Below are 288358 nucleotides of genomic sequence, written 5' to 3'. Positions count from 1 at the left end.
CTAAAAAGTCCCTCACCAGCTTTCTTCTAGGCTCCCTTAAGATACTGGAAGGTCTCCTTGGAGCCCCAATTCTCTCAGTCTGTTCTCATAGGAGAGGTGTTCCAGCCCTCTGATCATCCTTGTGGCCCCTCTATGGACATGCTCCAGCACATCCAGATCCTTCCTGCAACAGGGCCTCCAGAACTGGATGCAGTACTCCAGGTGGGGTCTCACCAGAGCAGAGCAGAGGGGGAAGAATAACCTCCCTCAACCTGCTGGCTGTGCTTCTCTTGATGCAGCCCAGAGAGCCAGCACACCAGTGGCTCATGTGGAGCTTCTCATCCACCAGCACCCCCAAGTCCTTTTCTTCAGGAAATGAGTATCATTTTAGCCTTTTCTGTTTTCACTAAGCAGTGTGCTTACTAGTGTCACTACATGAAAAGCAAGCTAATTCTGGTGGTAATTAAAAAAAGCTGTACCGTGAGAGTCTTTTATGCTTGTCTTCTGACTCACATTGTTGAAAAATTAGCTTTTAGTAGAGTTTGCAGTTTTGTTGTTTAATATGGAAACTTTCTCACATGGATCTCACACCGTCCATTAGGAGAAGTGCTGCCATTCTCCACGTGGACTGTGCAAATCAGAGGTGTGAAGTGCCTTAATGTCCTATGCTACCAAGTTCTTCACTGGGTTTTGTATGAAAATCAAACAAAGACACTTCTTTGTATTTCACATGTGTGAGTTTCCTTGTTTTTATTAAAATTAACTTTGCTCATTTGCCATTTTCAAGCTAGTTTGAAATGAGGATCACCTTGTATCCTAGGAAACACAGTGAGAATTTTATATGTGATCACATTTTTATCCATGTTATGAAAAAAGCAGATGGTAATTAGGTGCATTATTCATAGGAAGGCTTGTTGAGCACAGTGTCTGTATGGTTCCAGCTTCGATTAGAACTTGTTTGGAAGAACTACTTCATACCTTTCAATTGCCCCTCATTAAGTGTAATCATTACTTTTCTGTGGTCCCAGTGTGCTTTAATTTGAGCAAAACATCACACACAGTGTTAGCCAGAAAAAAAAAAAAAACAGCATCAAATTTCTGGGGTGTCTTTCATTCTGCTTGACATCGATGTGATCTTTCTGTCCATCTGAATTCATCATTATTTATTGAATCTGTGCATGTGCCTTGTAAGCGACCACTTGGCAGTAGGAGAAGTGAAGAGCTGCCATTTTTCAGAGACAGCCCCTGAGCCTTTGGAAGGGACCAATTCACCCACTTAGGTTAGTGCAAAGGATGCTGAAGGCACACTTAGAAGCTGAATCATTTCCATATGAAGGGTAGTTCTCAGGATTCCTATATCTCTTCCAGCAGGGACAGAATGACATAGCAGAAAAGGTATAGTCATGCTGCAACAACAACAATGATGTGTCCACACCAGGATTTATGTTAGCTCCGTGTTGCCTACTTATTTGTCTATTTAGGTGAGTCCTAAATCATGTCTGGTAAGGTGACTAGAGGTTGCCAGACAGATGGTTGGGCTAGGCAGAACACTTACCTCCTGCTGTAGAAGTCTGGAGTCAGGACAGCTTCTTTGGACCCTGGGAATCCAGGGCAGTACAGTCCTTTTGCAGAGGCTATAGTAGTGACATCCTCCATTTCTGACTCTGACTTTCTCATGCAGTGGGCAGTCTGTTCAGTACTAGGACAGAAAACTATGTTCTCCAAAGCTAGTGAAAAGGTAGCTTCTAATACTTGTGCCTTTTGCCAAAAGAAAGCCTTAGTGCCTCTCTAAACAACACATTTGATGCTCTCCTTACAACAGAATGATTTCTAGTCCACACCTGAACAACACACGGAAGACTTGCTGCCTGCCTTGCTGTCTGCCTTCTAGTTTGCAATCTCCTACTCCCAAGAAATGCAGCTGGAAAGTCAAACATAGCTGTTCCCCCTTCCACCTGACACATTTTCTAGATTTGTCCACAATTAAGCTTTCCATATGAATAGGACACACAGCCAGGTGGTGGTGGCTTCCCTTAACTTTTGCAGTAAGGTCAGTGGCTGTGCTTATATGGTCAGATCTCTGCAGCGTTCAGCTGAGGTACTGCTGTTTCCAAAAGATGACAGGCCTTTGAAGCAAATAAATTTCCCAGGACATCACACTAAGGAGGTCCAAATCTCTGTTGGTAGTTCTGCTAAAAGCTCACTATAGTTCCCTCCTTCCCTTGCCTTTTGTTTTTTTCTTTCTTCTTTTTCCCCAAAAGTTTCAAAATATAGTCATGCACTTTTTGTCCTAATATTGAGACCTGATGATATTGGTGATCTCATATAAATAAGCTGATGTACCATCAGCAAATGCAACACACCACATCACATTTCTTTGGAGATGCAGATACTTACCTGTCTCATTCCAAAACATGAATCCAATATTCAATTCTTGTTTCTCAAAAGTCCTCAGTAAGAGATCCCCCTCAAATGGAATTCAGGGCTTTCCACCTGTGTAGCTTTGCCATTCAGAAGGTAGAAACACATACAAGTGGGATGGTCAACAGAACTGAGTTACACCAGAGTGACTGCATGGGACACCCACCTCAAAGACTGCCTGCAATTTTAAAACATCCATCCTGGAGACCCTGTAGCAACTACATTCTTAGAGAAGCAGAAGGTCCATCTGCACTTCCAGTGAGCCACACCATCCTGACTAAGGAATTACCCAAAACTGAGTGGCAAGCAGGACTCACCACACACGTGTCCTCGTTTCTCACTGAAAGAAATCTTGTTAGCCTATCCCAGTCTTGCACTTGGGCTTCCTCCAGAGACTTCTCCGTTAAAAGAAACCCAAGAAGTCCTCACAGATGGCACTGAGGCTTGGAGATCTCCATATGGAAAATATTTTTGGAAAGACAAATAACTGTAACTGGGTCAGACAGGGAGATTTTTCTCAATACTGCCCCTGAAAATAAAGAGTGGCAAGGCTGCAGTTTGTGTGCTTATGCTACACAGAGGCTTTTGTAACCTTCCACAGCACAAAAAAGTGAGCAAGTAAGGATATTCAAGTTCCTATTAACACATGTAACATTTAAGAAGGTGTGTGTGGACATGTTTAAGAAAGAAGCAGTTTAATCTTATCAGTACTGTAGACAGCTCTTTTATTTATTTTGTGGTTAGGATATTAGCAGCTTCTACTATGTCATCTGTATTTGCATCTGAAGAAATTAATTTCAACATTTATTTTAATGACAACCTAATGCTCTTAATGTCTTCTCTCTTCTTTGCAAGAGACAATACACTGAGACAATGACAACTGGGTCCTGCAGAAATAGATTGCTTTGAAGTAGCCAACAACAAACAGATGTGAAGGTCCCAATAAAAATGGAAAAATATACACTTGATTAAAAAATCCATCAGCACACTTTTTTTTTCCATTTGAAAGGTTTGCCAAGTCCCTGAGTGATAAAATGGTCCTTAAAGATTTATCATGACCATCTTCAACACGGGTCTCTCAGAATATATAAAATTAAAATCATTCAAAATCTGTGCTTTTCTAAACATAAAATCCAAGAAAAAAATTTACTTTTTCTATCCTTCACTTCAAATTCCCTGTGTCTCAAGTAGTCTAGCAATTAAAGTCTCATCATGATTTCCAGTATAGATTTGTGTCGTAAATTTTCAGGCTTCTCCAATCAGAAAAAAACACTCTCCTCTCTAATAACTCAGCTCAGGAATGACCTTAAGGCTTGTAACAAGATTTCTTTTTGGCCCACCTTCTGGTGCCTCTGGTAATGAGATATCTGTATTGCAGTGACCTATCACACACATCTCTAAGCATAACATGTCTGTCAGTGTTCTTAATCCCATTTCACATGAGACCTCAGATGAACCACAGGAAGGCTGAGTTTGTGTTCTTGTGCTCTTTCTCCTATGGCTTCAACCTACACATTAGCTCTGAGTTCCCAGCTCAACAGAAGCACAAGGGAAATCGATGTGCTTGCTTGCTTCCTTCCTTCCCATCACTAGCACCATTTCCTGATCTCCCCAGCCTCTCCAGGTGGTGCTTCTAGCCAGCGCCATATACTGACACTTCACACCAAAGAAGGACACTGTCCCACACAAGCATCCATCACTACAGAGATCACTGATGACCAAGCACACACCTGGGCTAAAATATTACATTCCTCTAAACCACACAGCCAAGCCTGGTTTAGGTGTGTGTTTCCTCAAGCATCTAGTGAAGTGAAGTCTAGTGAAGCTCTTCCTCAGCTGCCAGCAAACCAAAAAGTATAAATGGCCTTTATTTGTGGATGTACCTGCCCTCTTTCACAGGCAGTGGCTTGCTGTCACTATGGAGTGTTGATAAGAGAGGTCCATAAATTGTGTGAAGGAGAGAACAGCATCCTGTGAACAGGTGTCCTGTCCTGAGGGTGAAGCGTGGTATAGTTGCCAGCCAGAGCCAAAGGCCATGCCTCCCAGCACAAGTCTGCTTCTCAATCACATGCTCTCATTTAGCAAAAATCAATTTCTGAGCCCGTCTTGCTGTGAAGAAGCAAACAAACCAGACCAAACCAAACCAAACCAAACTAAACCAAACCAAACCAAACCAAAACCAAAACCCAAACCAAACCAAAATGAAAACAAACCAATACAAAACAAACAAAACCAACAACAAAACCCCAACAACAACAAAACCAGTCTGCAGCTGATTTTAGTCATAGTGATGGTGCCTTTTCAGCCAAGGACCTGAAACAGTGGGCCTGGTGAGTGCATAGGCTGCTCTTCATTTGTCCTAGTATCTGTACTCATACCTAAATCCTTAACCACAGGTGTCAGTTTCAGTACAGAAACTGTTAGCATCCTAGTAACAGCCTTTTCCTGGAAAAAAGAAAACCAAAACATACCAAACATTCTCTGTCCTGGTCATCCATCCCATGCTCCACCTACCCAGTTACCAAATCCTCTAAACCTCCTAACTGCTGTTCCAGAACAGGACTGTCCCTGCTATAAGCTTTATCAGCCGAGTTGAAAATAGGAAGTGAAGCAAAACAGATGGAGTTTCGTAACCAATTACATGTTTCAGAGGAAATCATAATGTGTAGGTTCCTCACTCTCAAACTGAACTCAGTCATCTTGTTAAGCCTCCTTTAAGCTGTGACAGATCCCCTGCAGCCCCAGAGCTCAGGGTGCAGGAGGATCCTACACGTTGGAAGCATGCTGACATTCTGCTGCAGGACTAAGACCATGCTCCTGAGAACTCTAACCAGTGACTGTGCCTTCCCTTGATATAACTGCTCAACATGTCTTGTCTGCAGCAAGTCTGTATTTCTTTTAGTATTACTGATCTATTATGGTCTAATTTTCTGTGTCTACCTGGTAGTGCTTTCCTGCTTTACAGCTCAACTGAAAAATGGAGTAACAATTAGAGAAGACTCTTTAAAACAGCTAGGAGATGTTGGGTTCATGGTCAATAAGTGTTACGGGCTTAGAGAAAATGTCAAATACAGATGTCAAATACAAATGAGGAAATCCTATGGCAGAAAGGCATAATTAAGGGGAAGAGAAACTCCCTTGGACCAGGCTTTCACTCCTTTCACAGATGAGCTTGTGGAAATCAAAGTTTATAGTCCTCCCAAGTGAGAGAAGGACCTGGTCCAAGTGAATTACAAGACAGCAAGATCAGCACATATGAGGTGAGAATTGGACTTAAAATACCAAGGGCCTGACTTTTTTCTTTAGTACAGCTTCTAATACCTGGGCCTCACAAAATTATACCCACTAAATTAATTCAAATGGGTTTGCACACACTTGCTGGGAATTGCCCTGTAAGAAGCTGTGAAGATCACAACTTTTGACATCATTGTTAGTAAACTAGAGAAAGGACAAAGAGAATGCTTGATCCTGTAGAGGGAACTCTCAGTGTGGAGTACACTGCTCAAGGAGTCCCACAGGTGCCACTAAAACAAGAATGTGAGATCTAAAGCACCACCAGACACCGAGTGCGTGGGAAAAAAGCTAAATCTGTTATCCTACCACTGAACTGAAGAGTGTTGCATTGGTAGGTGTCTCACTGAGGACATAAAAAGCAACTAACTACTGCAGATGAGTGAGAAGTTGAAAACTGAGGAAGAAGAGTCTTTTGAGAGGGGTATGGTCCCTGCTGGGGGACTCATCTTTGGCCCTGTTCACACCATCCGCCTGAAGCCAGTCTACAGCACAGGGGAAAGCAAAAAGGATGAGCAGCGAAAGATGGTGAGGTTAGGAAAGGATGGCTCAGCACTGTTCCTTTCTGTGCTGCACAAGCTTCCTATGCCTGTATCTGTGTATTTGTGAGAGAGGGAGAGAGAAAGCTTGTTGTGAAAAGTTGCAGGAGTGAAAAAACAAAGGTAATGTAAGATATTTCTAGCTGGTACTGGTACAGCAGTCAATTGAATGTGTGTCAATTCCCTCTCTTGCTCTCTGTGCTCAATATATATATTTAGATGTGAGCAGAGACGTTGTTAATCCCAGATCCCAAATGCCACTTTGATAAGTGCCAAGCTTTTGGGGGGGCTGCTGTAGCAGCAATAATACGATGTTATGTTTTCTGTCCTGATGGACGATTGTATGTTAAGTGCTCCTGTCTCCAATATGCACAATATTTCAAACTTTCCTGCCAAAAATAAAAATGGAAAAAATCAAGAAAGCCTTGAGGCAACAATAACTTATTTGACATCAAGTTACATGGGTTTTACATGTTTATTTCCTCAAATATTCAATTAAAAGCTTACTTACTGTGGCAGATGTCATATCACATGGTGCATATGCTCCCTCTCCAATACAGAGCAGCTTTTTAGAAATGACTGCCAAAATGTTGTAAGAACTTTTATAATGGTTTCAGGATGAAGCATAAAATGTAATAAGTCACACATTTTTGTGCGTATTTTATTGATCATTTAGTACTAGCTTTCTGTCTGGGGGCAGCTGATTGTTTTTTGGGGGGAAGAAGGAATTGTTTCCATACAAATAAGGAGAGAAGGAAGCTGTTGGGTGAGAGAAGGAAACTGGCCTTTGTTGTGAGAAGATTGCTGGAGTGACTTGTGTAATACAGGTTTCTTTTGGTCTGTTCTTGTTCCTGCGTGGGAAATGTGAAAAAATGTGTGATTTTCAATAAAAAAACGCTTCAGTAAGTTCAGTTCCACTGACAAAGATGTCTGAAAACTCTACTGCTGTCCATTTGGTTAGCTATTATGTGGGTAAAACCAGGCTGTTTTCCAAAATCCTTGTCTGATTTCCATTCATAAATTAGTGCATGCATCAGCCAAACTCAAATTAGATATTAAATAAATGTAACGCATTTACATCTACCCCAATCTAGTATAGCTGCCTGCTATACCTCACAGGGTAAGCCAGTCATTAGTGACTTTCAAGAAAAAAAATTTTCTGGTTGACAGAGTCACCAGTACTGGAGACACTGCACACTTTGCCCTGGTACAAGGATGCTGGACTGCCTACATCAGGGTCTAATCAGCTATGATGATCTCCATGTCTTTCTTTTGACTGGCACTGTCTTCATTTAAGAGCAGACTGATACAATTTTACTCCCAAAGGAAGCAAAATAAAGAAGCTCTCTTTGAATTGGAGAGAAATACAGAATTATATTCAAAAATATACAGGAAAATACAGAACACACGAATCCTTAACACCTAATACATATACAGATACATGAAAACCCTCCAAAAAACTTCCCCCAACCTGACTAAACCACCAGCTCCTTCCCTACCCTCCCCACATTGTCTCCTTTCCATTAGGCCAAGACAGGCCAAAATTGCACAGGACAAATTATTCAGGCATCTGAAGGCCACAAGAAAAGAGACAGAGTTGGCTTTGCTGCCAGTTTATGAAAAGACAGCAGAATTATGGTATTGAATAACAAAATTACTATTTCCTGGGTCCACCTCCTAGACTGTCTGGCCCCTGAAGGACTTTCTGTCTCTATAGTTATAAGACTTCCAGTGCTTAACCTCACAACAGGCGCTAGTAAAACAGCTCTCAGAAAACTGCAAAGCATCACAAGAAAAATTTGGAAATGAAGACTGAAGGCACAACACTCCTATTTGTTTGTGCTCACTGAAGCCACGTATAATCCCAAAGAATAGAGTCCCTGGAAAAAATATTACTGTCTTGTTCAACAAAGGAGCATCAGAGCTAGGAAAGAGGATGAGTTTTTACAACATGACCACAACACTCTCCAGCTGACATGTTACATACAGGACAAGAGTGAGGCAGTAATATGGATCTGTCTTTGCTAGCATTAGTGCCTGCTCCAATCTCTGTAAACAACACATGTCAGGGCTGGATCAATATACTTGAAATGACAGGGCTTTATGGATTTTGAGGAGCTTTTAGGGCAAAAAAAACCCTAATCCCAGACTGTCTTCAGTGCAGAGCAGATCTTGACTGTCACCTGGACATGACACTTAGCTTTCTGTGGCTGCCCACAGAGAGCCTTGAACCCTAACTTTACAGTGTTTTGAGCACAGACAGGGAGTGTTTCAATTAAAGCTTTTGATTCACTTCAGCATAAGCTTATGATCCATTTTCCCTGCCATAAGAAGATAGGCTAATCAAAGCCCATAGTTGTAGGCTCCAGTGCCTGATGCTCAGACTTGTTGGTTTCTCCAACAGCTCTCTTGTATCTCCAGTCCCTCCAGCAGCCAGCTCTTAGTCCCCCTTGTCTCTCCAGTATCCATCCCATCCCATAACCTCCACGCCTGGACAAGTGTACTGACCAGCAGCCTCTCTATACGTGACCGGTCCCTTCTGGCACGAGGCACAGGAACACCAGGGCAGACAGGCAGGACTTGCAGTTTAGTGCAAATTGGAAGAACCACTTAATCTGATCAAGTGCCAGCTTTATCACCTATCATTCTCTGGAGGGGATGCTCCTAGGCATCCATGACTTGGTATGCATTTTTCCACTGCATTGCCATAGGCAGGTGTTGCAATGAAAACTACCCTGTAAAGAAGTAAGGGTATGTTTTGTAAAACACACAGAGTAAATTCATGCAACTTTAGAGGAACTGGCTATACTAGGATGTGGGAAAGGTGGATAGGAGCTGCAAAGTCATGTACTGTCAGGCAATTTCAAATGGTGGCACCAATTTCAGAAATGAACAGAAATTCTCAGCTTCTTACATACTGTAGTTTACAACTTGGTTCATTCAGATCAGCTGGTAAAATTCCACTAGGGACTGCAGTTAGATGAATAAAGTCCTCTGCAAAGGCAGGAGTGATGTTTCCTTAGTAGAACCCAGCCCATAAGAACTTCTTATTTATCCTCACCTGATACAGCAATGAAACAAACCAAAGTTGAATGTTACTTTGAGCATCAGGAAATAGACAGGAATTAAAACTGAACAGTTTTTAATGCATTCCAAGCTTGCAACTACTATAACTTGGAGACAATTGGTCCTTTGTCATTTTGATAGAGAAACATACAAAAGAGACATGGGAAGCCTTTTCCATCCGCCCACGTTTCCCCATTATTGTTGAACTGCTCCCTTCAGCAAGTTTTGAAATACAATTTCTGTTTCAGTTTCACACAAATCCAACATTTCTAGGTCCATTATGGATTTTTACACTACCATCTATGGTGATTCAGGTTTTGGAAATTCTGTGTTATTTTATAATTATTTTTCCTCAGCCCACTTCCACCACTGCTGCAGTTGTGCAGAGTGTATTGCTCTAACCCTATTAAGCCATACTCCACAAGACTGGCTGGTGGTCAAAAGTTGTTCCATACTGACCAGTGCCAGCAACCTCAGAAGAAACTTAGAGTGCTGACAGCAGTTGAATTAGCACAGTAACTTTGGGAATTGCTCTTCTGGGCTACCCATATCCCTGGAACGCTAGGCTTGGATTCAAAACATGCATTTCTGCCAGACTTTGTGAGGGATAAGAAGGTTACAACAGAATATGACCCAGAAAAGTAAAGCCTTTGCTGCTCTGCAGGCACAGTTACCCAGTTACTGTGAAAGCCAACTTGCAGAGCAGAGCTGGGAAGGAAAGAAAATGCTGGAATTTAATTTCTTGCACAAGACTGAAAAGCAGGGCCCCTTTGAAAGATTTCATCTGACAGCAAAGCTTCCACAAAAAGAAATGGTAGTTTAGTGTCTCTATTGATAGCAAAGAGCATAGACCAAATTTTGACACAGGTGTACTCTGAAACATGTGCTTACAAACTTAGCTTGTTGGGGAACACAGAGCAGCATCTATAGTGAGAGCAATTTCCCCCTGGGTGTTTTGGAAAAGTACCCTAACTGCATCGCCACTTCCTTGTATCAAGTAATAGCTACTCCAGGCTCTGTCAAAAGACACATGCTGATGAAGGAGAACAGGCATAAAGGCTTCTCTTGATCTTGAAATGTCTAGTCTTAGAAAACACCATGGTCATACCTACTGCACAGCTCAGCCCAGCCACAGAAAAAAAATTCCATTCCAGTCTCACATGGGAAAATTCCTGCCCGCCTGCAACTGCAGGGTGAACATGACGAATTTGGAAAATAAATAAAGAAATAAAAAAACCTGTGTGACAATTCTTCTGTAATCACAAAGTCACAAGCATTCGTAGAAGCCAAAAGATAATTTTTACCTTCTGTCTGTACCCACACAGAAGGATGGGAGGCAGACACAAAGTTAGCACCAGCAACTGCTCAAAATTACTCTGAGGTTGCTGACAACTAGTTGTTCAAGGTAGCCTTTGAACTAAAGAAGCAAATAGCATGCCGGTAGTTTTTCTTTGTACAAATCCCAATCCAATATTCAAGAAGGAATCTAGATCCACAGTATGATATCTAAATTTAGGTTTCTATATATGAGCTTAGGTGCCCAAGATTCCACAGTCACTGGAAACTTCCCTAAGTTTGCTATTCAGATGTATCTAAAATTCAATTGCTACATTGGGTCAGATGAAGAGCTGTAAAGTCGCATTGCATTTTAAAGTCTAAATCTGCAAGCTGGATCCTGCCCCCAGGTCTCTCTGGCAAACAACTGGAACTGTGCATCAAGAAATGAGTGAGGGAATAATCAGAGTTATTACTGGCTTAACCTTGAACAAAGAACTTAGTCATGGAAAGGCTGAAGGTGCTCATACGCTAATGAAACAGGTGAGTCCTGCCAAAAAGAGATAACATGAACAAACAACCCTCCCTTGATCTGAGAGGTCAGGCTTAAGATCTTGTTACAAGGTCTGCTTTACAGCATCACATTCAGTGTGTGAATAACTCAGAAGATGTTCCTACCAGCCACCTGGAAGAAGGAGACTGAATTACAATAGAGCTCTTCGGGTTTTGTTTTTAAACAGTCAGTGTGGAGGGACAACACTTTCATAGAATCACAGAATCACAGAATCAGTCAGGGTTGGAAGGGACCACAAGGATCATCTAGTTCCAACCCCCCTGCCATGGGCAGGGACACCTCACACTAGATCAGGCCGGCCAGAGCCTCATCCAGCCTGGCCTTAAACACCTCCAGGGACGGGGCCCCAAACCACGTCCCTGGACAACCCATTCCAGGTTCTCACCATTCTCATGGGGAAGAACTTCTTCCTCATGTCCAGCCTGAATCTCCCCACTTCCAGCTTTATTCCATTCCCTCTAGTCCTGTCACTACCCTATCCTAAAAAGTCCCTCCCCAGCTTTCTTGGAGCCCCCTTCAGATACTGGAAGGCCACAAGAAGGTCATCTTGGAGCCTTCTCTTCTCCAGACTGAACAACCCCAACTCCTTCAGTCTCTCCTCATAGGAGAGATGCTCCAGCCCTCTGATCATCCTGGTGGCCCTTCTCTGGACACCTTCCAGCATGTCCAGATCCCTCTTGTAACAGGGCCTCCAGAACTGGACGCAGTACTCCAGGTGGGGTCTCACCAGAGTGGAGTAGAGGGGGAGAATCACCTCCCTTGACCTGCTGGCCACACTTCTCTTGCTGCAGCCCAGGCTCTGGTTGGCTTTCTGGGCTGCAAGTGCACATTGACAGCTCATGTTGAGCTTCTCGTCCACCAGTACCCCCAAGTCCCTCTCCTCAGGGCTGCTTTCTAGCCAGTCTGCATGTCTTTCTTCTGGGGTATGCAGAACAAACTTACATTTGAACTGACCTATGAGAGTCCTTGCTCAGTTTCAGTTTTCTGTGGAATATTAAGTCCTTCAGGTCTGTCCATATTGCAAACAGGATCAATCAGAAGGTTCATTTTCCCAGAAACTGCACACAATTCATATGAGAAAGAAACCACACAATGGGTCTGCAGGCTGAAGGTGGAAATAGGGACACTCACTAGAAAATTTTACTGGTGGGAAATATTGGAAATCAGGAATAACAGTTTTAGTAATTTCAAAATTAGATTGTAATAAAAATGTCAACATATATTGTAACAGACTATTGGAAAGGAAAAGTTACTTTCGTATGTTGTTGTTTGTTGTTAAAATTCCACAGAGCTAATTTGTTTTACATGTAAAGTAGTGACTTGTGACTGTTGTTTCAACTGATTTTATTAATAAAGTTTTTCTGAAGTGAACATATCTGACACCTAAGACAATGTCTTATAGGATAGGGATGCTTAAATGAATTGTTTGAGGCTTTTAACTTAACTTGATTGTATTAGTATGAAGAAATTTAGTCATAATCATAGAATCAGATGGAAAAGACCTCTAAGATCAAGTCCAACTATTGACCTAACACCAACATGGCCTCTAAACCATGTCCCAAAGTGCCATGTCTGCACACTTTTTGAATGCCTCCAGGGATAGTGACTGCACCACCTCCCTGATCCACTTATTCCAATGCTTGACCACCCTTCCAGTAATAACAACCTTCTCCAAATATCCAATTTAAACATTCCCTGGCACAATTTCGGGCCATTTCCTCTTGTACTATCACTTGACACTAGGGAAAAGAGACCTCACCCTACCTCCTTTCAGGTAGTTGTAGAGAGCAATGAAGTCTCTCCTCAGCCTCCTCATCTCCAGACTAAACAATCCCTTAGCAGATCCTCATAAAACTTTTCTCCAGACCCTTCACCAGCTTCATTGCCCTTCTCTGGACATGCTCCAGCACAGCAATGTCCTTCTTGTAGTGAGGGGCCCAAAACTGAGCACTGAATTCAAGGCACAGATTCACCAGTGCCAGGTATAGGGGGACAACAACTCCCCTACTCCTGCTGGCCACATTATTCCTGATACAGGACAGGATGGTCTTGGCCTTCTTGGGCACCTGAGCACGCTGCTGGCTCATGTTCAGATGGCTGTCCACCATCACAGCCAGGTCCTTTTCTGCCAGGCAACTTTCTAGTCACTCTTCCCCAAGTCTATAGCATTGCATGGGGCTGCTTTGATCCAAGTGCTGGACCTGGCACTTGGCTTTGTTAAACCTCATACAACTGACCTTGGTCCATTGATCCAACCTGTGCAGATCCCTTTGCAGAGCCTTCCTACCCTCAAGCAGATCAACATTCTCACTCTGTTTAGTGTCATCTGCAAACATACTGAGGCTGCACTCAATTCCCTTGCCCAGATCATGGATAAAGGTGTTAAAGAGAACTGCCCTCACAAATATATTACATGGTCCCAATAAAATATGACATGGACTTAACTGATTGCAACCAAGCTGGGTGATTTGGGATGCTTTAAGCTTGTGATATTGACCTGTGATGGTACACAACCTAAAGAAAACCATCTTTTTTTACCTAAAGATACTATCTTTTGGAAAACTTTTCGTGCCTATCTGGTCAATAATTAAAGAGGATTGGTTCTGATCTGCCAAACAACATTAAAAGAGCTATCTAAACCAACCTTGCAAACTAGTTTAAGAGTGTGTAGTGACAGGAGTTATTTGGCCCACTCAGATCTTGAAGTCAAATATTCATTTACTGGCATCCAAAGTGAAAGATGGGTACTTCCACAGGTTGACTCTTCTCAAATGGGTTGAACTGTCTCCTGTTTCTCTGCATTAATTAAAGATGAGGCCAAGCTTCCTAACACAGACTAAACCCCAGTTTTAGATGGCTACAGTTGAGTTAATTCTTCCCTTACACTTTTATTTTCTTTCTTTTTAATTTGGAAAGCAAATGTTGTAGTGGCAAACTTTTCCAGGTATATGCTGCAGGTATGTGCACTTATGCATATGACTGCACTGGTGCTGGGCTAGAGTAGCTTTGTCACGGTGTAAGAAAAAGACTGTGCTTGCTTTTTGCTGCCTGAGACACAGACTGAGAGTGAAACTGACCCCACTAGAGCCCTTGCACACAGCATGCAGTTGTCACATGTGTGAGCTCTCACTATGCAGGGAAGGTCTCAGTACATGCTCAAAATAGAGCTGGGCATGGGCACCACTAATGAGATAGTAATATACCAGGCAGATCCTTGCTTTCTCCTGGGTTTTGGGCCACACAGGTCAGTTTGGAAAAATAAGTATCAGTCTTCATGCCATATGCCAACAATATTTGCATTTGTATGAAAATGTTTTATAATTAGCATTGATTTGAGTTTAAGACATTTCTCCTTTTGGAAGCATTTTATTGTCTGAGAGCTGACATTATTATCACTCTTCTCCCTGAATAAAACTGTATTTTTTGCAAATATAAAAAAGTAGGGGCTTTCCTTCCTGGTGTAAGAAAAGCCTTTGGAAACATAACTTGAGGTCTTGGCTTCACTGAAATCAATGTTAAATCTTCCACTGATTTTAGCAGGGCTGGGATTCCAGGCAGTGCTGATGAATTTGTGCATGCAGCTGCTACAGCAACTGTGGGCATCTCCACTGTAATTTCTAAACATGAGAGAGAGACTTCTACAGGTTAACTGGTATAAGCCTTCACTTAATCTGGTGTCTTCCCTTTTTTTTCCCTTTAAAAATATTACCCTTTTACAGAATGTGGCACAAATGAAAATTCTTCTGCTGCTGTTCTTTGTAACACTGGATGTGAATTGCACATCTCGAGTGGATGACCCCTTCTGTAGGAAGCACAAGGTAACACAGCCTATTTTTCTGTCATTGTGAAGTAATAGAGCTAAGAGTTAAAGACAAAGAGGGCAGAACAGGGAATTATGCACACTGCCTGAATAACCTGAGCATCAAGGTTTTCAACTCTACCTGTTCTGTAATTGTGATTAAAGCTATCTTTAATTCATCTTGGGTTTATATTTACCTTGTTTTGTTTCTGTATATGTATTTGGCAAATTCCTGGTATAAGATTCAATGAAATGTGAAAGAAAAAAAAAAGTCAGTTTAAAAGCAAATGAGATATGTGATAATGGAGCACAAATACACTGAGAAAACATGGAGTGAATAGTCAAGTACATAGCACAGGTGTTGCATTGGCACACAATAAATGCACACAGCTATTCTGCTAAGGAAACTTAAAATGATCACAAGATCCACTCAAATTAATGCAAAAATATTTTACTCTGACCCAGTGCATCTCTTAAGATCAATGAGTGAAAGCCCATCCCTCCCTCTACAAGAAGATGCTCTGAAATTCCTAGAGACAGACACTCTAGGAGTGATTAACAACAGCATCAGTTAATCTTTGTGCAGTGTTTTAGAGATCAGTCTTTTCACTAAAGAGTGAGGTTAATAGATGGATCCAGATTACTCATTTTCAGCTGTTTCTAGTTTAAGTAACATGTAAAATGCTATGTACAACAGCCATGGTTTGGAGGCATTGTTTCTACATTCCTTTTTTAATTTTAGCAGCTATATTTTTCCTCCTAATCCCTCTAATAATCCTATTTTGAGGCGCGCTTAATCATTTAACTTTGCCATTCTCTCAGGGAAATGATGGACTAAATTGCACGCATGTTATTAATACAAAGCACCATTTTGTTAGCTAATTTAGAATTTCACACCCACATCAAACAGGCACATGTCTATAATCTATTATTTGTGATCCTGCTCAGCTGCACCCAGCGGACAGAGCATGCACTCCTGCTCTCCCTCCCTGCTGTGAGGGCAGCTTCCCACCGGCAGGTCCCCTCGGGAGCCCAGCCCTGCACACACTGCTGCAGCATCATTTGAATCTCCCAACTTCACAGCCTTTCTCCCTTACTGCTGTGCTCAGCAGACACAGCTGGCTTCTCTTTTCTTTTTGGAAGTTAAAATTCCTTTGCTACTCATTGATTGCCATTGGATACACTCTGGCTTGCCACATTCTTCTCAGCTTAATTGTGATCATTTCTGGCCCAGGTTTGGGCCCCATCAAACCAACTATAAGAATTTCTTCCCGAAAGGGGAAAAAAGGCAGACTTAAAACTCTCCTCCCAGTTGGTTTTGCTTTTGATTTAGAAATTAAGAGTGTATATTTATTTCAAAAGGTTATGTGTCCCTTTTCTTCATTCTTGGCTCTCACATTCATTTTGTATTGCAGTGGCTTCCTTTTAAGCCTTGTGCAGTACACTGTTGTTTCTGCTGTAATGCTGTTTAATGTAGCAACACAAACCTGGCAAGTGACCCGAATTTCACAGATCAACTGCAAGCACACAGGAGATGTGGGGACCTGCAGCAAGAATGTTTTGTTTCATCTCTTGATGTTCTAATTGCTGCCCATGATCCAACTGCTCCCCCATCTGACCTTGTAGGCAGATTTCATCGTTTATTCTTTGGAGGCTGTCTTGATGTATGACATGCCTGCAATTTCTCTTGCTATAATGCATATTCAGCACCTGATCAGCTGCATATCTCTGGGTGTGAGACAGTCTAAATGGAGTCATATCAAATGAATTATGTGATGTACAGGGTGTCTTCAAGTCTGTCATAAGCATAGTGTATAAGCCAGATTCAAAAGGCAAACCTTACTCTCTGTTGAGTATTTTGCCTGGACCATCTGAAAAGTCAGATGTCTTAATAGAGGTTCTTTTTTAAAACAAGCAAGACTCTCTAGATAGAGTGGCTGGAATATTACTACAGGCTTGTAAAACCTGCTGATGCTTTGAATACGATATGTGTCTTTCTTGTAACAGTTTTTTTCTAGCACTTTTTCTTCAAACGCTTCACTCAGAGACATGGAAGGAGTGAGGGTGAGTGTAGGGAAGCAGCTAAGAAACTGAGATAGCATCAGCTTCTTTTGCCAGTACTTCTACAATTCTCTGTATGTTCATTGGATTCTGCATCCACCAGCCACATTCTTGCAGGGTCTGTGTGCACAGTCTGTGTGCACTCTTGTTGAAACATGTTACATTTCTCCTTTCATTTCCAGTGGTTTATGTTAACTAGAGGACTAGATCATTCTGGACTAGAGCATTCATTTTCATCAAAAGTTCATGATCAACCCATGAGTATGGATCAGCCTAGCAGTAAGACTTAAAACTTTGGGTGACAGCTTTATTTACTCATGTTTCATGCACAGTATGTTCCTTATGTTCCATCTGCCTTCTCCCTCAGAAACAGAAACCTTACATTCACAAAAAAAGACAAGTTTTACCAATGTCTTTTTAGTATACATCTATACATTACTAAATGTAGGTCTGACCTGGAAACCCTGCTACACAGTTAACTTCTGGGAATGAACAAAGAAAATTAATGTGTCCCTTGGGAGGAGTCTATTTCTAATTTGTGACAGTGCTCTTTTTTATAACAGGTGTACACCAGTCAGTGACTGGGTCAAGCTGACTGGAAGATCTTTCTTCAACATCACCAAAGGAACCCCTCAGATGCACTTTTTAGTCCAGCAAGATGAGCTTCCTCGAGGGTAGCTACTCTGCTAGCTCCTAGTCCTCAGGGCAGTATCCTCTTTCTTTCTAGAGCCACTGAATAGACTTCCTGTGGAGATCTTTTGTAAACTTTCCCACCTGCTGTTGCTGTTGTGGTGAACCTAGAAGCCATCTCTGGCAGGTACCCTGTTGTGTAGAACCCATGTCCAATAGCAAGGGACTGTGAAGGGTTTACAGATGTAAAGGTCTGGAGAGACCTTAAATGTACTAGGTACTGGGCTATGCTTTTTCAAAGTGAAATGCTCATATTCATTTCCACAAACAGAGAATTCATAGCAGTTGCTTCCTAAACTTTGCTTACTCTGTCCTGGTATGTGTCATGGGCCCAGTTCTAGATACAGCCTCTAACATGGGAAAACGTGCAGAAATAAACTGGACAAAGGCAACACTGACCTGAATGAGCTTCCTATCAGTTCTATAGCTGGCCATATCTTAACTTTAAATGAGAAAGCCACAGGGGACTAACTTGTTTCTTTCCCCAAAGTCTCCTATTGCACATTTGCCTATAGATAGAGTTACTGTAACCCAAAAATCGCATCCCTGTCTATGGAGCATACTTTCAAGGCACACAGATGTCCACTGATAGAACCTTGAGCTGAAATATGAAAATGCATCTGACATTGGGGGTAAACCCTATTGTTATTATTAATGTCTACATTACAAAAACTTAACTAATGGAGCAACACATCTGGATTTGTAGAAGAAAACATGAGGACTAAGGAAGCGAAATTATATTCTCAGGAATTAATTATTCACTACATGTGTACAACCAGCAGGAAGAGAACCACAGGCTGAGGAAAATATGTTCAAACTTACCAACAAAAATAAATACATGAAAGTATGATGTGAACATCAGCTACATTTCCTAGAAAAAAGCTCCACATGGGAGCCTGAAATCCAACTATATTTTCATTTTGACATATTATCGCCAGAAAAGACATAGAAACACAGCCCTGGAGGAAAGGGAGTTCAACATCTCTAGGCCATCTGGGCTTTCTTCTTAAGGGTGGAAAATTCCTCTTCTCCCAAATGTCCTACAAGATTACATAGAGGGAAGTAAAGAGGGTAAATGGGAGATGCTCTGCATTAGAAGCAATGAAGCTATTGCAAGGAATCATCCAGACAAAAAGCCTGTACTCTTGGAGAACATAGGAGACATTTTTGCACTGCCTCCCTAAACTTAAGTCATCCACTTGCTTCCCCTTTCTTCCCAGACCTGATGAGCTCACTGTTGTCTGCTGTAGTTCTTCACAAGGCTGTTCCCCTTCCTCTCTTTCTCATTTTCCCTCTGAGCAGATCCTCTCTCATTTGCCATTATCCCTCATCCCAGGCACATCACTCCTCTGTCTCTCAGGCACACACATACACACACAGACAAATCCTGAAGACAGATTACGATCACGCACGTCAATTAGTCTTCCTGAAGGCTGAAAGTAATGGAATAAATGGGAAGGGTGCTAAAATGCTGTGGGTCTAGTTTGATGAAACAACTGAGGGCTGCACCTTGTTTGCTTTTAAGGGAATAAAGGAAAGAGTTACTGTGCTGCTCACAGAAGCTTAAGAATTTGGAAAAAAAAAAAAAAAGAAAAAAAAGGAATGTGCTTGGAAATGCTGTCATGGGAGCGCCCACTTTGAACTTGTGTTAGGAAACCCATGCTGGAGTGTTTATGCGCCTGGGAAAATTCAGCCCAGATGTGACAGCAAAAACTGTGATGTCTGAGCCACAGTTACAAGGCCTTGCCATGAGGGAGCACTATGTGAGTGGGAATGGATGGAACCAAACTACATTTCAATCATGGAACCTGTGTTGATATGCTCTAAATCAAATTTGAGTCTCTACTGATGTCTCCAAGGATGGCCCTGGGGCAGTGCTGTTCCAGGAGAACAGAACTGATGCACTTGGCTTTCTATGGCATCTGTTAGAAGTCTGATGGCTGGGCCTGAACAAAAACATATCTGACTCTTGAATAAGGTTTAGGCTTGGCTCACAGATGTATGAAATTTTCTAGGCGCATGTAAGCTTTGTAACTAAACAGAAAATGGTCTTCAGAATTACTTTTTGCTTCTATACAATACAGGGTGTGTATGTACATGCTTCTAGAATCAAGCCCAACAGTGACATTACAAAGTTATTTAGCTTTTAGGCAATGAATAGTAGGTGCTTGGTAAGTACAGAAGTATATGGCATATGCAAAGGTATGTTGTACTTTGACTGCATTACAACAAAGTGTGTATGAACTTGTGTGTTCATGGAAGTGGCAGCTCACCAAGGTTATGAGGGGGCTGAAAACTTCATGCTTTTTGCTAGCTCATTGAAGGTTGTCAGAGCACAGCATAAGGCAAATTTCAATCAGGCTTTGAAGAGGTTGTCATTAAGGTGGTTTCTATTTCCACAAATGAGGGCCCCTGTGGTAGCTAGAGGGAGCAGCTGCAAGTCCAGAGGTGGGCAGGCTAGAAACTGACCTCTTCGATCAGACATTATCCATGCTAAATAAGAAGAAAAGTCGCTTTACAGATTTGCTAGCACTTGGAGCTGCTGCTCATCAGGTTCTCTTAAATGGGATTTCCTGAGAACTATGATTTGTTTCCTTTGACACTGTAAGCCCACAGTTTAAAAGCAGCTCTTTTATCAAGGGCATTCTGCCAGTCATGAGGCATGGTGGTCCACAGACAACCTCAGAATTCTCAAACCATCTGGCTACTTTGATGTTAATCCTGCATAAGAAGATACCTCAATCACCTCAATAGAATCTTACACAGATATTTCTACTCTTAACTTATTTCTACCTACAAGAGTCTATGATAAAGACCAGATGGCTAAAGAAACCATTTCGAATTCTAACCACCACAGCTGCCTTCGTTTTATACATCTAGTGGACATAAATTCTTGTCATCTTATTTTATGTGAATGGCAGAATTTATTAGAGGAGACAGGTCATTAAGTAATTTTTTTTCTTTAATAATGTCTTTGATTCAGTGAACTCAAATTTATGCTCTGTTATAGTGTGCTAACAGCTATTTTTTTGGCTAGGAAAGTCAGCCATAAATCTGAATTTAATAAACTGACAATAGATCTGAATGTGAAAGCAATTCAAGGCACTCATTTTTTTCAGTTATCTAAAAGAAGTGAATCTTTGCATAACTGCAAGCAAGTCTAATTGCAAAATAAAAGCATATTCTCTCTAAAAATATCTCATTGGTCACAATGTGCAGTGCTGCTTAATGTGGACAACATTTTAAAAGCTGTCCAGAAAATGCCCTGGTCACCAGTAGCAGCGTGCTCTTTCCAAAAGGGAAACAGAATTTGGGTTTGTTCTCGCAGGGACACCTCCAATTAGATCAGGCTGCCCAGGGACACATCAAGTCTGATCTTGAATGTCTCTAGGGACAGGGTTTCAACCACATTCCTGGGCAGTCTGCTTCAGTATTTTACCACTCTCATTGTAAAGAACCTCCTCCTTATGTCTAACCTAAATCTATCCCGCTCCAGTTTAAAACCATTGTATATGTACGCATCGCTGGGTGCACTCTGTCCTTCCCCTACCACCCTATTTCTCTGTAAGCACACACAGAGGAAAAAAGACTTAGAGCTGGAGATGCATAGTGGAACAGGCTGCCCAGCAAAGCTGTGGAATCCTCACCCTTCAAGATTTTGAAAACTCAGATGGATAAGGACCTGAGCAGCCCAGTCTTGAGCAAGTGGTTGAGCTTGTGCCCACGAGAGGTCACATCCAATTGAAATTATTCTTCTGTTCTGTGAGCTTGGCAGCTACCTGCTCTGTCCTTTCTAACGAATTTTTTCAGAGTTCCATGAACACTACCACAGCTTGTCTAAAAAGGGAGGGTCACTGACAAAGCTAGACAGACATAGTTCTATCTCTCTATACATGTCGCACTATATATGTAGTATGTACATATGTATAGGTATATGTGTGTGTATGTTTGTAGAGGTGTCCCTGTGCATGTGTGTTTGTGTAAACTGTTTTGCATATATATATATATATGTATATATGTGTATATATATGTATATATGTTTATATATACACATATATATATATGTATGTATATGCATATATATATGCAAAAAAGTTTACACAAACACAAACACACACACACACACACATATATATATACATACACACACACAAACAAGCCCTTTGCTACTGTACTACCTCTCTGGAATATCAGTGCCCCCCTGCTCCAGAAGTTAAACAAATTCTCACACAAGGAAGCAAGGAAGATGGTTGGGAACTGTGACTGGCTGCATGTGTCACTGACTGGGCAAGTCTCTCAACATGCTCAAGCAAAACACAGAAGCAGTGAAGACACAGTTCACAGTTTCACCAAAGAAATGTTCACACACAGGTCATACCATTCCAGGTTTTGGTTATCCCAGTGCATTGAGCAGTGAATAGTTCATTCCATCCTGTCTTGTGCTTAAAGGACTTGAAGGAGGCCTTATGTGATGGACATGCATGCTGCATATGGGAATCACTCACAATGAGGTGTTTTAATGCCCTTGTTCTAATTCCTGAAATTCCCCCAGGGAATTTCAAGTACCCAGGGTCTGTGCCTCCCAGACAAGTCTTAAGTAGATCTTTTAGGCTGTATAGAAATTAAACATTTCATGTGCATCAAACGATACTGCAGAGCTCCAAAAAGCCTTGGTTGGTAGAATGCCTTTGTAAACTTTATCAAAACCTGCCATTTTGTTCACCATCTTCCATGGTGTGGCATCTGCCACTTTAAAGAGAGAGGGCACGTGTTAGGCTGCTTCAGGGCACTGTAAAAAAAAACCAAGGAACCAGAGCAAATAGAAGACATCAACCTTTTCCTACGTGTCTGGCCCAGATTAAACTCCTGTGCAACAAGAGCCAAGGAGGCAGAAGAATCACAACCAGAAGGGAATTTTCTTGTATCTATGATGCAGCAGAAGACAGGGTACTCATTGCTGTCAGTAAGCCCACCCTCAGCCCTTCTAGAGACAGTCATAAGGGTAGGAATGTTACCCTTCAGTATCTGAGCCCTATTCGTGAATTTTCTTTTCACACCTCCACTTTCAAGAACCCCAGTGAATCACACTGTCTGGCAGTCAAAAGGGAAACTAAAAGAAATGTCAAATGTGACGGTGGCTTTTTCACCTTATCTCTGTTGTTCAGACAGGAAGTAGGAGTGCATCCTACTCATGGTGCAGACAAGGGAGACAGCTGCCTCCAGGGTCTCTTTATCAGGAGGGACTGCCCCTTTTGGAGAACCACAGGGTTGTTTTGTTTTCTCGTCTCTGTTCTGCCAATCTAACTCATTCTTTGAGACGCAATGTTTCAGGGTTTCCTCTCTACTAAAATTTGGTCCTTTCGATCCACATTTTGAACCATATCCATCTATGCTCAAACCATAGGGAGTGGCTGAGATGTGAAATATTACATTTTAAATTGTAAAGCCTGATTGTCATCTCAGTTAAGGCAGTAGGTTAGGAACTGGTTGAAATTCATGCCACACTGGGTGAAAGAGCTTAGAACATATTAATGCTCTAAGTAAAGGAATAAAACAGCTTCCCTGAAGCTAGGCTGATTTCTTCTTGCAGCCACATTGTCACACTGCTTGAAATGAAAATCATTGGAGATCCTCCATGAATATTTGTTACCCCAACTACATGAAAGGTAAGCCTGTCCTCAATGTGGACATGGCCTATCAGCCGCTCTCCAGCAAAATCCTTTCATCCCATGTACAAATCATTCCCACTTGGTAAGGTTCAAAATGTGTATGCAGTAAAAAAAGTTAAATTACCTGGCATCATATCATAATTTATGTGTTGATAAGGGTTGCAAAGAGCTGGAGCACCCTATGCAGATAGCTACAGGGTCACCTTCTTGTATATATCACTTCTAGGTGAAAAACTATTGAGTACCCTCAGACAGGCAAAGTTATTTCTTCTCTTCAGGAAGGTTGACAGTTGCTGTCCAGTCCAAATCATCCTCTTTCTAGAGACTATGGGGAATGGAAAAAAATAGATATGGGTAAATTCAGATTGGATGTTAGGAAGAATTTTTTCACCATGAAGGTGGTGAGACACTGGAACAGGTTGCCCAGGGAGGTGGTAGAAGCCCAGTCCCTGGAGGTTTTTAAGGCCAGGATGGATGTGGCTCTGGGTACCCTGATGCAGTGGGAGGTATCCCTGCCCATGGCAGGGGGGTTGGAACCAGGTGATCCTTGAGGTCCCTTCCAACCCTAACAATTATATGATTCTATGATTCTATGACTATAATTAATAATATAAAGACACCAGCCAGTGATTAGACCAGCGATGTCTTGAGCAGATTCTCTCCTTGGGTTTGGCCTCTCTTTAAACCTGAGGTTGAATTTCTCAGGGCCATAAATAAGCTCCCACAGATAGGAAAGTAATGTTTGCCACCCAATTAGCTTGTAATGGCTCTTCAAGCAGTTGTTGATGATAGTAATCTGGGCTTGAAGTCTTGGCATGTAAGGGATGCTTGTGATTGTAGCTCACGTTGTCTCTGGCTGAAGGCATAGAGAGAGGCCAAGGGTCACGTAGTGCTATCACAAACCAAGGCTTCCTCAGACATGTACCCTATTGCCCATGTGCTGAGCTTTGTTAGTGAGATCATGCCAAAGCTCAGGCTAGAGAATTACCAGCTTTCTGAAAGAACAGCACTATAACACTGTGGACAAAGCACTCCTATGTGCTTTGTGCTGTGCAAACTGAGACCAAGTGGTAAATGTGTCAGTTTAGGAGTGTTCTGGACTCAAGAAGCAATGGAATGTCCTTTGTAACTTTTGTAACGAGAGTCTGTTTGGATTAAAATGATCTGCATGTAAGCAAAAAAAAAAAAAATTACCAGCCTTCCCATTTCAGAGCTGGCAAGGCTCTATTCAAACAGTGTAGAGGAAGAGGAATAGGGGACTTTTTTGTTTAACTCATGTGACACGGTGTGTGTTTCTAACCTAAAAAGCAAGAAAAAAAAAGAAAATGAACTCTGTCTGAGGCAAAAGATTTAGAAGAAAAAGGAAAGTATGAATGTAGGATGCTGCCTTAGCACAAAGGCAAGAAAAAGAAACACTTTCAGTCATTGACAGAACATGCATCTTTATGGGTGTTAACAGAAATTTCTTGTGATGATTCCTATTATGACATCCTAGCCAGTACAGCTGGTATACAGGCATTAAAGGATGAAGCTGGATGAACAGTGGGATATATGAAAAAAATCTTTGGAGCATGTTTTAAGATAAAATTCAGACATTTTGGGGAAGATCTGAGACTGACAGCCTAGCAGGGTTGAATACAACAAGGAAATTCCAGCTGAAGAAATGCAAATCTATACATCATCTAAAAATAACTGCAGACAGCTATCCTACCAAAGTCCAATGTCCAGGAGAGAAACGAGTGGTCTGTCTAAGCCAGCCTCCTTTTCTCCATGAGCTGGCAAAGTGTAATGCTGGACAGGAGACTGCAGAAAAGGTCACTGTAAAATTTTGCCACAAAGATGGATATAACAAAACATACATTTAAGTTAAACTGATCGAATACTATTTACTACCTCAGGCTTAATTCTCATGTACCCCTGCTAAGAAATTTCAGCTGCCCTTTTCCTTCTATGTAAATTCACACAAAGTACATGCTATGCAACATACCAGAACAACCTTCACCATGCTTCCCTTTCCCCCTGAAGATAAAACTCAGTCCAGTTTTTTTGTTACTCCCCAAGAGATCTCCCTGCAAACTCACAGTGCTCACCTGTCTGCTCTGTTTCAGCCCTTTTATTTGGTTTCTGTCCCACTCATGCTTCTGTCTTCCTCTTCCCCCCTCTCACCTCGCTCTGTAACACAAACCCAGACCTACCTTGGCTTTCCTCTGTCTCACCTCAGATGACACTTGACCAAACCTGGCTGCTTCTCTGTTTCCACACTCCTCTTTGCTGCCCTCATGATCTTCTCCTGATATAAGCTTTCATACCACGATGCACAGTCTGAATGCTTCTCTACCCAATTTTTCCCTATCAGTCTACCACATGACTGTCCATTTCTAAACCTACTGCAGACAGGTAAATTATTATCTCCATCATCTGCCAGCCCAGCATTTTCTTTCCTGTTATCACTGTCACAGAAGCCACCTTTTCACAAAGAGGTCTCTTCCCTCATATTCCTTTCCCCTTCTCTTTCTTCTCTTCCTCCTACTTTCTACTCTTCTGAATAACCTTGTATCTGAGGCCTTTCTCTGCTCCCACATTACTCTCAGCCATGACCCTCCTCAGATTGTGCCTCCTGAGAGACTCTGGGGAGTTCCTTATCTGCTTTGCACCCTCACTCATATTTAGATGCAAGTGCTTGTGTGCTGATGACAAGCTGGCCATATCAGTGTTGGTTTCTCTGCACTTGTGTCTTTGTGCTATCTGTAACCATGCCTCAATTTTCCCTCTCACCCTACAAGGCCACTCACCAAGCCATGTGCTCCCTCTTTGTTTCCTGCATTGCTCAACGCCCCCTCTGATCATGACCAAGTCTCTTTCAGTATTACCCATTACTCCTGGACACAACCCCTCACCTGGCATCCATGCATCTTCCAGTCTGTCAGCATCTGCACTCAACCTTTTGTCCTTTCCCCCTATTAATAGCTTTGCTGATGCTCTCTTGGTGCTGCGATTCTTTCTCCCCCTTTTCCCACCGCAAGTTTTATACTGGCACTGGCTCAACTGCAACAACTGTTCCTCCAAGAGCAGGCTGACAACTGCCACTATGAGTTTGTTCTCTCCTTTTTCCATTCACCCATTTCATGCAGCACTTATCACAGTGGGCTTCTGGCCCATGAGCAAGCACTTGCACTGAATGCAAATACAATCACATGGCTGTGGAAGTTGTTCTTGCCATTCATATGAACAGTTAACTGCTTTTTGTTAATTAACTTTCTACAGCCATGAAGTTTTGTAGCAACCTTTATGCTGCTTAAGACCAACCCTCTCCTACAGGAATGGTTGAATAATAGCACCAGCTGGATGTGTCATAATTATCACAGCCTCAGCACTGTGGAAATATAAGACTTCTGGTGGGTGGAAGCCATTGCCTTTCTTTTCCCGTGTGCCTGGGCTTATCACAGGATGTCATTCAAGGTTAAAAAGCTTAGCATCCCTGCTGATCATGCCTTTCCCCTTGGAAAAAACATGTGATGGATATGATCAAAAAGGGTAGTATTTCAGCTGCACAGTCTGTTCAGGCTTGTCCTTCTTTACCTTACCCATGGTGTCCCAAAACCAACATGTGACCCTGTGCATGAGGGATTAATATCTGGGATTCCATTTTAGTTACACTGAGATCATCAGATCATTGTTGTGGGCCACTTGCTCAGATAGGTGGAAGCAAATAAGCAGAAACATGGTGATACTGCAAGCCTCACACCAGGGAAAGAAATTTGTTCTTAGATGCTAACACATGATATTTCCATTCCTGTGTCCTCCTGTCTATTTATACAAAGGCATTTCTGTTGAATGCTACATTTTCTAACATAAACATTGCTGATCTCACATTTATACTTCCTTAACATACCTTTCTATTCTATATCTGCTGTAAAATTCAGCCAAGATCAGGTACAAGGAGAAAATGGTTTAGACTTCCAACCCAGACTGGTAGTAGTATTAATGTTTTTGAGTAAAGATAATGTATTGCAACTCCTATTAAACTTTCTACAGTAAGTATGTGCTTGGAAAGACTGCCTCGTCCTCCCAGAGGAAGTGGTTTTACCCAGATTTGGGATTGAGGCTTCACATAATCTACATCCAACTACACTGTAATTGTATTGGCAAAGTTCCTAGGTTCTGCAACAGTCTGGTGGAGGCAAAAGCCAATTCTGCCACTGCTTCTTTTCTACTGTAACAAAGGATATGCTTAATCACATAAATATCAAGATTAACGATAAGGCCAATGAAATGATATCTATGTTACCCCCTCAAATGTCATTTTCCCTTTATTTAGTAACCTCAATTTTCAGTACACCACAGTGTTAGGGGTTTTTTACATCATCATCTTTTGCCTGCATCATGATGTTTGCAAGAAGGACTCTTTCCCCAGGGAAAATCAACAGGATACTTTACAAAAAGGGCATTGCTATTTAAAAGAATGAGAAAGCATTTGTAACAAAAACTGGGTTAATAATTTGACCTCATTCCTAGGTTTAGATATCTTTACACATGACATCTTTACACTGCCTCTGTTCTTGCTGACAATTTGTGTATCATTGTCTCCACTGATGGAATATGTCAGTGTTCTCCTGTTTACATATCCACCATTTATTTCTTCTTTCTTGCCATATTACCAGAATACCTCAAAAATGCAAGCAAAACCAGATTTTTGGTAAGATAGTTACACTGCTATTTTGGTACAAGGCAAAACCCCCAACCCAGAACTGTGAGCTCATTTCTGATTTTCTGAATGCAGGGCATAGTCTCAGAATTGTGATTGCTAAATATGCAGATAATTCCAACGTAAATTCCTTGGACAAAGTAACTAAATAGGTTGCAGCATTCCTTTGCCTGGACTGACCTTAAGACTAAAACACTGCCAAAACTGTACACGTTTTCTTGTGGTTTGTTCTCCAGAAATTGAGATCCAAGCTGCCAGATTTTTCATTAATTAATTCTTCAGCGGATGGTAGAAAAGCAAGAAGAATATAAACTTAAATGTGTTTGTTTACTTAACATCTGCTGCCCCTTAGCCTCCAGGCTCCATATTTCTCTAGCAAATAACTCTTCCTTCATTTCCTCAAATCTATAGTGTATCCAGCATTTTTCTGTTCATTGCTTGAATGCTTTTGTCCCTTTGCATTCTCTCTCATTACTGATTTCCTGGTGTTGGTGATAGGACAACGTCCTAGTGACTGATGCCTCCTTTTCTTGGGATTGCCCTTCTGGGGGGTGAACAGATAGCTCATGGAAAAAAGTTGACCTTTCGTCAACACATGCGCATGAGGGTGGCTCTGTTATATGATGGGTCAGCTCTGGAAAGACAGAAGAGCTTCCAACAGTATATTAAAGAAAAGGGACCTGTTCTGATGAGTCTGTTAAGAAAAGAAAAGAAAACTGCCCAGATCTCTCTCTCTCCTATGCCTTACTCTCCTGGTTAAGTCCACAGGAGTTCATGTCCCTGGGGGAGAATAGAATCATAGAATTGTTTAGGTTGGAAAAGACTTTTACGATCATCAAGTCCAACCATAATCTAACAGTGTCAAGTCCACCACTGAAACATGTCCCTCAGCACATCTACATGTCCTTTTAATACCACTAGAGATGGTGACTCCACCACTTCTCTGGCCAGCCTGTTCCAGTGCTTCATAACTCTTTCAGTGAAGAAATCTTTTTCTAATGTCCAATCTAAACCTCCCCTGGTGCAACTTGTAACCATCTCACCTTCTGTTACTTGGGAAAACAGACTGACAACCAACTCACTACAGCCTTCATTCAGATATTTGTAGATTACAATAAAGTTTCCCTTCAGCCTCCTTTTCTCCAGGTGAAAAAACACCAGTTCCCTCAGCTGCTTCTCATAAGGCTTTTTCTCTAAACTCTTCACCAGCTTTGTTGCCCTTCTTTGGACACACTCCAGCACCTCAATGTCCTTCTTGTAGTGAGGGGCCCAAAACTCAGTATTCAAAAGAAAGAGAAGTGTAAACTCCAAGATACGGTAAAACCCCCCAACAATACAGAACACTAAAAAGAAAATGGGGGGCTGTGTGGAGAACTGTCTGAGCTGGAATAAAGGTGTATAGAGAAAGTGTCAAAGCAGAAGCTGTGCATCCTTTGGAGAATGCAGTGGGGCACAGTTGCAGCCAGGAGAATGCGTGGGGGCAGAGCAGCAAGGAGGCTCACTGAGGCTTGCTAATACTCTTGTGAAACCGTTCCTGACCCTGGCGTGGCCAGCTGTCATGTTAAAATAGAACAGAGTGCTGCCTGCATCCTCTGCTGCCACCTAGCCCTGACCCCACGTGGCTCCAAGGCCTGCCCAAAGTTGCTGTGCCACTCTTCACTGCTCTCCACCACTCCTTGCTGCTCCCTTGTCACCTCCACTGCCTTTGACTGGCCTCCAAGAGAACTTCTCCGCACAGCTCTTCAACTGCTAGCTCTGTCCAACACTTCTGGTATCAAGTTCTTCACTGTGAGGGTGGTGAGGTTGCTCAGAGAAGCTGTGGATGCCCCACCACTGGAAATGTTCAGGGTCAGGTTGGACGGGTCTTTGAGCAGCCCAGTCTAGGAAAAGTGTCTCTGCCCATAGCTAGATGATTCTTAAGGTCCATTCCAACCCAAACCATTCTGTAATTCTATAATTCATGTCCAAAGAAGAGTGACAAAGGTGGTGAAGTCTCGGGAAACTGGGATTATTTAGCCTGGAGAAAAGGAGATTGAAAGAGCATCTTATCACTCTCTATAACTACCTGAAAGAAAGTTAAAGTGAGGCGGAGGTTGTTCTGTTCTCCTAAGTAAAAAGTGACAGGACAAGAGGAAACAGCCTCAAGTTGCACCAGGGGAGGTTTAGATTGGACATTAAGAAAGATATCTTCATTGAGTTGTCAGGCATCAGAACAAGTCACACAAGGAAGTCACCATCCCTGGAGATATTTAAAAGACGTGCAGACATGGATGGAAGCAGTGATGGACTCAGCAGTGCTGGGTTAACAGTTGGACTTAATGATTTTAAAGGCCTTTTCCTTTGATTCCTTTTCCTAAATGATTCTATGAAATAAGGCATGGGGAAAAAAGTATGGACTTTGCCTTTACTGGACTCAGGAAGGGAGCTTCCATCCCTCTACCCAGCTACCTGTTCACATGAAATGTGTAGAAACTTAACCTCTGAAATATCCACCACTCCATCTAGCTTAGTTAGCACTGGCCAATAAGGACAGACATACGTGTGTTCGCCACAAACCTGATCACAGGCATCCTCCTTCCTCTACCAAGAGCAAACCAATACAAAAGCCTCATAGTGCAGCAATTACTACAAGACAAAAATCACCAAAGATTTCCATACATTTTATCATCCCTGGTCCTAGCCACTTCTTCATCACAATTGCCTTCCACCCAAAAAATGCTCCGGTGAGCTGAGAGTGCTTTATGCTCAGGGAATCACTTGCAGGTGCTGAAAACAAATGATAAGGGTAAAGGTAGATCAGGATGAGAGATGTAAACACAGGAAGATTGGCATATTCTGATTCACTATGTACACTTGTGGATATATTTGGTAGGTGATGCACCACTAAAACTGACAGACTTTATGCATAAGTCAAAAGGGATGAAGATATGAGCTGTCCGAGTTTGTCTGGCCCAAGGCTCTGCACGGATTTTGACCAGCAAAACTGATACAGCTGCCCTGCTGTGCTAGTAACTGAGCTGATAATTCCCTCATTCACCTTCTCTGCTGTCCAGTGTTTTTATTTCTTCCCAGATACTACCTGGAAGAAGATCCCAGGCTTCCTTTTTCCTTACACTACTTTTCCTTCTTATGCAGACATGGCTCTTGGCTCCCCCTTCTTACTCTGGCCATAAGAAGTTTATGGTGGAAGACTGAAGGAGGTGAAAACAATTTTTAAGAATCAGGTGAAGAATATGGAGAATGAGGAGAGGGGCTAAGAAGACGGTTGTTGTGGGAAGGACAGGTTGAAAGGAAGAATTTCTCTAGTGGTTCCTAAAGATTGTTTCCTTCAAGTTGTCCCATGCCATGGAAGCCACAGCTCATGTTAAGTTTTTTCAGAGCAAAACATTATGTACTTGGTTAACAGCCCATAAAGTAAACATAAATGCCTAAGACCAAGAATGTAATTTCAGCTGGAAGCATCTGTATCAACATCATGGTGACTTCACTCACCTTGTGTTAGTGTGTCCTTGAGGTAAATCCATATATTATATTTTATTCATCTTCATGAGTTTGGACAAGCACTGCACCCAGCCCTCAAAAGTCACTGTAGTTCCAGCTCTACAGCAGGGAGGGTGTATGAGATCAAGCAAGGTAAGCTCTGAGCTTGTAACAATTAATTTTTTAGCTTTATTCAAAAGTAGAATAAGCAACATTAATTCAGGAAAGCTAGTTACATTGCAATAATACTTACAGGGCCCACAACTGTTGAATAATTTAGAGCAAACTTTGCATTGAGTGCCATGAATTACATTCTAAAAAAAAAAGTACATGGTCCAATCAGTTAGTTCAGCTTGAAATACCTGTGTCCTGATCTGAGATTTATGCCTGTATTTAAAACATATTGCACACAGTCTACATTTCCATGCCCAGCAAGAAGTGCCCATCTGCCCCAGACCATGCAGAGCAAAGTCCAGTACAGGCTTAACTGTGCATTCCAGTGCAGGACTCAGGTTTCCTCTGTGATGTGCATGTGTCTCCTCTACACACATCAGTTCTGTCCAAATAATACTGCAACCCTGGCTGACCTTTCAGTATTAATGACAACATACTCTAGAAAGCACTGAGAGAAAAGTTTTCAAAGCTGCTGGAAGGCATAGATAGGTATCTAGTGGGAATTTGGAATGTGACTAAGCAGGCCAATTGGCTGACTCCCACTGCTTTCATGAAATCAGTAAGAGGTGGGTACCTAACTCTTCAGTCATGAAGAAGTTGCAGATTGCTTGCTGCAAGCATCTTTGAATAACTAAGAAATTTTGGGACATTTGGCCTTACTTACAGATGAGGCCTAAACAGGTACACAATAGAACGAAAACTAATCAGAGCCTGGTACCTAAGCACATGAGTGTTCAGAATAGCTGGGTTGCTCCAGAGAAACCATACTGACTCAGCTTTAGCCTTGCTTCCATTATGCTTTGTATCCCAGATTCAGACCCAGCAGGAACTGGGCTAGCACTATCTTACTGAAGTCTGAGCATCTTCAAGGCATCTACATGCTAACAGGAACAAGAATGTGAAACAGGAGAGATGAGTGTAGAGCATCTGCATTGGGAACAACTGCTTCAGGTACTTGATTTCCAAAAGAAAAATGTAAAAAGAAAGACTCTGCATCTTCACAACTTGTTCCCTCCTCCCACCCTGGTGTCCTGAAGCATCTCTGGCAAAGACTTCCAGGTAGCCTGCAACCCGAAGCTATGCTCCAGAGGCCTCTTATCTGGGAGTGCTAACCAAACTGTGGGCTGGGATCCTCTCACCACCATTTTGCCCATCACTCCACATGCAATGCAGGAGACTACACTTCATCAACAACTCTTGAGCAGATATTTACCTCTCTCACAGCAGATAAAAAAGGTTTGCAAGTGCAACTTATAGTAAAGTCATTTCTGGTTTGAGAAGTAATCGTCGCCATATGTCTGATGCAGCTGTCCTCACTGGGAAACCTTCATTTACTTTAGTTGTTTTGTTAAAATACATAAAAGCCTTTTTCTGTTTCTTAACTTCAGTCTGCTGTAGAAATCAGAGTTCACATCACATGTGAAAAACGTTTTTGGGAAGTCACATCATACAGGTCTTCCCCAGCAGTCAACAGACTGGAAAAGAAGTATGTCATGTATTTTGCTCACCACTTCTGCACAGATCTAGGTTCATCAGATTTGAGCCTTGATCCATTTTAGCCATACAGCCAAAATGTTTTGTATGAATCTGTCCCAATTTGTCTGTCTTTCTGTCCAAGCTCATGCCTGCATGTACAACCAGATGCAAACACACACTGGCACTGATATTCATCTTCTGATTAATCAGAACCAATCCCGACTGTCAGCAGTATTTGTGCTCAGGCTGGAATAGGAGGTATCATCCTGGCAGGGAGCTTGATGTGAAGCTCCACATTTACAACCCTGTCATCAGACTAAATCAAATGGTATGTGGTCCATAACACTGTCAGGAAGGTAGGGTATGCCGATCTGCATACGATTAAGAGTGATATATGCAGTCACCCCACATCATAATGTTTGTAGGACTAAAATGAGAAACTACGGGTGAATGCAATAATCCTTTTCAAATGATTAAGAGTATAAAAATCTAGCAATCCTAACAACACAGGAATATGGGGATCAGGACTGAGATGCTTTACAGCCTGTGTGCTCTGCTTTTTGCCTCCTATTTGTTGTTCATGCTTGGGAATAGAGCTGTGGGGGACGGGATAGTTAGGAACTGTCAGCGCATGTTTGACATATGGGTGCTGCCTGGCTCATGGCATCTTCATGGTGGTGTGACTTCTAATCCAGACATATGCAGATTAGCAGCAGGTTCAGTCATGCTGAAAGCATCCAGGGCTTCCTTTTAAGCACCGATCCCTTTCTGACTGGCAGTGATGTGACTGTCAGCTACTCTTTCCTGATGTCTCTCTCACATGACTCCGGAGGGCTGTGATACACCGCGCTCGGACAGCTATCCAATTTCCAATCAGCGTACCCTGGCAGCAGACAGTAACGGGGGTTTCTGTTCCTGGCCAGGTGCCACAGTGTACTTGGAGACATTTGCTGCTTGCATGTGAGTTTTGGAATCCCCTTTTACAATCAGGAGGTCTATGGAAAAAGAAATCCCTACGACAGCATGAACATAATACTGGCTCTGTGTGATGCCAAAAGCATTAACCTCCTTCGGTCTTAAGGCCGTGTGCCTACAGACTCCAAATGTCCCAGTTCACTCAGCACATTTCTCTCGACCTTATGCATGATTTTTTGATAATTATAATGTCATGTGATAGCACACTGAACTGTCTTTGAGTTATGAAACTGTGACTTAACATAGGTAGAAAAATCTGTTGTGTTTTTTTTTTTTAATCACTCATGGAGAATGGTGAAGCCGTTATGGTGAACAGCAAACTTGATGGTACAGTAGATTCCAAGCTTGGGGATGAGTTGCCTTTATCTTGGTTAAATTATGCCCTACTTTAAATAAAAATCTCTCCATTTAACTTTCATCAAAAAACCCCCCATGGAATCCTGTCTGCAGCTCTCACTGGCAATAGAGCCCACAGCCCCACTTAATTCAAGGACTCTACCTAAAATGTTTATAAAGGAGCAACAGGTGACTAAATGCCATGCTGAGAGACATGTCAGATATCCTTTGGACAGGTTAAAAAATGTGGCTTTGTCTTCTGTACCAAGTGCTGATTAGGTTTTGAATTTAAAGAGGTAGGTATAGACAAAAATCTTCTCGGCGATGCCCAATGACAGGACAAGGAGCAAGGGGTGGAAACTGAGGCATAGGAAGTTCCATGGAAACAGGAGGAAGAATTATTTCACTGTGAGGGTGACAGAACACTGGAACAGGCTGCCCTGGGGGGTTGTGGAGTCTCCCTCTCTGGAGATATTCAAGACCCACCTGGATGCATTCCTGTGTGATCTGGTATAGGTGATCCTGCTCTGGCAGGGCAATTGGACTAGATGATCTTTTGATGTCCTTTCCAGCCCCTAATATTCTGTGATTCTGTGAAAAATAAAGAAGTTGTGATGTGAGCCCTCTTCCTCTGTTACTGTCCCTCATAATTACTTGGTTTTCAGCTTTGGACTGCTTGTTCTGCCAGTCTGGTGAGAGGGCAGCTCTTCCACAGTGTTCTTCCACTTTAGAGCTCCTGCAAAGGCATTTCACATTGCCACTCATAAGCTACTGCCAGAAACGTTCCTTTATTTGGCATTACAAAGCCAAATGTTAGTTAATATAAGTAACATTTGTCAAGGTGGTGAGTCTGTTCAGTTCTACCACTGTCACCACCTCCCCTCTCTAAGGCTGCTGGAAGAGATGCTACAGCACAGGGATGCAAGAAGCACTGGGCAGCACACTGCTGCTGGGGATGACCAGTTAGCCCTCTAGAAGCTGTAGAGAGCAGGGGTTGGTCTCTTTTCTGAAATAACAGAAGATTGGGCAGGAAGAGATGGTCTCAAGTTGCACCATGGGAGGTTTAGAATGAACATTAGGAAAAATTTCTTCACTGAAAGAATTGGAAAGCACTGAAACAGACTGGCCAGAGAAGTGGTGGAGTCACCATCCCATACACATGGTGCTTAGGGACGTGTTTTAGCGGTGGACTTGACAATATTAGGCTAATGGTTGGATTCCATGATCTTAAATGCCTTTTCTAACCTAAACAATTCTATGATTCCAAATGTTGCAGCAAAATTACTATTTTCTGCACTTTTCTCAAAATTCAGTAGGTTTGATGGAGAGGAAGTTTGGATTTCTCAGTTTCTTTCATGTTACTGAGTGAGCACCATGTGCCCAGATCAGCTGAGTGTGGGTCACAAGCAGCAACAGTTGAGGTTCACCATAGATCCTCCTGCTTGCTCTTTTGGTCTGTCAGCGGTGATCAGTAGAGTCACAAGACCACAGAGTTCCTTGAGTGGGAAGCGACCTACTATGATGGTCACCTACTCCAACCTCCTGCTCAGGAAGGGCAGCTTCAAAGTTAGATCATCACTAATTAATAACACAATGGAACACAATGGAAACACCGTCTGAGCTAGATCTGCAGCAGCAAATGGAGAATTCAGAAGAATTTCCTAAGTACATTCTCAGTTTACCACTATCTTAACTATAAAAGCATACTTTTATGTGAGACCTATTCATGATCAGCTTTCTCAGATAAATACAGGATGATGGCTCAGAAAATGAAACTGTAAACTGCTCAGATTTAGTAACAAATTGACCAAAACACACTTGGTGCTTTAATCCAAACACAAGCAGCAGACAAAAATCCTGAAATGGTTTTCAAATACAGCACCATCTTGGCTTTTACTTTTATTTCATGGGTTGGTATTTTTTTAGGAACTGTAATTTAACCTTGTCAAGTAGGAGTTCTGTGGGTTTTCTGGGGGCAGGCTCTCTCCAGATCAAAGCAGAGGCATACGAGGAGAGAACTGAAAGCAAGCATGTGCTCTTGCAGTCAGTGCCAGGCAGCTGAGGGTGACTGAATCTGCTCCTCATTTATTTCTGTACAGCTGGGGATCTCTAACAGCACTCTGCTTACTCTGCTCATATTTCCTATTTTATAAGGGAGAGCCTTTCATCAGAAGGTTGGAACAAATTGCACCTTTGGTTAAACCATCATGCATGCTCAGTGTTGCTTCCTCTTTCCTGGTATCTGACATCAGAGCCATGCTCTTTGGGGAAGTCACAGTTAGAGCAATTTTTTCTAACCACTGCTCCCTTCTATTTTAAGCTGGCTGAGAATGCTCCCATCCCTTTATACTCTGCTTCTGGCTTATCTGTAACCTGTACACCCAGGAATATTGTTTGAGAAGACTAGAGGACAACAAGACATTTCTGTGCAGAACAAAGGAGCAGAGAAAAGAAGAAAGTGTGGCTCTTATTTATTTATTTAGCATTGATTTCAAATTCTTTAACAGCAACAGCACTTTGATTGATGTGAAGTCACAATGAAGTCACAGCAGACTTGGTGGTGTGATGAATGCTCCTTTGACCTTTAGAGATGGTTGGCCTCAACCCCCCACTGCTGTGCACCCAGGGTTGCAATTTATACCTGTGGCAAAGTGGTTACCAAACCAGCATGGTGGCAGTTTGTAGTGACCTGCACGAATCACAACACAAGGAGCAAGGCAGGGGGAAATCAGGCCTGGTGCCTTCTCCCACAAGGCATCAAAGAGAGGATCTTTTATAATTTACTACAATACCACCTAAGTGCCAACCTAAAGTGAAGCACTGCCAGGCACCCTACAGACACAGAATGGCGATGGCTGCTTGCTGCAGCCCAAGGGCTTGTGTGCTGGGGGAAGCTGCTGCTCATTAACTGAAGGTGTGTGCAGGCAAAGTGGCTCTTTGTGCTCTGGGAGGAGCCTGTGCAGTTTGCAGCTGACCACAGGCACGGTGTAAACCTGTGTGGCTGCACAGCAGCTAGGTGGAAGGGCTAGAGCCCCCTGCTAGTACCCCTCCTAAATCTGCCCTGCCTCCTAGGTAGATTAGCCCTGTGCAGAGAAATCTCTTTAACCCTTTGCAAGTTGCAAAAGCCTGGGAAACAGGCAGAAGAACTATGTTGGAGGTTTCCAGCGCTGTGTGCATAACTCTGAAAAGACAGTGTTGGCCACATTGACAGCACTTTGATAGATCATTCATAAGGCCATCTGACTTAGGGTGCTCTCAAATGGAGGAACCTACCCGTGTCCCTGCTGAAGGCCTACAGCCATCCCAGATCCCTCCCCAGACAAGAGATCAGATCTGTGCTTTCTGGCCCAACATCAACCTCCAAAGCTCTCTGGGAGGGAAGGGGTCCATCATGGAGATCCCTGAGTCATCTCATTCTCAGGGCAAATGCACCATAGTCATGCCATAACCTCACCATGAAGTACTACAAAGGGGTCCTGCCTTACTGAATGCTGTCTAGGATGAACTGACATCAGATCCAGCTGATCACATGCAGGCCTGCCCCGGCTGGGGCAGGGGGAACCCAATCCGTTATCTCCTTGCCACCAACCTTTTCCAAAAGGAGTGTGCAGGCTTGAACAGAAGTAAGAGGTCTTATACAGCAGGCACTTAGAACACATGAGCTTCTGGACACACACACTAAGATGGTTTTTCAGGTGATTCAAGGCAGGTTTGCAGAGCTGACCCATGACATGTGCCTGCACTAAATACAGAGATAGTCCAGTTCCAGGCTCTAGGGGGGGAAAAGAAGCAGTTCCTGACAAAAGAAACACAATCCTTCAGCTTCTTCCAGAGGTCCTGGGCACCTCCCAGGATTATCTTTTTTATGCTTTCACTGGCATTTGGAGCCAGCAAAATACAGCAGTTTCTGACTCAAAGGGAACAGCCCAAGCAAGTGTCATAAGACAGGGCAATTTGGGCTGGGAGTCACAACCTGTGACCATAGGAGGTGCCTTTTTTTCCTCTTTGAGAGAAAGGCAAAAGAAGCCAGAGAGCAAGGTCTGATCAAGGCTTACAAAATAAATACAGTTGTGCAGCCCCTTCTCTGTCTTTTTAAGGTCCTGCAATCCCCCCCTAACGCTACCACACTCAGCTAACATACTAATTTTTAAAATGCCCAAGAGGAACTGGGATCTGGCTTATTTGCACTGTTATGACAGGGAAGTTTATTGGAAACCTGTGTATAACATTGCCCTTGACATCAGAGGCTCCAGGGCTAGACAGGCTGTGTGCAAGTCCAGGAGTGCCTGCACTTCCTGTGTTCCCTTGCAAACATGTCTAATGCACCATCATTTTACACATGCACACCTGTAGCACCACAGAAAATAGAACACACAGTGCATCTTCTGGGGGAACCAGCATCAAAAGTTCACCAAACTCTGACATATGTGATAAAGGGGTCTTCAGGGAGTAGACAAAAATTTCATTATGTATCTTGGACTGTGTCTGATGACACCACACTCAACTTTAGTCCTTCTGGGATTAACTCCACCAGAATTTTCATAGAGCTCCCAAAGACACAGGTCCACAACTACAAGTCTGTCCCTCAAGTCTTACCTCCTTTGTGGTCCACAAAACCTCCTCTAGGTCCCAGTGAATTTTCAGAGCTTCCAAAGACACACATCCACAACTACAAGTCTGTCCCTCAAGTCTTACCTCCTTTGTGGTCCACAAAACCTCCTCTGGGTCTCAGTGATTCTCTGCATTATGGTTCTTGGCTGAAGGCAGGACTCATTAAAGAAATGGAGAGGACTGCTAACTTCTGCCTCCACAGGCTCTCTCTACTTCTGAGATGCCTTCTTCCCTTTACAAGCACCCAAGAGACAAGTGCTGTTTATTTAGCAAAACCTCTGGAATTAGTTAACTTAAACCAACGAGTGGGTTTGAGCCAGTTATTTGTTCACAGCCCCTACTGAATAACCAGATATGATGTCTATGAGGTGTCTCAAAAGCGTAACTCAGGGCAGTTTGTCTTGTGTGTGGTCCTTAAAAATCATGGTGCATGAGTCAGCTGGCTAACCACTAGAAAGCAAACCCCATGCTCCTCATAAGCTTTCAATTACAAATAGTAAATTAACAAAACCACAATCGCTTAAGAGCTTCTTTTTCAAAATAAGCCTTTTCTACTGTCCTTTCTGATTTCTTTCAGGATCCTAAGGTGAGGATGGGCTCCAACTCCTGAAAGACTGGGGGAAGAGTAGGGCAGGCAGCCAGAAGGCAACCCAGAACAGCAGCCTAGAACACCACTAAGATTTTTGGATGGAGAGAGTCCCTCACTTTCACTACCTATGCAAGTCAGGGCTAGCTTCAAGATCAAACAGCCTTGCAATATCTTCAAGGACAGAGACTCTTCAACATTTCAGAGCTCTGTTCCAGCATTTGACTAATTCTCCTAGTGAAGAATTTCCTTTTTACAGTCAGAACTTCCCTTGTTGCATCTTAGAATCATAGAATGGCCTGGGTGGGAAGGAACCTCCAAAGGTCATCTAGTCCGATCTTCCCGCAGTCAGCAGGGACATCCCCAACTAGACCAGGTTGCCCAGGACCCCGTCCATCCTCTTACAACCATTACCTCTTGCCTTTTGCTGAGCAGTGTTGAGGGGAGTCTGGCTCTCTCTTCTCTCTGTAAATCCTCTTTAGGGGACTGAAAGCAGCAGTTAGATTTCCCCTTGTTGTTTTCTTTTTCTGGGCCAAATACCCCCAGTTCCCCAGCCCACGCCAGCCATGCTACAAACTCCATCCCACAGAACAGAAGCATTTTACTCAAAATTAATGACTTTATTCCATTACTGCAGAGTTCAAGACGAACTCAAGACCTCAAGATGTCACTCTGTGTATTTCAATGACAGAAAGATGAAGTTCTGAAATAATTTCAGGACTTTTTCCTCATTCTATATAGGTTAAATGCTCCTATAAAGCTACAATAAATTAAAAATTATATGAAGCTGTATTTTATTACAAGTTGCATAAAATAAAGTGACAAATCACATCCTAGCAGGTGACCATCCCTTAAGCCTGTCACTTGGCCATCTGAGCCACACTAAGTGTCAGATAAAACCTGCAGACTGATTAGACCCAACTGGCACCTGCAGAATTAACACCTGCAGTTTTGGTCAGCTAACTAAACTAATTGAACTGAGCAGGACGAAGCTATCAGATTCCACTCCTCTTTTCACATATAACTTTTGACGTCCTTTGCAAGAGGTTGTGAGAAACTGCATGTTTGATTTAGTTGGAAATTTGATCATTTTCGCAGGTGACTGCAGCTTTTTAATGCAAACATGGAGATATCTTTTTATTCTCACTGCAGAACAGAGTGTGTTTGGGTTGGTGGGGTTTTTTTGTTCTGCTTTAGGAAACTGCCCCTGGATATTCAGTGACAAGCAGTTTGAATAGATAGATTTAATTTTTGCTACAGACCCAGCTACAATAACAATCCTTACATCTCTTGTAATTACCACCCAGCATTTCACCCTCAGCTCCAGAACAGCCTCTCTTTCTGTATATTTAATCACCCTCTCCTAACCTCCAACTCAACTAATGGGGCTGCTGGCTGATTAGCAAACAAATAGCCACCTGAGTGCCAGATACAGACAGCTGCATCGTGTGCGTGTCACTTGCGACCCATCTGCAGGACAGAGCAAATGCCAGATGCCTGTCTTGGAGCAAGCTTGGCAGCAGAGCACTGGATGCAGGGAGTGGTGTGTACATGTATGTGTGCACATCTATGTCTGCAGAGAACTGAGAGAGGGGAAAGAATAGAAAATGTTACAGAAACACTTTTATTGAGGCTTCTCTCGTGGCTAATTTGTTTTTTAGGGTTTCCTCAGTGTCACAACTACCATATCATCTGCTAAAGAAAAAAAACTTGGTGTAATCCCAGGTAGTCAAAAAATGAGCTGGCTGCTCAAACTGTGCAGTGAGAGCAGGTTTAGGAAGTGGTCCTGATTAATGTGGTGAGTTTCATAGTTTCTAAACACTACAAGATGGCAAGCAGTTGCAACTAACACAATGTTTGGCAAAATCTCCTGACTAAACCTGAATTTTACATTTGATTAATGGAGTGACTGTGCAGTCCAACAAAAGGTGTGCTTGTAATAACTTTCAGCATTATTCATACAAATACATTAATATTTTGATATTGCACTCATCACCTTGAAGAGAAGTTAGAGTCAATGCCAGCTTCAGCATATATAACCTAGAATGCTTCTGAAGTACATCTGAGAACTCTCATTCAATAATGTGATATTTTATTTTAAAATATACACTCAGGTGTGGTGGTGATGATTCAGGACACATATAAAGCCCACACAAATCCATTGGCTTCTCTAAGGCTGGATTGTATTTTATTGTTTGATTTTCTTAACAAAAATGGTAAAAATATTTTTGTGGATTGATATCAGAGACTTATTAAATTGAGCAGGGAAAAGATAAAACAAAAGGGAGACTGAAGTTCAGAAAGTAAAGATTTGTTTGGCATCCTTCCAGATGGACAGAAATGGTGATTAGGTTAAAGGTAACCCATCCTTTTTAACTAACCCTGAACCAAACTCAAACTTGTGCCTGGTGTAGATGCACATTAATGACATATTTACTTTTTTTCAGTGATAAAGGCAAACACTAGCAAAGCTCACCTGAGTATTTCCCAAGCAGGAAAACACCACTGTGCCACCAGCAATCTCTACTTGTGCAAACTTGACAGCAAGCACAAGTGAACCTTCTGAAATATCTAATCTCAGAATATCTACTTAACTGCTTGATCCAAATGACAAGTTAAGTGCTTCATGGGCTATATCTATACTGCTGGATCAAAATTTCATTGCTTCTACATTTTCCCATCCATATCTTGGCTTTTAACGTTAACTTACTTATGTGGAATCAGCTACAATCACATTAGTCATAGGTAAACTGTTACCAGAACTAGAGGGTATTAATTGATAGGAAGAAACTAAATTAAAATTACACTTGGCTCTGTGTGTTATAAGATGTAAGAGAAGGGAGTGTGAACAGCATCCTGCCTTCCTGCTCTGCTGTGTAGTGCTGCTGCACAGACTTAATGAAAAATTGTGTGTATGTGTGCCTGTATGTTGATATTTCACAACCAGTTCTAGCTTTGTCAAAGCAGGGAAGGGAGGGTCCACAACCTCACCTTTGCTGGATGCATAACAGAGCCCATTGGCATCTGCAGAGTGAACTTCTGTTATCTACAGTCTCTTAGATCTCACAAAATGAACCCAGTCCTTGACTTTGTGAAACAGCACTGTATGGAAGTAGTCATCTCAAGGAGAATTGTGTAGATGTAGGGGAAAATGCCAAACTATGTATTTCACCATTTTCACTGGAAAAGAGTTGCATGAGAAGTAGTTTGAATGATCTCCTTCTGTGCAGAACAGACTGAATTCAGGGCCTGAAGTTCTTAAAAGCTGGCTTCTGGGTACTGGATCACAATTTATGTCATCTACGTCTATGTGACAATTATACATTTCCTTCCAAATTGTGATAAAGGTATTGAGCAATGCTGAACCAAGAATAGCTCCTTATGCAATGTCAGCACTCCTCTGCCAGCTCTTCTAAACCAGAGATTTCCAATCTGTAATGTGCAGAGCCCGCTGATGGTCTGCATGCAACCTCAAAGGAGCAGCCAAACACAATTAAAACTCTGTCCTGCTGCCTTCTTCTGGAGGTGATGAGAGACTGCTTGAGAAGGTAAGAACTTACTGTCATACTCTGGCTCAGTTTCACATAATGAAGAAGATGTTACCATATAGCTGCTGTCTAACAGCCTCTTTTCCTTCCACTACTTTGACAACTAGAAGACATAAATGAAGAAACTAAGGACCAGCTCCTTTTCCTCCGAATACACCAGGGTGGTTACTTTCAGTTTTACTGACAGCAACATTTGTTTTGTAGCTGAATCACAGAAATCACTACAGGGCCACACTGTTTAGGGACAGCAATGGAAAGTGAAGAAGCAGTATCAAAGTAAAATCAAAATGTGCAGGTGAAAAAATTCAAATGCGGTAGTAAAATCTGAAATAATTAATATAAACTAACTAATGAGAGCAATAATCCAGCTAACAGCCAACCAAAAGGAGGTGAACTTGGAGAAATGCGTACAAATGAAAAGATTAGAGGAGACAGGATCAGATGACACCTGACAGGGGAGCAGGTATTCAAATATGAAACAGCACATAACAAAAGAAGAAACAAGATCACATAAGGATGATACACAAAAAAAAAAAAAAAAAAAACAAACAACAAACTGAAAAAAAAAAACCCAAAACCCAGAAACTACCAAATACAACAGAAAAAAATCTAGATAATAATATTCATAATCCCAGCAAAGGTCCAAGACAGTCACAGGAAACCATACACAACTTTAGGAAGCTGAATTCAAAGAAAGAGTGTTGTTTATTAACAAAAGCACTATGGGAAAAGGGGAACACTCAGAAAGACAGACAAGAACAACTTTTCCAAACGTTTGTGTTCATTCACCATTGCATCTCATGAGCAAAGACTCTCCATTTCTTTCCTTGCTCCAGCCTTTTGAATGCTGTCACCTATCAGCTGACTACAGGGTCTCCTATAGTCTTTGTTCCTTTTGAGTAAAAATAACCAGCCCAGTGAAGCTACTGGGAGTTCTAGTCTGGAGGCTACAGAAAAATGTACTTACAAAAACCTAGTTAAAGGTAAAGGACACAAAGTCTAAAAGACACTTCAGAAGTCAGCGTCCCTTAAGAAGTTACTGTGAAATTAAGAGCTGAAATCACAAACCTTTGGATCTCTTGGAAAGGATGCCCTACATTGCAGTTTCTTTGCTGTCTTCAGAGGTTGATGAGCAATTAGCTGCTGGATGTTTTTGTTATTGTTAGACAGTGTTAGCCAAATACTAACTTTAGGGGGAAAATAAGGAAGTATCAACAAGGTGAGCCACAAATTTTGGTCAAAACCAGGAAAAAAAAGAATGCCAGGGTAGCTAGTAACCTGCTTGTGAGGGAAATTCACACAGCATGTGATAGAACCAGACACAAGTCCCAGCACTGCCTGATTCACAACAAGAATATGAAGGAAGCCAAGTCAGTCTTTCTGTGGTTCAGTGACTATTAATATAAGCCGGAAAAGACGCAACTGGAAAGCCTGAGAAAGTCCCACACACTCCCTTGCAAAAGGCACTGTCTGGAGACTAGGGAGGCCACAGCCAAAATTCAGCAGAGCAGGCACTTACCACTACATTGAACCATCTCAGGTTTATGCTGAAATGGAAAGGGCATATTTATAAAATCTCAGTGCGTTTGATGGCTATTCTGCACCTATTTCTGTTCTCCTCCTCTTGCACAGCCCTCAAAAACGTACAAACCTCATGTCTTGAATACACCCTCTCTCCTCTGAGAGCTCAGAGGAGCACACATTGGTTGAAGCAAGTTGGGTTTTGCTTAAAAAAAAAAAAAAGTATGACTTGGCTTTCTTTTGCTTTATATTTATGGGAGGATGGAAACTGTACTCCCTAATAATGAGGAAACTGAAGCAGAGTAAATGAGAAGTCCACAAATTAAACTTTTATAAAAGGTATGCTCATTGCAGTTGTATGACTTAGGACAAAAATTGTTAAAACCAGTAACAGCAAAAAAAAACCCCAACCAAACCAAATAAACACATCAAAGGGCAAAAATAAAGAGAAGGTTTCAAGAGTCGTGACTTGGGTACCAGAGAAAAGGTCAGCAGAAGTGGCTTCAAGCTCCCTGAAGAAGTATGAGAGGAACTTGTAGACAGACAAGATACATAGACTAATGCTGGGAAACAGAACAAACTCTTTGCTCAGTGCCTATCAGGAGCAAGAAGAGGAGTGTTTCAGGAAAGGTTTCCTGGAGGCAGAGAAACGTGGACATTCCTGTGTCAGGACACATGTAAAAGAAAAATACATAATTAAAAACATTCCTAGAGATTTTTGCTCTTGTCCTGATCCAGAAGCCCATCTCATCTTGAAACTTGGCTTTGTATCTGTGCAACTACACAAGTATCTCCTATTACTTACAGATTATGTTTATTATAGAAGAGTTGCTTGGAAGGTACCTATGGAGATCATTTAGTCCATCTTCCTGCTTGACACTGTGGGTATCACCCACACTAGTGCCAGTGGTTTGTCTAGTCAACCACTATGGTTTGTCTGGCCAACTCTTGAAAATTTCCCAGGGTGGAGATTCCCAGTGACATGTTTCAGGGCTGCATTACCCCTGTCATGGGTTTTCCCAGCCACCTAACCTGAACCTCCTAACTGCAGGTTTTGGCTGTTTCTCCTTGTCATACAGTCAGTCACTAAATGGTAGAGCTTAGCTTTGTTTGCTATTCCCCCTCCAATTGCATCAGGCTGCTACTAAGATGACCCTGCAGCCTCCTTTTCACCAGAGTAATGTCTCGAACTCAGCTTGTGCTCCTGGTCCTTCACCATCCTGGGAGTTCTCTGATAGACTCCCTCCAGCCTCCTTTGAACTAGGGGTAGGAAGGAGGGCCAGTACAGGTGTATGGCCAGGTATGGCCTCAGTAGTGCCAAGTAAAAGTTGATGAGAACTTTTATCTGCTGGGGTATGCTCCTTCTAGCCCACTGTGTGGTTTACCTTACAATGGCTTTTGGCTCAACCATACATGGTCCAACCAGTCCACCATGCCCCTGAGGTCCTCTTCAGACCGGTTGCTGCACAGCCAGTTACCACTTTGTACCAGTACTGGAGTTACTCCACCATGAATGCAAAACCTTGAATTTCTTCTTGCTTCATCTCATGAAATTTCTGTTGTCCCAGTCTTCAACTTTCTCACGATTCCTCTGGACTAAAGCTCTGTCATTCTGTGCGTCAATCACTCCCCCCACTTAACACAGTCTGCAAATTTGCTAACAGTGCCATCTGCCTCCTCATACAGGCCACAGCCTTCTTGTCTTTGCTATGCTCGAAAATTAATTTCAAGAAGATGTTCTTTTTCAGTGACGGAGGTGACAGTAACTCTCACATTGTTTCCTGGATTCTCCTTTTTGCCTTTATGAAATACAGGTCTTTTAGCCTTTAGCCTTTTCCCAGGCTTCATGGAACTCTGCAGATCATCCTGATTTTTCACAGACAGACAGCAGGTAATCCTTTCAGTGCTGTCAGATGAATCTTACCATGGATCTGAATACATGCAGTTGTAGTTGTCTCTAACTCATTAATCCTCCCCTGTAGCCTATCCTTCATAGCAAAGAGTGCTGGTATATATAAAACTGAGAGCAGGCTTTGTAAATGTAAAAAAAGACATTGGGGACCCTGGTTTGTAATGTTTGCTGCTATGTTGCTCCCCACCATTCATTGGCAGGCTTTGAACTTCTTTTATCATTACTGCGCCTGTAGAACCCTTAATGCCTTCTCCTCATCATCGTAGCTCCAGCTGAGCCTTTGCATTACTGATTTTTGTCAAAAAGTGCTCAGACAACATTTTAATACTCTTCCTTTGTGATACATTGATCTCTTCAATTCTTGCAAGCTATTTGGTTGGATTACTGGCTCACCGTGCAACTCCATGTTTAGTCTGGACAGCCTTCTGCTGAAAGCCCATCCTGCAAAACGAGGCAGATGGTTTCTCACCTCTCAGTAAGTTGTTTTGGTTTTTCTCTTGGGTTTGCCTGTTTGTTTTTCAACCAGCCATCCCTCTTGTGCCCCTTTCCCTTTTGGCAGCTTCCCTAGGAATTTTGTGTACAAATTCCCAAATTAAGCCAAACTCTGCTTTATAAGTCCAGGGTCCTGATTCTGCTGCTTCTCTTCCCAGCCTTGCTCTGTACCTTGAATTCAATCATCTTGTAAGTCACTGCAGCCCAAGCTGCCGTTTCTGCCATACTTCCTGCCCAGTTCTTACTATTCAAAAGAGCTTCCAACAGAAGGTTTCATATCATGCATTTTGTGTAAGACAATGTTCCACAAAATATTACTGCTTTGTTTTCACTCTTACTTCCATCTTTTCCTGCATCACCTTTTCCTATCATCCTAGCAGCAGCAGCTCCTTAGGCTACACTTTCCTTCAACATTTGTGTTTCACAAACTTGAATTCCTATCCTCACTGGCATTAGTGTAACAATCACCTTTTTTAAAGTGTAGCATAATGTAACTGAGGTGAATGTTGGGGCTGGGGGCAGGAAAAGAGGAGTAACAGGTTCCCAGTACTCATAATTTACAATTCATCAAACTCAGAAAAGATGAGCACACCTTAAAACACTCAAAACAATTCAGCATCATTTACGAATGTAAGTAAAGCTCTAAGATCTAGTTATGGTCATTTATCACTATTAGGAATGGAAAAAACAGTTAATTTTGAATCCATTTAAATGAATGGGAGATGGATGTGTAGGTGATCAAGAAGAGTGAATAGACTAATTATACTATTTTTACTCAAAATTCATTGCAAAATTACATGCAATGATTATGCCACTCCTGGACTGAAGCCAGAAATGAATTAAAAAATATCCTTTACTTACACTGATTACATTCTATAATCCTCTCTATGAGATCTAAGAGGGCAAAACCACAAAAAGACACTGAATTTTCTGTGTTAATCTTCCAACAGAATGTCCTAGTAGTTATTGATGAATAGCAATTAATGCCCACTAAGGAATATTCAGATGAATTAACAACAACTCTGTGCTCTTCAGAGGGTGAAAGCAGATGCTGTGTACTGACTTCTTATCCTGTGACACTTGCAAGATGTGCTTTTAAAGATTTAGGTCATAGACTGTAAGCATGCCCTCCAAAAGGCCTGCAAGGTTCATGAAGTAACTCCTCTCCTTGAAACCATGTTCCTATGCTCACCTTCACCCTCTCCAAGTCTTTCTCCCTGCCAACTGCATCCTAGTCAGGGACAGGAGACAGTGTTTCCCAGCTTTAGAGGACACTCTTAAGTCAATAATGACCAGCCATGCTCAGAAATAGCCTGTCATGACAGAACACCTGAATTATAAGATGGTGTATTTGACTCCTGACTGAACACGTGTTCTCCAGCCACTCTACTCACACGTACTGGTGCCTGCTTACGCTTAGCAGCCACATCTACACGTCCAGCTGGCTGCTCTGCTAGATTCAGGTGGCAAGGAAAGAATCATCCCCATCTAGCTGAACCATCAGCTAGGTCATCAATTTTTATGAAGGGCATTTCTCAGACCAATAAGCAGTAACCCAATACTGAGATTGTAATTCACTTCTTACAAGCTTCCACTGTACGTATGGCACAGTTCAGATTTTATGTCAAGCTGCAGCTGGTATTCCCACTGCAAAATGTGTATTGAGACACATTTCTTCAAGGACCACTGTTAAAGCAAACCTGGTGAATGAATTCACTCTCACACCCATGGGTGACTCTCATCTGTCTGCCTCTTAAACTCTTTCATCCCTGAGTTGCCTAAAAGAAGAATCTTTTCATCTCAATTTTCCTCCTTGGTCTCCGTTGTGAGGAATAATAATCAAGGACAGAATTCTGGTAGTAGGGGAGCTTCTGTGCAGAGCTCTTCTTCGCTGCTCTTTCCAAGATGAGCAGTTCTTGCCCAGCATCTTACAGGTGGGGAACCAAAGGCCACAAAAGGTGATTCACTGAGCTGGCAAACGACAGAGCCAAATGCCCTGTAGATCCCACTGGCACCATCCGCCACATTAGCTAGAAGAAGGTTTGTTATCTAGCCTAATCTCATCACTATCAATGTGAGTCATGTTTCCCATGCTGTCACTGATTCCTCACCTGTGTGATGCTGCTGAGCAGGGGTCTGAAAGGGGATTTTAGACACCAGCTCCTGTCCCAGTTACTCACACAGAGCTAGCACCATTATGCAGATACAGATACACCTACGGCACACCTCAGGGTTTAAATATTGCTCCTGCCTCCTTACATGTCGGATTTCATAGAATGACCTTGGATTTTCTGAAGGTGCAACACACGCATAGCACATTTTCTTCTGAAGCATTTTCAGGTCTTGAGAGGTTTCAATTTATTTAGTTAGGGGTTTTAAGTCCTTAAAGAGTAGATCTTCTTCTTGGCAAATACATGTAAAAGCAGGAAAGCAACTGATAGTGCCAGCCTGACTGTCAAGAGAGAGAGACAAGATCTTTAAAAGAGTATTTCCGCTCCTTTTGAGGCTACAGCCTGTGGTTTCATCTGATGTACCTGTGAGGCAACCTATTCAAAAGAGCCCACAGAGAGTCTAGCATGTTAAAAGATAAGTGAAGGAAAGAGGAATTTCCAGTGGAAAATGTGATTGAATGGAGAGACGTTCATTTGGACAACCTCTTACCAAAGCACAGTAAATGACTAGAGGTATCTGCCATACATTTTTTTTTTCCATGCCATGAGGCACTCTCTCTTTACTACTTACATCAATTAGAACTCATAATGTAATTACTGGGCACATCAAAGCATTATGCCTGCCTTCAGAAAGGCTCACAGGCCTGCCCACTCACATTGCTGTCTGCAAGTTAACTATGAATCCCCAAGCACTTAGCAATGTGTTTCACACCTCAGCTCTGGCCTCTGAGTGAGGTTTTTCAGCTCTTCTAGCCCTGACAATTATGGACTCAGGAACCTCCAGGCTCAGTTAAACATTCTCTTTTTTCTTATTTCATACTTCATATACTTTTTTTTCATATACTTTTTTCATATTTCATACTTTTAGAACACGATGCTCACAAATTACTATACAGTTAAGAACCCAGCTATTCACTGATTATTTCATAACTGTGGTAATAGTACAAGACAGTGTAAGTACCTATGTGTTTACAGACTTTGAAATCAATAGTTCTCCAAATTTGCATGTAGGGTTTTCAATGGCTTAGGTAACTTGTATTTGCATGTATATTTATGGGAATCATGAGGATTTTTGTATGCATCAAGATCTTTTCCAGCTATAGGTATTAATTATACTAATCACTGAATTTCTCAACGTGCCTCCATGCTTTTGGTTTTGTTTTTTTTTTTTTTTTTAAACTGGAATGATCCCTAAAGCTGATGCTTAACAGAAATGTCAGGGGAGGTAGGGTCAATCTGAAAAGGGTAAAGGGAATGGAAATGCTACAGTTTAGAGTTTTGATTTTTCAGATAATTGCTCTTCGTCACAAATAACGTTTTTTGTTTCAGTGACAATAACTACAAATGCATTTGTTCTATGATGAGTGGTCTGATTTGGAAACAAGAAATTCTCTATCAGAAAGAATCCATGCTGTGGCCAAAATCTCCAAAGCAACTTGAAAGAGTTGTCTGAACAGAAGTTAGTAAACCAAATACTCTTGCTGATCTGTTCTACATACACCACAGTCCTGCCTGGTCTCCCCTTAGCTGTACATTCCAAATCTCTTTCCTGGCATTAGCCCCTCTGCTTTTCTGGTGATCCAAAAGTGTTCACTTCTGTTACATGGTCAATTTTCTGAACTGCTTGCTGTGTAAGGGTGCCAGAGACACCACAGGAGAAGTGACAGGAATGTGTAACTGGGGTAGGTTATTCAACAGTGGTCCCAACTTAAATGCTGCTTATATAAAGCCTGAGACTTTACAGCTTATGAAAGTTATCCAGGGAAGTGCAGTGACAGGATAGAAGTGAGAGGTCAGTGCTCAATGCCTTTTCGATATCTTGTCTTTTGGGGGCTGGGGCACCTCTGCCTCTTTGCCTTCCACCTTCATGACAACAGGGGCAATACTAAGCAAAGTGAATGGAACTGCCTTGAGCAGCAGGTTGACAAACAACCACAGCCCTCATGTTGCCTCTGAATATGCTGGAGCTGCTGAGAGAGATGTCTGTAGCTCCTGACACCAGTGAGGGAATAGAGACAAAGGTTTCAACAGAAGTCTTTGCTTTTACTCGTCCCATTTGACAGCAGCAACAAGTTGCATTCCTCAGGCTCTCCCTTCTCTTGCTGAGCTAGCTCCTTTTCCTCCCTTCTCCTTCACAGCATGGATCCTACCCCAGCATCTCACTTTGGAGATGAGTTTGGTTTACAGTGCTAAGAAGCCCTGAGCAACCTTTGCCACATAGCTGTGAGTAGCCGAAGCACACAGCTGTGATCAGAACAGTTGCAGCACTTGCGATTCACAAAGCACACACATTTGTGCAGGCCAGGAGATACAGACATCCTCATCCTAGGGTAGTCCTGAGCTGTTAGGTCCCTAGAACTCTCTCTATCTGCTGTGCATGGCCATGGATATGTTGTTATTGTGGTTCAGCAGACACAGGTTATCGTGGCTGGTCATCAACCCAAACAGGCAAAATGAGACTGTCGAAGACTGATGAAGGATTACATTGGTACAATGAACCTGAAGTGATCTACACAGCTCTTCCACAGCAAGCAAAGCAAAGTGTCACAAGGCCACCATCTGCTGTGGGATGGTTTCTACAAAGCTCAAAGAAGCCAAGTGTCTCCCAATACCACCAGCACAACTCTGTGCTGTTCTGGATCTCAGCAGCAGGACCACCACAGTATCACAGTACATCAGAGGTTGGAAGGGACCTCAAGAGATCATCAGGTGTAACCCCCCTGCCAGAGCAGGATCACTTAGGGTAGCACCACAAACAGCTGCTGGTGGAATTCATTACAATAGTGTGACAAAGGGGTTTTATGGTTGGGGGATTTTGGTTTTTGAAAGGTGAAAACAGCTGAAAGCTGCAAAATTGAATTTGTATCAAAATGAAGATTTGCAAAAATGAAGGCCAATGCAGTCATTTGCTCCTGTGTAAAGCATAACTTCCTCCCACGTCTCAGCACAGACAGATTTGAACTGGAAACAAGAGTGATCCTAATAAATGGTGTTAAACTGCATATTTTTCATTGAACTGGAGGGGACGGAAGCAAGGAGCAGAAAGCTAAGACACCTGTTGCAAGCTTTCTTCAAAAGAAACCGTATACTACTAATTGTAGGCAGTCATAAAAAGCTTTATAATGCCTCAAAGACATTGGGTCAATGTGTTAACAATTTGGTTCATATACTTAGTGGAAAAGAAAGAGAAAAGAACTTCAAGGTATGCTTGTTCCCTGCAAACTAAAAACTTCACCTATGTAGTTTGGTAAGTGGTTTTATGCTGGAAATTCCTTCAGACTTACAGAGAAAGTAAAAAACTCAAGAAGACTGCAGAGCGAATACTGAAACAGTAACAATGAGAGAACAAAAGAAAGATCTGGAGAGGTTCCCCAGGAATGGAGGAATTATTGCTGTGTAATCAAAAGAGTATTTTTTTCTTCCCTGCTTTCTCAATACACGACTTCCTATTCTCTAAAAGGTACACCTTTACTTTTCAGGTGATGTCTGCATCTCTCACTGAGCAAAGGAGTATGAGGAAGGACAGTGCCTGGGGAGAAATGAAGGCAAGAGCATTTATTGGAAGGCATTAACTACATCAGAAAGAGTACTTCAGACTGATTTAATTGAAATCAGGAATGTAGCTGGAGAAAAGAAACATCGCCAGTGTACCCTGGAGAGCAGTGCTGAAATATGTGCTAGATTGACCAGTGACAATCCATAGAGAGCTGGCAGGTCATACTGTGCTGGCTCTTCTCTGTGTTTCCAGCTGCTAAATTACATTAAAGTCAGCTTAAAATTCATTAAATGCCTTCTTATTATTACTTTTTTCCACGTAAGCAGTTATAGCTGCTGCAGACATTGTGTGATGGTGACAGTGAAGAGAGAGGCCTGAGTAAATATGAATGGGAAAGGAGAGGTGATTTTGACCAGGAAAACACCTGGGACTCTTTGCTGCAGAATTTAACTGCTCTTCAAAAGATGAAAGTAGCTACACAAGATTGTGAATTCAGATGCTTAAATGCTCCAGAGATACCTTAAGACTGATTGTGGAGGTCAGGTTTTGTTTTGCAATTTTGTCTAAATTCCAAACCCGTCAGATCCACCACTCTGTGAGACTATCTCTGCAATGATGCTGACCTGGTGTCATGGATAATTACAGGTAATTCTGAGTGCTGTCATTAATTTGTCTTTTTCAATCACTCATCAAAGCTTTACAGGCTTTGTCTTGTATATAATAGCGTTGAAGATAATAAAATTTCTTCCATCTGGGATTTAAGGAATTGGATTTAGCTCAGAGTTTTTAAAAGCTTTGCAATAATTCTTGCATGTTTTGGGAAAGAAAATGATTTTTTACTGATTTTAGTGGGGAGTTTTTCCAGACCAGGATACAGAGGACTGAAATGTAGGTGTAAAAGATCCAAAATATCAAGATTCTTTGCTTGAATGCTGGTCTTTAATGGCACATCCCATGCAACAAAGAAGAATCAAGTGGCATGAAACAAGTGCAGCTTTGCCAACAAGACAGAAATGACATTCCAAGTCCAGTATTAAATGGTATTTTGAAGCCAAACACCAGTCACAGTGCTGTCCATTCATTACCTGCACCATCTGATGTACATGAGGAAAACACATCAAAGGGCCCCTACACCCCCTTTTAGATTGACTGAAAGAACAAACCCATCAGTTTTTCTGGGAGAGAAAGTAAGAATCTACTGGAGAAAGAAACTCTTTTTGTTTAAATCCAAAAAGGAAGCTATAAACCCTTTTTAGTGACTCATATGACTTAGAGCTGTAAAGACTCTTTAAAATAGTATTTGTGATTTCTGCAGGGAAGACTTTCAGAATAGCATCATTAAAAATACCCCCAATGCCTTTAAAGATTTATTGCCCATGCCCAAAATTCTTGAAAAAAACCAAAAACTAGAATATTAAAATAAATCTGTTCTGGGGAGCCTGAGGAGCCAGAGCCCTGGAACAGGCTCCCCAGGGGGGTTATGGAGTCTCCTTCTCCAGAGACTTTCAAAACCCACCTGGAAGCGTTCCTGTGCAGACTATCCCAGGTGATCCTGCTTTGGCAGGGGGGTTGGACCTGGTGATCTCTTGAGGTCCCTTCCAACCTCTGATATACTGTGAGACTGTGATACTCGACAGCCATGCCTCTGCACATCTCACAACTGCAGGACATGCAGAGGTCTGTGTGCTGGAGACCCTTTCTGCATGCCATGCATTTCCTCTGCGTATGCAGTTCCCACTAGTGTCACACTTGACCCAGTGATGCTTCCAGCACACAGTAGTCATGTGTGCTCTTGGCTCATTCTGATCTTCACCAGCTATTTGGAGATAAATTTGGCTTGTTTGAAAACTCAGGTGCAGCAGAAAGTATGAAATTTCTCACGACTGTGTGCTTCCTATGTCTTGGGGCTATAGTAAGAGCAGCTCAGTCAGCTATTGCAAATGTGCAGAAGGATAACACAAGGTTGATGAGACTCTCCTGACCCTAAGGGGCTTCTAGGGAACTCAGTTCATCGTGCAGCTTTCCTGAGTGAAATAGTTCCTGGGGAGAGATGAGAAGCAGAGCGACCAGCTCCCTGGGAGAACTCATTTCATGTTCCTAGGTGGAGCTGTTCTGCCCCCGCATGGCAGGTCACTAGCAGAGCATGGAACCAGACCTCTGCTTCACGCTGACAAACCCATCATCTCATCACAAAGCATGACAAACATTTTATGCCACACAGAAGGGACCTGTGTTGGTGTTCAGAGCACCGTCTACTGTTACAATTGCATATGCCAGAACATTGCAGGAGCAAGGCAGCTGAAGGGAGTCCATAAAAAATTAATGGCTGACATAAATAATGACTTTTGAGCAAAGAATGATCAGAAGAGAAGATAGAACAGAAGTGAAAGATGGGACTTACGCAGGCTTTTTGATGGGTTCTCGTTTGGAATATTGTTTTTACAAAAGATGAGTAGTTAAAAGCAGTTTTTAGACAGGATGCAGACTTGGCCTCTGAAAGCAAAGGCCAAAAATGCATATAGGGTGCAGTTGAGAAGGAGGTCCCTGGTGATAACTGCTCCACAGATGCAAAGAATGAGAAACAGAGCCAGATGCTGGAGATGAATTGAGTAGAAAGTTTCTATGGAGGAGCTCAGATAGCCTTTCAGGGGAAGAAGACGACTATGTCAGCAGAGGATTAACACACAAAGCGTGAAAAGTTCAAAGGAGCATGGTGAAACCTTCCCATGAGATAAGTCCATCTCAGTCCCCTCTCAGGAGAGCTTAGGCAACATCAGCAGTCACTGAGAGCTAAACAGGGGCTCAGCTGCGTTCAGCTGACTCCTCAGAGAGTGGGAAGAAGATCGTGACTGTTTCCTGACTACATTCAAACAAATGTATAGAACTTTTATGTGGGCAGGGGCATCTGGTTTTCACACCATATGCTGCTGCTTCTGGAGTATAAGTACATAGCTGAGTAAATGCAAGGAGATGTTTATATGAAGAGCATGAAACAGTCTGAAATGACACCAAAAGCCAGTAGTAATAAATATATTTTGCTTTCCCCCCATGAAGCTTCAAATTCTTTTGGTAAACTGTATACTAATCTGCTTGGTCTTAAGTGAGATGGCACTTGGGCACAGGTAGGGGAAAACAGAGGGTTTTTTTTAGGATTTGCCTGGAATACACTTCTTAATTCCCAAACATCCAAAATGTCACAAACAAAACAAACAGAGAAATGAAACCAAAGTAAAACACACCAAAACCTCTCAAAATTCCATCACATCCCAGCTGATGTTCTCTCTGTACAGTGCTTACCACCAAAGATGCTGCCCTTGTTGATGCTATATTCATCAGCAAAGTGGCCTCGTGGCATTTGATGTGGGGATGTTGTGACCAAACAACTAAACAATATTCTTTTAAAAAAATGAAAAATATATATTTTAAGTGGTGCAGAACTGCAGAATTTAAGAGAGCACCAGAGGCTTCATTGACTCCTAGTGCTGTGGGATCCTTTTTATCTTGAAAAGGTTTCCATCAAAACCCTTCTTACAGGTAACATAACAAGTAACAGTGCAGGGTATCAGTATATGGACATGCTGGAACATGTGCAGAGAAGAGCCATGAGGATGATCAGAGGGCTAGCACACCTCTCTTATGGAGACAGACTGAGAGAGCTGGGGCTACTCAGTCTGGAGAGGAGAACGCTCTGAGGAGACCTTATTGTGGCCTTCCAATGTCTTAAGAGGGCCTACAAGAAAGCTGGTGAGTGACTTTTTAGGGTGTATGGTAATGATAGGACCAGGGGGAATGGAAAAAAAATAGAAATGGGTAGATTCAGATTGGATATTAGGGGGAAGTTCTTCACCGTGAGGGTGATGAGACACTGGAACAGGTTGCCCAGGGAGGTGGTAGAAGCCTCATCCCTGGAGGTTTTGAAGGCCAGGCTGGATGTGGCTCTGAGCAACCTGATCTAGTGTGAGGTGTCCCTGCCCATGGCTTGGGGGCTGGAACTAGATAATCCTTGAGGTCCCTTCCAACCCTAACAATTCTATGATTCTATATAAAAGGATAAAGAAGAAAGAAGAAAAGAATTCACTGCCTCTGGTGACTGATGTTATTAATTGTAGTTGGGAGAAAAGATGGTCAAAAAAAGACAACCGAAGGCAAAGGGAAAGCAACTGCCAAAACCAGGTTGTATGCCTCAGACAAACCTCTGTGTAGCCATGTGTATATACATGTGCAAATATTACGTGCTACCCATTGCTGCTGTTTTCAGTGAATGTCGTACTAATCTTATCTCCTATGAAACGGAAGAATTGTTAAAAATGAATGTTTTCCTGGAAGAAGCTTGAAGAAAGAGCTTGAGGTGTACTGGTGGACATCCAGAATAGTTCTTACTCATTGCAAGATTGTAAAATAGTGGCAGATCATAAAATCACAGATTGGTAGGGGTTGGAAGGGACTTCTGGGCATCACCTACTAAAGCGGGTTTGCCTAGATCAAGTTGCACAGAAATGTGTGCCAGGTGGGTTTGGAAAGTCTCCAGAGAAGGAGACTCCACAGTTTCTCTGGTCAGTCTGTTCCAGTGCTCTGTCACCTTCAATGCAAAAAAGCTTTTCCTTATGTTTAGGTGGGATTTCCTGTGTTCTAGTTTGTGCCCAATGCAGATAACTGTGCCACTACAGGAAAAAAAAAAAAGTACATATACAACCAGAATGATGAATTTTCTTGACATGAAATAATTGAATAAAGTTTTCCAGCAAAGAAATGGTGAAAAGGTGACAAACATGATGCAAGCATAAAAGGAGGACATAGCACAGTTGTGCAGAGAAAGTGATACAAGAGTCTGTTTCTAGCCAAGGAAAACAGCTGCAATCAATCAGTAGTTGGTGGGCATCTGTCATCCCAAGCCATGCTAACAACTATCAATCAGACCTAAGCTTCAGAGTTTCCACAGAGAAGCATGTCAACATTGATGCCCAGTAGATTTAGGAAGGATGTATACATAAACATCTGATGTATCATATACAGACATGCACCTGTATGTACTCCTGCAAGCATTCATCCATGTATTTAGGACTACAAATGCAGAGCCATCAATATATATTTATGTGATTATACACAGATGTAGTTCTATGGTGGCTTTACATCTGTGGCATCTGTAACTATTGACAAAATTTTGTCGGAGTATAAAAATACTGAGATATATATATATAGAGAGAGAGAGAGAGGAGGTTTCTTTCTTTCTATATCTAGAAGAAATAGGAAATACAAGCAGGACATAAAGCTGTATGTAAAGATCTGGCAGCCTGACACATTGAGTAGGTCTGTGCTCTCACTGAAGGTTGGGGCTGCATTAATGTTAGCTTCCTTTCAACCATGACAGGGAAGGAGGAGGGAGGTCTGGAAAGTACCATCTGCTTTTCCAGATTGCTGTTAATTTGCCAATAATTCATACTGGATATAAAGAATTAATGCTATGTGAGAACATTAAAAATATACAAAAGCCTTCATCTTCAGCATATGGAGACAAGATCAGCAAAGAACAGGCATCAGGTTGTCCTCATGGGCCAAGAGGGTGGAGAACCCTCAGAAATTTGTCTTGTGGGCAAAAGAGAATGAAAACACAGACAGATATCAAAGAGGAAGGGAATATTCCTCTGGTAATCAACAAAATACCTGGAAGTTAACCAACAAACCTTTGAAAATAACATTTTAAGACTGGACAAGCAACTCCAGAGAAAGAGGGCCCAGACCCTGGCACACATAAGAATGAATGAAATCCTGGCTCTGGGAAACATGCAGGCTGTGTGAGCCCATGAGGACTTCTGTGGAAACACACAATGGAGACAGCCTTGAGCAAAAGGTCGTACAAAGGGAGCCTGAAGTCACTTGGAAAGGGTGGCAGGGTAGCATCAGTGACAAAGCATAGCCTGGGGTGATATACCTGAGGTGAAACACTAATCCTGTAACAGTTGATTGTGGTTTTCACATTGACCAGAAGAGGTTGACATATGGTGTGCTGGGAAAACTGCCAGCAGAAGTACTGCTATTTTTTGAAGTGTTGTTAATATAAATTTCAACCTTTTCCTTGTCTATGCAGCACCAGTTACTTACAGGGACTGGGCTCTACTTTTTATGGCACCTCTGAAGATGTAGGTTAAGGAGGAGTGAGGTATGAACAGGTGACAATTCACTAAAATAAGACTGTTCTGTCCTGTATCTATTCCAGCACGACATGGGCACGGCAACCTCCAAGGAAACTGAACAGGGTGTGGGCACAGGCCTGAGCACTGACAAGCAATCAGTCTTACCACAAAAGTGTTAGCACAGTTTCCAGCACAGTTGTAGAGCAATTTACTGGTTCCAGCACTTGAATCCAACAACACAAACAAGTATGAAGGCTTTCACATAGGGAAACTTGATATTTTGGATCCATCCTTCTAAGCCCTCCCCATCCAACATAGCAGAGGAGCTTTACAGAGGTGAATAAACAGTTTTACAAGGCTTTTTTACCTTTGCATTCCTATGAAGGCCCCAGTGTTCTGCACAGTAGGAAACTGTCTTATAACAACATTTAAGTTTCACACCAGAATCCAAAGGATTTATCTGCTCTGACATTAGAAAAAAAAAATCACCTGCCTCTCTGAGGACAGAAAGCTGGTGCAGCAACATAAGTGATCTGGCAGTTCTTGCATAAACAGGAAGGGAAGAATTCCACAAATTTGATGACATGTGGTCCTTATTTTCAGAGCTGTTTGATTGATGAGTGACTGTGAAGAGGTGCTGTGTACAGGGAGCGCTGCTGATGGGCCTTGTGATCCAAAGCTGGAAGGAGCTTTAGACTGATATCATTGCTACCTGATGACAATTTTCTGGCTCTAGGGGGTATTTCTTCTGTCAGACATACTGGATTCAAAGTGCCATCTCTCCTTCACTTCATATGTCTTTTTTTTAACCTTTTTTTTCCCCCCTTCTGAGTTTTCTTACAGTATAAAACGTGTGAATGGGTATGGGCTGTAATCTGAAATCATGACTGTGGTGTCTCTGTTTCACTCTAAGTTTCACAATCCTTGCTTTACACGCTGTGATGGTTTAAAACTGTCTTTTTTAATTTTTCTTCTCAAAGTTCAAGCAGAGAAAGCTAAAGAATGTAAATAAGTCGCTATTGGGTGTAAGAAAGCAAAATAATGATTGTTCTAAACACTTCCATTGGATAGACAGAAATGTTTAAGAACCACTACTCAAAACAAAGTTGGGGCAGTCGGGGCAGCTTGCTGGGCTGTCTGGCTGCTGCTTCTTCTTCTCTTCTGGCTGGAGATAACACACTGACCTTGGTGAGCTAAGTTAACAGCTTCTCTGCTTCTATTTCTCTGCTTTCTGCCAGGGGAGTCTGGGGGGGAGGCCCCTTGGGAGGTCCCCTCGGGGGAAGCAAAGGGAGCTTGGTTGTGCTTTTCTGTTGATTGTATATATTTGCAAATGTTGTGAATTGTGTATATTTGTACCTATTCATTGCATTTCATCATAGATTGTAGATTTGCTTGTAAATACAGCTTTCATTTGCTTTCCAGCCTGAGCTAGCCTGGTTATTGTCAGTGTGGAGGGAATTTCAGCTCACACTGATACACACACAATAAAAACTACTAGTAAAACAACTAGTTTTATCCTCCTGTCTGGTAAGATTAGGTTGAGAACTTCTCTGAAGTTCAGCTTTTGTGAAAAGACTACAAAAGGAGCAGGGGCCAGAGTCTAATGCCATGACACCTTGAGACCCTCTATCAGCAAAAGCACAGACTAACAACTCACATTTTGGAAGTAGGAACAGGGTTACTAAATACTAAAACTTTTGGAGCAAATAAGATAGTTAGTGAAAAACAAACAAACAAACAAAACCCCAAATAACAAACAGCTAAGATTTTGGACACACAAATCCTTTGGGGATTCTTTATCACAAGGTAATCATGGTTTAAAGCTTTAGTATTCTAGATGCACAATGAATGTTAAGGGGGAAAAAAAACTCAGCACACTAATTAATGTTCAGTTGAGCCATGACATGCAAAGAACAAATTCCTGAAATTACACTTCTGGCTATATGAAATGCACTTCTACTCCATGCATCAAAAGTACATGTTGTTTAACTTAGTGGTTTGTTTTATGAAAAGAAAATGAAAGACATCATTTGTATAGCTGCTTAATGTTTTATTCCTGGCTGGGTATTTGGACTAGGAAAACAACAGCTTTCCTTTTGGCTGTTAGTGTTTAATTATTCAATGTTAACAGCCAAGAAGTAAGCTGTTAGCCCTCCTCCTCTTCTTCACAGCTTTTCTTTCCCTGGTGGGTCTAAATCTGTCCTTCATGCACACAAAGAGAAATTTGAATTGTAGGGATTTTGGCCTCACAGGAAACAGCCTATGGGCTAACAATATTTCCTTTTAACACTGGCATGGTTTGTTCTCCAGTCTTTTCAAACAACACAGTAGCAGCTTCATTTCATCTACCTTTGATGCTCTTCTTTAAACACCATCACAGATATGTCTCCTTCACAGATCCCCTCCAAGATAAGCTCTCCCAGTACAACTTCTGAAATGTAATGACTATTCTACACAAATCACTGTACCCAGTTATAGACAAAGCAAATAAGCTCTAAACATGGTGGTTTTCCTCCTGCTTCCTGAGAAGTCTCAAGAGCACAGTATCTCACAAGATCTAATTAGACTGAGTCTAGAAGCATTTAAGCTTTCTTTAAAGATGGCAGACCCTAGCATCAGAGGATGATGACTGCTTGAGTCATCCCCAAATAATACCTTATAAAGTAAACTATGTATTCACTGTATTTAGGTCAAGTTAATGAAGTCCAAATCCAGCAGTGTTGTCTTAAGCAGTGTGTAAGCTGTCTTTTCTTAAAGGCTCAAAAAAAATCACACATGACATGGTCACACACTTTCCTTCAACAGAGCTTTCCTCTTTACTCTCTTACTGACATAAAAATAAAACAATCTGGAAATAGATCCATCTGCTCCAGCTAAGCATGACAAAATGTGGGTATGTACCCCTTTATGACAGGTCATCCCAAGATACTTTTGCTGTATCAGTCAGGGATACACAACTGTTCACACCTGTTTCCTAACCTTTGCTACCATTGCATTCAGCTTACATTACAGACTGCTTGAACTCCCATCAGCCCAATACACTTGAAATGTTAAGGACAAAAGGAACACACCACATATATCAGACCAGCTGGAGTCTTAATAGTCCAATGAAAGAATTAACTATCCAGTTACAACGATGCTAGCACTTCACAGTTCAAATTATATTCCGTTAAAATGCTATACACACATTTCATATCTACCCAGTTTTCGGCAGTGTGTTTTCCACTGCCCCTCTAGGTCTTGATGATAGCTTCAGTGCAGCGGGAGAGGAACAGTGAGCTATCAGAATTCAAGTCTCTCGACAGTATGATGCTTTCTCCCTCCTCAACTTAGGACCTGCTTGGAATTCTTTTTAGGTTTTCTAACATGCTTTGCACCTTGACCTTTCTTTGCTCATGTCCAACTCCACATAACAGATGTTCTTACTACATATAGTGTGCATTACATATGTTGGATACTTACTATTTGTTCTTTGTTATCTCTGACTTGTTTTATCCACCTCTAAAGATTGCCTTTCTTCCATTACTAGTAAGTGACTTCTGTGAGCTGTTCATAGCCCTGGACCTCTGGTATGATCCTATCCCAGTACTCTCAAGGTGTTTTATTCTAGGCTCATTATATACAACTCATTCTGCAGAGAATAAGTACTTGTTATTAATATCTCTACATATCAACCAATATGTAACAATAGGTGTTATACCACACAGTCATAAAAAGCTGATCAAAAGTTAAACCAAAGAAAGTAATAGTTACCTGGTCATTAGACAATGACTATGACAAGGAAACGAGCCAAAAGAAATCTGCAGGCAGGCCAAATCCATATGTAGCCCAGTAGGTCCAGAAGCCACCATTGTTAACTTCAGACAAAGCCTGTGGCCTTTCCCAAGAAATGCACATCTACTGGGCTACAAGGCTACAGCTTTTCCTTGAACACTGGCCAAGTTTGAAAAAGCTCTCAAGAATAGATGCCTTTGGTTCAGAAGTAGACCTCGGACAAGCGATGGCGACGGTGATACAAGCCTTTTCTCTTCAAGATCAGATATTCAATTCAGCCTAGATCAGAAGGGACTAGATTTCATTACTCATCAGTCAGTCTCTACAATAAATGCCTGAACTACAGATTTGCCATTACAGAGGAAACAAACATTTGCATTTTTATTCATTGCAAAGGAAGAGCAAAACTGAAGATTTCACATCTGTGAAGAGTGCTGTAACAGCCTCTTTGGTTCAAATGAAAGCTTACTTCTCACCGAGATGAAGCAACTGTACTCCTGAAAGGTGCTCACTGCTCCCTCTGTAGCTCAAAATACAGGAATAAACTACGCATGTGAGTCTCTAGGACAGCCAACAAAATCCTCAGTCTCTGCCTGCATATCCAAACACAAATGCAGATTTAGACTGACACTCACTGATCTCTCTCTCTCCATTTCAGTGTGTGTGTTACTTTGAAAAAAAAAGGTTGTTACTGGTTATGTAAGGATAACAAAAAGACACCTATGAAATCCATATCACTGTTGGCTTAGCCTTTACTATTTCATGTGCTTTTCTTGTGGGGTTTGCTAATTTCAAGAGAGAAATTATTGACAGAAGTGGAATCTCCCAGTTCATGGAAGAAGCAACATGACCTTTATTTCTATTATCTTCCAAAAGTATATGATATTTTAATTCCATCCTAACATGGTTCATGTTATTTCCAGGCACCATCAACATACAGTGTCATTCTTGTTTACCTCTATGCAGAGTCATTCCAGAAGAAGCTTCCAGCTGATGATGTTGTGTAGGGAGGCGTTAATCAGGAACCACTAAGCTATACAAACAGACAAAATGCAATCCTGGAGCACAAGGACTGAGTTCTGAGATCTGCTCCAGATATTTTAGCAAACATTCTCATATTTTGAATCTATGATGTGTAGAAAATAGGCAGATCAATTTTTCAAGAGTGTGTCTTTTGTTTGCAACCAGTCAACCACATCAATTTGGGCTACTCATCTTGAAACAAAGTGAACAGGACAAAACATAACAATTACACCTGAAGAATTCTTCAAAAACCAAGCTTCCTCAAACAAGTCAAGCTTTATGGTCTCTTCTGTGTAGTATAAGTATTTCAGAAACAAGGATAGTTGCTTAAAGATACAAACAGATTGGAAAACCCTCCCTTTGTGGTTGTAGAATGCCTTCACCTTTTAAACAGTGGACGTTGTTATTGATTTCCCCACCAGATGGAGTAGCATGTACAGTTTTGATGACTTCTGAAGACATGTGATTTATTTATTTGAAGTGCATATTGCATTTTTAGCTAGCATCATGAACTATGTCTACTTGGTTCAGGAATTCAAAAATTCAAGCCCCAAAACTGAATAAAATCAAAGGTAATATTAAGAATAATTTTTGCAGCACTCTCCAAGACCTCTGATCATCTGAAGTAGGCTTTCAATGAGGTTCTGCTCACCCTCAGCTCTTTACCCCCATTGATGTCCAGCAGAAATACCACAAGTTTCAGAGGACAGAGACATTCAAGAGAGCGTCAGAAAGGCTCCACAAGAATCATATGGTCATTGAGGTTGAAAGAGATCTTGAAAAGTCATCTAGTGCAACCTTCTGTTACCTACAGCTCAAAGGCAGGTCACCTATGAGATCAGTCTAGGCTTCCCAGGGCTTTTTTCATTGGGTCTTGAAAACATCCAAAGGAGGAGACTCCACAGTTGCTCTGGGTACCTATCCCCATGGATGGACAAGCGCTCCCAAAAGAAAGGACCAGGATTTCCATTCCAACAAACAATGAGTCTGATAGAGGCTCTTAAACAAGAAGGTAGGCAGGAGGGATGAAAACAAGGGCCAATGGCAAAGTTATCTACAAATCTTTGCCTGTGAAGACAAAGGGAAGGGTAGCTGTCCACCAAACAGATCACTTGAACACTCACATACTGGCATGTAGTTGTTTTACCTTATTTTAGGCAGATATTTTAGAGATTAAACCTTTTTTTATTGGTGAAGGATTGCCTGCCAGAATGGCTGCAGTTATACTCCTGGAGTCCTTTTTATTTTCAGAGAGTTACTTCAAGGGAAGAACGAATAAAGGGTGATTATGTATGTACAAGTTTTCTTCCTTCTACTGGGATTACTGGGAATGCTGAGAGGAAATTCAGTTAAAAAGTGTACTTTTCTGAAATCATACCAGAAATTAACTTTTGTGTGTTGCTCTGACCATCTAGCACATATGGTAGTCATCTTCTTCTTCTCACACATCTGTTATGTGTGAGACCTCCACATAACAGAAATGGTGTAGGCTATTGAGAAGAAAGAACTTTTTATATAAATCACTTTCTGAGCCAGCAGATAGATCTGAATGCACAGGTGGTGAGTGAGAAATGAACAAGCAGAAGGCCTGGGAACAGTGCCTAGTGAATTTTGGGATGGCACTCTCAAGCCTGTCTGAGCTTTCATTCATCCTCCATGCAAAGTAGAATGTGGGGCTTGAGTCTGCTCTCATGTGAAATCCATACAAGCCCTGCACACAAGCCCAGACATATTATCATTTTTCCTGTGAGCATGCTCAGAAACCAGGAACAGGAGCTTATAGTAAAACTGCAGTGATGCAGGAAGGGAATTTGTCACATTATTGCATCTCCAGCAAGTTTGTGAAGACACCAAATTCCAGAAAGGGGTAGCTAAGCTGGAGAATAGCACTGCAAACTGAGAGCAGCGTGAGGAAATGAGCCAATAGTAACCTCTTGAAGTTCAGAAAGGACAAATATTAAGTCCTTAATCTCAGATGGAGCAACATCATGCAACAAGACATAGCCTGACTCACCAGAGAGCAACTCTGCAGAAAAGGACCTGGTGTCCCAATGGACAAAAGGAACCCTTGGCAGCAATGAAGGCTAACCATACAGCAAGATGAACAAAGAGTATATCAAGGGAAGTAGTCCTAAAGATATTCCTTCACTTGACACTCACTTGGAATACTGCATCTAGTTTTGTGCCCCCAGTACAAAAGAACAGTAACAAACTGGAGAGGGCCACTTAGATGTCTGGGTACTGGAGTACCTGACATACCAGGGAGAGAAGCAATCAGGTTTGTTTAGCTAAGAGGGCTGAGAAAAATGCTAGCTGCTGTCCTCACTTATCTCAGGTTAGAGAGTAGATGGAGCAGTAAAAGGATGAAAATAAATCAGTGCAAGGTCAAACAAGGAAACATCTAATTGGACACAAGAAAAAAAAAAATCACCAGAGAGCGGTTAAGCACAGAGATAGAAACCCAGAGAAAATCTGAAATCTCCCTCCTCAGAGATTTTCAAGATGGAACTGGACAAGGTCCTCAACAATCTGATGGAGCTTTGATGTTTGCCCTGCTGTGATCAAGGGGCTGGACCACCAACTTCCAGGAATCCCTTCCAAAGTACATTTTGTTATGTCCTATATTACTTCACATTGGCATAGCTACCTAGTGGTAAATGATGGCTCCAATTTGAATTTTCAGTTCATGGAAAACGTTGACTTTTGGCAATTGTTTTTCATTTTAATTGTGACCAAAACAAACATTTTTTTTAAATAAGACTTTTAAAAATATCTTTTTTTTTTTTTTGAGATCATAGGAAGTTAAGCATACTGATATATATTTTTTTTATTTAATTTCATTAATTTTACTCATAGATTACTTTTTGAAAAGGTCATTCATTTATAATAGCATCAGATCCTCACCAATGCTAACTTTGTTGTTTAGGAGGAAGACTTATTTTGTTATACATGAACGTGCACTTAGGAAAGATGTGGCTCATTTTCTTCCAATCTACCACATACTGTAAGTTTCAGCAAACTACTTTCTATCTTTTCCTGCCTATTCCTTGAGAATGTAGTAGAGACATGACAAGCTGAGGCTATGGAATGTGAAAACCTTCAGCAAGATGGTAATAAGCTGTTGATTTAGATAGCTTTTTTGAAGGAAGAAAATACAGTCACCCTTTTGGACGGAACTGCTCCATTTCCCCATAACACTTTGTGATTTCATGATTTCTCCACTTCTCTGGAGAAAACATCCAGCTAAAGAGGCACTGATTTCTGATGCAGAGGAAAAGCAGATTCCAGAGGCTGAAAGCAGTGGGAGAAGTTTAAAAAAAAACCCTACTTTCAGTCTGCATTTGTACCCTCAGAAAGCATCTTTTATATTACTGACAAGTGACTTCTGAAGACTACCTGGTTTCACCAAAACTGAGCTTATTCTGTTGCCTAACTGGCAGACCTTAGAGGACAAGGAGTCATACAGCACTGTCAGCAGATCTCGTTCAACGCATTGTAATTTATGGCTATTTCTCCCTTTGAGCCTCAAAATCTGTTGCTCCAAAGCATAAAACTACACTGGAACCCTGTTCTTTCTGAGGCAACAGCTGCAAAAGAAGGGCTGCAAGAGACTGAGCTAAAGAAGAGGTCATAGTGCTGAAACACCAGGTTCATTGAATGCAGTACTTAGGCTGATTTAACAGGGCAGGGTTTGACCTGCTGTGCAGGAGCGATCAGTAATGCTCACAATTTTCTCTGCTTGCTGGCAGAGGTAAGAAAAAAATCCCTAGTTACAGAACTGACAGTTCCTCAAAATTCCCAATGCCATACAACTCTACACACATATGTTTTAAATCAGATAATTAAAAAGTTAAAATACATTTGGTCAGAAGAAACTAATGCTAAGATTACAGAATGGAACTACTCAGACTTGTCCTTGGGCTGAGCTGGATATACTTCTTGTAGTCTGCTGACACCAAAGACAAACAAACAACATCACTACTACCAGTGGGGTATGGAGGAGGTGAGGCAGTGATTTCTGCTCCTGTTGTCTTCCTCCTCCTTCCATACCATATGAACCTACCCAAAGCCACACTTACCTACCTTTTCCATGCATGGCCACCCCTAAAGACCTGCACTCTACTTGGCTACCTCTGGTATTTGGGCAGAAATACACCCTACAGGCACAAGTTACAGGTATATTCCCAAACATTATGGTATGGTATTTCATAGAAGTGGAAAATAATCCTTGGAATCAGAACTAGCAGAAAAAAAAAAAATTATTCTTCCCACAGGAAGTTCAGAGGTTCTTTGCTCAAAACAGGGAGGTAAGGTTCTTCTCAGTGATGTCCAATGATAGGAAAAGGGACAACAGGTGCAAGCTGGAGCATAGGAAGTGCCACCTGAACATAAGGAAAAACTTTTTCATTGTGAGAGTGACAGAGCACTGAACAGGCTGCCCAGAGAGGTTGTGGAGTCTCCTTCTCTGGAGACATTCAAAACCTGCCTGGACGCATTCCTGTGTGACCTACTCTAGGTGATCCTGCCCTGGCAAGGGGTTTGGACTTGATGATCTTTCATGGTCCCTTCCAAGCCCTAATATTCTGTGATTCTGTGATAATCTCACTCCACAAACTCTCACTCAGTGAAGGCAATTCTATCTCAGGTGACTCTGCACACAGACAGCAGGGAGATGAGTATTATTTAATTCCACCTGGAACAGAGGAGAGAAGGGCTCTAATTCTACAATCTACCACTGTGAGTTCTTCCAGGCACAGGTTTTCAACCTTCCATAACATTGTTGTTTGCTTGTCTGTTTTGTTCTAAATAATACCCAAATGTCATAAAAGGAGATTAAAACAAAACAAAACTAAACTTTTCAGCAAGGAGCATACAAACAATGGAACAAACTAGAAAGCAAGGTCTACCAAGCCCTAAAACTGCATTAGGTTCAGATTCACCCCCAATTACAACAGTTTCATCCTTTGAAAACTTCTCAGCAGTTTGTAGCATGCTGTTATGTTTTTTCCCCTCACAGATGGGTTGCTGAGGTGAGGAACACATATGCTGTCCTCCAAGGATTACAGCATATACTGTACTCTAACTGCACAGTACTTTTATGTAAGAAAGGAGTAACATTATTTATCAGCCAATCTCATCAATTTGAGGCAACATGGGTTTAGGTTCTGTTCATATTACCTCACCAGCAAAACAGTAAAAAATTCTTTGTCAGTGTATGCAAAAATCTATGATACAGGTCATTCTAGAAAACAAAATATTTAATCAAGGACAGTCAAAATAGTCAATGTTTTCATATTTAGTTGAATTAAATGCAGGTTGTACAGCAGTGAGCCTTACCCCACATCCCTTTTCTTTTTCTCAGTTTGTAGATGAAATTGGTCTTTAGACAATCAGACAAGCAAAAGTACTGAAGGCTGTAAGTGCAGTTAGTTGATGTGGCAAAACAGCTTCTAGGGACCAGAAGCATTTAGAACAAAGTTGTTTCCTGCTGTGTTAGAAAACTGTATCATCAAAGTAAAGAGGCCACCTACTTAGATGGTATTTTTATCCATTGTTCCTTTTACTGTGAGTACATCATTGCCTTCCTTTTGGAAGCACCACAAATAAAGTCAGCATCATGGTCTGTCCACACAGTCAGTAGAACAACTGACTTCAATTTGGTCTTTTCTTAGCATTATCTTTCTCACCTTAATATAAAATCACTGACTGCAGATTTCGCTTTCTTGAAGACATCTTTGCTAGGCAAAGCATTTAAGTAAGAGATCCTTGTCTCTTTTTCAAGTGGCAGGCTAAGCCTCCTGTTCGTTTTCACTTAAGTCATTTGTGAATCCTTTTCCCTTTGATACATCATTTATTTGGCTGTTTCCATCACAGCTAGTATACCTGTTTTATTTCAACTAACATTTGCTACTTATGCACATTTACGTATCTGATTTCCTCTGTCACTCACACAAAAAACTACAAATCTTCTAGCATAAAATTATATATCAATGTGCAGTATAGAAGAGTCTGGCATGAACTATCAAATGCCATTTACTCAGAAGTATGGATATATATGAAAACAAGTATAGTGGTTTAATTGTGATAAATTGAAATAGAAGGGGAAAAAAATACAGTTAAGACTGCTTCTGATTCCATATACAATTTTTATTGCAATACCCTAATTGTACAGATACAAACTTAAGATGACCCATGATTGACTTTAAACCTGCCCAAATTTCTCAGCAAATTGAGAAATTCTTTCGGTATTAGAGCCAACGTTGACAGGACTTCAACAGGTGATAGGAAGCTTCCTCAACCTCTGTCCAAGTACAAACACGATCCACCATATATTTGGTCCAAGATGTATGCTTTAGAATTTTCTGATGAGTCTATGAACGAGTATATTTACCCCAGATGTGCAGCATAAACACAGAAGCAATAAAAAGAAGACTCATGACCAAAACTGGAACAGGCCCACTAAAGATAAAGAAAAAAAATAACTCATTAACATAAAAAAAAGTCTGCTTTGTCCAAAGGCCATCATTATCAGCCAAGTTAACTCACTGGCCCATATGAAATTGTACAAGAAAGTTCTTATTCCATTCCCACAGAAATACCTTAAAGTACACAGAAATGAGAGAGCCATCTCTATGAAGAATTGCTGCCAACCCTCTGTTTTAAAAGACAGCGTTTTGCAGACCCTAAATTTTATGCAACTATAAGGCATCATATAATAACACTCTCCCCCTCCCTGAGTCATTTAAGAAGTTGTTAATGGTTCATTATCACCCATCATTGTGAAAACAATCTCTGGAAAATTATCATCTGCATTTAGTACTCAGATAACCATCCAAGCAGAGACATAGTCAGATACAAAAAACAACAGAGTCCTCTAGCGGCTCCTAAAATTTTGGCAGAAAATTCACATTAGCTGTTTGTTTGGGGGATTTGTTATGGTTTGGTTTTCCAGATGTTTTATTTAATTTGAAAATAATGGCAGCATCAGTAAGAGATGGGGACTCTATTTTCTTGAGGAAATACACAACGTTCAAGTTAACTCTGTTATTAAATCATTACCTAAGAATGTATAAATTAACAATTTTCTTAACTTTTTCCCCCTTTTCACTTTTATACATTGTTTAGAAGTTGCAGAATGATGTTTTTCAAAACCAGTTTAATCTTAGGGTGCCAGCTGAGAGACTAAATCACTTGTTTCACACTGTTCTGAGACACAATTACACCCATTATTACACAATTACAGACACTCAACACTGCTTCATACCACTCGCTTCATACTATCTCATTTCTGGCTTTCAACCTGCTTTTTGGGATAAACACCATGAACTCCATTATTCAGCAAAGATTATCCTCCAGCTTACTGTTTATATTCAGGTAAACATTACTTGAACACAACATAAAAAAGAAACTGAAAACAGATTGAAACTGTTACTAACATTTTTCTATGAGATCACGGTCCATGTACTTCAAATGTTCATAACTGTAACCTTACATTAAACTTTAAAATTCAATTATTAGCTATCAGACTTCTTTGGGTATGGAGAACCCTGAATGCAGACATAAAGCAGTTAGCAAATAAACCAATGACAAAATGCACCAAATTTTAGAAGTCCACATACAGAGTGACTACCTTTAGTGGAAGGTATCCCTTGCTAGGGATGGATTATAGAAAAAAAAAAAGAAAAGCAATAGAGACACCCCAAGTGTTTTGAACCTCTTCAACCCACTAACAACAAGAGGCTACAAAGCAGAACACTACAAGAAGCACAAACTCCCACTCAGGGTATGACTTAGTGCACACCCATCAGCTGAAATATGCCTTCCACCTTTGTTACCCAAATATTAGGCTGCAAAGCCTGTTTCAGAAACTGATCTGGATGATTCTATCAGGTCAAAAAGTAAAATCTTAGGCTCATTTTACAGCTTATGGGACACTACCACCAGCTATTTGACTATAACCTTGGAACATTCACCTTGTCAAAACAAAGATATAAAAATGGTATAGAGATGCTATTTGCTTTGCAAACTTAGCTTAAATAATTTATCTTCATCGTTTTAATTCTGCAAGCATGTGGCATACCAGCTATATTATGTTTTCAAGGGGAAGGCACAGGATCACAACATATCCATTGATTAAAGAAAAAAAGCAATTATTTAATTAAAAGAGAATAAAAACATGCACAGATGCCTAAAGTTGCTGTGACAAGTAATCTCAGCACACTTCAAAGGCATTGATTTCAGACTTCAAAGACCACTTAAGGTAAGTCTAGGCAACTACAAAATAGAACTTGTAGAACCTTTTGTAAGCCACTGTAACTTTAAAAACTACCTCTCTAGGTTTACAGATTCTTAAAAATTTCTCACCCCAAATATATCTAAGCAGCCATCAATTCATCAAGTTTTCTAATGCATAGCAGAACATTGATCTCTCACTCAAAGACTGAAAGATTATGTAAGCAAGTGAAACATACAGACCCCATGCTGGCCACTACCCATACATGCAACTTACACTTTTAGCCCTGGAGAGTCCTCAGTGTAGAATCGCCACATCCCACCAGTACCTGTGGAAGTGGCACGGCCTGCACTTCTTGTCCCACAGCTGGCATTCTTCCTTTAGGGAATAACAGATTGAAATAAAGACCGAGATACATTATCAGTTGGTCAACTTCTAACACTAAGCACCCCAAGTGACTTTACTAAAGCAAGACACTTGCATCAGCCTGACAATGGCTGGCACACTACCACCTAGGGCTACAGCCAGGTACACAGAGGAACTAGGAGTTAGACACAGAGGAGCCCTGCCTACACAGAGGCACACAGCTCAAACCGTTTGCACTGTCCCTCCGCACCCTCATGCTGGAGCTGCCCAGACACCAAGCAGAATTGTAGAATCATGTAATTGTTTTGGTTGGAAGAGACCTTTAAGATCAAGTCCAACCATTAAGCCAACACAGCCTTGTCCACCACTAACCCATGTACTAAATTCTACACCTACAAGTCTTTTAAATATCTCCAGGGATGGTGACTTTACTGTTTCCCTGAGCAGCTTGTTCCAATGCTTGACAACTCTCTCAATTACTTTATCTCCCTAATATCCAACCTAAACCTCCTGGTTTACTGGTGCAGTTATGAGACCATTTCCTCATCCTTTGCTTGTTACCTGGGAGAAGAGACTGACCCCCCATCCCACTACTACTACATCCCTTCCACTAGTTGTAGAGCTCCCTTTTCTGAAAGTTAAACAACCCCAGTCCCCTCAACTTCTCCTCCTAAGATTTATTCTCCAGGCCTTTCACCCGCTCCTCTCTGGATACACTCCAGCACCTCAATGCCCAAAACATGCAATCTGTGAACGTGTAAACTCAGTATTTTGAGACGTGGCCTCACCGGTACCTAGAACAGGGGGCCGATCACTGCCCTAGCCATCATTATTTCTACACGAAAGCAAAAAGGACAGGAAGGAAAGGGCTGCCCCGACTACGAAGCCCCCGCGGGCACCTACCGCTGTCGGACAGTGGATCCCGCCGCGCGGGGAGCCACGGCCTTGCTGGGGGAGCGGCCGGAGGAGCCGACACTGGTGGCACTGGGGTTGGGCCCGGGCTGGGGAAAGAAGAGAGAATCGAGAAGGGGTGAGAGGCGGCGGACTCAGCCAAAGAAGAGAGGCCACCTCAGCGACCCCCAGCCCCAGACAGAACCTCACCATGACGGCAGCACTAACTCAGGAATCGCTACAGCCTCAGGTACGGTCCCACACGGCCGCTCCGTCCACGTCCCAGCTCTCAGAATGCCCCGCCTCCGCACCGCGCCTCCCGGGGTTGCGGCTGGCTGAGATGGTGCCTGAGCAGCATCGGTCTCCTTTCCCTCCTCCTGTCCCTCAGCGCAGCTTCTCGAGACAGCCCACTCCGTCTGATGCCACAGTCGCGCCCGCTCCCTCGCCAGCTGCCAGGCCGGGCTAGGAAAGCAGGGCACACGAGAGAGGAGGCATCAGGCAGCGCCTGGGCACCCGGTGGGAGGGTGAAAGGGAAGGCCCGGGGGGAAGGCTGACGTGTCCTGCCGTGGGCGTTGGGCTGTGTATGCACACTGCTGCACGGTCCGTGGCGGGCGCTCGGTCGCCCAGCAGCAGCCATGGAGGCGGAGAAGGAGGTGGCGGGAGAGGGCCCGTCTGTGCTGTTCCTTCACCCGGACCTGGGGCTAGGCGGGGCGGAGCGGCTGGTGGTGGACGCGGCGCTGGCGCTGCAGGCGCGGGGCTGCCGGGTGCAGATCTGGACAGCGCACTACGACACGGCGCGGTGCTTCGCGGAGACGCGAGGGCTGTCGGTGCAGCAAGCCGGCGGGTGGCTGCCGCGTAGCCTGTGGGGCCGCGGGCACGCCCTGTGCGCCGCCCTGCGCATGGTCTTCGTGGCACTGTACGTCCTGCTGCTCAGCGGCCAGCAGGTCGATGCCTTCGTCTGTGACCAGGTGCGGGGCTGGTCTGGGCAAGGGGAGGCAGAGATACATTCGGGCTCCAGGACAGATGAAGGAAGAGGAAGGCACTGCCTCGGGCTCCCCTCCCAGCTATCATCTGGTGGTGGGACTTGGCAGGAGTGTAGGAAGAATTGAGCTAAAAACTTCAGGATGAAAAGGCTTGTAATGAACTAGTCTGAAGCCAGCATAACATGAATAGAAGACCTTTGAGACTGAAGTACTGCATGACCTCGAAGGTTAAAATAACCAGAAACAAAACACAGTAATTAAGAGCAGTAATTAATTAAAGATAATAAGATTCTGTCAACTTTTAAGATGAGGTGGTTGAATATTCAGCCCTGGAATTGTTGTAAATAACATAGATGTGATGTTAAGGGCCATAGTTTAGCATCAGAGTTAGCAGTTAGGAGATGATTGGACTTAATGATTTTAAAGGCCTGATCCAAGTAAAGTCATTCTCTGATAATGCCTCAATATGGCTTCTGGACACAAAACAGAGACAGACTTGGACAGTGATCAAACCATCAAGATGTTCCCTACATAACCTGTGGTGATTTTAATATTAAAAAATGCACTTGTAGAAGGAAAATGTATATTCAAAGGTAGGACCATCTTAGTATAATGTAATAGTTCTTGACAGAGCGTACATGCAAAGATTTATGTGAAGTAATATATAACAAATGATACATAATTTATTTGTTATTTGGTATGTTTGAACTAATGGTGGGTTAATTTTTATGGAACTACTACCCAGCACCCTTTTCTGTGCAGATCTGGAATAAGTAAAATACCTTCACTCTGTGTCAGTATTGACTGTTGCACACTGGGTAAACAGCCCAGCTTTTGGAATAACAGGAGGAGTTGCATGGGGAAGTTTTAAAGTAAAAGATGGGACATTTAAACTAGACAGAAGGAAAAAGGTTTTTTACCATGAGAATGATGAGAGAAGTGACAGAAGGCCCATCCCAGGAAACATTCAAGGTCAAGTTGGGCAGGGCTCCAAGCAACCTGATCTAGTTGAAGATGTCCGTGCTCACTGAAGGGGAGTTGGACTAGATGACCTTTGAATGTCCAACTCAAACCATTCTGTGATTCTATGGAGAGTGGGGAGCAGGTCTTGATGGCCTCACAGGCTGAGATGAGGGTGGAAACTTAGAGCCACAGCAAGAGGTCCTGTACTGGGGAGTGCAAGTTGATGCACTTGTGGAGCAGAGAGGGAGAAGACACTTGGCTTGCAAAGGACTGGGTCTCAGGGTATGGCTTTGTAGTCACATGTATATGCCGGTGGCTCCAACGCAAATAACTATTATCTCCTTTTTTCTTGCCTCTCCTGGTTACACTAGGTGTCCGCTTGCATTCCTGTACTTAGACTGGCCAGGACTCGTAAGAAAGTTTTGTTTTACTGTCACTTCCCTGATCAGCTTCTGACCAAGAGAGAATCTCTCCTGAAACGCATCTACAGACTACCCCTTGACTGGCTGGAAGAGTACACGACTGGCATGGCAGACTGTATTGTTGTGAACAGCAAGTTCACCGCCAGTGTGTTCAAGGACACGTTTAAGTCCTTATCTCACATAAACCCAGATGTCCTCTACCCATCACTCAACATCAGTAGCTTTGAAACGATAGTTCCTGAAGATGTAGCTGACCTGATACCGAAAAAGAAAAAGTTCTTGTTCCTTTCCATTAATCGGTATGAGAGAAAAAAGAATCTGGCGTTGGCTCTTGAAGCTTTGCATGAGCTTCGAGGAAGACTTGATTCACATGAGTGGAGTGAAGTTCACCTAGTTATGGCAGGTGGTTATGATAAACGAGTTCTGGAGAATGTGGAGCACTATGAAGAGCTGAGAAGACTTGCAGCCAAGCTTGGTGTTGATGACCACGTCACTTTTCTGAGATCATTCTCAGATGAACAGAAAGTCTCTCTTTTTAATAATTCTGTATGTGTGCTTTATACACCAAGCAATGAACATTTTGGTATTGTTCCTCTGGAGGCAATGTATATGAGGTGTCCAGTTATAGCAGTTAATTCAGGTGGTCCTTTAGAATCAATCTTGCATAATGTTACAGGTTTTTTGTGTGATCCTGTGCCAACACAATTCTCAGAGGCCATGGAAAAAATTGTGAGAGATCCTCTCTTAAAGGACACAATGGGAGCATCTGGGAGAGCCAGAGTTATGGAAAAATTTTCCTCAGAAGCCTTCACAGAACAGCTGTACCAATACATATGCAGATTAACACAATAAAGTTATATTCCCATACTATATTTCACATCTCTGTATCTCTCATTTGTACTGGAGTCCAGTATTTATTGTGACTGTGATGAGGAACCTAGGTCATCTGAATTTCCTCCTTGCACTATTTGTGCTGCCTTATGTCACTTGATATAAAGAGTGAGCAAAACCTCCTGCTGTCTCATTAGAAGGGTAAAATGTTCGTGTGGTAGGCCAGTCCATCACTGTAGGAGCTCTTTTTTTTGCCTGTTGTGCCTTGGAAAAATGCATAGTTAAATGGCGGTAGCTTACCAGGAAATTGTCATGTGTTCCACTTTAATGCTCTATGGTATGGCTGATTCTGTTTATGAAGTGTGGATTTGTACAGATAAGACAAGCACAGCTTTGTTTTTATGTATTTTAAATGTTCATCAGTAATTTTTAAGTAAAAGAGCTATCAGCTGAAGTATGGAGAGAATTGCACCGTCCAAACAACTGCCTTTTTTGAAGAAACAGCACTGTTAGGGTTACAAACAGTATAGTTTTAAAATGACTGACCTCTTGCTGTACTTCTCTTCTTAAACTGTGTCATGTAGCCACATAAACAAGCATACAGGTGTGTGAGCAGGAGGAAGCTGAGAAGAGAATAAAACCAAGGACATCAGAGCACCTCAGGCAGAAATGTTAGTGCTGAAATGCTGTGGCTGCAGATGCCTGCAGTACTTAAGGATATAGTTATGCTTTGAAAGTTTCTGGTTTGTAGAGACTGAAATGTTATCGCCTTTATTTAATGTTTCCTTCTAAATGACAGCACATTTCTTTAAAAGGTGTCAATCTGGAGCAGGCAATAAAGACATTTTGCCTGTTTTGGTGGCAACTTTTCAATATTAATTTTCTGAAGATTGTAACTGGGGGATACTTTTCTCATAATGCAGTGACTGCATGTGATGCCTCTCTGACTTTTTTTTTTTCCTCCAAGGGTAATATCTGGTTTGGGGTAAGGAATATTTTTTTTTATTTGTTTACTTCTCTTTATTGCTTCATAGCTTTATATAGTTTTCTGTAACACAACCCACAGAGTTGAATTCTAAGTCTGAAAATGGATTGAGTAACTACAGTTTCCTGATTCTTTCCAATCCAGCTTTATCTATAAAATACATTTTTGTAATTTGAATTTGGCAATTTGTGTTTAAATTATTTCAGGCATTTTCATATTTAGTACTTCACAACAGAGGGATGAATCTTTCTGTTGCTTAGGACTGCAACCCAGGTCTCAGTATATAAGGATTTTATTTAAACAAACAAAAATCCATGTCGTTGTCTTTCATCAGGAAGTTGGGATGCTATAACCCTAAACCATGTTACTAAGTGCCACACCTACATGTCTTTTAAATACCTTCAGTGACTGCTTCCCTGGGCAGCCTGTTCCAATGCTTAACAACTCTTTCTGTGAGTCTTTCTGACAATAAGAGGGCTGCCACGTCCACCAACAAACCTTGTCCCTCAGCACCTCATCTACATTTCTTTTAAATACCAGTAGGGATGGTGACTCCATCACTTTCCCAGGTGGCCTCTTCCAATGCCTGACAGCCCTTTCTGTGAAAAGATTTTTCCCAATGTCCAACCTTCCCTGGTACAACTTGAGGCCATTTTTGCTTGTCCTATCACTTGTTACTTGGGAGAAAAAAACTGACCCAGCTTGCTACAGCCTCCTTTCAGGGAGTTGTGTAGAGAGCAGTAAGGTTTCCTTTCAGTTTCCTTTTCTCCAGGCTAAACAACCTCACTTGCCTCAACTGCTCCTCATGTTCTCCAGATTCTTCACCAGCATTGTTGCCCTTCTTTGGACATACTTCACTACCTCAATATCCTTTTTGCAGTGAAGGGCCCAAAACTGAACAAAGTGAAGTGCAGCCTCACAAGTGCTGTGTACAGGAGGGCAATCACTTCCCTGTTCCTGCTGGATGCTCCGTTCCTGATACAGGCCAGGATGCTGGGCACACTGCCAGCTTATATTCAGCCATTTGTCAACCAATACCCTCTGGTCTTTTTCTGCTGGGTAGCTTTCCAGCCACTGCCCTGAGACTGTAGCATTGCATGAGGTTATTGCGACCCAATTACTAGACCCAGCACTTGGCCTTGTTGAACCTCCTATCACTGGGCTTGGCCCATTGATCCAGCCTGTCCAGATCCTTTTGTAGAGTTTTCCTACCCTCGAGCACATCAACACACCTGCCTAACTTGGTGTCATCTGCAAACTTACTGAGGATTCCCTCGATGCCTTCATCCAGATCATTGATGAAGATGTTAAATAGAACCTATCCCACTATCTAGCCCTGGGGAACACTACTTGTGGCTGGCCACCAACCATATTTTAACACTCCTTCACCATTGTTCTCTGGGCCTGGCTATCCAGCCAGTTTTTCACCCACTGTAGAGTATGCCCATCCATGCCATGAGCAGCCAGTTTCTCCAGGGGAGTGCTATGGGAAACAGGGTCAAAGGCTAGATAGACAACATCCACAGCCTTTCTCTCATCCATTAAGCGAATCACCTTGTCAAGCAGGACTTGTCTTTCAGAAACCCGTGTTGACTGGGCCTGATCACCTAGTTGTCCTGTCCCATGCTGCACGATGGCACTCAAGAAGCTCCATGCTTTCCCTGATGTTGGGATCAGGCTGACAGGATCCCTGGATCCTCCTTCTGGCCCTCAGTATGGTTGCAAAGGCCTCCCTTTTTGCTATCCCTTCTCACTTTTCTCCTGCTGGAGGGGAACTTTATGCTGCTTCCCCAATAGCTCACCTCCGCGGTATGGGATAAGGAAGGAGATAAAAAAGACAATGCTTTTTTTTTTTTCATGTTCAATGACTACATCCAAGGTCACCTCTTGATAGGGGAGGCACAGATCAACTCCTCTTTAGTTCTTCATGGATTTGGTGCAGTAATCCTCAGTAATCCTGGGTGGTTTGCAGTTTGAAGAATGACATTACATCTGTATAAAATGCCTCAGGCTTTTTTGCTGTGTCCAGTTTGTTCTTAATTTTATGTCTTAAACAGTTGAGTGCTATTGCTGTGCATGAGGAAAGCTGTGTTCTAATACTACATAGTCTCTCAGAGCTGGAATTTGTGATTAAACTTGTGGTTGTTAAATGTTTGAATTATGCAGTGACTCACTGGTAAGTTTTCCTGAGCATCTATTCATCCAGTCCCATACTGTCCTTTCCACTACTGCTATATGAAAGACTTACACATGAAAATGAACTTTTACATTTACAGGAGAAAGAAACTGTATTTGTTTCAGAAATGCCAGCTCTCAGCCAGTTGCCTATTTTATGCCAGTGTAACTTCGGTTCCTCTCGATTTCTTCCCCTCCTTTTTGGAAATCCAACAAGGATCTGCATTATGCAAGTAGAATGCACAATGTCCTTGCCAGTGATGAGCCACCTGTCAATTAAATAGAATCAGCTCCATCATGAAAGGACAGTAAATGCCCCAGGATTTTACAAGCCAGCATGTTCTAGGGGATGCTCTGTTATGCTGTTTCTAGACCAACACAATACAAGAAAACAAAGCTGACCCAATCTGAGTTTTCAAAATAGCAGATTTTTAAAGCAATAATTATTTGTAGCTGTTTTGAACCTGCTTTAAAAATCTGTATGCTTTGCATGTACATCTTACCTCCTTTCTCCTTTATAAAAAATATTTAAGAGAGTTTTCTTTAAATCAAATTGCAAACGCCTTTTGCAATCTGCTGTCAGAAAAAAATTACTAATTATTGGACTGATATAATTATATAAATTGCCATTAGCCTACAAGAAAATGAAAGTTTTACATTCATGTCCCACCTGTGTGGTGTGAATGATGATGCAAGAAGAATAAACAGACTGCAAGATCGATTTCATGTCCTATCCTCCCCATATTTGCAGATCCTTCTTCATTCAGTTACACCCCAAATATATAAAAAGAAGACAAATAAAAAAGTTATTTAAAGCATAGTTGGAAAAATAAGGACAGAGTACATACAAGGATAGTAGGTGTGAACAAAAGAAGACAAGGAGAGAGAGGTGATTAGGCTTTATAGTACCTTACCAATACTGTGAGCTGGTACTTTTAATACCTATAATAAATAAGATAAACCACAAACAAATAATTTCTTGCACTTAATTTATATAAACTCTTTTTCAGATTCTAAAAAGAAATTGTTAAGCCAACAGTTTCAGAATGAAACCAGCCTGCTAATGCTTTTTCCCTCCCTCTCCCTGCCCCCTTCATTACTATTTTTTTACAATTTTACACAGTATAAAAATTTATAGATTTTACATTTACAACAGAGTCTATAAAAAACTCATGCTGCATTATCATATTGCTAAACTTTGTTCTTTTTTATTATGGCTTTATTATTCTCTCTCATGGATGAAATGGCTGTTATTTCATTTTGAATGGTAATTTATTATACAGTTAATACCACAGGGGTATTTTAAATGAAACAATAACTGTAGAATACTGAAAAAAAATACAGTATTATGAAAGACCTATATTCAATAGCATGAATGTTAACACAAATAGGAGAGAAGGAAATAGACATTTTAATTATAGTTACCTTTATCTGCTTTTATGGTGAAAGTAGAACATGTGACCCAAAAAGAAATAAATCCGAGGTTAGCCTCTATTGATTTATGGATGTGCAGTTCTTTAGTGTCAGTTATTTTATGCCTAAGATTAACTGAGTTGATTTCAGAATTTTGCACTGTTAGTCATATGGGGAGACCAACAAGTCTGACCTCATGAACTCTGAGACAAATCTATTAACATTTTGCTGTCTTTATGACTCCAATTTCTGTGCATTCAAAGATAAGAAAAATTTAATGACTGAGAAAATGAAAATAGAAATAATTTGGCGTTGCTTTACATGGAGAAAGAGGGCATGGAATATATAAAAGGAACTGGTGAGAGAGTAGCAAGTGCCCTGTGAGAAGAGGCTGAGGGAAGCAGTCTTATTAATAGCAGCCTTCAGATCTTGTAGGGGTTACTGGAAAGAAGAAGCAAAGCTCTTCAGCCTAGTGTCTAGTAGACAAAGGGCATATAATCAAATAATGAAAAGTTCCAATTGGAAAGGAAAAAAAAATTGGTCATTGTGAGAACAGACAAGCCATGAAATCAGCTGCCCAGACAGGTGGCACAGTCCCCACCTTTGGAGGTTTTCATGACCTGACTCAATAAAGTCCTGAGCAGCCTGGTCGGATCTCATGGCTGATGCTGCTTTGAGCAGGAGGTCAGCTCTGACCAGTGAGCATGAGTGGAGTACCTCAGAAGTCACTATTGGGTCCAATAGCATTCAACATATTTGTGAACGGCCTGGAGGATGACATTGAAAGCACCAACACCAAGTCTACATGTGACACCAGGCTGGGAGGAAAGATAAATATGCTGGAAAGTAGAGCCATCATATAGAGAAGTCTGGACAGCCTGAAAGATGTAGAGAAGAATGAAAAGCCCACACTGGGGACAGAATAATCCCAAGCAGCAGTTTGACTGGTGTGGGAGGAGCTGTCTAGTGACTTTAAAAATAAAAACCAAATACCTGTGCACTCTCCACAGCTATTGAGCAATCAGTTAATTCCAGTTATCTATGAGGGTTATATTCTGGCACAATGAGAACTCCTAGTGGTATGAAATTGTGATCTGATAGTGATACTGACAGGACTGTTCATTTCTGCTCAAAGGATAGGAACAACATGTGAAGAAAGCTTCTGGAGGGACCCACTGGATGTCACTGTATGAATAGAATTTATTTGCTTTTGCTTCCCAGGTTTCAGTCTGTTCCTGGGACATAGAATACTCATTGTCATGCTTCTGTTAAACTTGTGCTTGTGCAGATATCTAGCAGCAGGAAAAAGAAACACTAAACAGGAAAAGACAACATTTTTTTTCTGGTTCCATTGATTATGCCTCTTTCTCTTCTGCATGATGACACTGGTTCAACATTAGCACAGGACTGCAGGTTCTATAGGCTCACTGCAGGGTAAAAACAACACATAAAGTCTCTGTCCTCACAGCAGAGTTACAGTGTGGGTACTCATTTTCTTTGTGCTAAAATAACACTAAGAGACAAAAACAGTCTTTAAAACGGGTCAGGTAAATAGGTCAATGTAAAAAGTGTTGGTTCAAATACAGGAACTGCTTAGAAAATCCATCAGTAAATGGTGATCAGGAGCTGGAAATTATATTAAGTAACACACAAAATACATTAGACATAAGCATCTACTTTTAGGCACTCCTGAAAGCACAATATAAATCCAATCTGATCTTTGATCCATACTCAGACCTATTCTGTTCTTAGGCAGAACCTCTCTATCACTGAGTATCCCTAACCATGGAAAAATATATCAAGAAGACACACATAGGGTACACACAGTGCTTAAAGGATTTGGAAATAAACAATTGCTTTACTGAATTTTTTCCTGTCCTAGGAAACAGAATTACAGAAAACATCTGGTTGGAAGAGACCTCAGAGATCATCCAGTCCAACTGTCTCTGCATTGTCATAAACAGCAATACACTGAGAGAACTGGGCTGAGAGAAGGTGTCTCATTCGTCCAGTGCTAGTGTCTGCTTTAATACTTCTTAAAAGAGAGGATGCTTTGTCATCTATTCCAGCAACATCTAATTTTCTGCATAGAAGCATTCTTCTCACACTTCAGCAGGAATTTTAGGTGAGAATTTGGCACTTTAAAATAAGCTACTAATCTGCGGTTTTCTGTGAATAAAGTGAATATTATTGCAAAACATCATCTGTGAATTTCTGATCTCCACATGAACTTTCATGATAGGTGACAGGGTAAAATTCCCCAGCTTGGGTTCCTGCTGTTTTTCATAAATAATCTGGGATGCTGGAGTCTCAAAATACTTTGCATACATACAAACCCTGTGTGGAGATCTGACCTCCTGAGGGAGGAAGGCCCAGTCCAGGCTGTCCTCCATAGTGATAAAAATGTTCACGCAAATTTACTTTCTGCCTATGTATTCTTAAAGGGAAGTCAGTCCCTAAAATTTGGAGTGTTTGGGGGTTATTAGTGAAACTGCATCTCTAGAGGCTGAAGCAGATATTAATTAGAATTACATTTAAAATGTTGTCTGCCATGAGCAAGGGCACTTGCCTTAGTCTGACATGGTAGCCTAGCCCTGTAGCTCTAACAAACTTCTGTATTTGACAAGGGAGAGGGACTTTGATTATATATCCATTTCACTAAAGATTGACAAAGCAAACTCTGACTCATACAGGTGAACAGGTTCTCTAAAACACAATCTGAAAAAATACCTACTGCAGTCATCTCAAACAAAGCACCTCAACAAGGAGTCTAGAGGCAGATTTTTAAAAAATCAATAGACAGCAGTCTAGAAGGATTGGGGAACGTACATCCATCTGCTAGGAATGAATAAGCATTAACATTCCTTCCCTTAAGGTGCAAAAAAGCTGGTGTCTGCATTTGTAGAAGATTCCTTGGTTTTCATTTGATTCCAAGCATGAATACTGGTCCCAAAACTAACTTAAAGCAAAGTTCTGTAATTCAGCAAAGGACACTGTTTAATATGCTCCAGATCTTGCAACTACTAAGAAATTATTAATTATTCTGCCAATCCTTATAAAAGTTAAAGAGAAAGTGAATCCTGAGACCACTGTACATTGAAGAGCATCAAATTTCTAAAGAGAAAGAACCATTTTTAAAAAGTAGATCCACTGAGCACAAAGCAATCACAAAGTATTAAAATAAATGGCTAATAAGAAAGATTGTAAGGAGATGACAAGGCCTGAAATAAAAGATTCTGTGCCAGGATCTTCTTCAAACTGAGACTCAGGAGAAACTAAGACTTCCACAGATGATCATAACAAAGGCAAGATTTTCAGCAAGATATGTGCTTTTCTCCAGGGTAGGTGGCTTCCTCCTTGAACCAATCTCCTAAAAGGCATTTTGCCCATCAGATGTAAAATAGGCCCTAACCACATTCATTTCTTAAGGAACTAACTTGGAGTAGCAGCAGTGAGTACAGATATATGAGAAATTACACTCAATTTTCTTCACAGGAACTGGAATTTATATATCTCTCTACATATATTTGATTTACTTGAATGTGCTGGAGGCAGGCACAGCCTCTTCACCTACATTCCAAGTAGATAAATATATTCTGATTTAAGAAAATATTTAGTAGAAGATCTTCTTATAAACTCATCTGAATATAGTAATATCTTCATGACTTTGTCTAGAATCTGACATAATGTCACTTCAGGTTGCCAACCATGAAATAATTTTTATGTGCAAGCAACGCTGTATGCGTTTTCTGCTTGCTGAAGAGTGGTTCAGAAGAGGGGAAGAAAACCACTAAAACTCAGCCTTATCATCCTGTGTGCAGCCACTCCTCGAGTCCTGAGTCACAATGTGATGAGTAGTGACCATACTGGCATCGATACCTTGTGTTGGATAGCTCTTTCTCTCCTCCCCTCATGTAATACACTTATTTTTGCTTTTGTTGGGTTTGATTTCCTCAGTCTCTTTCTCTCTTTATTATTACAATACAAGAGGCACCTTCTTATTATGAAATACTCAAAAAGATGTTCTCCTTGCCTCTGACAGTTTCCTCTTACAATGGCCTGCATGGTCACCATGTGCAAGAGGAAAGGAGCAGAAGTTTCTGCCTGTTGTGATTAATGCTTTGTGTAATTCCATGTGACATGGAGGTGCTGTTCTCCTATGACCATGTGAAAAGCATAAAGAAAAGTGAAAGAATGTAAATCTACAATGGAATGGGATCTGTGATACTTCTTCCAATAACCATGGTATGAATGTGGAAAAACAGTTCCCTGGTATTCAGATGCCAGTACACAATCACTGCAAGATTACAGCTGCTTGGATGGAAACTCCTCTGGATAATAACCAGATGATAAACAGGCAGGAGGATCAGCTCCTTTTACAACTTAATCTCTTCTCTCTTGCCTGCAGGATTCATCTAGTTTTCACATTCCTTCCTTGGAACTCTTTTATATCAGATTCTCTCACCCAGGCAAAGTGATTTACCATGGCAATAGAAAGTTGATTACAACAAATAACAAAGGCTGCAGTTTCAGTCTGTTAAAAAAAAACAAACCACGTAAGAGCATTAAACAGACAAAACTCAGGCAGGATCTGAGTCTGATAGACTCACACAGTGGGTTTCAAGGTAAGTGTTTCCTTTTCATGGGACATGTTTCCTCCACCATAGTAATTCTAGGCTCAAAGTTCACCCTGAACTGTCCTGTTAAGAATTAATGCATGAAAGGCCAAGCAGTGGATTCCTAAGGTGCTTGCAAAATAGCATGTTACACCGTGCTCACTCCACACCTTGGCATGCAAGCTGAGCAAAGTAACTACATTCAGGTTTGAAACTCTCACCTCCCTGAAATATTCAAATTGTCCATTAGGCTGGTGGACAGTGACAGGAAAGATAAAATTTTTTTTTTTCCCCTTGGCAGTGTTGTTCCCTCAGTAACAGACTCCCTTTGCTAATTGCAAAGAGTATTCCAACCTCTAGAGAGGGAAAGAGCAGGAGAAATGGATGGAGGTGGGCCTACAGCCAGTAAGATATCCATAGACTTTCAGATGACATCTCATTTGAGCTGATGAAAATCACTTTCACATGAGTTGTGACATAAGCATGGCAGGAACTGACAAGTGTCAAAATCTTGCTGAACAATTAAGATTTCAAGTCCTATCTCTCCGTACCAAAGGAGAGCCAGCAAATGCAACTCATTTATGCTACTTTTTCCCAAGGCACTAACTCCTCTTGCAGCTTCATTGCACTCTGTAAGCATGCCCAGCTCATACTTTTACTTACAATAGCTGCTGATATTTAAACTGAACTTTTCATGGCTTTCCCACCAGGACACCTTGCTAAATATCCCTCTTCTATGGGGAATAAAGAGTTACTGGATGCTCTGCCCTCAGGACTGGGGTTTCTGTGCGGATCCTTGAGCCCAAGAAGCAACACCAAGGAATGAGCTGGGTTTTTTTAACAGACCAGAACATCTCTTATTCCCTTTTTCCAATGCTCTCATCACACACCAGTGTCTTGATGGAAAAAAAACAAGTGGGACCTGGGCAAAAAGGACAGATACTGGCAAGAAACAGATAGATTTGGGTATCACTAGATCATGGTATCCAGATGCAAAAAGGTGGAAATTTCCAGCAGCTTCTTCTGCCATGCAGTCACATAATAAGTATATACTGGGGGATATTCTGACCCCTCACAACTGATCAGGTCCTATGGCCTATTTTTTTCCAGTTTAGCCTCTACCCGATGCTGCTGCAGAAGACAAACTACACCACAGGGTGGCAAGCACACTAAAGGGTGGCTTTCTCATAGCCATGCTTCTTGTCTGCAACTGTAGCCATGGGCAATGTCTCCTGACAGCTCTCATTCCCCAGAGGCAGATCAGGTGCTGTGACAGGCACCAGGTCTGCAAACTTAATGTGGCTGAAGATGTGGAGAAGACAGTATCAGAAAAGGGAAGCACTGTGACCTGGAAGGGCTGCAGATGCTATTTCTCAGGAAGTAACAAGTGTTACTCAAGGGTCCATGTTGTGCCTTTTCCACTGTCCATCCCCTGCTGAAAGTTGCCTTCTGTTCAGCCACCCTTTCCCGAGAAAGGTTTCTCCACAAGTCTGGCCATGCTCTGACAGCTACCACAGACCAGGCAAAGCCTTCCTCAAGACATTATCAGACTTAACAAAGAGTGGAGCATCTCAGGACAATAGAATGAGATTGGGTGAACCTGTCCACTTGCTCTGTCAGAGCAGGCTCAGGAGACATGCACAAATAACAGACTGGAGAGAAAGTTCAGAAACTCTTGCTAATGAACTTCCCTTTTCTACTGCATGGATTTCCTGGAACTCTCGCTTGCTTCCTTCCAGATGTGTGACCCCTGGGACTGCACATATGGGTGAGCCATGTCCATAGCCTGCTGCTACTTCCAGGCTTGGGGATGAGGAGGATACCCACACTCACCATGGTAGGATAGTTTGCTCTTCCTTTTTCTGGATATACATTACATCATAAGGCTGAAGTAAATGAGTTGTGAATTAGTAAGGCTTGGTGGCAAAGGAGGGGAAACATTTGAGAGACCCAATAAAGGAATCCATTGATCTATAAATCCCATATTAATGCTTTTTCACACACTAGTGCCATCTGCACACATGCAGCACCCTGAAAAATGTTATGCTACCTTCATATCTGGTGAAAGAGTTTCCCAATGCTTTGCAGAAAGAGCTTGCACAAGGGATTGCACGTGTAAGGATGTGGTAAGGCTAGTTAGCATTTACCTTGTCCTTGCAGTCAACAAGCTGAAGAGAAGTCTTAGGTTCTTCCAGACAGAAATTCAGGGCCTCATTGAGACCCCTGAACACCCTCTGATTGTGGCTACACATCCCAGGGGGTCAAGCAGCCTTAGTGACCTGATGCAGAGTGGTAGCCAAACACTGAAAGTGTCAGTGTCCCTTGAGACACCGAACAGCAGTTAGTTCCTGCAGGAAGACATTGTGGGCACTGCAAACGGATCACATCACTGTTTCTAAATCATCTCATATCTCCTTTCTGACTGCTAATGCCCTGCTGCATTGTTGACCAGCATCCCTTCCTGGTAGACATCCTGTGAAGAGCACATCCAACTGCGGAGCACGTTGCCACCACCACAGCTTGTACATGATGCAGGCAAGGGAAGGCTAGTATACTAGATGAGTCTATACTGCATAAGGAGAAGAGATGACAGAGGATTGCTCTTGAAGCTTTGGTACATTCCCAGCTGCTTGACAGCACAGGCAGGGCCTAGAACCATAAAGGCCCTGAGATGGGGACAGCACAGGCTCACACCACTCCTCCAAACAACAGAACACACAGATGATTGATCTAGGACAGAATGATCCATCTAGGACTGTTCAGCCTACCTACAGTAAACAGTTTATCCAGAGTCTTATGTGCAGCCACCAAAGGCAACAGAAATCTCTCCATTATTTATTGTTAGTACCTCTTGATTTGACATTTAATTTAAGTCTTCCACTGTCTTGCCCATCAGCTTTAACATTATAAATAGGGAAGCACTTTGTTTCCCATTTAAGATCTAGCCACAAGGATTCAGATCTGCCTGGTGAACTTTTTTGTAAGACTTGCATTATGTTAGCATAAATGGGCAAGGTTCAGACACTTAACAGGCACCTTTATTATGAGGAAAGTTACCTGAGTGCTGAAGGCATTATTGCTTCAAGGCATCTTATTCATGCTCAGCCTTCATTGGCAGATGTATTTCCCTCAGCACTTTAGAGATAAGGAAGTTGTTTCTTTTGTTTACAGTTGCAAACTTCTTTATAAAGAGCTCTTTTTAAAAAGAAATTTTATTTTCTTTCTGATATGAAAGTTTCCACAGCATGTGGGATACAAAGCATTTTGACACAGAGGGCAGTCAGGTTGACCACAGACAATATGTCCTTACAGAATCACAGAACTGTAGGCGTTGGAAAGGACCTCTGGACATCATCTGGTCCAATGCCCCTGCTAGAGCAAGTTCACCTAGATCGAGTTGCACAGGAAAGCATCCAGGAAGGTTTTAGAAGTCTCCAGAGAAGGAGACTCCACAGCCCCTCTGGTCAGCCTGTGCCAGTGTTCTGTCAACCTCAAAGGAAAGAAGTTTTTCCTCATGTTTAAATGAAAGCTCCTGTGTTCCAGTTTGTACCCATTGCCTTCTGTACTGGGCAGCACTGAAAAGAGCTCAGTCCCCTCCTCCTGACACTTGCCCTGTAGATATTTTTATGCATTGATAAGATTCTGTCTCAGTCTTCTCTTTACCAGGCTAAAGACCCCAGGTCTCTCAGTGTCTCCTTCTTAGAGAGATGCTCTTCATGGCCCTCTGTGGGACTCTCTCCAGTGGTTCTCTCTTCCTTTTGAACTGGGGAAGCCAGAACTGGACACAATACTCCAGAACTTCCTTCAACCTGCTGGCCCCGCTCTTCTTAATACCAGTGGCCTTTTTGGCCACGAGGGCACATTGCTCACTCAATTTGCTCTTGGCAAATCTGTGCTGAGTATTGCTCTGATTGCTTCCTCATCCTTCACAAGCTTGGGCATGCATGCCAAGAGGACATGTTCCATGTTCTTTCCATGGAGGGCTTTTCTCTCTGTACTTTGTTCTTACTCATGCTGCTGTGTTTATCTACCCTTTACAATATCTCAGATGCTGTATTATATTTATTTGTAGCAATGACAGTAAGCAGACTCACCAGCTTCAATCAGATGGCAGTCTCCAGCTTAAGAGTGTAAGTCATATAAACATGTAGCCTGCATTCTCAGACAGAAAAGACTAATGTCAAATCCAAACATCCTTCAGATGCAAAAAATTACCAAGAAACATAAGCCAAAAGCTTTGTCCTCATTGAAACGGTCTGTTAGGGCCTAGAAGAGTCTAAAAGAACCAGTCACTCTTACTGCTTTTCCAAGTAAACTTCTTGGTCCTTTATAAGCTTGCTCTGAAATCTATCCACACGTCTCGCAGCTGTAGCTTAGAAGTAAATCAGGACATCTGGTCTTCAGACCCCCTGCCATTATAACAGATTGGCTACTTTGTCATTAATTGGTTTTCAAAGCACCCATAAAAACACTTCCAGAACTTGTGCTTTCATAGATACTCACTTGTGTTAGCATTTGGAACCTCTTAATCTACATTAAATGTTTATACTATGCGTATTACCATAATGTCTGAATAGCATGATACATATGGCCTCAGAAATCTCCCAGGAAGTGGAAAATAATATTACATTCAGCTTACAGGCAAGGAGAGGTCCACATATTTTAAGCTCTCTATGCTAAGCTTTCACCTTCTGACAAGGCTTACCCTTTCATTTCTGAAAACAGGCCTTTGTTTTGGTCCCTTGGACCCTGCAATGCTAACCACAGACATGCATGCCTCAGATGCAGAAGCTGTGTGTGCTGGTTCATCCCTGGCTGGGGTCCAAATGCCCACCAAAGCAGCTCTATCCCTCCCCAACTTAGATGGACAGGGAAAAGGGGGAAATAAAAGGCCCCTGAGTTAAGACAGAAGCAGTTTAACAGGATGAAAAGCAGAGCAAAGGCCAAGCATGGAAGCAAGAGCAAACAAAGATGTTATTCTCTACTTCCCATCAGCAGATGATGTTCAGTCACTCCCAGGAAAGCAAGACTTCAGTATGCATAACCATTGCTCCAGAGGACAGACACCATCAACAAATGTCCCCACACTTCCTTCTTTCACTTAGCTTTTATAACTGAGCTGATGTCATATGGCATGGAATATCCCTTTGGTCAGCTTGGGTCAGATGGCCTGGCTGTGTTCCCTCCCAAGATCTTCCCAGCCCTCAGCCTACTGTTGGGGGGGAAAATACTAGAAAAGCACAGCCTTGGTGCTCAGCTCAGCAGTAGCCAAAACACTGGTGTGTTATCCACACCTGGCTACAGCACTGCAAAACATAGCACTAGAAAGATGCTCTGGGGAGAATTAACTCCAGCTCAGCCAAACCAAATACACTGCAGTATGGGAGCGGAGGAAGAGAGCTGACAACCCACCTATCAGAGGCCACCACAGCCTCCTTTTCTGCCAACTGCTTGTCTTAGGAAGGTTAACATGGCATAGATTAGAATTGGTTAATTGGGAAATGGTCCGTTGCTGACCCATGAATATTTCCCACTGCGTCGGCAGAACATGCTGCTCAGGGATAAGGAACTGGCAGGAGAGAGTCTTGAATGCAAGGCTGATTAGGAAAGAATGCAAGGACAATTGGGAAAACAACAGCTGGAACTTTAGTACCCCCAGTGGTACCTGTGTCCCCCCAAACCTGGCAGATGCAGGCATAGGAACCTTCACTCTTAAGAACGTGGAGGTGGAGTTTGGCAACTCTCCCCGCGTGTTCTGGCGAGATGTGCGGGGACAGGGGCTGGACCACTGTACAATAAAAGGGGAGACTTCTCCCCAGGAGCTAGAACAGCTGTAACATTGAGGGCCTACATTGTCCCATGGGAATGCCTGTGAAGACTTAAGCCTACTGATCTCTGACCAGCACAGCTGCAAAGGGGAAAACCAGTAACACCTGGACCCTCGCTTCTATGATTACATTTGGGCCAGTATGTATTTGGGACTCCATAAAGCGACACTCTGTACACTTTGCTTATTTGAGTGTGTGTGTGTGTGTGCCTTTATTCACTTTTGAATCTAACTAGAAAACTGCTTCTAGGTGGAACTGAACCTATCAGGTCTGTTTTAGGAGCATCTGCTGTATCAGGTTCCCTGGATTAGGGAGCAAGTGCCCTGCGGGACCTGAGCCATCTGAACTGCTCAGTACTTACCCTGGAGCACATACTGTGCCATGAGCTTATCCATGTGATACCCATGAACTAGAAAATGTTCCTGGCTTATATATGCTCCCCTTAATATTTGTAAGCAGTGTATTTTGAAATGGCTTTATTAACCCAGAAATTATGATTACATTTGAATAGCAGTGGGAGCTCAGCATCGTTACAAATAGTACTTTGGCCATTAATTCCATATCTTCACATTTAATTCTTGGTTTTGCCACATTTCTTCCAGGGGAAAAAAAAAAAAAAAAAAAGAGATGTGCCTTGTATTCTCATAAGGGAGAGGTACAACAAATCAGTGACTTATACACTTGGTCTATTGCCTTCATGAATCTGCTCCCTAGGTTCCAGAGAGACTTACAATTTTTCCTCATATCTACACATCTTCAAGACTGCATGCATTGATTAATATTATTTTCCTTTCTACAGTCTAGACTGGTCTGTGTTCCTAGTGTTAATATAACCACACCTGAGAAGACTGCAACCTCAAGATCAAATGGAACTTTTACTCAGCAGATAACCGTTACCTATGTGTTTCTTTAACAAAATAATATATAGTGGAATGAATCATCTTTGGTTTTACCTCCATTTTCAGGCTCAAAAAGTAGAAGGCTACACTGTTCCCATTTATTTGTCAGCAGAGGTTACTTCTGTGCTTTGGAAAATAAGACTTTTAGTCCTGATGAAAGGATGCTTCAGTGCAGGAATAATGACTTGTGCTAAATAGCTTTAGGATAAAAAATTTCTTCATTGAGAACATTAAGCACTGGCTATTCCATGACATCTTTCAAGTACTACAAACCTTGCATGAGAAACTAACAGCCTTGAGAATGATGTTTAGGCTTCCATTCCAGTATCTCAGAAGCATGTAATTGCTCAGGCAAGGATCAGTGGGGAGCCTGATGAAATAATGAAGATGTCTTTGGAGACAGAGAACGAATACTTGACTCCATGATGGAGAGGTGCTTCTACTCCCAGTTCCCATGGTGCCACTCCTGAAGGGCTGAATCCTGATTTGGTTGAATCTTCTGAGGTTGAGTGTTCAAGGCAGGACTACTCCTTCTTTTGCAGGGTCTGTTTTGAGCAGGGCCTCATCTGATATGTTTGGGTTATGGCATAACCCAATCCTGGCATAAACTGCAACATCAGGACTGACTACAGTCACCAATATGAGGTCCAAAGCAGAGGTGTCAGTGTAGGGGAGAATCCAGCCAGTGGGAGCTCTGTAGAGTACAAATTGGAATTCAGATGTATGAAGTGGACATCTGATGAGATTTTTGCCATCTAACTCCATTTGAGGTCTAAACTTAGTCTTCTCAAGCCACATATTCAAAAGCTTTGTTTCTGGGTTTCCAACTGGAAAATCCATGGAATTTCAGCTGATACTATGAGTATGCAGCTACTACACATGTCTATAGTTATCTTTTTAATAGCACACAAAATTAAAGCATCTAAAATTGGAATTTTTTTCCTCCAAGAGGCCACCAGTGGAACTTCATGATTTGTTTCATCTGTCATGCAGGGATAATGATGTCTTTCTTTTGACAGGTGACAATGATAATAAAAATTGAAATGAGACGTGCTTAGCCTAACCCTGACAAAGCTGATATATCAGACTTATCTGTAAACTTCTTTCTGACCTTGGTTGTAAAACTTGTGGCTCAATCACTTCCCATTCTTTTCCTAGCAATAGTGAATTTCATTAGAAGAAAGACTGGAAAGTTAAAGCAACTGAGTATTCCCTCTACCACACACCCATGACTACGCATCTTTACTTTAGAAAGACAGATAAAAAACCTTGATTAATTAATGTGTTTTCTAAAATGAACTGCAGAAGTTCTTTAGCAGCATTATTTATTTCTCAGGGGAAGTATGTCACTATATGATTAGAGATACACTAGACACATACCTAAATAAAGCTAGAAAGTAATTTTTTTTTAGGTATTAGAAGTGTCCCCATATGCCCCTGATTGTCCAAGCTATCAGTAGGTCTTTAGCTACTTGTGATCTCAAGTTAGGGTTTTAACTGTGCTTTTTAGATCTGGAATAATAAAGGCTATAAAGAAGATGGAGAATCTCCTCAGAGATGCACAAATAAAGGACAACAAACAACTGACTCAAGCTGCACAATTTTGATTAGATATGCAGGGTAAAGAAATAATCACTTCAAGGGTGGTCAAATAATGGAGCAAGTTGCTCAGAGAGAATGGGGAATCTCCGTCCTTGGAGGTACTTAGAATTCAACCAAGTGTGTCTCTGAGAAAGTGACAGTGCAAGTCCCTGTCTGCACTGAATGACCTCCAAACCTTCCTTCCAAATCTGAATTTTTGTATGATTCTGTGATTATAGCTATAGACTTCTTTCACATTCACATGAAGGATGTGATGTCACTGTGTGAGCTCATACCAAACATCAATCTTGTGGGGTCCAATTCTGTTCCTGCTTTATACAATGTCAGTCCTGACAGAGACTGAACATTTTTAAATCAGAACATTGTGTTTGCTGACTTACTTTAAGCATGGCTATGGACATATGTTAAACGCTTATTGCATTAATTTCTTTGTTTGGGAGAGTTTACCTAATACAGCTTGATAACAAGGTACCTAATTTTTCACAGCAAATGTATATTTATAACTAATAGAACTAGTGCCATATGTATTATGGAGAGTTTCTGACTTATCTAGATGGCCTCTTATTCAAGTGGAGTTACTTTGGAAGCGTCTTGGAATACGTATAGCAGTTACATGTGGCTTGTATGTGCTTCTTCTTGGGTGAAATGGAAAATTTAATTATATGAAAAAAATGCAAATTGCTGCCAACTGTGTTAACTGTGAGAGAGCTGCATTATTTTCTAACATAAATTGTCAGTGAATTGAAGAAAAGACGTTTTGGAAGCTGATCTGATTACTGTCAGGGAAAGTGCTCAAACTCAATTGTTGGCAAATGTCCAGTACCCATCACGGAACGATCATCACCTCATCATTCAGCCTTCTCAACTGACATGCAAAACAACATCCAAATATTCATTGCACATCTGTGCTGGACAGATTATGCATTAGCAATTCAAATCAATTCAATGTACAGGCAGTTTCTGTAAAGGCGTCTGTTTGGGTGAGATGCCTTGTTGTCTGGGATGGATAATAAGGCAACTCTGTCTAATCTTGGAGAACAATCAACCCATCTTGAGAAGGTGACTGACTACGTATGCTCTTGCCCTGACAGCACTAGAACAATGGCCCCATAATGCACTTGACTCAGCTGGTAATAAAATCTACTTTTGATTAGCAGCCGTGGCTTGTGTCAATCACTGCGTGATGTACCATTGTCCTCTGGTCCTGAACACAGTTTATTTACAGGGAAACAAAAGCTTTTTGGATATGGCTGCTGCCCAGAGATTGCAAAATAGATTGAGCTGTCAGCCTCACACACTAGATGAAGATTAATGAGTTTTGCAGACAATAAATATGAAGCAATGACCATAAATATGCTAATAGGTATTATCCATATACACTGTAATTGCTACAAAAATTAAAAAGTAGTGTGAAGGAAATAGGTCACAGGGTGACAGAGAGATAATCTTGGACGCTGAAGATCTTTGGTTCGCTCAGATTCTCTACAGGTTTATTTCCTTCAATTAGACCCTTCAAAAGAGTAATTGTTTAAAAGCTGTTTGAATAATCTCTTTTGAAATTGAGGTTTATGGGAAAATATTTATGAAGAGGTGACTTCAGTGAACATGTTATCAAAATGAAAAAGGTGACTACCAAAAGCAAGCTAAGCAGAGATTAATGACTGTGATCAGCTGCCCAGCTTCTATGAGGAAGATATCTCTAAGTGGCACATTAGTGAGGGCTTGAGGGAAGACATACTGAAGAGACATGAGACATACAGTGACTTATATCCACAGACACAAGTGAGTGAGGTCATTTCTGAGCAAAATATGGAAGAACTACATGCACATCTGGTTGAGGTGGCTGGTTTGGTGTTTTCAGCCTAGCATCCTTTCATATATATATATATATATGTATATGAAGAAAACAAGAATGCCCACAACTCGTAGCATTCAGCATACTTCCACTGAAGCTTCTGGGTTTCTAGTTCCTTTCAAAGAGCACACCATCTAGACAGTGCATGATTTTTGACAGTTAAAGATTTCTTTTTTAAAACCTAAAACTGTTGAGAATTAAGCACCAAACTATTTTAGCTATATATATAAATGCTTCAGCACCTAAGTCTACTGAAATTGTACTGACACTGAAAATAAAGGCAGTTATACTCTTGGTATTCATGGCTTTGGCTCTCTGAGGCTTAGAAGTGCTAATGAATGCTGTTCAGGTCAGCTCACACCACTCATCTCCTTTCAGATTTTCAGCTTCTGGAGCAGGGAAATTACTCAAATACTCTCCCAGATCCAATTTACTCTTATAATGCCAGGCTCAGTGATACAAATGAGTATTTTCTCTTTCCTTCCATATTTTAACTAGAAGTTGCATCAATTTGGCTCTTAATTTGTCACTGCTTGGATTTTTGGCAAACAGTCCACAAAGATTTACAACAGCCTTAGTGCTTGTGTTCCAGACTCCCTGGAAACTCAGCTGAACATCAGCTATGCTTGCCTAACATCTTGGAAGTTACATTTTCTAACCAGAAATACCAATAAAACAAAGCAAACAAAAGTAGGTCACCATTTAGGAAAATATCTCACACAAAGCTGGCAGATGAGAGAAGGAGCAAACATTTCTGGATGAATTGGTGGAGGAAGAGCACCTCTGGAAGCTGTGGGCTCAAGGTCTGAGTTCTTGTTCTCCATCCCACTTCAGCAGTGGCACTGAGTCTTTTTAAATTGGAGGCTGTGAAGTTTGTCATGCGACATGTTGCCAGGGCACAGTGAGGTCCTGTTCCACAATCCCAAGCAAGGTGAGCACAGCAGATGTAGAGATGATAGGTAGGTTGAGCCAGGAGTCCAAATTACTGGTAAAGTTTGTAGTGATGTTGCAAGTCCAAAGACCAGCTAGAAACATGAGTCAATAAATCAGGTTCGGGGCTGGTTATTGCAGCCAGGCTCAGTCACAGTCCAGTGATTGCTGCATGAGTCTGTCCTTGCTAAGCATGCAGATCCAAGGCTGGCTGCAGCTCAGTCTAGATCAGTGAAGTACAGCTGTGATGGAACTGGAGGAAAGTGCACCTACAACATTGCTCAGGCAGGGACTAAATGCTGAGTGGTGGCTGTCCAGGGTTAAGACCTCACAGCAGACTCAGTCCTGACACACGTACAAGAGAGGGATCTTGTTTCGATTCATTTTCATACAGGAGTTTGTCCCAAGTTTGCTTAATAAGATGAAAACAAGTAAAAGCAAACACCTTTCAGGTCAGAACTTCTCCAAAACTTACATTTGCTGTGCCACTATCGTAAAAAGAGCACAAAGGCAGGCAGAGCTCAGCTGTTTTTAGCATCATGTCATCTCTGCCTACCCACATGTACCTCACCCAGCTCACTGCACACCAGATTTTAGAGCTGCATCTTTGTTGATTAGGCATGCTTGTAAATAAAGGCTTTCCTTGAATCCTCCCAGTGGCTTCCCTTTCTTTAGGACATGGAGTTTCTTCACCTTGTTTTAATGAGTCTACTATCAGTTCCTCTTGCCCTGCTTATTTACTGGTTTCTTTGCCAATCTTGAATCACCTTGAGGCACTTTGCTTGCAATAAAACTTACTTTATCTAATTTTAACTGTTTTTAGTTAAACAAATTGTGATTTAGGATTAAGTCAAAGGTCATCACATACTCTATAGAATAGAGTCTCTGCAGCTTTGTAAAGCTGTCATTCTTTGTGGCTTTGTCAGACTTCATCAGCATTTCCTGATGGGCTCTTTGGAGTATTTAATATATGATGCTAACAAAGCACCAAAAGATTTTGGCAGACTTGGAGGAAGGATCTGTAGCAATATGTACAAAGAAAGTGACATTTTTGATTTTGTTGTCACTTTGAGGAGGACCTATAGCATCGATTTTCTAACACTTATGTGGAATTTTGCATTTAAGCTGTAACTTGAGATATTTTGTAACAATAAGTAACTCTAAATTATAAAAAAGAGATCTGAGAGGGACAAAAATGCACTATAATTACAGAAGCCCTAATGCAAATAGAGCAGAAAATAAAATATAACAAATATGAGAATTAAACTAACATACATGAATGAAATAAAAAATGAATGAAAGGCAAGAGTTATAAGAGCAGTGTCACTCAAGGGTACTGGGGCCAGGTATCCCACTACTCTGATAAACAGCACATAAAAGAAGAGAAGGACTGACTTTGTGTCCTTTGTTCTATAACCCACAAGGTATGAGATACACATATTATACAACCATGAAAATGCTATATTTTTCATCTGTGTATTTCCACTTTGAAAGCCATCCCTGTGGTAGTGTGACTTAATTAGATATTCCTCTTTACCTAAGGAAACAGGCTGGTGGATTTTTTAACAGCCATTTTTAAATGACTGGCCAAGGAAAACTGCAATAAAGGAGTGTCTGCCATTTGCAAAGGCATTAAAGATGGAGGTTCTGCTTTAGCAGGATTTGCACGAGGAAGAACAAAACATCCCTGTCAGTCTGCTCATATTGACACAAGGTCCCCTAACACTTCATTCCATAAAGAAATTAATTCCAACCATCCATTTCACTGAGTTCTGATTTCCAGCTATCTGGTAAATCATTTTGTAGGGAGGTAGCTATCCCACACCTGAACTCCATCCAGGTGCTATAACCAACTCAAACTGGAGTTTCCTCATGCCCACCCACTTTGTTGCCTTTTTGTCTATTGTTTTCACTCAGAGTTGTACTAATTCTTAAGATGAGGGGCTATCTTCTCCAGGTGAAATTCAATACAATAAAGTACAATGCAAAAGAATGAAGAAGCAAAGTCCTCAGCCACATCAGCTGCTTATCAATGATTCATACACTACTAGTTTGTTTTAGTATTTGATTAGTTGGTTTGTCTAAACTTCACCCTGATAAAACTGACAAAAAGATGTCCTTTTATCTTCCTTCACGAAGTTTAGTTTCATTTCCTGAGTGAGGATAAGTTTTGGTTTCATTTCCTTCTGAAAGTAGTAGCAGTTTCGTTTCTTAGTTGGCATCCAGGCAGTGTATAAAATGAGTGGCTGAGCCTTGGAATGCTTCAGTGGAGGCCACACTGTCAGAAGCAGAAATGTCTGACAAAAACGTTCACAACGCTGGTTTCACTTCCTCTGGGATTGCACGAGGATCACTTGCTTCATCGATGATGTCCCAGGAAGCCAGATCATCTGGGGGAGGTGTGCATTCTGGAGGTCCTACTTCCACTCTCCAGGAAATGGGTATGAGCAATTTTGGGGTGTGTGGTTTAGTGCACAGGGCCAAACGATTTTTTTTTTTCTTCCCTTGTAAACTGGCTTGCTGTTGCTGTTTGAGTTTCCAGGGCTCAAAGCCATGGGAGGAAATGTAGGTTACTCCCCCTCTTCCCCCTCCCACCTTCCCATGTAGGGAAAAGGTAGGCAGGGGAAGTTAAAGGGTAAACAAAAGACTTGATCAGAAATTAGAAGTTAAGAAAGTAATTTTTACAAAAATAAAAGGTATTTAGGGAAAAAGGATGTACAAAGATATAGAGGAAGGAGATAAATACAGACATATATAGAACCAGTTAGCAGATGGCAATGAATGCTTTGGATGTAAGCTCTGACACATGGAGGTAGTCCAGGACCAGGCAGGGAGGCAAAGGGCAAGAGAGCAAACTGAAAATTTCTCCCTCTTATATAGAGAGTAGGCAGGAAATGAGAGGGAATAATATGCTCTGGGGACCCCTCCCCTGGGGACTGGGTTTCCCATCCACCTGGGGGTTAGGTTCCTGCCCACCTAGAGGATTTGGGTTTTCACCTAGAGGGTTCAGGTTTTCACTTGCCCACCTGGTAGCTCTTAAACCACAACACTTGCCAAGTAATCTCTCCTCTCATACAATCCTGTATTGCACCAAAGACAAAGGATTCCCATATTTAAGTGCATGTTATGAGTGGGGTGCTGTTAAGGGTGTTCTCTGTGCATGTACATATGTACACATATATGTGGTAGTCGTGAGATTCAGGACGGTGTTCATCTGAAGTTTGTGCTAGCTCTCCGTTCTGCTAGGAATCATCAATAACATGGTAAGTCATGGTAGCAGTAAGCAATGACACACTTATGCAAGAACATGATCTGTGTTCCTTGGTTTCGTGTGAATTATCAGATATCCCTTGGTCTCTATTCACACACATCCATATAGGGAAAACCCATAAAACCTTGTGCAAACACTGTAACAGAGGAAAATTAGCTACATTCCAAGAGCTGAATTCACAAAGGGAATATATACACATCATTGACAGCACATAACTAAGAACTCAAATTAGGCATAGCTGGCTTTCACATGATCTAACCCTGCAGGTGCTTGCTCCTCTGTGCAATGCTCAGAGTGATCCCTGATCTGACAACTCTATGGAGTTTGGCACTTGCTTAACCCCAGATCCTGTGGGATTTGTGCACAAGGCATTCTCCTTGCCAGTCCTACCTGTGTGAGCTTATTCATCAAGCATCCTCTAAGCAGGCATAACTCCACAGAAGGGAGTGTCCCATGTAAGGCTTCTGTACCCAGCAAGACAGTAGTTAGCTCACTGACCTTGGATAAAAAGCTTCAAAACCCTTTCTCCCTTAGGGGTCTTGGACCACATTTCCCACAGGTCAGCAAGCTGGTCCTAAGTGGGGATCTCTGCCATAGTGGTCAGTTGCCAGTCTGCTTGCTTTGCTTACACAGCTGAAGTCTACTGAAGGATGGAGTTGAACATGATGTTTTCAGCATTCATTTTAATGGCTGGAATGAGTGGTTGGCCAGGTAAGCTAGCCAGGGCCCTGATTTGGGGTATTTTTCCCTAGTACAAAATACTGCAAGCTTGACTGAGAGGAAGTAATTTAATTTTTTAAGCTGATTTACAGTGCTGCCAATATTATTCATAGCATGAGTCTCTCTAGACAATGAGGGAGTAAGTGACATAAGGGTTGTTTAAAGAGATTTAGAGAGATACGGCGTGTGACTCCTGTGAGGGACTTTTTAGTTTTTATTGTGCATTATTTGATCCATGAATTTAAGTTACTGAATACAGTGTTTATTGAATATTCAGTAACAAAGAGCTTAGGGGATGATAGCAGCAGAGGGACAGAATATGAGAGAGCATCAGGAGAGAAGAAGGACCCAGAGAGAGAAGAGTAAGAAGAGCTGCTCTCAGGCATCATGCTGCACTGGCAGCAAAAATCCTGGTACACAGGAGATGCCAGTTACTTAATCTAATCATACAGTACTGCAGAGTCAGCCCCACGATCTTACCTTGTGTTACGGATCAGGGTGATACTGCTGTACTTTGCAGACCCATAAGCAGGAGCAAACTCTTCAATGGTGATGCCCTATAGGGATCATGAAGTTGCATTTTCTAAACTGAAAGACTGAAGACTTAGAATCATAGAATGAATCATAGAATCAACCAGGTTAGAAGAGACCTCCAAGATCATCCAGTCCAACCTATCACCCAGCCCTATCCAATCAACTAGTCCATGGCACTAAGTGCCTCATCCAATCTCTTCTTGAACATCTCCAGAGACGGTGACTCCACCACCTCCCTGGGCAGCCCATTCCAATGGCAAATCACTCTCTCAGTGAAGAACTTCCTCCTAATATCCAGCCTATACCCCAGCCTATACCTCCCCTGGCACAACTTGAGCCTATGTCCCCTCATTCTTGTATCCCTCTGCATGCTGAGAACCTTTAGAAGAGAGAGAAGCAAAGTAAATATTTGACAATGTTTTATTCTTGCAGTGTCTATATCAACTGTGGACTTTCATGAAAACCACTATTTTGGTGAAGAGAAATCAAGGAAATCTTAGCTGTGCCTACAGCAGATACTCCAAAAGATCTTTTATCCATGTGAAAAATGCTAGCTCTGTAACACTGCCAAGACAGGTGTGAGCTTCGGCTCCCTGCAGCAGGAGAGCTTGCCACACATTCTTTGCCTGATTGAGAGCTAAAAAAGCCTGATTTCATTTCCGCAGGTGCTCACTGAAATCTCTTACTCTTCAAACACTTCTTCTTAACCTTTCCATTCAGACTGTAACCCTTCCTCCTTCCCCCCCTGCCCCCCCCCCCAAGACAAACGTGCTTGAAAGAGTGGCTGATTTTGCAGTAAGGCATGAGTATTGTTCAGTATCACTTTACAGAAGTTGTTATAACAAGCTCATCACCAAAATATTTGAGCATCCTTCAGGAATGCTTTAAGCATTATCACTAACATTTGTCATCGCTAATGTTTTACTCCTCACTCAGAAGAAAAGTTTGCAATGGAATACTTTTCTTGGGGCTTGTTTATACTGAGATGGAGATATCCATGGAAATTGGCTTCTGGCTACCACAGCTTGCTGTGTTTGAATTTTACAGGAATCTATTATGTATAGGTTTGTGAAAGGAAATTAAGTGGAAGGAACATATGGGTCACCCAGGGAAGGTCTGCAGCCATCCTTAGTTCCTGTAGAAGTGTGTTTCACAGTCCTCAGGCAGCTCCTCAGAAAAATCCTAGTTCAGCAGAGACAAATTGTGGAAACTGTTTTGGAGATCTATATTCATTATAAACAGTCTGTGCAAGAGTTGTGCATTTTCTTCATGTTCTGGGAACATTCACAGAACACTGCAAATGTTCTTTCCCTAAGGTGGCAGCTGAAAAGCAGTATATGGATGGAACAAGTGAGGTGATCAGCAGTCTCCTTGTCTTTTCATTTCAATTGCTAGCCCTGAATTTTTTTAAAACATGGTAGTTCATAATTATCTTGTAAGGTTCCTTCCAGTCAGTAACATCTCCTTTGTATTTGTTCTAGGTGCCAGAGGCTCAACCCATTCAACTGGCTTTACTAGCAGTGGGATCTTTGGTGGATCCCAGGCTGCCCATATGATGTCCCAAGAGGCCAGATCTCACGGAGGTGGAACTCCCAGGGGTGGAACAACTTCCACTGTCCAGTCCATCTGTAAGTGAAAGTCCTCCTGATAAAGAAGTATTACCAGATGACTTCTGAGCATTGTCAGAAGCATTTCAGCTCAAGCATACATTTGCTAGATGAAGGAAAGTAAATAAGAGAAGTGGCTGTGTTGTACTTGAAACAACATTTATCCTGTTTCTTGCTTTATCCTTGCTGGGATTAGTGGAAATAACTATGCCACGACGTTGCAAAGATATGGGTGTATAGCAGAGACAGCAATCTGACACAGTGTACTTGAAATAACATTTCTCCTGTTTGTTGCTTTATCCTTGCTGGGACTGGTGGAAATAATTATGCCACAAAGTTGCAAAGATATGGGTGCATAGCAGAGACAGCAATCTGAAACACAGTGATAGGAAAACATCCAGTGGAACTTTAGGTTATGCTTTCATCAGCACCACAGTGGAAATTATTTATTTTTTTTACAAACCCAAATTAGGCACCAAACCAAGAGCTTTGCATTTGAAATTACAACACAGATTATCTGCAAAGAGAAGGTTAAACATGTGATGTCAGACTGACAGACAGTAATCATTAGTCCATTTCTTGTGGTATTCTTTAGTCCAAAGGAAATTCATTGAGTCAAAAGTAGAGATCTGCTTAACTTGCTGTCTCAAAGCAGAGAACGGCATACATTTTCCTCATCACCCTGCTAAATTAATGCAGCCCACATCTAGATAAATCAAACCAAGGCATGAGGAAGCCTAGTCTACACCTGAATGCATCAGTAAGGATGCTAATTATTGTAGTGGAATCCTGAGGGGTTTGGAAGAGAATTGGAGACAGGACTGAATGTCTTAATTAAAAAAGTGTCCTTCGAAGTGTAACACAGACCTGAGGGCTCTGACCTCCGAATGTCTGTAACCAATGCTCACATATTCTGTATATTTCCCTGTGCTGCAGCTTTGCTTTAAGTTGTTCCCATGTGGGTTGTTCTTATTTATTTATTTATTTGTTTGTTTGTTTATTTATTTATTTATTTATTTTGTCTGTAGCAATGGGAGGAAAAGGAGGAAGACGCTGAATAGAAGAAAAGCTCTGAAGTAAACTCTGAAATAAAGCAATCAGATCATCCTTTACTGACACAGTAGTTTGACAACTTCTCCCCTTCTTTGCCTTCCTTGTCAAGAACACAGAGAAATAAAGTTTCCATTGAAATCCTTGAAATGGTTAAATACCGTTGAAATATTGTATTCTTGCATTACATTAATGGGGATGGTGATGAGGGACAGTTTCTTCCTTGATTAACATTCTCTGAAGCACAGGCACAAATGAACATGAGCTGAAAAAGAGAAGCTAAGGCACTTTGAAGTGCAAGAGTAACTTACACAAGTCATGGGCTTAGCAACACAGGTGGTTTGCTTTGTTTATTTTACAAAAAGTTGATCCCAGTGCAAAACTCACCCTGTTGTGAGAAAGAAGCATGGAAACACTTGGTAAGGGGCATCCAGCAGTTCCCTTTGGATGTATTTCTGATGGGAAATGAGAACAGGCCTCAGGAGATTTCATACCTCAGAGACACAACTGGTATTTATGTTCTTCTACTGTTTCTAAGGTCCCTTTCACATTAGTTTTATTTTAAGTCCCTGTTTGTTTATTGAGAGGTATCAGCTTCATCAAATTGGACCAAAACTACTCCTGTAAACTTCTTATGATACATGAGAACAGATAAAGAGGAGAGCTCATCTTCTCTGGTATAGGTCTCACTGCTGTTCCTCACACACCTGGCTCCTTGTCTTCATTGGTACTCGTATGATAACATTGACCCAGGTAAGTTTAACATTGTCCATTCTCTACACAAATTTATACACACATCTTCCATGCTTCTGTCTTCTTCCTAGCTTTCTGACTCCTCATCCTCTCTCACTTATTATCCCCACCACCACCTCTGTATTCTAACAAAACCATACAGTGCAGCTTCTCCACCCCTTTCCCCACCCCAAGCTGGAGGGAGGCAATCTCACACCTTCAAGCTGGAAGCTAAGAGGTGCTGAGTTTGTGGTGCTGCAGTCATTGTTTTTCTTCAACAGATTCTGTCACCCCACTTGAATGCTTCCATCTCAGCTGCATCTGTTCATAGCTGGAGATATGTTTGTGCCTGTGCATCTCATGCTCTCAGATACATTCTCCCTCTTGCCTAGGCACCTTCTTGAATCACAGAATCACAGAATGTTAGGGTTTGAAAAGGATCTCTAGAGTTCTAGTCCAGTTTCCTTGCCAAAGTAGGATCAGGTTGGGCAGGTCACACACAAACACATCCAGGCATGCTTTGAAAACTTCTGGAGAAGACTCCACAGACTGCCTGGGCAGCCTGTTCCAATGCTCCATCACCCTCACAGTAGAGTTTCTCATTATGTTGAGGTGAAACCTCCAGTGTTCCAGCTTATACCCATTGCTCCTTGTCCTACCACTAGGCACCACGAAAAAGAGATTGTCACCTTCATTTTGAAACTCAGCCCTCAGATATTTATAGACATTAGTAAGATGCCCTCTCAGCCTTCTCTCCTCAAGACTAAATAGCCCCAGTTGTCTCAGTCTTTCTTCATAGGAGAGATGTTGAAGTCCCCCAGCCATCCTCATAGCACTGCAATGAACTCTCACCAGCAGAATCCTGTCTCTCTTGAACTGGGGAGCCCAAAACTGGATATACTATTCCAGGTGTGGTCTCACCAGGGTGTTTGCCTCCAGCTGCAGCAAAGTCAAATTGAATTGTTTGATGAAAATAAGAGTGCTAGTATGGAGAAAAGGCTGATGAAATGGGGAAAAAAAGTATCTTCACTTGTTGTTCTATGCAAAAGATTGAAAGGCAGTTGAAAAACAAGTCTCCATTTCATGTCGTGGAGATGCTCTCTTAGCAAGGTGACATCTTGGGCAAATGCTTAAATCTAATCAGGAGGTGAAGTCATAAAATCATAGAGGTATTATCTTCAAAGAGATTTTGGTGTGAGGAGAATGGGGACAGGTCTCTAGTCCACCCTTCTGCTGGAAGCAGGGTTAGCTTTAATGTTAGACTTGTTCACTCAAGGCTTTGTCTGGTCAGGTTCTGAAAAACTTCAAGGAGTCAGATATCACAGCTTCTCTAGGAGACCTATTCAAATGTTTCAACACCCTCACAGATGAGATTTTTTTTTCCATATGTTGAAATAGAATTTTCTTTGTTGTAAAATCACACTTAGTCCAATGGGTCATTAAATACATACTTAATAGCAATGTATTTCAGACTTTTACACTTTAGACATTCACCAATCAATATGCTTTCCTGAACTGGCACCTGCGTTTAAAAGTGGTGAAGATGGGACTAGAAATACCCTTTGCAGAGCACAGTGCCTTCCAGTGCCACTGCTGACGACACATGTTTGCAAATCACACACTGTCACATCCACATCACATCCATGGATGTTTCCTCTCTCCCCATGCTTTCTGGACAAGTATAGATCTCAAGATTTCTTCACACAATAGTAGTGGCTTATACTCATGTGTTAACTTCCATAGTTAGGGAGCCCAGACTGTTTTGTGGGGGCTGTTGGTTGATAGTAGACTAAATATGAGTCAGCAGTGTGCCCAGGTGACCAAGAAAGCCAATGGCATCCTGCCTTGAAACATGGTGGCTAGCAGGAACAGGGAAGTGAGGCCACACCTCAAATGTTGTCTTCAGTTCTGGGCCATTCACTATGGGAAGAATATCGAAATGCTGGAGCCTGTCCAGAGAAGGGCAGCAAGGCTCATGAAGGCCTGGAGCACATGATCTATGAGAAGAGTGTGAGGGAGCTGGTGTTGTTCAGTCTGGAGAAGAGGAGGAGAGTCCTCATCATGCTCTGCAACTACCTGAAGGGAGGTTGGAGCAAGGAGGGGACAGCCTCTTTGTGATGTCAAGTGGCAGGACTAGACAAAATGGTTACAAGCTGCACCAGGTGAGCTTTAGGCTGGATTTTAGGAAATATTTCTTCACAGAGGGTTATCAAACATTGGAATGGTCTGCCCAGGACAGTAGTGGAGTCCCCATCCCTAGGGGATAAGGTTTAATGTTGACACTTCAGTACCAGGTCGAGGGTTGGACTGGATGATCTTTGAGGTCTCTTCCAACCAGACATATTCTGTGATTCTGTTCACTGCAAAGGAAATGCAATAACGTTATCATTTGTGGGGACCTTTTTTAAGAACAGACACCTTTAACTTCACTTGAGTGGTCAACCAACCATCAACTTAACACCACCATGCCCACTGAACCATGTCCCAAATGTCTACACATTTTTAAACACCTCCAGGGATTGTGACTCCACCACATCCCTGAGCACCCTGTTCCAATGCTTAACTACCAGACTCAAGGGTCTGCAAATCTGACTGAATAATGTGTGGCATGCTCTCTGAGATGATATTTTAGATGTCATTTACAACCTTTCTTCTGGCCTGCCTCTGTTTTCCTCTAGCATCTTTCCGTACCTCAGCCACCTCCCTGCAATGATGATTTTCACACGTGCCCCATTCGCCATTAAGCACAGGGCAAAAAGTTTGGTTGGACACAAACAATAGGATCTGGAAACCAGTGTCACCAACCTCTGAGGAGGAAAGGGATGGGGAGAATACTGGTTTTGCTTTGATGAAGTTTCTGTCTGGTTCTTCTGTTGTGGTTGTCCCTGTTTATAATAGGCTTACTGTTCCCTCTCTCCTCACCAAAATAGCCTCCAGTTACAAAATCCCCTTTCCCTCTCACTTTCAGACCTGCTCTGTAGTCATCCTTGTTCCCTTTTATGGCAGCAGTCTTGCAACTGCTGCAGGACTTCAGCAGGGTGGTGTATCTTTCCTCTCCCACCTTAGCTCACCCACTGTGAGAGCTGCTGGAATACTTTCCTGGCTTGGGCTCTGCCTGGTCACTTCATGTGGCAGTTTCATCAAACAGCACTGGAGAATGGGTAGAGAAAACTGACTATGTGCCCAAAAGCACAGTTAAATTTTTCTAAGGCACTTAATATTCCTTGCTTGTGGTGGCTTCACCACAATTCTGCCCTCTCTTTACACAGGAGGGAGAGAGAGCATAAGGTCAGCATAAGGCAATGTGATTTTGACTGAGCAGCATTTAAGTCTATTTACTGCATATTAAAGGATGTGTGCAAGTAAAAGCAAAGGAGAAACTACATCCTGTCTGCATTGATTTTTACAGATTACCAGTGATTCTGCATTTGCAGATTTGTATACTCAGCATAATAAAAGTAAAAGCATTGATATTCAGGATATTTGAGTAGCCTCAGCACATATGTGCCACGATGGATTCAGCAGTTTGCTGGTCTTTAAGTCTGGGCTGATACACCACTCTTAATTTTGATTTCTACATTAAGCCATCCTACACTGTCACTCCAAGACCTAATACATCAGCCTGTAAGTACTAAAATATATCTGTTATCTACCAGCAGAACATTACTCCCTTCTATGGCCTTAGCAGTGGCAAGAAGGTGTATCCTGGCTTTTTTGCCCTTTAGAGTTACTCTGCCTGCACAAATGCCAAGGTTCACTCTCAGAGAACAGCAGGGACCTAGATTCCCAGAAGCAGACATTAAACCACCTGCTTTAGCACTGTTAATGCTGAAGTGAGACATAAAGATGAAACTAATCTAAGAGTAACAAGAAATAGTAGAAAAAGTGAAGCATATACATAAATTGTCAAACAGTTTTGTAAACTGAAGCTGTATTATCTGAGAAACAACATGTAACCATTTCATACTAATTAAAGTCCTGTTTCCTTTCTCTCTACAGAAAGAGAAAATTTAAATGGTCTTTAATGTTGACATGTCTGGACCTCTAGTGGTTTTGTTTTGTTAAAAAAATGACTATCATAGTGAGAGATGGCAAAAAGTAAAACCAATCCAAACCAAAGTAAGCATCCTTAAGTAATGCATGTGTCATTTCACTTTCCAGCACTTCTGTGATTCTGGCATCACTACTTTGGATTATTCTTCCCATCTTTAGATCATGCTATGTTGAGAACTAGCCTAGATGGCTTTACAGAAGCAGGGAGCATCCTCAGCTGCATTTGAATTCACTTAACTAAGTCAGTTCTAATAGGTCTGCAGGAGAACAAAGGTAAATGCTTCCTCCTGAAAGCCTTACTCACAGACTAAGCAAATGCAGATGTACATTACTGCAAATGAAGTATTTACATTTTTAGCAGAATATAATTGAAAAGGTCAAATAACAACAAATACGGCAATCTAAATCCCTCATGTCCCTCAATCAATCTTTGCACAACAAACAGACAGAGAGAAAGGAAAAGAGGCAGCAGTGTGTGATTACCAGAGCAATAGCACTGAAGCAATACACTGCAGAAAGCACACAGCTCTCTGCACAGAAATCAATTTCTCCCATGGGATGGGGTCGATAGTTGTCTGACAGGACAGTATACAGGCAATTTAATAGCATTTTATCTAAATGAATCTATTCCTCCCCCTCACCAGGCTCTCCCAGCACACAATAAGGCTCTCTTAGCAAAAGAGATTTCTTTATTTTTTATCATACAACAGAAAAGTATTTTTCATTCTGGAGGCACTACCATTGCCTATTAAAAATCATTTATCTTTGTTAGTTACTCATTACCTACAGCTCTTTCCCAGCATTGTTATTCTAGTTAGTTAATTCCTGTACACAACACATAAAATTACTTTCAGTTAACCTGGACACATTTTTCTTACCCCAAAACATTTTAAACTACAGATCACCCTTTCAGGGAAAATAAGCACACTAAGCAGGCAAACTCAGTTGATTTAAAGGAGTAGTGGTATCTGAAATCCCATTTTTCTGCAAGAAACACCTTACTTTTTGAGGAATGTGTTAGACACAGAGATTGGTTTTCCAGTGAATGTATTTCAATTGTACTTAATAAGTAATAAATAATAAAGCTGACCTGATATTTTTAGTAGATATTTGTGTGAAGTTAATGGTAATGAATGAGAACCCCTAATAAGCTTAATTCCAAGGATGGATCTTCAGCACTCTGGAAGTTTGGTATTGTGCCCCAAAGGCTCTTGTAAATCCAGCTGCAGTTCTTGCTCATCATTTAGAAGATTAGGGGCTGATAAGAGACAGTCAAGCCTTATTAGAACAGACTAAGGCAACAGGAAACATTAATTGGGTAATTTAATGCAGGAGGAGACAATAAATGCCTACATTGTGGTTCAGATGCTGTTTCCTCTATTGATTTGTTCATGTCTTATTTTGTGAAATTCTCACAGATTCTTGGTAGAGAGACTGCAAGGCAAAGTCTATGTTTAAAAATATCAGAATACTAGTGTTAATTCCTATGGCTTCCCTTTACCCCTTGTGTCACTAAAGGCCTCATCAGTATCCTAGTCCCTGGAAGCCAAAGAATGAAGACTACTCCCTTGCCCAAGGACTTCACCAAAGGAGGGGAGAGCTCCAAGTTATAGCAGTTGTCTGCAGTGAAATGGTGCCACACCATCTTACTTGCATTATGGTTGCATCACAGCATGTGCACACAGCAGGAGCACTGTGACTCCAGGAGGAAATCCATTCTCTCTTTTCCCCTAGAAATCTGGGAGCACTTAACAAAGCTCTCTTCTCTTTCACCGTTGTGGAGGAGACACAGAAAAAGTTGCTGGACTGATCTTCCTCTGGAAGTAAGGATGCTCCTGACATGGGTGTTTCCTCCTGGTGTAATACCAGAATTAACCCACACATGTGGATGGATTTGCTCAGTCCCTTCAGTGGTGTCTGGAGCACCCAAAATCTCTCAGTTATATACCAGCTCCTCTTTTGGATTGCATTTTGAGAATTCATTCCCTGAGAAATCTTTCCCACATCTGAACAAGAGGGAAAAGAGGTTCTCTTATGGTAGAAAAAATTCAACATAAGAAGGGGAGAGTCTTTTCTCAGCTGACCTAGGCACTCTTTCCCTCTCCTTTTCTAGCATTTCTACCTGGAAGATTAGGGGTGATAATTCATGCACGCTTTCTTTTAATAATTTACCTTTGCATCAATTTAAATACTAAAATGCAGTCTGAAGGCATGCAGGCATCATTAATTTTAAATAAACTTTGTACATTATGCTCTGTTTAACAGCACTAAATCTTCTTGTAGTTTTATTCCACTTTCAAGCATGGTTTTTGATCATTCCTTTCAATGGTCCCCAGCTACAGACTCACCCTTCCACCCAGAAACCTGGCACTGTTTCCTCTGCAAGCAAGGTTCTCCATGTCTCTGTGTCTGTGGTACTGGCTGGAAGGCCACTCCCCATTGCCTGCTGCAATAAAACTCACTGTGAGCAGAGCACACCTCCACTTCCAGCTTCTTCAGGACTTTCACATTCAAAGTTGGTGTCTTCTTCATACCTCCCCATATTTAAGGAAGAAGATAGCCTCTCTGACTCTATTTGCCACATGATGTGGTGCTGCAGGGTGCCTATTAACAGAACCCTGAGGTCAAGAAGTGGCAGGGTCCACCTACACCCCAGTACATCCTTTCAACCTTCTCATTGGCCAGTGCTGTAGTTGCATCTCTTTGCATCTCTTCAAGGTCTGACACAACAATCCAAGACTCTTCACTAGACCAAAAACAGGAGCCATGCACATTTTCTTATTTGCACTTGCACTGAACACTTTGCAGGACAGAAAGTGGAAGACCTATTCTGCTGGACACAGTGCAAGTGTAAGTCAAGGCAGATCTCTGAATCTCAGAAGATCTGATAGTCTACCTGGAACAAGACCAACACATTCCTTTCAAACCAGCTACTAGGTACCCAGAAGATGGATTAAGGAGGTTAGGTGTTTCCTCTTCAGAAGACAAGGACACCTCAATGCTTTTTTCCTGGACTTTTATTCTGTTGAAGTTCTGAGTGTTGTAATAGTACTGAAAATAGTATCACAGTACTACAGTATCACAGTATATTAGAGGTTGGAAGGCACCTCAAGAGATCATCGGGTCCAACCCCCCTGCCAAAGCAGGATCACTTAGGGTAGTCTGCACAGGAATGCATCCAGGTGGGTTTTGAAGGTCTCCAGAGAAAGAGACTCTGCAACCTCTCTGGGCAGCCTGTTCCAGTGCTCTGTCACCCTCACTGTAAAGAAGTTTCTCCTCATGTTGAGGTGAAATCTTCTATGTTCAAGTTTGAACCCACTGTTCCTTGTCTTATCACTGTGAACCACTGAAAGAGCCTGGCCCCCTCCACTTGACACCCACCCCTCAGATATTTATACACATTGATATGATCCCCTCGCAGTCTTCTCAAGACTGAACAGTATTAAAACAGTAAGCAGGCCCCCCACAACTGTTCATTTCCTTATGTCTTGGGTTTAGAGTGGACAGAAGCTCTTTTGCCCCTCCCTGAAGGATTAAAAGGAAAATGCTCTACACAGGGCTGGAAAGAACTGGAAATTTAAATGCAAGTACTGTTCACAACTATATACAACAGCACAAATTCATATCCAACCTGAGCCCAGTTCTCTCCAACCTGGGCTTTACCAAGCCTCACTAGGCCAGAACCTTACCAAAACCTCCCACCCCGAGGCCAAAAACCCAGTCTCTAATGATGCAGTAAAAATTAGCCAGGCTGCTAAAGGCTGAAAGCCTCAACTAACTCCCCCAAGAAAATGCCAGAGAGATAAGAGCTCAGAGTGCTGAGAAGAGATCAGAGAAAGTGCAGCAGAGCCTGTGCTGTCCCTTTATAGAGGGGAGAGGCAAGCATGATGGGATGAAATAACAAAAGATTACACTTTCTGGTGTCTGCCCCTGGACTATTTGGTCCCCCTGGAAGACATCCACCTTAGGACCTCACACATTAAGGAGACACAATTAATAACTTCATCTGAAAAATGTTATAAATACATTCCCTTATAAAAATTTTCATTGTTAATGGTTACAGTAATTTTCATCCTTCTCTGGATCACTTTGGGGGAGAAGTGGGCACTGAAATATAATCTGATTTAGTGCTCATCTAATACAAGCAATATTTTGTTGAGGCTCTCTTGGTTTTACCCATTGTTTGGTGGGTTTGGCTTTTTAAAAGAATGTCTGGATGGGAAAAACAAATGAAGAAAGAAATTTCTCTTAATGTAATAAAAATTTATATAAAATGCTGTCCCCGAGGGGGGAAAAAAGTGTCAGCTACAAAAGCAGTTCTTAAAATTCAGATGTTGCTTCTTGCAGTCTTTTGTAATTGAAATTTCCACCCAGCCAAGATTTTTACTGGCCAGTTTTAAGCTTCCTCTGCAATTTATGTGTATACATAAACAGCTCTGATTTTAACTGCTATTAACTTCTTATACTTGATAGATGGTCTTCAACATTTTTTTGCCTCCAGAGACTACCTACTTTGCCAAGTATTGACACACTTTCAAGATTTATACTTCTCTAAGGAATGAAGTTTACAATAAAATATAATGTATTCCGTGGCTGTGAATGGTAATGTTGCTAAACAATCCAAAGATATTTCACATCTGATGGTTATTTCCCTCTCACACCCAGCACTGCACTGTTTTCATCCCACTATAGACTATAAGCCTAATTTGCCTAATTTTAATGTTTCAGAGAACCAATATGACTTAATTTAAGTTTCCTTCCACTACTGCCATTATTGGAGTCATTATTACACTTCCATTTTTCTCAATAATTATTTTGAGAGGGTAACTCTTGTAGAAGGGACTCATCCATTTAGGGGATCGAAGTAACCCCTTACAGAGTGATGCTGCATTCAGAAATTAGAACTGTACAGAAGTGTAAAATACAATGTCAAATATATAAGTAGTTACTGATTGCTAGACAGACATAACTCAGTAGATGACTGAAGTCACTCCTAGATCTAAATGTCTAGACTGTATCCAGTCTGCTGGTAGCAAACATGGGTCACATTGCCTAGAGAAGCCCCAGAGGACAAAGAAGGGTTCTTGGAATAAATATGTTAATTTGTACCAACTGCTCTTGCTTTACTGCAGAAGCAGCAGCAGCAAGCTCTAGCAACAGCTCTTTTAAAATCAGCTGAAAGGATCTCCAGCACTGAAACAATTCAAAGATGTGACTTTAGTGACAGAGTACATCCAGCACTGAAACAATTCAAAGATGTGACTTCAGTGACAGAGTACATCCAGCACTGAAACAATTCAAAGATGTGACTTCAGTGACAGAGTGCATCTCTCAACCTTCTAAGAATGCACTTTCAGGGGAGATTTAATTTTCTTGCATTATTTTTTTCCACCCATTTTGCCTCTTTAATTCAATAGTTAATTTGTCACATAGCTGCTTTGCAAAGGAAAAGGAAAGACAGCTCTGGGTTGCTCTCGTGTTGTCTTATGTTAGCACTTCACAAAGCTGACACTCCAGAAGGGAGGAGCCAGCCTCCAGGAAGATCTGGTCGAGATGGCAAGAAGGAACTGTATGAAGTTTAATGAGGTCAAGTGTAAGGTCTTGCACCTGGGAACACATAACCCAGGAATGCAGCTCAGATTGGGAGCCACCTGTCTTAAGGGCAGCACTGTGGAGAGGGACCTGGGGATCTTGGTGGACAAAAGGCTCACCATGAGTGAACAGTGTGCTGCAGTGGCCAACAGGATGCTGAGTTGCTTTGATAAGGGTATCACAAGCAGGGATAAAGATGCCATTCTCCCACCCAGTGCTGGTCAGGCTGCACCTTGAGCACTGTGTACAGTTTTGGTCCCCACTATACAAGGATGTGGACAGGCTGGAAAGGGTCCAGAGAAGGACACAAATGCTTAAGAAGTTCTTAGTGTTCTGTCAGCATGAAATTAGTTTTCACACAGGCCTGGCAATCTGTGTTGCAAAGATTTTTTGCACTACCACTAGTGAGTTTCCAATGAAAATTTTATTACTATGTCAATTAATTCTAGAGAACTGTTACAAGATCTGAAATAAATAATTATTCTGTAGGGTATTTTATGTATTCCTTTTGATGCAAGGATATAAATCTGACAGGAATTTTGAACTAGTCTAATAGAAGACTTATAGAAGCCAGTGGATGAAATAATGCCCTTCCAATTACTTGTGTTTATTTCATCTTCAGCATAAATAGATTGTGAAAATAATCTGTTCCATGGCTGGTGCTATTCTGATGCGTTTAAATTACATGTGGAATAATCTTAAGAAGAGAGACACAAAAATATAAATCACAGAATTAACCAGGTTGGTAAAGACCTTCGAGATTGTCAAGTCCAACCTATCACCCAACACCATGTAATCAACTAAACCATAGCAGTAAGTGCCACATCCAGTCTTTTTTAAAACACTTATTGTCTTGGCTCCTGTTGGCTCCTGTGCTTAAAAATGTCTACACACAGAGGTTAGTGGCAATATGATTTGCAAATAATCTTTATTTAAACTGCTGACTTGAAAACTGTGAGATTAATAGCACTGAGAACATCTAAAGGTAGCAGGACTATGATTTAATATTAACTAAGGGGTTTTTTGTGGGTTTGTTGTCTCACCTCTGGAACACAATGGAGTGCTTAGTCTGTAGTGGCATACAGTGGTGATGCAAGGTAACTGCAGCTTTTTCCAGCTGCAGTTTGGGCTTTCTGTTCGCTGGTAATTAGTTTGCATTTGCAACATCTGGCATAAATAGGCATAGAGCAAGATACAGACCGGAGGATGAGGTGATAGAAACCACCCTGTGGAAAAAGACTTAGGGGTGCTGATGGAGAAGCTGGACGTGAGCAGGCAGTGTGAGCTTGCAGCCCAGAAGGCAAATTGCATCCTGGGCTGCATCAAAAGATGCATTGCCAGCAGATCCAGAGAGGTGATTCTGCCACTTTGGTCTGGTGAGACCTCACCTGGAGAAATGCGTGCAGGTCTGGAGCCGTCAATACAGGAAGGACATGGACCTGATGGAGAGGCTCCAGAGGAGGGCCACGAAAATGATCAGGGGTTTGGAGCACCTCTGCTACAAAGGACAGACTGAGGGAGCTCGGATTGGTCAGCCTGGAGAAGAGGAGGCTCAGGGTAGACCTAATAGCAGCCTTCCAGTACCTGAAGGAGGCCTACAAGAAGGATGGGAAGAGACTGTTTGCAAAGGCCTGCAGTGATGGACAAGGGGCAATGGCTTCAAAGTAGAGAAGAGCAGATTTAGATTGGATGTTAGGAACAAGTTCTTTACTATGCGGGTGGTGGAACACTGGAAGAGGTTGCCTGGGGAGGTGATTGGGGCCCAAACCCTGGAGATATTTATAGTGAGGCTTGACAGGGTTCTGGGCAGCCTGATCTAGCTGAAGATGCCTCTGCTGACTGCAGAGGGGGTTGGACTAGATGATCTTCGAAGCTCCCTTCCAACTCAGACCATTCTATGATTCTATGACTCCAGTGCTCTTGCTCTAGCTGATGAGGGAGAAACCAGTCCTCAGAGGGTCCTGTGTTGATGTAAGTGCACAAGGAAGGATTTGCTTTTCTTTTCTCCCATGTAGAGGAATCAAAACAAATTATCTACTCTCACTTCCATGACACTCCAGGACAAGTGACACTGCACAGTCTCTTTAGGAGAAACTGTTGTAACCCAGGGTGACCGCAGGCTACGGGTGTTGTGCTGTCTGCAGGACAGAAGGACAAAGGGAGGGAGGGGCAGCTCCTGCAGTATTATCATGTAAATGTCTGAGGTTTTTCTCCTCATTTTGCTAATTATCAGTGTGAAAGGAGTTGACCTCCTCCATCCCACGTTGGCTTTCCCATGTCTGGGGTGACAGGGTGATTTCTTTCTGCTGTCACATATGATTGCCTAACCAAGCCACACCTGAAACACCAGTCACAGCTAGTCAGGACAGTGAAGTGAGGGTTGTGAGGACTTTCCTCCTGCTGTAGGAGTTTGTAAAAGAAGCACTAACATAGCATTACTGAAGTGCAGGTGGGAAATGATCTGAGGACAAGGCAGAGCAAAGGCTACAGGACCAGCTTTTATCTGTAAACAAGGGCACAGTCAACAGCAGGCACGCTCGTAAACGTCAAGGAAGGTGTTCTTTACATCAAGATCAGAAGGCCCCTGCTTCAATAATGGCAAAGTCCAGCTAGGTCAGCAAAGGACCTGGAGAGGAGGATAGAAAAAAGGCCCTTTTCACCTGGCATGGCTTCTCCTGCTCTCCCAGCAGGAAGATGCAGCATTACTAAAAGAATTCCCAAACTGGAAAAAGGAAACAACACGTAGTAAACTGTGCAGACAGTTAAATAAGACCAGTTCAGAAGAAAAATATTATGTCACTGTAAATATTGATCCTTAGAAGCTCAAACAGATGCATCTGACAAGCCACTTCATGATGACCAGTCTCTATCCACCCAGGAGAGCATCTGCAGATAGAGCCCCTTGTCCTCTGGGTCACACTCCTGCCTACCACTTGTCAACACATACTTCTTGCTGCATGGATGCAGGCTTGAGTGAGTGAAACCTATGGAAGTTGTGCAAATTTGGTAGCAAAACGAAAGCATTTAAATTAGAAAAGTAAGCTAATAAAAACCAATCAAACAAACAAAACCCCAACACCACCATCAAAATCCAACCACCCTATACATCTTCATAATCAGCTTGCAGGATATCCTCACAAAACACAAAGCTTGAGAATTTGATGTGCTTCGAGGACTGCTTCCTGAAAAATGTTAGTAGGATTAAATGCCGTTATTTGTGCATTTTAAATTCTGTCTTTCAGGGAATGAACAACTTACAAGGTTCCCTTCACCTAGAAAGTTTAGATCCACAAAAGATCTCAGATAGAACCTCCACTTAGAAGTAGCATTATGCTCAGTATTGATCCCTTCCATACCTTCATGCAATTCAACTGCTCAAATTTCCAGCTATTTTTGCCAGAAATTTTTAACCCTTTGCTTGCTAGGGAGTATCTTTATACTAGTCAGAAAACGGTTAATCACAGAATCACAGAATGGTAGGGGTTGGAAGGGACCTCTGGAGATCATCAGGTTCAATTATCCTGCCAAAGCAGGATCACCTAGGGCAGGTCACACAGGAATGTGTCCAGATGAATCTTGAAAGTCTACAGAGAAGGAGACTCCATGAACTCTCTGGGCAGCCTGGTCCAGTGCCCTGCCAATCCCACAGTAAAGAAGTTTCTCCTCATGCTGAGGCAGAACCTGAGTCTCCTGTGCCTCAGCCTGTCTGCTAACAATGGAAAAAGATAATGACTCAAAGAAAACCAGTGACAAATCTATTCATGTAATATAGGATTTAAAAGAGGACTGAGATCCAGTCACAATTTCTCTCAATTTCAAGACCTCTGTAGTTCAATGAAGCCTACTTTACATTCACAGAACCCCTTTGAGGCAGAAAATTTTATCTGGGAGCAACTGAGTGCAAAAGGAACCTGAAGAAACTGTCCACAGCTGTGCAGCACAGGAGAAAATGTGGGATTTCTTGGATGGCTCTGATACAGACTCATTTTTCCCCTTCCTAGAGTTACAGACACTCAAAGTGCACATCTTAAGTCAATCATATTACAAGAGCCACTGCCTATCCCCACTTCTTGAACTTCTTGTTGTATTCAAGTGTCCTCCACTGGTGTATTCCAGGGTCCATAGGTGATTCCTGCAAGAATCAGCCCTAGCAGTGCTGCACTCATACACATTCTTGCCTCGTTTGGGTACCTCTGTTAGAAACTCATTCCCACGGCTTCAGAGACACACAAAAGCAATTGAAAACAAATTGCCCAGTATCAGTGAAATGTACAGTAAAAATATGCAACCAGCTGCAAAGAAACACCAGCAGAATAAAAAGGAGTAGAGATGAAAGAGGAGGTAAGATGCACACTTATGAGGGAAAAAAGCAATGGCAGCAAACTTCTGAACTGAAGAGAAAAAAACTTCCTGTGCAAGGAGCAGCCATAAGCATCTCAAGTTGAGAGGGTAAGAACAGCACCTGAGCACATAGTTGTCACTGTAACCACTTCTTAACAACACTGAACCATAGGAAAACACTGGCCAGAAGGAGCATCTGGAGGTCATCTCTCACTCAAAGAGGGACTATTGCCCACACTGGATTGTGTCAGCTTTGTCCAGATGAATCTGGAAAACTTCAAAGGATGGAGGAATCTCAAAACCTTTTCATTGATTTCAACAGAATTTGGGAATGTGAAGAGATACAAAAATCTGTGTTTAAAGCAGTAAGGCTAAACAGTTCTTACACTACTGGTAACAAGAGTCACTGTTTCTTGAACCCATGATAACTGAATTTGTGCAATCTATATCACAGGGTTATCAGCATATTTTACACAGGCTTCCTTGCTCCTTTTTCCATATGTGAGCCACAGAAGCTTCTGTAGGTGTGCTCATCACAGAATCTCAGAATGTTAGGGGTTGGAAGGGACCTGGAAACATCGTCCAGTCCAGAGCAGGACTATCTATACCAAATCACCCAGGAACGCATCCAGGCATGTCTGGAACGTCTCCAGAGAGGGAGACTCCACAACCCCTTTGGGCAGCCTGTTCCAGTGTTCCATCACCCTCACAGTGAAAAAATTTTTCCTCATGTTTCCATGGAACTTCTTCATGTATCTGTCTTATCCCTTGCAAGCAGTAGAAGAATAGTGACAGGACAGCATCCATAGGAGGATAGTAACAGTGTGTCTGCAGTGCATAAAGCAGTGTTTAAATGGATTCCTTCTCCTGGTGTTTGCAAAAGCAGGTAAGCAGCTGTTCACTTCACATGGAGACCACCTTAGCCCACCCAGGAGCTCTTTTTGATCACTGCTGCTAATCGTTACCTGCAGTGAACTAGCTAGCAAAAGTATTCCACATGAATATATTTCAGTTGTGCCTATTGACTGTGCATTTTAAATAGACTCTGCTGTTCTGCTCTTCTCTCCCAGTGGAAAGATTTGTTTTACTTTAAGGATATATAGAGCTGTGCTTTCAGTACTTTTTCTTTGTTTAACAAGCAGCTCTCTCACTGAAAACCCAGTAGACCACAAAACCAGTCAGGGGCTTTTATCCAGGATGTCTGACCCATCGCCTGACAATAATTAGTTCAGGTTAATTACAGCAAATCTGTAGATTTGCAGCCTGAAATCATCTCATCCCCTAAGCTGAACCCTCCAGAGGTTTCTTTTATGAGCTCTGCATCCTAAGGGTGGACTTAAAGTAATGAATTTGTCTCTAATAAGATTCATAGGTTTGTTCCCTAAGCAATGGTGTCAATTATAGAATCTAACACTGATGGCTTATTTTGCTGAAAATAGTGAAATTGAGAATTTTTAATGAAGCATGCAGGATTTTCAGCGTTTTTTTGTTTAACTCTTTGCATTGTTGAAAAGTATAAAAATACAAGTATGTAAAAATATCACTCCACTTTCTATGTATTTCTCTGTGTGCCAGCAGCTAATTTCCTTCTGCTCTATAATGGAAAAGGTTAATGTAATGACTCTGAGATTTCATTTGGAAATGTTCCAGAAGAGTGTCTGAGTATTTGCTGCACTTAATGGCAGGAAGTAATAAGTGAGGTTATGTATTGCTGAAAAATATTTCATGTACTGAGAAGATTAATACTGGAGAGAGGCACAGGGGACACAAGCCTGAGGCTTCCTCCTCAATTCTGACACAATATAATATGTCCTTACTTGATACGTGCCCTTCTGTAGTTAGTTCTTAATCATTAACAAAGCAGACAGTAAGTCTCTGGGGGATGTGGTATCAGGAAAAGAGAAGGAACCAGACGTAGGATTGTCCTCTCTCCTCCAAATGACTGGCAGGCAACTCCAACTGGGAGCACTGGACCAGATGGTGCTGGTACCATCAAGGTATCTACATAGCAAGATAATGCTATAAAACCCTTCCAGTGATCGACTCTGTCCTGAGTATTTGAATATCTATACTAATTTTTGAGCATGGTTATTGTACTTAGGGTACCTGGAACATAAATCACCATGTCACAGCTTTATTTCAGCATTTCATTTCACATTAAATTTATTATTTCTGAAAAATTCAGTGTTATTGCATACAAAAGATTTAACTCTTTCCTTTATTTTAAGCTTTTCAAATTCACTTTTAACTCAAGTCCCATTCTGATTGTCTGAGTCATTTCCAAGTCACAAAACTAAGGTTTTAAGCTCATGAGAAATAGCTCCAATCATTTATTTACTCATTTTATTAATTAAATTATTATTATTATGCTTTTAGTAGCATTGAAAGAACAGACAAGGCTCCAGGATACTTGGCTCTGCTGGAAAAACAATTGTTGAGGTTGGACCTGGACAGGGGTCAATGTGGCAGTAGGCATTACTGGAAGGGTGGATGCACCAAAGAGGTACAGTACCTGTACACCTACAATAGCTCCTAGCATTTAAAACACAATTTACCTGAGGAAGGTAAATTGCTAAAACATTGAAAGTAACTCTCTACTGCTGGTAGATGCCACAAGAGCTTGTTCTGCTCCCTGGCCAGGGGTTACCCAGGCACATTAATGCAAGCCACACTTTCAGAAGGACATTTAGATCAGCTCTTGTCTCTCTGCACCTTCAGCTATGGGGAGAGGGCAGACTCTATGCTTGTTTGGTTCTCGGATGCTCAGTTGAGCACACAAATCACCACCTCAAAAGGGGACTTTGGGTTGTGGGTACAAACTGTTGAGTTGAACTTAGAGGCTTGTGCCAGACACATGAGGTGGGCATCAAATAGGACAGGCTGCCTCATTCACTGGTGGTCTAGCTCAAAAGGAGAGGACAGAGTGTATCTCCTCTCTTACCCCAAGACAATGAGTTCACTGAATTCTCACTTTTCATTGACTGTCATGCATAATCTTTCACTTGTGTCCACTCTGAAGGCTTCGTATCCAATGAAGTCAATTTCAGTACACCTTTGGAGCAATAAACACGTCCATTAGGAAGGTTAATATTTAGAAAAGGAAAATAATATGGACAGGAGATGTAAGACTAAAAAGAAAACTCCCTTCTTAAGGTGTAACTGTGTGAGGCTAAACTCTGATCAGATGCTTGCAGTGACACACAGAAGTGTGTCCACAGTGGAAAACACTGAAGTCTCCACACACAGGAGACTGTTTGATTGAAAAGCTGCAGCCTGTGGGAGGAGCCCACACTTGAAATGGGGAACATGGTGAACAGGAAAGCGTGTCAGAGATGAAGTATTATGGATTGACCTTTCCCTGTCACCCTGCATTGCTCAGGAAGTGGAGGTAGAGTTGTTGGGAGTGAGGTTGAACCTGTGAAGAAATGTGGGGGTGGGAAGAAGGTGGTTTTAGGGTTTTTTCACTTCTTCTTATCATTCCTTGTTATTAATTGATATTAAATTGAATTAATTTCCTCCGGTCAAATCTGTTTTGCTGGTGACAGTAGTTGGTGAGTGATCTCCCTGTCCTTAGCTCAATCCATGAGGTTTTCATCCTGTTTTCTCTTCCTATCTTTCTGAAGAGGGAGAGTGAGAGAACAGCTTGATGGGCATCTGGTGGCCAGTCTAGGTCAACCCACCATGAACAACAAGACCTAAATCTTTAATGGAAAAATTACTTGGTTTTGTATTTTCCCAGCAGGGCTCAGGTTTGTATTTCTGAAGAAGGAAACCCATACATAAGAAAGCAAATGGATTGGTCACTTGTTTCACATGGCAAATTCTTCAGTATCAGCCACTGTTTTCTCTGCTTCCAGACAGGGATCTGAACCTAAAATCTAGGTGTTGTGCATGAATATCCACGATGCTTCAAAGAGGAGGTCTGCTTTAGCCCGTCTATAAGTCAAGCTGTCTTCTTACTCCTCTTACTTGTTCATGCAAATAAAAATTGTTCCAAGACAAGCAACTGAGGATGGTAGGAGGATCATATTAGAAAAGAACAAATTTCTTCTGGTCTTGAATCAAATAAAAAGTCTGCAATCTCTCACATCTCTTGTAAAACTGGGGGGGGAAAAAAGTTTTTCAGCTGGCCCTAGGGACTGGTATTAATTACTTAGGAAAATACTTTGGCCACTTCTTTGAAAACATTTCCATTACAAAGTTATCAAGCAGGGGTTTAGTTAGGGCAGACAGTGTGGTTGGTTCTGTTAACCCTGTTAACTCAGCATTGCAATATATTTCACCACATAAACAACCTGTCCTGGTAGAAGGACCACAGTAAGGCTCAGATGTACAAAATATCCATCTTTTAATCCTGTATTGCAGTCAGAACAGTCCTCACTTGGAACCTATAACCTGTTAATTGCCTTACCCTCATTTATATGATAAGTGGTCCATTTCCTTTATTGTGATTGAATCCCCACCCTATATTACAAGAAAAGTGGAGCTGCAGAGAGTGCTTGATTGGATTTCATTGCTGTAGGCCATTTCTTAAACAGGTTACAGGTTGACAAACATAGAAGGGGGATCAATATCCATCCTTTGCCTCATTGACAAGCTAATCTTTTCAGTAAACATTTCATCAGTACCTGCCATTTGTATACATACCTGCCTCATGAGGCCAAAGAAAGCTCTGCTTTATAAGGTTTAGGTAACTAATAAATGAAAAGACAAGAATATAAATGGAGCAAATCACCAAGACAGCATTTTTAGGAAAATAGCCTTTCCTTGCCTGCAGAATATAACCAAGCACTTTCCCAACCATTCTTAATTTTAATTAGGTTGCATTACACTCAGACCTGGTGTCAGCTTCTATTTCTGTAACTCAGCTTGTACCACTCTCTCTGAAAGGTCTGCCCCTCAGCCCCAAATCTCCATCCATGCTACAAATGCTTCTGATGATCACACTCACCAGAATCAGAGATATTAAGTGAGCACAGCAAATGTAGCAATGAGCTGTGCCCACCCAAATTTTGCCTGTGTGGCATCCTCATCTCTTACAGAGGTAACAGGGCTATTTTGAGTGGGGGCTTAATGAAGTCAAGGCTCTACCAACCACTTAAAGCTCATGATTCATACTCCAGAAGAAAGCAAAATAGTTATGTTGTGTTTGGAGACATCACTTTTTTTGTTTGCTTTTATGTCACATGCTGAAGTCTCTGCCCCCACAATGATGTGGACTTGAAACTGGCATTGTCTCTGACATAAATGAGGGCCAAGATCATCACTATATTTAGGCTTCTCTTACAGTCCTGCCTATTAGAATTGCATGGCTGCATGACAAATGCTGCAAAAAAACTGGCAATGCTGAATTTCACTCTAACCTGAGACAGAGCACAAAGACATTCCCTGCAGGGTCTGGGGTGAAGGGAGATGGGCAGCAAACACAAACATCTGAGTTCACAAGAAAAGCTAATAATTCTAAAAGTTCACTACTATATTGATATAGTAGTGAAGAGATTTGAGGAGAAAGTTCTTCATGGAGAGAGTTGTTAGATGTTGTAATGTGCTGCCCAGGGGGGTGGTGGGGTCACCATCCCTGGAGGTGTTCAAGAGGAGATTGGACATGGCACTTGGTGCCATGGTTTAGTAGTCATGAGGTCTTGGGTGACAGGTTGGACTTTGATGATCCTTGAGGTCTTTTCCAACCTTGTTGATTCTGTGATGCCTTATATATGTATATATTAAAAAAAAGAAAAAGTAGATATTAATGATGCAGACAGGCTGTAAAACATGGCAGGTAATCGATTTTTTTTACAAGACAATCCTCTGCTTCTAGGATCCAAAGCATCTACTGACTGTGCTAAAGGACTGCACTATTTCCTCTTGTGCTGCTGAAATACAGCTAGCAGAAGGATGTACACATGAAAACAGCTCCCTTCCATGCAGACACATGGAAACATCTCCCTTCCATGTAGGCAAGTCTCCCTTCCTTGCTTCAGACTCTGCCTTTTCACTGAGGATAACAGCAGCAGGCATGCTGGTGCAAATTGGCCATTGGTGCATGTGCTACTTCATCTAAGTTGCTTCCCATCACAGTTATAGGATGTGTCATTCCTCTAGTTTTAGGTGACATTAAGGCTTCTAGACCATCCTCCATACAAGAATGCCAGTGATGGGAGATACCAACATTATGAAGTCATAGCAACACACCCAGGACACTGCACCAATGCTGCTTACCATATATGTTTCTTCCTTCTGACATTTTTAATTTGCCATCTTGCCAAGTTCTACAAATCAGAAAAGTCACCTGCAATAATTTTGGAGGGAAATTATTTCTTCAGTTTCTTACTAACTTTCCTTTTTTCTTTTCTTCTGTGACATAAAGAAACTCCATTAAACCACACAGTAACATTTACCAGACACAGTTTGTAGCCAGCAGAAAACTCCCTGATCACCCCTGATGTAATTTCTCTGTCACTACTGAAGTAATAGTAGAAATATTGAGATGATACAAGTTTTCAGTGCTTGAGGCATGAGAATAGAGAAAAAAAGAGGCATTATAAATGTCAGGAGAACACAAACACATTTCCTTTTCTTCCCAAAGGAGTCTTTCAATAAGTCTTTAAAAATACAGATTAACTAACTGTAACACACCTCAGATGTCTGTTCTGTTATCTGTATAACATTAGGAAGAGCAAGTGGAAAGGAAGAGTTCAGTTAATGTTCAGCAGGCTGGGAGAGGATTTAATGTAATTTATTTCCAGCATACTGATTGTGGGTTTTGGTTTTTGTTGGGGGGTTTTGTGTTTTGCTTTTTTTTTTTTTTAATCATATCAAGCTGGTCCTTGTAGGTCTGAGAACTTTTGTTTTCTAGCCTTTTCAATTAGCAAAAGCAGTGTTGGAATACATCTTTTATCTGATGTGCAGACTAGAACAGAAGCATAATACGGACAAAATATTCCCATAACCATAGGTTAATTGCTAGTAAATGTTGCTCAAGCAGTCTTGGGTATGTTGATTAATGGCCTCCAAGAGCAGCTGAAAAATAGCTAGGCTGCTAGAAAGATCATTAGCAATTTTAACTCTTCAGCTATTGTGATGGGCATAGAGAAACAATTACTAACATTCATAATACACTGAGTACAGTGTCACAGTGAAATGCAAGTTACAGTGAGGTGGAAACAATCGCTGAGCTTTTCCTGTCTTCCATTTTATAGAAGTTTACAAGAGGGGCAAGAAAATGTCTTTTTTTTTTTTTTTTTTTTCCAAAGCTTTTGGATAAACCTTGATAAATGCTTGGGAAATTTTATACATAAACACAAATACTCAGTACTGCTCATGAATCCTATTCTTTGAAAGAGGAGAGGGACAGAGATGCTTCATGAAAAGTAGCTTGCTGGCAAGCAGCTCCTTCTTCAGCTTGTAGAGGCACAGCAATATTAAGCTGTGCCTTGTGACAGCACAAAGCTTGCAGTCCAGGGCCTGAGAAAAAGAATGATGAGCTTTCAAAGCTGCTTCTGATCTTTCAAAACTCTGAACAGCATAGCCTCCCTCAGAGCATCCACAAGGCCATGGTGCTTGTGGGAATTTATGACAATACCTCTTCTTACCTAGGGTCACTGCAGACTTGATGGTGCAGTGCAGCCTGCATTTTCAGGTAAGAGATGTCTCAGCAGTCATAAGAGTGAATTTTTAAGCCCTTATAGAGCACTCCAGGCCATTTACACCAAATAAAGCCATGGCAAAGATCTCATCTTCAGCCTCCAGATAGCCACCCAGCTTCACAAACAAAAATGTAAATTGCTTTTTTCTAACCTAGTCCTCAGAAAAGAAGGAAAGCATTACTATCATCTTGATTCTTCCTAGTGAAGCTTCTTCAGGATAGAACATGGCCCTACAAATGCCTGAAGCACCACACCCAGAAGGGTGCAAGGATAAGCAGCTGAACTGAGAAAACACCTGATAGAAATACATTTGCTTAGAGAGAAGTGAACGCTGCTCTGCCCAGGTATAAGCCAGCTGCCAAGAACGATGCTCACCTTCCTTGCTACAATGTACCTTTCAGCTGTCAGTGCAGCAAGCAGGGCATATTGGTACCAAGGCTGCTAAAATACACTGCTGAATGATCTTTCTGGCCCTGAGTCCTTGATTCAGTTCAGGTACAGCTGGGACATCTTCTCAGTCAGCTCTACTGCATAAGCCAGACATGCACAGAATGATCCTTTGCAGTCTTACTGATTTTTTTTCCCCAATCCTCCCATATTCTTTGTGCCACCTGCCACATTCAACCATCATTTCTCAATTATTTCTGTCCACAGGATCATTTCTTCACTGAAGAATAGCATAAGGGTAATAGATACTCATGAACAGTCCTTGCTGCCTCCTAGACCATCACTTGGTAGGCCCTGGTCTGGGATATAAGCACCATATAATGCCTTATGAAGCACCCATAGTGCTTAGAGCCCTCTCTGCTTGCCCTGCTGAACTTGTGCCACCTATCTTCAGAGAGTCCATGACTCATATTAGCATTCCACTCCCAGGAGGGAAAAATAAAACAATCCTGAACTGCAAGAGAAAAAGGACGGCAAGAAGCTGAAGGCTGTATCTGGCTGATGATGAGACAAGTTCAATTGCAGCAGGCTCCTGGAAAGCTCATCAAGAGCAATTCCTCACATGGTTTCAGAAAATAGGCAACAGGAAATTACAGCCTGAAGGCACTGTGTTCACAAGCAATTCCCAACCAAGAAAGGGAGAGAGAGGACAAACCAAAATAATTGAATAAGACTCTTTGAGCTTTATATGCAAGCTCTGCACTTGTCAAGGGAAGCAGGCAAGCAGCCAAAAGGAACACAATATATCACTAATTATCAAATATGAGAGAGATATAGCCTGCTTGTTGAAGACACAGTTCCTGTAAAGCTTTGTTTTTTTATCATACATGCTGTAACATTGGCAGGGTTCAGTACATGCACGTTTTCCACAGTGTAACTTTGCCTGGAGTGAGGTGTTTGGTAATGTACCTGTGATGGAAGGACAGGGGGAAATCCCACCGTGCTTCTTACACTGGCACAGCTTTTGTATTGATGCTTCTAAGAGGAGACTCAGTCTGTGCACAGCATAGACACAAAGAATGCAAGTCACTGTAAGGCATTTATTTCATGGAAGACATGGGGCAGATAGCTGCATACAGTTGGTTTGCCAGTCATAAAGCATGTGAACCTCTTCTTGCCAGTACCCCACAATAGCCAGCTCACTACTGCAGGAAATTTCTTCTGTGTTTTGCAGATAAGCCTCAGTAAATGTGGGCAAATGGAGAAAAGTGAAGGCAAGAGGAGAGAGGAAGCCATCTCCTATGCTACCAGGCAAGCCATTATTTCTGCTTAAATGGGAGCAGGTACTACAGATCCAGCACACACAGAGCCCAGATGCTCTGAAGCAGGCTTTCAGTCTTGATTTCCCCTGGAGCTGTGCCCACAGATCTTTTCCTCTGTCTTCTTCCACTCCAAACACATTCATAGGCACTGGTCAGTACACCTGTAGGCATCTAGCACCTTCCATGTGTCCCCAGGGCCAGCAAAGATAAATTTAACTGTTGAGTTAGTACTGCAGAACAATACTGAGAACTGTATCAGCTAGGACACTTCAGTAAATGCAAGCTTTTTACCTCACAGATTTCCTTATTACTACTCTGTTTCCTGAAACTGATGTTCAGTGTGAACCTTGGTTGTGAGTGTGGACAGAGCAGCAGCCTGGATACTGCAGCATTGGAGGCAGCTGTATGTGTAGAGTCTGAGTTCATAGAAAAATGGACAGGACAGAATAAAAATCCACTCACTATTCCTATTACTTTATCTCACTCTGTATTTCTTTGGGCTCAGCTAAATTCCTTCCAAATTATATTTTCAGTCAAATTCATGCAGGAAACAAAACAAACAAGAAACCCCCACCACAACAGAGAAAGCTTCTGTAACAGTGAACAGCCCCAGCCTGTCTTAATTCCACCAGATGCAGTGATTTGACTATGAAAAGCTGACTATGTGTGCTCACCACTCAGAAACCCAACCATACTCTGAGCTACATCAAAAGAAGTGTGTCCAGCAGGTTGAGGCAGGAGATTCTGCCCCTCTGTTCTGCTCTGGTCAGACCTCATCTGGAGCACTGTGTCCTGCTCTGGTGTTTTCAGCACAGGAAAGATGTGGACTTGTTGAGTTGGGTTCAGAGGAGGACCACAAGAATGATCAGAGGTCTGGAACACCTCTCCTGTGAAGAAACGCTGAGAGAGCTGGGATTGTTCAGCCTGGAGAAGGGAAGGCTCTGGGGAGATCTTATAGTGGCCTTCTAGTACCTAAAGGGGGCCTATAAGAAAGATGGGGACAGTCTTTTTAGCAGGGTCTGTTGTGACAGTGGCTCTAAACCAAAAGAGGATCTATTTAGACTAAATATAAGGAAGAAATTTTTTACAATGAGGGTGATGAAACATTGGAAGATGTTGCTCAGAGGGGTTAGAAGCCCCATCCCTGGAAACATTCCAGGTCAGGTTGGAAGGGGCTGTGAGCTCCCTGAACTAGCTAAAGATGTTCCTGCTGACATCAGGAAGGGTGGACCTTTCCAACCCCAAACGTCCTTTCCAAACCACGATTCTCTGATTCTGTGAGTCCAAGATTTATTCACCAAATGCTGCGAGTAATTTTAAATGCATTCAGTAATCCTCCCGTGGGATGCATCACTCTTAGAACCGTATCTAAAGCGGCCTGTGTGGCAGGGCCCGGCAGGAGCCGGGGGGTCTCCCGATCTGGAGCCGGTCGGGGTCTGCTCCGCTGCCCGCGGCGGGCATGAAGCGCGGAGCGACGCTGCCACCTGCTGCACGCCTGCCCACACGCCGCCCGCCGCGCCGCTGCCATTCAGATTGCGTTGGGTTGGAGGCGACCCTCAAAGGTCACCTTGTCCAACCCCCCCTGCAGTGAGCAGGGACATCTCCAACTAGATCAGGCTGCCCAGGGCCATATCGAGTCTGATGGCCCCAGGGACGGTGCCTCAACCACATTCTAGCTTCCTGGGAAACAGCCGACTCCCGCTGGGATATCCAGAGCATCCTCGGGGCAGAACCGCACCACTGGATGCCTGGACATGGCTGAGCTAAACTGGGAGGCAGCTGTGGTGGTGATAAATGTAGCAGCCGTGCATTCAGAAGTTTCTGGCAGGAAATTAAAAAAAAACAAAAACAAAAACAAAAACCAAACACAAAACCACAAATTAAGTCTCTGGCAGAGCATCCAGGATGAAGCAGAATTGGAGGAAAGGCCCTGGAGTTGTGACAGCAGAGCAATCACCACTGGTCCCAGCACACTCTGCATTCACCACATTTTACAGCTGTGCCTGCCTTAAGGATGAGATATCTCCAAAAAACTGGACAAAGAGCAAGGCTTCCCTCCTGACACATCAGTAAGCACCCCAAAGCTGTTGAGTAGGGGAGAAGTTGTTCTGACAGTTCCCAGCCTTCCATGATATGAACCATGACTCTGGGTTTTGATGACATCTCCATGTAGGTTTGCCCAGGCAGACTGACTGCAGGCATCACAGATGAGCGGGCTCTGCATCCTAGCTCTGCTTTAGTGTACTCTTGCTCTCTGCAGACCTCTCTGCAGCTTTACCTGGGTTTATCAGATCCTAGATGCATATTGCCCATGGAATTGCTTCCTGCTTTTTCTGTGTTACTTCTTTCCAGTTCACTTGGCATATCCAAAAGCCAAATGCATTTTGTTTGCATTTGGTGGCAAGATTCCTGTCTTACCCTGTGTCCTCTTAGACAAGCTGGGACACATAGCTCAGGACAGACAGAGGAGTTAAATTTTGAGCATAAGAAGAGAATGTAAACCTTCTTCATTGAGGATATGGTCTTGATGGCATTGCTCAAGAGAATAAACCAGTTTAAAAGAGAAATCTTGTAAAGCAGATTTACAGTGACTACTAGGTTGTGCAAGGGTAAACTCAGCTAGAAGGCCTCTGTGAAGAAACAAAGGAGCTATGGAGAGGAGCACAAAAGAGAGGGGGTCTCTTGGCCTCCAGTCTGCTGTGGGGCATGTGGAAGCAGAGGGCTGGTACTTGTCCCAGGAGGGTGGCAAGGGCACTTACTGCCAGAGCATGTTTCCAGACACAGGAAAGGGGAGGCTGAACTCATGTACTGCTGGAGACTAACACTTTTCACAAAGGGCTTCTTTAACAGCTTGAAGAAGACGATTACTTTCTGGATTGTAACTTGCTTCAGGTCAATTGTATAGGAAAGCCCAGGCCTAATGCAACTCCTGTTTTGTGTTACTGTCACAAGAAGTGGCACCCCACAGCCTGGTGTGCAGAGCTTTGGGGAGCAGAAATTAACCCATTGTGCCCCCCAGAGAGGAAAAGAGAGGGTGGAAAGGCATTAAAACTCAGTCTTGCAACCTCCTTATGATATGGTTTGGGAAAAGCAGTACAAGGATACAACGGCTCCTTGTGGAGCTGGATGTGAAGAGAGGGTTTTTAACTTTAAGGTTGTGTGAAGGAGACAAATAACAGCATCATTTTCAAATTTCACTTTCCCACCATGTAATAACTGAAGTAGCCTACCCTTGACTTTTCCCTGTATTCTCCCTAGAAATGCAGTTTTCTGAGATTTCTAGTGCCAGGTTCAGGAAGGGAGGAAAACAACTTTGGCTCATTAGCTTTCATTGTGCCCATTTTCCACTTTGCTTGGAGTCAAAGAGCCACTTATTCCCGTCTTACACAGAGCCCTGTCATCACAAAGCCTGTGGGGGAGAGAAGACGTGGCATTGGCATGTCCCACAACCATCAGTTGTACCACAACAAACACTGATCAGCAGCATCAGTGTTAGTAATCAACAGACTGTGATGGTCTGTGGCTTTGTTCTGGACTTTCTAATACCATTACCACAGAGGCAAACAAAATTGTCAGTGAGCACTTTGTTCATTCAAAAGTTTTTGGTTTCCTAAGCTGTTACCTCAGCTGAAGTCACACCTGGCTTTTTTCCAATCTGCTGCTTGGACATAGTAGGAACTTAAGAAAATGGATACTGAAACAACAGTTCAAAGTAGTGTTAATATCAGTCACATGGAAGAGGATCTTTAAATACTTAATCAGACAGAGGAAAAAAGGCTGTCAAAGTTAGAGGTATCCAAAAAAGGTAAAAAAAAGTTCTTAGAGCATGTGTGACACTGCAAAGGCTTGAAGGTCAAAACTCAACCAGCTTAACATGACTTCTCTGCAGTCCACCCAATCAGGTCAGCCACTTTTCAGGCAAATCCACCTAAAAAAGTAAATCTGGAGACAAATAAAATGAGCTCCCCAAAAGTAAAGCATTTCCAAATATCATTTGTAAGACTTCCACTAAATACTTGCATCTTTTTTGCCCATGGGCTAATTGTTCATGTGATGTGGCTTTCTGCAGTCTTCTAACAGTACATCTGCCACTTCTCAATGTTATCTTCCACTTTTGGGGAAGAAATTGCCTGGGTTTTGTCCTTTGGGGAAGATAAAGGAGGGAAGTTGGCAAATTAAAATGTGTAATGTCAGCTTCCCTTTTTAAAGACTGGTTGAGGTTCTTATCTAAGTTCTTTCTTACTATTTAACCTGGAAGGCTGGAAATGAGGCTTTAGACCAGCTAGAACTCCTCTTCCTCCTCTTTCTTCTTCCTCTTAGAAACCATCTGCAGGCCTTTAAAGACAAATATTTTTCTCTGGTATCAGAGCTGTCAGATCACACTTTTCTTTATTCCCACAGCAAATTTGACTTCCACGCAGGCAACCCTGTCTGAGGAAGCTTTCAAACACCTTGTTCTGCACTAACATGACAGGAGATAACTTTTCTTTGCTGCTCTCCAACTTTCACAACTATCCAAGATGCAGTGGAGAGTGGAGCAGTACAGCTACACAGAGTCTTTTAATACAGGCAGCTGGGAAGACAGGTTTCAGCACACACTTCCCAGAAATCATACAGCACTTGAGTGAGTCATATCAGCAAGGTTACCCTTCCCTTTGCATTTGGACTCCAATGTACACCATGGTTTACTGCACAACTAGAGGTCATTTGCAGAAGGCATCCACATCATAACGTGCTTTTGCGGCCAAGAAGGCCAATGCCATCATGGGGTGTATTAGAAGGGGTGTGGTTAAGTAGGTCAAGAGAGGTTCTCCTCCCCTTCTACTCTGCCCTGGTGAGGTCACATCTGGAGTATTGTATCCAGTTCTGGGCCCCTCAGTTCAAGAAGGGCAGGGAGCTGCTTGAAAGAGTCCAGTGCAGAGCCACAAAAATGATTAAGGGAGTGGAACATCTTCCTTATGAGGAGAGACTGAGGGAGCTGGGGCTCTTTAGCTTGGAGGAGACTAAGGGGTGACCTCCTCCATGTTTATAAATATGTAAAGAATGAGTGCCAAGAGGATGGAGCCAGGCTCTTCTTGGTGATGCCAAATGACAGGACAAGGGGCAGTGGGTGGAAGTTGAGGCATAGGAAGTTTCATGTAAACATGAGAAAAATTTTTTTCACTGTGAGGGTGACAGAACACTGGAACAGGCTGCTCAGGGGGGTTGTGGAGTCTCCCTCTCTGAAGATATTCAAGACCCAGCTGGATGTGTTCCTGTGTGATCTGGTATAGGTGATCCTGCTCTGGCAGGGGGATTGGACTGGATGATCTTTTGAGGTCCCTTCAGCGTTCCAGTACCTGAAGGGTGCCTAGAAGAAGTATGGGAAGAGACTGTTTACAAAGGCCTGCAGTGATGGACAAGGGGCAATGGATTCAAACTAGAGAAGAGCAGATTTAGATTGGATGTTAGGAACAAGTTCTTTACTATGAGGGTGATGAAATACTGGAAGAGGTTGCCTGGGGAGGTGGTTGGGACACCATCCCTGGAGATATTCAAGGCGAGGCTCAACAGGGCTCTGGGCAGTCTGATCTAGTTGAAGATGCCCCTGTTGACTGCAGAGGGAGTTGGACTGGATGACCCTTCCACCCCAGACTATTCTATGATATACAGTTTTACACCAACCACCCAAAGAATACTGTTCATTTATTTAACACCAGCTTTTAGCTTTATGTCTTTTTCAGTAAGCCTATTTTCTTCAGAAAGTCCTGTTTTCATTCTCAGGGGTGATAGTGTGCTGCACATAAAACATTCACCTGTTCGGAGCTGCAACATTTGTCAGCTGAGGGTTAAAGACAGGAAGGTCCCAAGACTGTAGTTATGGAAACACAAGGGCCTGAGTGGGAGTCGAGTGGGTATTCTTCACTGAAAACACATCAAGGGAGAGAGGGAGCAGCAGAAATGAAATGAGATACAAAGCAGGAGTTCAAGAGAGAAAGAGGTAGGCCTCTTCAGCTTGGTCTTCAAGTGCTGCCTCAATCTTTGTATAAAGGGATGATGTACGATCTGCTGTGCAATTCATCATTCCTTTGAAGGTCTCTTCTATCTTCCCTGGACTGGAATATTTGCTGGTTTTATTTGCTCCATGTTGCAAAAAGTAATAAAGTCATGTGTTAATATCCTAGAAATAAAATTTGAAGATTATTCAACAAAGGCTTCAGTAATACATATTCAAAAATATTTCATTTGCAGATGTTCATTATATGTGTTAAATTCTTGGTTACAGCAAAAAGATTGTAACATACAGTAACTTGTAATCAAGATGTAACAGTGCAGTTCATTACAACTGTGTAAACAAAAAACAGTATTTCTGTAATGGCACTCTTGAAACAAATTCTGGCATACAGAATCTGAACAGAAGTCAAAAAAACCCCAAAAACCCAAACATTTAAAAAGAAAAGAAAACCCCAGCCTGAAGCACAGACATGAATCTGGCCAAAATGACCTAATTTTGTCAGAGAAAAAAGTGCCCTCAATTTTTTGCTTGCTTTCTTGCTTTCAAGGACATTTCATCAGATTTTTTTTCAAGGCTATTCAATGTGATTTTTTTTCAAGGCATCAATCCAGCATGTGAGATATTTTTACTATTACTGAACAATATGAACAAAGAGTAAATGTCTCTTAATTATGAGCATGTGAGTACCTCCTACTGTGACATTATTAAAGAAGACAAGAGATGATTTGGAATGTTACTGTCTGTATAGAGTGACACCTGCAGAAGGTATTCCATAGGAAATGAAAAGTAAGCTCTTGAGAAATAAATCCAACATGCTCTATCAAAAAACCTTTTCTTTTTTGGTGCATAAATACTAAGAAAAAAAGTAGTATCTTACTTTCCTGTAACAGAAGCAAACTATTTGATTATAAGACCTTGTACACACAATGAACTGTAAGATGAGATTTGAACTTGAAATATACTAATCTCAAACAGATTTTAAATAGTAGCACCTAAAAAAATGTAATGTTCAGATGTAAAGGATTTTTAGTAGCTTTCAGATCACGCTTGAGTTATGGCTTGCTTGACAGAAACAATTTTGTCAGCAATGTTTTAGTGTTCCATGAGATCTTCTTAACAAAACCACATAGGTCTGAATGCCACTACATTTTGCACATGTACCTTTCATACAGGAAATTTTGCATATGTTCTATCTGCAGAGAGAAGGTCCCACAGTAGCAGGAGGTATAGACAGAGCAAAGAAGTTAGTTATTACAAAATACTGGAAAACTGGGAGGAGGTGATATAATCACAAACTGGTATTTTTAACTTAGAGAGAGCTATAAATTCTCTTGTTTAAAAAAAAGACATTCAACGTGCTTACTCACAAGCTGACACAGAGTTCATGCAAACTATTAAAACAGAACAAAATAAAACAAACCACTCTAAATTTTACCCTTCAGAAATGCTGCATATGTTTAATCCTGAAATAAGCTGAGGCCCCCTCTCAGAAACAACAGGGACCTGATGCACAGATTGACTCAAGCAACATGTAATTGCTTCCACTGCAATGAGGAGTGAGCAGCAGCATCAAACAGGAAATTTAACTGACTCGTACTTCATTTCAAACACTGTTAAGTCCAGATCCAGGTTCACTTGTAATGACAACAAGACTACAGACAATTTAAAAAAAAAAAAAGTTATTTTCTTGGAGGAAGGACATTTTCTTCATAATAGCCTGGATTTACTACATTTCCAGCTGGATCATATCTAGCCACCACAAATGTTGAGCCATCACTAGCAGATGCTTTTCCAACTCCCATCCTTTTTGTGCTCTTCCAAACCATTGCTGTGAAGTGACCTGACAAAAAGAGAGAAACATATGCATTCATTTCAGGTACTAAATCTCTCACATCTTCTTTAACACATGAGGGGCAGAGAAAGAAAGAACCATACAAAACTGTTTTTTTCTCTAACAGGAGACAAGCTAAGAACATTAAAAATAACACCAAAACTCTGTACTCTGTACTCTGTATAGGGAACCTGATCTGGTTCCCTATAATTCCCATCTTTATGATGATCCCAAAAACCCAAATCCTGAGTAGGAGAATCATTCATGAAGTAGTTTGATGAGCTTGATGAGGTGCTGGAGCAAGTGCAGAGAAGGCAACGAAGCTGGTGAAGGGCCTGGAGAATAAATCTTGTGAGGAGCAACTGAAGGAGCTGGGGCTGTTTAGCTTGGAAAAGAGGAGGCTGAGGGGAGACCTCATCACTCTTTACAACTGCCTGAAAGGATATTGTGGAGAGGCTGGTTCTGGTCTCTTCTCTCAGGTGATTAGTGATAGGACAAGAGGGAATGGCCTCAAGCTATGACTGGGTAGGTTTAGACTAGACATTAGGAAAAAAATTTTCACAGCAAGAGTGATCAGGCATTGGAATGTGCTGCTCAGGGAGGTGGTTGAGTCACCAACCCTGGATGTGTTTAAATGTCATTTGGATGTGGTGCTTGGGGATATGATTTAGGGGTGAACCTTGTAGAGTAGGGTTATAGGTTGGACTTAGTGATCCTGAGGGGTTTTTCCAACCTGAATGTTTTTGTGATTTTCCACGATTTCTTGATATAAAATTCAACAAAGACATCAGGGTCTTTACTCCCAGCAGCGTGAACAGCAGTTCTGACAGTGACTATTACTCCCCCATGTGTCTGTGTGTGCAACTGTTTGTTATGGGTTTAAGAACTAGGATGTCTTAACCATGGAGTACAGTCCTCCAGGGATGTGGTGGGTTGGAAATTCCCCCCAACATCAAATTTGCCAGACCAGTCCAGTTGGATGAAAATGAAGCTGTATTTACAAGCAAGACTACAATCTACAATGGAATGTGATTAATATGTACAGAATATACAGTATTCACAATATTTACAGGTATTTACAATTAATAAACAGCACAAGAAACCCCCTGGCCAAAATACAGGGGAGATGCTAATAAATTCTCTCTCCCTGCCCCCCTCCTTACCCTCTTGGACACAAAGGGACAAGAGAAAAGAGCAGAGGGTTAGAACTTAGCCAAAACAATGCGGACAAGGTCAAGCAGAAGCCAGCACAGCACAAAGTTAGTTATCTCCCAGAGCGAAGAAGCCAAAGAGAGAAAGATTGTTTTGTACAACTACTTTAAGTCCCTTATCTCTCCAAGGGTGTTGTTTACAGCTATCATTATTTTCCCTTTTACACCCAATAAAGAATTATTTACATTTTACCACTTTCTGTTTAAGATGTGTGAAAAATTTTAAAGGTACAGCCTAAAACTATCACAAGGGTCTAGACAGACTAGGAGGTGGACACTGGAAAAAATGTAATCTTTGTTATTTTATTCCCATCAGCCTGCATCTCCCTGCCTTATATAAACTGGCTGCATAGTCAGTTTCTTCCTTTTCCCCTCTCTCCTGCTCCCAGCATGGACTGCTGTCTCTCATTTGGTATTACAGGGGAGTGGAAGCTTTCAGCCTTGAGGGGCCTGGCTAATTTTTACTGCATCATTTGGGCCTGGTAGAGGGAGGTTTTGGATGATGTTGGCCTAGTGAGGTTTTGGTAAGCCCAGGGTGGAGAACTGGGCCGAGGCTGAATACGAATTTTGTGTATTTTGTATGTTTTTGTACTGTTGTATATAGTTGTGAATAGTACTTCCATTTAAATTTCCAATTCTTTCCAATCCTCTGTAGAGCATTTTTCTTTTACTCCTTTGGGCAGGGGTAAAAGAGCTTCTGCCCACACTCTAAAACTACAACACTGTTCAAAATAATATTGTGTTTGTGGCTTATGCCTAGCTGGAATAGCCACCCCTGCATTGTGCTGCTCCATCAGTTGTTCCCTCTATGCATAAGCAAATCCCATGGGACAAAACTGTGATTTTCTTCATCTGGAACGAGTTCAGCTCTCTCTCTTGCTTGAGCATTACTCAAAGAACAGCATCCTTATGTTCAATCATTAATGGATTGACAATATGCAGCCAATGGCCTGTCCCTGATCTCCAAATTATTTGTGAAGTGATCTCTGTGACTGAAGTGATGCAATCTGATAGAAGTCACGTGTCAATGTGAACAGCAGCACAGTACATTTAGTGCTGTGGTAATAGTCATACCTAGATGACTTCAATTTAGTATTTCATACAAATTGATTTGTTTTAAAAATAAGTTGCCTATTAAAAATCTTGGAAGTTGGAGAAGAATTAAACAAACCCACAAATTTTGCTTTCTTCCTAATTTCTCAGTTTCCTTCTGTCAGTTTCTAACATAGGACTTCAGGAAAAAATAGGGGGCTTTTCCCCTCTATTTTTTTTTCTAAGAAAAAGAGGTAGATTTTTGAAAAATATCAAACAAGTTGGCCAGCCAGTTTCTTAAAATAAAAGCTGTGTTTTTGAAGAGGCAGTGCCCAGTCTGAACTCACCTGTCCCAGAAGAAAACCCTGGATTTTGAAAGCTGTAATTTTTTATTTCACTGTACCATCTGTCAGCCACATCTTTTCCTGAAAGACAAAAGAAATCTGCTGTGGAATCATGACATAAACAGAAATGTGTATCTCAGTTAGAGTCTGGCCAGCAAGATGTTCTCTTAATAGCTGGCAAGATCTTCTAGAAACATGAAGAAACAGACTTTTTACTGAAAAGAGTTTTTGAAATGTATGTAGCATGGTAGTCTATGTAAATGACCAAATCTCTACTGGCTTGCAATAACTATCACCACTCATCGAAGAATTGTTTAGAAAAGACCCTTAGGGACAATAACATAGGACTGCCAAGTCCACCAACAAACGATGTCCCTCAGCACCTCATCTCTATTTCTTTTAAATACCAACAGGGATGGTGACTCCATCACTTTCCCAGGTGGCCTCTCCCAATGCCCGATAGCCCTTTCTCTGAAGCAATTTTTCCTAATGTCCAGTCTAAACGTCCCCTGGTACAACTGGAGGCCATTTCCTCTCATCCTATCACTTGTTACCTGGAAGAAGAGACTGACCCCCATCTCACTATAGCCTCCTTTCAGGGAGTTTTAGAGAATGAGGTCTCCCTTGAGCCTCATTTTCTCCAGGCTAAACTGACCCAGTTCCTTTAGCTGCTCCTCAGAAGACTCGTGTTCCAGACCCTTTACCAGCTTCACTACCCTTCTTTGGATGTACTTCAGCACCTCTGTGTCTTTCTTACAGTGAGGAGCCCAAAACTGAACACCCTGCTTGAGGTGTGACCTCACTAGTGCCAAGTACAGGAGGACAAACACTTCCCTAGTCCTGCTGGCCACACTATTTTTGTGATAAGCCAGGATGCTCTTGGCTTCTTTGACCACCTGGGCACACTACTGGCTCATATTTGGTCAGATGTCAACCAGTATCTCCAGGTCCTTTCCTGCAGGGCAGCTTGCCAGTCACTCTTCCTAATTTACTAAGTTCCTAGCTAAGTCAAAAACATTTTTTTTACCAAGTCCAATACTTTTTATGCAAACACAGTCCATCAGTTCCTCCACTGGACTACCAGGGACTATGTAGCCAGCACAGCCTGTCCCAAAGCCTGGCAGGCAACCCATGAAACAGCTGTAGAAGAATCAGGAAGAGTTCATCCTGTTCAGGGAAGACCTTTGGAACAAGCTGCTTGCCTGGTAGGACATAACCATGAAAACTGCTGTACTATCACCAAGAGATCAGGAAACAGGACCAATTCTTGTCTGCTGTTAAAATATTACAAGGCTGAAATAAGAAAAAACTTTAGACAAGAGAAATCTGTGTGGCATAGCATTTGGATTGAGATAGGGCAGAAATTCTTTTAGTCCTCAAAGAAATATCCTCAAAAAAAAACCCCATCTGGTAATTTAACACATTATGTTTACTTTTTTTTTTCTGCTCAGAACCTTATGTAACTTTCAGCCTGGAAGATGCTGAAGTCACATCTCCCTCTTCTTGTCATGCTCCTGTTATTAGGCTTCTACATACAGCTTTTACCAGCTCCTGTCTCTTGTAACGAGTTAAAAAAGATTTAAGTGAGCATTTGCAGATTTTCTGAGCAAAAGGGCACAAGGACCTTCTCTACAGGGTCTATGGATGTAGGTGTATGAAGATATCCTCTTACAGCTGCAGCAAACCAAATGAAAATGACATTTAGTTTTCCACATTCAGTAGTTAATACTTGAAATTTCTGACTGCATTTATTTTTAGTGGTTCTTACTCAGAACTTGAGCCTTTGTGAATGTCCACTTTGAGGCACTCTAATTTGGGGTACTACAGACACCTCAAATACATGTGCCCAGGAGCTGCTGCTTGTGGGAAAGTCTTTGTGACCAGTACTCTCTTATGTCATCAAAGGCTTTCACTGACCACAGCTATGTGAAGACTATGACAGTGGCCAGTGACATAGCCCTACATGTCTGTGGGTCTCTCAGGTTGATGTCTGACAAAGAAATATTCCTTCCTTGTTTTCTGTTGAACAGGTAAGGAACCTCACCTGGGTCACAACAACCCCACGGCAAGCTACAGACTCGGGGATGTGTGGCTGGAAAGCTGTGACTCAGAGAGGGCCCTGGGGGTTCTGGTTGGCTGTTGATTAAGTATGAGTCAGCAGTGTGCTCAGGTAGCCCAGAAAGCCAATGGCATCCTGGCTTGTATTAGAAACACTGTGGCCAGCAGGAACAGGGAGGTGATCATCCCCCTGCACTCAGCACTGCGGAGGCCACACCTCAGGTATTGGGTTCAGTTCTGGGGCCCTCACTGTAAGAGGAACATGGAGGTTCTGGAGCATGTCTAGACAAGGGCAACAACACTGCTGAAGGGCCTGGAGCACATGGCCTTTGAGGAGCACCTGAGGGAGCTGAGGTTGGTCAGTCTGGAGAAGAGAGGCTGAGGGGAGACCTCATCGCTCTCTACAACTATGTGGAGGGAGATTGGAGCAAGGAGGGGGCAGCCTCTTCCCCTTGGTGACAAGCAACAGGATTAGAGGAAACAGTTTCAAGCTGCACCAGGGGAGGTTCAGGCTGGAGGCTAGGAAATACTTCTTCACAGAGACGGTTGTCAAACACTGGAATGGTCTGCCCAGGGTAGTAGTGGAGTCACCATCCCTGGAGGTGTTTAAGCAGCCTGTGGACCTGGCACTTAGGGACATAGTTTAGTGTTGAGGGTCAAGGATTGGACTGGATGATCTGCGAGGTCTCTTCCAACTGGATTTTTTCTGTGATCAGAAGGAGCAGATTCTGCTACTCTGCAGTGCATCCCACAGAAGAGGCAGCACAAGGGGCAGGAGTTCAGACCATGACTTGCAGCTGCTAAGCACTCAAGAGTCAAATGTTACTTCTTTTCCATTACTGATGGTTAGGAAATTCTTGTGTCAATGACTGTGAGGGGAAGGGGACAGGTTTTTCCCTGAGCTACATCAATAATGAAATTTCTGCTTAGCATTCCAGGATGTATAACACAAGGCCAGTTGCTTTCACAGCAAGCTGCCAATGCTGTTAGGCCTGCCGTGGTGAAGAACACTGTCCCTGGTGGACTGTTGGCTGCAGAACAGCAGTGACTCATACTTTGCTATTCTGCAGCAAAAAGTATTAAACTTGCACTGTTCTAGAAGTCAAGACACTGTGTTAGCTTCCTTACAAGTCAATTTCTTATGAGTGCAGTCTGCTAAAAGAATGGCAACATCAGCCTGGCAAGCTGGCATTGATAATATGTTGTTGAATGAAATGCCCTCTCTTGAGCAGTTTGTGAACTGAAAGCACTATGAACTTACCCATGCCATACTGCTTGTTAGGATGTGCTCTCTTTAATGCTTTTTTCTACATAAAAATGTAGCACAACCTCTCCTGCTTCCCAAAGCACCTGTTTCAGGACTAACAATAGGTTCCTTCTTTCCTTGCTCTCCCTGCAGCAAACAAACCCTCTAGACCTGTTTTACTGTTCAACTCTGTTGCACAAATAAATAGCTGTTTGTTTCTTACTCACATTAAAACTAAAATGAAGACTGGGGGGGGGGGGGGGGGAAGGAGGGGGAAGATTTGAAGGGCAATCTTTGTGCAACATTAAGAGGAAAAGAAAAAAAACCCTCAAACAAGCAGATCAACCTGTCCCACCCTAGACTTCAAAGTTATGAAGGATTTAGGCGTATTTGTGATAAGCTGGGTAGAACAGAAGTACAGAACATGGTTGCAGACATATCAGGCCTTATGTATTTCATGGAATCACAGAACATACCTGGTTAGAAGAGGCCTCAAAGACCATCCAGTCCAACCCTTGACCCAGCACTGAAGGGTCAACACTAAACCATGTCCCTAAGTGCGAGGTCCACACACCACTTGAACATCCCCAGGGATGGTGATTTCCCCACTGCCCTGGGCAGACCATTCCACTGTTCGATAACCCTCTCTGTGAAGAATTATTTCCTACTATCCAGCCTGAGCCTCCCCTGGCTCTGCTTATAACCATTTCCTTTAGTCCTGTCACTTGTCATCAGGGAGAAGAGGCTGTCACCTCCTTGCTCCAATCTCCCTTCAGGTAGTTGTAGAGAAAGATGAGGTCTCCCTTCAGCCTCCTCTTCTCTAGACTGAAGAACCCCAGCTCCCTCAGATGCTCCTTGGTAGGCCATGTGCTTCAGGCCCTTCAGCAGTGTTGTTGCCCTTGTCTGGACATGCTCCAGCACCTCAATATCCTTCCTGTAGTGAGGAGATTAGAACTGAACACAATACCTGAGGTGTGGCCTCCCCAGTGCTGAGTACAGGGGGATGATCACCTCCCTGTTCCTGCTGGCCACAGTGTTTCTGTTTTAGTGCTTAAGTTACTGTATTCTGTAAGCAGTATTTTTACAGATGTAGGACTACATTCCCACTGCTACCAGCACGTAACCCCCTCTGTTAATGTGTCAGTGTGATAGAGCATGAAGAGCAGTTCAGGAGAAAGCCACCCCCCCTGCTCTGCTTACCTAGGCTCCATGCCACAGGAACTTAAACTCTCTGTAATTGAAATATTGCAGGACACAAGGACACTCTGACAAACACTGTATCTTGCCATCATTCTTTAAAAAAAACTTGAGAATATCATCATGTGAAAATCTGGGAACTCTAATTGAAGGAAGATGACAATAGCATCAGGTAAGACTACCTCTCTCTTGTACATGAAGACAACAAGCATAGCTGGGTAGCACAGTCTATGGGGTGTGAATTCCCAGCCATTGTGGGTGAAAGCTTGCAACCTACTTCAGCCAGGCAGTGAAAGCCTAGAAGCTGAGAGCTATGCTCCATCTTTCACACGCAGGATCAGATCATTATACAGCATTACTGTCATCCTCCTTGAATTAAGAGAGTCATCTCATCACAGGCTGAGAGAAATGAAGGACTAACTTGTTCCTGGCACATGAGAAGATGAGCAAAGGACCAGGCAACTTTTGACAGGCTGTTTGAAATCAAGTTAAAGAAGTGTCCTGGAAGAGAGTGTATGCCTTGTATCTGGCATATGCCACAGGAGGTGAAGGGTGTCCTATGTGGAAGTTATCAGTAGGTGCCTGCTTGTCTTCTCACATGGGAGTAAACTTGCTCTCTTTTCTCTGAAAAACTTTTCTTCTGATTCTTTGCGCTCTTGGGGAGCAGTAAACAATGCAGTGGTGGGACATAAGCCAAACCAGTGTTGCAAGTGACAGCTGATACAGAGGACTAAAGAAAAACTCTGTTTTGACCCTAGTAACACTCAGGCTTCCAGAAATAGAACAGCAGATAGGTCAGCAGAGCACTGAGTCTACCTGTTTCAGCAGCAACATGCATCCCTCAGACTTGCTGGTTCAGAGAACTGACCACAGCATTTCCCTTTGAAATTATCACAGAATAAGCGATGCAGTTACAGTTAGCATCCATTTCCCCCTCTATTTCTATGTTTCACTGGAAACATTTCCCACTCCCACCAAAGCTCCCCCAAAACAGGGGCTGGTCAGTGTTCAAAATGCATTTCAACCAGAAGGAAAGAACACAGAAATCTCACTCCCAGCCCTCATTCCTGATTATAGTAATGTAATAGAACTTTCCTTCTCTCCCAAAGCAGGCAGATCTGTCTTACAGTCAGTGCTGCAGCTGCACTTGCAGAACTGCTGTTCTCTTAAAACACCCTTCCTGTTTGTGTAGCTGCAAACCACATTCAGCCTTTCAACAACTTCTCTATGGATACAGTTTCACTCCACCCTCCTAGTGATAACTGACTGATGACCTGCTCAGTTAGACCTACCAGATGTTCATTTCAGAACAGGCTGAATCTCACTCTAACAAGTTTCATCAGTACCATGCCTTGCATAGAAATTTGGTGCAGAAATTCTTGAATTTGTGTACAGTTCTGCCCAGGACAAAAATCAGCACAGTGAGTTTATTTTAGTCACCCAAGCTATAAACCAGCAATGTGGTCACACTGAACATGCCTCAAGCTGCCTCATATGGCCAGAGGATTAATCATAGGAGGCTGGTCCTCCCATAGGACTAACAGCTCTGGTATAAAGCTCTTCTGTTGTACCACTCTGTGAAGGATAGAGAGGTGGCTTGTGTCCTACCAGTGCATTGTTCACTCCTCCCCAAGGGGCAAAGAATCAGTTTTTCAGAGGAAAGAAAGCAAATTTACTCACTAGGTACCTACCCGTCTCCTTATGTGGTAATAACTTCCATGTAGGACCCCCTTTACCTCCTGCAGCATATGACAGATACAAGGCATTCCCTTCACTTCCAGAACACTTCTTGAACATGATTTCAATAAATACACTGCATGTAAACAGGTGTGCCAGTACTCTTGCCTGACCATTCTCTCATCAGCTGGCCTGTTGTTTCATTAAATTTAATTTCTAACTATTCTCCTGGGTGAGGAACATGGATATGCACAGGGATGTCAGTGCTAACAACTGACATCAGACCAGGGGCTGCAGAGCCCTGGGTGTCTGTAGTGCCAGCTACTGGAGCACCAGCATAGGTACATGTGCCTGAGCAGCAATAAAGCTGGAGTAGCTGGCAAGCCAGTGACATGCTCTGAGAAGAGTCACTGCAGAAAGGTGTGGCCACCACAGGGACAAGGGATGACTGTACTCTACTGGTAACTGAAGTACAGCTGCAGCCTCAGGGGTCAGTACATCCAGGTGCAAGCAGCTGGGGAGACCAGGGACAGCTACTGGGCAAGCTGAATGGCTGAGCTTGGCTGAAGCAGGGATCCACACTGGGATTTTATTTTTGTTACTCAGAAATATATATATATATACATACACACACAACTGACTGCTGCTATTAAGGAACAACATTACTGGGAAATAATATTTTATATATAAATAAACACATACATATTTTTGTGTGCATATATATTCCTGTAACATACTTCATTGCAATTAGCCAAAAAGGGGAACAGGATGAGGCCATTTGTGCTGTTCATTTTAATGTTGACTGCATCTGTTTGTTCTGATCTGTGCATATGTACACATGTACAGCTGTATCTGTGTGTTTGTGTGTGCAAGCCTAGGAATACCTGCTCAGCCTCACTTCTGGGAACATAAGGCTGTGGCAGCCTGACCACTGTATTAAGCTCCCCCTAACATTTAATTTCTCTGGATCCAGCCAAAGGACCCTTAAATCTTCAAGTACTTCCCTGGAATAAGTTGCTAAAAAACACATTTCTGTGCAAGGATGGGCAACAGCATGGTGATTTACTTAAAAGCTGAGGTTTGGGGTACCCAGAGTTTCTCAAACATTATTTTAGCTTTTGTTATCACAACCTTCCTTCTACCAGTCTGAGGTGAAAGAAGGTATATTTAAATCTGCCTCAGAAATAAAATATCTACCTAGCCTGAAACCAGGCTAATGGTTTTAGAAAGTAATCCCCTACTTCCAGCATTTCTTATGCAGGTCCTTATTTTATTCACAGTTCTGTATAAGACTGGTGCAAGCAAGAGATGCATCAAGGCAGGCTCTCAGTCAGAGCACACTTGTCCAGGGCTGGAGCATAGGGTTGCTGTGCTGCTCTGCCCACTAATCTCAGTCTGTAGGCAGACCCAGGTTCTTCCTGGAACAGATGTGGGTGATAACATTCAGTGAATTTCTCTTATGAACTCTCTAAAGTTCTTAAGCTGCAGTATATTCACAGGCAACATGGCACATTCCTCACGACCACACCAGCCGTCCCGATCAGAATTCAGTCCTCCAGCGCTTGCCTTCAGCCTGCCAACACATGAGAGATGAGACAAGGCATCCTGAGAAGCCTGACACTGCAGCTGCCAAGGCAGGCTGTGGTCTCTCACATTAGTGGCAGATGACAGTTCACTTATTTGAACGCAGACAAAGAGAAGTCTGCCATGGAGCAGTTCCTGCAGGACTGGAGGGAGGAAACAGCTGTCAACTATTTCTTGGATTACAGGGATAAACATATTTCCAGCAATAGCTTTAGGCTATGTAACTCCAAAGTCCTGAGTACAATTCAAGGTATTCTTGTACCAGGAGAGGAGTCAAACTAGAAGGTTTTTTTTTAGCTGAAAGCTTAAATTTTCTCTGAAAGAAGAAATGCATCTTCTGGCATGGTTACAGGACTCAGTAAGAGCCAAAATAAACAATAGCATCACTTTTAGAGAGAATACAGAGTATGTTGGAGGTTTATTGGGTTTTGCTTTATCTGGGAAAGAAACCAGAGGACACTGCCTGCCTTTGTTAAGCCCTTGAATGGATGCCTTAATACAAATTTCAGCCTCATTGAGCAGGGTACAAATTAACTATCCAAAGGGAACTATATGAGAAAGAGGAAGAATTGACCAGCTCCACAGAGATGAAGACTAAGCCCAGATGAGAGAAAAACCTTCTTTCAAGAACTAGTTTTCTCATTCTGATACTAGTCTGATCCTGCTACATAGGAAATGCAGAAGCGTTTTACAGAACAAAAGAGGATGTGACTTAATTTTCTCAGCAAGACACTCAATCTTGTGGATAAAAAAAAACAGCAACAGAATTGCTCAAAACTGGCAAGTTACATATGGAAACAGTGCACTTAAGAACAACAAATGGGATCCAGAAAAAGGCACGACACGATTTATGGAAGGATTCATGTGTTTTGTTTCCAGCTCTCTAAGTGGGAATTCTGCAACTCCAACCTCGGGGGAAGGAGCCCAGGCCACTAACACAAACAAGACGGAAGAAGTAAGCTCAGTCAGTGAGTCATAGGCTCTATGCAAACTTTGCCATACATCTGCGTTTTCCCATGCTGCTCTGAACCCTTGCCTCAGACTCTGGCAGTGGACAGGATGCCAAATATGAGCAGATCAAATTGTATTTTCCACCCTGGGCTTCTCTTTCAACATGAAAGTTGGCACTTGCAGAGGAATTGAGCAGTGTCCTAGGGTCTAAAACTCACTAAAAAATTCCAGGTCCTTCAAACAGAGCCTCCAGTATGAAGAAATGAGCTTCTGTCTCCCCGAGGCTCTACTGGAAATTTCAGGGGTAGATGGGAATAAAGCAAGCAAGTGGTCACTTCTAATACATTCTACCTGCTGTCTCAGCAGGCTGACATGAGCCCTGCCCCCTCAAGGGGGCAGGAGGCAAGAGTCTGCTGAACACTGGTCTGATTGAGGACTCACCACAAGCTGTCAGCTCCTCAGGCATCAGAACTGAAGGTTGCCAGTTATATGTTGCATTTATGACCAGAAAATGTAAGGAATATTTTCGTCTTCGAAAGTGCAGTCATAGTAAAGGGCTCACATCCCATTTCTTGACAGCAGAAGACAGTAGATGCCTGACACATTAGCCTCTGCCACTTTAGTGTCTGCCCCTGCCCTGGTTTTGTCCCCACAAACAGAGACTGCTGTGCAGCACCTAGTGGCCATTTCTTCCATCTTGCTCACCACAGCTGGCCTGTGGTCAGGACCCTCTTTGGCTGGGACAAACTAAGGATGGAAGTACAGGGCACTGACACCTTCTTTCTCTCTGCCGATGGACATGCAAGTACCACTAAAGACAGCTTCACAGCAGGGATATATGGAGCAGCCTAGTGCCAAGCCCTGCCTCCAGAAGGACATAGCACACTACCAACAGTCCCTTACCCACTATGTGCCTACAACATGCTTCTTGTCTTCAGTACGCATAGGTGACTGCAAACCACCATCCTGTTTCCGGGAAGCCTGGGCTGGACTGGGCTGTAGCAGATATTTTTGACATAGATGAAATGCCAGTATTCTTGAAACCAGACACTCACAGCCCAAAGTACATGAGACAGGCCTTTAGTCCAGTGTCTGTGAGACAAGAGAAGAAAGCTTACCTGGTTGGTCATAGGATGCCCATGCTAGGTTTTCTCCACATTTTCCATTAGCAGACTCGGAGCTGTGTTTGAGGACCCTCGTGGCAGCCAGTTCTTCTGCATACCTAGCAAAGTAAGCCACACATTGAGTATGGGGAGGAGGTGTGTGGAATCTTCAGGGCTTATTAAACAACAGCAACAAAATAATGAGGACACAAATCTACTGCTTAGAAGAAGAAAAAAGAATTCCAGGAGAAATCTGTAATTTCTGGGAGAAGGTAACAGAAAAAAGATCACCACATTGGCTTTGTCCTGCTCCTTCTTCCCTAGTCATGAATTACTGGCATCTGCCGCAAAAAGAAATTGTGCCCAGCTGAACATTTTGGCCCGAGCTAGTACTTCAGTCATTAGGTTCTCATTTCCTTCCATCCTAATCCTCCTACCAAAACAAAACAAACAAACGAACAAAAAAAATCCACAACTCTAGCTATCTCCATTAATTTAGGAATAATGAAAACCAGTCACTTGTCAGTCTCCTAGGTCCTGAACTAAAGGATTTCTAGATGCTCCTTCATGCCTTAGATCGCTACAGTACTGTGATCTTCTCTTCAAGGATTCCCACGTCCCAAGCAGGACACAAGACTGGAACAAAGCACACATTGCACACAGATAAAGTTGCCAAGGATTTGAGACAAAGGGTGATTAATACACTCAGGCTCAGTTGAAAGCATGAGGCTTGCATCTGAGATCATCACCCTATGCTTCATTACAGTCAGAGATAAACAGACACCTGCTGAGAGTGACTCATCTCATGCTGAAGCCAGGATCCGATAGTCAGTTCGTCTAACCTGTCACAACCATGGGAACTGAAAATAGTCAGAAACAGGACATTTTCAACAAAGACAGAGAAGTACTGAAAAGTACCCAGAGATACACCCAAAAAAAACCCAAAAAGATATGCCTAAATAAAAGGTGAAGTTCTTCTCTGAATTTAAGATTATGCAAAATCTGTCTTGAGAAATGAGAGATTTCTTGTATTTTGTATCTTCTATCCAGAACAAATCATTCCTGGTTCTTGCTATCAACCAGTTCTACCAATCTCCAAACATGTCTTTTTAATTCTTACACACTAAGTTACAGACCACAATTAAAGTTTTCCTGTTGTTATTCATCACAGCAAGGAAAGTCAGCTGAGACCAGAGGGGACTGTGAGGAATTCCAGAAGGATCTAAAAATACCCAGCAAGGGTAACGGCACACTTAGAGATAAATGTGGAGCAATGCATATTTGACAGAATAATCTGAACTATTCATACAAGTTGACTTGTTCAAAGCAACTGTAGCCCTTTGGAGACACACAAGTGTTATTGACAAGTCAATGAAATTTCTTCTTGGTTGTGAGGCATATATAAAGGAAAACAAAGCAGCCCTTTGAAGAACAGAAGGAAAGCCCCAGAAGATTACAAAGGCATGTGAATGAGTCACTGGCATTCCATCTCTTAGAAATGCTGTATCCAGTTATCATGGCTTCTCAAGAAAAGAAAAATGTCAAAAAATAAGACAGAATCAGATTTTGCTTGCTTCCAGAGGGCAGGTCCACACCAGGTACTTAGTGCTTTGTATAGCACAACACCTAGCACACAGGTATGATAGCACAACACTACTCTGGGACAGTATATCAGGTTCTGGAACAGCTATAGCCTCTCAGGCTCCCAGTCAGCTGGTATAGAGAAGTCTGTATGGTTATGGTAGGAAGCCTAACCAGAGGTGAGAGCTCATGTTTGCAGAGATCAAACTGGCAGTTTACTACCAGTTACTATTCAGCTATTATTTTCTGAATAGTTGAATCAGCATTTACTCCTTCAAGTATCCCCTTTGTACTGTCTGTAAAAAAAAAAAAAAAAAAAAAAATTAAACAAATTAAATCTACTTTGAAAAAGGTTACTGTAAAGGGAAAGGAAATAATCTGGTTGCCATGTCTACAGCAAAGAGGATAAGAAGCATGAGACTCAAGTTTCTGTAATGAAGACTTAAGTCAGAGAGCAGGAAGACGGACCCACTGTATGTTAGACTGACAAGAAGTTGTGCAGTGGTGAAGAGGTAAGATGTATTCTTCCTGGCAGAATAGAAAGCAATGTACACTGATTTTGCTTTTGGACCAGGGAGATAGACAATTTGATCAGGAATTACCTCCTTATGATTCCATTGATCTTAGACCAGTTATCACTTCCTACCACAAAATAGTTCAGCAGTGGATATTCTCTTTCATACAAGAATACATCATCTGACAGAAGTGGTGGTGAAGTATGTTTTAGGCAACTGTTCTCTGCAGAGGAGGCATATCAGCATAGATAGATGCAGCCCATGTCTGGAAAAAGGTGCAAGAAGGATTTATACAGTTGTGACCACAGAAGAGCCCGTATGACCAGCTGGTGCTATGTGTTAGAGAAAGAAGGGATGACAAGAGTTGGGCAGGGAGACAGAAACAGTGAAGTCCCTCACTTTCCACCCAGTAAGTCTTCATTGGATATCAGCATGACAAAGGGTAAATATTTTTGCAGAATGCACAATCAAACCTAACAGATAAAAGTGTCACAAATCTCATTAGAGAAAAGAACTGAACTCACTGTTGGGCTCCTCTGTTTAACTTCTTGCAGAGTTTTAATGGGGGGACTCCGTGTTTCTTCCTGTAGTCATTGTGTGCTTTCAAGACTTCTTCAGCAAACTGTTTGGAAGCTGAAATTACATCAGAAAAAATCAGAAAAGTCTGTCAAATACAGACATTAGTGAAGACAGAAAAAGCATTCCCTTGAGCTAAGATGATGGTGCAGGCTGAATTGAAGACCAGAAGAATACCATCCTTGTTACCTGGGAGTAGGCTCAAATGAACCCTAATGCCTTCCATTCAGGAACTGAGACACTGCCATTGGGATGATACAGACTCATTAAAAGTTGAAGAAAAATGTGAACCTTATTCTTTTCCTCAATATCAAGGGAATTTAAAGTTAGCTTGACTGACTTTCATGTTAAGATTAAAGTACACTGCACCACCACTGCAAAGAAGTCTTCTAGTGAGTGACGAATAGGTTCTTTAAGGAGATGCCTTAAAAGTGCAAATTATTGTCACTGGACGCAAGAATTTTATGTATTAGTCAAGACAACATAAAACAGAGCCACTAAAATGTGCAGCACTAGGCAAACACTTTGAAACACGCACCACTCTCTTTAATTTGTTACAGTACAAATTCACTGACATCTCAAAATGCACTTTTCTTTGGCTCCAAATAATTGTTTATAAACAGCAAGTGATAGGGAAAGAAATGACTTCTCAAGGGTTTTTTTTTTTTAAATTCCCTGTGCTAGAGTACATTCTGTAAACACCTGAATTCCAAAGTTACTGCAAAGCTGTAACAAACTTGCTCCTGTTTGTACCATCATAAACTTGGGACTTTCAGTAATACAACACAGAGGAGAAGTCACAGTGCAATTCACCTTGATGGCAATTTCATGTTACCTCCTCTTCTATGGATTTGCTGATTTTTTTTTTTTTTCCCCTGAGATTCAGAGAGAAAAAAAAACCAAAAAAACACAACATGTTCCCTGGCACTGGCCACCCTTTAGGAGAAATCTGGAACCTGAAAGAGGGTGTGGGGGCAGTTGTAGATGTATGGATAGCAACTTCAAATCAGAAAGACAGGTATTACTTTCTCTGTGTTACTGAAGCTTCTGAACAGGCCAAGACATCATTCAGTATTTACTCCACTTTTACCATGACACAGGTTTCTACATTTATTAATGATTCATCAGCTTTATTTCTGAATATCCTAGTTAGCACTATTATCACCATTTTCCTTGTAAAACACTTTGGAAGCTGAAATAGACCTCATGACTAGAAAGTGTTTCCTGTTACTAAGCTTAGCTTTCTCAACTTCCCCTCACTACTCAATCCTAACAACTGTCATCAATCACTCTCCCCTTTATCAGTGTGTGCACTATTCTGATGTTTGTAGAGCTGTCAGTTTGCACAGACTGCTCTTGTAGCTTTTTCCTAAGGTGATTACTCAATCCCCACTCCTGCTTTAAACTATTCTCAAGAGTTCTCTCCAGTTTCTCTAAGAGCTTAAGGCCAATACAACAGCCTAAGATAATCTTGATCTCCAGTGCATGTACAAAGCCATTGCTGTTCCACACAACACCTTAAACCTTTCGAGCATAGTCTGAAGCTGAGTTATCCTTTTCCAGACCATGCTTTCAGGATAGATCTTTTGGTATAAAATTGTTGGCACAAGAAAGAAACAGAAACCCTGTTGAGTAAGAAGACATCTGCCCAACACCTTTCTCTTAGGTTTTCCTTCAATTTTGTTGCAGATCAAACCAACCAGGTACCTCCACTCTGGTGTTTAAACACCCACACATCCTTTTGCTAACAATCCTGTCCCATTGCTCTTATTACCATTGCTCCCAGTTCACTTATTTTATCAGGTCACAGTCCTAAACCTCTCATCTGCTGCATCACACAGAGACCTGGCCTGTTTTTAAGGCCTCTGCCATAGGTTCCTGAGGAGAGCAAGCCTACAGCCAGTTCATTTAATTTCACTGATGTAGGGGGCTGTGTTTTCAGCAGGGAAATTTTAAGACATCCTGCAGATCAAAGAAGTTGAGAAGCAGCTTTGGAAGTTTCAGCACATACTCCAGAATGCATTTTTCTGCATAAGACTATCTTAAAATTTTTTATCTCCTAGGCTTATCATCTCATCTGCTCAGCATTACAGAATTACAGAATCAGCCAGGTTGGGTAGATAAGCAAACTGATCTGCAAGCATGAAAGTTTCTATTCAAATTATTTGCTCTCCATGACAATACCAAATTCAAATTCTGAAAAGTCAACTGAAATACAAGCTTTGTCAACTCACAATCCATATGTTGACAGAAGTATTGCATAATCAGCTCTGTATTATGATTTTGACTTACAAAGACCAACAAGGCTTGGGAAAAACTGAGTTTCTTCTAGCCATGGCAGACATCACTCTGCTGTCCCTAGAGAGCTTCCATCCTACCCTTCCCTCAAAGGTGGCTGCTTTAGAAACACTTATCTACCATGACTCAAGCTCATGTGCTAACCACCTCCCTCTCTGTACATCTTCTCCTGTGCATGCTGATCTGTGGAGAGGGACGCCCAACTGTCAAATGTGTTTCAGATTTGTTTCAGCAGACATGCTAAGTTTTTCCATTTTCCCAACGTTCCATACACTGAGAAGTCAGACATTAAAAGTGAGAGTTAACAGGAGCTTTCAGGCTCCCACCCAAGAGGGAATAGTTTCCCAAACAGCTTTTTAGATGTACTTTTTTTCCCCTTCATGCAGGCTGCTTAAGCTGCTAGGGAAAAAAAAAAAAAAAAAAAGATAGATATTTCCTACTGCCAGGAAGTTAGGTTTGGTCATGAATCATTAGATAACTTAAAATGTGAGACAACTAAAGGTATTAGATACAGTTGCATGCTTCTCATTATTCAATTACTTACGTCTATTTGGGATTCTTCTGGAACACTGGCTAAGAAAACAACAGCAAATGACATTAAAATTCCAGGCTGTGATGTGGTACAAGCACACACCTTACAGCTGTTATGGTTTTGCATTTTCAGTTTCATTGATCAACTTTGTGTGACCATGGAAAAGTAAGCAGAAGCACCTGTGTTGCCTTTTCCCATCAGATTTGTTTTTTTCCTGAGTATTCTATTTCTCCATTCTCTTGCTGTCTCTAAACAGTGCCAATCTACTCAGTCTTTTTCAGACATTCAGCTCATGCCTGAATCCTCCCCCTGCCTCTTATCTGAACCATGTCTTCTCCTGCTCTCTTTTTCCCCCTTCATTTGACTGACATCAAAGTACTAACTACTTTGCATCTCTTTTACAGCTGTCAGCTGTACCTACTCTACCGGTCTTGCAGAGCTCCAAGATGATGTGGGGAAGTAATAGTAAAATATTCCACAGAACAAATATAAAATCTCTCTACTCAGTACCTGCACAACAGAAATGCTTCAGGTAGGTCTTATGTCAGCACACAGGTTACCCAGAGAGGTGGTAGATGCTCCATTCCTGGACACATTCAAAATCAGGTTAGATAGAGCTCTGAGCAATTTGATACAGTGAAAAATAGCATCATAGAATCAGTCAGGGTTGGAAGGACCACAAGGATCATCTAGTTCCAACCCCCCTGCACTGGGCAGGGCCACCTCACACTACATCAGGCTGGCCAGAGCCTCATTCAGCCTGGCCTTAAACACTTCCAGGGATGGGGCCCCAACCACCTCCCTGGACAACCCATTCCAGGCTCTCACCACTCTCATGGGGAAGAACTTCTTCCTCACGTCCAGCCTGAATCTCCCCACTTCCAGCTTCATTCCATCCCCCCTAGTCCTGTCACTACCTGATAGCCTAAAAAGTCCCTCCCCAGCTTTCTTGTAGCCCCCTTCAGATACTGGAAGGCCACAAGAAGGTCACCTGGGAGCCTTCTCTTCTCCAGACTGAACAGCCCCAACTCTTTCAGTCTCTCCTCGTAGGAGAGGTGCTCCAGCCCTCTGATCATCCTGGTGGCCCTTCTCTGGACATGTTCCAGCATGTCCATATCCCTCTTGTAATAGGGGCTCCAGAACTGGATGCAGTACTCCAGGTGGGGTCTCACCAGAGCTGAGTAGAGGGGGAGAATCACCTCCCTTGACCTGCTGGCCACACTTCTCTTGATGCAGCCCAGGCTCTGGTTGGCTTTCTGGGCTGCAAGTGCACATTGACAGCTCATGTTGAGCTTCTCCTCCACCAGCACCCCCAAGTCCCTCTCCTCAGGGCTGCTCACTGCAGGGAGGGTTGGACTAAATGAGCTTTAAATGGCCCTTCCCACCCAAACTATCCTATGAGTCTGTGAAATTGACCTTATGTAGAATCAGATATAGACACATCCTATTTTGTCTGTCCCAGTCCCTCTCTAAATCATGACAGGCCTCAGCTCCACACCCTGTTACAGGTAAATGGAAATAATGATCCCACCTTTCAGTTTTCAGTGTTTTCATATAACAGCTAAAGCAACATATCTGAGGAAAGCTACAAAATACACTTTAAAGGACCCACTCTTTAGGAAGGAGGTAAACGCCTCTTGGCAATGTGACTCATATTATCTAGGACACTGCATGCTCCACACTCTTTCCTGTCCAGAACCCAAGCAGAAAGAAGCTGAGTACCACAGATGAAGAGGACACAAATGCAAAGTGGACAGAAAACACGTAAAAAGGTAACCAGGTAACCATTTAAGCTGAGTATAGCTCTGCTTTAATGAAGAAACCCCTTCAGTCTCCCTTGACTCTTCAGACAGGCTCTACCCTGCTCTGATAGCAGAAACGGGGTGTGGAAAAAGAATGCAGCAGATACCATTTTAGTATGCCCAACAGGTTTGTGAGAAAATTTGTGGGATTAGGGAACTGTAAAGGAATTATATCAAGAAGTATCCTGAAGGACAGCCTTTGATGCTGTCCCCCACAATACTTTTCTCTCTAAGATGGAGAGATATGGACTTGATGGGTGCATTGTCCAGTGGGTGAGGAAATGTTTGGATGATTGCATCCAAAGGGTAAACAGTTCAATGTCCAGAGGGAGACAGGTGACAAATGGTGTTCCTCAAGGGTCTACATTGGGACCAATGCTGTTCAACATCTTCATCAGTGATACAGACAGTAACATTGAGTGCACCTTCATCAAATTTGCAGATGATACCAAGCTGAGTGGTGTGGTTGGTAAGACTGAAATACAGGATGCCATCCAGAGGGACCTGGACAGGCTGAAGAGGTGGGCTGAAGAGAATCTTATGAGGTTCAATTAGGCAAAGTGTAAGGTCCTGCACATAGGTCAGGGAAATCCTAGATATATATACAGGCTGGGGGATGATGAAATTGAGAGCAGCCCTGCAGAAAAGGACTCAGGGGTGATGGTGGATGAGAAGCTGGACAGGAGCTAACAGTGTGCACTTGCAGCCCAGAGGGCCACTCGCTCTGGTGAGACCTCACTTGGAGTACTGTGTCCAGCTCTGGGGCCCTCAACACAGGAAGGACATGGACCTGATGGAGTGGGTCCAGAGGAAGGCCTCAAAAATTATTAGGGAGCTGGAACATCCGTCCTATGAGGACAGGCTGAGGGTGCTGCAGGTGTTCAGCCTGAAGAAGATAAGGCTCCAGAGAGACCAAATAGCAGCCTTCCAGTACCTGAAGGGAGCCTACAAGAAGGCTGGAGTGGGAGTGTTTACAAAGGCCTGCAGTGACAGGATGAGGGGCCATGGTTTGAAATTAGAGAAGAGTAGATCTAGATTGGATGTTAGGAACAAGTTCTACACCATGAGGGTGGTGGAACATTGCAAGAGGTTGCCCAGGGAGGTAGTTGAGGCCCCATCCTTGGAGATATTCAAGATAAGGTTCAACAAGGCTCTGAGTAACCTGATCTAGTGGAGGATGTCCCTGCTTACTACAGGGTGGTTGGACTAGGTGACCTTTGGAGGTCCTTTCCAACGCAAACCATTCTATGATTCTTTGTTAGTTTCAGATAATTGAAGATATCTCTATTTTGACAAACTTCTCAAAGTATATTAAGAGACTGGAAACAAACAAAATTCATGGGTAAAAGATATTCCAGCTTCTAATGGCCACATTTGCATCTAGACCTTCCTAAGAGCCCTGACATCTTTATTGTTAGTAGTCTTTACCCTCACTTGAAATGTAATTCCTGAGAAGCTAGATGAAGCTTTCACACTGAGAGTAATGTTCCTCAATGGAGAAGTGACGGACAGTTAAATGAGATGAGAAATGTTAAGAGTACAGTTATGCCTCTACTGCATTTGGACTCAGCACTTCGGTTTGAAGTCACAAATACCCCAGGATGGTCTTACACTGGCTCACCCCTGCAGGGCTACAGGGGGGGAATACTCTGTGTTTCTTTCTCCATGGATTTGACTGCACTTTCTTGCTTCCCAGTTGGGACACTAACTTCTTCACAGACTGGCCCTTAGTGCTGTACCTAAACACATAATTTGGGAGCATGGATCTGACAGTCCTATTCATTAATCACTTCCAGCCATAAAAAAGTTACCTGCCTCCTTCAGTGTTAAACTCCCCTGCTCTTGAACAAAATTGGCTGATTGCTTGGAAACACAGAATAAATGGAATAATAACCCTGGAGGGAAGGAAAGATAAAATGATACTGCATTCAGAAAGAATTATATCCTGACTGGGGTTTCTTTGTTTCTCTTATGCCTTTGAACCAATAATTCAATAAAGAGCAACATCTCCATCCCATTCAATAGACAGTTATAGGATATCATAGCCTACCAACAGCTATCTTCCTTCCAACCTGAATTATCCCATGCCTCTACCAAAAGTTAGCAAGTATTGCTTATGGGAATTAAAGCAATTAGGGGTTATAATTAGAAATTACTTTGAATGGGAGTAGTTTCCTGGAAGGTTCTTGGGTAGCTGCTCAAAATAGCTTTCCTTTCAACTCAGGATACCCCTCTTCAGGGAAGAGATTCTCTGGTGTCTTTCAGCTTTCGGTTTTGCCTGAACTTTTCTTACACACCTGTTTATTGCTGGGGTGAGCTTCAGGACACCAGCAAAACGTCCAAGTTAATCTAATCAGATTAACTAATTTTGTTATTTGAGTTTCCTGCACAGCAAACCAGCAACTTAATAGCCTTGCATTACCTGTGCCACATGACGTAACCCTGTTTTCCCCCCATAGCCAGCTTGAGGCACATTGCCTGAGAATATGAAGCCACTGGTGAAATAATGTTTCAATGAGATTAGTCACATCACTATTTGATTGCAGATCCTATTCTTGCTATAGTAGATGGTGTTGATTACTTCCTCACTTAAGGCCTTTTATGAACTGCTAGGCAATTGACTGCCCTGATTAAAACAGAACACCTGGTGAACTGGAAACTACACAACTCTGAGAGGCAGCAGAGCCTCCGTGATATAAGCATTTCTTTAAGAAGAATCAGCAGCCTTGAGCAGTGACAGAACCAAGCTCTCACAGTGGAGGCAAGGGTGGGGGAAGAAGTCCTCTGCTTGCAGCCCCTCACTCTTCAAACAAGACCGCCAAGCCTGTCAACAAGTAGTTACTAACACAGAGCAATGATCTTGCATATGGCTGAAACTGGCTGCTGACCATATCTAGAGGAAGTCAGTGCTGGGTTTGCATGAAAACAATCAAAAGTATTATTTTTATTACTATTCTGACATGGAGGACAACTAAATATTGTAATTGTGCCACAGACAGAGACAGCTCTTGTAAGTAATTAACATGTAAGCTGTAAACCCTTTCAAAAAAGCTAAAGGAGACCTTCTCATTGTATTCTTAAATCTAACTGCCACACAATTTCTAGGGCGCATGCACTTCAAAATACAAAGCCACAAGTGACCTGTGTCTGTTAGAACTGACCACACTATTGCAGGGGAAGAAAGTTATCTTCTCAATTTCTTCTCTTCCTGCCTCTTCAACATCATATCAGCTTAATCATAGTAATTTATGAAGAAAATAAGGTGCAGTTGTATTCACTAAGGAGTTATACCAGTAACCACCAATGTGTGCACGGCAGCAGCGTGGTACTATACTCTTCACCAGGTAACAACTCTGAGCCTTTTGTAAAGAACTGCACATCTAACAAGTAATTTTTGCTGATCACATTCATATTTTGGATGCTGAATACTGTTGTGTTCTGTGGATGGGCCGCAGTAGAGAAACTCGTTGGTACCCACTACATTTTACATAGCACTGTTGGCTGTCTGGTGCCAACCAAGCTCTTTGCAAAGTGAAGAGCTGAAGAAACGTTTATCTCCTGGGATGTGCTCTGCCATTTTATACCTCTGCTATTGCTTGGGGCAGCCACAACTCAACTAGCTTTCATCTCATTAGCTCCAAAATCCTCCCACCTTGCTTTTCTGCCAAGGACATCCACACTGGCTGGGGCAATGCTCAAAGTATGTTTATTTATGCATCTCCCTGAGGCATGGAAATATGCCCACGCACATTTCTTTTGATCACCGATGTGTAAACTCACGGATCCATAACCCAAACCAGGTAAGGAGTCACAGCAAGCTTTCTTTACCCATATCTACTACCTATTACATCATCCCCTTCTCATCCTCCTGTTCAACAGGCTAAACCCCAGTTTCCATTACTCAAAAATATGCTCTTTATTTCACAGAATAATAGAATGATCTGGGCTGGAAGGAACCTTTAAGGGTTGTCCAGCACAACTCTCCTGGAATGAACAGGGATATCTTCAACTAGATCAGGTTACTCAGAGCTCTGTCCAACCTGACCCTGAATGTTTCCAAGGACGAGGCCATCAGAACTTCCCTGAGCAACCTGTTCCAGTGGTTTACCATCCTCCTCAAAAAAATTGTTCCTTTTATCAATTCTGAATATATTTCAAGGATCAGATAGACATATTACTCCCACACCACCCCTTGGAATGCAAAACTCACCCTAAACACCAAAATCTTTAAACCTCTTGATTTCAATATTCATTCTGAAGCTGACATAGATTATGCACTGGCCTAGAACTTGGGAGCCAAATAAAAAAAAGAGACTGCAGTATATGCAAGGAAAATCCATCCATGCCTACATGCAGGGACTGCAGTTCTAAAGGGAAGCCCTTTGCATCTCTCCAGAAAGCCAGTGCTACATTTACAACATGGACATCCCTTCCTGTGACCTGCCATAGGGGCAGTCAGGGAAATATAGTCCTCACAGTCACAATTCCTCATACAGTGGATCTGTAGAAGCTACATCAGCTACTGAAGTCTGAGTATTGGGGAATGCTTTTTCAGTGTTAGGGTGACAGAGGTTGCCCAGAGAGACTGTGGAGTCTCCATTTGGACATGGTACTGGGCAAGATGATTTAGGTGGTCCTGTTTGAGTAGTTGGACCAGGTGGCCTGAAGAAGTCCCTTCCCACCTCAACCCTTCTGTGATTCTAAGTAATGTCTCCATAAGAGAAAACTGAAGAAGAGGTTATACGCTACCACAGCTCACACCAAATAATTTTCTGAGGATCACCAAACATCCAACATGCACCAGTGGCCCACAGAACTGACAAGTGGGACAAACCAGATAGGGTATAACTAAAGCATGTACACAGTAATTTCTTAACATCTGCCTATTACAGATTATCATCAGCGCTATCTCACGGGAAAAAAAAAATCCCTTTGCCCCCACATTGATGTTTACAACAGAGCATGGAGACTTCAGCAACACATGTAACCCCATTTCAGCTGTGACACACAGGTGTATATATGGGGGCAGCACTCAGAATCTATAGTAGGAAATGGCTCCCAACCACCACACCTGCAATGGTGGCACAGAAAAGTTTCAGGACAGTTAACTTATCACTTCATGCAGCTCTGCAACAATCATGCTTAAAGCTGAGACCTGGAAAAGTTCACATGACTTCTGTTCAAAGCCAAGATTCACTCTTAACTCAGTTTAGTCAACTTAAAATGGTATTTAATAACATTTGTGCTGGTTTTAAACAAGCCCATATTGTGTTCCTCCACAACACCTCAGACTACTACTATCTCCTCATACCTGCTTGCACAGGAGCCAGTTCTGAATCAGAGTGGGAGGCCACCTGTCTAGCTTCACCAAACCCAGCTCTGGCAGAGCTGCTGTTCAGACCTTCAAAGACTGGGCAGAACTTGCTTACATCTGCCTGTAAAAACATAGCATAGATATGCTCCAGCTAATCTTTCAGAGAACAGCATGGCCTCTACAAAACTAGTAATCTGAAATAGCCTCTGGCCTGTTGAGATATGGAATAAAGAAGTTAAAATCAAGAGACTTTTTTTTAAAATACTTTTTGTTCCTACACAGAGCAGCAACTAAGACAAACTCAAATGCAGCCAAGACAGACACTGCCAACTGTACCAAAAGGAAACTAAGGGTTTGAATGTTTCCAGTAACAGAAGCTTTCATGCTATTTTTTTTTTTTTTTTGAGAAAGATTTCTTGAAGGATTCGTAAGGGGCAGATGATGGTTTTTTGATGTGTAACTCTATGGCATGGGAAACCTTGTTACATATCTTGGCTATTACAAGCTATTACATTCCATTTTTATTCTGTATGAGCCCTTCATACTTGTTTTGGTGTTTATCTGCCCTGAGCACAAGGAGCTAAGGCTACTAATCTAACAGTCAGCAGGAGTAGCCACTGCTGCACAAGACAGCTGCCACATTCTCCTCTTCGCACCCACCAAAACCCCGACAGTTCAACAGACAGCTAAATATTTGGTCCAGAATACTGTCTACCAAAGAGACAAATCCTTCAGGAAGGCCTCAGACTATCTGCCATTTATTGAACTTGAACCAAGTAATCAGTGTCTTCTACACACAAAAACTGGAAAAGTGTGTGTGTGTGGGGGGGGGGGGTGGTTATTGAATTATTGAGTTTTGAAAGACCCTTTTCTCACTCCACCTCCAGTTCTGCTTTTGTGTAATGAGACACAGCCAGCAACTTGTATTGACAGGTTCTGTGAATGCCCCACCATTACCAAACATGAATGACAAGTTGCTAGAAGTTTACATCAATTAGTTTCCTCTCTCCTCACTGGTCCTGTTAAACGAGCCAGCGTGAAATGTCAATTTGGCAGCTTACAAGTGTCATGTTTCTCAGAAAGCAGAGGTCCCTTCCCTAGTGTCTTTGGACTTTTGTTACAACATGCTATGGCTCTCTTCCACCAAGATGTTGAAGTACAAGTTTGCCATTCAGCTGAAGATGTAACTTGCTCCACAGAAAACAGGACTGTCCTTTTTACTGTGCTCCAAAGGTGCATCTTAAGAGTTAAAAAAACAAGCACATACTTCTAAGGAAGATTAAAACCAGCATGGAAAACTGCACTGAGATTGGTTCCTGTCTCTTTTTATCAAAATCCCTTCTCGAGTCCCTGTTTTTATACTGACTCAACAAGCAGCACAGTGGGTAACTCCCAGCTCTTTCTTTGGAGTCCTACCCACATCTGCAGGAGGAAAAAAGAAAAGAAAAAAAAAAAAGGGAAGAAAAATGAAAACAGAAGAAATAGAAAAGTAAACAGTGCTAAAAGATATCCAGTATGTACTGAGCCTGTCCTTCTCTTTCTCTGATAGCGTCCGTATCCACTAACTAGAAGAAACGGGACAATTCCCCTGTCGTCACCGCCTGATTTTTAGGGAGCGAGTGGGGAGTGATCCCTCCCCCCACCAGGCAGGAGTGGAAGCGGAAGGAATGATACTTTTCAGCAGCCTTTTTCTGCCAACATCTCAGGCTCTTTGGAGACTTTCTACTGCGCAGTAGAAATCCCCACGCTCCCGAGTGGAGGAGGGGAACTTGCAGCCAGCTGCTTCCCGAGCATCATCCGCAGCTGCTCGCATGGATATCCATCCCTTCTGGGGCGGGGGCTGCTCGCAGGACCTCCGGCCGCGCACAGCTGCAGGGGGTCAGCACCTAGCCACACCACAGTCTTAGCAACAGGGCAACAAAGAGCAGCCAGCTCACCATCACCTCATTTCCTACAGCAAATGCTTACCTCAGTCTCCTCGGTTTTGAGCTCTTTGGGATGTGCAGGAAGGGAAGCCTGCACCACCCACTAATGCAGTGCTGTCCAAATAGAGAAGACATGGGGACCCTCTCTGCTCTCCTCCATGTTTGGATTAACTATTTGCAGGAGCTATGGCCAAAGGAAGCATTTTTCTAAGCCTGATGACGGAATTCTGTTACAAATTTGGTTTTAGCAGTCTGAAGCTTCCAGGAAAGAAAGCTGAGTCAACGCTCAGCTCAAGTGAAGCAAAACCAATGCTAAATCTCTAGCTCTGATATTTGCATAGAACATAGAAATATAATCCAACAGCTCATAACACCACATTATGAGAGAGCTTTTATCAAAAGAAGCAGCAGGATGTCTTTGCCTGGGGATACTTAGACCTCAAGATAGATTTACTTGAAGATAAAAAGAAAAAGTTAAAGAAACTGCTCTGAAGACATTTATTCTAAAATAGTGGTCCTGCTTCATATGAACTAGAGCATCCTTAAGTTTAAGCCTCTAGGTAGTCTCTGCTTTAATTTCTCTCACCCAGGAAAGGAGCAAGGATTCTGTTTCAAGGACAGATAGATTCAAACCTGTTACATTGCCATACATCCTTGTGTAGAGAACCCTGCCTGTATCATCCTTTCAGGAATACTACAGCAGAACCGTGAGGTATGTTACAGAAAACACAGAGGAAGTGGTACTCTGTAAAATAGCTGCTCTTGCCCATTCAAAGGAAAACCACACTGATGATCTCAGACAGGAATTTGAAGACTTCAGATGGGATTTAGTCAATAGAAAATGGTCAGGACAGGATCTCAGCTTTATGATTCGTCTAAAAATATCACATACAGCTCAAAGATGTAACCTAGACCCAGTTTACTATCGATTTAAAAAGCATGCCACAAGTGACAAAATATTCTTAACACAGACTTAAATTTCAAGCTCTGTTTTTATAACTACTTAGAGATGCAAACATTACCCAAGCCTTGGCAAAAGGAATCTCTGGTCTGTCACAGAATCACATAATATTAGGGGCTGGAAGGGACCTTGAGAGATCATCTAGTCCAACCCCCCCTGCCAAAGCAGGATCACCTATACCAGGTCACACAGGAACTCATCCAGGCAGGTCGTTGCTCCTAAGTGTAGAACAAACTAATGGGCAGCAATAAATGTGCACGAAATAACCAAGACAGTAATTTCTTTATAGTAGCTATTTGCATATACTACAAGAGAAGATTTTGATCATTTTGGGATTGGGAAGTGCACAGTGGAGTATCTGTGCTACTTTTGCCCACTGTGCTTTGCTAACATATTGTACAGCCAGTAGACTTGTCTGGTATTTGTACTTTTTATGCTATTAGCAAGGAAGTGCTGAACTCGATACTTCTCAGCAACCACAGTAACTTAAATGGTTGTAAGGTTATTTACTAAATCCCAATCCACTTGCAAACATATGCAGCTTTCAGGACATGGGGCCAAAACCATCTGCTGGCAGCTATATGGTGCTTTGCCTGGACTGGGTGTGATACCCGTAAACCACTGGTAGAAAAGGAAAAAACCTCAACACCCATGCTGAGGCCCATTAAACTGTTATTCATACAAGGATTTTCCTCAAATTTCTCTGGAAGAGGCTTATGGTTTTGAGTGAATCAAATACTAGGTTTTGTTGAGCATGTCCCATACAGGCAGTTTACACACAGGACATACAGACAATATGCTACCAGCTTCTGATTTGTCACAGAAATACAATTCTAACCACAAGTACAAAAATAAACCATCCAGTTTCAGAGTCATTTCCAAAGACAGCCACAGATTTTCACTCATGACTCTATAGACAAAGACGCAGAAAGCCCTTCCCTGGCCTCTCTCTTCTTGAGGTCTCTGGCTCCTTGGCAGCTCCCGAGTCATCTCCCTCAGCCAAGACTGTCAGAGCGGGGCACACAGAGCCAGCAGTAGTGGGGAAAGGACCAAGAATGCAGCCAGCAACAGGGAGAGGTTTGACAAGCATCTACACAGCTGGGGAGAGACTTTGGAGCTGAGTAACTCTACCCTTGGTTAAACGGTAACCAAATCGTAAACCTAAATCCTCGCAACAGGAAGGGTGAAAAAAAACTTTCACATCCCCCATCCCCGGAGGGGGAGCATCCTGCTGCCTATCTGAAAGCAAGGTAAGTTTGGTCAGACAGCTAGACACAAAAATAAAGCTGTAGGGCTTAGAATTATATTTCATGCAGCAAAGTAAAGCTACTATCAGTTACAAAATGTAAGCTGCAGAGAAAATACAACTACCTCTGCATTGGGGAGGTTGTGGGGAGAGTGTCGTTTCTGTAGGTTTTCAAATCTAACCCGGTGCCAGAGAGAAAGCTCCTCCCAGGCTGCACCATGCACAAATGAAAGCAGCTTTCTCCACAGAAAGCCACTACCGCTTTAGCAATGCTTTCCGAGCACAAAACCAGGCACGGACACTGCAAGAATACGCAGCCAACAGCACAAAGGCATTTGCTCACCTGATTTTCCCATGATCAAATGGTGGGATTTTTTAAATTTCACCTGCTGCTTCCTCTCTCGAGTGAGTTTTGCTGCTAAGTGCCGGGACGAAACGTTTGCAATTTCAGCTCAACTTCTTCAGTCGCCTGCGACCGCTGCCGGAGAAAACTCAGTAACGGGAACCCGTTACCGCCCCTTCTTCAGCACTCGAGTAAGCCTGCCCATGCCTTATAAGGCATAGGGACACCGTTTTTGTTTTTTTTTTTTTTCTTTCTTTTCTTAAAAAGATCCTGTTTAGGGTCAGGAGCTATTTATCCTCCACAGTAACCAAGCAGCTCCAAAACACCATATGGTTCCACATACCAATTTAACTTAGTAATCATGGCTATCTTCTGACAAGAGTAGGCTGTGAAAATAAATTCTGCTGACGAATAATTCTGCAGCCACAGTGGGCAGAGCCCACCAGGGTAATTCATACAGCTAAACACTTGTTGAAGTTTTAGCCTGTTACTGTACATACAGTTGAAACAGACAAGTGATAAAGCAGTTTGAATTATAACTATATTTTACATCTAAAATAAATCGCTTCCTGTACTGTTACAACATAGTCTCTAGAAGAAATTAGTAAAGTGCAGCATAAAATTTTGCAAGTCAAAGAGGAAAGGTGCTGATGGTGTATTTCCTAAGAGCTGGATGTATATATGCCTCATTTTATCTGTGCAAGCACACTGTGCCACTGTTATCTTCACTCTGCATCGAAATACCTCAAGCTATTCTGGCAAATATTAACTATTTCAGCTATGGTGAATACATTACTTTGATTTAACTTCAGAAGTGCTGTGTGTCTCTGAACAATAATTCTGTTACGTGTTTCCAGCTTTCATCTTTTCAACATCAAAAAAAAAAAAAATCATGAGGTTAATGCTTTCCAGTTTTTTAACAACGCCACTCAAAACTTCAAGGTTCTACTTGGTTTTATGCCAAGTCTGCTGGCTCAGCAGGTTTTAATGATCTTTTATCTACCTCTGGAGGCTAAGCTCCATCATGAGAAAAGAAAAGTTTAGAAGTAACAACATGTAGACTATTTTCTTCCTTTGTAAAGAAGTAGCAGCACCAGGTAGGAAAAGACATCCTCCCTTCACTAACATATTGCTCCTCCCGAGGTTGTTTCAGGGGCAAGGTTGATACACAAGTCAAAGGGTTGTCAACATGTAATAGCTGATGGCATCACTAAGAAGTATGGGGACAACTGTGCAGCACCCATAGAAGGGAACTACAGGGTGTGTGTCATCTTCACAGCTGCATGATGCTTCACTTTCCTGGTAATAAGGCCAGCAGGGGAGCAGGAGGAAGAAGTCAGAGAAGATGCAGAAGGAAATCTCTTCCTTCTGCTCTGACTGGCAGTAGTTGGCTGAGGAGCAGGGTGGCTAAACTTGAAATACTGGGTTGTACTACTCCTAAGATACACACCAATGCTCAGCAACACCCAGTGCCACCCTAGGGTTGTGACAAGGAGTAGAAGGGAATTTAAATTTGCATAGTTGGGAGTCTCTGGTATTTGAAATGTTCATTTATAGTCTCATAGTTGGTTGTTCTATTTTGTACTGTTTATGTTTTAGATCTTTATAATAGCTACATTATAAAGCAACATTTCCTTGGGACCTGGACTGCATCTAAGAAAACAGCATCTAGATCACAGAATCACAGAATTAAGCAGGTTGGAAAAGACCTTCAAGATCATCAAGTCCAGCCTATCACCCAAGACCATCTAATTGAATAAACCATGGCACTAAGTGCCTCATCCAGTCTTGTTTTAAACGCTTCCAGGGACAGTGACTTCACCACCACCCTGGGCAGCCCATTCTGATGGCCAGTCAAGATCTTAAAAAATGACCAGATACCTGCATGCCATTTTTCACAACATGCTGTGCACTCATAACTTGACAAAGAGGGTTTGTCTGATTTGGCAAAAATCCAGCATTACAGGAAAAAAAAAAAAAAAAGGTGTGTTTTCTCATCAGAAACCAAGGAAATCAAAATCACTGCTCAGGCATCACATGTGAAAAGTATCAGTACAAAGCAAATGTGGTGACTCATCAGGAGTTGGAAAGCAATGTAAGCTGAGACACACAAAATGAAGAGGAAGGAGGGAGCTCAGCTTTTTTACCACTTTAACATTAGCTGCTGAAATGTCCACACTAATGATGGAAATCTGGAGGAAGTAAGTACATTAATAATTAAGAATGTAATCAAGCCTTTGAAAATAATTAAAGTGATTAAACAAAAGCCACTGCTAGGGAATTTTGAAAACTACTGTTTCAAGTAGTCCAAACATACTGGAATCTGAGTGGAAACAAACAGGAATTCCCATGTGCTTTATGGTGCATCAGAGTATCTCCAAATGCATGCTTGTTTAATTACTGCATGATTCCTTTACACACAGAAAATACTAGGATAACATTGGTATTATTAAACAGTGGGCATTGGAAACTGTCTTCCAGGAAGAGAAATGCCCTGAAACAATCAGATCTGAGTCCAGCATTCTGCCTCCTATACCAACACCTACTAAACATTTCTGGAAAACGTGCACAAAAAGTACAATGTGGATAGATTAACTTTTAAATGTTCCTTCTTTCTGCTAAAAGAAAACAGAACAAAAACAGCTGGCTAGAAAGAGTAACACTTAACTTGTAACAACTGGGATAATAAAGATTCTTTCTGGGAACAGGCTATAGAACACATTAAGAACAAAAAATGCAATTTGAAAGGAAGTGCATGAAATCATTACAGTCAGGGAGTTAGAGACAATTCATCTGCAGCAGAGCTATTTCATCTGCAGGCTGAAAATCTGCGGCTAGAATTTTGGTGTCAGACTGAGTATGTGACAATTAGATTACAAAACAGATTCCTCCTTCTATCCTGTTTTCCCTTTTCTCCCAACAGAGCAAATCCATTTCATCCATTCGTGTCAACTGCTTCTGTGAATCTCTTTACCTTGATGTGACTGATCCCAATGCTCTCAGTCTCACAACCTTGCCTGGTGCCACCATACGTAAACCCACATCCTTCCCCTGCTGTGCTTTCCTGTCTCTTTCAGAACAGACAGGACCCACACCTCTTCCCACCAGTGGTTTCTCTTTTATGTCTCCTAATCTGCCCTGTGTGACCTGCTGTTGGCATTGTGACCAGGCCTGGGTAGCCACAGGCTCTACTGCAGTGCCCCAGAGATTGCCTCGGGGCATGTGGACCTGGCAATGCCAGTGTGTTCTAACTGCCAGTTTGAATTTCCAGGCTCAGTTGGGATTGTGCTGCTGCCTGTTGTCTCATGAAGCTTGGTCTTCATAGTCACATGCTTTCAGCCCCCTATATTCCTCCAGTAGCTTCTACTAGCCAGCCATGTATGGCTAAATCTACAGAAACTCAGGACTAAACAGCCATCTTTTGGACAGGGCAAGAAAAGCAGGGGAGACTCCAGCTTACCATTGTCTTACCAGAGGTCTGCCTCCACACAGCTGAGTATTCATCTCCATTTGACAAGAGAACCCCTTGGACTCTGCACCAGCAATGTGTCTGTTATGAGAGGCCCAGCAGCAGCATGGATTTCAGCCTCCAGATTTCTGTTCCAGCAGCAGTGTGCTTTTTGGGCTCTCTGCTTCAGCACAGTACATCAGTCTGATGTCAAACAGCATTCCTCCAGGACCACTGCTCTGTAGCTATGACAGAAAACATCCAATGACAGACCAGGTGAGCACAAACACACAAAGGAGTCAGATGACTTCGCCAGCTGCTGCCCTCCAGGAGTGGTATATCCATACATAAATACGCTGACCCCACAGCATCTTGGGGTTTGCCTCCTTGTATATAGCCCTTGCAAACTTAATATCAGATCCACATACACAGTAACCTTTGTTTTAGCATCCTCATCCTACTAACTGGACGCACCTCCTGCTTAACAGCCACATATTTAGCCATTACATAAGCAATATCCTTGTATATGAAACACTTTATGAGTCAGAAAGGAAATTTGAGCAGTCACTCATGAATGAGATCATGAAAGTATGACAGGTCCTGAAAACATGAGTTAAAATGTTCAGAAGGCAAGAAAGCACATCTGATATTGAGATTAGCTAAAGAAGCACGCAAGCAGGTGGCATATTGCAGTACGGTTTAAACCTCTGATTTGCCTGTGCTTTGAATTACACAGGTAGTCTTGGTTTCCTGATCTCAAAAAGGATATGACAGAAGTGGAAAAAGATCAGAGAAAGGCAACAGGGGCATAGTAGCTTCATGCACAAAGCAGTAGGCCTTTGAGCAACCTGATTTAGAAGAAAGTATCCCTGCCATGGGGAGGGATTTTGGAATAAGATGATCTTTAAGGTCCCTTCCAATCCAAACCATTCCATGATTCTTCAACCAAGGGAAGAGATCATGGAAAGGCAAATTAGAGGCATTACTACAAGGTGATGAACAACACAGATAGCTCATCATTTATTGTGTCCTCCAATACAAGAGTTAGGGGATATTAAAAGAAGCTTGTGGGAATGAGGTTCAAAAATAACAGATGTGGGATGCAACAGAGAAGGTGGTTTGCAAAGGAATTTTTACGTCTCTGCATATTGGCTCTTGCTACCAGTGGGCGCTGCACAGAAGTGTCTGCCTCCCTTCCTTCACTCTCTCCCTTCAGCTGTTGTGAACCCTCCTGAGCCTTTTCCTTTCCAGGTTCAAGAGTCCCAGCTCTCTCAGCTTCTCCTCAGAGATGTTCCAGTCCCTTGGTTGTCTTTGTGGCCCTGTATTAGACTCAGTCCAGCACATCTGTAAGTTTCTTGTACTGGCAAGCCCAGCAAACACAGCCCAGTAACAGCTGCCCAGTAAAGCGTGTCCAGCCAAGACTGAGGCACAGAAGGCCTCTTCTAGTGTCCTGCATCACCAGGCCCTTGCTGCATTCAGTGGTGGACCACATCTTCCTGAGTCTTCCTTGTGCAGTTTATGCACTTGTGGAAGTCTATCCTCTTGCTGCTCACATCGCTCATCAGATTCAAGTCCAAACTGGCCTTGGCTTCTCTACAAGATTAAAGGGCAGCTCTATCACCCCACTGGGTCTCTCCCACCCCACCTGCATCTCCTGTACACTTTCTTATTATATCTGCATTCAGAGAGGTCTATGTCTCTTCCTTCATGCCACTCTTCCATCATCTCCTCTCCAGCGGCTTTCCTACCTGACCTTTACATTAGGCTCTTCTCTTCAGAATTCTCCTGCATGAATTTCATTTCCATACCAATGAGCCGTTTAAGTCCTCAAATATAAACTCCACCTGCATTCATCACATAGATTTGGTTCGGGTTCGTACTCCTAGAGAGTGCTGTTAACCACCCTGGGGCTATTCCTGTCTAAGCAAGCAGTTCAGCACAGATGAATTCATAAGGAGAAATTGTTTCATCGAGTGTTGTCTTGACCCAAGACTAGCTCAAGGCCAGCACCATGGAATGAATACCCAACAGCAGCTGTATCCTGCCAAAGAAATCCCTGGAACAAATCTTTGGCTCTATTCAATGTCAAAAGAATCCATTTCACACCCAGAGAGAGTTCCACAGTGCAGACTAATGAGTGCCAGAATGCTGAGAGGTGCATCAAGGCCTGCTTTTGCTGATCTCTTTCTACTGTTGATGCTGTGTCCTCCTTATAATTTCATCTAACTCACTTGGCAGAGTCATGACTTATCTCACAGGTACATGCAATGAGTTTGACTCTACCTTGTTAGCTAACTATATCATGGTTGATTTTCCTTAGGCAAGATTTCTCTGGTATTACTGCTTTGTATTTTCCTCCCGTTGACGACAGAAACACAATTAAATCCAGGAAAAGTCAAGCTAACAAATCCAGAAAGAAAACAGGATTTTTGTTCAACTACATTGTTTAGATTCTTTTCCCCCTCAATAAGTATTTTTTCCCTTAATAGTCTTCCACTACACTGGATTTTACATGCAAGAGGCACACTTCCAAAAAAAAAAAAAATTCCCAGCAACCACTGACACCAAGAATGAAGGCACTGCTTATCACTAGCATTTGAACCACTATATGGGAGGTGATAAGGACATACAAAGGATATTGAGGTGCTGGAGCACCTGTTCACAGAAGGGCAATGAAGGGTCTAGAGAACTGGGCTTAGGAGGAACTGCTGAAGAAGTTGGGGTTGTTTAGATTGGAGAAGAGAAGGCTCAGGGGAGATCTTATCGCTCTCTACGGCTCCCTGAAAGGAGGTTGTAGCGAGGTGTGGTGGGGTCAGTCTGTTCTCCTAAGTAACAAGTGATAGGACAAGAGGAAACTACCTCAAGGTCCACCAGGGGAGGTTTACATTGGCTATTGGGAAACATTTCACTGAAAGAGTTGTCAAGCATTGGAACAAGCTGTCCAGGGAAGTGGTTGAGTCACCATCTCTGGAGTATTTAAAGGATGTGTAGATGTGGTACTCAGGAATATGGTTTAGTGGTAACCTAGCAGCGTTGGGTTACCAGTTGGACTTGATGACCTTAAAGGCCTTTTCCAGTCAAACAGTTCTATGATTGTATGGTAAGGCACTGCTGGAAAGAGGCATCTGAGCAGGACAGGCAGCACACAGGCATCTCTGCAATGACAATGAGAAGATTATTTGGAATGCCTAATTTTTTGTTCTTCTTTCCCTCTACTCTTTCAATGAGCTCACAAAGCCATCCCTGTAGAGGAAGCTGCTAATCAAAGAAGCATGAAAAAAAATAGATGTTAATTCCATAGTAGGCGTTTCCTGGGGTACATATCTTCCCAGTGACACTGGCAGGGAAACTGAGTCCTGATGGTTTTGCTCACCTTTGCAGGGTGACAGCTGGGAGCAGAGAGATGTCATCCCCCCCTGTGCCAGGACATCAATGCTGGAGTTGGACTGTTTGGCTTGGTAGTACTGAACTTTAGCCAGAGCAGTCTGCTGGTCTGACAAACTCTACCTGCAAGTCCTGCTGCTTTCGTGAGAGGCAGTAACAGCAGCCTGGTCCAGACTGTCTGCTCACAGTTCTTCTAGTATAGTTAAAGCCCCTTCTAAAAACTGTGTCCTTGGGAGTAGTGCACCCTGAGGCAAAAAATTAAATCCATTCCTAAACTGTGACTAAATAACAAAATCATATGTGTAAGTCAGGATGGTGGAGGCCTCACAGGTTGGGAGTTTCAGGGATTGTGGCCTCACCTGTCCATGCTCAGAGCTCAAAGCTCGGTCACCCCAAGTTTATGCCTCAGCATTTGCCCTGGCTTACCTCTTGACCAGACTATCTTCTGCCTCTTCCATTCCTGTATGAGGCTCTTACCATTCCTTTATCTTCTCATTTTTGTTGTATGAATCAATCTGAACCAGCTTTTCTGTCAGTTTGCAGTTCTCTGCAAACTTTTTAGACTGACTGATGTTCTGAGAAATTTTTCTGGCTGTTATACTTAGTGCCAGCTCCTAGTTTCAGAGTCCTAGGGCTGTGGGGATTTCAGATATTGCCTTCTGGGTTTTTTTTTAGAGGTTGCTTTCTAGACCACTTGCTCGTAAAGAAAATCCTGACAGTGTCACCTATAAGAAACAGATGGCAATTAATTTATTTTTAGATAATGTAGGCATCAAGTTATTTTCAAGAAACCTGCTGTTTCTGAACAGTGAGAGATGATAAATCAAATTAGAAACTTACCTTTCTTTTCTTTCTTCATTGATGCTCAGTAGTGCTTTTTTTTTTCCCCTCCATGAATTCTGTCCCTTTGTCTTCACTCAGAACTCTTTAACAGCACCTTTGCTAACATTCAGTTTGTTGTCTTAGCTGTCAGCTCATTTACATACCTATATTTTCAATGTATTTTTTAAAAAGACTATTCAGGATCCTCTTTAGACAGAACATGTGACTGAAAATATCATATTTAATAACTATTTATATAATTTTAGTGTCTTTTTTCCATTACTTTAAGCAATAGTGCACTGAACAGTGTACAGCCAATATTAAAGTTGACAAAAAATAACTGGTGTTTTGAGTCCTTCATGTAGGTTTTAGAAGGATATTTTGGTTTTCCTATCTTATCCTTTTGTCTGATACAATTCTGAAGGCATTTTTCAAACTATGTGTTTACAGAGGACTGCATTCTGTCTCATCAGTGTTGCACACTGCTGGCCATGAGTGGTACCTTGTGTTCCCCTTTTTCTTTGCTTGTTACTTAGCACTTCTAAAACACTGATCATCATCTGTAATTTGAACACTACTTACAGTTTTGCAAAATCACAAAAATTACCAGCACTAAGAGTTTGTGAATAGATAACTTCAAGCAAGAAGGTAAAGAAAATTCTCTACACCTCTGAGATCAGCTGGTTCTGCTGTACCACCTTTAGGTTGCACTACCACCCACTGGCTTAAAGTAGAATCAACCAAAGCAGTGGAGTGGATAAAGTTGCTGCTGCAGCACTGCCTGCACAGTAACACTGCTCCATGAAGTGCATCCCAACAGCTGAATCCTCATTCCTGATGGCTTTAGCTGCACTGGCTGGAGAGGTTATCAACTCCCATTACTGTCCCCTTTTACAGAGATTTTGGCTTTTCAAGGCAGAACTTCTGTCTGGGTATTATGAGGTTTTCTCGGTAGCTGATCAAATATTATGATTTTTTTTTCTCTGAAAACCGAAGGAATTTAAAAGTATCATCACTTTTAAACCCCTACTTCTTATTTTTCAATTTTTTTTAAGGAACCTTAAATAATTTGCCATTTTCAAATGGAAAGTTGTCTTCATATAGATGCAAGTTACCTCACTCTTCTTTCTCATGCTGGAAGGGGTTTTACTCAGGATCACTCTCCACAGCTCAGCATCTTAGTATTTGGAAACAGATCCTGGGCAGGGCAGAATCCAAATTAAGCTTGAGACTGATTTCTTAGTATTGCAGGTAAAACTACTTAACCTTGAAGGTTACTGTCAGCAGAGATAATGAACTGCTGTGGGTTTTGATGTCAGTGTAATCCAGTGCACTCTTAAATAATTACTTTACTTGGTCAGATAAATCATCATACTTGTTGCTTTCCATGTCAGTAATGTGCATCCTCCTAGAATTTCTTTAGGCTTTATAGCACCTTCAGTAGCATTGCTCAAGAGCAGAACAAAATATGTAGGTGCAAAAATAATTAAATACAAACATCAATCTTTGTCTGCCTACTTTAGGCATAGTTTATCACATAACTAAATATAAATACATCTTACAGTAAACAGGTATCTTTTAGTAAGTCACTGCATTGGCTTTTAGATGCCTGCCTAAAATGCACTTCACTATAAGGATAGAAGAACTTTCAGCATTATCTCTGCAAGGACTTCATGGCATAAAGTATGATTTTTCTGTAGACTTTTGTTGGTATTAAACATTACCTCATTTCATACTCAATATCCAACCTTTAGCAGCTCAGCTGATTGAAAACATCTTGCTTTACTCCTGCGCAATATGAAGAGCTCTTCATGTTAAAACCAGGTTAATTCAGTGCTACTGTTACTGGCTTTCTATCTTGGAACCCAAGCGAGAGGAGAAAGAAAAACATTGTACAAATATGCAAGAACGTATTTGTGGTGTATGAATATTGGTATCAGCAGATCTCTAGATTTGCAGCTGGCAAAAATAGTAAATATTGAGCCTAATTCATAATATAGTTATTACTGGGTTTACAAGGTACAAGATAACAACAGCAGGCAGAGTAAAAGAGTATTCTATGAGTCTTTCTTTACTGAGTGTGAACACTTGGGATTTTTTTATGCTATTAGCAGAATTAACCAGGTTGGAAAAGACTTTCAAGATGATCCAGTCTAACCTATCACCCAACACCATCTAATCAACTAAACCATGGCACTAAGTGCCTCATCCAGTCGTCTTCTTATTATTATTTTTATCATATATTCCTGCCTGCTAAGACTGACCATGAACAAAGAGACAGCCAAGGTAGCAAATTTCAACTACAGTGTGCATGTGTGGATCTTGTCAGTGTTATGGTTTATTTTTGTAACTTTTCTATAGTTCACAGATGAATTGTGACTGTTATTCTGTATCATTTAGAAAAGAGCACCATAATTTATTGTCTGTACTTTTATAGCATTTCCTTGATAAATCTTCCATGGACTGTCCATTCTTTTCAGTAATGAAAATATTTTGGAGAATTTCCAACACACAACTATACTGGTTGTTCTGAAGATGTAACTTCAATTTTCCATCCAACTGTTTAACATTTCAGAATATGTGACTTTTTTCTCCTATGAGCAATATTGTATGACAAATACTCAGCTGCATAAGCTTCTTGAGATCTTTATTAATTTAATATTTTAAATTATATTATCTGTTTAGGAAATAACTACATTTTAGCTCCATTCAGCAGAGGGCAAAGTTGTTACACGTGCAACTGATTAATTTCCTTAGAAAGCTGTTGTTAATTTTTTTGGTACTATTTGGATTAGTGTGTTTAACAGCATCTGGAGATTTTAATAAAATGTCCAAACAGCATTTGGACATAGCCTTACATTGCTACACTAAATTATAGGCCTGCCACTTCATTAGATTTCACTGAGGAGTGACAAACCTTCAAGGATTATTTATGCATGAAGTACCACACCCTTTTGGAAACACAACTGTTGCTACAGTGGAACATCCAAAGAGTGAAATATTTATGAAAGAAAGGAGTATGGGAGGGGAGCCTTCTTCAAAGCAATTTGTTGCTTTCTGCATGCTTGCATGTGATTATTTTTCTAAACTCTGTGTGGAACAGGTAAGTGTTACATTAGGGACTTTTTAGGACATCAGGTAGTGACAGGACTAGGGGGGATGGAATGAAGCTGGAAGTGGGGAGATTCAGGCTGGACGTGAGGAAGAAGTTCTTCACCATGAGAGTGGTGAGAGCCTGGAATGGGTTGCCCAGGAGGTGATTGAGGCCCCATCCCTGGAGGTGTTTAAGGCCAGGCTGGATGAGGCTCTGGGCAGCCTGATCTAGTGTGAGCTGTTCCTGCCCATGGCAGAGGGGTTGGAACTGGATGATCCTTGTGGTCCCTTCCAACCCTGACTGATTCTATGATTCTATTAGCACTGCTTTTGTAGTCTACTAATTTTAACATCACAGTCTTTATTTTTTCCTAAGTGTTACTTCATATATTGTTTAGATCCTGGATCCTTCTGCTGCTGGGAGACAAGTCCATTTGGTTTTCAAAGCTTTATCTATTAATATAGAATCCCTGCTCTATAACTGCATACCTGCATATAACTGCATACAAGCATTTTCTATGCTTGCAACAAAAAACCAGCAGACATGGCATCATTTCCCTAATGCATTCCTTACTGCTCTGAAATTTGAATGTTGGGTATTTCTGGTGAGTTATAGTGGCAGTGAAACAGCAGTGGTAAAGTTGTCCAGAAGAATACCACAATTAATGATCAGATATTATATGAGGTCATATGCAAAAGGTTCTCAGAAAAAATGGTGCATTGTGGTATGGTCAGGTGAAATGCAAGACCACAGAAGGGGTTAGGCAGTTTTTAGTTTATTGACAATATATTCACACTGCAATCAGTACAGGGATCCCCAGTAACCACATGGAGGGTTGTGAGGAAAACATGGACAGTCTGGTCAGGCAACTGATGGAGGCTCCATCCAGGGGCATCTCCCTCCCTCAATATACTTTTTCTTTTCCACAGCAGGTTTTATATATACCATGCCCACCTGGTTACACATCAAACAATACCGTGCTGCAATAATTAGAACCTTGGGTCACTGTGACCTGATGGTCATCAGTGTGGGCAGGATGTCTGCTTTCTGAACTGGGACTAGATCATGTGCAGTAATCCATATTCTTGTCTTCTCATCAATCTTCCAAGTCCTCCCCTTGCAACTTGGGACATCCCAATCCTGTGCATTTCTCTGTACAAACTGCAGGGATCACGCTCCAAAACTTAAGAGCAGATGTTTATGCATAGTTTTTCTTTATATGTTAAAAGATTTACATAATAAAGTATGTTTCCTATTATTTCCCTATTAAAAAAAATAATCTAATGCATAAGTATTCTTAAATTCCTTCTCCAATATAATCTGAAAATCTATACTGTGTTTTAGGAAGACTTGCAAAAACATACACAAACAAGGATTACCTGAAAATACTGCCTGAAGGAAGACACTGAGAGTCAGAATGGCAATATGCCATCAGTAATGTTCAGAAACGCAACTACTGCTGAGGTTGGCATTTCTTTTGTTCATTTGGCTGTCTCTGTTCTGGCTGATTCTTGTCAATCCCAAAGCAAAAACCATCAATAAGGTGCTTCGTTAAGGCATGGGAAGTAGTCCTCAGTCTTGAAGAGGACTGGAGGTTCATAGAGGGTCTGTCGTTGTCGTGAAGATGACGATCTCTGCAAATTAGATGTGTTTACTTTATGCCTTCTTAAAAGAGCAAGCTTCAAAACAATGCCTACAGAGCTAAAACGTGACATAAGGAAAGTTTTCAAGGCACATCTCCTCAGTCAGACAAATTTTTTATCATAGCTCAGATGAGTCTAGCATGCTCTTAATGCCATTGACCTTTGACATTCTATCACCTGAACAGACTCAATCCTGGAAAGTGTATGACCTGCCTGCTTTGCAGGAGCCAAACACATCATCATGTCCAGCTGATGGTACAGTCACAGTAACCTTCGTCCTTCCAAAACCACACACCTTTACCTTCCTTGCACCAGCCTTTAGGTCCTCTTCAGCCACTTGACTTAACCCTAGCCTGTGTTCTCATTTACTTAGTTAAAAGTCTTCATATGGAAACACACCTAGAAAATATTTCTTCTGAGAAGGTAGCTGCTCCTGCTGAGCTGCTTCATCAAGTTGGAATGTATGTCCTATATGTTAAATGTTATGTCATTACCATTAAAAATAATATGGTAGTTGACTGCAAAAGAGCTGTTGTACTGTCTTTATCAAGACAAGCATAGATGTTTCTTTTAAATATTAACTGCACATTGTTGTGCCATACCAAATGGCTCATTTAAAGAGACAACAGCAAGGACCACTACTGACCATACACCTGCCACCCTGCATGTAAATGGCACTGCACTGAACACTGCCCTAGTGTCTATTTTCAATAAATGGACTTCATTACAAAGCTTAGAACCAAGACTTTGTTCATTAAAAATTCTTTTGGACTCGTAAAAAGACCTTGACTAGCTATGTTGTAGAACTCACAATCAGTTTGTCTGCAGACTTCTTCTGCAGGTACTTTTTGCCAGCCTAAGATGAGGAAATTAAGACTCTTCACTGGTAACAGTTAAAACTGTACCAAATACCATAAATACATTCAGAGTTTGGAATGCTTTTATAGTACCAACATGAAAATATGATTAAGCACACCTGTGAAATAGCTAAGTGGAATTTTTCCCATATTGAGTTGAACTGTATACTAGTACTTCATATGAACTAAGAACATATTCTCCTGTTATATTTGAAATTGCTGATTTATGACATTTAAGATAGATTTGTCTTTAACTTTAAAATAGCATTCATTTATCTGAAATAAGTTTATTTTGCCATTCAAGTTCTAATGAAATAAAAAAAATGAACCAAGATCGGATCTATAAATAACAGATACTATCAGTGTTGCCTATATCAGAAATTTTGCCAAATGTAAAAAAAATTCTTTGAAGTCAAAGCTCTGCTTGAAAATATTACTTCCTATCCTGTATTGCCTTTTGGGAAAACCCCTTCCTTGCAAGTAAGGGGTCACAGGTATTCTGAATCCATGACACTGATTTAAGAGGTACTTTATTTGCACATGTGGAAGAAAGGGGCAATTTCAGTCCAGTGAGGGAATTCACAGGTGGGCACAACACCCACAATTGCCTAAGGACACACTTATGACTAGTTAATTTTGCAGCAGCTTAGCAGACATTTTTACCTTTTGAGAGAGTCTACATCCTTAGTGTTATTAGAAGTTTTACAGGACAGTACTTTAAACTGTCTGATATTCAGAAGGGAAGAATTTAGGGCAACATCTGAAAGCAAGATTACAAATACACAGCTTGATAAATGCAAAGTAAGTCTTTTGTGTAAAGAAATAGATACATTTCAATGGGAAGAGAGTGAGAGGACTTGACTAAACTCAAGCTGTAGCAGGAAAACGTGAACTGCAGCTGCAGTGGAACTCTTGACACCAGTACAACCTCCTTTTCCAAAGCACTGGTACACTGAGTGAGCTAGTTCAATGCATGGGCAGAAATCTCTCCAAGCACGCATGTTTGTGTTTACTAGAGAAAACATTGTACCATGCAATACCCAGTACACCATACTAGAGAGACATTGTACCATGCAATACCCAGCACCACTGTGACCCATCTTTTACTTAATCAATTAACACCAGCATGTTCTGAGTGCTGGTTTTACTGCTAACTCATATTCAACCCAAGAAACCATTTGACATGCCAGCTTCAGCTTGCTGATACTTCCAAGGACTTTTTGCCCTCTTAACTGTGGAAAAATTGCTAGGCTGGCAAAGTGTTCCCACGCAGCACTAAAAAAAACACTTCCTTAGAATTTTCAAATGCTTCAACTGAAGATTTTAATTCTGTGGCTGACAAAAGTTTTTAGCAACAAAATGGAAAACACTGCTGAATATTCTTCAAGGCAAGTGCTGCAGTTGTTTGCTTCTGTAATTGGTCCATAGTAGCAGCTTTGTGTTTTTTCTTTGAAAGAAAAAAATAAATTGCATCACTCTAAACTTACAACCATCAAAGAAAATTAAGGATGGATAAGTCAGCTAACTTAAAGACTGCATAGAAAATAGGAGTGAAGAACAGGTTTCATGAACTGAGTCTTAACAGGACAATGCATATTCTTTTTATAGCTATTTTTCTCTACTGCTACACATGCTTGCAATACATAGGAACACAAATACCTCAAACAGCCACAATCCTCTTCCTTGCCCCCTTTGCAAGCCTACTTTATTTCAGCATTCTCACCAGGAAACCTGAAGTACTATAGGATGAATACAGGAAAAGATAAAGAAAAGAATCTGGAAGCTGAAGACACAAGGAGGATACTTAGAAATGGTGGACTGGCAGGTGATGCCCAGAAGCATCAGGCATTCAGAAGTGGGATTTTTTCAAGGTAAAGTTTATTTTAAAACTAAGGCACAGTGCCAACTGAAGGTTAGGTAAGGAATCTCCTCGAAATATACCAGAGAGAGCACTTCAAGTCTTCTATAAAGAAAGTCTACAGGCAGCAACACGGAAAGACAGAGAAAACTGCATCTATAGGAAGTTTAACAAAATGCTTACATTATTACTGAAGTGTGTGGATTGAGTAGAAATAGAACCTTTATTTTAAAAATACTGTGCTTTCTGTGTAGCTTTCTATTTTTATTTGGTAATATTTCTGACATGGTATTATTCATGCAGTATGATCCCTTAAGAGTGTTGTCTGTACAGGCTCTTCCTACTTGCTCCGCAAGCCATCAGGCGTGGTTTAATATAAAGGCTTGTGCATTATTGTGCTTTTTGTGTCCTTCACATTCTCTTCTCCATGTATTCAACCTTACTGTGGAAAGTTATGCAAATCATTGTAAGAATTTGTGATTTTTAAGTTTGAGGTGTTCTGTTTTTTTCTTTAATTAGGTCTCAAGAGTTTACAAAAATCCTAGGAAGGTATACAGTTTTACAGTTAAATTCAGGTAACAAATTTACTTCTGTTTTTTTTTTAACCATCCACTGTGGTAAGCAGAGCAACTAAGCTGGTCATATGGTAACTATAAGGTAACCATAATTACTTACATTAAGGAAGGATGGCATGCTGATTGTGTGCAAGATTTTCTTGAATGTGTTTGGAAAAGCTCCGAGGTCTGTTTCTGCCTTTACGACCCGTTCTTCCAGTCCAGCTACGCTATTTCCAATCATCTTCACAAAAGCCTAGTGTGGAAAAAAAACCCAAAATCCCAGAATTCCAACTTTTTCACTGACAAGTTAAAACAGAATTACATACTGCATGACAGTGGTGAAAGTCCCATTGCTTGAGTAAGGAGTCAAAACCTCCGTGCTATAATTCCCTTCTACCGACAGCAAGTCTGTTGCATTTCTAAAAAATATTACTTCAAATACTTAAAAGATTACAAAACCAGGTTAAATCTAATAAAACAATCAGTGGTCCTTTTCCTATTTAACTTTTGAATAACTAATTTAGACTTCCATCTGCCTTTTTACTAAAAGTAGCATCAAGGACCTGAATCACAGTTTTGAATTTTTACCAGAGATCAACAGACGTCTCATTCTACTAGTGTCTGAACACTAGCTCCTGGGACAGTAACTGTGAGAGACATTTAAAAAAAAGAGAGAAGGAAAGAAAAAGAAGGAAAAAGTGGTACTACTGCCTTGCTTCAAGCAGTACATACATAAAAAAATATATTTAAAAAAGGTATTTTGTTGTAGGATGCCCAGAGCCTCCGGAAATTCTTAATAACTTGTGCTCTCTTTATTAACCCTGAAGCATTGAACCCAGATTAGACACAGCGAGCAAAATGGATCCCAGCCCATCCCACACGCATGCACTCGCAGTTAGAGCACACCACTGATTCTTCCTCCTGTTAGATGGAATACATCTAGAAGATACCAAATACATACCTCTAGCTTGTCAATCTTCCTGTATATGTGTCTCATTTGTGTAGCTTTTGTGTAAATCTGAGGTATGCTTTCATTGATGACCTGAGAGGAATCACTTCGAATCTAAAGATGATTTGAAGAAATAATACAAAACAGGTTGAATAAGACAAAATGTTTAGTAGATTTCATCCGAGAAACTAGAACTGTGCTACAATTAACTGATTGCAACTCAGTTTAAAAATATTAGATTAGTTTTAGTATAATAATAGTAGATTAAAACTAGTAAGCTAACTTCTTTGTACAGTTTAGCAAGTGACTTTGAAGATAATTTATTTTGCATAGGCAAATATTTGCCTTTATAATTATATGAAAAATAGGCTGCTCCAGCCTTATGAGAACTAAGAGATGGAACATTTCCCAAGACATACTAAAGAACCAAATACATTAAACTAAAATGTTTACTTAAATTTTACTACCTGAACATTTCTCCAACTCTGCTAAAAAAAAGTCAGGCCAAAAAAAAAAAAGTCTTATTTTATTGGTATAAAAATGCCCAAATAGTAAAGTTCCCCTTAGAGTACTGCAGAGAATCACATGTGCTACACTTCATAAGACAGCCTATATACCACTGTCAGCTTATAGGAACTTGCCACTCAGTTCCTCTTGCAAAAACAAAGCTGCCTTTCTGATGAAAGAGTCCTCCAAAGACAAATACAGCTTTGGAAGTTTGGGAACTCTGATTAGATACTTTGATTACGACAGGCACAGAAAATGTCTTTATGTATTTTAAAGGAGAAGTAGAATATCACACTGTCCTTTTAAACTCGTGTCATTGTGCCACCTGAAATGAGAATCCATGTATGTACATGGGCAAATACACAAACACATTTTTGTATCTGACGTTATTCTGACATTAAAGTTTGATAGCTTTCACCCACAAGTTTTCCGATTATCAAAATGAGTTATTTACTTAACAAATGTGCTTTCATACTGGAACCTTCTTAGACCAAAGGCCGCTTCCTATCTTGTTTTAAAAACACAAGACATTAAACTGTATTCTGGCTTCAAAAACACAGCTACATGCAAGTTATACACACCATGTCCAGCATTCCCACAAATTCATCCACTCTGGTCAGCAAATCTTCTAGACTCTTGTCTAAGCTTTCTATCTGCAAAATAGAAATACTTCAAAGGTACCTGGAAACATACTTCCCTCCACAAGATTCTCACAAACAAAACCTCTGAGTACAGACATCAACCATGCTAAACTCAGCCTTAACAGAAATCCCAGTTTTCCCATCTCTTGGGGACGTTAAGCACAGGTGACCAAACCTGTACTATTCTAGCACATAGAATGCTTTTGGACCATGGAAGGGACCTTTAAAAGTCATCGAGTCCAACCCCCCTGCAGCAAGCAGGAACATCATCAACTAGATCAGGTTGTTCAGAACCCCATCCAACTTGACCTCAAACGATTCCACGAATGGAGCTTCTAACACCCCTCTGTGCAACCTGTGCCACTCTTTCACCACCCTCATTGTAGAAAATGCCTTCCTTATATCTAGACTATAGCTTCCCTCTCTTAATACCACTACCCCTTGTCCCATCACTATCGATCCTACTAAACCCGGTACCCATCTTTCCTGTAGCCCCCACTTTGAGTACTGATAAGCTGTTATAAGGTCTCCCAGGAGCCCTCTCCTCTCCAGGCTGAATACCTCCAACTCTCTCAGCTTCAGGCCAGCCTCTGGATATCCTGTTTTGCACACAACTACACCGAGGCCATGCAGCCGGTGCAGGGTGTCAATCCTTTCTGCCTGCACAGGCGGCCAAGCAAGCCGTCTCCGAGCGCTGCCCTCCCCTAACAGCCTTTTGCCGCCCCACTGCTCCCCGCGTCGGCGGGGCCGGGTGGCTCATACGGACGGTTCTGGCGTCGCTTCCTCTTCCCAAGGAGCTCGCCAAACCCGACGGCAGGTGCGGTGTGAGGCCACCGCTGCTGCCCCAAGGCGCGTCCGCCCCTCACCTGCTCGCTGAAGAGGCTGCGGTCGGCCAGCAGATACGAGGAATAGGCGGCGGCGGTGGCGCTGAGCGACGCCTCCATGGCATCTTCGTCCTCCGGCTCGCCGAGACCAGACGTGCTGCTGTGGCTCTGAGAGACATGTCCGCTGTCCGCGCCAGGGCAGGAGTCGGGCAGCTCGGCTCCAGCCCCCTCACTCTGTCCCGCAGCCGCCGCCATGCCTCCAGTACCTCCCCAGTCCTCCCGCCCCGCGTCAGGCGGCGCCGGCTGCCGCTCACGTGAGCGAGGCGGGCCCGGCGCAGGCGCACTCTGGGCAAGCAGGGCCAGGAGCGTTCGGGCCGAGTGTTCGGGCCCTGCGATCTCGCCTGCGCCCGGTAGCGGCAGCGAGCGCTCGCACGACAGCTCTCTGGGCACTGAGGAGGCGGCCTCGCGCCTGGCAGTTCGAGCGCCAGGCTCCGCAGGATGGCAGCGGCCGCTGCCTCTCAGCGGCACCGGGGCTTCGCTCCGAGCTGCGCTCTGCCTCTCTTGAGTCCGTGCCGTGTGCTGATCGAGTCAAGGACACCAACGTGACCCCTTGTGCAGGAACGCTCATGGAGAATTTGGCCCTCAAGAACGACTAACGTGCCTCTGTTCGCTCAGCCGCTTGAGCTTAAAGCCCATTTAACAAGTTCGTCTCGTAGCCAAAAGGACCTCCACGTGCAAAACCCAAACGGCTGTCTGTTTCCACACTGAGGTTTCTGCTGGTAGCAGCTGAACTGGGAAGGGATTAGATCTTAACTAGTATCAATACGGTACATGCAAAATTAGCACTTTTTCTCCGCCAGTTATGCAAATAAACACAAAACGTTTGCAAATGAGCAGAAAACAGTTCCAAGCCTCAAGATACTTTGCAAAGTGTTACTTCCCAACCCATCACTAGCTTGCTAGTCTCAGTTTGTAATTTGTCTCAGGTACAAGACTTTCATGCTGATGCTATGTGAAACACAATTTATGCTAGGATGAGGGAGGTGGTATTTTGTGCTAGCACACTTCAGAGAGCCATGCTGAGCAGGCTCCAGGCAAAGGCATGCAGTGTGGCAGAGAATCACTAAGCATGGGCTTTTCCTGAAGAGCCAGAAGTAAGTCCTCAAAGCCATGAGGTTTGAAGCCAGCCCTGCTATGAGTAGCATAGCAAACGATATGGTTCCTATGGAAATCAGTAAAACAGTACCCTTTACTAAAAGTGTTATGGGGAAAAAAAACATGGAAGGAAACTTGGCATCACTAACACCATCTGGAGGAATCACAAGAAAAGTATTACCAAAATGGTTACATTTTCCAAAAAGGAGTCACCACAATCAGGTGTCTTGTTTCCACAGAATGATGTGATTTAACATAAGGAGAAAGATATAGCATAGGAGTAAGACAGTGCACATTTTATTGCAGACAGGTCACATTTTCATCAGTTAAATAAGGTAAAATTAGTAACTTCAGCCAGACAAATCCTCTTACTCATAAAAGTAGTCTTATTTAAGGTGTAACAAAATTTTCCTGATAAGATGGTCTGATTGACTGAAGCACATCCAGCTATTCCGGTTTTTACTGCACCAATCATCAGATATTTTTTTTTTAAGGAAAACCTTTGGTAAAGTACAAGCACAGTTTTAAGACAAACAGGATCAATGTTCTATTCTTACTGTGTTGGGAAAAATACGTACAGCTCTATAATTGCTGTGATACCTAGAAGAGTTTTAATCAGAGGAAGTGAAAGAATTTTAAAATATTTTTTTTAAAGCAAATCTAAAAGAAATATACTAAGTTCCATGTCCCAAACATATTTAACAAAAAGAAGACGACTGGTTGTTCCACAGGTATTCTCAATTGGCAACAATGAATTAGTACACACATCTTTTTGTCCAGCCATTACAGATTCCAAAATGGAATGTCTTTTTTTTTTTTTTTTTCAAACCAAGACTTCTGAATTTCATATCCATACGATATTTAAGAAATGTCTATTCCACCATATAAAAAAAAAAGCTTTAATGTACTACAAAGTTAAAAACAAAAAGAAAATTACACAAGCTAAAAGTAGAAAAATACATTGTAAAACATTTATATTTTGTTCCTTACACTGATCAAGATATAATAAAATACTTTAGATTAGACCACTTTCATAAATTCATGACATTTTCAGAAGCAGACAGTTAGTGACTCAACAGTCACTGGTTACCCACTAGCCAGCAGCCAGTAAACATGCCTGATCATTGCGAACATCCAGGTATTTTAAGTTTCTACAAATCCTGTGTAGGAATGAAGATTTATTACTAGAAAAGTCCAAAAATAACAGAACTATTCTCAGTTAGGTTTGACAGTCAGTCAGCATCCCTCCTCAGTAGAGCAACTAGCCAATCTTTTGTAAGGAAAGACTTTTGTGGATTTAGGTTGCCCCAGAGATACAGCAAGCATTTGTGCCAGCTCTGAGATGACAGTGACAGTTCCTAGCACAGTTGTCCACTTCTGCTGCTTTCTTGCTTGCATCCCTAAAATTCACACCATGATACTGAAAAAACAGAGATGATGGGGGGGAAAAAAAAAAAAAAAGAGGTATTATCTAATAAATATCGAAGAAGAATACATTTACACACAATGGTGCTAAACCTAGCTTTAAGTCCTTATTGTGATGTAAATCCTTTCCCAGCGTAGCAGACGCCTGTGCTGCAGGCAGGCCTGCCTCTGACCAGCGGGTGGTGCTGATCTCACAGCAATGACAGCAACGTCCGCCAGCATTGCTTCCTTAGGTCTTTATGTGTATGTTATGTGTTTGTTTCACTTGGAAAATATATTTGCAGCATCTCCCTAATATTCTTACTACCAGAGTAGGAAACTGCTACTTTTATAAAGCTTGTCTGGATTAGACGTAAGGTTGGAAGTATGGTGTAAACAAGTTAGTAGAAGGTCTGTATGTAACAGTCAAAGTTCAGATGGCTATTCAGAAGCACTCTCTAAACTGGTATTAGAAGAAAGCCAGATTCCACTTCAAATAGACATGTCTGTTACTATTAAAATCTAATTCATGTACATGCATGTATAGATACATCCACCCATGCATTCAAACCCACATATGTAGCACTGCCATTGGTAGCCTCTAAGACTGCTGAGATTATACCAACTAAAACAATTCTTTGTTCTCACTTTAAGGCCGGGACATAAACCAGGTTTGACACTCTGGCTTTCTTCCTGACAAATTTTGCAGTGCATGACAGTTTTATGTCTAACTCCAGATTCCACTTTTCTTGGAAAGCAACAATTTTCTGCACCCATGAGGTCTATGAGAGTATCAGCTCTCTGTTTTGTGTGCACAGTCTGTTGCAAGAGTCAATTGTCCCAGTTGGCACTTAAGACTGAAAGGACAGTTGCAGGAATTGCTACTAAAGTGTAATGACTGTACCATCCTCCTCAATACCACCTCTGGGGATAACCAGACTGTGTCGGGGATCAGTTTTTAAGGAACTGAGTAATTTGTGGATGTTGCCATTGCTTTCTCGGCCAGAGTTGTTGTTGAGCACCAGGTCCCTTTGAAGTCTGTGGCTAAGGCTGCTACCATTGATTCTGGAGAGGCTACTGGAAGTAAGGCTGTGCAGTTTAGGAATGTGCTGTGGCTCCAGACCGCCCTCAATGACAATGTCAGCCTCTTCATCACTCTCCATTTCATCAGGGTGGAAGTTTTGCAGCACGTGGGATGTGGGCAAGCTATGGTGACTTGCAGTGCTGTCTGTAGACTGGCCAGAGCTACCAGATGTCCTACTGCTTCGAATAATATTGTTCCTCTGGTTTGCTGGCTTGACTGTGATAATAAGATTATGGCTGTTGGCAATCATCATGTCTGTGACTTGGTCGAGAGTCTTTCCTGCTACTTCAATGCCATTAACTTCCAGGACTTCATCATTCACAGCCAGCAAGCCTGTGCTCTCTGCTAAGCCTCCAGGAACCATGCGAGAGATGAAGATGCCAGGTACTTTTTCTAGTCCATGAGGAGTAACCCTTACGCTGGTGCCATCGCGAATGTAGAATCCTAAGGGTTTCTCACACCCGTGCCGGTACAGCCTCACCCTCCGGTGTGTTTCAGGAAGGATGTCCACGTCGATGATGGAGGACACAGGTCTAAAATCATGAGGCATGCTAATGTTGATGTGGGGACGCCGGCGAAGGTTGTCAGTGCGGAGAGTCACCAGAGCCTTCTTCTTCCTCGACAGTGTGTTGGTCCCAAAATTACTGTAGTCCACTTCATCTGAAAAAGAAACAGTACCAATGTATCAATCAAATGAAGAATAATTCAATCTATAGGGGAGTTTCCTCTTAAATATGGTTCAGTGAAGCTACACTCCTAATGATACAGAAAAAAATCAAATTATTTCTTCCACTTACTCTAACCTCTGTTTCATTTTATGTCTATTACCACGTCATTCAGAATGAGCTGTTTTCAATGACTAGCCATATTTCTGTCATATTTTGAGAGAAGACGACTTCGGATTCTTAACTTCTGTTGTCAGCTGTGCAGAATGCAATTACTTGCAGCTGCATTCTGATACAGCACCTTAGATACCAGGCCATATTTTCACAGTTGGACTGCAACTTTACAGGTACATCTCAAGTGGGCAAGGAATGCATACACATTCCTAACCTTAAACTCTGAATCAAAGAGCATTTTAATATCTAATACACAGCCTTAACTGATTGCAGACCTTAGGTACAAACATGGAAGAAGACTGTGAGAGAGTAGCTGGCTATATTTTTAGCCTAGCCCTTTTAGTAAGGGATTTACATTAATATGCATCTCTCAGTACAGCACTTTTCTCTTTGGAATATTTTACTTCCCTTCAGCTGAATTTGACAGCAGTAAGTACCAAGTACCAAAAAAGTTCTGAGCAAGTAAGAGGCCGTGTAGAAAGAGAAGCAGGAATAAAGGAATTCCTCTGCTGCCTAGTCCATATGCTAATGATCACAGAACAAATATGGACTCACACACTCCTGCCCTTGAGAGGAAGATCCACAGGAAGCAGCCTTTTGAGTGTCTACTGTTTAAGGAATTGTTTCAGTATTTTAATTTCTATAGCAGTATCTCAAGGGCATGTGCAAAGGGATCAACTTTAAATCAGCCAAGTAATATGACATGTTACTCTGTAAAAAAAGCTCATACAGCGCTTTGCATAAAAAAGACTCAGAAAGTTTTAATGTATAATATATGTCACTGCATTTCACAAAAAATACTGTGCCTGTTTTAAACATGAATCAAGCAGTAGCTGCAAAGCTGCAAAATTATTTGACTAGGAGTTTAAGCATGCCAGTACTTTTCAGATAAACTAGCAAACTTTCTGCTGATTCTGCTGTTGAAGATGAGCAGTAAAATACAAAAGTACAATTACAGAACTGTCACTAGTAAAATTTTCTCTCCAACAAATGAACCTTGCATAGTAATAGTTTAAGAAAGTAAGACAACGCCTCCACCCGATAAAGGAGAATGGGGGGAAGCGTGAGTAAAAACAAGCTTATAATTACATTTTTCTGTCTTGAAAGGACTCCTTTTCAAGTCAGCTTTCAAGGTACATTATTGACAGACTTCAATTAAGTGACATTAAGTCACACAGCTCAAAGGACACTAAAAAAAAGTATTAAACAGCAACCTAATCTAACTGTGCCTGGTTTTTAGCATGGTGTTGGATTAGCTGGCCTCTAGAGGTTCCTTCGAGCCTAAATTATTCTGTGATCCTACATAGACCTTTGGGCAGGGAAAAAAAAAAAGAAGAGTTCAGAAAGACTATTTCTGCATTCTTCTATAACTTATTTACATTGGCTCTAAACAGGACAGCACAAGACATCTCCCAAAGGAAAAGCTTCTGTGAAAAAGATACTCATTGGACAAGTTGGTTGTGTTTAACTTAACACTTGCCTCCTCTTTCTCCTCCCAGGCTGTTCAGAGCCATACCATCTGCACAGGCCCTACATGTTATTTATACTGGTGAGGCACAGGACTCACTTAAAATCACTCAAACACAAGAAGCTCCCAACTGATTCCTGGGACTGTATTCATAGCCAAGACAACAACTGTGTGGAGATGGCATCTTCTCAACGTGCTCACCTGGTGAGCAGAGTCAGTGCAGCATCTAATTCTTTTGAATGCATGAGCCACTTTCAGCAGCCAAAGCCACTTATTATTCTTTTTCTTTCATCTACATGCACATAGACTTTAAAAGATGGCAACAAATATTTTTTCTTGTAAATTTTGTGTCCAGAAGTGATGTCTTTTATCACAACAGTCTCAAGCATTTCTCATCCTCACAATTCACCTTATGAAAAGCAACTTGGGGATGCTGATTCAGAATCAAAATTCTTCCTCACTTGAAACATAGCGCTGTAGAATAGCCCTCTACCTGAAAGCCCAAGATAGCCTTTATCCCAAAATGTACATTTAAGATGGAAATCAAAATTACACATGGGTTCACGTGTTTAAGGCTGTCTCGTGCAGTACTGGCAAACCTAACTCCAAACAGGAGACTTGAAGTTAGGTTGGCGAAGTGTGGTGTATTTGTATTGCACTGCAGGCAAAATGAAACCTATGTCCTAGTTACCCATCTGTTTGCTGAAAGCACCCAGGTAACTGCTCTCTTGCTCTCTCTGCCTTCATATATTAATACTCGATTACTTTAAGGCAGACTGCAAGAGCTTTACCAAAAAATTAACCTGGGAAGATTTGTTGGCAACGCTTTTCTTCTCCCTAAACTAACAACAACCCAGAGAGTCAGTTATCACAATATGTAAGTTTGTGATGATCGAGTCAGCAATGTCACAGGATATGTCTGATGTCCTCCAGACACACATAGGTCGTTTCTGAAGCAGTTTGCTTTGGCTGATCCACCACCAGGGCAATGGCACAAAAGAAGTGGTTGTTTTGTGACTCTGACCTCCTCACCTGTGCTCAGCCCAGTAATCTGTCTCCCCAGATGCTTGCCAGCATTCCTAACCTCTGAGCAACTTCAAAACAACCTCTTTTAATAACAAGAAGCCCAGCTTACCACAAAAATGCCATTTTTTTCCCTCCTCCAAACATGAACCAGGCAGAAGCAGTGAGCACATTACAAGTGATACAGGCTACTTTCTATGTTGGACATTGACCGTTCTTGGCTTTGGTATTTCAGAGATGATTTAAAAACAGAACAAAACAAAACATAATCTATGTCCTGCTGAGGAGTAGAATTTTTGTTTTTAAAACAGTGTCAGGTGTTATTTTCCAACTCTGCCCCTAAACATGATAGCATATGAGAAAACCTTAAAACATATTAAAAGTTGGAGAAATGAGAGTTAACTTGGAGAGCTGCTAAGAAAAAAATACCAGTTAGCCCTATTTTCTAGAAAAAGTTCAAGTGTGAAACACACACTCCTTGACGATAGGGGGATTACTGCATTACTTGTATTGAAGATGAACTGCTCACTACCAACTACACTTGCTTGGGATATCACCTTAAAATAAAATAATAAAAACCAGAACCAACCAACAACCCCCCCCAACAACCAAAAACCAAACCAAACCAAACCAAAAACCTCAAAAAGATCATACACACTCCCCCAACCCCCAAATCCACAGAACAAGTCAGCTACCACCCTCATGCTCTTCAGAACCACTACTCTTCTTGCAGCAAAAAAAAAAAAAAAAGTTTAACATCAGCTGTTGCTGTGGCAGCAAAAAGTCATCAGTCCTTAGCACAATGAAAACAAATTTCCTTCCTCATGAGGGGACTAGGAGAGGTCAGCCAACATCACTCACTCTTATCATCTTCAGGGTGGTCACACAGTGGTGTATTACCTCTTTCTACTAATACACTGCTCAGGTGGCATGTGGCAGACTGAAATGAAAACTGTGTCACTGCATAATTTACAATGATAATCTTTTCATGAAGGTCAGCAGCTTCCTGTTAGGTTTTGAGTTTCTCAACATATAGGATTTCAAGCAGGAATGCCACTTCAGGTAATGAAACAGACTGTGCTCGATGCCAGGTCTTGTTGAAGACCAGTATATACTGTATGGAACCAGAAAGATCATTTTTCATGTTTCATTTGTTGCAATATCAAATTCTCCTTTTGCAGAGTAAAAAGTGTACATAAATCTGCATTCACACTGGCAGGAGAAGTGCCACCAAGGGGTACATCTGAACAGTGTTTTTTAAAACCTTGTATTTTACAGCCTCATGTATTCCTATGTCTTGAATGAGGCCAGAGTGAAATGGTACTTGCAGGTGACTGAGAATTCATCTACTAGATGCTGAAGATGAACCCCATTGCTTAGAATGGGGACAATGACATGGAGCATTTTCATGTACAAGATGTAGTGTTCTCAGATGGAGATGTACTATGAACTAGACAGATAAATCTGGATGACCACTAACCTCTGGAAGACATGGACCTGAATTTTACTCATGCCCATAATTTTCTTCCTACTGAAAATACTGTTCCAGTAAAAAGAGGTGAAGAACATTTACCACAGCTGGAGAAGGACTCCTCAGCTTTCAAGTACGAAAGAACTGGAAACTGCAACCCAAAGCTACATAAAAAAATACCTTGAACTCTTCCACAGGCACTAAATATCATTGCAACTCTTCCCCCAATAGCTTCAGGTTTCAGTACCTTCTAAGAAACATTTTGTTATTTGACAATGAGTTACATAAAAGCTTAAGTATTTCAGTTGAATATTTGCATCCTTTCTGTTAATATGGTGTTGGTTTTTTTTCATTGTTGGGGAATTTCTGTTCGTTTGTTTTGGGGTTGTGGTTTGTTTTTTGTTGTTGTCTGTTTGGTCTTGCTTAGGGTTTTTTTTTTGTTTGTGTATTTTGTTTTGGTGTATACAGTTGTCACTACCTACTTATCCATAGAAGGACCTTTCTGTTAAGAGATCTCTACACATCTCTTCACACAGAGGTATTCCTACGCTCACCTTCTTGACAACAACGCTTCACCTCCCCGAAATGGTAGAACTACTTCTACTTGTCCAGAAACAGTAAAACTCCTGAAAGGTAGTTTTCACTTCCAAACAGTGACATTTTGCTATTAAAAAAAAACAAAACCAACCAGACAAACGAAACAAAACAAAACAAAAACCCCACAACACAAACAAACCCCCCTAAACAAACAAAAAAACCCCAAACAAACAAAAAACCCACAAAAAAACCCCCAAACACCACAAAATCAAACAAAAAGAAATCCATAAACATATCTAAAAAGTCATAGATGGTGACATCTTCAGAGTAGTCTTCTAACGATTCTGTAGTCAGCCTTTGACATTATTGTCCCTTCCTTGTGGGCATTGTGAATCCTATTCTTATGTCACACAGTACATAAGAGCAGAGCATACTTAAAGGGCTACTTAGAGAAGGAAAACTGCTTAGAGCATCTGGTTGCAGCCAAAAGAGTATTGTATTTCTTTAATTCACATGAAACAAGAAATTATAGACCTCCTGAAAAAAAAAAAAAAAAAAAAAAAAAAAAAAAAAAAACCCACAAAAAAACAAAACACCAGGAGCACCACTCCCACTGCTTGGACAGCTGCTTTTCATAGGAACTGACTGCCAGATGAAATACCAAAGCTTAGCCAGATAAGATTGTATAAACAAGCTGAATTCCACAGAGAAGCAGACTGCCAGGCTCCTATAGGAGCAGTTCATTTCAGACTCTACGTTTTCAGTGTACATGCACTCATGGCTTATTATTTCCTCTGGGAACTGTGGAACATTAGTTGACAGCTCTGGAAAGTACTTCAAAGACAAAATTACTTCCACTAGGTAGAGCAGCACTTCAGGCAGCTTGGGAAGGAGGCCAATGAATCATTAATAGTGAAGGGTAAACCCCTCTATCCAACAGACCCTATTACTGAGCATTCAAATTAGCAGCAATCATAACACTGTTTCAATGGAATGTGTCATGTTTAACTCTTTTTACCTTTCTGTGCTCCAGCTACAAAACACTGTCCATGTTTGACACAAGTTACATTCACTGTTCTCTCAGAAAGATCAAAACCAGAAGCATTTGTGAAAACAATCAGACACAAATAAGCTGGCAGTCTCTCATTTGTGACTTGTGAGGCTGACCACATGCAAAGGGATTTAGGAGGAAACAGATACGAAGTGAACTATGACTTGGGGAGAGGTACAGTGCCAACATCACTCATCAAGGAGTATTTAATGGGGTGAAAAATAAGGTTATCTGAATGCTAACACTGCATTCTGTGGGCTCAGGAATATTTAAAAAACCCAGATATCTCTGCTGCCAAGAATCTTTGGGTAAACCAGCCTAAGAAACACACAGTACGTAAAGTAGTTGTAGTTGCCATGCCGTTGAAAGTCAAGTAATGTATCCTACACATGCAGACAAAAAGTTACTCCTCTCTCTCCCTTCATATCACAGTATTGCAAGAAACAGGACACAATCTCATCAACATTTAGAAGACCACCTAATCATTATAGCTTATCTATGACATTCTACAGGGCTCCTGAAGCACAAACAAAATCAAAACCAGGCAAGCTGGACATGAGCAGGCAGTGTGCATTTGCAGCCCAGGAGGCAAATCACATCCTGGGCTGCATCAAAAGATGTGTTGCCAGCAGATCCAGAGAGGTGATTCTGCCACTTTGCTCTGGTGAGACCTCGCCTGGAATACTGTGTGCAGGTCTGGAGCCCTCAGTATAGGAAGGACATGGACCTCATAGAAGGGGTCCAGAGGAGGGCCATGAAAATTATCAGGAAGTTGGAGCACCTCTGCTATGAGGACAGGCTGAGGGAGCTGGGGGTGTTCAGCCTGGAGAAGAGGAGGCTCCAGGAAGACCTAATAGCAGCCTTCCAGTACCTGAAGGGAGACTACAGGAAGGATGGGGAGAGACTGTTTACAAAGGCCTGTGTGACAGGACAAGGGGCAATGGATTCAAGAAGGGCAGATTTAGATTGGATATCAGGAAGAAGTTCTTCACTATGAGGGTGGTGGAACACTGGAACAGGTTGCCCAGGGAGGTGGTTGAGTCCCCTTCCCTAGAGATATACAAGGTAAGACTTCACGAGGCCCTGGGCAGCCTGATCTAGTTGGGCATGTCCCTGCTGACCGCAGGGAGGTCAGGCTAGATGACCTTTGGAGGTCCCTTCTGGCCTGGACCATTCCATGATTCTATTATTCTAAGTTCAAATTAGTAAGAGAGCACATTATCCCTGAGATCCTTAATCTCAATGCTTTCCAAACCCTTGCTTGTGGGCTGTAAAATTGATGACATATTTTTGAAAAGACATTTCACCAAATTACTGCACTAGAAAGGAACATTTGAGAATACCATCCTACTCTAGTCTAGCCCCTAGTGAATCCAGTAAACTGCTGTTTTGCAAGAGGTTACCTTCCTTCTATAGTAATTCAGTAGTAAAAAGATACATTTGCCTTTCTACTTTGTAAGTATTCATTGATAGGTTAGGATTATAGTCTGAGGAACACAAATGTGTCTTTCACATTAATAAACTTAAAACCCTCCTTCAAGAAAGTGAACGTTCTTTAGTTCCTTGGTTTAGTGTGTTACAGCAAGCAAATCTACAATTCCATTAGGCTCACACTCTCCTTATTTTGTCAGATGTGTAAGAATACTTTTAGGCCACCTGCCTTGTGGATAGAGACATCCCCTTGGATGCAAGCCTGCACTCCTGATCTGGGCTTCTGCACTTCTCACTGCTTGTCATCAGAGGCCACTGTTCCCTTGCTGAACTTTACTTTTTGTGGGTTTTTTGTTGTTTTGTTGTTTGGTTGTTTTTTTTTTTTACCTGCTGCTCCAAAGGAGCAAAAGCTGTTGTTTGACTTGCAAGTTTCCCCATGAAACAAGTGACACCTTTGGGGGAGAAGAGTGCAGCCACATGTAAGCAGAGACCCAGGCCTGTCCTTCCTAAAGCTGTCCTTCACTCAGAAACATCCAAAGCCAGCTCTCCAAACTAGCACAAACTCCAGTTATAGGACTCCAAATTTTACAGGTGCAGTTGGGGATTGTGTTTTACTATAATTATCAGGGTCTTCCTCCACAAAAGTTTCATATGTGACTTCTCTTCTACTCTAAAACACAACCGAAACAGCCTTTCTCCCCTTGTTTCCTTCCACAAACCACATCATGCCAAGGTTATGTTATTGCAGCACTAGCAAATTGTGAGTTTTGTGCATTGGCTATGTTGTTGTTTTGGGTTTTTTAAAGTATTAGTTAATATTTCCCTTTTCCTGCAGGGAGTTAGTGGGAAGCTGGAGGAAGTCGTGTTTGTCTTGCACATCTCAGCCATCAATCATTATTATGTTCATCCTGAGGCTGCAGGTGCTGCTTTGGAAACTTTACTGGTGAGATGGTTTCCCAGGCCAGCTGGTGTCAAGCAGACACCCAGCAGCAGTAAAGGGTTGCTGATGCATGCAGACAGTAATAGATTCACCTGGAAGCAGCTCCTGCTGGCTGAAGCCTGACAAATGAATCCTATCACCATGCACCCAACAACTCCCAACATCCATCAAAACTTGCATTCGATCAGCAGATGGTATCAAAATGGTAGGATTATCAATCCTACTCAAAGATGCTGGGGGGGGCAAATAAAATAAGTGGTTCTTCTGTTTGAAAGGACTAGATATCCCAGAGCTTGGAACACTAGAAGCTAATTCAGGAGTGGCAGTGGAGGCATTCAATTGTTGCAAACATTAAATCTGTGAGATAAAAGAGTACTACCAAGACAGACTGTTTTCTGTTCTGAAGCAATTCTTTTCTCATGCATTCTTTAGCTGAGTAACACCTTATTCATCCCAAACTAGTTCAGACAGGCAAGCTAGGAAGTGCCTTTTCACTTATACTTCTACATTCCCAGTAAAAATAAGTAACAAACAAAAAAAAAAGAAATACTTGAACTGTGGAAAAGTTCATATTTAATGAAGATTTAAGTCTCAAAGAAATAAATGGTGGTCTCTTCTACACTCTTTGCCTTAACTATTCCAAAATGTTGCTATCACATCTTCTCACAGAAAGATGTGGTTTTATGCAGTTAAAATTCTTCAAGGATGTATTTTCTGTCTTAAAAAAAAACAACAAACAAGGATGCAACCCTGCTTTTACAGCTTCTGTTGTGGTGTGATAATACCACATACATCCTGCAGTGGGGAGATGAAGAGAAAAAACATTTACAGTGCTCTGCAAAGCACTTTTCTAGTTCCTGCCTCCAGGCCAGCAGATTGTAAACAAAATCCAGATTCTGCCTCCTATCACAGAATTAATGATGTTTCAAAACAAGTGTGGCATAAGAAATTCATTACAACACTTGCCTTTCAAGTTGCGACCTCTGAGAGTCTCCCATACTTTGCTGGCTGGAGTCAGATTAGTCACCAGACAAACAGCCCTCCTGGGCCAGCCCTGCCAGGGCTCTGCACAGCTGCACCCTCTCATCAGCCCCACCAGCCACTGCCCTGCTGCCCCAAGCCTTAAAGTGCCAGAGGGCTCTTGCTTCCCCCTGCAGCCTCCCAGATACACCATGATGCCCTACTAGCTGGTGGGGCAAGGAGCTGCAGGAAACTCACCTGGTTCATCTCCTGCATTTACACAGCCGTAGATCAAATGAAAACACTTTGAGGAGGTACAGAACCTAATTGGAACTATTGTCCTACAGGCTTTGATATTAAAACAAGAGCTTTTGCCTCCTTTCAGAAGTAACTCGATCAGCACTGAAAGCCATTTCAGGGCTCTGCTCAACAGCCAGCAGAGGCTAGCCATGCTGGGAAGGCAGGTCCTGTATTAGCTGGCTAACACAACTTGTAGCTCACCCAAAGGAAACTGAATCTAATCTGGTATTTCACACTCCCTCCTGCAGCTTTCTGCAGTACCCTTGCCTTCTCTGCCATGTACTCTCCTCCTCCTCAGTCCAAAGTAATCCTCCCTCCCCAGTTAAAAGCAAAACTGATAGCAAACAAAGAATCCTCTATTATGCTGTGTCCTGGTAACCACATTTCTGTAGCATGCAAGTGGTTCTTCTGTTTGAAAGGACAAGATACCCTAGAGCTTGAAGCACTAGAAGCTAATTCAGAAGTGGCAATGGAGGCATTCAGTTGTTGCAAACGTTAAATCTGCTCTCGCCTCCATCTGCAGCCTCCCAGATACACCGTGATGCCCTACTAGCTGGTGAGGCAAGGAGCTGCAGGAAACTCACCTGCTTCATCTCCTGCATTCTGGTGGCACAGGAACATGCAGCAGAGTCCCTGTGCGGGCATTTTCCAGTCCTCTGCTCGCCTGGCTGGAGCAGGACAGGGTGGGCAGGAGCAAGCTGGCAGGCAGAAGAAGGAGCCTTGGCAGAAGTGGGTTAGCGCCAGGCATCCTCTGCACCAAGGGGCGTGACCAGAGCAGTGACCAATGCAACCCTGTGCTTCAGACATGAAAATGACAGGATGAAAAAGGAGCACGAAGAAGCTAAGCAAAAGGTCCCTCAGGTGGTGGGGGCCATGGGACAAGCAACCTCAATGCAGAAGAGTTGCAAACATGTTTTCTGTAAGTCCACTTAATGGTCTGTCTTCTAATGCAGAGGAGAAGCAAGGTCAAGAGCCTAATCTATTACAATTCATATTGCATCTGTAATGCTTGACTTGTCCAAGTTGCCCCTCTGGCACTCTTCCCCCTTTGGGGGGCACATCACAAACGGAAATCTTCGCTTCTTCTAGATATAAACAAAGAAGCTGCCTGCAGAAGGCAAAGTAAGATTTTTGCTGATTAAACATGAGGGAACAAGCAAATCCTACTGTTCTGGAGTGCTCAACTGCTCCAGCAAAGGCCCAGCCCTATGCCAAGCAATGCAGAGCTAACCAACCCTACAGAGAGTGGCTGGGAAGAACTCCCCACTTGAGGTACTAAATTCCAACTCTGTCCCTAACACGTGGCTGCCCTGAGCTGAACCCTGTTACTGCTGTACCCCCAGCCCCTACCCACAGGCTAAGGAAAGGCTGAAAAAAAAAAAAAAAAGTCAGCCTGAGGAGGGCTGCCTGTCTGGGGTTTGTCCGAAGCACACAGCTCCAAGCATATGCTGGTCGTATCAGTGGAGCACAACAGTGGATATTTGAAGATTAAAAGCAGTATCTCATGAGTTCTCAACATGAAGTTTATCATAGTCCCTGCAGTGTTCACCCCCTCCTTGTACAGCACATTACCACATGGTACCCATAACCTCTGCTGTGATGGTGGCACTCACCTGGGTGACAGCACCTCGTCTCCTTAGCATTCAAAACAGCGTGAAGTGGGAAGATTGGAGCACTGCCCCCATGTCTTCCTCAAAACAAAAATGAATCCTTACCTAATACACAACTACCATGGCTTCTCCAAGCAAAGTAAATTTGTTACTTTTTGTGCTATTCTAGCAATATCCTTTGCTGGCCATCACCAAAAGCAGGAGGCACTTAACTATCATCCCTCCTCTGTTAGTAAAACCTCCATGTTTTACTTAAAAGCAGCTTAAAGGATCAGGGTGATTCTGGCAGAAGGATCAGCTGAGTAGAGTTATTGGCTAAGTGATTCACCAACATTATTTTTATAATGCTGTATTCCTTTCTTCATCACTGGCTAAGGCTCCATGCCCACTTGTGTGCACAAAATAATTTAAAAGCAGTACCCTGGGCAAAATTTACACTAAGGGCACTCTCCAAGAGCTGTGGACATTAACAGAACCTGCATACTTGAGGAGTCCAGCCCTTAGATGACTACTGTAGGCTTCTTTTTTCTTGGATTATCAAGCACAGGTCTCCAAGATTGAAAAAAAAAAAAATCCAAAGAAACAAAGCAAAACAAAAGAAACCACCCCAAAATACACCATCAATGTTTACACCACTTAAAACCATTTTGGAGACATCCCATCATTCTTTGAGTGTGGTAAGCTAGTGACTGGTGTACTTTTTTCTTTAAAAATGTCTTTTTTTCCTGTGAGCACATGATACAAACAAGGGAGTGGCAGACAGGAAGTGATTATTCAGAAATTAAAGAATCAGATCAGGTTGCATGATATCAGAACAAAACATGACACCTGGCAAGTGAAGCTGACATTTAAAGGCTCAAATGGAACAGAACTTTTTCTTTGTATATTAAACCTAATTCAGGGCTCACATAAGCATTTTGTCTCCTTAATGAACATCAGCATTGGCATCTGTGAGCATTGATATCCTCCTGAGGAGCAGAAGTTACTCCCTGTGTTTCACCAGCAAAGTTATACTAAACACTGCACGGCAGACCTCCAGCTTCTACCCAAACAAGTGGTTTGGGCTTTTTTAGTGAAAGCATAGCTCTGCTTTCAGCAGTACCAGCAGCAAGTCTCTGATGGCACTGCTGCTCAAAGTCTTACTGGCACAGCTGCTCCAGGGGTGCTAAATACAGACACTAGTCCAGTTCAGTGCTTGTCTCCGCTATGCAGAGTGGAGGTTCCTAGTGCCATGCTGGGGTAGGAGTGTTCCTGCCACTGGGAATTCCCTTCATTATTTCAGTTTCCCTGTTACACAGGAGATAACACCGAGTCATCGCTACATTTGCTCAACAAGTATCAATGTTGGGGGCCAGAGGCAGACAGACACCCAAGAAAACACACCATATACACAGCCTGATCCCTGCTCTAAGTGATGTGCATGGACCACGCTGGGATATGGCTTTTCCTGTGCCTGATTAATGAAGTTGTGGCCAGACTACAGCTGTGCTACTCCTTAGCATGCACTGATTCATTTACTAACATTGTAAGCTCCACAGAAGTCACCTTAAAGAAAAGCGTCCCACACAAAAGGGCTAATTACATAAAGTACTTTTTATCTGTGGATCCCAAAGTGCTAAAAATAAAAGTTTACTGCTCATGAGGGACTAAGCTCCCATTAGAATGGTTAAGCCAAAAACCTGGAGAATACATCAGAGGTTACGCAAAGCCCAGCAGCTTTAAAGGAAGGAGGAGGAATTTGCATGGTTCAAAGGCAGGAAAGAACAGATGTGGTATGTTAGGACTTAGTTTCTTACACTGCATTAACAGCTTGCTTCCAAGAATGCTCTCAACAGAAGCAAGTACTTGCTAAGCTGACTAGGACAAGTTTTGATACAAACTGCACCTAGTAACCCTGTCTCACAACTTACATCTTGCCTCTAGTTGCAAGACCTTCCTCCACCTTCAGTCCCCCTCCTGGGGTACTACTGTGAGCAGCTAATTTGCATCTTCACCCCCCATATGAAACAATAATAAATAAATAATAAATAAAAATCCCCTCTGCTTAAACAAAAGCCAAAATTTTCCTTTTCAATGTCTTTCCTCATCTCACTCTCTTAAATTGCTAGACAGCATCAGAAATTGGCAAGATCTTTAATAATAAGATCAGGCAGTATTATTAAATCCATATTAAATTCCCACAATAGGAGCCAAAAGGTGACCAAGTCAAGAATTTATTTGATGATGCATTATATCTCGTGGGGAAAAAAAAAAAGGCAAAACAAACCAACTGTGCCAAGGACATGGAAAGTGAAGACAAAAGTAACACAAAAAACCTGGCTCACAGATTGATGGGATCATGTGTCTTCTTGCTAAGATGCTTTTAGCAGGATCATAAACATAGCACCAAGCTGTGTTGCATTCTAACATGCACTCATTAATACACCAGCCAATGAAACATCTAATTTAAAGTCTACCAAGTCCACAAAGTTTTGCAGCTGCAGCATAGAGATCAACTTTAAGAACTAACAACTCACTCTTAATAGTTAAAAACTGAAGTTTGCTTTGTCCTTATGTTAAGCCTGAAAGACATTTTAAAGGTGGCCAAGAATGGAAGTACAGAACCTTTGTGTTTAGTACAGTACTCAGTGGCACAGCATCAATGCAGGGCACCTCCTCCAGAAACTGAACAGATCCAAGTGCTTCCTCCCATACTGAGGGACAGATAGAGCACCAAGGAGACAGGTTAAACAGGTTATAAAGTTAAGCACACCTGCCCTTGGCTTAGTACCACATTAATCCAGAAAGCAGCAGTGAGGAAAATTAGAGTGGTAGCAAAATTTTTTGTGGGCTTCTTCTCCCTTTACACATCCAGATTGTATTTAATCTGCTCAGCTCCAGTTTTTCCTTCTGGATGGATGCAATTTCACGTCAAGATCACCACACTAAAACTCTACACAAGACAGCTTGTCTTGCCTTTGTCTGTAACAGTTGATTTCACACAAGACAAGCCTTTGGACACAGCAAGTCAAATGACAGGTTAGTTGAAAGGAATCCCTTCAAACCCACAGTCTCTACCTCTTTATAGACAGATACAGTGCTGAAAGTTTCAGAAATAAAATGGGGAAAAAGAAAAAGGCTAAGACTATAAATCAACATGCTTGTCTGGGAAATAAAAGTACCTGAAATATACTGAAAGAAGGCTGAGGCATTCGAGACCAGCTAGGCTTCATAGATACCAAGAGGCCAGTCGAGGGAAGGGACAATCTCACTTGTAACACACATTTCTCCTGGGAAAGCACTGCCATCCTGTTTGGTTTTACGCCTCTCACGTCAGATGAGCCAAAAGCCAACGTGAAGCTAACGCACCAGATTTCACATCACCCGCTTGCCCAAGCAGCTGGGGAAACTGCTTTAGCTGAGCTGTGCTCTTTCACTCATTTCAGATTGTTGTGTTAATTAAAAAGTCTTGCTCTTGTGTTACGCAGTGCACAGGAAGCAAGGAGGAGACTCCTCACTTTATAATCAGTTAGTCAATAGCTCCCAGCACTCCCACCACTGCTACGCACAGAGCCAGCCTTGCGCTGTCGGTTTGACAGGCTGTGGGAGGATGCTGCGTAGGAGACTCCTCCTGTTATGCAGAGTCAGCCTGAGCTCCTTCACAATGGGAGCTTTCCGCAGCAGTGCAACATAAAAGCCTCCCTAAAACTGCAGGACCGTCTAAGTAAATCTCCCAAATGGGCAGCCAGCCCCACAAAAATCCACTCAAACAAAAGGCAGTTGCTAGCTGATGAGTAACTATGGATGTGTCACCTTTGGGCTCACCCCAACCCCCAACCCAACAAGTGAAAAATATTACTATTGTCACCTCCTAGCTTACACTCAAGAATTTCCAACTTGGAAGTGCTACAAGAAGTGAGTCACTCTATATACCTTGGCAGTGATTTGCAAGCCAACAGGGAATATCCAGAAGGAAATCATGTCACCAATTGGTGAGGCAGCAACTATGTTTACCAGCTTAAACGAGTTTGTGTTTCAGTACCTCTCGTTAAGTATGGCCGACAGCAAATCTTCAATTCACAAGTCATAAAATTCTGTTCAGAAGTAATTTACAACTTTATATGCCTGAAAATTTGATGAAGAAAAATATTGGATAATAAGATCACACCAACTTGTGCGTTGTTTTGCATACCTGCATTGCCCCTGCCAAATCTCTGCAAGTTCTTCAGCGGAGTGGGAAGGGGAAGTCAGAGAGCTGCCACCTTGTCCTCTCTGGGCAGCAGGAGGAACATGGGAAAGAGCAAACCAAAGGAAGCCTTTGTAAATGGGAGCTAGGTGTGGTGGCACAGGGAACCCATGGCAACAGTAACCAGAGCAGCTGAGCATGGACAGGAACAAGGCAGGAAAGCTGCCATCCTGAGTGGCTTAGACAGCCTGAAAAAGATTGTTTTCTGAAGCTAAAGCTGACTATTATTAAGAATTTACAAGGTGTGAGCAAGGTAGTTAGAAGAGGGAAAAAATAGGGAAAAAACCCTATCCAAATAAATTCCATACTGGTCAACTAAGTTTTCAGGGAAGTATCAACAAAGGAGACACAGAACCACTGTGTCAAATGAGATGCTTAATACTGTCCAAAATGATAACTATTCACTATCTAAACCTAAGAATAAACTGGGGAATTAAGGGCTCTCAACACATCAATACTATACGTTCAACACTACAGAACCTCTAGCAATTTACACACTTGCTACCTGTATGGTGGGCAGTGCTAAAGGTGCGTAGTAATGCACTTAAGGAAGTCTTCCATACTTCACATCAAATAAACTCTTTGCATGGCTTGCTTACATTTTCAGCTAGGAGTTTACTTTCAAGAAGGGTTAATGGAGATGTATCAATTTCATCACTGAAGCGGTGAGGACATCAGCACAGAGTCAGGCTTATAGCATGGTAAAGTTAGGATGAATGTCAGACCAAAGGCTAGCTAAGAAGCCATGAAAATATCACCAAGCAGTCACTTGAGAGAAAGTGCATTAATTGAGCAAAATCCTTAAGCTGGCTTTCCTTTGTCTACAGATCTATTATCCCCAGCAGATTTATTCTTTCCAGAGCATGCCAACTGCTTTCATCACCAGAAATGCTTTATAAATGATAAAAGCTGGATGCTTACATGAGCAAGGATCAAATACAACAATTGCAAGTTTTCAAAGTGATTTGCAAACACTAAGGACATGACCCCTCTCTACTACATTGATTCAGAAAGCAGGAGATAGGATAGGGAGAAGGTGACAAGATTTAAGAAATTTTAAAACTGTCTGACAACAGACTACATAAACACCCTTTCTAGCCTTTTTTTCTTTGTGCATATTACAGCAAGTCTTTAGGATGCTTTTCTGAAGTTCTCAAATGGTAGAAAGTAACAATGAACACAAACTCTTTCCTCTTCTCTGGAATTTATAGACACTAAATTTTAGTAAGCATTAAAATAACATGCAATAGTTTGACTAAGATGCTTCAGTCCTCAAGCTTTATCTCCTTCACTGTTGTACAGTCTATACCTTGTCAGCTGCCTATGGTTAACCAGCAGAAGCAAAGGTGGCACATTTTTAACAGTGCAACCCCCAAACAAAACATAAAAACCTGGCAAGGCCCAATTTTCTTTTAATAAAATACTAGGTCTCTGCTACTCATTTGGTAGGACACTTTAAACATCCTTTTTTTCTAACCAGACAGAAACTCTGTCATTGCAAACAAGACACCATTACAAGACCAGTGTTCATTTCTTCTCAGGAGTAAACAGCTTTCTGAAATTTGCTCTTAAATCTCCATTTTTGAGGTATCAGTGCATGGGGCAGCACACAGAAAATGTCCCTGACTGGCATTTGCAGTTATTCCAGATAGTGATAGTTGTTCATGCAGGTATTACAGCTGTCAGCACACACACATCACCAACCACAATCATTTGCAGACTCTTCAAAAATGCCTGTCCTTTTACAACAGTGTTTTCACTAAACTCATTTCAAGATATCACTTGTGTTACAATGGAGATAAATGGATGCAAGTGATCAGCTTGCTAAAGCATTTACAATAGGAGTAACTTGTAAAGTTTGAAAACCCAGTGTAGGCAGAATGTTTGCACAGCAAGTTCTCTTTAGAAACAGGCTGAAACTCTGAACCACCATTCCTTTCACAGGGGGCTTTGCTAGCTCTGTTGCCTACTACCAGTTTTCACCAGCTCAGCAGTGGACACCATCTAAGAAACCACTTCCAAACTCACCTTCTCTCTCAGTCTCAGTCTACAGGCAAGGTAAAGCAGCTAAGAAAGTTCAGAACTCCTGTGGAGCACTATGATTCAGAATGAGGGAACAGTTCTTTTCTTTCTATAAATTTACACAAGATCAATATTGGTAATTTCTATCAATTGCTCTGGAAGGGAAGGCCACTCAAAAGAAAACAAAAAATAAACAAAAAAAACCCAACCACAAAACACCCCCCCCCCCGAAAAAAACCCAACCCAAACAAACCCCAAAACTCCCCTACAACAAAAATCAAACCCCAACCCCCCCCCAAACAACAATGTATCATGCCTCTTTCCTCCTCCTGCATTTTTATTTTCCCCTCATCATGTCGAATGGAGCATGAAAGCTGTTGCTCTATCCCGTTGGCTGTCACTCTCTGCCAGCAACACACCCGAGAAGATTCTAGCTCTAAAATCTACACACTCGGTTATAACCTGTCAGCAGCTGTATGTAAAAACTATGCTGGATTGCATCCTTCAAACAATTTCCATCAGAGGAAGTCATGCTGTCAGCAGGATGCAGAAGATGGAGACATTCCTGTTTACTGTTACACTTGAAAATTTACTTGGGAGGGGACTTCCAATTAAAAGATAATACCTGAAGCACCAATTTGTGTGTCATGAACACAACTGTTTAACTAGAAGACCAACCTAAAGTTTGTTGATGAAGAATCATTGCAGAAGGTGAGGAGCAACTAACATGCAAAGAATAGAACACGCAGGAAAACATTGCACAATGTTTGTTCATGGTAGGAAGTGATACCAGAGGAGAGACGTGGTCTTGTCCTCAGAGGACACTCATGCAGAAAGGTGTATGCTGTGTCATGCTACTGCACTCCCAAGGCTCAAACTGCTGTATAGATTCTGATATTGAGCTGCAGGAATGCAGAGACTTCAGCTCACAAAAGCTATGAGCTGTCATTTTATGGCTTGAGTTGGTGACGTTCTGCGTTTCAGACATGCTCTTGCAGATCCCCTGTTCTCCTGATTAAATCACGAGGCACTGCCCGGATGTTGGCTCACTAAGAGGTACCTCAGACTTGCAATTCAAACATGACCATATACAAAGGTAAGCAGAGAATCACTACAGTTTCCAAGAGTGAAATAACACTGGCAAAGCTAGGACAGTCAGTGTGAGGAGAACACACCTAACATCCCACAGCATGCATGAGTGGCTTCCACATGCTCCAGCCAGGGCTGAGCACAGCTCTATCCTGTTCTCAGCCAAGTAATCACCACAGAATGGGGAGAGGGGAAGTAGACAAATTGTGAGTCTTCCCACCTCCAAATAAAAGCAAGATTCTTTCCCAGAGTTGGGAGAGACAAACACACATGCTCAGGCTGTGACCACACCTCTCATAAGCAAGGACAGCAAGACCCTCAGAAGTGTAATTGGCTCATTGAGAGCCATACACAGCAGATTTCGGTTCTGGTTATTCACGGATGGCAGATTCATACCAATTGCACACCTTTGCCAAACCCACCCAACAAGCCCAGGTGGAACCCTCCAACACTGCCAGCTTCCCATGGACATACCTCATCTTTGCTATCTAAACTCCACCCTCTGCTCTTTCATCCTGACAAGTGACTAGGCTGTTCAGGATGCTCAGGACTGATTAGCAAATTACTTTTGATTACTGCTGATTGTATTAATATAAAAGCAGCCCTTCAGAAGCTGGATCTACACAACACTGAATGGTTATGGGGGGGGGGGGGGGAATAGCAACCTCACACCAATAAAAAACAGGGCCATTGATAGGTGAACCATCTGGAGAACAAATCATTTGGCAGCTATTGGCCTGATTGACTCTGCTCATGCAGCAATCCTTTCTGTTTAGTCTCTCCTGACAGACATCTTCAAGGCAGGGACTGCCTCCACAGTTCTGGTACATTGAGTCTTCAAATTCTAAACACAAAATAGAGATGGTTCAAGCTTGTGGAAGAGGGGATGGTTGTAAAAGAAGCACTGGTTTGTAAACAATCTTTGAAAATTTCCTGTAAAAGGAATGCAATATTTTTGGCATATATCAATATGAAATACCAATAAACATGCATTTTGCAATTTTAAGTCACACCTTTTCACCTGCTTTGGCCCACTGCTATCTGGAAGACAGCCATACTATACTGAACATATCACAGCTTCCAAATCTAGACAGAATAGGCCTAAAGACAGTCTGGATTTAATTCAAAAAGCAACTTTGCCTCAGCTGAGCTGTATCAGTGATGCTGCTTGTGAACAGGCAACCTAAGAGAAGGGAAAGGCCATCTCAGCTTTACATTTCACTTTGGCCACAGGAGAGATTTCCATTGTGAAAGCTTTGCAGTATCTAAAATATGCTTGAGAGGCAGTAGGAAAGAAATATCAATATTGCTAAGTTACAAAGTAGGGCTAAAACTAGAGGTTAGTTACAAGTACCAGGTCTGCTGGTAGTTTTGCTGATAGGACAAGGCTCTATCCACAAGCCAGTTCCAGCATGCTTCTCCATTTACTCATAGTACAACTTTGGGTCTCAGACTGAAAACTTTACACACCTGTAGTACCCAAGCTTGAATTTGGACAGACTTCCATTCTTCCATCTAGCTTTTGTGGCAAATTCAATCAGTCCCTCCTGTCTTCTCAGGCTGCCATAGGCCATGCCATGGCATAAACCTAACTTTATCACAGGATTGCTACAGCTGTATCTTTATCCAGTTAGGATAGTGGATTTTGTGGCCAGGTAGAAGCACTTCCTCTTTGACAGCCTCTGAGCAATTTGGAAGAAGTGACTACTGGTTCCTGCAGGTCACTGAGTATGGCTTTTAGCCTCTCCCTGTGGAAGTCTAGATGTTTGGAATTCATCAGGTTAATGAAAGAGCAGTTAATACTGCCAGCAGTTCCACAAACCAATATTTATGAAATTATTTTCACCTTAACCATTTCTTGACTGTGGGACCTCAAATGCATTGAGTGGTGGTTCTTTAACCAAGGCCAAGTTAATTCAGTTATCCTCCTCTCAGAATTACTACATAATTATAAACCTTTTAAAAAAATCCAACCCAAACAACCAAACAAAAAACCCAACCCTTAAAAAAAACAAACAACAAAAAAACCCCCCACAAACCCCATATAAATATCCCAGGAGCACAGGATTATTTCATGCAGTTTAGGTGCAAGTTTATAGCAGAAGGCTAACAAGTCAGAACCAACAAGTTATTGTGTAGGCTGAAAACACTGGTCCGTAGCAGCAAATATTTCCTATGTTCACTCAGCTCAAAAGACTGAGTGTAGCCTGCTCCAAGTGTGATTTTGCAGGCTCTGCTTTGCAAAGGATGCTTTTCAAGTCAAGAGAGACCTGTTAAGTAGTCACATATAACAGAGAGAGCTCTATATCAACTATTTCTCTATGCCTTTACAGTAATTAGCAATGTTATGGATGTTATCACCTGATCACACAGGCACCACCTGTAAAGCAGCTGCTGAGGGAAGCAGGTAGGAAAGAAAGTAATGACTTTTACTTAAGGAGGAACACCTGAAGGATCATTAACAAAAATCCCAATGATTGTGAGGTAGTAATTGGCTGTGCATCTGTCCTGGGTTCAGAACAAATCTTTGAAAATTCTCTAGCAATCCTCAGGAAGTCCCAGATCAAACAGGCAGTGAAGAACTCTGCCCTCATCAAGTGCCTCCTGAGAAAAAAACCGTACGTGTCCACACACGCATGCTGGGACACAGATAATGGAAAGCTCTGCAGAGTACTCCCTGAAGCCAGGCCATGTGGCTAACATCAGAGGGACTGGAAACTCTGTGTGAATATATCTGCACAGAAGGCAGCCTTTACAGTAAGACTGTTGACTGTGTGACATGCACTGCTCCTACTGTTACTGGCCAGCAATGTGCTCCAAAAGGGTGACTGCTGTATGTTTAACTGCTCATAGGCTTCTAGCATGAAAGGAAAGCTGGTCCATAGATGTAACTTCCAAGTACCCAAATACAAGGCTCTAAATATGGGAGATTCTCCCAGTCCAATCTGCAGAGAAGTGATGGCAAGTTACTCTGGTATGAGCAGAGAGACCTGGAAAGGGGACAGTGCCAAAGCACACTTTGACAATCTGGCCAAATTTTGAAGTGAAATCTTCTAAAGAAAGGAAAGGTTTGCATCTGACATCCAAGTGAGGTCTGGAGTAAGAGCAGATAAAAGGCAAGGCTGTTTGTCCTAGGAAGTTTTGACAGGAGCTTACAGCAATACTCATACTCTGGTCAGCGTCACTGATGAAGCCTAGCAGAGCCACAGTGATGTGCCAGCAGATGAAAGCAGTGTTAAGTGCTACTGTGGAGGGAACAGAAAATGTCTGAGCATCTGTTGACCCCTCTTAAAACAGTGGCTAGTTAAGTAAAAGAAAAATCTTCCAGAAAGAGAGAAGCAAGAACAGTTTGTTCTTCAGATTGTCAAGCTTACAGGCAGCAATTCAAAGAATCTGGGTTTCACATCAGAGGCAGACAAGGCAGAAGTCCAGTGTACACACAGAGGACCAAAGGCTGTCATGGACACTCAGGCACAGATATTCGAAGCAGTATGAAGGGGAAAAGAAAAAAAATCAAAATGAAGAGGAAAAGAGGAAGGAGAGAAAAAAAGGAGGTTTAATGCTGAGCTGATGACTACAAGGACCAATGACTACCAAAACGAAGCAGTAAGTATTTAGAAGAGTCAAAGCCTGCATAGTCCTCAAAGGTTGGTGCAGGGGAAGAAGCTAAGGAAACAACATGGTTGGGCTTCAGCTCATGAGGTAGAAAAAGAAAACTGCGGTCAGCATGTAGAAAATTTGAAATTTATTATCAGGAAGAGGAAGGAACTAAGACCACTGCTAAAGACTGGGAGGACCACTGTAAATACACCTCAGCAAGATTCCTCAGTCATCTCTTTTCAGTTTGAGATACGCTGTCCTTGATACAGCTTCCAGGAAGCAGATGATGATGCAGTTCTCAAATTCACACCATTCAGAGACAAACTGCACATTTATTTGTAACCTCTCTTTCTACTGAAGACAGTGTTCAGACAGAAAACTCTATTCCATCCAGACATGAAAGCTTTTTGTTTCCTCCTTTAGGAAAAAAAAAAAAAGGAAGCTTTAGCTTTTATCCTCAAATGCCAGACTAAAAACTCGTTTGTAGGGCATTCATCTGCTGTGATGAGATTTACAGGACCCCATCACCAGCTGTCATATATCATCATCATTTTCACTGAAGCTCCATCATGGGAGCTGCAGCTGGATCTACTTCATGAGCTTCACTGTTTAAACATCACAGCCTGATGTACTGTTAAGTTGCAGGAAAAAAAATATTACCTATCTTTTAGAGATTTATTTTCTCTCATGACAGTGAATCCTGGCTTTTGGTTTTGGCCAAGTCTTCAAGGTCTGTGCCTAGTCTTTTTCAATCCTTTTCCTGCTTTGTGTGCATCATGGGCTTTGCAGAACTTCAAGCCAGCTTTGAAATACGGCATTTGGACTCACCATGAAATTCCACTTGTTAGGGCCAGTTTGGGCCCATTCACTCACATTATGTGGTGGAACTCCATAATGTCATGAAGCTCATTGAGCTTCACATTCCCTTCTTGCCCTCAGGAGTCATCAGCCTCCTAAACAGCAGAGACAATTACTTCCATGCAGCAGTTATTTCAGGCTTCCCCACTCCATGAAGATGAGTTGCTTGAGGTTACAAGGATGGCCCAAAATGCTTCTTGCTTGAGATACTTCTCACTTTTCAGCAAAGAACCTCAGGGCACCACCATGCTGCTGCCTCTGGACGATTCAGAAACCTTCAAAGGTGGCTCAACTGCTCAGAATTTGGTACCAACCACCCCTTCCAAATCTTAGTGTTTTACCCTTTTTACCCTTTGCAGAAACAAGTGCTGAGACATGCTCTCTGGACAATCCCCACCATCAGCTAGGCAGCAGTCCTCACAATGAAATTTTATTTCTGGCAACATGCAGACAGATGGATTGTACAGTCCCAAGTCTGCATAGGTGTACAAGCAGCAGTGTTTTGTAAGCTCTTTGGGCTACATGGATAGATCAGTCACATCATATCTGGGTGACTTCCCTATGAAGACTAAGCATAACTTATGAGGAGGCAGGAGGTACACCATCCCACTTCAGTGCTGCTGAGAGATAGAGCATTGCTTAAAACTAGGAACAGATATGGCATCTCCAATCCAGCAACACATCATGCAAAATAAAATTTGATCCTACCCTAAAGCAATTTCATGACTGTTCCCCCCCCCCCATGCTCCTCCTCTCAACCATTTAAGTAACTGAATTTTACTGTTCCACTTCTATAGCAGTACATAAAAGAAGTACTTAGAGGAGACAGGAGGTTGGGCCAGCAGCTGCGTGGCACCCAGTATAAAATTCTTTCTCCCTGTGAAGAAGAGAGCACAAAGGAAAATCTCCACGTGTGCACAGTAATGTTAGTAATGTTGGGAGAAGGGATGAGGGTGGTGGGGGTGGTGGCAAAAGATGATCTCATACAGCTATCAAGAAAAACAGGAGAGAGGGGAGGGAGGGAGAGGAGAGAAAGCACACCTGACAGACTTGTTAAGAGATGTCTGAACAAGAACAGGGCTGGCCCAAAACCACACTGCAGTCTCTTGGGAGCAGTGGAAGTAAAAGCAGTTTTGCAACTGAAGGCTTATCAATCCTTCAATTTTGTACACTCCACTGAACCCCTGAATAAAGGAATTTACAATACAGGAATTGAAGGATGACTCTTAACAGACTCTTAACAGACAGGAAGAGGAGAACAGATATAGGCAGAGGGGACAGCGTAGAAAGAGCTGCAAACAGTGCATTTGGGAAAAGCCAAGCTGTACAAAATGCCCATATGCCATACCACTGCTTGGAATGATTCTTATCTCCCTTTCCTTTGAATAACCAGAGCCACATTGCTTACTCCCTTCATATTCCCACTTACATCAGACTCTCCTAAAACATCCTTTCTTCCTCAGGAGGGGTGACTGCTAAGCTGCACCCATGAAATAAGCAGCTGCTAAAGGAAGGATGTACTAAGTCTTCAGCTGACTTACAAGTCACGCAACTCGGGCAGAAGAGACTCATTCACAGAGCTGTTCCGTGGAACAGGAGAATGAGAATTAGATGCTAAACTATCACCACTAGTTTACCATGCATGTTTGGATCCTCTTTGTCCATAACATTAGCAATCAGAAGTGGTCAGCTTACTTCCTAGGGAAAAAAGCAAGTCAGCTAACATTAGGTTACAGACTTAATGCTGCAAAAAAATGACACCGCCTTGCGAAAACATATTCCTGCCTAAGCTTGTTTAGCTAATTAAGACAGAAGATCTTCCACCCTACCTTTGCTATAAGGTATTCCAGTACAACTGTACCCAACACTTAGCCTCAAAACATGCCCATTCAAGTCTGGATACTGGATTCAACCCACTTAAAAATTCTTCTGCATAATTTGCAGAACTGAACATATACTTCATTAGCAGCTGGTTGATTAGCATCAATCAGCCATTTCACTCCTCTCCCACTGTCCTCGTAGCCAGGGGCTGAAAGCATTTGCTGTAAAAGTCACTCAATTTATAGAGCTTCATGGTGTGACAAGTATGGTCTGAATCAGGATTCCCAACAAGCCTTTCCTGAGTCAGCACCACCAGACTGACCCACCTCCCCCAACGAGTGTCTGTCCAAGCCCTCATGTTACCCTGTGAGTACACTCTCCAATTTCTATCAAAATTGCTCTATCCTCAGCAGAGCAGGATTTCCAAAGTGTTGTAACTCCAGCACTATAGCACAGAAGGACATCTCTACAAAGACCATTCTATGATTCTATGACTCATTTTGGACTGTATAAGAGAGCACGCATATCACACTAATGAATGGGTTAATTAGCTCTAGGAAGTTATATGAACAAGCTAACGAGTTATTGGAGACCCTACTGAATCTGTATAGTCACTCTCTATACAAACTGCTTGACTTTGGGATAAGGGGTACTCACCTTTGCAAAACTCTTTCCGTCTGTGCCCAGCACTGCAATCAAGAATGCCTGTCTCCTGATACCCCAAATAGAGTCTCAGAAGTTTGTCTGAATTTTCAGTGTCACTGCCGTGGGCAGGGACACTGTCCACTAGACCAGGTTGCTCAAAGCCCCATCCAACTTGTCCTTGAACACATCCAGAGAGGGGGCATCCACAACTTCTCTGGGAGACCTGTTTCTGTACCTCGCCACCTTCACGGTGAAGACTTTCTTCCTTATGCCTAATCTAAATCTACCCTCTTTCAGTTTGAAGCTATCCTCCCTTGTCCTATCACTACAAGTCCTTGTAAAAAGTCCCTCTTCAGCTTTCCTGTAGGCCTCTTTTAGATACCAGAAGGCTACTATAAAGTGTCCCTGGAGCATTCTCTTCTCCAGGCTGAACAACCTCAATTCTCTCAGCCTGTCTTCGTAGGAGAGGTGCTCCAGCTGCAGGTGCTTCTGTGCTGCAGGAAGTGAAAAAGCGAACAAGATGCTAAACTGATATAGTACTTGCTTACAGTTCATTCTTGTTTGTATATATATAGCTCTCTACCAACTCTGCAGACAAGCACAGCACACACAGTAGCAGCATAAATCCCTCTCATGCAGCTCCTCCTCCTCAACTCAGAAGTAGCATCACAAGAAGGGCAGACTGGTATTTGTACACTTTCACATTTGGAAGGAAATTCACTCTGTACAAGTTCAGCCTCCCACTATCACACCCAATATCATAGGGTGGTCTCCTGAAGGGAGTTAGAGGCCTTTTTCCACTTTGCATTCTGGAAGGCTCACCAAAAGCATCAGTGCTCCACTCACTAAGAGACCATTTGAGCTGCAGCATCATTCATTCATTCTCACTGCAAAACAAGCCTTCAGCTTCTTTACCTCCTTCACCTTCCACAGCCTCACCCATCTGTGCTTCATATGTTGACATTTAAAGTCAACAAATAAGTCCAAATAAGTCCTATGAGGAGTGACTGAAGGAGCTGGGGCTGTTTAGTTTGGAAAAAAGGAGGCCGAGAGAAGACCTCATCGCTCTCTACAAGTACCTGAAAGGATGTTGTGGAGAGGCTGGTCCTGGTCTCTTCTCAGAGGTAATTAGTGATAGAACAAGAAGGAATGGCCTCAAGCTATGACTGGGTAGGTTTAGACTGGACATTAGGAAAAACATTTTCACAGGAAGAGTGGTCAGGCATTGGAATGTGCTGCTCAGGGAGGTGGTTGAGTCACCAACACTGGATGTGTTTAAAGGTGGTTTGGATGTGGTGCTTGGGGATATGGTTTAGGGGTGAACCTTGTAGAGTAAGGTTATCAGTTGGACTTAGTGATCCTGAATGTTTCTGTGATTCTGTGATTTCTACTAGTTCTCATTACATGATTCTTTCACCAGGAGCAGTCACCTTGACCAGTCACCTTTGGACTGGTAGAGCCAGGTCTTTTCCATCTAACTGGCTCCCAGTTTCTGTCTTTTGGTCTCTGAATGTTTTCAAAGCACCTGCCTGAAAGGACCTGGACTGCAAGAAGAGGCATTTCAGACCTGCTATTCCATTATTTCACCTATGATGAAGTTAGGAGTTTACAGGAACAGAATAAGAATATGCATGTTTGTTTTGTGTGGGGAAGAGATTTCAACCCACCACAACAAGCTGGGTCTTGAAAATGTGAATGGAGGGCAACGGCAAGTGAATAAAAAAAACAAAAAACAAAGTACAGCTACGATTTTTACCAGAAACTTACCGAGAAAACATTTGTGTTCTCTAGCTATATTTAAAACTTTACCCCTCACTTTTACAGGAGATAACAGAAGATAATCAAATCCAGACTTAGGTAGCGGTTTCTCTCTCCCCTCAGCTCCCCTGATCTTCCTTGGCACACCAGACCTGATCATACAAGACTCCAACAAACTGACTGAACATTTTCAAGCATGTCAAACCAGGATTACTACCCCTCACCCCATCAGCCCTCCCATACCCCAGTTAATGCTATCCATTGTATAAGCACCATCTGGTGAAAGAGTAGAGAGAGCTCACCTCACTGACCTGTTTTCATAAGGTAGTTAGACACCTCCAGCCACTCACTTTCCTGAGAATCTCCAGCAAGGATGGTCTGCTGAGACTCCAAGCAAGAGAAAAAGAAAACAGCCAAGTCACAGCTGAACATCAGCAGAACTCAATGTTTCTTATGAGGCAGGTAGTGCGAAGAAAGCACTTTACAGTATCTGCCACTGGTCTCCTCCAGACTCCAACAATTGCAGCCTTTCTACTCAGGGGAAAGCCCCTTACTGCACAGGAGCAAGGGGTAAGAGGTCACCTGTCCCATACCATGAGACCAGTGAAATGGTCAGCTTGCATCTTGCCAGCCCAGACATATTTGTGAGGAAATTAAAGCAGTTTGAGAAATCCTCTGCACGGCCACCTACACATCTGTGGAAGTCACAGCTTGGCTTAATGTGCTGAGGAGACCTCCATAATGCTAGCAAGCAGAAATGGTGGCCAAAACCAGCAAGCTGAAGTGGCATTAGTGTCAGAGGGAAAACAGTTGTTAACACCTGGTGTTCCAAGTCAGACCTACAAGCCAGCAAGGTGCCAGGGAACAGCTTTTCAAAGGCACACACAGGATTTAACCAAGTCCCAACATCAAGGATAGGAAACCATTTGTATTGTACGCTTCAAGCATGAGAACTTGTTCATTTGTATTCCACCATCAGACAAAAGCATTTTCAGTGAAGCCAGAAATAAGACAGAGACAATGAGTTCTCTCCTCCTCATACATAGCAGGACAGGGGAAAGCTGCTTTCCTCATTCAGCAGAGGCAGCTGCCAAAGGCAGTCAGAGGGTTGTCCGGGGCGGAAGGAGCAGTATTGCCAAAATCAGCAGCACAAACATCAGAACAGCTTCAGCAACTCATCCCCTGCCTGCTGGCAAAGCAGCTGCCTTTCTGTCAAGGCACAGGGAAAGGTGAGCCATCGCAGAAGTAATTGAAACAGAAACGAACACTGGGAATAGATTTCCTCGAAGAGTCTCATTAGCAGAGCAGCTACAGCTTGATCTCCTCCCTCTTTACTATAAAAACATAAAAACATATTCTTTATTAAACTCCACTTGCAAGTGATTTCAGAGAGACTGGGAGAAGGGCACACTTAATAATAGAACATGACTGGAAGGGCTAGACCTGATTTAAAAAGTCAATAAAGCGTGTGTTTTCATTTAAGAAACAAAACTTAGTCGTGGTTGTAATAAAAATCCAACCCTTATTTGTTTTGGAGGAGGAGAAGGAAGATCAGTGTGCTGCTCCCCTTTCCTCCCCAACCTTGAATCCATCTCATTGCTCCTGGCAACAACAAACAAAATTCATCTCATCCCTCGTTTGCCTCTAAAGTGAGTGGGAAACCCAGGCACGTGCTGGGTGGAGAGAGGAAAACCACTTGGAGATTCTTGCACTGCTTCAAAGATTAATATAACATTTTAATTTTAGACCAGAAGCAGCACAGCAAGATAGGGATTTTGTTTTTAAAGGGCAATTAGAGCCTTCCTCCTCCATTTGTTCTTTCTTCAGAAGAAATGTTTCTATTGTCTCAACATTTTGGAAAGGAAAAGCCCCACTGTGATTGTTTTACAGCAGTTATGAAATGCAGCAGCCACACAATATGCAGACCTAGGTTCGTGGCTTTGGTTCTCTTTTAGGTGCCCAGCCCAAGCTGTGCAGGCATGAAATCATTTGCCCAACAGCTCAGCTACTGGTCACTTATCTAGGGAGAAAATCACTGATGACTGCAAACCAAGATAAACACCCTGATGTGCACAATGGAAGGACTTTGAAAAACAATATGCTCTTGTAAAGACAGCCTACACATTAATGACCTATTGCTTTTCCACCTGAGTCACTGCTTCTACAACAGTCATATCTCAGTAATTAGCCCATTCATTTTACTCCTATGGAAGGTATAAAAATATTTGGCTTACAGAACATACACAAAGAACAAGCTACCCTGGAAAGCATACTGCCAGATTTATAGTCTAAAAACACCATGACAAATGACCATTGCCTGCTCTACTGAGAGTAGACTTAAAAGTCCTTTAATCTCAATAAAACTTGCCAGTACACAATAAATTACAGCCACGCTGCCTGCTAGCTAAGGTCAAGAGTTCTGCAACACACTGCTGCACGATTTTATCAAGCACAAGAAACACTGAACTCCTCATGTGCTAGCAGCCACCCCACAACACCTGCAGCAAAAACCAGTGTACACCAAGTGAGAGAACAAGGCCAATGAATTTTCTGGCTGTAAAGAGTTCTCTAGGGACATTTTAGATTCTTGAAAATATTGCTGTCTGTCAGGTGCTTCATTTCCATGCAGCAAGACTGCAATTTTATTTTAAAGTTTGACAGAGGAACTTCTGGGCAGCCTCAGTCAAGACACAGGAGGAGAGACGCCCACTGCATTTTTTAAGGCAGGGTCCCTATTTATCCTGTAGAGCAGTCATTAAAAACAAAACCAAGAATCCCCAGGTTTTAGCCTCAGTTTATACAGAAAAAAAAAAAAAAAGTTTATGTATTTGATTTCAGATTTCCCACAGTGATTAACACGGTTAAAAGAAGTTCCCTGGTAAGACACGAGCTGTACTTATCTAATCGATTTCATGCCATGACACAGAGTAAGATGCCTTCCTGCCAACAGCTGGCTCTTGCTAATCCTTCCATTCAACCTGCTGAAACATGATTTTGCACCCAAGGCCACATGCAAAAGCATCTGGCTCAGGAGTAGAAAAGGAGATGCTGTTAAGCAGGATGAGCTCCACACCTTTCCTTTCTATCCCCATAAGTGAACACAAACAATGTTTGATGCCAGATCCCACAGGCCCCAAATGGAGGTGACAGCCAGGAAACACTTCTTTAAAAGTGGGGGTAGAAGCACACACTATAAATGAGGTACAGCCCAGTGCAGGTGGCCACAACGGTGTAAAACAAAGCAACCTTAATTTCAGATTGAATTAATCCTAGATCTGGAGATTCATAGTACGATGTTGAGCTCTCTTCTGCTTACTACATAGAAGAGTCTGAAGCAATCAAGAATCTGCTGTGAATTCCTTACACCTTATGACAGCTGACTTAGATACAAAGATCAAGGAGGCGAAGAGCAGCTTCCAACCAGGCAAACTTCAGCAGAGAACATTAAGAAGTTAACAGAAACTGAGCTGGACAACAAAAAGTGTAAACCCAAGCAGGTTCAAGGCACTCTAGCCCTTTCCTGCTACAATATGCCATGTTCAAATGGAATCAATTTTTATGCCTCAATCCAAGGAGGATTTCCTTTTCTAGCACAGAGTACTACACTATTTCCTTCCCTCAAATAAAGGCAACAAAACTAGGTCCTCTGAATTTAACATGTCTAGCAATGCTGGCATTGAGTGCTGGTCAAACAACAAGGGAGAAATAAAAAAACACTTCAACAGAAAAAAAAAAAAAGAAAAAAAAAGAAGAAACAAAGAAAAAAAAAGAAAAAGAAAAGTAATGCAATAGTTCACTTAGAGATTACCTTTATGCTAAGACACAGGAAATGGATGGCAGAAGTTATTATATCTAGAGGGGGAGCATTTTTCTTTAATAATCTCCACAACTGAAGCTACTCAGGTGTGTCTCCAGCAGACCTAGTCTCAGACACATTGCATAGTCAAAAGATGAAGTCATCATCAGTGCAGAAACCAGTCTAGCCACCAAAGACACAGGCTTTTCTCACACTCAGCTACTTTACAGCAAACATCTGGTGTAAATGAAAGACCATGACCAACAACCACCACAAGCATCAAGCTCCTTAACAAAAGGCAGTATCAGTGACATGGTGTAGCAGTGGACTTGCCATTGCTAGGTTAATGGATGGACTCAATGAACTTTAAGGTCTTTTCCAGCCCAAATACATCCATGATTCTATAAAGAGTGCAAGCCACAGAAGCAGTAAGGGAGAGCCCTGTGCAGAGCTGTGCAACTGCATCATGCCACCAACACCCCCAAGGGTTTAAGGAACACTCATACATGACTGCCTTGGAGCTTCAAAACAAGATAACTAGTGAGCTTTCAATGCATTGCACCTTCCCGTGTCAGTTCATCCCAACCACACAGACACAGAGCAATTAATGGCTGATTAATGGTCAGAATTGCTTCCAAGCTGGCCAAAGCCAAACAGACAGCATGATGACCTCCTGTGACACACTTGCCACTTGAGACACAGAATCCTTAATTCAGATTAGGTTTTATTTATGAAGCATTCACCTCAGTCAATAATGCTTCCTCTTAGGACAATCTCAAATTGGGAGGGGTGGGGGATGGAAGCAGAAGCAATATGCTCTTTCTACTTAAACAACCAACCAAAAAACTCCCACCAACTAACACCAAAACAAAAAAAAAAAAAAAACAACTTTCAGCTTTGGGGTTTCAGTTTTAACAGTAAGTAATTGTATGAATGGTGTAGGGAATTGCAGTGGTGAGATCATAATCCAAGCACAACAGCATTGCACAAGTCTGCTTGCATTTTCCAGCCTGCCAGTCTTTTGTTACATGAGGTAAATGGTAGACTTGGACTTCAGAGGGTTGGAATAATACACCTCTTTAGATCAAGAGTGTTTGAAAACAGTTACTGAGACAGAGAGAGGGCAAGGGGTGAGGGGATCCAGCTCCAAGGTCACAGCTGACTGCACCATGAATCTCTGGCATACATCTAAACCATGTTGCTTTGGAACAAAACCTTCTAGTAGGATTGAGGAGACAATGACTTAAGAGAAGCTGACTTGTTATGTGCTCCACCTGCTCACATACAGGAAGAAATTCGATCGGGCAGAAACTGTCTGCAGGCAAATTGTAGCACACAAAGGGCACAGAGCACCAATTCCTCCTGTACTTGGCCACCATAATATGCCCAGAAGGAACGCTAGTGCTTCACTTCTAGAGGGTCCAGTATTTCTCATGCTGTCCTTCCTTACCCTGTTCTACACAAAAGCATGCCTCCTTCTCCACCTTATGTTTGATCATTCTCTTACTTGCCTTCCTAGCCATTTAAATCTGGGCAAAATACTCTAAGACTGCAACAAAAGCATATACTTATGGTGACAGATACACATGCATTCCTAAATAGCTCTGTGGGTGTGCACAGCAATTGAGGGAAGATCCTACCACATACCAATTGTAAAGGAGTTTGATACACAGGGACTGAGAAAGCACATCAAGAGAACATTTAGTGCAATTCTCTACAATGAGACAAAAATCACTTCTCACAGGAAGGAGGAGAAGCAAGATTATAAGAAAAGGGCTCCTAGCAACTTTCAGTTAACAGTATGAAAATTAGCTAAAAACAAACCAACCAACCCAAACCACACACACACCAAAATCACCCCACCCTAAATCAACAAATGCACTCGAAGGGATCATAGAAATCTGCCACATCTCCACTGCCACATGTGGATCTGCAGCCACAAACGTCTGAAATTCATCAATTCCAGCCTCACATCTGGGAGTTCTGTCCTCACCACTAGAGCTAGCTCTGCATGAAGCTCACTTGAAGCAATCTATAAGGCAATGATATGAAAGGTCCTGACATCCAGATTAAAGGTTTACAAGGGTTTTACTTCAGACCAGATTTCCTGCCACAGACCAAACCCCCAGCACATCAGGTGAGATGGGCAGGCTTTGTGAATGCAGCCTCCGGCTTTGTTTTAGGTGGAAGGAACCCTGACACTGCTCTGCAGTGACAGCCAGCACACAGCACAGGGAGGAGAGGTTTACTGCAGAAGTGACCTCCTGATCCAAATCAAAACTTGCAAGGCAGTCATCTATCTTCCAATGCCTTTACCCTTTATGAGTGTCACACCTATTTTCTCCTCCCTCACTTCATCTGCTTAATTTGGGGAAAAAATATTTTAATTTTCTTTTCTAAGCCTCTCTGCCTTCTCACTGCTTACTTCTTGGACTTAGTTCTGAGATGAGGGGTTAACAGCAGAAAAAGGACATAGCACATCAAATACAGGCTTCCCCTGCCCCAAGCTGCTTCTCAGATGCTACTGTGCTAGTTTTATCAATGAATCCATCCCACCACATTATTCTTTCTCTGTAGTGTTTTCTCTAGTCTGCCATTGACTGGATTAAACCACTGACTTGAAGAGCAGCTGTTACAGCTACTGTTGAAGTGGTCTCTTCCACCTGCAGCACTGCTTACAAAGTGGCTCAAGCCTGAGTGGTGATGGAGACACACTGCACAGAGATGTCCATCACCTGGGCTAGGTTCTGGGCTGCTGCTGGGGCAGGGAGGGAGCCAGTAGCTGGGAAGCAGCAGCCAAAGCAAGGACACAGAGGGTCTAGCTGAGACTGCTTACTGGAGGAGCAGAAGAGGCAGCAGCAGCCACTAGGCTAACTCAAAGAGCTCCCCAGCTGAGGAACTTCCACCCAAAACCAGGGATTACCACCAGCTTGCTTTAGGCTTGTGGGACACAGGACAAGAAAATTTGGATACTTTGCAAGGCTGCAGAGTTTGAAAGCACAATTTGGCCATATACAATAAACTCCTTTTTAAAAAGAGATTGTAACTTGTGGGAAGCTTTGGCAGAGAATGTAAATTCCTCCCACCCTTATGCCTCCAAGAACTTCAAGCAATAGTCAAAACACTCCCAAGACTGTCAGTTGCTGTCTCAGCTTAATACAGTATGATATACATTTCCTCTCCCACATGCATGTCCTCCCCAGTTTTCCAAAGATCCACCTTTGCCAGTGTGAGGACAGGCACGGGTTACACTTTTGGCAGCAGGGAGAACAGGCTGCACAAACCACAGAGCGGATCTGCAACAACAACTCAAAGCACCAAAGGGTGCTTGGGAAAGGGGAGAGGAAGGCACAAGGGGAACAGTATGCTTTTCTCTGGGCTGAAGATACTGAGTGGGAGTGTTTTTGTTCATTTCAAGGGAAAAAAGTTCAATACATTCTTATTAGCATGCATACTATAATTCAAAGCCTTGTGAGCCTCAGTGCAGTAGCAATGTGAAAGACTTTGCCAAGCAAAGAACTGCTGCACTGCAGAAAACTGGGTATAAGTGGAAAATTTTCAGCAAATAATTTTCCTCGTCTTCAGGAGGAGGTTTACTTCAACATGCTGTCTTTCATTTCCTCCCTCCATCACCCCAGTCAATGATGCTCTGGAGGCTGATGGCAATTCCCACATCATTCTCCCCAGCTAGTTCAGGAAGCTACAACCAAGATAACTCCATGGATGCAAAAGGGGACTGAAATCAAGCTTAGGAAAACATTGTGAGTAATAAAGCCAGACCCCTGTGATTTCAGGAGGGTTTGCTCTTCTGGGCTGAAAGAGCAGCATCCTTCAGCCCCATTCCTCACACAGCATCTCAGTTTTCATTGAGGCTGCCTTTCCTTTTAGTACCAGTGGCTGACAGTCATCACTGAAGGATTGACGTTAGCCCCTGGAAACCACCAATTTTCTTCCTTCCTGTTCTGCCTGATGATAGAGCCCATATAAACTTTTAAAGAAAAATCTGACCCTGGAAGGTATGCGTTTGTTTGCTGTCACCTAGCAACCCTTTTTGGTGCAGACACCTGAATTAACACTGCTACAGATATGTTCACACCATACATGCTAGGAAAATTGAGGTGTAGTAGAGCAAGTATCCATTTATAGTAAGGATAGTGAATATCTGGTGCTGCCATACATTGTAATTCCCCTCTTCCACTTCCTCACCAATAAAAGAGGGCATAGCACAGGGGGAAAAAAAAACCAACCAACCAAACCAAACCAAACCAAAACAACCCAAAACAAAACAAAACAAACCAGCAAAAAAACACCAAAACCCCACCCTGCCCCTCTGCCCCAAACTCATCTAGTTCTGTGTGTTTACCCCGGGAGTGCCAAGGCCAAGGACATGGCTCTCCTGACCATGGTGCGCAGCTGCTTTCCCATCCTGCTCCAGACACCAGGCACAGGAATCCGAGCTTGGCACTACATTAACCAAAATATGTGGCTTCTGGAGCAAAATCAGTTCATATCCATCCAAGAGAGCACAGAAGCAGCCAAAATCCAACTGCCCGTACCACTGTCTGTGCAACCAGGCCCTTAGATATTCATTCTGCATGTTTTCAGGTCTAAGTTTTTTTCCTTGGTAACTACAACAACTAGGTGACTTGCAGAAGTACCTCAGAAGTTGACCACAGGCTCTAGAAGCAAGGGCTTTGCAAACAGAAACACCCAGCACTGCCAGAGCTAAATAAAGCTGCTGAAGTTTAGCTAACTAGGAGTATGTTAACTATAACACACTTCCCTGGGAATCACCATTTTGTTCTTCGAAGCTATGAGCAGCAACATGCACCACAGTGCTGTCTCGACAGCCTGGATGGAGGATATATCCTCTACCAATTAAATTTTCTACTCCTTGAATTCTTCCTTGAAAGCCTCCACCCCCAAAACTGCATTCCCATCTATCCACCCCCAAGCACTTGGACTAAATTAAGCCCCAAATCAAAGACAGATTATTATTTATTAAACAAACATGATACATTTTGTCTTTGGTAGAATCAAGCACTCCTGGTAGCTGTAGACTTTAAACTTTACTCTGGGGAAGCGGGGGGATGACGACAGGGGGGAGGAAGGAAGCTGTGCTTCACTTCAGGAGAGCACACTGAGAAGTCATTATTTTACTTTAAAGCCATCTGTCTATAAAATGAAACTGTAGATGTACGTAAGACTTAACAAGCTATAAACAAGCACCAACAGCAAGACTCATATTTCAGTGATAATAGCCAGCTTTGATCATGTTTCTTCAGACTACCCTCCCCTTCAAACCATTTTCAACTTTCTCAACTCCTGTCAAGCCCATCTCCCACATCTGCCAATTAAAGGAAGAAGCAGAAGTTGGAATTAATGTGTATGCAGAGAGGGAGTTTTATGTGCTGTAAACTTTACCAGGATGCAGAGAGGTCCCTAATAAACAGGAGCCAGCAACACGTGCAAATATAAAAAAAGCCTGTTCTGTACATTGGAAAGGCATTCCTAAATTTTTTCCACAGAAATTCTGAATACTTTGTTTCCTGTGAGAAAAGGATCATTTGACTAGAGATCTCCTAATCAGGAAACAGACATGTCAGGTATTTCTAGAATGCTAATGAATGTACAGAACAGAGCAGGGATTATCTGCTGCCTGCCTCAGCTGACACCAGGGATTCTCAGCTTCTGAACTCCCTCCTGCTTTTATTCAAGTCACAGTTTGCAGAAAGACCTTTTGCATGAAAACAAAACAATACACAAAGTTGGTTCCCAAATGGATTCAGAGAGCTACATGTGGAGCTACAGGAAGACAGCGCTTAGAAGCTGCTTGCATCAAGGATTGTTTTCTTCTGCTTGGGGAAGAAAGAGAAAACATTTCCAAGACAAGAATGTGCAATAAAATCAGATTAAGGAATGTTAGTCACTCCTGGCTTCCCCTCAAAACAGAAGTCAAAGACTTTCCACCATTCATACACAAGATGTCTAAACACTAAGGCTTGCTGAAAGAACAGAAAAAAAAATGATAAAAAAAAGAGAAAAGTGAAAGGAAGGAAAGAAGGTTGCTCTAATCAGCCTACTAATAAGCTCCCAGAAGTGCTTTTCCTTCATCCATGAGGTAAAAGCCAAAGCAATCCCTGCAGTATCAGCAGGCACTGTGGTCAGGGCTAGGTCCCAGCCAGCCAAGAGTGCAAATACAGTACTAAACACATTCATACTTTTCCACTGAGACAAAGCCTGAAAAGCCTAACCACTGCTCCATTCTCTGTGCTGCCTCTTCCCAGTTAAGCCTCCTGATATTGCTCCGAAATAAAAAAGTCCCTGACTGCTTCCATCCATGTTTACACAAGGAAGAAGCAGGAACAGCTGTGAGAGCAGGCACATTGCTGCAAACGTGTCCACTCTTTTTTTGGATTTGGCACAGGTATTCAGAGGCTTTGCTGCTGTGATTCGGAATCCACTTACACAAACACCAGTGTGGTTCTCAAAGAAAGGAGGATTGTAATTGAAACTGCCAAAAATAACCATTGGCATACAACACTTGTTATTTAGCACAGACCCCCTTCAGCAGTTTTCATGGTCATGATTCAGCAGACACAGTGGCAATACTCCAAAATAGGGTCTCCTCCTCTTTTTTCTGCTGAACAGACCAGTATAGGTGAGGACCTCATGCTTAACTGATTTACCAGCATACTGCATCCCAGCCACAGGAGAAAATACAGACCAGTGCTGCTGCAGATAGCAAACTGTGCTAAGCCTCCACAAAGCCTCTCCCAGGAAGCCCTGTCGCCACCAGCAAAATGGATCTGGGCTGCTACTCCCAGCAGCTGGTGAGTCAAGTAGCTTCATTATGAAACACCTGCTTAAGACCAGTGTTATTAAGGAGCCAGTATCTCACCTGTGTCACAAAGATAACACACTCAGAACGTAGCTCCTCTCTTTATGTACAGGAGTGATGTGCTCTGAAGCAGCTTTTCTTTGTTTCAAATGGATCACACTGGCACCCAAGTTGTCTACCCAACTTCTGCAGAAATAAGGCGGGATGTAATACACCTCCCAGCAGCTGCAAAGCTAGTGAGTGTACAAAAAAGAAGCCAAAAAGTTGTCAGTGGTTTTTGGTTGGTTGTAATTAAGGAAGTTAATCTTAAAATGAAAATTCTTCATCTCAAAGAGGGCCTAGCCAAAAGAGTTACTGAATGCCTATATGAGGTGATGTTTCTCTCCAATTTTTGCCATACAGTGAACAGGAGTAACACATGCCCCAGACATCTTGTAGATATAGCTCAATTTGAAAAGGCTGCAAGTCACACAGTTTCAAAGCAGTCCTTCCTATAAATCTGTGCTTAAGCTTCAGGCACGAAGTACCATATCAGGCATTTCCAGAGGGACGGACATAGAAATGAACATGAGAAAGATGGCTATTGTTGCAGTCATCCTTTAAACATCATCTTTGACTTTGAAAATAAACAAACACAGTATATCTGAAGAGAGGAAGCTGTTTACTAGGTCCCAGTTTAAACATCCAACAGACAAGTGAGACATTCTGTCTACTACTGGTCACATTCTCTGACCTCTGTCAGATACAACCACTTTCACATATAGAATCACAGAGTGCTTTGGGTAGAAAGGGACCTCCCAAGTTCATCTAGTCCAACCCCCCTGCAGTGCACAGGGACATTTCCCACTACATTAGGTTGCCCAGAGCACTGTCGAGCCTGACCTTAAATATCTCCAAGGATGGGGCCTTCAACTACTTCCCTGGACCACCTGTTCCAGTGTTCCACTACCCTCATGGTAAAGAGCTTCCCCCTAACATCCAACCTAAATCTATCCTTCTCTAATTTAAATGACAACTCACAATCTTCTAAACCAATTTGAAGGAACAATTTTGCTCTTTGGCAGGGATAGGAATCAGGATACAAATAATGAGCAGCAGAACATTGCAGCTGTGTTGTGCTGGTGCATGCAAAGAGAGAGAAAATGAGAGACAGGATACAACTTCATACACAAACAGTGGACCTGTGCAATTGACAGGGTTTTTTAATTCAAGTAAATCACTCAGAAATGTATACATGTGTTCTGAGCAGATTACTCATCACAACTATTTTAAAGCCATTAGCTGGCAACTATTTCCCAGCAGATACAGATTTCCAGTTGAAGGTGCACTAGACAACACACTCAAACTCTTTAGTTCTTTTTTTCTTTTTCCTGCCTCAGTTTATCATTAAAAACAACTAAGTTGCCTGGGATTTAAGTGTCTTATAAACACCTGACTTTTTTTTTTTTTTTTTTTCAATCGAGAAAATTTTATCAGGCCAGTGCAAAAACTGTTCGCCCAGCTCTTACTGGGTTGATAAAGAGTCAGGCATATAAATTGCCCAACACAAAAAAATAAAAAAGAAAGCTTACCAGCCTTCAGCTGTTGGGAAAGCAAAATTCTGCAAGTTGCAAAAGCTCACATGCTTTATCATGGAAATGATTACAGTATTGAGGAGTGGCAGTGACTGTGCCACCACCCTGTCAGGCACACCACTTGTGTGAGCTTGGTAATCAGCTTCCCACCCCGTGTTTCTGCAGGAAACACCATTGTGAATGGTGAAAAGCAAAGCTTTCCACAGAAGCACTACAATGCAAGCAAATTCAGGAGCTGTATTTCGGTAGCTACGTTCTTCCATACCTTACAGCACAACTTGTGGGGTTTTTTGTTTGTTTTTTTACTGACACATGAACTGCCAAGAACTGATGTTGAAAGTTAGATTCATAGAATGGTTTGGGTTGGAAGGCACTTCAAAGATCATCTAGTTCCAAGCCCCCCACCATGGACAGAGACACCTTCCACTAGACCAGGTTGCTCAAGGCTTCATCCAGCCTGGTCTTTAACACTTCCAGGAAGGGGGCATCCACAGCCTCCTGGGGCAACCTGTACCAGTGTCTCACCACCCTCCCTGTAAAGAATTTCTTCCTACTATCTAGTCTAAATCTGCCCTCCTCAAGCTTAAATCTGTATAAAATAAATAATTAATGCCTCCCTTCTCTTTTAGTTTTTATTTACTGACAGAGTCTCAAACATACATTTACAGAATGGCCTAAACCAAAAATTGTTTCACACTAAAACAAGTTAATGTAGAATCATAGAATGGTTTGGTTTGGAAGGGACCTAACATATCAAGTACGAATAAAAATTACATGCAACCTCAGTTTGTTCAAAGTGCCAATATTCTCAGTGCCACTGACACAGATAAAGCACAGAATATGGTTCAAGCTTTTTACTCCCCATATTCAACATTTGGCTTCTTTATGGTGTCCTTTCTGGTAGGGTGTCTCCAAAAGACATTGTAGCCTCATGTTCATCTCTATGTCCATCTCTCTGGAAATGCCTAATATGGTACTTTGTGTCTGAAGCTTAAGCACAGATTTACAAGAAGGAAAGGAGTCTTTATCCTGACTGTTTTGAAACTGTCTGACTTGCAGCCTTTTTTTAGTTGAGCTGTACCTACAATATATCTAGGGCCTAGGTTACTCCCTGCTGTTCACTATGTGGCAAAAATTGGAGAGAAGCATCACCTCATATAGCCATTCAGTAACTTTGTTCAGCTAGGCCTTCTTTGGGATGAAGAATTTTCATGCTTAAATTAATTTCATTCATTTTAAAATAAAAAACTAAAACTTTTTTTAGTATAGTCAAACACAACTGAGTGAAGTAACAGCTCCTTAGGCCACTCAAATTGCTGTTCAGAACAGCTATTGTGTCTGCACACACATTTTCAGCTGGTTGAAAATGCTGCATGCTACCAAAAAAAACCAAAAAACAGTTAAGATGATTATTTGCTTTTAAATTACTCATGTTTTACCCATCTTGGGAAAAAAAAAATCTTGAGGCAAAAGACCTAGGGGAAGTGAGGTTTTGCAGACAAAGTATGTGAATTTGGAACCAAGTCCTTACTGGATTCGTTTTTAAAGCCAGTGAGGTTTTGCTGGGGGGTTTTCAATTCTTTCCACTTAATTCCCATAGAAATTTGTCCTTTCCTGTGCATCCTCTCTTACTGTTTTATGAATTGTACTAAAACATCATGTTTGTGGGTAGGTAGATCCTGGAAGAAGCCTGAGCTATGAAAACTGCAATCTCTGAAGCATTAGATCCCCTCCTGCAAATTGATGAAGCAGCCAAGTGCACAGTTGCAAGTTAAGTGCAATATGAGCTCAGAGACCCAGGCTGCATCTGCACTGGGACAAGACCTGCTCCTCAACCCTGAACTGTGCCCTGGTGCTCTGCACTGCTTCTGCTATTGATGTGTTGGATCAGCTCACAAAGGCCCTCTGCGTGCACTGCAGCCAGCCACCACTGCTCTGAATAACAAGCATTTGGGATTTAAATTAGGCTGTGGAAAAGCTAATATAAACAAATCTTCTCTTTTCCTTCAAACAGTGCAAACACTGAGTCAGGAACTATGTCTCAAAAAGACAGCAGGAACAGACCCCACAACTGCATGGCAGAGAGCATGAACATGCTTTGCTCTAAGCCATGCCAGTCCACATGAGCTGGCACAGCCCCATCATGCAAGAGATGAGAAGCCACACTAGAGCCTTGGTGCACCTTTTGAACATGGGATTGTAGGAAGTGGCTTTTATGAACCTTCAGAGCTCAGCACAACCCCAGAAATAGCTCTAGCAGCATTCCCTTCAGAATGATCCCTCCTCAGTAGGGACGCAGCTTCTCCTTACCATTTCTATGTGCAAGCAGCTATTCAGCAATACGTGTTGCCAACACTGGCGTGAATTGTAGTGCTGGGAGGTCTTCAAGGCAGGAAGACCTGGCTTGCTGAAATTGCTCAGCCACCCCAGTTGCAAGAGAGCCACCACAGAAGGGTACCTTTGGCAAACACTAGCGAGCAACTGAGCTATCCAGGTTTCCACTAGCAGGGAACACGGCTGCTGCTGACGCACACACAGAAGTAATTTCTTCACACTTCTTTCTTCTAGATTTCTTGGGATATCCACACAGAATTTTAAGCGGTCTGAGACAGAGGCAATAACGTTTCCGAAGACAGAAGGAGCCAGTGCCTCTGATTTTCTAAGATAAGCACAACACACCATAAACCAGACCAAGGCTCAAGAGCGTGTTACTCACACACTGCATGACATCCATCAGGGTACAAAGGCACCTGCACCACACACTGCAGCTCCAGTACGCATGATGGGCTGGGAACTCAGGATGCAACTGCTGAGAGGAAGGGTGTGGGACACAGCCATCACTTACCAACTACGCTGGGACCAACTGAGGTACAGAACTGAAAATGCAGCCCACTCAGTGAAACACTGCTGTCTGGCCTTACTTCAGGCATCCAGAGGTACCCTGTGGATACTCCCCACATGGTCTGGGGGTTCAACACTGGTGAAGCCCACTATATGACAGGGCTTTGTGAACACCTTCAACAGTATCTTTCCTCTCACTCACCTCTACTGTGCCCTTTCCAGAGCTGATGCAGATGACACATACCCTTGCTGATGGTCATCTGAGCAGAGGAAGCCAAGTTTGTTGCAGCAAGCTGTTTCCTGTGATCTGCAACCCATGAGCTGGCTCCTGTGGCCAGCTGCTTCTGGGAACATTTCAGGGAGGACATGAGTTTTGAGGTACTGCCAAGCCACTTTGCCCACAGCAGCATATGTCAAATCACAATAGATATCCAGTCTGTAGCTTCTTCCAGCACTCCCCCTCTCCTTTTCTTCCCCTCTGGATGACATGGCATGCCTGAGAAGAACTTAAATACCTCTCCCTACCCCAGAGTACCCTGAGTGGTTGTACAAAAGAGGTGTAGAGCATTGAACAGCCTCTAACAAGACAGCCTCTGTCATAGCCCACTCATACCATACTTCTTTATTACATTGGACGTTCCCTGTAAGGTGTCTGGGGAACTGTGTGCGTGGCACAGGAAGGTATGCTACAGTATGGCAGCACACAGATCAAGGAAGGAGAAATTACATCCTGCTTAAAGCAAGACACAGCCCATGCCAGTGCTCTTCTAGGGAGCAAGCTGGGACCCTTAGACCCTGCAGACAGCTATTCAATTCTGTCCTTTCAGTGCAAACATTAACACACCACACTCTACACCGTGACAAGAGCTGTCAGGTAATACTGTCATATGGCCTTTGAAGTCATCTAAAAAAAACAGGGAAGAGGAAATTCTGCAATAGTATCACCAGCATCTTTGCATCCACAAAGAAGAAGGCAAGAGACCTGAACAGAAGACTGAAATTAAACAAAAAGCTTTCCTGTTTTTCATAGTCATGGCCCAGTGCAAGCACAGATACCCTGAAGAGGTCAGAAAGGCACCAGCCACGCAATTACTGAAATCAGATTGTTTTTTAAGTTGATATGCCTCTGGGCTTGGCCTATTTACACAAGAAGAGGTGTTAGCCAGGTCTACAGAAAATCATGACCATAATTAGCATTTTCAGTCGTTCTTGCAAATGTTAAGCTCACCAGCAAAATCATCAGCAGCACAGTTTGGCCTCAACCATTGTCTGTCCAGAGAAAACCCTTGGGATACAACCTCTGAGGTACAACAAGCTGACATTATCTGGTTTCCCACACAGAAAAGCAACTCCCTCCCCTTAAGGAACCTAAGGAAAGAAGCAGCAACTTTTCCATTTTAGTATTGTAGAACCCAAGTCCAGTTTAACACTGGAAAGAAGAGTCTATCATCTTGTGAGAGAAGAATGCCATCTGTAGCTTTAAAGACAGTTCAGGCTTGAGGAGAGATCCTGTGCGTGAAAGTAAGTTTGCCTACTGCATCCTATCCCCTCCTTTCTCTAAAACTCAGACAGAAGTTTTAAAAGCAACAAGCACAATGCACAAGTGCCCAGTGCACTTTTAAGCGACTCAGGAGTAATGCAGGCATGACAGACACTGTCACTCCTCCTGCCATTGATAGTCTTTGTCTTGGCTAAGAATTGCTCCAAAACAAAATTGTCAAGACATCTTCTTGCGTGCAGTACCCCAAATGTGCTAGACTTCACTTATTTTTCTTCTCTTCTACAAAGTGTAAGGCATGTTAGAGTTATGCAGCTTCAAGGGATGCAAGTGTAGGGAACTCAACATTCTTTTTCTTGTTGCTAGCCACAAAGACACTACCCCAGACTTATTTATGGGCTCTATTATAAAGTACTCCTTTATTCACTCAGATTCTTAGTTTGGGGGAAATTCTTTTCTGAAATTTCATAGGGTTTTTTTGTTAACACAACATGTTTTTTCCTTCCCTTTACTCATGCCAGCTGCATTTCAAACTAGAACTCAGTAAGTGCACAAAAGCAAAAACGCATCCACTGGATATGTACTACTAAAGCTACCTACTAAAACTACAAAGTTCCTTGGCAGAATGAAACAAAGCTGCAATAAAGCAGGCTAACAAAGCAAACAAACCAGTTGTCATCAGTGCCCAACCTGAAGTCATAACTGATAAATCTGCCCTTAGCACACTTCAGTGGCATTCAGGGATGAGGAAGACAGCTTTAGGCCTTTTCAAACCCTCAGCTGGTACCTCAGCTTTAAAAGGGAAGAGTCACGATCATCTACAGCAGCTGAAAGGTCAGAAATGCTGTCTCAGAGCTTGCTGCTGCCAGCAGCTGGGGAGCTTCACAGTGCCCTCACCATGAAGATGGAGCCTTCTACCAACTCCACTGGACTCCAGGTCTCCAGCTTCCACAGACACCAGGCAGTATATCCTTTCTTGTGCATGGAGAAGTTGAAATTAAACAAATGTTCTCCTTCAAAATTTCACAGCGTTTGTTTTGTAAATGCTCCACTGCTCTGTCATTTCTAGTGCAAAGGGATAATCAGAGAAGAAACTGAACTAGGCTAAGACCCACAGTAACAGGCAGTTTTCCTTCACTAATTGCTATTTCCATACCTGCTCTGTCACTGCTGCTCCACCTCACTGATGCCAATGTTCTCCAAGCCTCCTTCTAACACTTGGAGTAAAACCGGCAGCAGCACCTGCACGCTTTCACTCAGCACATGCTCTTCTGCCCCCTGAACGATAGCCTCGCAGAGCAATGAAAAAGCTCAGGGAAGGAATAGGAAGTTCGAGAGCTGAAAGGAAGAAGCAGCATTAGAAGGGGAAAAAAAAGTGGAATAGAAAAAAAAACACAAGAAAATGGGGGTGGGAAGCTGGGGAGGGGGAGTAAGTGGTATAGAAGTTGTTCGTATTTACTTTTTAGAGGTTATTTAATGTCAGCATACGGCAGGGGACTGAAGAGCAAGAACAACAGTGAAGTTTTCTAGGTTAATAGTTTCCTTAATATTCCCACAGGATTTTTTACTACTCTAAACATAGCACAGAGGAAAAAATATGATTCAAGTAGATCATCATCAGGAGTAGGTTCAAGAAAGAGTTCTTACAACCTCCCACAATGTGCTTTCTCTCTTGGACTTGAAAAATACCCAGAGTTCTTATGCAGTATTAATGATGACACATTAAATTTTGGAGTGTGCAGTCTTGACAACACAGGCAGTTGGAACAAGAAACAAAAGAGCTTTCAGTCCCTTCAAAAGAAAATGTTTTGAGTTATATTTGTTATGTTTCCAGTTAATTTTTCAATGCCTACTACAAACACCTAGCAGAAACATCCTTTATTGCATGCTTACTTGCAGTGCAAGTGTCTACTGATTAGAGTTGTTTTAAGTCCTTCAGTGTACTTAAGAAATTTCAAGTACTTTGGAAATTTATCAGGAAGCTGAAGGCCTGAATCTTGAGTTAATGTTTGTATTTGCACTGTGCTATTTACCCTCCCTCACTACATGGAAACTACTTTGAGCTTGTGAGGTCTCTTCAGGTAAAATCTAGTGTCAAAGGAGAGACTGTCAAGTGCATTTCATTATTATCTGCACATTGTACTTGTTTCCATCACTTGCAGAAGGGAAATGACAGCTAGGCACAACAGGAAAAAACCTGAGCTATGAGCAGGAAACAGAATCTCTTGTTTTGACTACTAACATAAGGAAAGATAAATAGTGGAAAATTTCCCTCATAGGGACCTTAACAAAGGTGGATCATTTGACAAGCCTTCCTTACCACTGTTTTTATAAGGCCAAGCCACCTGTTAGACTGCTAGAGTAGCTTCAATATCTTAAATATAAAGGGTCTAATCAAGGAAGAAAACAAGACATAGCTTTACTTGAGACTGTCTTTAAGTAGACATAATTGCAGGGTTCTATTTTGCTTTTGTAAATACTGCCAGAGTAGCAACTGACAACTGTAAGGCAACAAACATAACTTTTGAGGGACAGAAAAGAGAGTTTATTTGCTTTTTCTTGTGTGGGTTACCAGCTAAAGCCAAGCATGGGGTTAAGTAGAGGTTCCTATTAAAGGCTATGTGAATTACCATTGTAAACAATTTTCTTTAGGCTAAATTCAGCAGAATGTGTGGTGCTGGTATCAGCTTGCTGCAATTTTTAAGAAGCATCAGCCATTAGTCTATTTAGGTTATGGGTATTTATTAATAAATTATTAAACTTTGAAACTGAACCCAAATCTCACATAGCTTTAACACAGAAGTGCGACAAGTGTTTGCTGCCAGTGACAGGACAGCAGCAGCTTTTTTGCCTGGTTTCTGTTCCATGGTTACTGTACACTGCAACTACTCCTCTATTTAGGCAGCATGTAGTTCTGCAGCTGTTCCCACTATCAGTTATAGACCAACTCTACAAAGCCTGCCTGTAAGCTATGCTATTTCCACAAACTCTCCCCTCCTTTCACTGAAAATTCTTACTTACCGGCTGTTCTAGTTGCAACTTAACTGACTGGTGATGAAAATCAAATATCCTCATACTCTATAAAAATGGCAGAGAGGCAGCCTTGTGCTGGCTCTGCTCAGCCACCAGGTATCACTAACTATGCCAGCAACAAAATTCAAGGCTGTTTTGTGTTTATGTCTGACAAGCCAGATAAAATATTATGTTTTTAAAGATGCTTAATAAAGTGGTTGAAAGGTAATCATTACCCAGTCTCATCATTTGCACATGAAAGGTGGAGCAGAGAAGTTACAGTGATTTGTTGCCAGGCTTCACTAGAACAAACAGCTGCATTTTACTTATCTTCAGATATCAAAGGACTTGAGTGGGGACAGAGATTACTTGGCTTGACAAGCTTTCAAAGACCCCTCCAGCTCAAAACCAGAGATATTTTTGAGGAAAATCATGAAAGGATTTAATTTAAGCCTCACAGCAATCACTACTACACTAGCATGAAATCTACCAACATCCTAATCTTGTCAAAGCTAAGACAAGATGCTTTGCCTCCCTTCCAAATCCAATGGCATTGCATGTTTCCAAGGGCTATGGGCAGACAAGGTCTTCCTCCCAGGAAGCAGAGGCTTCATGGCAGTGCTAAATCACTTTAAACGTGCTGTGGTCCTGCCCATCCCATGCTTGCTCCTCACTCGTACAGCCAGGTTTCTGCTGAAGAGCTGGCTCAGAGAGCTCAACCACAGGATTACACCAGGACCAGGGCAGAGGAAACGGGAGCAGCCCTGAGACACTGACCAACAGCAGAGAGACATCCTCCAGTGTGCCCATGAGCTACGTAATGTACATAATGTTTCTTTTCCTTGTTTCCTTACCCTACCCTGCTTCTCTTACACAGGAGCTGATACACTGAGGATCTCAAGCTGCCTTCTCTGCACTCTCATTTTACTCCCTCACACATAAGACCATAGTGAAAATCTGTGCAGCTTAATCAAGAGCAAGACCAGAAGCAGCTCAGTATTCTCCCTTAAAATGTGCTACAACCTGCTTTATTATATATCAGATGCCTTTAAAAGCAGCTGTAAAATCACATTGTTCTTGTTTGGAAATGCAACATTTTGAGAAGACAAAGTTAATGGCTTTGCTGTAAAACAAGCAGGAAGGTTACTGAAGAACTAAAAAGATGTGAAAGAATTCAGCTCAAACCTTTCCATCTGTACTCACTATGAAAGGCTGAGCAGAGTTAAAGGTTTTAGGTAGCTGGAAATAGGTTTCATTTTAGTTGCTGTCTCAAAGCCAGTTTTTGTGTTTAACACATGTGGTTAGACAGCCAACCACCATTCCTAGGGATTATCTGCTTAGAGTATGAAAGACAATAAAACAACCCACCATCAGTTTTTCAGTCAGACTTGGGCATGATTCCCATTAGCACATTTTTATTTTAAAACTGAGTGTGATTGCTCTGATTTTATAATACAAGAAAGCTAAGCACAGATGTTGGTACTTCAAGCAGACCAGAACTCTGCCAGGCAAATAACAAATTGCAGAGTTATGAACTGCTTCTGAACATACCCAAATATGCTGCATGGCACAGCAGTTTAAATACATTAGTCACCTCATGCAGCTGAAGAAAAACAGTATCTTCCAATCTTCAATTTAACATAAATTAAAACAAGTCAAATCCAAATCCCAACCAGGAAAATGCACATTTTTCCCTGTTGATTTTGGAGCAAGTTTTAAGTGAGAACTGATGGTAGACAGCAGCTCAAAGAGGAAAGAAAAAAAAGCAAGAACTGGTGTTCAGTACAGCTTTACTGACAGTAATGAACTATTGAAGTACAGCTACAAAAGAGAAGACATTTACAGCAAGTTTCTGAAGATGATACTTAATGGCTTTTTACACACTATCAGTTTTCCACACCACAAAATAGAAGATCAAAACACATCAGGCCTTATCCAACTTCAGGCCACCTCAATTAACAGCTGCAGTTCATTTGCGGTATTTACTAAATTATGATGGAAGGCCCTGCCCCAGTTAGCTGAGGAGAGTGTTTTAGATTTATTTGCTGTCAGGATGCTCTTCAGCTTCTTCTTTTTTTTGTTTTTTTCCTTTTTTTTCCCCCCTTCCTTTTAAAGTTACTGCAAGTATGATATTTGACAAAGTTACACTCAAATCAAGATTCAGTATCTGCCACTCCAGCACTTCACCTGTACCCTACTTGTAAGGCTTACCGTGAAACCATTTCAGCCTTCAGAAAGCTTTACAGTTTGTTGACAGGACTGTGAATTTGATCTAGAATATGCCTTAGGATTGACAAAGTGTCCCCGTGTTCATTAACTGTTATTTTTATGGAAGTTACTTACAAGCAATAGTAATAAACCTGCTGATTCAGAGGGACAGTAGCTGTGCTCCTGCAACAGCCATACACATGATCAAAGTCCCTACTGACATTCTGTGTCTTGCCTGAATATCTGAGTAAGTTTGTTATTTCTCCACACCTTCAGATTTTCCTTGATAACTATTCTACTGGAGGGTACGTTTTCACCAGCTGATTTATAGGAACAAGGCCACTTGCAGAAACTCAGGCAAAGCAAGCAAAGGTCCAAAACCTCAATCCACTATGTGGGCACACCTCCAGTTACAATGGGGACACAAAACAAAAAGGCTTCTCAGAAGGAGATTTCATTTGACCTCAGCCTGGGATTATGATGAGGCCTGACAGGCTGCTCACCACCTCTCTCATCTCCTTTGATACTTGAGCCACAGCAGATTTTCTGCTGCTACCCATGCAAACTCTTAAATCTTGAAGAGCAGTAGGAAGCAAAGGTCTGTTCATCAGCAGCCTCCATCACTTCTCCCAGAATTAGAGTCATTAGTCTGAATTTACAGTTAGAGCTCAGAGCCGCTTATCACTCCATTCACTACACTTGCTGTACTTTTGCATCTTGGTCCTGGATCTACCTCTATTTCTTGGAAAAAAGTGCAGCTCAGAGTACTTGCAGAGTCATCAGCATGTTCATTTTGCAATATTTCCCTGACGTTCTGAACTTCCTAGGTTAAACACACCATAGTAGGTAACCGAAAAAAAAGAAATCTCTGATACCTGATAGACCTCCCACCACTTAGATCCTTATACCCCACTTGTGAAGTTCAAGGAGTTATTTCAGGCAGGGTTACAATGCAGAAGTCATAATTCTGCTATTTATTCCATTCTATTTAAGAGCTTCCTATACAGCATAGTTTGAATGCATGTTTTGCCTCTAGGAGACAGGCATTAAAGCAAGAATTGACAGCAATACCATTCCATATAATCACATAAGGAAAAAGGCATTTGCAGTATATAATACTAACTCCTTTAGTTTTTTCTGTTCTTTGTTTCTGTCTGAATTCATAGCTTACACTTAAAATTTTTGCAGTATTCAAGAGTGTCTTAAAAGTTCCGGTTTAAATCAGACACAGGACAAATGGAATCTTGAAAACATGAAGACCAACTGCATCATCAAATAAACTCTTCCTTCATGCATGTCTTGGCTAGAGTACAAGAGTTCAGTTATTACAGAGCAAGTCAAACACATCCGTAATTCCTTGCATTGTTCTAAGGTCTCTGGGACATCATCCCTTCCCCTGCAGCAGGCATCTTGCACTGAGAGTTCTGGAGATGGCTGGTATCAGTTACAGCCAAGTGAGTAAATTCTTGGGCTCAAAGCATTGGCTGATATCAATCACTACTGTGCTAGTGAAATCAGAAGAGCCACATCAGTTTGGAACACAGGACATGACCCACATTTGCAGCCTGGGAAAGCAAGTCAAAGGAAAAACATCTTTTCTTTTTATAGTCTGGTTCTCTAATTAGGACTTTTGACTGCATTGTAATTTGGTATTGGAGGGGAAAAAAAAAAAAAAAAAAAAGGAGCACCACATACTTTCAGCAGATGGATCACTATGAACTATAAACTCAAACACAACTTGACAGGACATGACAGAGCCTTCAAGACCCCAAAAACTATGAATAAAAATTGTTGCAAGCATGGTGGGAATGGCAATTCAGGTCCTTAGTAAAAAGGCTGGCTAGTAAGTAGTGACATCCCTTTCCTGGGGAGAGAACAGCTACCATGATCCTGAAGAATCTGGGGCTCAGGAGACTTGAAAAAAAGATGAAAGGGGAATAAAATAGCCATCCCATAGCTGGACACCAACCTGAGATGTAAGAGTCAAAGCAGTGCACTTGTGCCTTGCTTCTGGAGACAAGTGAGAGAAACCATTTTGAACTGATAAAATGCAAAACTAAGCTCAGATCAAAAACAACTAGGTAAACAACAACAACAAAAAATCAAATCAGCTGCTTGATTATTGTTCAAAGAATTAGTTAATTATTTTGCCACTCTAGGATCAAATAGTTAAGCTGTTTAACAACATGATTATATAACTCACTTGACAAGAGAAAGGTTAACCCAGATATAAACTAATAAGAAAACAGATAAGATGACTAATCATGCACTTGATAAACAGCTTGCTCTGCTAGAGAAAGATCTAAACTTCAAATATTCAGTCCTTCCACGCCTGCATACTTCTGCCCAGTTTTCTCAAACTCTCTGTCCTCTGCGAAACTGCAAGAATGACCTCTGACAGCCACCTCCCAGGACTTCAACCAAAGGACAATGATTCCTGACCCAACAGGCTACAGAGGCCATGTTCTGCAGTCTCCTTCAGAGTCACAGAAGAGGACTGCCCTTGCATTTTACTAGCATCCTTTTCAGCTTAATTTCTTGTCTCTGAAGTCAGTTTAGGGCGTGAGCTGAAGCACTGCAGGCACACCACATTGGCTCAGATGGCACAATGACTTCTTGGTGCTAGTCACCTTGTTTTCCAATATAGGTTTCCAGCAGAAGGACCAGCATTGCCCTGTCACCCCAGCCTGAAGACAGGGAAAGCAGCACGGAAACAAAGGAGAAAGAGACAAACAAGATTTCAGTAACTCCTATTATTGTTGAAGGGAATAATTTCTAAAGGCTTCTCCTCAGAAAAGGAAATGGACATAATTGTTTGTGAGTAGCCACAAGTATGAATCTCAAATGCTAACCTCAGGAGTCCCTTATTAAAGGTGCCATTAATCAAAGTGATGGTACAGAATTTACTGTTCACTTTAGCTTTATAGAGGGAGTGTAGGAGAATGTGTGTTGGGAAAGCTTTCAGGCTTTGTCATATGTGAGGAATAATGGGCCTGCCTTGTATGAGCTTCCTTGTTAGCATGATTCTTTCCAGTGAGCAACAGGTAAAAAAATATTTTTTTTAAAGCAAATACTGCACCTTTCCATTAAGGTTACAAATTATAAACCTCCACAACTAGCATGCATCTCCTACCGGAAAAGAAGAATATTTTTTCCAGAAATTGTCAAAAGTTCTCTCATTTGCCTACTTCTGTGATTAGCATTTCAGTGGCAACCCTCCTCTCAGCAGAGTCAGGGATACTCAGTGGCTTTAGCAGTCTGCCCAAGCAGAGTAAGGACAGCTACATTTTGAACAGGGCTGATACGCAGACACAAACTCAAACAGATGCAGGTATGACAAAGTCATGCAAGAGACTTCTCATGACCTACCCTACCATGAGCATTCACAAGCCCTAACAGGCACTGCAGAAGGGAGACTTAGTAGGACTTGCATCCACCTTTATATTTTCTGCACAAGAAGGGAGACCTAGCAATGCAAGTCCTCTCCCACAGACATTCCCACTCATCTGACAGACACACAAACAAAACAAACTGTTCTAGACCCTCTTCTCCACTGCTTCATTGGAACACTTATTCCCATCTAAAAGAAGGTGGCAGATAACATACTTTGAATGGGCAGGGCCACACAGCCCTGGATTGTTATCTGACAACATGAAATTGAACTACACACTACCAGCTCACACCAACAAGCAGGCTGGAGCCTCCTGCTAATAAATCCTTATCAGTAGAAACACCCACACAGAGTAAAAGCCAAAAAAGCTACATGACTGCTCCAGGTCTCATTTCTGATTCTGCTACTGACAAGATTTTAATTCTGAAAGCCCTGTACTATAAATCACTATATGACATAAGAAAACTGTGGAGGTACTGCTAACAGTGTTAGGTTCCCCTGGGATTTAAGGAGCCCTGTGAGGAAGGCACACTTATAAAAACCAATCCTCATCTGAAGCAACTGCCAAACATGGTCTTTAAAGAGAAGGTTTCAGATATCTGCAATAAAAGCTTGACAACACACAGCCACTTAAATCTGATGTCATCTGACATTTGTGCAATTCTGCCCAAGGTTTGCTTGATGACTCAAAATGGGACGATTCAACACTTCTTAGTGTAAGGACAGAGAGGAGAATCATTTGTCTGTCAGCCAGGACGACACAGTCAAACAAGACCTCATTTATAACAGAACTTTGGATGGTTGGTTTTTTTTGTATAATTACCTATCTGTGTGCATTCACACGCTATACAGACATGAATCATTTGAGTATGACACCATCAAGATGGATAGATAATATTTCTACATGTGAAGTAGTAGCTGCTCGCAGCTCCCTCAGACAAGTGGAGTGGTATAGTGGCATGCTCAAGTGATGGCACTCCCAGCAGTACAAGGTATGCTCCTCTCAGAAATGAAGAGGCTCATGGTGATTCCCAGCATGTTATCCTTCAAACACCTTACAAGCAGTGATGCAGTCCGTCTGCTTCCCCTGAAATCATGCCACTCCTGGCAAGTTGCAATGAAGTGCCACAGAGGAGTGAGAAGGCTCCTAGATCTCTCCTGCATCGTTTCAGCCTCTAAACGGGGGGGCACAAATCCACTCCTCTTCACCATGGTGTAGGACACTTTGAGGCACCAAAACGAAATTGCATCTTACCTTGTCTTTGTATAAAAACCCTGAGCAGTGGATGAGCACTTGAAACAGCCTTGAAGAAGTTGTCATCATTATTAATAGGGAGAAGGTCTCCATGCACATCAGCATATCCGATCATCACTTCCAGGTTGGCTATGTGATGAATGTGAAGAATTAGTTTGTAGAAGTCTTCAAACTTTCCCGGCTTGTAGCGATCCAGGGAGAACCTTCTGAACTCTGCCCCAAACTGCAAGAGAAAACAAACAGAGCGTCTGTTGTGAAACATCAACACAACCCAGTGCTCTAGCCTGGCATTTCAACATGGTATACTTCACCTCTTTCTTTCTTTCTGTGATGAATATAGCCACAAAGTGGTGCTTTCAAGTCTACAAAAGGCCTTTTAAGTTGTCACATTAGAACACAACCATGGCTACCAAGATACTACCCTGCTTGGCAGTAGATATTCTCAAGTGTGCCACCTTAAAAGAAAGTGCATTTTTGCAATACTAAGTCTTTATTAAATCCTCTAGAGGATAATTGCACTTGTAGGATTTAACTTCGAAGTACCACAATTCGTTACCATCATCTTGGGAATCCACAGGACCATTCTTCTCCAAAACAGAATCATTCCCTCTACTGCTTTCAAAAGAAGTTAGTTACTCAGCCATTCAAACCCTATAAAAATTCTTTGCACGTTCTCTCATCAATACCAATGGGATCTTAACCATAAGACCTTAAAGGAAGTGTGGCATGCAAGCACACAGCTTGTCATTAGAAAACACACTCACTCTACATAATCCCTACTCTCCTCATAATCCGTATAGAAGGAGGAGAGTTCTTACTGTAAATTAGAAAAATTAAACCCATGAAAACTATCACTCCACTGTTTTTTACGAGCTTAACAGACGAATAAGTGGCTGTTAAAATTATACATATATATATATATATATATATATGTGTTTATATATAAAATGGAAGTGGTGTGACGGGGCTCAATTTCAACTTCATATGAAATTATTTTCAATGCCAGAGAGTGCTTAACAAAAAGTTTTCAACAGACCTTATTTCTGATACTAGAAACTAAATATTCTACTAACAATAGGAGGAAAGAATTAGATTTTCTAATTAAGGAAATTAAGAGTAAAATCACACATCTATTTAAACCAAGTAGCTTAAATCACCTTTCTGGTATATCTAATTTCATAACTCAGATTGTATAGTACTAGTTGACTACTGTTCATCAACTGAACCTCTAAAACTATGCTAACTCAACTCCTAAAAGCATGGAACCACATTCACAAATCAAAAAAAAAAAAAAAAAAAAAGGGGGGGGGGGGGAAGTGTGTGACTAGGATTTCATGGAAATTCTCATTTCCAAAGTCAGTCTTTGGCAAGAAACCAAAGACAAAACTAACCAGAAAACAAAGGTGAGGGAAAAAGTGAGACTTCTCCATAGATAAATTCTTCTTCAAAATAAAGAATGACTTGCTTAGAGATTCTCAGATGTTAAATCAACTATATATTGAAGCCACTCTTGCTCAGACTAACAAAAAGTATGAATCTTCACCATAATCATCCTCAAGAAAAAAAAAAAGGAAAAAAAAAAAGAAAACTACCAACTCTCCTGGCTTTGGGTGCAAGCGTGTTCTCAAATTACTTCCACAGTTATGAAAATCCCACTCTTCAGCATCAAAGCCTAGTTGTGATCATCTGAAAGCTCGTTTAGTCAAATTACGCTGCTTGTTTGTAATATTAACTGCTAGTTCCAGTTTAGATTTCAATTCGGAGTGCCTATCCAAATGCACAAAAGCTGAATGAACCACAGCTGATTCCAATGGAGGAGAAACAGTCCTCCTTTGTCCTCCACTCCCTGTTTCTCTCCAGGAAAATCTAAGCAGCAACTTAATTCTGTTGACACATTTCAAAATGAAAAAATGCTTACGTCCGTTTTATTTGAAAAGTATCTTAAAGTTTGCTTTTTCCTAGATTCAAGCAAGAAGCAACCATCTTGAAGTGACAAGTTTAACATCTAAATAGCAAACTAATGGGGCAGGAGCGAGATCTATGTAGGCTTTGTTTAGAGCTGCATTTCCTTGACTGCACACCTGAACAGGAACACAGGATTCCTTTGGCCAGAGGACCAGGCCAAGGTAGTCAGATGCCTAGCCCAGCAGTCACTTGTTTACTGGACAGAATTTATTACAGAATGGTTTAGGATGGAAGGGACCTTAGAGATCATCTAGTTCCAAATCCTCTGCCACAGGCAGGGACACCTTCCAGTAGATCAGGTTGATCAAAGCCCCATCCAATCAGACCCTAAACACTTCCAGGGAAGGGGCATTCACAATTTCTCCAGGCAGCCTGTTCCAGTGCCTCACCACCCTCACAGGAACTCATTCAGGACCATGAGCATGCACGGTACTTGCAAGGAAGGGGGTGCCGTACAGTCTCACCTCAGACAGTACAATATCCATCCTACACAGCCCCCCATCCTACACAGCCCTCATACCACCTGCCCTACAGTCTACCTGGAGAGTCCTGCTCTGCTCAACACGCATGCCGAGGCACAGGCCAGCTCTCATGCTGGAGCATCATGTGTAGCAGGCAAGTGACATGGGAAAGGAGAGAAGAAGGAAGCAAGGATGGTTATTTACAGGTTGGGCTGACCCAAAGCCCAGCTTAAGCTGCCACATGAGAGGAGGACAGCTGATGAAAGGGCCAGGTCCCCCATCCTAACCCCTGAGGGCATACCAGACATGGATCATCAGTGGAGTGCACCACGCAGACAACAGCCCACCCACAGGGATGCAACTGCAGACCTGGGCACTAAGGTCTGACGTGAACGCTGTACAAATTCACTCGTTCACATGTTCAGCCTCAGCAAAGCCCAAGAGACAACTTCTTTTGCTTTAGGAACAAGACAACAATAAACAAATGCACCTGATTTCACTCGTGCTTTTTCCATGACGCAGCCCTTTGAGGCAAGGATTCTAGAAGGTGATTCTGCAGAGAGGTGTAGAAGGGAAGAGTCTCTTCAAAAGAGATTTAAGCAGATAATGAGGATGCTGGGGGTTTGTTTAAAGGTCACTATTCCCATAGTAGTAGTTTAGCTGATTGATTCAATCTGTGCACATACACAGGCAGTAACCATTGTCAGCAGATCTTTTCAGAAGAGGGAAAAAACCCTCTTCAGCAGTGACCATTCATTCATCATCCCTAATAAGGCTGAGAGTATCACAGTTAGTTTTGCAGTACCACACAACATAGAGATTGAGTGCTCTGCATTGTATTCAGACAGAATTTCAAGATAACATCCACCACTTATCTTCCAGAAACTACAAATTCTAAAGGCTTTGCACAGATAGCCCTGATGACTGTTTTTCTAAGCTATAAACAAAGTTCTTTTGTAGTATATTCCTCCACAGAAACAGACACAAGGACCAGTGTCTGCCAGCAGAGCCTCTGCCAGAACAATACTGTATTACACTGTTTGATGAACTAACAGTTTTAACAAGCAGATTAGTTTCCCATAATGAAGTCAATGACTCTGAGCTATGTATCTAATGCAAATACTGCATCTACTATTGCAGAAGTCAGAGCACAGGAGGGTCCAAGAGAAATCAAAATAATTTAATGGGGGGAAAGAAGGGGGGGGAAAGAAGGGGGGGGAAAGAAGGGGGGGGAAAGAAGGGGGGGGAAAGAAGGGGGGGGAAAGAAGGGGGGGGAAAGAAGGGGGGGGAAAGAAGGGGGGGGAAAGAAGGGGGGGGAAAGAAGGGGGGGGAAAGAAGGGGGGGGAAAGAAGGGGGGGGAAAGAAGGGGGGGGAAAGAAAAACAAACAAGAATAGCATTCTGATAAAAGTTGTGTTAAAGAAAGTCACAACCATCTGACCAAAACTGACACAGGCTGACCAAGGGCAATCAACTAAGATTTCTTTCTCCCCAGGGAAGATGAGAGGTCAGAGAAGACAAGGGAGTAGGATTTTGAGAATTGTTTACTTGAAGGGATGCTATTTTCTGAAATGGAAGAGTTATTTGCAAGCAAAAGAGACCAACTTTTTCTTCTTTAAATTTTAAGTTTCAGAAAATTTACAGGATCGAAAACAAAGCCCTATGTTTATGATATGCCATCCCTTGAGTTTATTGCTGGCTTTGATTTCAGGCTATTGTAATAAGAAAACATCAAAGACCAATATTTAGCCATAAACATGAATTATGTTGGCCTGCTACTTTTCCCATGAAGTAAAAATCAGGAACAGAAAGAAAAGCAAACATGCTCATCCCTGCACAGACTGTAATTTCTGCTTACCTGTGAGACATTCAAAAGGAGGAAATCTGATCAGAGCTGCTTTATCAGTGAGAAGAAGAGGAGGTCAAGAATGTGGAGAAGACTTAATGTACATGGTTTTGTCCTGGCTGATTTAATCTAGGATTTCAGGGCTCTACTGTCACATTCATGTCTGTGTTCCCTCTTTCTCCTCCAGCCATGCCTCTTGCTCTGCTCCCAGTGTCATGGTGGTTTTCACCAGTGGCAAGGTGCCACCAACCAAGCAGATGTTCTCTGCAACAAGTTCTCACCTCCCCTTTAAGTGGTTGCCCTTGCCCCAAAGCAGCTGTACTCCATCCCAATGATCAAGCTGGTGGTAAATGTGGGATTTCATCTTCTCTTCAGTCCCCTGCTCAGCTCTTGCTGTTTATTCCAAGATACAAGTCAAAAGAGCAAGGCAGTGTCTCTTTTACTTACCCTTCATAGGAACTCCATCACAGACACAATTTTACTACCTTCTCCTCTAAACTTTCCCCCCTAAGTGGTATAATGCCATAATCCTACCCTTTTTCTGTTGTACTCTCCCCTTTCACTCCCCTATAAAAATACAGCCATGCTTTAATACCTTCAGTTCTTAGAATAGCTTCGCCCCACAAAGAAACCCAGTGGTTCCTGTTCTTATCATGCTTCTTAGACACAGTGCTTCATGTCTCTGCTTTCCATTCAAAGAACAGCCTTTGCAACTCCTTCAACCCACTTCAGCAGTCTGTGAGGCTCAGTTCATGGCAGCACTCTTCTGCATCTACTCCAAAGACAAATTTAGCTGATTTCTCTGTTCCCACTGCTCTCAGATAAAGTTGTGTTCATGAGACACGCCTCCCATACAGTCTCTTTCTGATCTCTTCACAAATGCTCAGCTGCCAGCTCAAGGGCAGCTTAAAGCTAAGCTTACCCCTCTCCCTGCTTCACCTAACTTCGTGGACCCTGCCTTCCCCAGCACCTGTAACTCCAGTAACACTCATCATCCAGGTAGTTGTATATTTCTATATGCTAATTACCCAGACCTTTTCTGCCCCACATCTTAAACCCATGGACACCATTCAACTACTCATCCACACACTGGACTTTGCCTTGACAGCTGCTCTGAGCTTTTCCCAAGCTTTCCTAAACACTGGCTTGCCTCATTATCAACCAACTATTTCTTAGTTGGTGGTAGTTTGTGAAAACAGCTATCCACAAAAGCTGTTTTCCAAACCTGTTCTTCTGAACTCGGCATCCCTTTCTTTGTCACTCTTGCACCCAAAGCTCCTCTCCTATCAGGTCACCCATGCAGCTGCTTTCTCCCTACTATCTCTGTCAGTCAGTACTGCCTGCAAGCGGGAAGCAGTGCCAGCCTTCCTTACTGCCTCAGCTCTTGATATTTAATCCCACAATACAGTTCTCCTTCAAAAAACACAGCAAAGCCTTTAAAATAAATTTTTGTCTTAACTGGATGGTCTGCCTTTCCAAAGAGCAGATCTCTTCCTTTTTTTCTTCCTCCATCTCCAGGAACAAACCAAAGTCTGTTTGCAAAGGACGCAGACCAAGCTAGTCCTGTATTTTAAAGAGAACACTGAGCACCACACACATCACCTACATCATCATCACAACCCAGTTTTAGCACAAATACAGCATGACATGCATACATCCATGGCATGTTACCATCTGCACAAGGGGGGAAAAGAACATTTGGCACCCTGCCATCCAGAGGGACAAAGGACCACTAAATCAGGAGATCTGGTCAACATTACCAACAGCAGGCAAAGCCATAGGCCCAGGCTCTAGTACAGGTCCATGGCAAGAGCAAATCATTTTCTGAATATTTACTAAGAAAGATGCCTTCATGGTTACAAAACACTTGTAACCAGTAAGGCCTCTGGCTGGTTCAGACTTATTTAATGCCCTTTTACTTTCTGCCAGAGGTTTCCCCATGAGCTCAGGGCCAACAACAGCTGCAGAGAAGTAACCTGATACACACATACACACCTAGCCAGACCGGTTGGGGACTGGGAACAGCTGTGCATGGTGGAAGCAAGAGGGATGGCCCCAGGGGGGTGGCCCTAGGGCTAGTGCACCACACCCTGACCCAGACATTTCTGCCTCAATTAACTTCAGGAATCTCCAATGAGAACCGGACTATCTGTTGTGTGAGACTTTACCTTCACTTAGAGGGAGGGAATGTCTCCAAAAGTACATTTCATCTTTTAACTTCTGGCCTGCACTGTAAAGGTAATTAGGGGCAAGCAATCAATCCTCACAAGACTTTTTCTTGGTTAGTAAAAGCTCAAATTAAGCATGTGCAAAGTCTCTTACAAAGGGAATGATAAGGGAGTAGTGAGGAAAGCGCTATTAATTGCACCCCTGAAGAACTCCTTGGAGGTGGCTAGTCCTGCAGCCTGCCAGACAGAGCCTCCACAGGTATTTTAACCTCACATGAGAGACATTCCTTTTTAACTTGGCTGTAAACAACTTTTCAACTTTAAAGAGCACCTCAGAAAATTAAAGATCCGTTGTTTAGCGTCCTTTAGGACTGTTTCAGTGTGGCGAGACTAAAATTCAGAAGACTACTCATAAGACAGACTGGCTGGACCGAGTTTTAAGGAGATCAGAAATTCCCAAGTTACTAGGCTAAAAACGATCATGAAAGCAAAGGTATGAACCTGGAGGCAGGATCAAGAAGAGGAGAGTGTGGGAGGTGCTAAAACACAACACAGCAGCCCTAGCCTTCTGCACAACAACTCATAGGGATATGGATAACCATCTGGTTTAGCAGAGCTAGCACCCAAGCCAGTAGCAGATTAATAATTTTGGGAACATTGACAAAAGAACTGTCATCTTTCCATAACTAGATTTCGGTAATTATTTTTTTATCCCTCTTTTTTTTTTCTCTGTCATGTAGGATCTGAGATTATAACTTGAGCACCAGAGCATATCCTCCTCCATCCCATCCACTGTGATGCCAAGTAGCTCAAAGCATGTGTCTGAGCCTACCCTCTCCTACAGGCACTACTGCTCACACAGTGCCAGTGTGCAGGTCAGAGAAGATAGTTACACTGTCCTGGTGCTTACTGCAGCTGTCACCTGAACAAAAATATCACAAAATTACTTCTCTGTGCAACACCACCTCAGCTGAGAAGTGTTGAGCAGCAGGCATGCACAGGACCAACTGTTGTGGCACAGCTGCTGCATGGTAACTTGGTAAGATGTGGTCACCTTCTCTCAATCACCTAATCATTTAAAGACAGACTTAAGTTTACTAGGTATGACCACTTCACAAAGTCATCCTACTAGGAAAAATAAAGATTTGTAATAACAGAGGAGCCAAGAGTTTAGCAGATGCTATTTAGCACATCAGAGCAAATATAATACCTACTGTCAGAAGCTCAGCAGACTGGGAGGGAAAAGAACAGAGGGAAGACTTCTTAAGAGACTAATGTTTACAGTCTTTCTCCTGACACGTTTTGCAACAATCCAGACCAACTCAAATTGCTTTTGCTGTGGCATATTGTCTTCATTTGAGAGAGGGAAGCTTTGCGGTTTTCTGAGTCCATGCCACATTTGGTTTGCATATAATCAAATATGTTTTGAAGCTCAAAACCAGAAGTTAAATCAGCTGGTTACAGGGTTTTTCACTGCACTTATTTTAGTTTTATTCTAGGTATGACAAGAATGACCTTAACTTGGAAGAATGTAAAGTACTGCTTAAAAACTTAAAGCAACTTGGAGTCTATTTTAACATCCTATAGGTTTAACAAAGTGATGCTTTTTTATCAGTTTTGAAGCCTGCTACATATGGAAAACATTTCTTTAAACTTCAGAAGGCGTGTTAGGCCTTCAGGGTTAGAGTGAAATCAAAGTACAAAAGGCTGAAAAAGACAATTTGTAGATCTCTCTCACTTAGTCAACACCAGACAGAGAAGAACCAGACCTTCAAAACCTCTTTACAGGAGTCTGGTAAAAACAGGTTTGTTCCTACTGCTATTGCTACAGTTAACACCACTGGATGTTGTACTTTATACCATTCACATACACAAGGTGCCCACAGATACTGTAACAGCCAGTCATGTGGACATGCAATACTGCTGAGAACCATCAGCAACTTCTGGAGCTGGGCCAGGGCAGGGGGAAAGGATGTTAAAGGCTTAGCTTTGTTAACATAAGCACAGGTACAATTGTAAGGAAAAGAGATGGCACCTGAGCAGGACAAACCACCCACAAGCTGTTTGGATATTACTTCAGTTTAGCAGTTGGCAGGCTTGCTGAAGCAGTGACTTCTACACTTGCCCAAGAACAAAAGACAGCATTTTATCAGCTAGTGACTTCGTACGAGCACAGAGAATAGCTGACCCCAAATATACTCTCTGTCTTCAAGGTCCAGAGCAGTATCATATCTATACTTTGGATGCACCAAAATATGATGGAGAATTTATTAAAAATCCATTTGCAGCATCCATCTGAAAATGACCATTTACTGGAACAAGTAAAAACAGGATGGGAGAAGAGGGGGGAAAAATGGTTATAGTTATCTGGATGTATTTATCTCATTGGGTTTGTTTATAGTAGGAGGATGTTAGTCACTTTGTTAGTTTGTAAATCAGTTTATAATGCAAGAAAACATGGGACTATTAATAAGGCAGGAATGTCACAGCCAGCACTTGAGTCAGGTAGCTGTGTTTTTATACTCCTCCATCACCATCAAAGGTTCCTATTGTTCAGTAACAAGAAGTATAGGTTTTTTTCCAAAAGACTATTTATCAGGGAACCACAAGTGCACTTACTCACTTCTGAAAACATGAAAACTAATTCTTCTTCATACATACAGTGTACAGGAAATAATATACTAGTACAAGAGAAATACTTTTCTGCTGCTTTTAAGCCAAAAACATAAAACTGTCAAAGTGCAAAAAAAGCCACACTTTCACAAATACTTCAAAGGGTTGCCATTTAAAAGCCTAAGGCAATCTCTTACCTCTACTATTCCAGAATATCCAAGTGACAGGAAAAGAAATATACACTTGGGCTGATAGCTACTATCCTATTTGAAAAGCTGTATATACAAAATAAGAAAAAAAATATCTCTTCACTCAGAGCAGGATTAAAGAAGATTGGCTACATGGAGCTGTAATTAAAGATAAGTCTCACCATTAATGGAGGAATTCCTATCTGAAAAGTATTTGTTCTTCTGTAGACTTAAATTCACAGTGAAAGAAGCCTGCAACCAGCTGAGAGAAAATGAAAAGGAGTTTTGGGATCTCATGGCCACAGGCAGGATTCTTAACAAAACAAACAAAAAAGAACCCCACACAGTGTATGTGCTGGAGCTCTTGGTAAAAGGGAGGAGAGAGAAAGGGTCATCTGGAAACCTTTTTCAGAGATTAGAGGCAATTTCTTCAGAGGGGACAGATACTTCACTTGTCACCAGACAGGGGGAATGGAGCCAGTGAGTACTAGACACGTGAGAATACACAGTCCCTCTAAGCCAGCAAGATAATGTGTTTTCAGATCCTGCCTAAAAAGGCTGAAACATTAATCCTGAGCTACACAGACGACACCTAGATAAGAACTGAGCTTCTAATGTATTCTCTTGTGAAAGACAGAAGAGGGGTAAGGTGTAATTACAGTTCAATTAATATTTTCCCAAGACATGCCAATTTCTAAGCAGGTTTGTCTTTATCCTTCCATTTTCCTATCTAGCAATAAGTTTAAGTGTTTTCATTACAAGGCCATCTCTCAGGGGAGGAGACAGAGGAACAGAGGAAGCACTGAGCCTAAAGGAAGAGGACTTCTTAAAGCAGGCTATAGCAATTCCTATCACTGCCACATCTGAAAACAAGAGGTGTGCACAGATGGCTGCTGTGCCGTTCTCCTCTTCAGTATTTGCTGCAACACGAGGATCCAAAGGGCTTCTGCACTGTCTTACACGTGCCCAGAGAAACAACAACCTGACATACACCAAAAAGTGTTACACAGCACCAAGAAGCCCATGTTTCTGCAAAGACATGTAGGTAGAGAACATATTACTGCAAATGTTCCTACTGGGTAGTCACAGGGCATTTAAATACCCACAGACATGAGCATTGGGAGCTGAAGAGTGCTTCTGGGCCACATTCCCAGCAAGGGTGATCAGTCAGGCTAGGTCCAAGGAAGGCATAGCCTGGTTTAGCCCAGATGAAATCTGATCATCCACAAAGCTCACGTGTCTACAGCACAAGAAAAGAGGCACTGGAACAGCTTGCAGGTGCCCCTTCCCTGGAAGCGTTCAAGGCCATGTTGGATGGAGTTTCGAGCAACCTGATCCAGTGGATGGTGTCCCTGACCACGGCAGGGGGGGTTGGTCCAAGGTGATCTGTAGGGTCCCTTTCAATTCAAACCATTCTATGATTCTAATACCACCTGCAGGTTTTGGCTCTTCAGCACAAGAAGGATGCTGAAAAACTGGACTGAGTCCAGCCATCAAGATGTTCCCTGTACCCTCACCACACCCTCCCCACCAAACACACTTTTTTTTTTTTCATAATTCTCTGGCACACATTAGGACTCTTTAAGCATACTTAGGGATTGCCAGAGAAGTGTCTTGCTTAGTATGGTACTACAGGTCTAACAAACTCTCCCCTCCCGATAATCAAGGGCACACATTTAATTTTCAAGAACTTTCTTTAAGAGAAAATGAAAAAAAAATCGGCAAATCCAGGAAAATCTTGGTCACTTTACACAGAAGCAATTTCTCCGTTGTGTTTAACGCAACACCCCAGCTGGATGGTGGTTTATCCTTAAGGAAGCAACCCCCTGGTTATCATTACAGAGGCAGGGATATCAAAACCCCAACATTTGCAGACCATCACCTGTGTGACTCCACATAGCAATTTTTTCCAGAGCTCCTTCACATCCAGCTCCATCCTCAGAGAAGAAGAAAAGCTACTTTACACTGTTGTGTAAAAGCAGCATGCTCTCACACCCAACTCCTCCACTAAAAGGGATTCCACCTGCCCACGGCCCACCACTTCCCCAGCCTTTGAAACGCCACCTGAGAATCCCTTGATCCACAGCCAGGAGCATGCCCCAGCGCAGAGGCTGAGCTGCACCCACCTCCACTCACCTGGTAGCCTGCGCTCTCAGGCGATAGCTGCAAAATCATGAGTTCTCAGACTCAACTTTCAAGTTCTCAGGCAAGCCAGGACAGGCTTCGTACTTACAAAACAAGCAACTAAATGTTTTAAAGGCTGACTACATACAGCTTCCAAAAGCAGTATTACTGAATCCTTTTGTTTCCCTGGCCTTAGGTAGTCCACCCAAAAAAAGAAAGACTATCTCTAGATGATCACAGCAGGACAACCAAGTGATCCGCAGAGACAAGACAGACAGCGTCCTAACTGACCCTGTACAATTATTAGGTTTTAACAAGGGGTATAAGACATTCATACAGTACCTTGCCAGGTACCACTGGCCAAAGCTTTTCACTGGATCAGCTTCTAACCATAGAAGATTAACTCCCTAAGTCAGAACCTACAAGATTCACAAAAGAAAACCATCTTGCAATGTCAGTACCAACCTCTGTTTGCCAACAACTGCAACAGCCTGCTACATAAACAGTCTAGATGTTATTGCACACAAGTCATACGAACAGCAGAACCCCACCAGCACTAGGAAATTCAACAGCACAGTCTCCAGTGACTCTTGCTGTGTGTTAATGGATCATCACTGGGTGTAGTCCCTCGGCAGGATATTTTGAATTTAGCCTCTATTTTCAGTTTCCTTCTAGAGCGCCACGGTTCATTAAAGTAAGTTCTGGGCTACCAGCAGCAACAACCCTGAGCTACAGAAGCCCTCTGCCAGTAAACCCCTTTCACCCACACAAATTTATTTTCCTTCTCTCCAGAAACCTACAGTCATTCCTACACTCACAATGCCCTTAAATCGCTCCGTGTCTATACAACTGCGTAGGATTCATTTACAGGATTCCTGTAGCTGTCAAGGAGGCTAGGAGATGTTCGTTTTAAGGTTGCTTTTAAATTGTCAATACAACAAACTCAGGCTATGTCAATGGCAGTATTAAAGTAGAAGAGAGAGGATGAACTTACAACATTTTTACCTGTGATCACAGTTTTAGTTTGAAGCTTATACTGTGGTATGACTCAGAAGTATACTGAGGTGTAACTCTGCAACTAGCAAACAGAATTTGGAGCATTTGGTGGCTGGATTACACCTTAGAACAAGTACAAACTGAACTAAAACTTTCCAGAAAGGGACACAGGACGGAACCTTCCAGGCCAGCTGTGCCCCTTCAAGTGGCAACAGGAGGTTAGAAAATAAAGGTCTCAGCCTACACTTCAGGTGCTATGTTTAGAAGCAACTAGAGAGTCCCTTGGATGAAAGGTAGCTATCCCACTGAAGCCATCCCATCGTCCTTAGGTCTATGTGTTACTCAAGGCTGTTTGATCTGAATGCAAATACTAGCAGCAGCAGCAAGGGACAACTATGGGGAGAACCAAGCATGAAGTCCCAAATACATCATCTCCAATACTATCTCAGCAGGTGACCATGGTTGTGCATAATTCCAGGACACACTAACGCTATTCTGTACTCTTGAGCATTGCCTACACCATTTATCTTATATGGCTATAAAACACAGGCTTTCAGGGAGATTTACCAGTTTTGCTTAAATGCTACTGATTTGTGCAACACAGAGGTGGCAGGGAACCTTTGGACGCACTGGTTCAACCAAGAGTGACCAGAGTCCCTCGAAGAGAACTCAGCAAGACCAACGACGGACACAACCGATACCATCACTTGAAGATGCCGAACTGCGGCAGAGCTGTTTTCGTAGATGACCTGCAGACCACAACTCCTTCCCCGGCAACACGAGCCTGCGGAATCCGGCTGGCTGAACGCGGGTGCCAGCACCCCCTGGTAACACCCGGGAGGGTGAAGCTTCCCGCTGGTCTCGCTCCGGCTTCTCCACTGGGATCTACAGCAGGATTTTGGCGCTTCCAGCACCGGGGCGAGCGGAGGGGACCCGGTCCTCCTCGCTCCTACTACCCTGCTCCTCTTGTCAAATCGCGCCGGGGAACCCAACCCACCACCCAGGAGGTGGCCGAAGCACCTCCCGTGGCCGTGGGGATAAGGAGCCACCCGGGAGCGGCACTGCCTCAGCTCTCCCACCCGCCTGCCGCCACCGCCGCCAGTCCAAGCCCCAGCCGTCCCCGCAGGCGAATCGGCCGCCGCTTTCCGAGCTGCCCCAGAAAGTTAGTGCCGAAGTCACCGCGGCGAAACAAAAGATCGAGCAGGAACGGCGGGCGCGAGGCCCCTGGCGCCCGCGGGCCCCGGCCCCGCTGCCGCCCCAGGGGAGGGCAGGGAAGAGTCGGCCCGCCGCCGCCTCACACCGGGGCAGGGGCGGCTCACCGGAGGCGAGGCCGAGAGCGGCGCCCGCAATGGGATCCCGCCTCTTTACAACTGCCGCCAACCCGTCAGCGCTCGCTCTCCGGTCTGCGGCTGGGGCACGGCTCCGGCAGCGCCGGGTGGGGAAGAGTACGGGGGAAACGGTAAGGGGGGAACTCCATTCATTTTCGGGAAACCCGCTGGGAGCGAGCGGGGCAAAGGCGCACCCGGCCGCCGCCGGTCGAGGCCGCGCCGCGCTCTCCTCACCTTACTCTTCACTTCCACTGCGCTGCACTCCAGATACCGCAGAGTCTGAGATTTGTTGAAACTCCGGTTCATCTTCCCGGCCCCGCTGCCTTCCCGTCCCCAGCCCCGCGCAGCCGCCGCCACCCGCCCGCAGCGGGCCGCGCGCCCCCGGGCCGCCCCCGCGAGCCGATCGCCCCGCTACCGATCGCGCTTCGGCCACTTTGTCCCGGCGCGCCAATGAGAGCGGCCGCTCCGCCGGCCTCGCGCTCACGGCTCCCAGCAGCCGCGCGCCCGCGGCTGGCGGCGGGCGGGCGCCTGGGGCCGGCAGGGCACGCCCACTGCCACGCCCACCTGCCCCCGCTTGGGCCCGCCTCCCCTCGCCCCTCCCCCGCGCGCCGCGGGGTTCCGCTCTGGCCCGGGCGGGCCCCACGCGTATGCAGTGCGTGCCTGCGAGGGAGTCGGCGAGGCTAGCGGGGTTCGGGCAGTCCCAAGAGAGCGGCCGGAGGTTACCGCGGGCATTGCCCCCGGTGCTGTTAAACAGTAAGGCGATGCAGGGCGGGCCTGCCGTGCGCGGCCACCCGCTCCCGAGGGCGAGCATTCATAGGGGCTGGAGTGGCTGCTCGGGCGCCGCTTTAAACCCAAGGGCTGGCAGAGTTGTAGGTGCGAAATAAAACCGCCCGATGTTAGGTCCCGGCGCTTGGCAGGCCTGTGCACTTGCCCGATATAACGGACACTGCGTCGTCACAGAATCACAGAAAGGAAGGGATCATCTGGGTTGTCATCTAGACCAACTCCCTGCTAAAGCAGGGTCATGCAGAGGAGGGTCCACAGGAACGCATCCACACGAGTTTTGAAAATCTCCAGAGAAGGATGTTCCACAACATCTCTCAGCAGCCTGTTCCAGTGCTCTGTCAACCTCAAAGTTTTTCCTTAAGCTCAAGTGAAACCTGTGTTCTAGTGTGTACCCTATCCTTGTTCTACCGCTGGGCACCACTGAAAAGAGGCTTCCCTCCAGCCTTTAGCTATTCACAACCGTCGATAAAATCCCCTGTTAGTTTTCTCCTTCCCAGGCTGAGAGCCCCAGGTCTCTCAGCTTCTCCTCATTGAAAGAGATGTTCCAGTCCCCTCATCATCTTTGTGGCCATCTCCTGGACTCTCTCCAGTGGTTCCCTGTCTCTCTTGAATGAGAGAGCCCAGGAATAGGCACAGTACTCTAGGTGCAGCCTGCTGCTCCCAATGCCAAAATCATTTAAGATGCAGAGGTGCACCCAATGTAGCACCCCGACTGTGATGTGGCGGGCCTCACAGAGCACAGGGGTGCTCAGAAAAGACCAGTGTGTGGCACAGAGACCTGCACAAACTCTCCAGACAGCACTGATTATTCATAAAAAGTGTTGTGATTTGGAAAGTGCTGCAAGTCATTAATTTAAGACGACAGATCATCAGGTTTGCACCACTCCCTCCTTGAAAGAGGTCCGTGGACTTCTTCCCTCTGCTAGCAGCCCTTATTAACTAGCTAAGTTATTAATCTGAGGATCTTGAAGGAACTTAGTTCTTTCCATCTTCTGCCAAGGACCTTTATAATTCTAACAGACCTTTCCCCCTTCAATTTCTTTTAGTCTACGAGAGCCTTTGACAATAGTATTTCCTATGTGATCCTGCCCAAAACATCAATCATGATGTAAAGAAGCTGAGGACAGAGTGCAGACCTGTGCAACCAGTTCTATGCTGCTCAACATCTCCTAGGATCATCTGTGCATCTAAGGAAGGAGCATAAAATCCTAGCAGATGTGACAGATCACCCATCTCCCCTTCACCAGACTTCCTAGGGAGGTGTCAATGGCAGTGACAGGGAATACCCATTAATTTAGGGGCAAAAAAAACCCAGGACTGAGTTCAGTTTTCATGTGTCTCCCAGTGTGAGGATCAAAGCATTTGCCCTAGCTGCAAACCAGCTCCAGCTTACTGGAAAATGGATCTGAATTGAGGATTTGCCACATATTCTGGACTTTCACTGTATTTGGAAAGTGTGCTGCAAGTTAAACTGGAAAAATAAATTCTAGACAGCTGAGAAAGGAAATGTTTGTATGAACTTGATCTTTCCCTCTTTTTATCTTGGCGTGAGCAATGCAGCAGCTTTGCTTTCCTGCTGTGATGGCCAAGGCCAAGTTGTGAAGATACAGCATCCCCATAGGATGTTTCCATTTAGAGATGGACCTTGAAATCCAACAGCTGGGTCCACATGGTTTAGTGGTTCAACATCTGGAGCAGCAAGGCCAGTTCACTGCAGTGAAGTTAATCAGTAACTGAAAGACCAGTTTAGTCATGTAACCCAATGAGGGAAACAGTGGTGTTACTTGCATTGCTGGGAGCATAAGTACAAACTTCAGGTGGGATGTTATTCCAGCCCACCTGTCCTCCCACTGACCCTTGGAAAGGGACCTTACTGTTTGCATTACCTCCTGGGTCAGGAAAGAGCCCCAGGAGTGCTCATAGGCATTTCATGCACGTATCGATGTGGTTGCATTCTGAATCACAAACACAGAGAGGGAAAAAAAATGTATTAATTTTTTGCTTTGAATTTTTAGTTTGTTTATTTTTTCTTAGCAGAGAGTAAGTTCTCAACAGATGGCAATCAATAAGCAATTTAATTTTAGTCTGATCTTTAAATTTGGTACTTCTTGTATTTGTGATGTTCATTTGAAAAGCACAGATTAAACTCATTTGTCTTATTTAATTTTTTATTTTATGCTTCATTCAGGGAGTGCATATGCTTCATTACCATCTCTTTTATATTAATAAAGCCTCTTCAAACTAATAATGCCTACCAAGCTGTCTGTAATGGGAATTCAAAGAAAATGAACAAAATATTTTGGGGTAAGTTAAAAGCTGGTAAGTCATGCTGAATTTGTAAAGAATAAAGACGCACTTTCTGAAAGTGTAAGACAGGTTGGTTTACCAGCAGGGCTATTGGGACTCCCTCTTTCCCTTTGCCATCAGCAGCAGCCACTGAAGATCTTGTTCATATTTCCACCACCACATGAATACGCAATCCTCTTCTCATCTGCCCTAGTCTTTGAAGCTAACAGGTGTACTGAGGACAAAAATTACTGTATCTGGGGAGTGGAGCTACTGTTGTTTCTATTTTGACTGTCTTGCAATAGTTTAGAAGTGGTAGATCACTGCCTCTCCTGGGTTTTTTTCATTCCCCCATAAGAAGAGCTGCTTTTGTGCTGTTGCGTTCCTCCCTGCTTTTTCAACCTTCTGTTAAACACTTACGAGGAAAATACCTTCTTTATACCTCCAAAGAGGCTATTGATAACAAAGTTTTTTTGCAAACTGCTTCAACAAAATTTGGCTTCTGCTGCTTTTTCTCAGTTGATTGGTTTGTCTCTTTAAAAAACTCCATCAGTGAACCTGGAAAAGATATTTTAATTCCCATTATTTTTGTTTCGGTTATAATATATGTTGCCATCACTTCAAATGTAATGATGAGCATACTTTTAAAATACAAGTGTTTTTCTTAAAGGATATCCAATTTGAGTCAAGTATCCGTTTTTCTGTAAATTGATGTAAACCATACTCCTTCTGATCTGGAAAATGATCAGAGGGGCCTGGAACACAAGCCTGTGAGGAGAGGCTGAGGGAGCTGGGGTTGTTTAGCCTGGAGAAGAGGAGGGGTGACCTCATTGTTGTCTACAACTACCTGAAGGGAGGTTGTAGCCAGGTGGGGGTTGGTCTCTTCTCCCAGGCAACCAGCAGCAGAACGAGAGAACAGTCTCAAGCTGTGCCAGGGGAGGTATAGGCTGGAGGTGAGGAGAAAGTTCTTCACAGAGAGAGTGATTGCCCATTGGAATGGGCTGCCCAGGGAGGTGGTGGAGTCGCCGTCCCTGGAGGTGTTCAAGAGAAGACTGGATGAGGCACTTAGTGCCATGTTCTAGTTGACTGGATAGGGCTGGGTGATAGGTTAGACTGGCTGATCTTGGAGGTCTCTTCCAACCTGGTTGATTCTATGATTCTATGATCAGCTTCTGGATAGTTTGTTGATTAGGCTAAGGTAGACACATGCATGGGTAGAAGGACCCGGTATGAAAAAATGGCTGTATAATTAGTAGAAAAAGCCAATATAATACGTAATTATGCATGAAATAATATATTTTTGTCATTTGTTACTATTATTTATTGGTATATTTATTAATATAAAGCCTTGAGCAACCTGGTTCTAGTAGGAAGTGTCCTTGTCATGGCAAGGGTGGGTCTAGATGATCTTTAAGGTCCTTTCCTACCCAAACAATTTTGTGAGTCTATTATTATATAATAACTTATTAAAAGTGAATGCCCCTCAGTGAAGCTTCACTGAAATTGAATTTAGTCCATTTTTGTAAATTCACTGAGATACACTTTGTTTTTTTCCATTTCCAAATGACCGTGTTTAATCTGTTTCATCCAGAGCATAACTGAGGCGCAATTAAAACAGCCTGAGAAAACTCCTTCTTTTCTTGCCTCCCCTTCCCATGCCCATGCTGTAATGAGCAGTGACTTCAGCTCTGTGTATCAGCAGGAACCAAAACGCTGTCTGCCCTCCCAGGCTGCCCCAGCCCTAGGTTGCACCAGGTGCTGCAGCCCCTACCAGCTGTTTTCCTCTGAAACTCAGTCACAAGTATGGTTTTAATTTAACTGCTTTTGCTCAGGCACCTTTCAGGGTTGTTTTTTTCTCATCGCTTGCCAAGGGCACTGGATTCCTTTGATGGTTTCTATAAATCTTTTGTCTGTTTTGGTAATCCATCATTAAGTTACCCTGTTTCTGACCTGCAGAGCTTCTTAATCACTGTTTCTTCCTGGGTGCCCATCTCTCAGTGCTTCTTTGCAATCTTTCCTCTTGATGCATCTGGAGCATGTGGGTATGTTTGCTGTTTCCCAGCCACATAGTCCTTTCCTGCATGCAACACTATATGAAATGCCCTCATTTCTTGCCCTAAAGAGGGCAGGGATGGCACACTCTGGGCATCCTAACAGACCATTTTTAAGAACATTCAGATATTCCTGTTTTCAAAGCTTTCTGTTTACAATACCTATGAAGGGTGCTGCAACATGTGCCTGACTTGCACTCCGGCAGTGCTGCTCTTCAGCGTGCAAGGGTTTTCCCTCTGACTAGCTGCATGTCTTGTTAGTATTAACGAGTTGTCTACATGTTCTGAGAGGTGAAAATATACTCCAGGCTCACATCCAATGATTTATTTTTCTCCACCCCATCCTCATGCTGAATTTTCAAGAGTCACAAACAACAAGTCCTAAAGGCTTAGGGGAGCTGCTGCAATAATGTGCTGGTTTTGGTTTCTTTAAACGCAAGCCAAAATGGAGTGTAGCACGAGTGAGAGGAGGGGGGATGACAAATATTATTTTGCTTCTAGCCAGCAGTGTTCCTGCCACAGAGAGATTGTTTTATACTTCATCAAGCACAGAGGACAATGCCAGGGAACATCAGTTATGCCAAGTGCAGGAGCCTAACTAGAGAGGAGCTGGAAGAATAATGCCATCAGCCGCAGCAGTAATGGATGCTCCAGGACAGGAGACCAGCTGCTTCAGTGGTTTTCCATTGTCCTCATAGTGATGAAATGTCTCCGTTTTCTTCACTTTTAAGAGCTTTCACATTCAGGACTTCAAAAGAACTATGTGCATTTAATAGGAAAAAGAGCAAAGGCGGACTGGGTTTTGTTCTCAGGGGGTGGGTAAACCCAGTGCTTCTTTTCTGCCAGGATGGTGGAACATCAAGGAAACCTCTTGCATGACTTTACTACAAAATACACTGAGGGGCCAAAGCTGGAGCAGAGGGAACAGCACCTGCTGAGCTGCATTGCAGAGCTCACAAGCCAGCATGAAGACAGGCGTTTGCTGTTGCAGCTCCCAGGATTTTTCCAGAGAGCTGCTCTGCATTATAGACATTGTTTCCCTTTTTTTTGTTTGTTTGTTTGTTTTTCTACAGAATTCCACTCCCTACCCCATTGCTGGGATTTGCCATTACTGCTTGTAGCTCGTTGTGCCCCAAGAGGTCTCAGAATGGCGTGCGTGGCAACTTTGCCCAAAAGCAGGGTGGAATTTCATGCTAACTGTTGTCTTCTGAACTGGTGTGCATGCTCAAAAAGACCAGACAAAGAACTAGGGGTGAGAACTTGTACATGAAAGGGTGTTAGGGGGACTGTCTTTTAGGGCTGCTTGCTTCTGTTCTGAAACAGCTCAGAAGTGTGGGTGCTGCTGACATGCTGAGATGGAAGTCTGCAGGCTTTCTACACAGAGGTAGAAAGAGGTCTCTTTAGCAGGTCAGATCAACATACTCTTACTTTCTTGCTGAAAATTTGCCCCTTTGGCTTAACTGGTGGTTTTTCCTTCATAGAATGTTTTAGATTGGAAGGGACTTTAAAGATCATCTAGTTCCAACTGCCACTGCCATGGGCAGGGATGCCTTCCACTGGATCAGGTCACTCAAGGCCTCATTCAGCCTGGCCTTTAACACCTCCAGGGAGTGAGCATTCACAACCTCTATGGGCAACCTGTTCCAGTGTCTCACCACCCCCACTGTAACTATATGTATGTTCTATAACGGGTGATGTATTTGCACGTGTATCAGCATGCAAATAATTCAGGTACCAAAGATGATGGGATGCTACAAATCCCAGTGGCAAACTCTGAGCATCATAAGGACAAGGATGAGTCATCAGATTGATTGTTCTCTTTCCAAATTACACCTAAATTTGGGTTAAAGGAACAGTGCTGACCAAGGAAAACAAAGGTAAGTTTTGTTGGCAGAGGTGAGTTTGAGGGTGAGAGGAGGGAAGGACAAAGGATTGTGCTTCTTATTCTGCCCCTAGTGCATGCTCCGGCTGCATGAATTGCCAGGATAAGACATTGCCCACAAAATAATTGAAATATTCAAACTATATTTATTCTGTCCATGTATTTGCTGAATTTTGTGATTTTTTTCCCCCTCTCTCTTTCAATTGCTTTGATTCTTGGTTTTCCCGATTAAGGGAGAAAAAAATAAGAAAAAGCAATATAATCTCCCAGATATAATTATTTTCAGCAGGAGAGTAGATCTTATCCTCCCCAGGTTGCCCAGAGTTGGGTCCTTCTTCCTTCCACATGGTGTAAAAATGTTATTTAGAGGGTGATTTCTTGCAATGAATCATTGGAATCAACACAAACTTTATGCGTGGCAGCTCATACAAATCACATACCACAGCGGTTTCCATGTCCACTGCACATTTTAATGGCTTGATTGTAAGTGTACAAAGATGAACTAAAAAAAAGAAAAAAAAGGAAAGAAAAGAAAGAAAGAAAAAAAAGGAAGAAAGTAGATGTCATAAAGAATGTGATATCACTGGTTGGTAATACAAGTCTGGGACATTCAATGACTGTTTGGAAAACACTGAGTTAATTTCCCTTCACTCTCTAGATAAAAGCTGCTGTGAGGATAGCAGCTACTTCTGATGTTAGAGTGACATCTGCAAATATTTTAAAAAATAATTGATTTAAAGGCAGCACTGCTGATCACAGGCCTGGGGTATGGAGGTGTCTACCTGGTTCTCTTCCCCTAAGAGAAAACTGTGTTTCACTTTATCCCTTTCTTGTTGGTCCTACTTTTACAGTAAACTGAATTGTAAGTTGGCAAGTGCAGGGTACATCTTCTAATTATTCCAGTGCTATCAAATAATGTATGCAGTTGGTGTCATCTGTATCTTTCTAAGCACCTTTTCTGTGTGGAAATGTGAATGGGCTATTGAAACACACACCAGAGCCATTTTCCTGCAGTAATTACCAAGTTTCCTAGCAGAGTTAAGCTGACCAGATCTTCCTCAAATTAATAAAATGGAGAGGAATGTAGTATTGTTAATTTTAAAAGTTAATGTCTGCACAAGAAAGCTGCTGTCATGAAGACATAATCATGCCTTCCTTCTGCTTATGGTCCAACTGCTTATCCAACTTGCTTAGTGAACAGAGACACCTGCCTTTGGCACCTCTCTGTAATTCATCTCAATCAAAAACTGGGTTTAATCTCAGTCAAGTAACCATTTAACTCATATGAACACCATCTACCATCTTAGTTAGCTTGTCAGCTGAAGCATGGGATTTGGTAATATGGTTTTGCCCAGCCTAACTCAGTCTCTTAACAACACCACTCAGAGGTTCTTAGCTTGGCATAGGATGCAATTAACTGGAAGAAGCAACCAGAATCTTTGTGAAAATCCCATTTATTGAGAACTGCCACTTGGGAAGTGACTGAAGGTTACTATGAATAAGCAAGCCAAATATTCCTGAATTTCAGCTTCAAGCAATTTGTAAGGTACTATACCTAGCTATTAAGTAGAGCCCTCTCAGAAGTGGTGACCTGTGGTCTCATCTGCTAATGAGGACAAATAATAAGAATCTGTCCTAGCAATGTGGATTATACTACATACAGATCTTGGCTGCTCACTTACTAACTTGAATTCCTAAAAATGCTGCACACTGCAGCTGAAACCTTCTTAAGTATAATAGTAACAAAAAAACTTTTCAGATGACTTTTTAAGTCTACTCTTTGCAAGATGTTTTTGACAGATCTTCTAGCCCACTGGTAGTGTTAAGATAAAGATAGATTCAAAGATGTAGTTCCTGATTAATAGTAGTAGTAATAATAATAATGCGAAGGAAGGAAGTAAAAAAAAGTTTGGAGGGAAAGGTCACATAGATTCACATAGCAAAACCCATCTGATATTTGCCAAACCACTGCACATAGCTGTACCAGGCTGAAACCACCTGATCCTGTCAAAACTACTGAAGCAAACTCCTTTATGGAAAGGCATCATGAAGCTTTTAATTGTCTGGAGTCGGACATAATCTCTTTCTCACCCACCTGATTTGCAGAGAGATTTGCCAGGAAGCAGCTTACTACATTAGAGATGTATTTCAGTACGCCTTTGTGCCCTGCAAACACTGAAGTTTTAAATCGTTTGAGCGTAATCAATCCTTTCCAGAGCTTTCACCGAGGGCAAACAGTCTCATGTGAGACTTGAAGGAATCCTTCAAAGCAGCTGTTTAGAAATGCATGAAGTATGAGGCACATTATATCCTCTTCCCACAGGCTGAGGGCCAGATGTTCAGTGGGTGTAAAGCGACGGAGCCTCAGTATGACTTTTTTTTGGGGGCCGCAGTGATTTATACCAGCCAAGAATTTGGCCTTAAGGGTTTCAGCCAAATGACTTTTCCTGACCTCTGCTGCTGAAGGGGCCCGTTTTTGTAATCTCTGGTTTAACCTCCATCCTGCACCAACGTCCTCCGTGAGGTGTGAAGGGATGGGAAGTGTTCAGGATTGATGGCTTAGGGTGCTGAAAAGGGAAATCTCTTGGGAATTCTAGACTGCTTCTCCAAGACAATTTGCTGAAGTCATCACAGGTTTTCAGTTGTGGTGCATTTACATATTTGTCTTCCCATGTTTCTGCTACTAACAGAGTGCTTAAGGTCTCTATATCCCAAAGCAAGTTCCCCTTTGCACCCTCTTAAGACCAGGAAATGAGAGTATTTCTATGCAAGGGTGATGTTCCTGTAGTTATTGTTTCGGTTTTTTTGTCATTACTTGTCTCTTCCTGGAGCATGAACGAGAATTACTTGTGGGAGCATGGATTTCAGAACCAGGCCTTTTGGCCATTTTGATAGTGTCATGGGAGGAAAAACTATTTCCCAGAACCAAACAATTTTGTTGCATTCCAGAATCATGTGCAAAACAGGGATTCCATCTGTTCAACAGCATTCCCACTAAATACAGTTCTGCCTGTAGCTCACCAGCATAAGCAGTTCAACAAAGGAGCCTCAGTTTTCGATGATACGGACTTCTTCCATGTACAAGACACCACTAAAAAGGGCTTCATAGTAGTTTGCATGTTTGTTAAGGTGTGTCTTCTTAAAAGCTATTTTGACTGGTAAGGCCACTGCAGAGTAGTGTAGTGCTACAGCAATCACTCCTAAATTAAGCCTTCTTTGAGGTCAGTTTTGCCAATTCCTCTAAACCCACAATAAATGAATATATAATAAAAACACTAACCTCAAAATGGATGGATTAAAATCGGGCTGAAATAGACTTCTTTATTGTTTACCCTGACAGCTGGAAGAGTTTAGAACAAAAGGTGCCTGAATGCTGCACTCTAGGTTTAGGTCAGTTTGCCAGAGTGATTATGCAATAAAAAGATTATGAAATAAAAGAGATATAATTTAATTTATGATATTCCTCTAACTGAGGGCTGATGCCTGGGATTTTTATCATCACCATAAATATCAAGTTTTGCTTAGCAAGTACAATGAAGGGCTTCTGGAAACTCTAGGTAAGGGTTTTGTAGTTGCTTAATTCTCCATATTTGCAATTGGTATGTATCTGCTTTGAGTCACCTTAAAGACCTTTAAGCAGTCATGCCATCTGACTGCTTGAGATTCCCCTGACAGAACTGCCTGTGCTTTTCCTTGCAGAAACTGATCTGAAAAAATAAAATGTCATTTCAGGAGATGTTTGCCCATGGAAAGACATCATTGTTCTGCTGGGAGGTCAGCCTGGTTGGTGCACATGCTTTGCCTGCAGGCAGGGAGTGACACCAACCAAGCCTGGTTTACTCTAGCCTTCCTGTTTCCAGCCTCTTCCCCGTGCCTAGAAGAGCCAAAGAACATTTCTGTGGCCCTGAAGGGACTCAGCTCATGTGTAGTGGCAAGAGGGCTGGAAAGGAGATTTCATAGAATCATAGAATATTTTGGGTTGGAAGGGACCTTAAAGATATCTGGTTGCAACCCTCAGACCAGTTTGCTCAAGGTCTCATCCAATCTGGCCTTGAGCACTTCCAGGGAGATGCTCCCTGGGCAACCTGTTCCAGTGTCTCACCACCTTCACTCTAAAGAATTTCTTCCTAATATTCAGTCTGAATCTACTCTTGTCAAGCTTCAATCCATTGCCTTTTGTTCTATTACAACAAGCCCTTGTAAAATGTCCCTTCCCAACTTTCTCGTAGGCCCCCTTTAGGTACTGGCGACTTCTTTTCTCCAGGCTGAACAAGTCCCAACTCTCTCAGCCTGTCCCGATCAGGTAGGTGCTCCAGCCCTCCTCTGAACCTGCTTGAGCATTTCAGTGTCCTTCTGATGCTGGGGGCACCAAAACTGGATGCAGTACTCCAGGTGGGGTCTCACAAGAGCAGAGAATCTCCTCCCTCCCTCCTCCTGGTCACCCTTCTTTTGATGCAGCCCAGGATGCAGTTAGCCTTCTGGGCTGCAAGCACACATTGCCAGCTCATTTCTTCCAAGACAGGGGCTGATATTGTCTTCTGCATCCCTGTGAAAGTGTGGAGAGACAGCAGGATACATAGCAAGACTTATTCCACCCTTTCCTGCCCAAAGTCTGCATGAGCCTCTCCGGTGCACCACCAGCACAGCTCTGCAGCAGTGCAAGCTCTTTCCTGTAGTCCTTCTATATGCATAGCTCTGGGATGCATCACTGAAGGGCATCAGCATCCTGATCTTCCAGGATGTTTTTCACAAGGCATAGGTATTACAGCTGTCATCCTTTGCCTAGGTTTTCATGCTGGCTGGAATCTACTGTGACAGAGGCAGCTCAGTGTGGGTGGCCTGTAGGCTGCAAGGGAGACAGGTCTGACTTTTGCACCTTGGATTCATCCATAGCTGCAAGCATCACAAGGGCCATGTGCTGGGCAATGACAGATACAATTCCTATACAATGAAGAGTCATCCCTCACCTGAATGATGACTCACATGGGTACAAGTACCTTGAGGAGCACATCCATGGTGAGTCCATGGCTGGCCCTCTCATTTTGAGAGATGGCAACCCAGTCCAGAGGTGCTTGCAAGGTCCTGAGGTAGAAGTAACTAATATTAAAACCCCTCATGAATTTCATCTTTGTAAGAAAACTTTCTTAGGATTTCACAGGGGCACAGGATGTGGTCTGTTAGTTTTATCAGCAACAGGTGAAAACAGGTGGGATGACAACTAGTGGATGATATGGAGAAGCCAGGAGAAGGTTTGAAGACCAAGTAACAGGTATAAGCTGCTCCCTCAGCTCTTTCATCTGTAAATCACAATGAAGAAAAAAATAGCTGTGCCCTCTGCATCACAGAGTTAGCATGAGTCTCCATTGCCTTGTGCTCATGACACCTTGCTGGAGAGGTGTTACGATAATTAGAAACGTCACTCTTAACATCTTTTCAGGCCTACTCCATCAGGGCCACAACCCATGATTAAAATTTCTAGCAGATGTCACCATGCAAATGACAACACCTAGTAAATGGTCGTTCAGTAATGAGGAGGATGAGCAGCCCTCTTCCCTTGAAAACAGACATGCTCAAGTCATCACGGCTGCCCGCACGCCCTCGTGTTGGGGTGAGGTCCCTTTGAGGGATCCAGCCCTGCACTGTGGTGTTCAGGGAGAAAGAGAACCTATGCCTATTCATGATGTTTTATGATAAACATCTAGCCTCTAAAAAGCAGACTGATCCATTCTATGCCTTCTACTGTCACTGCAGGCAACTGGAGAAAGGCACTTGCCATTGGAAAGGATGTTTTATTGACCCTGTTAAGGAGTAGAGTGACATCATTTAAATTTTTTGGAACAATGGCCTTTTCCCCACAACTGCCTTGGCTTTTGTTCTTTTTTCACTGGCGCCACACAGCTAGCTAGGATTTCACATTCTTCTCCTGGTGCCAGGAGAAAGCAGTCTCTGGAGTGTGAGTGATCAGAAAGAGGCAGCAAAACACTGATGGGCCCTGGTGGAGCTTTTGTCTGTTGGGGGAGTGATGGTGTTTGGTTTTGGCATGCTCCATATTAAAACTTGTAACTTGTTAGGAAAATGCCTGCCTACAGAACAAGGGATCCAGCTTATTGTACTGGAGGTGCTGGGGTTAGCGACATGCATGAACAGAAAGAAGCCAAAGTAAGGTACTCTTGTTAAGGGCTTGAAGCTCTCTGGAGTGGATTCAGGATGAAGGACAGAATTAGAACAGGATGCTACAAATAACAACTTCCCTCATTATTCTCTTTCCTCTCCAGAGCAGGCCAGTCCTTTGCATCAAGGTGAATCTTGATTTTCCTGCTCTTTCCTTGCTGCTTCCTTTGAATTGCTCCACTTCCTCGTTTCTGCTTCATTCCTCCTGCTTAGACTGATGCTCATTTCTTGATCTGTTTCACATCAAGACTAGGTTTCCTGCTGCTCACAGGAGGGATGGGCCTCCTACATCATTTGGGTGTGTGGGTCCAGTGTGACCTACAGGAGGTAAGCATGCCTAACCTGGAGGGTTTTCTGCAAATTTAACCATTCAGATCTCTGAAGATCATACAAATGAGGACTACTCACAGGCTAAGAGTTTTGAAAAAACTATATGCGTGCCAGAGGTGATGCTGGAAGCCTCCTGCTCAAGAAACCGCTGTGTAAAATATTATATGCAATGAATACAATCTTTTTTTTTTTCCAATTCTACTGACATTAGTAATTTACAAATGAAAGATCACACAATTTATTTCTTTTAAATATGGACAAGTAGGGCATTCCCAAGCCTTGTCTCTGGCAATGGTGGAGCTGTTAGCCTGAGACAAATGACACAAAATAATCCCAGACAACACTCTCCAAAGCACAAAAATCCCAAACTGAAATCACCTCTTAACAAGAATAAACTAGCCTGAGGTAGGCACTCAGGAAAGATTTTAGCTTATGCATTTTTGGCAGTGCTGTAAGAAAGCAAAGCCAGGATCTTGTGCCAGGAAATGCCAGGAAACTTGAACCCAAAGTGGGCTGCCTGTCTTGCCCACTGCAGCTGGCCTGGACCAGCATCCCATATTGTGTGCATTGCTTGCACATGGCAGGTAGTCTTTATTATGAATTCATGCTGGCAAGCTTGCACCTGAAAAGCAGCAGCTCCAACAACCTTTTTTTTGTTTTTTTTTAATGCAAAGTATGAAGTATGTGAAGCAATAAGGACTATGTGAGGCTGTTTGGGTAATCATTGTGCAGAGACTTAGTACCTGGTTGCTAAAGCAGCAGTCTCCTGGCACATTGATTCAGTTGTAGTTGAAAAGACAAACTGGCTCTTGGGGTTATTAAGGACAGGAAGGGCAAAGCTTCAGTGATACCATTATATATATACCCACAGAGAGCACCTCAAATATCTGCTGTGTGGTTCTAGTCCATCTCTCAAAGATGGCTTAGCAAACTTTGAAAAGGTGCAGAAAGAGCCAGCAAAGCTGGCTGGAGGTGTGATACAGCTTCTCTGTGAACTAAAGCTCCACAGTCTGGGAAAAAAAAAAACAAAGGACTGAGATGAGAAACTGCAGAGGCTATAAAAATCATTAAGTGGACAGAGAAGGAGCAATTATTAACACTTTATCATAACGCAAGAATTAGGAGGCTTCATATGGAGTTACCAGATAGTGGGTTTAAAAAGTATTTTTCTCCTATGGTGCATCATTAAATAGTGGGCTGCCATAGGATGCTGTGAAGGCTAAAAAATTAAATTAGTTCAAAAACACTTAGACTCATGGAAAAAAAGGCTATCAGGGCTAATAAACACAGACCTGCAGGTATGTCCTTTGACTCTTGAAACCTCTGTGCTGCCAGCTGATAGAAGCCACAGAAGATCACACCAGAACAAGCAGCACTGTATGCTGGTCCCAGTTTTCGATTTTTTAATTTTGTTTTTTTGTTTGTTCCTTTTGTATCCATTCCTAACTTTTTTCAGAGACTGCAGGCTAAGTGGCATTACACATATGGTTGCTCTTCTACTTAGAGGGCAACAACTGTGGAAATGCGCCATACAATCAGTTCAGGCAACTGGGAAAGCAGCGTGGCCAAGATGAGATTTTTCTGGGCTGGAAGTTCATTAACACAGCACCAGTAGAGCTACATCAGGGATCAATTTTTTACTGTTCATTTTCAACTACAAGTAACTGTTTGGAACGCTAGTTCTTTCCAGTTAGATTTGGTGGATTGTGCTTCCTTAGAAAGGCTATAGTCTATAAACCAGCCAAAGTACAAAGTATGCTTTGGCTGGATGCTTGTCTTCTCATAAAAAGTATGAGATTGGAGTAATGTGCAGCATGTTTTAAGTTATGTCGTAAAGTTGCCTCAAAACCACTTCTTAGGGGAACAATAACTCTTGGGAAGAAGTGCCAGGTAAGAATTAATACTGATAAAACCTACATTTTTATTCCTAGGGATTCTCAGGGGAAATGCCTAGCTTTGTTGTTTTATTTTTTTTTTTAATGTGCTACCAGTTGTAGGTGCTTTGGAAGTAAATCAAGCAAAGGAAGAGGTGACAGGCATAAATATAAAACAAGAAGAGTGAACCCTCTGTCACTGAGCTTGTCACGTGTGATTTGAATGCTCCTGAGAAGATAGGCAGTACTTTACAACTTGTTAGTTTTTAAGTCAGCTGCAAGGCTGAAGGAACAGGTCTCCCAGCTTAAACGAGCTTCAAAGTGGATGAATAAGGAATGTTCCTGAAAAAAAAATAAAGAGAAAAAAATAATCTCCAAAGGTATCTTTTCTGTTTAATACACTGCCAAGGTTTTCCTTACAACAGGAAGATTTAGTTCACAGGAACTGGAAAGCCAAGATTTGGCCCTCAGACATAGTAATAGGAAAGTTAAAATGTGAAATTACACTGCTAATGAGCCTAAGACAATTGGCAAGTCATTATCTCCTGTCAGAGAAGCTGGAAAAGCAGTGTGAGGAAGAAAAGCCAGTGCTGCCTGCAGGACCATTTCAGCTGCTAATGAACCTGTATGAATGAGAGAACACCAAATCCAGGGCAACAGTCCTTATTTGTTTATTTCTTCCTGTAGGACTTTGTCTGAAGCTGCTTTAGTACAGGGCTGTCTGACATCTTCAGGTTTCACCCATTATCATCCCACCTTTGAATAAAGGGCCTCAGATATGTTTCCAATAGAAATGGGTACCTTCAGAAAACTGCACCTTTCAAATCCCCCATGTTCTGCCTCATCTTCTGTCCACCATTGCTTCATCGTGAAGTTACTGATGGCACTGAAGGGGCCACCAGGGCTGGCCTCAGGATGTTGCAGTTCTTCGCTTTTACCTCAGCATTCCCCACTGTCATTGTTCTCTCCACATGGCAGCCTGGACCCTTTCAGTTCACCTCCTTGTTTCCCCAGCTGGAGAAAGGTCATCTTTAAAATGTCTTTCCCAACTGAAAAATGATTCTGTGTTTCTATGACTTTGTGATGTGAGTACTTTTATTCCTAGAAAAGAAAGTCAAAAGGTCTTTTTTCCCCTTTTCACTGACAATGTGTGTTCACAATGTTCATATTAGTGGGCTTCTGACTGTCAGTTTAGAACTGTGTTTTTTTGTGATAGCAGCGCATCTATGTTGGTATTTTGTTCATGATTGGCTTCAACCTATTCTTCTGCTCTTTCATGCCTTCCCTAGCATCAGACTGGACTGTATTCACCTGCTCAGATTTCAGTCTGAGCCTTTGCTATCAGGCTCCCTGCCATGATCAGATTTTCCTCTGGCCTTTAAGAACATGCTACCCCAAACTTCATCATCACTTCTCCATCTGCCTTTACACATCTTGTCATTGCCTGATAAAAGATTTTCTTTCCTTCAGGCCATAGGCCACTTGCTTTCCAAATGCTTTCTCTTCATTTCACCAAGTTCTAAAAATTTCTGACTGTTTTTCCCAGTTACCTGCCTATTTGGGCAATCTGGTATTAAAGCATTCCCAATTCAGTTTTTAAAAGGAAGTCAAAGCTCTCCCATGGTTAGTTTGTTGCCTTATTTTAGCACTTTTACACTGGCTTACATTAGGTCTACTGTGGAGAGATTAACTGTCACTCCAGCTTCCCTAACCATTAGAAGATGGCTAGCCTGTATTTCTTGGTGGAGAACAGGAAAGACATCCAGGGGATGAGGGAGACAGGTAGACAGGGAAGCTTGCACTGGAATTCTGCTGGGTTTTATATATATGTCTAAGAAGATTAAAATTTTCATGGACCTTTGTCAGACATTTCACCATTGATTTGTGAAAGAGACTCAGCACTCAATATTCGGTGTGTAGGGGAATAGTAGATTTAGCTTCACTTCCTGAAGCACAAGCTCACATGGAACAGCTATTTATTTCCAGTGACAAAGAAGGAAGAATTCCTTCATTTCTCAGAGCGTATGGAAAAATAGAAGCTGACAAAGGAGGGAAGAGACTGCAGAGACTAAATAGTCAGAAAAACGTGTTTCCAATCCAAATACAATATGCAGGCATGGAATATTTCTCCTAAAAGAACCTAATATGAAAAATGTTATAATTGCTGGGCTATGGGAAAGGAAGCATTTTGCCTTCTCATCTCAGCTTGGTTTCAGCAGACAAGCAGAGCTAAAACTGCCTTGCACAGCTCACAGAAGATGAATTTGCTCGTCAAGTGGTGTTCTCCAACTGTAGCCTGAATCCTGACTGTCCTGACCTCTGCCCAGGTTGCTGAAGGTGTTCAAAAAATGTGTAGAGATGGCACTCTGGGACATGATCTAATGGCCACAGTGGTGTTAGGTCAACAGTCAGACTTGATGATCTCAGAGATCTTTTCCAACTGAAACAATTCTATTATTCCATGAATGAACCTGTGTATCCAGGGAAACAGAGTATCCAGAGAGCTGTGTACCATACCATTGATGTCAACTGAACTTTGGTTCCTGAATTCAAGATAAAGTTTTACGGACTGTCTGGGGGATCACGTGTGCTCAGTACATCATAAAAAAGGCTCATTTATTAAGGACAATCAGAGTGCCATGGTGTGTTGACTGATTGAAAGACAGATGAAGTTTATGCAGTTTGTGAATTACACCAACTTTGTGCTGCTTGTCTACAGACATGCAGCTCTGGGAGCAAAGAGCTTGAGGCTAGGACTTGGGGTGGCACTCTCAAGCTGAGCTTCAGCAGGCAGCAGGAAGGGGACACACATGTGGATGCTGGTTTACTAGCCCAGGCACACCACCAGCACCAATGACAGGGATCGTTCCCAGGGGACAGAACTTGCTTGTTCTGTTATTAACCAATTTTGTTCAAATTGTTGGACAATTGCAAAGTGTTGTTAAATTGTCAGCACAGCTCCTGGCAAAGAACATCTAAAGAGCTCCTGGATCATTCCCATAGGCACACACTATGGTGGGTAGGAAAGGGTCATTTCTTCACAGAGAGGGTTATCAAACATTGGAATGGTCTGCCCAGGGCAGTGGTAGAGTCACTGTCCCTGGAGGTGTTTGAGCAGCGTGTGGACCTGGTGCTTAGGATCAGGGCTCAGTGTTGACCCTTCAGTGCTGGGTCAAAGGCTGGACTGGATGATCTTTGATGTCTCTTCCAACCAGATGTTTTCTGTGATTCTGTGGAATACATGGTCGTGGGGCACTTAGTGCCTGGCAGCAGGGCTGGGCACAATTCATTTACTTGTCCAAAACCAGCTACAGTTTCTACAGTGGAGGAAGTGACAGAACTTGATTTCAATGCTCTTGAACAATCTATTTGGAAACTAGCAGTGAATTTTAAAAGGGGCTTTACCAAGCCAAAACAAGCACCTGCAGCAATTCTCTGGATGATACCAAACCATGAAGGGCTGCAGGCAGTCTTTGCTGATGCTACATCAAAAACTCACATGAATAAGCTAGCAGCTACCAGCCAGGGGATGTTCAGCCACAGAAGCAGTACTTGCTCCATGCCAGGGAGTTTGGATCTTGGTGCTGGCTTTGTGGAGGAAAAGGAAGTGAAATCACACGTTACAAACTCTGTTTTTAATAAAGATTTGTTTGCTATTGAGTTAAAAAAAATCCACACAGACAATTCGTTTGAGTTGTAAACATTTCCTTCTGGTATATTATATGTTGCCCTGCTTGTAGTGCTGGTACTTGAGAAACTGAAAGCAGAAAGGAGTAGAAAACAAAAGGAAACAGCTGAGCTGGTGTGTAGCCGCCAAAGTAAGTAAATCAAAAGCAAATAAATAGCACAGATAATGTAATTGATGATTATAAGACTGCATAGGATCCTTCCAAAAACTGAAATGAAACAACCTACTCTTTCAGTCTGTTCTTGTTTAAATATCATTGAAATAACAGTGTGCCAAGAAATATAAACTGCAAACACAGCATTTTAATAAACACAAAGTGAAATAAAACAAGCCAGAACAGATCTGTTGGCTCTTGCAGTTTTTTGTTTGCAAGATGGGAAGGCTGGAGGTGGGGGGCATGCAGGGAGGGTATTATTTCTTGCACATGTTTGCCTGGTGCTGATTAACAGGGGCGATGTTAAAAACTTTCTGTGACTTGTTACAGGCTATAATCTTCAGATTTAGGGCCTTGTACTTCTCTCAGTCCAGGCACACAATCCCCGTGAAGGAGCATAGAAAGCCCTGAGGAGTCTGTATAATAGGCTTTAATATGGCCTAAGAAACAAAAATCTCCTTCTTTAATTGTGCCCAAATTAACTTTTCTCATACTTTGCAGAAGGACCCTGGGTACTACTGCAGTTTGCAGTTGTATAATCTATTGTTCTTTTAAGAGTGTTCATGTAAATATGTGTTTAAAAGAGATCTAATTAATCCATCTGATTGACTAGTCTGATATACAGCAACGACAGCCTAGAAATGTTAAGATCATCCCAATGTGAAGAAAGTTCCCTCCAAAATTAGCCAGACACCTGCCATTTTCCTTGCCACATGCTCCACTCTTTGTTAGTGCCTTGGTTAACAGCAGCATCTTTGAACTTGCACTGCTTGGTTTTTACTTCCACTTTGCTCAGCCAAAATTATCCTGAACTTCAGAGCTGAAGCTCCTGTTTCAAACCAAGAAATCAAGGCTTTTCCAACACGTAGGCAAGTGGCTGTGACTGTGGTGGTTCTCCTTTCCCTAATAAAAAATGTCACCAGCATTGCCAGCCAGTGCTGGGGCAGAGTGGCCTCACAGATGGAAGCTCATGAATGGAAGTGAGGCAGCTCAGAGAGCTTCTTCTAACCCAATCCATTCCGTGATTCTATGAAAAGTGCAGCCTGCACATGGCTGGAGAGGTGGGGCTCAGGGAACACAGCTCTGCTCCCTGCCTGCACCACACAGCATGGCAGCCTGCAGGGCCACACCATCCCATCCCCTGCTGTTGCCTTCCTCCTCCCCTCTGAGCAAGGTCTCCCCTGGTGTTTTAGAGAATTAATGCTAAGTAGAAAATGATGAAAGCATATTACCTGTAAATTACCTGACTAATCATATTCTCTCTCCTGGGACCTATTAGGCTTCCAAGCCTGCAACTTAGTCATCCTTGCAGGCAAGCTCTCTCTCCCCGTTTCCTGGTTTTGTTCATCAGGTTCATCCAGGATATTTGCTAGAATCTTTGTTTTGCTCCAAGCTAGCAGTTCAGTCCTGCCAGGCACTCAGATCACCAAGCTCTCTCTGGGAAAACAATTAAGCACATGCTTGACTTTCAGCATGTAAAGCTGATGGCAGTTAGGAAAAGGGCAGGCTCTACAGGACTCTCTTTTTGGGTTTGTTTTTTTTTTTTTTTGCTGGCAGCTCCTGATGTATATGGATGAACTGTTCTCTAGAGGCACTTGTCCCTCTCCATTGACTTATGGGAAATTCTGACAGCCTGTACACCAGTAAGAGCAGTCTGAATACACCAGCCAAGGCATAGTGTGTACATCCCTTTGAGTAGGGTATTTTGACTCACATGGAAGATAAGTCAAACACTATTTTTAGCATCCTTTATTGATTCCTGTATAATTTCCCTTGTTCTTCCTGTGGAAGTTCCTTCCTTTCCAGTAACACCAGCATTTGAAGTAGCACATCAATCCCTATTATGTGACAAACCTGACCTTTTTTTCCCAAGCCTCAGCACGATGCGGAAACTCTTAAACACAAAGTCTTCCTGTAATTTAAACACCCAACTGTATGTGTAATTCAAATAAGATGTGGTCAGTACTACTGAAAATACTCCTGGGCTCAGCAGATGGTACAATTTTCTGGATTATTCCTGACAGGGTTGGTATAGAGCCACAAAATACTTTATCTTGCCAGAGGAAAGAAGGCATGTGTCAGGGAAGGCTAAACTCTAAGTGGCTCTTACTTTGTTGACTCTGTAACATCATTTTTGTGGTTCTGATTTATTCTGCCCTTCTGAAATTTTCAGGAAAAAGGGTGATTATTCACAATTTTGTTATACTTGCTCTCAAACGAGCTGAGTCTCTAGCCCTCTGAAAACTCCTGGAGGAGTTGCTGCTTTCGAAACACTTCTACCACCAAAAAGAATTGGTGTTTGAATCAAACCAAAATAATGGAGGGAATCTGACCACTAGTTATGAAGTCAGATATAAAGATAAAAGCTAAACATCAAGCGCTGGCCTGCATGTCAGTAAAGAAAATCAAGCCACGTGAGTTCACAAGGGTTTCCAACCTCAGCAGTGGTATGTGGAACATCAGAGCCTTTTAGGCTAAGACCTGTCTATGCATGCTTATCTTTAAAGCACAAAGTGAGGCAAATGCTATGCAGTTTGCTCATTGACTAGTTTTTCCTCATGCATTTGGTGCTGGTATTCCAGCCTTTGTCTCAGGAGGCAGCAAACTATCCATTTTGTGTGGGATGTTAGCAGACAGATCATTTTCACATCTTAAGGACAAATTGCAGGAATCTCTATTGCTTCTTTGCCACCAAAGGTCTAAAGACCATATTTTTAAGAAGCATTCAGTCCTGTAACAATGCCAAGGGACATTCAGTAAGACTTAAGAAAGCTGGACTGGTTTCTTTGCTTCTACTAAGTAGAAAATATTCGGCCCTAATCTGTTAGGGCTACATACTAAGTTTTCATTGCAGGAACTGTGGCCAAAAGCATTAAGAAAACTGCATTGAAGCACAGGGACCCACTATCTCCTCAAGGTTCACTACCTAATCAGCATGTGTGCACCAGAGGGAAATAGGTAAGTGGAGGAAGATTCAGCTGTTTATGCTGTACACGTACAGAAGAGAAGCCAGCTATGAGGTGTGATGCTCTACATTCATGGCTCTTCCACACTGCCACACACTTCTGTATTTGGGAAATGAAGAGATTGACCGAACTGGTGATGCTTGCAACCCTGCCATGCTTCCCAACAAATACTACTTTTTGACAGCCACCTAGGTAAGGGCATCCTAGGTCCATGCCAAGCTGTTCTGTAAAACAAAAAGCTTCTTTTGGCTTCCCAGGTTTAGTAACACAAGCATGGAGCACTTTTTCCTCCTAAGAATATTACATCCAGCAAATTACAGGAAAACTGAGTACGCTCTTAAAGCTGTTTTCTGTATGGTTCAGGTGAGTCTCTGGGAGTATGTGAACCCCAAAAGACTTTGAAGGAGGCTTGATATATTTGGCCAGTGGTGACAAACTGATAGCACTCAACATCATAGAAGAGTTTTCTGTCCTTGAACCTAAGTGACTAGTTTGTGTTTTGAATGCCTAGACCAGATGCTTAATAAGTAATTCACAGGCTGCAATATTTTTATGGTTTTCTTCTAAACTCTAATAGTTCTAAATGCTTCACGAAACTCAAGTAAAAGCTAAAGTTCACAGCTGTTAAGCAGCTTGCTAAAAAATTTAGCTATCTACCTTGCCTTGCTGTTCTGAAATGCTTTAGACGAATGTTCTTGTGCAACACCATCCCTGGCTTCCACGGTGTGCATTAGGACTGTTATAAATAAGTTGTGAGTTACATGGGCCTGACATGGTATTTATGAAAAGATCATATTTGCTCCTTTGAAACAGCCACCCAGCAGAAGGTCTGGCTCTTGTACAAAGGCATTTATTTGGTGCATCCCCTTTAAAGGTCAGGAAAGAAAACTGAGAAGATGGGTAATTGCAAAACTGGTTCTGGAGACATGCTCTTATCTGCTGGACAAGAGGGGAATGCCAAGAAGGCAGGGAGATGAGCTAAAGCAGGCTCAGGGAAGATGCAAATTCCAGGACCCTCACGTAGGCAGATGTTATGAAAGGAATTCCTCCTGCCTTTGCCAGCTCTGAGGAGAGCTGCGCTGTCTCCAGCCAGCAGTGGATGCATCCAAAGGAGAGAAGAGCCATACATCATTTACTCCACCTATCAATTCCTTGCAAGAGTGGGAACAGGGAGGGGAAAAAAAAGTCTGTATTTTAACACGGCATTTGGGATACCTTGTTTTAATATGGACTATCCTTTTCAATTCCAAATCAACCTTCCTATTCAGACATGAAATCTGATCTGGCAGACATTTAAATGCCAGACCCTGCTTTCTGTTGGCTCCAGTGGATTTAAGGAGATTTTAAAGCAGCATTGCTGTTATTTTCAAAAATATTCATGGCCTGTTTGATAACAGTTTAAAAAACAACCAAGTGTTACTCTGCTCCCTCTTCTTTGGGATCTGTTCTCTGAGATGAGCATTACCCTTGTGCTGGTTTTAGGGCTATGCCTTTAAAAGTTTTCACAGATCTTGAGCAGAAAGTAGTAAGAATGTAAATATAGCTTCATTTGCTTCCAAACTGAGCTAGTCTGGTGAAGTTAATGTTGGGGGCAATCTCGACCCACCACAACCCTGTTTTGCCTACTCCAGTACTTTCTATCCACATTCTCACCGATCCCCAAGTTACATCCATGAAACACTTGCTGCACTTTCTTACATGAGAGTGAGGACTGGTATTTTGCTCCACAGTGGATGTGAGCACCTTACTAACATCTGGCACATTTGTTCTTGACTTTGTTGGGACTCACAGCCTCTCCTGAGCAGAGGATTATTGCACAAGCCTGAAACACAAGCCTTAATCCTTTATCTATGGCTGAGCTTGTACCAGTGTGCTGAAGGGCTCGGAGTGGTTCATCACTGAGCACACTGAAAACTTTTAAACCAAACTTTCAAGGGCAGCTCCATAGCGTGGGAAGGAAAGATGAGCACGACTGATCACCTTGCAAAGTGGAAAGTTCCTGACCCAGTAGGAGATGCCTTTGTTGCAGATACTGCTTGTTCTCATGCATAAGCATAAATTACAATCTATGAATTTCTGGTGCTGCTAAAACTTACTGAGCACACAGAGAGCCCAGCATACAGTTGCAGAGGAGGTACTAGGTACCACTTGGATCCACCAAGCTTCAAATGGAAGATGTCCAAAGACTCCTGAAGCAGCAAAACTTCTCCTCCATAAAGACCAGATGAAGATGTAGTTCTTTTGAAATCACACAATGTGTGTAATTCCTCCATATACACCAGCTGTTTCTTCTGTTCTATTCATCTTGGAGCAACAAAAGGAGATGTCAGACCTTGTCTAGAGTTAGGTAAGAAGCACAATCTGATGGAGGTGCACATCTCTTAACTGTAAAATGAAACAGGCAGCAAGATAGTAAGACCATGAAATAAAGGAAAGTGAACAATAATTTGTGTTAGCACTCTAAAGACCCCACAAGTTCACATTTCTCTTTTGTTTATAGTATTGATGGGTTGATCCTGCTGCATGAATTTGAATGTGTCAAAGCAGAATTAAACCTCAACCTGCTTGTTTCCGAGCTGGGGTGGGCTGTGTCACCTGAAAGCACTGCCTGCCCCATGCTCCAACTGGTGAATGTAGTTCTGAACTAGGGCAGAGCTGCCCAGAGCAAAGCCCTGGAGGGGAGAGACATGGGCTCTACTACTGGCATCTCCCCAGCCCTGCTGTGACATGGGGAAGCTTCCATTCCCACCACTGTGATTCCTTTTATTGCCCTCATGAAGATGTTAATTGCTTCGTGCTTCCAAGGGCTGCTGTGACTCCATCCACTCGGTTGGCTGGAAATGCTGGGTTTCACTGGTGTCTGTGCCAATGCAGTGGGAGAAGGAAGGCAGCCACAAATGAAGCAGCAAAACACATAAGCACTGAGCAGTCTGGGGTAGACAGCTGTCTCCTGCCAAGTGAATGAAACATTAGCATTTTGCTCTCCATCCAATGTCCATGATCGTTAGGGTAAGAATAAAATATGAACTTAAAGCGTTTTCACAACAGCCATCAGGACATAATGAGATTTCTATCTTGTGGTCTCTTGGTTATTTTAAACTGTCAGGCCAAGCACTTCGCAGCATATGGTTTAGATTTATATTTTACTCGTATCAGACTTAGGCCATGAGTCTGGAAGAATTCATTTATAGTGGACTAAGGGAGGCTGTTGCATAAAAATCTTCAGTGCCTCTCCTCTCCCTCTCCTCTCCCTCTCCTCTCCTCTCCTCTCCTCTCCTCTCCTCTCCTCTCCTCTCCTCTCCTCTCCTCTCCTCTCCTCTCCTCTCCTCTCCTCTCCTCTCCTCTCCTCTCCTCTCCTCTCCTCTCCTCTCCTCTCCTCTCCTCTCCTCTCCTCTCCTCTCCTCTCCTCTCCTCTCCTCTCCTCTCCTCTCCTCTCCTCTCCTCTCCTCTCCTCTCACTCTCCTTCTCCTCTCCCTCTCCCTCTCCTCTCCCTCTCCCTCTCCCTCTCCCTCTCCTCTCCTCTCCTCTCCTCTCCTCTCCTCTCCTCTCCTCTCCTCTCCTCTCCTCTCCTCTCCTCTCCTCTCCTCTCCTCTCCTCTCCTCTCCTCTCCTCTCCTCTCCTCTCCTCTCCTCTCCTCTCCTCTCCTCTCCTCTCCTCTCCTCATTACTAAACCTTCTCGCTTCAGTACTCCAAATCTGAAGAGAGGAACATCTCAGATACTTGAAAAATGCTGGAACTGAGCATAAGAAGACCTAAATGCTGGAATTGCTAGTTCAAGCACATGTGCCAGAAAAAAATGTTTGTGGATGAAAAAGCCAATTACTTCTCTGCACCTGGCATAATAATGCAGCCATCACTTCCAGGAGGCTACACATTGGAAAAGCAGAGCTCCAACGGTAAGCTACCTGCCCCATCTAACAAATTGTGAATAACAAAGGAGAAGCTGGAGCTGAGGCATGAGGAAACCTTTTCCCCTCTGAACTTTGGGCTTTTGCAGGAGCATGGGCTGGTGCTTCATGAGAGCATAAATCTTGTAGTTCCACAGTAGCACAACATCCAGCCCCTACAGCTGTGGTGGTGACAATGTTGTTTCAAGGCAAATGCACAGCTCTCAAGACACACCAAATGGGTACTGCTGTGATAGACTCTGACAGACTTGCTGTACACACTTTTACTTTTTTATGAGTTACAGTCACTGGGGAAAAACAGGAGGGAGGGAAGTCAGGCAGCTTGTGCTGCCCAGAGTGGTTATCCCCAAAGCTCCTTTTGGAGCTCTGTGATGAGAAGGAGAGCTATTACTCATTTTAATACAGCCACTAGCTATAATTCTATTCTTTTAGGTTTTTAATTTGCAAGTTTCAGTCACCCACAGTCCTTTTAGTGACTCTGCCTATCACTGAAGGTCTTTAGGAGTCCTATCTGTATCCAGAAAGAGAGACCAGATCCTTAATTCACTTGTGAAAGGGCATTTAGAATGGATCACTGAAGATCTCTAAGAGTCTTATCTATATCCAGAAAGAGAGACTAGATCCTTAATTCACTTCTGACAGGACATTTAGAACGGATCACTGAAGATCTCTAAGAGTCCTGTCTATATCCAGAGAGACCAAATCCTTAATCCATTTGTGAAAGGGCTTTTAAAATGTATGTGTTTGATGCTGTTGTGAAGTGGGGGCTGTGGTAGGAATGCAAAGAAAGTAATATGAGCCTGAAGGAGCGCTTTCAGCTGTCTAGGAGACTAAGAAAGCTGAATATTTGGATATGCATATGAGCTGAGTAAGGAGCTGTGCAGAAGTTTGGCATGATTTGAGCACCGTCAGCATCTGAGGGTGTAAAGGGAGAGACCAGCAATTCCAAGATGGTGGGTAAGCTGTAAGTGTATGAAAGGAGCCTAATGGTGGTGGTGTCTGTGACAAGTGAGCAGGTACCAAGGGTGATGTTGGGAGAATCAGTATCACACTTTGCTGAGGAACATGTTTATTCAGAAACAATTAAAAGAGAGTGGCAAGTAGCAGCCCCCTGTAGATTAGGCCACTATTTATAGAAACCTCTCACACATCTTTGAAACTTTCTCCTTTTATCTTTGTCCTTCTCTTTAGTGAGTGTGATTAACTTGGTGAGAGTTTCTCAGGGCCACTAACCCAAGATAGCATCATGGGGAGGGACAATCAAGAGCTACCTAAGGAAGCTGGCTGAGGAGGACATCTGGGCTTTGCTTTACACCTGCTCTGAGGGAGAATCCAGTGAACCACATCATCATGTCAGTGAAAGTGACCCTTAATCAACAAAGTGGCAACATGGGCAAGTTGAATGTCTCTGGCCTGGGCCCCCTTCCTTTTTTTTGCTTATTCTTGGTGTCTTGTGTGGACTGTAAATCATCTGCTAGTGGCCAGCTCTTGACTAGGTTGCACTTTCTACTGTGTGGCTTTGTAATGTCTTTAGGCAATAGATTCTGAGCGTTATTATTATTCTGCATGAGGGTTTAGGGACTTTCATGGCTCATTTTATTCTGGAAACAACTTATCTTGCGTCTGTGAACAAACCACGCAGACTTAAGGCAAATTCTAACACAAAGCAACCTGCTCATCCCAGGAAAGACTTTGCTTGACATACTGTTGATAGGCATCCTCCTAGGAGACAGTAACAGCTGTCCTCTTTGATTTGAATGCCTAGAATATTTAAAAACCTAAGTAAGCTGCTTTCTTTTGAGAGGTGCTGAACAGACAATGCCCCTTCCTTTGTCAAAAGGTCCTAAATATAGGTCTTGGGATCTGCACCAAGGACTCCACATTTGAAAGCGCTGGCTGATATTCTTGCCGTCTCGCTGGGTCAGCTCCTGGTGGCCACAACATAAACTGAGACATGAACCACTTTCTACTAACCTCAGTCCATGACATGTCTGTTTTCATAGACACATGTAACTGGGAGCAGAATTTGGACCCACCACCTGGGTGGTATGGGCAAGTGCAGGTGCAGAGACATTAATACGTAATGAGCGTCCCTGTGCATGCTCTAAGCTCAAGACAGAGCCCAAGAGATTGAGTTGGTCAGCTAGCCACCTGTCATCAAGGGTTAACACACATTACCAGAGGCTAAAAGTATGCACATGGGCTAATTAATTACCATGAATCAGGGGAGTACTGAGTACTTCACGTGCCTGAAATCCTCTCTTCTTCTCAGCCCTGTCAGCTGAAGTGCATGCCATGGATCAAGGTCAGATTCTGGCTCTAGTGATACTTGGACAGCTCCAGTGTGAAGGGCAGTGAATCCAGCCTCACAAATGAGAATATTAGTCTGTCCCCTCCTAAATATCTCTCAGTGCCACCAAGCTGTGGTTACATGCAGGTTTTGAGATTTCTCTGCATTTGTCATGCTGTGGACTTTGAGGAAAAGCTTTCTTTGCGCAGACCTCCATTAACTATGTCTGAGATCTGCCTGAGATCTTCAGCTTACAGCTGTTTATCAAACTAAATGTTGTTTCTCTTAAAAAGGTGGTGTCAGCCAAATGAGCCTTATTTATCCACAAACATGACTTTGAGAGCAGTAACACAAAGTCCATCTCTGACCTTGGGCAACCTTAGGTTTTCTCAGCAGCCAGAACTTTAGTAGAAGCTGTGGAAGTCAGATGTTAATCCATATGAATAACACATTGATAGTTGAGCAAAAAAACCCCTCCAAACATAAGTTTTGTTTCCTCTGTTCTTTCTTTCTATCCCCACTGTAAAGTGCCATTGAATAGGACACAATCAATAGTTGCTTCTTAACAGGAAGCACTTTTGTGGTCAGGCAGGTTTATATTTAGAATGGGAGTGGTTTAAAATGAGGGCTGGGAGTTGCCTCCAAACATTGTCATTTTGTCTTTAATGGAATACACAGCTTCCCTCCCTTTTAAAACAGCAGAACAGCCTTGTAAAACCAATTGAATCTTGCAAGCCTTCCTTAGGCCCATAGATGGCATATTCCAACTACTTGTGTTCAGTGAAACCAGCAATGGGATGGAGAGCAGAACAATCCTTTTAAAAGGCAAGATTAAAACAGAAATATTTCTTCACTGGCACAAGGGAATGGGAGGCTTTTTTTTTCCTCAAAAATCAAAGACAGAGAAGTGAGGAGCTGAGGGGAGATTTGGTGAATGCCCACAATGGATTCTCATCAGCTACCCCTTGTCTAATAACAGACAAGAAAAGCAATGTGATGGCACAAAGCATTTATGTTTTCTTGAAAACAAAAGCAAACTGGAAAATGAGGTACAAAATGTAAAGCAGATGGGAATTACAAAAATGCACACTACCAATGAATCCCAGAACTACAGACTTTCTTCCATGCTAGCTTTTACAGTGGCCTCAGCACAATGGTCCTTGTCACACTGGCTAAGATACTGAAGCGATCAGGTGTTACACTAGCAGTCTTCCCAGAAAAGAAAGGCAACAGAAGGGAAAGAAAAATGGACCAGGGCTCAAGTCTGTTCTCTGAGAGATCTAGCTGTTAAAAAATCTGAGGGGGGGTGAAAGATGGGCAAGATGTAGCTTGAGCTTCCTATGCCAAAATCTAATCCAAGAGTATGTGTAAAACCAAAATTGTGTCTTCATCTCCCATCTCAAATTCATGCAAACTATGCATGCAGAATCCATAGAAAGAATAAGGGAACTGAGGACAAATAGTGAAGTCATCTGGAAATTAATTATGGGTGAGCTAACTGGTTTGTGTGAAGAGAAGAAAAATATTTTATATTCTCAGAGCATTTTCCAAGCAGATCAAATTATTGGCCTGCTGTGACCACCAGTGCTACATTCTGGTACTGAAAAGCTCACATGAAAACACAGGGAACAAAACAACTCAACACACTACAGTCTTCAGCAGAGATAATCTGATAGGGAGGATGTTCAGAGCTTGTCTCATTATCTATGTGCCCACCATAGAAGCCAAGTTCATTCCTAGCTCAGCAAAACTGGTGCTCAGGGCTGTTACATATTTCATTGTGCAATAGGAAGGAATAACGCTGCCTGGCATCACCAGTGGGACAGTTTCCAATGCCTTCAGATACATCTCTGCAGCCACAGCAGTATCCATGGCAGGACATGATCCCCAGTGCCCAGGCCAAGTGGCACAGAGAAGGGTTCATCCATGCTGCTCATAGTAGCCTCCCCTGGTGCAGCCTAGTTGACACCTGCCATGCAAAGTATGTGGCCTAGCTCTATTGTGCCTGATGTGGCACCCTAAAAATATCTTCATTTTTCATTTCAGAGCATCTGAAATGGGTGCACTGCAGACAGAGTTGGGGAGTTAACAGCAGGATGATGAAGTTAACACATTACATGCTCTCACACATGGCATAATAAGCAGTCCAGGAGTACAAAATGCTGTGTTGGTGAGTGGAACTGAAACCTAGTGCAGTCTCAGTGTTGTGCTTTACAACATAAATCTTTTTAGTCTTTTAGAAGAAGAGCTCTAGACATTGTACTAGGGGAAATCAGAGAGCCTGTTTCAAAGGGAACTCTTGGCACTCAGTATCTTCCACCCAGTATGGATAGTTAAAGAACTACAAAACCCACCAGAAGATCAGGCAACAAATTTATCCAGAATTTTACATGCACTCCAACCACTTGATTGTTCATAAGTTAGGCCAGCATCAGATAAACCCTTTGACTTCATCCTTGTGAGGAAAAATACTGCTGAGTTCTACCCATATGCTTCTTGTATGAGGAATGTCCTAAGCTAGCAGAGAGCTCAGCAGCATGTCATTTTTATAAATGTGTTCTATGCTGACAGGTCAACCTTTACCAAGGCTTGTCACACTTCTTTTTCCCCCCTCCTTCAGATTTGGGCACCTTCTGCACTATAAACAAATGAAATTTTTCATGTTTTACAGAGCAAAGTTTGCTGTTGCAGAGTTAAAAGTACCTTTGTAATCTAAACTGCAACCCTTCAGGAGATCTGCAGCAAAGCTCACTAAAACCTAATAAAATAAACAGTGTATGAGGAGAGTTTATATTGGAAATTATATCAATAGCAGCATTAGCAAAGCAGGCCATATGCAAGGGTGCTAAGAATTCATCAGAAATTGTTCTGATGATCCTCAAATAACAAAGACTTATTCTTCTTTGTTTTTGTAACTCATGCAATGGTGAATTTTCCAGTGTCCTTGAAGCCTGCCAAGTATGAGGAAAAAGGAAAGAAAATTAAGGAAAGTGAGGGGAATGTACTGCAAATATGAGATGACAGAGGGCAGAGAAACGTGGAATGAGCTTTGATGTGGAGCAGATGTACCCTTGTATTCTGTAGGCAAAACCAATGCTGAGGCTGCTCTGAAAACAAGAAGTTGGGAAACATCTCCTGTCTCCCTTCAGCTTTAACAAAGAACCATTTCAGAAACTAGGATGGGTAGCAGAAACGTTTCTAATAGAACCCCCAAAGTTTTTCCATCATTGAAAGGGAGCAAAAAGCAGGCAGGGAGAGATTTCTACTCCTGGGTACACAGCAGCACCTTTCCAAATTACTTCTGAATTCAGACTCTCTGCAAAGCACCTTATGTTACCCTCATTTTTGGGGATATTTGCTCTGTCTCCTACAGATAAAGCTAGAGAGTCATATTTACAGTGTTGTGCAAAAGTGGTCAGTTGACATAATGTGCAAATAAGGAAGTGTATCTACCTTTTTATGTATTACAATAGCAGAAAATACAAGACAAAGACATGAGCAATGGCAAGTTACATTATTAGTTCAAATATTTTCTGGTTTTCTTACGACATTAGATATGAGCCTTTCAAGCTGTTAGCAGCATTCAGAAAAGGATGGGAGGAAGGGGATGTCCACAGGTTATTTGGTATCAGCACCGAATCCATACCTGGGTGGAAATCCTGTGATGTTAACATCTCTGTTAGACTGGTCTGGGGAGAGATTGGAGTGCAGTTCTGGCCTTACAAGAGATTAATGGCAGAAGCTACACTGACTCCAACAGAACTGGCCTTTCACCCTTTGCATGGTTCTGCTTTATTAGAAACATCTGTCAAAGACAAAGAGCTGACAAGGAGATGACAGGATTTTCCTTGTGGTTTTGCATCTAAAAGTATATTGAAACACATGTGTGCTGTAACATATGTCCTTACTGGGTATAGGAGTGTGTATACATCTATACAGATAGGTAAAGATAATGATGCTTTGAGATGTCTTTTCCCCATGAATAAGGATGAATATATAGTAAAAATAATAATAAGAGGAAAACAGCTCCATTCAATTAGATGAATAGAAAAGTTAAGTAAGAATCCCAAACTATACAGCATCAGATTATTTTTTTTTTCAAACAGAATTGACTTTTTCAGCATGAGTTGGGTATCGTATATTACTCCTTTTGTGTCATTTAGGTGGTTGAAAGTTAGATGTGTTTGCAATCTTTTAAATGAAAATACTTTTCCCTTTCTCTAAACTACTCTGTTCAGTAGGAAGAAATTACATAATTCATCAATACCACAATTTTATGTGTATTTCCTTCATGATTTACTAATTTCTATTGGATATGTTAGGTAACAGATAAAAATCATATAACACAAGAGAACAATAGGAATCAGAATAGCTATTGAAGACACATACAGGTGTCAAAAATGCTCCCTACAGCATTTGAGGCTCCAGTGAAAGGAGCTGTTACCTTTCTATGCCAGCCTTGGTGCACAAGGAGTTGCACAGGACCAGAAGTTTTGCATCTGGAATACGTTGTCCAGGCTGGGCTCATACAGAAGGATGCTTGACGTATCAGGTAGCCAAGGACAAGGAGTTGTGTGAGAAGGGCTACAAGTGCTCCTGTATTAAAATAGAACCCAAAGTGCTTAGTGCCTTCAGAAATTTCATCTCATG

At 42.4% G+C, this 288358-nt stretch overlaps 5 protein-coding genes across 5 annotated transcripts; 2 read left to right on the top strand and 3 right to left on the bottom strand.

Moving 5' to 3' along the window:
- Nucleotides 1-73900: 73900 nt before the first annotated feature.
- ALG2 (ALG2 alpha-1,3/1,6-mannosyltransferase) lies at nucleotides 73901-76485 on the top strand. The gene is made up of 2 exons (XM_054382029.1): nucleotides 73901-74233; nucleotides 75583-76485. The coding sequence occupies exons 1-2, from the start codon at nucleotides 73901-73903 to the stop codon at nucleotides 76483-76485; spliced, it is 1236 nt and encodes a 411-aa protein (XP_054238004.1).
- A 22561-nt stretch (nucleotides 76486-99046) lies between these two features.
- LOC128967795 (interferon alpha-inducible protein 27-like protein 2A) lies at nucleotides 99047-104064 on the top strand. Its single transcript, XM_054382034.1, has 3 exons — nucleotides 99047-99208; nucleotides 102774-102920; nucleotides 103928-104064. Exons 1-3 carry the CDS (start codon nucleotides 99061-99063, stop codon nucleotides 103954-103956), a joined length of 324 nt encoding a protein of 107 aa, XP_054238009.1. The 5' UTR covers nucleotides 99047-99060; the 3' UTR covers nucleotides 103957-104064.
- A 31500-nt stretch (nucleotides 104065-135564) lies between these two features.
- On the bottom strand, nucleotides 135565-165363 carry GLIPR2 (GLI pathogenesis related 2). The gene is made up of 5 exons (XM_054382033.1): nucleotides 165345-165363; nucleotides 150872-150980; nucleotides 148267-148370; nucleotides 138439-138516; nucleotides 135565-135857 (listed from the first exon to the last, which is right to left on the bottom strand). Exons 1-5 carry the CDS (start codon nucleotides 165355-165357, stop codon nucleotides 135697-135699), a joined length of 465 nt encoding a protein of 154 aa, XP_054238008.1. The 5' UTR covers nucleotides 165358-165363; the 3' UTR covers nucleotides 135565-135696.
- Nucleotides 165364-176893: 11530 nt separating this feature from the next.
- BLOC1S4 (biogenesis of lysosomal organelles complex 1 subunit 4) lies at nucleotides 176894-184183 on the bottom strand. The gene is made up of 5 exons (XM_054382032.1): nucleotides 183971-184183; nucleotides 183045-183116; nucleotides 181969-182070; nucleotides 181126-181260; nucleotides 176894-177726 (listed from the first exon to the last, which is right to left on the bottom strand). The coding sequence occupies exons 1-5, from the start codon at nucleotides 184181-184183 to the stop codon at nucleotides 177628-177630; spliced, it is 621 nt and encodes a 206-aa protein (XP_054238007.1). The 3' UTR covers nucleotides 176894-177627.
- Nucleotides 184184-187371: 3188 nt separating this feature from the next.
- PARD6G (par-6 family cell polarity regulator gamma) lies at nucleotides 187372-255628 on the bottom strand. The gene is made up of 3 exons (XM_054382031.1): nucleotides 255557-255628; nucleotides 241636-241858; nucleotides 187372-188231 (listed from the first exon to the last, which is right to left on the bottom strand). Exons 1-3 carry the CDS (start codon nucleotides 255626-255628, stop codon nucleotides 187372-187374), a joined length of 1155 nt encoding a protein of 384 aa, XP_054238006.1.
- Nucleotides 255629-288358: the final 32730 nt, after the last annotated feature.

This window comes from Indicator indicator, chromosome 6 (genome assembly GCF_027791375.1).
Source record: "Indicator indicator isolate 239-I01 chromosome 6, UM_Iind_1.1, whole genome shotgun sequence".
Classification (NCBI taxonomy): domain Eukaryota; kingdom Metazoa; phylum Chordata; class Aves; order Piciformes; family Indicatoridae; genus Indicator; species Indicator indicator.
The sequence above is the reverse complement of the archived record's forward strand: the minus strand, read 5'-3'. Positions and strand labels throughout refer to the sequence as shown.

Bases quoted from the DNA above. Each gene is read 5' to 3' on its own strand.
- LOC128967795 (XM_054382034.1), top strand. From the start codon at position 99,061: ATGTCTGACAAAAACGTTCACAACGCTGGTTTCACTTCCTCTGGGATT. The intron at 99,209-102,773 runs GTATGAGCAATT...TATTTGTTCTAG, and splicing joins TTCCACTCTCCAGGAAATGG to GTGCCAGAGGCTCAACCCAT. The intron at 102,921-103,927 runs GTAAGTGAAAGT...TTTTGTCTGTAG, and splicing joins TTCCACTGTCCAGTCCATCT to CAATGGGAGGAAAAGGAGGA.
- PARD6G (XM_054382031.1), bottom strand. From the start codon at position 255,628: ATGAACCGGAGTTTCAACAAATCTCAGACTCTGCGGTATCTGGAGTGC. The intron at 241,859-255,556 runs GTGAGGAGAGCG...TTTCTCTTGCAG, and splicing joins CAGTGGAAGTGAAGAGTAAG to TTTGGGGCAGAGTTCAGAAG. The intron at 188,232-241,635 runs GTAAGATGCAAT...TTTCTTTTTCAG, and splicing joins GGTTTTTATACAAAGACAAG to ATGAAGTGGACTACAGTAAT.
- GLIPR2 (XM_054382033.1), bottom strand. The intron at 148,371-150,871 runs GTGAGTTCAGTT...TTACTTTGCTAG, and splicing joins TTAAACAGAGGAGCCCAACA to GTATGCAGAAGAACTGGCTG. The intron at 135,858-138,438 runs GTGAGTTCAGAC...TCTTTTTGTCAG, and splicing joins AGGGTTTTCTTCTGGGACAG to GTCACTTCACAGCAATGGTT.
- BLOC1S4 (XM_054382032.1), bottom strand. From the start codon at position 184,183: ATGGCGGCGGCTGCGGGACAGAGTGAGGGGGCTGGAGCCGAGCTGCCC. The intron at 183,117-183,970 runs GTGAGGGGCGGA...TCTATTTTGCAG, and splicing joins GCAGCCTCTTCAGCGAGCAG to ATAGAAAGCTTAGACAAGAG. The intron at 177,727-181,125 runs GTAAGTAATTAT...TCTAATTTGCAG, and splicing joins GCATGCCATCCTTCCTTAAT to AGATCGTCATCTTCACGACA.
- ALG2 (XM_054382029.1), top strand. From the start codon at position 73,901: ATGGAGGCGGAGAAGGAGGTGGCGGGAGAGGGCCCGTCTGTGCTGTTC. The intron at 74,234-75,582 runs GTGCGGGGCTGG...TGGTTACACTAG, and splicing joins ATGCCTTCGTCTGTGACCAG to GTGTCCGCTTGCATTCCTGT.